The 288,358-nt window shown below is 46.8% G+C and overlaps 3 protein-coding genes and 1 non-coding gene across 12 annotated transcripts in view; all 4 read right to left on the reverse strand.

The window, feature by feature from the left end:
- Nucleotides 1-208: 208 nt before the first annotated feature.
- On the reverse strand, nucleotides 209-134,622 carry ALDH3A2 (aldehyde dehydrogenase 3 family member A2). 4 transcript variants are annotated; one of them, XM_063954001.1, is made up of 13 exons: nucleotides 134,366-134,621; nucleotides 133,733-133,780; nucleotides 74,081-74,250; nucleotides 71,145-71,376; nucleotides 67,531-67,616; nucleotides 56,136-56,344; nucleotides 48,011-48,128; nucleotides 47,637-47,778; nucleotides 37,812-37,978; nucleotides 37,066-37,165; nucleotides 32,521-32,756; nucleotides 31,554-31,670; nucleotides 209-1,510 (listed from the first exon to the last, which is right to left on the reverse strand). In XM_063954001.1, exons 3-12 carry the CDS (start codon nucleotides 74,231-74,233, stop codon nucleotides 31,590-31,592), a joined length of 1,524 nt encoding a protein of 507 aa, XP_063810071.1. In that variant the 5' UTR covers nucleotides 74,234-74,250; nucleotides 133,733-133,780; nucleotides 134,366-134,621; the 3' UTR covers nucleotides 209-1,510; nucleotides 31,554-31,589. The 4 variants fall into 4 exon arrangements, with proteins under 4 accessions (XP_063810071.1, XP_063810069.1, XP_063810070.1 ...); XM_063953999.1 differs by lacking the exon at nucleotides 133,733-133,780 and having other exon boundaries at nucleotides 134,366-134,622; XM_063954000.1 differs by lacking the exon at nucleotides 134,366-134,621 and having other exon boundaries at nucleotides 133,733-133,922.
- A 3,662-nt stretch (nucleotides 134,623-138,284) lies between these two features.
- LOC135031332 (uncharacterized) lies at nucleotides 138,285-150,660 on the reverse strand. 3 transcript variants are annotated; one of them, XR_010227097.1, is made up of 8 exons: nucleotides 150,216-150,660; nucleotides 148,287-148,465; nucleotides 147,601-148,119; nucleotides 146,988-147,527; nucleotides 146,762-146,894; nucleotides 143,088-146,686; nucleotides 138,949-139,035; nucleotides 138,285-138,327 (listed from the first exon to the last, which is right to left on the reverse strand). XR_010227097.1 is itself a non-coding variant. In XM_063954003.1 (5 exons), the coding sequence occupies exons 3-5, from the start codon at nucleotides 147,866-147,868 to the stop codon at nucleotides 146,001-146,003; spliced, it is 1,494 nt and encodes a 497-aa protein (XP_063810073.1). In that variant the 5' UTR covers nucleotides 147,869-148,119; nucleotides 148,287-148,465; nucleotides 150,216-150,660; the 3' UTR covers nucleotides 139,992-146,000. The 3 variants fall into 3 exon arrangements, 1 of the variants encoding a protein (XP_063810073.1); XR_010227096.1 differs by lacking the exon at nucleotides 146,762-146,894; XM_063954003.1 differs by lacking the exons at nucleotides 138,285-138,327; nucleotides 138,949-139,035; nucleotides 146,762-146,894 and having other exon boundaries at nucleotides 139,992-146,686.
- A 128,594-nt stretch (nucleotides 150,661-279,254) lies between these two features.
- The window catches only part of ULK2 (unc-51 like autophagy activating kinase 2), a 194,424-nt gene continuing 185,320 nt past the window's right edge, over nucleotides 279,255-288,358 (reverse strand). For all 4 annotated transcript variants that reach the window (XM_063954005.1, XM_063954004.1, XM_063954007.1 and 1 more), the window contains one exon: nucleotides 279,255-281,977. In XM_063954005.1, the coding sequence (XP_063810075.1) occupies nucleotides 281,916-281,977 (62 nt within the window). In that variant the 3' untranslated portion in view covers nucleotides 279,255-281,915. The remainder of the gene's footprint in view (nucleotides 281,978-288,358) is intronic.
- On the reverse strand, nucleotides 284,597-284,711 carry LOC135054107 (U5 spliceosomal RNA). The gene has a single exon (XR_010243359.1). It is a non-coding gene; the product is annotated as a U5 spliceosomal RNA (small nuclear RNA).

The following is a 288,358-nucleotide window of genomic DNA, read 5'->3' on the forward strand; positions in this document are numbered from 1 at the left end:
TAGTAAATAGACCCTTTAGTCAAAGAAACTTACAGACATATACTACAGTACATATCCATGCAAGTATTTAGATTATATCAATAATACTTTGGTTTATATAAAACAAGTGTCTTTCTTTTATAGTAAACCTGTAATATTACATAAAGAGAATTACTGAGCAATTGCCTCTATGTACTGTATGTGTACACTTGAATGAACGATGCACCACACGTGTGATAAAACTTTATTTGTAAATGTTAATATAAAATAGACAAAATACTTTCTGATCAATACAGCATAATATAACATATCTATGTATATATAGTTCTTATAAAGAGAAAATTACATTCAGTTAAGGTTATTCATTTTGTATTACTAGTAATTCATTTAGACAAGTAAGATTAGGCGATATAGGCCATTGCAACGATTTTTCAGAAACTGTATTTATATATTGAAGATGAAACTATATTTTAAAAATCTAAACGCAATGCAGGCGTAAATGAGAATCACTCTCACCTAATCAAGTCCCTATTATTTACCCAAGTAGAACATTTTCTTAATTAATTCACTTTATATTGACTTATCACTTTAAAGTAGTTGTATTTCTTGGGATACTTCTACTTAAAACACTGGTTAAAATTCTACAAATCAGGCTTTTATACAGTCTCTTTCCATGTAAAAGTATTAAATGGGTGTTTTATACATATTCCAATCCAGGGTGCGTTTAATTTACTGGCTGTCGGGATCCCAGCGGTTAGGATACCGGTGCCAGAATCCCGACAGCCGACAATGCTGCTGGATGGAATCCCGGTGCACCAGGGCTATTCCCACTCATGGGTGTACACGACACCCGCAGAGTGGGAATAGGACCTGCGGTGAGCGCAGCGAGCCACTGAGCCCGAGCGTGGCGCTCGCCCCGCTGCTGGTGGCTGGGATCTCGGTGCACTATTGAACGCCATATGGAATGAGTGCCCGGCACTTAAGAATGTGTTTAGCTGCAGTGAGCGGCATTCTCCGACTTAAGGGCTGGGTGCAATGCTGTAAGCCCACAAATCACATCACGGCACTAGTTTGTCACATTTTGTCTTGCACTCCCAAGACAGTGCGAAAAGAAATTTGCGGCTGACTGAATAGCTTTGGCCACTCATTCCTGCTGATACTCAATAATTGAATTCCCCCCCAACAGTACCTTTAAAACGTGGACCCCCAAATTCTGCTTTAATGAAGGGACAGAATAAGCAAAATAAATGCTTTATGCTAATAACTGAAGGAATTGCAAGTTTCAGTTTGTACAATGCCTGTTTGTTCTTTAATTTATATATATTAAAACAAAAAAAAGTTTCAAAACCCTTATAGACATTAGGAAGACAGAATAAACCAGTGTACCTGAAGGTTTTCATTTTATACAGCAGCAGAAAATATTTTCATTTACACGATACAAATTAATGCTCTCACACACAATGCATAGACTCCGAATTAGAGAGAACCAGGAACAGGAAGGTGTCTTCTATCAATCACCCTGTTACAGCATCTGCAAAACAACATGTACATTGGATTTTAAAGGAGGAATAACGGAAATCATTGTGCACCTCTAATAAGGCTAGTAAGTCGACAGTTTTTCTATTGTCAATTGAAATCATTTGAATTTTTCAGACACCTACTAATGTATTGCATTTTATAAATACAATCTATTGGTCTCAGGAAGGATTAAAAAAAAAAAATCTACTCTAATTTTACAGGAGATTACTTTGGCTTACTACAAGCAAACCTGAAATATAAATGAATCATGGAAAGCTGCATTCTTTGGGAAAATGGGGAAGGGAAGTCATATGCCAGTGTTTCCCAAATCCAGAACATTAACCTTTTACCTGCCTTATGAAGCTGTAACTTTTTAAATAAGACACTGGACATTTGAAATACATTGTGTAGAAGACATGTTGTAATGGGATGTAGTTATGTGACCGGCGGTCTGGTGACAATACCTCCACCTACATCCCGCCCCCTAACTATCCCGACGGTCGGCATGCCGCCCTACAGGGACTATTTCCACTCGTGGGAACAGTTTCGCCGGTGGGAGGGGCTTGTTGCGCTCACCCCTCCCACCGGCATTCTGCGGCTGGGATCACGGTGTCGGGATGCTGACCGCTGAGATCCCAGCTGCCGGAAACGCATACCACACCCGTTGTAACATATAGATACTATACATGCTATTGTATAATGTGTAGTTTTCTGCTGCTGGCTGAAATGTCATAAAAAACATACATATAGTAGCATTAGCTTTTAGCTCCAACTGTGATTTCAACGTGGTGTCTCACACCTGTGCAACTTATACAGTGTAGTGTTTGTCACACATTCGTATGTACAAAAATAAGATTTTACTTACCGATAAATCTATTTCTCGTAGTCCGTAGTGGATGCTGGGACTCCGTAAGGACCATGGGGAATAGCGGCTCCGCAGGAGACAGGGCACAAAATAAAAGCTTAAGGATCAGGTGGTGTGCACTGGCTCCTCCCCCTATGACCCTCCTCCAAGCCTCAGTTAGGATACTGTGCCCGGACGAGCGTACATAATAAGGAAGGATATTGAATCCCGGGTAAGACTCATACCAGCCACACCAATCACACCGTACAACTTGTGATCTGAACCCAGTTAACAGTATGATAAACGCAAAGGAGCCTCTGAAAAGATGGCTCACAACAATAATAACCCGAATCTTTGTAACAATAACTATATACAAGTATTGCAGACAATCCGCACTAGGGATGGGCGCCCAGCATCCACTACGGACTACGAGAAATAGATTTATCGGTAAGTAAAATCTTATTTTCTCTGACGTCCTAGTGGATGCTGGGACTCCGTAAGGACCATGGGGATTATACCAAAGCTCCCAAACGGGCGGGAGAGTGCGGATGACTCTGCAGCACCGAATGAGAGAACTCCAGGTCCTCCTCAGCCAGGGTATCAAATTTGTAGAATTTAGCAAACGTGTTTGCCCCTGACCAAGTAGCTGCTCGGCAAAGTTGTAAAGCCGAGACCCCTCGGGCAGCCGCCCAAGATGAGCCCACTTTCCTTGTGGAATGGGCTTTTACTGATTTTGGCTGTGGCAATCCTGCCACAGAATGTGCAAGCTGAATTGTACTACAAATCCAACGAGCAATCGTCTGCTTAGAAGCAGGAGCACCCAGCTTGTTGGGTGCATACAGGATAAACAGCGAGTCAGATTTTCTGACTCCAGCCGTCCTGGAAACATATATTTTCAAGGCCCTGACAACGTCAAGCAACTTAGAGTCCTCTAAGTCCCTGGTAGCCGCAGGTACCACAATAGGTTGGTTCATGTGAAATGCAGAAACCACCTTAGGTAGAAATTGAGGACGAGTCCTCAATTCCGCCCTGTCAGAATGAAAAATTAAGTAAGGGCTTTTATATGATAAAGCCGCCAATTCTGACACACGCCTGGCTGAAGCCAAGGCTAACAGCATCGACACCTTCCATGTGAGATATTTTAAGTCCACAGTGGAAAGTGGTTCAAACCAATGTGACTTTAGAAAACTCAACACCACATTGAGATCCCAAGGTGCCACTGGAGGCACAAAAGGAGGCTGTATGTGCAGCACCCCTTTTACAAATGTCTGAACTTCAGGTACTGAAGCCAGTTCTTTCTGGAAGAAAATCGACAGGGCCGAAATTTGAACCTTAATGGACCCTAATTTTAGGCCCATAGACAGTCCTGTTTGCAGGAAATGAAGGAAACGACCCAGTTGAAATTCCTCTGTAGGGGCCTTCTTGGCCTCACACCACGCAACATATTTACGCCAAATGCGGTGATAATGTTTTGCGGTTACGTCCTTCCTGGCTTTGACCAGAGTAGGGATGACTTCTTCTGGAATGCCTTTTTCCCTCAGGATCCGGCGTTCAACCGCCATGCCGTCAAACGCAGCCGCGGTAAGTCCTGGAACAGACAAGGCCCCTGCAGTAGCAGGTCCTTTCTTAGAGGTAGAGGCCACGGTTCGTCCGTGAGCATCTCTTGAAGTTCCGGGTACCAAGTCCGTCTTGGCCAATCCGGAACCACGAGTATAGTTCTTACTCCTCTCCTTCTTATGATTCTCAGTACTTTTGGTATGAGAGGCAGAGGAGGGAACACATACACTGACTGGTACACCCACGGCGTTACCAGAGCGTCCACTGCTATTGCCTGAGGGTCCCTTGACCTGGCGCAATATCTGTCCAGTTTTTTGTTTAGACGTGACGCCATCATGTCCACCTTTGGTTTTTCCCAACGGTTTACAATCAGGTGGAAGACTTCTGGGTGAAGTCCCCACTCTCCCGGGTGAAGGTCGTGTCTGCTGAGGAAGTCTGCTTCCCAGTTGTCCACTCCCGGAATGAATACTGCTGACAGTGCTATCACATGATTTTCCGCCCAGCGAAGAATCCTTGCAGCTTCTGCCATTGCCCTCCTGCTTCTCGTGCCGCCCTGTCTGTTTACGTGGGCGACTGACGTGATGTTGTCCGATTGGATCAACACCGCCTGACCCTGAAGCAGAGGTTTTGCTTGACTTAGGGCATTGTAAATGGCCCTTAGTTCCAGAATGTTTATATGAAGAGACGTTTCCAAGCTTGACCACAGGCCCTGGAAATTCCTTCCCTGTGTGACTGCTCCCCAGCCTCTCAGGCTGGCATCCGTGGTTACCAGGATCCAATCCTGAATGCCAAATCTGCGGCCCTCTAGTAGATGAGCACTCTGCAGCCACCACAGGAGAGACACCCTTGTCCTTGGCGACAGGGTTATCCGCTGATGCATCTGCAGATGCGATCCGGACCATTTGTCCAGTAGATCCCACTGAAATGTTCTTGCATGGAATCTTCCGAATGGAATCGCTTCGTAAGAAGCCACCATTTTCCCCACTGATGCACTGAGACCTGTCCTGGTTTTAGGAGGTTCCTGACTAGCTCGGATAACTCCCTGGCTTTCTCCTCCGGGAGAAACACCTTCTTCTGGACTGTGTCCAGAATCATTCCTAGGAACAGTAGACGTGTCGTTGGAATCAGCTGCGATTTTGGAATATTTAGAATCCACCCGTGCTGACGTAACACTACCTGAGATAGTGCTACTCCGACTTCTAACTGTTCCCTGGATCTTGCCCTTATCAGGAGATCGTCCAAGTAAGGGATAATTAAAATGCCTTTTCTTCGTAGAAGAATCATCATTTCGGCCATTACCTTGGTAAAGACCCGAGGTGCCGTGGACAATCCAAACGGCAGCGTCTGAAACTGATAATGACAGTTTTGTACTACAAACCTGAGGTACCCTTGGTGAGAAGGGTATATCGGGACGTGGAGATAAGCATCTTTGATGTCCAGAGACACCATATAGTCCCCTTCTTCCAGGTTTGCTATCACTGCTCTGAGTGACTCCATCTTGAATTTGAACCTTTTTATGTAAGTGTTCAAGGATTTCAGATTTAAAATTGGTCTCACCGAGCCGTCCGGCTTCGGTACCACAAACAGCGTGGAATAATACCCCTTTCCTTGTTGCAGGAGGGGTACCTTGATTATCACCTGCTGGGAATACAGCTTGTGAATGGCTTCCAAAACTGCCTCCCTGTCGGAGGGAGACTTTGGTAAAGCAGACTTCAGGAAACGACGAGGGGGAAACGCCTCGAATTCCAGTTTGTACCCCTGCGATACTACCTGTAGAATCCAGGGATCCACTTGCTAGTGAGCCCACTGCGCGTTGAAATTCTTGAGACGGGCCCCCACCATATCTGAGTCTGCTTGTAAAGCCCCAGCGTCATGCTGAAGACTTGGCAGAAGCAGGGGAGGGCTTCTGCTCCTGTGAAGCGGCTGCATGGTGCAGTCTTTTTCCTCTTCCTCTGCCCCGGGGCAGAAAAGAGTGGCCTTTTGCTCGCTTGTACTTATGGGAACGAAAGGACTGAGTTTGAAAAGACGGTGTCTTTTTCTGCGGATGTGGAGTGACCTGGGGTAAAAAGGTGGATTTTCCAGCCGTTGCCGTGGCCACCAGGTCCGATAGACCAGCCCCAAATAACTCCTCCCCTTTATACGGCAATACTTCCATGTGCCGTTTGGAATCCGCATCCCCTGACCACTGTCGCGTCCATAACGCTCTTCTGGCAGAGATGGACATAGCACTTACTCTTGATGCCAGGGTGCAAATATCCCTCTGTGCATCACGCATATATAGTAATGCATCCTTTAAATGTTCTATAGTTAACAAAATATTGTCCCTATCCAGGGTATCAATATTCTCGGTCAGGGACTCCGACCATGCGACTCCAGCACTGCACATCCAGGCTGAGGCGATTGCTGGTCGCAGTATAACACCAGTATGTGTGTATATACTTTTTAGGATATTTTCCAGCCTTCTATCAGCTGGTTCTTTTAGGGTAGCCGTATCAGGAGACGGTAACGCTACTTGTTTTGATAAACGTGTGAGCGCCTTATCTACCCTAGGGGGTGTTTCCCAACGCGCCCTAACCTCTGGCGGGAAAGGATATAATGCTAATAATTTTTTAGAAATTAGCTGTTTTTTATCGGGGGAAACCCACGCTTTTTCACACACCTCATTTATTTCCTCTGACTCAGGAAAAAATATTGGTAGTTTTTTCTCACCCCACATAATACCCTTCTTTGTGGTACTTGTAGTGTCAGAAAGGTTCAATGCCTCTTTCATTGCCGTGATCATGTAACGTGTGGCCCTACTGGACATTACGTTTGTCTCGTCACCGTCGACACTAGACTCAGTATCTGTGTCAGGGTCTGTGTCGACCCACTGAGGTAACGGGCGTTTTAGCGCCCCTGACGGTGTCTGAGACGCCTGGACAGGCACTAATTGATTTGCCGGCTGTCTCATGTCGTCAACAGTTTTTTGCAAATTGCTGACATTATCACTTAATTGTTTAAATACAATCATCCAGTCAGGTGTCGACTCCCTAGGGGGTGACATCACCAACACAGGCAACTGCTCCGCCTCCACATAATTTTCCTCCTCATACATGTCGACACACGCGTACCGACACACAGCACACACACCGGGAATGCTCTGATAGAGGACAGGACCCCACTTAGCCCTTTGGAGAGACAGAGGGAGAGTCTGCCAGCACACACCCAGCGCTATATATATATATATATACAGGGATAACCTTATATAAGTGTTATTCCCTTATAGCTGCTGTTATTATCGTTATTTGCTGCCAAAAATGCCCCCCCTTCTCTTTTTTACCCTGATTCTGAAGCAGGACTGCAGGGGAGAGTCAGGGAGCCGTCCTTCCAGCGGAGCTGTGAGGGAAAATGGCGCTTGTGTGCTGAGGAGATAGGCTCCGCCCCTTCACGACGTCCTTATCTCCCGCTTTTTTGTGTAAAATGGCAGGGGATTAAAATACATCCATATAGCCCAGGAGCTATATGTGATGTATTCTGTTTTGCCACCTAAGGTATTCTGTTATATTGCGTCTCAGGGCGCTCCCCCCCCAGCGCCCTGCACCCTCAGTGACCGGAGTGTGAAGTGTGCTGAGAGCAATGGCGCACAGCTGCGGTGCTGTGCGCTACCTTAGTCTGAAGACAGGATGTCTTCTGCCGCCGATTTCACCGGACCTCTTCGTCTCTTCTGGCTCTGTAAGGGGGACGGCGGCGCGGCTCCGGTGACCCATCCAGGCTGAACCTGTGATCGTCCCTCTGGAGCTAGTGTCCAGTAGCCTAAGAAACCCGATCCACTCTGCACTCAGGTGAGTCCGTTTCTTCTCCCCTTAGTCCCACGATGCAGTGAGCCTGTTGCCAGCAGGACTCACTGAAAATAAAAAAACCTAACTAAACTTTTATTCTAAGCAGCTCAGGAGAGCCACCTATATTGCACCCTTCTCGGCCGGGCACAAAAATCTAACTGAGGCTTGGAGGAGGGTCATAGGGGGAGGAGCCAGTGCACACCACCTGATCCTTAAGCTTTTATTTTGTGCCCTGTCTCCTGCGGAGCCGCTATTCCCCATGGTCCTTACGGAGTCCCAGCATCCACTAGGACGTCAGAGAAATTGTTTTTCCTTAGTATTTCACTTTGTACCTTATAATGCCAATTAACACATGTCTATTTTTCATTCTGTTTTACACACCAGCACCAAATATTGCAAATAACCTTAGAATCAATCTAAATCAGAACTTCCCAAACACCATCCTAAAGGCACCCTAACGATCCAGGTTTTAAATATATCCATGGCTCAGCACAGAGGTTAACGCACGCTTACTGAGGTACTAATGAGTCACCTGTGGCAAAGTATGGATATACTTAAAACCTGTGTGCCTCGAGGACCACGTTTGGTATTCTCTGATCTAAATTCACCATATTACATTTTCAAAGTAATCTGATAAGTGGTTCATGGTGCGTTGGCAAAGCTTAAGGTCAGAACCAGTGGTCAAAGTGGGCCAGTATGCAGCGGTATGGCATACCGGCACTTCGTTTCCACTGACCCGGAAGTTGGGTTTTTTATTGAATTAAAGAGTGTGCAGCAGGAGGCGAGGGAAGTGGCCAGTCGGCTGCACTTAAAGGATGCTGCTCTCATCCCTGCCTGCCAATGGAGCACCGCCGGGCGCCTGGTTTCTGTACCTGCCACCGATGTAGCTGGTAGGCTTTAAAATTAAATGACAATCTCCAGTATGTCCCTCTCCCACCCTGCATCCTCTCCCATCCAACGTCCCAATCCACAGTATGTCCCCAGTATCCCAATCCCCAGTATGTCCCCCTCCCACCCTGTGTCCTCTCCCACCCTGGTTTCTGTACCTGCCGCCGATGTAGCTAATAGGCTTTAAAATGAAATGACAATCTTCAGTATGTCCCTCTCCCACCCAGCGTCCAAATCCACAGTATGTCCCTCTCCCACTCTGCGTCCTCTCTCACCCAGCGTCCCAATACCCAGTATGCCCTCTCCCATCCAGTGTTCCAATCCCCAGTATGCCCCCTCCCACTCTGCATCCTCTCCCACCCAGTGTTCCAATCCCCAGTATGTCCCCTCCCACTCTGCATCCTCTCCCACCCAGTGTTCCAATCCCCAGTATGCCACCTCCCACTCTGCATCCTCTCCCACCCAGTGTTCCAATCCCCAGTATGTCCCCTCCCACTCTGCATCCTCTCCCACCCAGTGTTCCAATTCCCAGTATGTCCCCTCCCACTCTGCATCCTCTCCCACCCAGTGTCCCAATCTCCAGTACGTCCCCTTCCCACCCAGTGTCCCAATCTCCAGTATGTCCCCTTCCCACCCTGCGTCCTCTCCTACCCAGTGTCTCGGGTGTAGTAGGTTATGCTGGCGGTTGGGCTCCCGGCAGCCAGCATACCAGCGCCTGAATCCTGACCGCCGGCATACCGCCAGCTGGGCGAGCGCAAATGAGCCCCTTGCAGGCTCGCGGCGCTCACCACGCTGCGGACACGGTGGTGCACTATGCTATCTATTCTCCCTCCAGGGGGGTCATGGACCCCCCAAGAGGGAGAAAAGCTGTCGGTATGCCGGCGGTCAGGATTCCGGCGCTGGCATGCTGGTCGTCAGGAGCCGGGCCGCCGGCAAACTGAAGACCACCGCAGCATCTCAATCAACAGTATAACCCTCTCCCACCCAGCGTCCCAATCCCCAGTACGTCTTTCTCCCACCCAACATCTCCCCCTTTCTCTGTCCCTCTCCCACCCAATGCCCATGTCCTCCTCAGTCCAGGCCAATTTTAGGCCTAAATCCCAGGATCCCTCTGATCCCGGGATTGGCCACCATACCCGGGACTCCTGCACATCCTGCAGTTGAAATTAGTATCTGGGCTTGTCTGCAGGGTCTTTAGTACTTAGATACTCAATACTATATCGTCCTACTTATTTGTTAAATATTTTTACTTATTTTGCGGTTGCTCTCATTGTCCTTTAGTAATACATATTGTATTTTACTACTATTACCATTTAGTTCATACAATACATTCCATATTGTTCTTCATATTGTCATTATTCATGCTTTGTTTAAATACTCACCTAGTGCATTTATAACAGTACTATTATTAAGCGATGGAGGAGATGACCCTGCCATCCTCTGCTGTAGTGGTGACTGCTCGTAAAGTGTCAACTGAGCTGTCCAAACTTTTGCTGTAGATTTTCGACTTAGGATTTGACAGCCTGCTTTCTAGCTCTGATATTGCCTCAAACCCACTAACTGCTTTCTCCATTAAGCTTGATACATTGGAACATGGGGGCACTGAATCTGAGGCTTTTCCTTCCCCTCTTTCTAGATTAGTGCCTACACCCACCACCTTTACGCCTGCTGAACTAGACACAGGCACCGTCCCTAGTGATACATTGTTTTAGTCCTTTCTTGTTGATTCAGACATGTGCACACCTTTTGCCAGATCCAACCTTTTCAAGGATGCCGATTCCTATGTCTCTACTAAGTTTACCACTTATGTTGACAAAACACTACTACAGTTCACAAAGCGCCTTTTGTTACCCCTTGTTATGTATGCTCGCCCTATATTTCAGGGTCTCTTGGGCTTGGTAATATGAATGATGATCGCGGCTATTTTTCTGTGTATCCTCTACTTTGGCATGGACGCTTAATGGATGTCATTTAAGTGATATCTTTCTCATTTCTCTAATTTTTCACATACCTTCATTGTGTTCCAATGGCCTAATAGGTGTAATCGTTTATTTCATTATGTTTATATTGCCTAAGAAATATACCTATTCAACTGCTGTGTTCTTTATTTACATTTATCTAGTATTTGTTATTTGTCCCTGTGGACTGTATGCCGTTAATATAGTCTTACATTGTTATATTTATATATTATATTTTGCTCATATGCTTAAAAAAAATAAGACCAAAGAACTCAGAGCCAGTACAACAAGTTGAATCACAACGTTTCAATGCCTTTATTCCGGCATTTTCATCAGGTCCAGAATAAAGGCATTGAAACGTCGTGATTCAACTTGTTGTACTGGCTCTGAATTCTTTGGTCGCCTGGAGTGCCGCACCAGCTACATGTATATCTCACACGATGTGAAGGCACCCGGCGCAGCACTGACACTAATGGGAGAGACGGACCTTCTGTTGGCTATATATATATATATATATATATATATATATATATATATATATACTTGCAATTGTCGGATCGGCACTCTCCTAGCGATGGATATGTTGCTCAGGTGCCATCTGGAGGAATTAATGCAGGTAGCAAACTGTGTAACAAACAGCGGCACTCGGAGACTGACACAGCGTGAATAAAGTGCTAGTGCTTTTAATTCATGGCTTGTAACTCCAACGTTTCGGGGCGCGCAAGCCCCTTTTTCAAGGTGAGCCAAATACAAAATGTGTAAACAGTGCAAAACATTTACCTTTATGGTGAGGAGGACCCACGTGTGGGAAGGTGTGCAGCGTCCTGGGGAGCCTGGAGCTTCCGCCCTGGATGTGGTGACGTGTCAATGCCCCGGTCACGTGACCTCCAGCGTGTCCCGGGCCGTCACGTTGCCTTGGCAACCAGACGCTCCTTGGTTGCCATGGATGCCTACGGCAGGTGCGGGTGCTGGGGTTGCGGAGGAAGCGCGACTTCAGGCTGAGGGTGATTGAGAGTGAAATGACAATTACATAAGATAGGAAGAAACTGTTGCAATGTGCTGTCGTAACGTACAGCATACCGAAAACAGACATGATAAACTGGATTAAAAGATCACCTGGTAGTCTAGCACTAGCAATCTCATAATGGATCAAAGAGTCATTAATGATAAACACCTAAATTATACAATACTATACCAGTGAGAGAAATACATATTAAGCGGCACGCATAAGTCATAAAGTGTGAGGGCTGATGGGTCTGGTACATGATCAGAAATGTCAACAGTACAACCGTCCCCGTAATCAAATGGTGGAGACAAGTGCTAATAGATATTACTCAGAAGACACTCCATTGGATTCTGTCATTAAGACCTTTCGGCCTCACAGTGTCCAATCTGTACATCCACGTTGCTTCCCGTCTGAGTAGGGTGGCTGCTCCGTCTCCGCCTCTTGGATTAATGGGGATATGGTCAATAATTTGGAACTGTAAATCTTTCAACGTATGTTGCTTCTCGACATAGTGTCTGGCCACGGGTTGTTCCGATTTCTAATCTATTAGCACTTGTCTCCACCATTTGATTACGGGGACGGTTGTACTGTTGACATTTCTGATCATGTACCAGACCCATCAGCCCTCACACTTTATGACTTATGCGTGCCGCTTAATATGTATTTCTCTCACTGGTATAGTATTGTATAATTTAGGTGTTTATCATTAATGACTCTTTGATCCATTATGAGATTGCTAATGCTAGACTACCAGGTGATCTTTTAATCCAGTTTATCATGTCTGTTTTCGGTATGCTGTACGTTACGACAGCACATTGCAACAGTTTCTTCCTATCTTATGTAATTGTCATTTCACTCTCAATCACCCTCAGCCTGAAGTCGCGCTTCCTCCGCAACCCCAGCACCCGCACCTGCCGTAGGCATCCATGGCAACCAAGGAGCGTCTGGTTGCCAAGGCAACGTGACGGCCCGGGACACGCTGGAGGTCACGTGACCGGGGCATTGACACGTCACCACATCCAGGGCGGATGCTCCAGGCTCCCCAGGACGCTGCACACCTTCCCACACGTGGGTCCTCCTCACCATAAAGGTAAATGTTTTGCACTGTTTACACATTTTGTATTTGGCTCACCTTGAAAAAGGGGCTTGCGCGCCCCGAAACGTTGGAGTTACAAGCCATGAATTAAAAGCACTAGCACTTTATTCACGCTGTGTCAGTCTCCGAGTGCCGCTGTTTGTTACACAGTTTGCTATATATATATATATATATATATATATATATATATATATATATATATATATATATATATATATATTAGTCCATAGCAGCCGGCACTCAAAACATTTAAGCAGCAATGCGTCCCGTGCCAGTGAAAAAACAGCATACACCCCTAAACACCTAAAATACAAGCTGTTTACTGCATTTGAAAATTGTCTCCAGTGCCGTGAGTTGTGAAGGGGTATATATATATATGTATGTATGTATGTATATATATATATATATATATATATATATATATATATATATATATATATATATATATATATATATAATAAGAATTTACTTACCGATAATTCTATTTCTCATAGTCCGTAGTGGATGCTGGGACTTCCGTAAGGACCATGGGGAATAGCGGCTCCGCAGGAGACTGGGCACAAAAAGTAAAAGCTTTAGACTAGCTGGTGTGCACTGGCTCCTCCCCCTATGACCCTCCTCCAAGCCTCAGTTAGGATACTGTGCCCGGACGAGCGTACATAATAAGGAAGGATTTTGAATCCCGGGTAAGACTCATACCAGCCACACCAATCACACTGTACAACCTGTGATCTGAACCCAGTTAACAGTATGATAAACGTAGGAGCCTCTGAAAAGATGGCTCACAACAATAAACAACCCGATTTTTTTGTAACAATAACTATATACAAGTATTGCAGACAATCCGCACTTGGGATGGGTGCCCAGCATCCACTACGGACTATGAGAAATAGAATTATCGGTAAGTAAATTCTTATTTTCTCTGACGTCCTAGTGGATGCTGGGACTTCCGTAAGGACCATGGGGATTATACCAAAGCTCCCAAACGGGCGGGAGAGTGCGGATGACTCTGCAGCACCGAATGAGAGAACTCCAGGTCCTCCTCAGCCAGGGTATCGAATTTGTAAAATTTTGCAAACGTGTTTGCCCCTGACCAAGTAGCTGCTCGGCAAAGTTGTAAAGCCGAGACCCCTCGGGCAGCCGCCCAAGATGAGCCCACTTTCCTTGTGGAATGGGCTTTAACAGATTTTGGCTGTGGCAGTCCTGCCACAGAATGTGCAAGCTGAATTGTACTACAAATCCAACGAGCAATCGTCTGCTTAGAAGCAGGAGCACCCAGCTTGTTGGGTGCATACAGGATAAACAGCGAATCAGATTTTCTGACTCCAGCCGTCCTGGAAACATATATTTTCAGGGCCCTGACTACGTCCAACAACTTGGAATCCTCCAAGTCCCTAGTAGCCGCAGGCACCACAATAGGTTGGTTCATGTGAAACGCTGAAACCACCTTAGGGAGAAATTGAGGACGAGTCCTCAATTCTGCCCTGTCTGAATGAAAAATTAGGTAAGGGCTTTTATATGACAAAGCCGCCATTTCTGAGACACGCCTGGCTGACGCCAGAGCTAACAGCATGACCACCTTCCATGTGAGATATTTTAATTCCACAGTGGTGAGTGGTTCAAACCAATGTGATTTTAGGAACCCTAAAACTACATTGAGATCCCAAGGTGCCACTGGTGGCACAAAAGGAGGCTGTATATGCAGTACCCCCTTGACAAACGTCTGAACTTCAGGCAATGAAGCCAGTTCTTTCTGGAAGAAGATCGACAGGGCCGAAATTTGAACCTTAATGGATCCTAATTTTAGGCCCATAGACAGTCCTGCTTGCAGGAAATGCAGGAAACGACCCAGTTGAAATTCCTCTGTGGGGGCCTTCTTAGCCTCACACCAGGAAACATATTTTCGCCAAATGCGGTGATAATGTTTCGCGGTTACATCCTTCCTGGCCTTGATCAGGGTAGGGATGACTTCATCTGGAATGCCTTTTTCGATCAGGATCCGGCGTTCAACCGCCATGCCGTCAAACGCAGCCGCGGTAAGTCTTGGAACAGACAAGGTCCCTGCTGGAGCAGGTCCTTTCTTAGAGGTAGAGGCCACGGGTCCTCCGTGAGCATCTCTTGCAGTTCCGGGTACCAAGTTCTTCTTGGCCAATCCGGAGCCACGAGTATAGTCTTCACTCCTCTCCTTCTTATGATTCTCAGTACTTTTGGAATGAGAGGCAGAGGAGGGAACACATACACCGACTGGTACACCCACGGTGTTACCAGAGCGTCCACCGCTATTGCCTGAGGGTCCCTTGACCTGGCGCAATATCTGTCCAGTTTTTTGTTGAGACGGGACGCCATCATGTCCACCTTTGGTTTTTCCCAACGGTTTACAATCACTTGAAAGACTTCTGGGTGAAGTCCCCACTCCCCCGGGTGGAGGTCGTGTCTGCTGAGGAAGTCTGCTTCCCAGTTGTCCACTCCCGGAATGAACACTGCTGACAGTGCCACCACATGATTTTCCGCCCAGCGAAGAATCCTTGCAGCTTCTGCCATTGCCCTCCTGCTTCTTGTGCCGCCCTGTTGTTAGGGTCTCCTGCCCTGTGCTGCCACGTCGTCATGGCAACCGGGAGACAAGTGCTAGTGGAGTAACCTGAGCGCAGCTGATACTCCGGTTCGGGTCTTTTGCTGTGCAGTGGTTATAGGCTCTGTGCACGGCAGGGGATCCGGTGCTGGTTTTTGTGCTCACAGTCTGTGAGGTCTGAGTGGGGCGTGGACAGCACCTGCTTTATAAGGCCTCTTTTCAGGGTAAGCAGATGCTGCTGAATCTTTGTTGGTTAGTCAGTTCATGAAAGTTAGCCAGTACTGTGTAGCTTTGTATTTGTTTGTTGCTTACTGCAAATAGGCCTGGGGATTTGGTATTACACTCTGCCAATCCAGACCTAGCAGTAAGACTGGAGTCAGTCGTTTAGCTTGCTGGGGTTCTGTTACTACTCTGTGAACTTAGCAAGTTTGCGGCTGTATTCTAAGACTTGCCTGTCTAATCCTGTCTCACTGTGCTAGGTGTCAGGGGTCAGTTTAGTGGCAGTAAGCTAAAACCTGTGCACTGCAAGTGAGAAATAGGATTGTGGAGACTCTCCTTGTGTCTATCATTCCATCTCTGACCAAGGAGTTTACTGCCACACCCGTTGGTAACCCTTTAGGGTTTTGCTGTTGCCCTTAGCAACAGCATTTCGGGTTCTCTATGTATTAAAACACAACATCTTGCTTTTTCCATCTGTGCAGTTCTAATACAAGGGAGATACCCAGTTCCTTAGCCTCTGGGCTTCTCTGTTCACTTTGTGTGTATTTTGTTACCCTATTACCTTCTGTGTACGTTATGTCATATTCCCCAGTTTGTCTGTGAGTCCATTTGTTTTGCATAACAGTTCAAACACCAGTACATTCCTGCAGACACTGGAGTGCATAACAGTTCTGACACCAGTACTTTCCTGCAGGCACTGGTGTGCATAACATATTCAGCAGCCTAATACTCCTGTTGAAATTTTGTGGGAATATGGAGCATACCCCTCAAAATACGTTGCAACAGGTGGTCGATCAGGTGCAGGTCCTGACTCGACAATTTAATGATTTGTCCATTAAAATGCACACCTCCCAGGCTGCTGGTGGAGCTCCCGCAGCAGCAGCACCTGCAGGGGTTAAGGAGACGAAAGTAAATCTCCCGGATCGTTTTTCTGGAGATCGCTCGCAGTTCTTTTGTTTCAAGGAGAGCTGCAAGCTATACTTCCGGCTTAGGCCTCAGTCTTCTGGGTCGGAGATTCAGCGGGTGGGCATAGTGATTTCCTTGCTACAAGGAGACCCACAGGTCTGGGCATATGGGTTGCAGCCTGACTGTCCGTCGCTTAAAAGTGTTGATGCTTTTTTTACGGCACTGGGCATGTTGTATGATGACCCTGACAAGACGGCCTCAGCCGAGGCTCAGATTTCGATCCTTAAGCAAGGGCGAAGGCCAGTTGAGGTTTACTGTACGAAGTTTCGGAGGTTGGCCCATGATACCCAGTGGAATGACCCAGCCATGAGACACCAGTACCGAAGAGGTCTTTCTAACCAGATAAAGGACCAACTGGTACAATATCCCTTGCCTGATAGCTTGGATCAGCTCATGCAGTTATCCATCCGGGTGGATAGACGGCTGAGAGAGCGTAGGCTTGAAAGGGAGACTGAGATTTCCTTCCTTCCCAAGGGAACCTCAGACTCTGAGGAATTTTCTGAGGAGCCTATGCAGATTGGGGCTACCCGCCTCTCCTCGCGTGAGAAGACGCGGAGGAGACAGCAGGGGTTGTGTTTGTACTGTGGGAATAAAGGTCATGTGGTAGTATCATGCCCAGAAAAGCCGGAAAACTTCAGGGCCTGAGGGTGATGGGAAATATCCTGTCAGGCCAGAAGTCAGAATTTCCCAAGAAGACTTTTATCATTCCGGTGACCTTGAAGATCCTCGGTCAAACTGTCAAGACTGGGGCCTTTGTGGACAGTGGGGCCGACGGGGTTTTTATGGACCGCCAATTCGCCCTGAAACACTCTGTTCCCTTAGTACCCTTGGCATCGGAAATTGAGATTTGTGGGTTAAACGGGGAACCATTATCCCAAGGTAAAATTACCTCTTGCACTAGCCAGATTTCTTTGTTTATTGGAGCCACACACTCTGAAAAATTGTCCTTTTATGTGACTGTCTGTACTTTTGCCCCATTGGTGTTGGGGTTACCCTGGTTAAGGGCCCACAATCCTCAATTTGACTGGGTCTCTGGGGAGATTCTTAGTTGGGGTACTGATTGTTTCAGGAGTTGCTTGAGCCTTCCAGTCAGGCTCTCGCAGCTAAGTTTGCCAGGATTGCCAGGGTGTTATGCAGATTTTGCGGACGTGTTCTCCAAAAAAGTTGCAGAGGTACTACCTCCCCATCGCCCCTATGACTGTGCCATTGATTTGTTGCCAAATGCTAAGCTTCCCAAGAGCAGGTTGTACTCCCTGTCACGTCCTGAGACTCAGGCTATGGCAGAGTACATTCAGGAGAACTTGGCTAAAGGATTTATCAGACCTTCACAGTCTCCAGTTGGGTCGGGGTTCTTCTTCGTGGGTAAAAAGGACGGTTCGTTGCGACCCTGCATCGACTTCAGGGAATTGAACCGTATCACGATTAAAAACTCATACCCACTGCCTCTCATTTCGGTCTTGTTTGACCAGCTTCGTACTGCCACCATTTTTTCTAAGATTGACCTACGCGGTGCGTACAATCTAATCCGAATAAGAGAGGGGGATGAATGGAAGACTGCCTTTAATACCCACTCAGGGCATTATGAATATTTGGTGATGCCTTTTGGGCTCTGTAATGCCCCGGCAGTCTTCCAGGATTTCATGAATGATGTGCTCAGGGAATATTTGGATAGATTCTTAGTTGTATACTTAGATGACATCCTAATCTTCTCCCATTCCCTGGAGGAACATCGGAAGCATGTACGCTTAGTCCTCCAGAAACTCAGAGACCACCGGCTTGGGGCGAAGCTGGAGAAGTGCGAATTTGAAGTTCAGCAAATCGCATTTCTAGGATATATTATCTCCCCAGAAGGTTTCCAAATGGAGGGTTCCAAGGTACAGGCAGTCCTGGATTGGGTGCAGCCCACTAGTTTGAAGGCGCTTCAGCGTTTCCTGGGCTTTGCGAATTTTTATAGACGATTTATCGCTGGATTTTCGTCTATAGTGGCGCCCTTGGTGGCACTCACTAAGAAAGGGGCGGATGTTGCTCACTGGTCTTGTGAGGCTAAAGCGGCTTTTGCCCGTCTCAAAAGGGCATTTGTTTCGGCCAAGGTGCTGCGACACCCAGATCCAGAGCGTCCTTTTGTGGTGGAGGTGGATGCCTCTGAGATGGGTATTGGGGCAGTGCTTTCTCAGATGGGAGTGTCTGATAATCGCCTTCATCCCTGTGCTTACTTTTCCCGTAAATTTTCGCCTGCCGAGATGAATTATGACGTGGGTAACCGGGAATTGTTGGCTATTAAGGATGCACTCGAGGAGTGGAGACACTGGCTTGAGGGGGCTAAGTTTGTGGTCTCAATTCTCACTGACCATAAGAATCTGGCATATTGAGAGTCAGCGAAGCGTCTCAATGCCAGGCAGGCACGATGGGCTTTGTTTTTTGCTCGCTTTAATTTTTTGATAACATATCGCCCTGGGTCAAAAAACATCAAGGCTGATGCGCTCTCGCGGAGTTTTGCTCCAATCCAGGAGACCACCGAGGAGCCGTTGCCCATTGTTTCCCCATCATGTATTAAAGTGGGCATTACCCAGGACCTCTTATCATTAGTCCTTAGAGCACAGGAGCAGGCTCCTCCAGACCTTCCGGTAGGTCTTTTGTTTGTGCCTCCTAGGTTAAGACAGCGAGTGTTCCTGGAATTCCATGCCAAGAAGTCGGCAGGTCACCCGGGTATTGCCAGAACTCGGGAGTTGCTATCTAGGGCGGTGTGGTGGCCCTCGGTGGCTAAGGATGTGGATCAGTGGGTTCGGGCATGTGACATCTGTGCCCGAAATAAGACTCCTAGAGGGGTTCCTGTTGGCCCATTACATCCACTCTCTATCCCATCTAAGCCATGGACCCACATTTCAATGGATTTTGTGGTGGACTTGCCCAAATCCTCGGGGATGACAGCCATCTGGGTTGTCGTTGACAGGTTTTCGAAGATGGCGCACTTCGTTCCACTGGTTGGGCTGCCATCAGCCAGACGCCTGTCTGAATTATTTATGCTGCATGTTGTGCGTCTCCACGGGTTGCCACTTGATGTGGTCTCTGACCGCGGATCCCAGTTTGTGGCCAAATTCTGGAGGGCATTTTGTTCCGATCTCCAGATTTCTGTCAGCTTGTCGTCAGGCTACCATCCGCAGTCTAATGGGCAGACTGAAAGGGTGAACCAGTCCTTGGAGCAGTTCCTCAGGTGTTATGTCTCCAAGTGTCAGACTGACTGGGTTGCTCATCTGTCCATGGCGGAGTTTGCCTATAACAACGCGGCTCACTCTGCTACAGGGATCTCTCCCTTCCTTTGTGTGTATGGGCATCATCCTAAGGCCAATTCTTTTGACCCCCTGGACTCCACGCCTGGTGGTTCCTCTGTGGTTTCGGTCCTTAGAGGTATTTGGCGGAAAGTGAAGAAAGCCCTTGTGTCTGTGTCATTAGTGACCAAAAGGGTTTTTGATAAGCGGAAAAGACCCTGCAGCTTCAAATTAGGAGACTTCGTCTGGTTGTCTACCAAGAATTTGAAGTTGAGACAGCCATCTCATAAGTTAGGGCCCCGGTTCATCGGCCCTTATAAGATCACCAGGGTTATCAATCCGGTGGCATTTCAGTTAGATCTGCCCCGTTCTTTGGGTATCAATAAAACATTTCATTGTTCCCTTTTAAAACGGGCGATTAGTAATCCTTCTTCCAGTGGAAGACCTTCCCCTCTTCTGATACGTGGCCAGAGGGAGTTTGTTGTTGAAAGGATTCTTGACTCCAAGGTGGTTCGGGGTCGGCTGTCATTTTTGGTGCACTGGAAGGGGTATGGCCCGGAGGAGCGGTCGTGGGTGCGCAGTTGTGATCTTCATGCCCCCAGACTGATACGCTCTTTCTTCTCGCAGTTCCCCGATAAACCCGGTGGTAGGGGTTCTTTGACCCCTCGTCAGAGGGGGGGTACTGTTAGGGTCTCCTGCCCTGTGCTGCCACGTCGTCATGGCAACCGGGAGACAAGTGCTAGTGGAGTAACCTGAGCGCAGCTGATACTCCGGTTCGGGTCTTTTGCTGTGCAGTGGTTATAGGCTCTGTGCACGGCAGGGGATCCGGTGCTGGTTTTTGTGCTCACAGTCTGTGAGGTCTGAGTGGGGCGTGGACAGCACCTGCTTTATAAGGCCTCTTTTCAGGGTAAGCAGATGCTGCTGAATCTTTGTTGGTTAGTCAGTTCATGAAAGTTAGCCAGTACTGTGTAGCTTTGTATTTGTTTGTTGCTTACTGCAAATAGGCCTGGGGATTTGGTATTACACTCTGCCAATCCAGACCTAGCAGTAAGACTGGAGTCAGTCGTTTAGCTTGCTGGGGTTCTGTTACTACTCTGTGAACTTAGCAAGTTTGCGGCTGTATTCTAAGACTTGCCTGTCTAATCCTGTCTCACTGTGCTAGGTGTCAGGGGTCAGTTTAGTGGCAGTAAGCTAAAACCTGTGCACTGCAAGTGAGAAATAGGATTGTGGAGACTCTCCTTGTGTCTATCATTCCATCTCTGACCAAGGAGTTTACTGCCACACCCGTTGGTAACCCTTTAGGGTTTTGCTGTTGCCCTTAGCAACAACATTTCGGGTTCTCTATGTATTAAAACACAACATCTTGCTTTTTCCATCTGTGCAGTTCTAATACAAGGGAGATACCCAGTTCCTTAGCCTCTGGGCTTCTCTGTTCACTTTGTGTGTATTTTGTTACCCTATTACCTTCTGTGTACGTTATGTCATATTCCCCAGTTTGTCTGTGAGTCCATTTGTTTTGCATAACAGTTCAAACACCAGTACATTCCTGCAGACACTGGAGTGCATAACAGTTCTGACACCAGTACTTTCCTGCAGGCACTGGTGTGCATAACACCTGTCTGTTGACGTGGGCGACTGCCGTGATGTTGTCCGATTGGATCAATACCGACTGACCCTGAAGCAGAGGCCTTGCTTGACTTAGGGCATTGTAAATGGCCCTTAGTTCCAGGATATTTATGTGAAGAGACGTTTCCATGCTTGACCACAAGCCCTGGAAATTTCTTCCCTGTGTGACTGCTCCCCAGCCTCTCAGGCTGGCATCGGTGGTCACCAGCATCCAATCCTGAATGCCGAATCTGCGGCCCTCTAGAAGATGAGCACTCTGTAACCACCACAGGAGAGACACCCTTGTCCTTGGAGATAGGGTTATCCGCTGATGCATCTGAAGATGCGATCCGGACCATTTGTCCAGCAGATCCCACTGAAAAGTTCTTGCATGGAATCTTCCGAATGGAATCGCTTCGTAAGAAGCCACCATTTTTCCCAGGACTCTCGTGCATTGATGCACTGACACTTGGCCTGGTTTTAGGAGTTTCCTGACTAGCTCGGATAACTCCCTGGCCTTCTCCTCCGGGAGAAACACCTTTTTCTGGACTGTGTCCAGAATCATCCCCAGGAACAGTAGACGTGTTGTTGGAATCAGCTGTGATTTTGGGATATTTAGGATCCACCCGTGCTGACGTAGCACTACCTGAGATAGTGCTACTCCGACCTCTAACTGTTCCCTGGACCTTGCCCTTATCAGGAGATCGTCCAAGTAAGGGATAATTAAGGCGCCTTTTCTTCGAAGAAGAATCATCATTTCGGCCATTACCTTGGTAAAGACCCGTGGTGCCGTGGACAATCCAAACGGCAGCGTCTGAAACTGATAATGACAGTTTTGTACCACAAACCTGAGGTACCCTTGGTGAGAAGGGTAGATTGGGACATGGAGATAAGCATCTTTGATGTCTAGAGATACCATATAGTCCCCTTCTTCCAGGTTCGCTATCACTGCTCTGAGTGACTCCATCTTGAATTTGAACCTTTTTATGTAAGTGTTCAAGGATTTTAGATTTAAAATTGGTCTCACCGAGCCGTCCGGCTTCGGTACCACAAACAGCGTGGAATAATACCCCTTTCCCTGTTGTAGGAGGGGTACCTTGATTATCACCTGCTGGGAATACAGCTTGTGAATAGCTTCCACTACCGCCTCCCTGTCGGAGGGAGACGTTGGTAGAGCAGACTTCAGGAACCGGCGAGGGGGAGACGTCTCGAATTCCAATTTGTACCCCTGTGATACTACCTGCAGGATCCAGGGGTCCACTTGCGAGTGAGCCCACTGCGCGCTGAAATTCTTGAGACGGCCCCCCACCGTGCCTGAGTCCGCTTGTAGAGCCCCAGCGTCATGCTGAAGACTTGGCAGAAGCGGGGGAGGGCTTCTGCTCCTGGGAAGAGGCTGCCTGGTGCAGTCTTTTTCCCCTTCCTCTGCCCCGGGGCAGAAATGAGTGGCCTTTTGCCCGCTTGCCCTTATGGGAACGAAAGGACTGAGTTTGAAAAGACGGTGTCTTTTTCTGCTGAGAGGTGACCTGGGGTAAAAAGGTGGATTTTCCAGCCGTTGCTGTGGCCACCAGGTCCGATAGACCGACCCCAAATAACTCCTCCCCTTTATACGGCAATACTTCCATATGTCGTTTGGAATCCGCATCACCTGACCACTGTCGCGTCCATAACGCTCTTCTGGCAGAAATGGACATTGCACTCACTCTAGATGCCAGGGTGCAAATATCCCTCTGTGCATCTCGCATATATAGTAATGCATCCTTTAAATGCTCTATAGTTAATAATATACTGTCCCTATCCAGGGTATCAATATTTTCAGTCAGGGAATCCGACCAAGCCACTCCAGCACTGCACATCCAGGCTGAGGCGATTGCTGGTCGCAGTATAACACCAGTATGTGTGTATATACCTTTTAGGATATTTTCCAGCCTTCTATCAGCTGGTTCCTTAAGGGCGGCCGTATCGGGAGACGGTAACGCCACTTGTTTTGATAAGCGTGTGAGCGCCTTATCTACCATAGGAGGTGTTTCCCAACGTGCCCTAACCTCTGGCGGGAAAGGGTATAGTGCCAATAATTTATTAGAAATCAGCAGTTTTTTATCGGGGGAAAACCACGCTTTATCACACACCTCATTTAATTCATCTGATTCAGGAAAAACTACTGGTAGTTTTTTCACACCCCACATAATACCCTTTTTTGTGGTACTTGTAGTGTCAGAAATATTCAATGCCTCCTTCATTGCCGTGATCATGTAACGTGTGGCCCTACTGGACATTACGTTTGTCTCCTCACCGTCGACACTGGATTCAGTATCCCTGTCTGGGTCTGTGTCGACCATCTGAGGTAACGGGCTTTTTAGCGCCCCCGACGGTGTCTGAGACGCCTGAACAGGCACTAATTGATTTGTCGGCTGTCTCATGTCGTCAACAGTTTTTTGCAAAGTGCTGACACTGTCACGTAATTCTTTAAATACGACCATCCAGTCAGGTGTCGACTCCCTAGGGGGTGACATCACTAACACAGGCAATTGCTCTGCTTCCACATCATTTTCCTCCTCATACATGTCGACACAATCGTACCGACACCCAGCACACACACAGGGAATGCTCTGAAAGAGGACAGGACCCCACGAGCCCTTTGGGGAGACAGAGAGAGAGTTTGCCAGCACACACCAGAGCGCTATATATATACAGGGATAACCTTATGTAAGTGTTACTCCCTTTATAGCTGCTGTTTTATATTAGCTGCCAATAGTGCCCCCCCTCTCTTGTTTTACCCTGATTCTTGTAGCAGGACTGCAGGGGAGAGTCAGGGAGCCGTCCTTCCAGCGGAGCTGTGAAAGAAAATGGCGCTTGTGTGCTGAGGAGAAAGGCTCCGCCCCCTTCACGGCGGCCTTTTCTCCCGCTTTTTTTTGGGGGGGGGGAAACTGGCAGGGGTTAAATGCATCCATATAGCCCAGGAGCTATATGTGATGCATTTCTTTTAGCCATATAAGGTTTTTATATTGTTCTATTGCGTCTCAGGGCGCTCCCCCCCAGCGCCCTGCACCCTCAGTGACCGGAGTGTGAAGTGTGCTGAGAGCAATGGCGCACAGCTGCAGTGCTGTGCGCTACCTTATCTGAAGACAGGAACGTCTTCTGCCGCCGATTTCTCCGGACCTCTTCGCTCTTCTGGCTCTGTAAGGGGGCCGGCGGCGCGGCTCCGGGACCCATCCAGGCTGAACCTGTGATCGTCCCTCTGGAGCTAATGTCCAGTAGCCAAGAAGCCCAATCCACTCTGCACGCAGGTGAGTTCGCTTCTTCTCCCCTTAGTCCCACGATGCAGTGAGCCTGTTGCCAGCAGGACTCACTGAAAATAAAAAACCTATTTAAACTTTTACTTCTAAGCAGCTCAGGAGAGCCACCTAGCATGCACCCTTCTCGTTCGGGCACAAAAATCTAACTGAGGCTTGGAGGAGGGTCATAGGGGGAGGAGCCAGTGCACACCAGCTAGTCTAAAGCTTTTACTTTTTGTGCCCAGTCTCCTGCGGAGCCGCTATTCCCCATGGTCCTTACGGAAGTCCCAGCATCCACTAGGACGTCAGAGAAAATAAGAATTTACTTACCGATAATTCTATTTCTCGTAGTCCGTAGTGGATGCTGGGGACTCCGTCAGGACCATGGGGATTAGCGGCTCCGCAGGAGACAGGGCACAAAAGTAAAAGCTTTAGGATCAGGTGGTGTGCACTGGCTCCTCCCCCTATGACCCTCCTCCAAGCCTCAGTTAGGATACTGTGCCCGGACGAGCGTACACAATAAGGAAGGATTTTGAATCCCGGGTAAGACTCATACCAGCCACACCAATCACACTGTACAACCTGTGATCTGAACCCAGTTAACAGCATGATAACAGCGGAGCCTCTGAAAAGATGGCTCACAACAATAATAACCCGATTTTTGTAACAATAACTATGTACAAGTATTGCAGACAATCCGCACTTGGGATGGGCGCCCAGCATCCACTACGGACTACGAGAAATAGAATTATCGGTAAGTAAATTCTTATTTTCTCTGACGTCCTAAGTGGATGCTGGGGACTCCGTCAGGACCATGGGGATTATACCAAAGCTCCCAAACGGGCGGGAGAGTGCGGATGACTCTGCAGCACCGAATGAGAGAACTCCAGGTCTTCCTCAGTCAGGGTGTGCCCCTGACCAAGTAGCTGCTCGGCAAAGTTGTAAAGCCGAGACCCCTCGGGCAGCCGCCCAAGATGAGCCCACCTTCCTTGTGGAATGGGCATTTACATATTTTGGCTGTGGCAGGCCTGCCACAGCATGTGCAAGCTGAATTGTACTACACATCCAACTAGCAATCGTCTGCTTAGAAGCAAGAGCACCCAGTTTATTGGGTGCATACAGGATAACAGCAAGTCAGTTTTCCTGACTCCAGCCGTCCTGGAAACCTATATTTTCAGGGCCCTGACAACATCTAGCAACTTGGAGTCCTCCAAGTCCCTAGTAGCCGCAGGTACCACAATAAGCTGGTTCAGGTGAAATACTGACACCACCTTAGGGAGAAACTGGGGACGAGTCCGCAGCTCTGCCCTGTCCGAATGGACAATCAGATATGGGCTTTTGTGAGACAAAGCCGCCAATTCTGACACTCGCCTGGCCGAGGCCAGGGCCAACAGCATGGTCACTTTCCATGTGAGATATTTCAAATCCACAGATTTGAGCGGTTTAAACCAATGTGATTTGAGGAATCCCAGAACTACGTTGAGATCCCACAGTGCCACTGGAGGCACAAAAGGGGGTTGTAAATGCAGTACTCCCTTGACAAACTTCTGGACTTCAGGAACTGAAGTCAATTCTTTCTGGAAGAAAATCGACAGGGCCGAAATTTGAACCTTAATGGACCCCAATTTGAGGCCCATAGACACTCCTGTTTGCAGGAAATGCAGGAATCGACCGAGTTGAAATTTCTTCGTGGGGCCTTCCTGGCCTCACACCGCGCAACATATTTTCGCCACATGTGGTGATAATGTTGTGCGGTCACCTCCTTCCTGGCTTTGACCAGGGTAGGAATGACCTCTTCCGGAATGCCTTTTTCCCTTAGGATCCGGCGTTCAACCGCCATGCCGTCAAACGCAGCCACGGTAAGTCTTGGAACAGACATGGTACTTGCTGAAGCAAGTCCCTTCTTAGCGGCAGAGGCCATGAGTCCTCTGTGAGCATCTCTTGAAGTTCCAGGTACCAAGTCCTTCTTGGCCAATCCGGAGCCACGAGTATAGTTCTTACTCCTCTACGTCTTATAATTCTCAGTACCTTGGGTATGAGAAGCAGAGGAGGGAACACATACACTGACTGGTACACCCACGGTGTTACCAGAGCGTCCACAGCTATTGCCTGAGGGTCTCTTGACCTGGCGCAATACCTGTCCAGTTTTTTGTTCAGGCGGGACGCCATCATGTCCACCTTTGGTCTTTCCCAATGGTTCACAATCATGTGGAAGACTTCCCGATGAAATCCCCACTCTCCCGGGCGTCGGAATGAACACTGCTGACAGTGCTATCACCTGATTTTCCGCCCAGCGAAGAATCCTTGCAGTTTCTGCTATTGCCCTTCTGCTTCTTGTGCCGCCCTGTCTGTTTACGTGGGCGACTGCCGTGATGTTGTCCCACTGGATCAATACCGGCTGACCTTGAAGCAGAGGTCTTGCTAAGCTTAGAGCATTGTAACTTGCCCTTAGCTCCAGTATATTTATGTGGAGAGAATTCTCCAGACTTGATCACACTCCCTGGAAATTTTTTCCCTGTGTGACTGCTCCCCAGCCTCTCAGGCTGGCATCCCTGGTCACCAGGACCCTTCCTGAATGCCGAATCTGCGGCCCATTAGTAGATGAGCACTTTGCAGCCACCGCAGAAGAAACACCCTTGTCCTTGGAGACAGGGTTATCCGCTGATGCATCTGAAGATGCGATCCGGACCATTTTTCCAGCAGATCCCACTGAAAAGTTCTTGCGTGAAAACTGCCGAATGGAATCGCTTCGTAAGAAGCCACCATTTTTCCCAGGACCCTTGTGCAATGATGCACTGACACTTTTCCTGGTTTTAGGAGGTTCCTGACTAGCTCAGATAACTCCCTGGCTTTCTTCTCCGGGAGAAACACCCTTTTCTGGACTGTGTCCAGAATCATCCCTAGGAACAGCCGATGTGTCGTCGGAAACAACTGCGGTTTTGGAATATTTAGAATCCACCCGTGCTGTCGTAGAACTACTTGAGATAGTGCTACTCCGACCTCCAACTGTTCTCTGGACCTTGCTCTTATCAGGAGGTCGTCCATTTTCTTTGAAGAATCATCATTTCGGCCATTACCTTGGTAAAGACCCGGGGTGCCGTGGACAATCCAAACGGCAGCGTCTGAAACTGATAGTGACAGTTCTGTACCACGAACCTAAGGTACCCTTGGTGAGAAGGGCAAATTGGGACATGGAGGTAAGTATCCCTGATGTCCCGGGACACCCTATAGTCCCCTTCTTCCTGGTTCGCTATCACTGCTCTGAGTGACTCCATCTTGATTTGAACCTTTGTAAGTGTTCAAATATTTCAGATTTAGAATAGGTCTCACCGAGCCTTCTGGCTTCAGTACCACAACATAGTGTGGAATAATACCCCTTTCCTTGTTGTAGGAGGGGTACTTTGATTATCACCTGCTGGGAATACAGCTTGTGAATTGTTTCCAATACTGCCTCCCTGTCGGAGGGAGACGTTGGTAAAGCAGACTTCAGGAACCTGCGAGGGGGAAACGTCTCGACTTTCCAATCTGTACCCCTGGGATCCTACTTGTAGGATCCAGGGGTCCTGTACGGCCCCAGCGTCATGCTGAGAAACTTGGCAGAAGCGGTGGAGGCTTCTGTTCCTGGGAATGGGCTGCCTGCTGCAGTCTTCTTCCCTTTCCTCTATCCCTGGGCAGATATGACTCTTATGGGGACGAAAGGACTGAGGCTGAAAAGACGGTGTCTTTTTCTGCAGAGATGTGACTTAGGGTAAAAACGGTGGATTTTCCAGCAGTTGCCGTGGCCACCAGGTCCGATGGACCGACCCCAAATAACTCCTCCCCTTTATACGGCAATACTTCTTTGTGCCGTTTGGAATCTGCATCACCTGACCACTGTCGTGTCCATAAACATCTTCTGGCAGATATGGACATCGCACTTACTCTTGATGCCAGAGTGCAAATATCCCTCTGTGCATCTCGTATATATAGAAATGCATCCTTTAAATGCTCTATAGTCAATAAAATACTGTCCCTGTCAAGGGTATCAATATTTTTAGTCAGGGAATCCGACCAAGCCACCCCAGCTCTGCACATCCAGGCTGAGGCGATCGCTGGTCGCAGTATAACACCAGTATGTGTGTATATACTTCTTAGGATATTTTCCAGCCTCCTATCAGTTGGCTCCTTGAGGACGGCCCTATCTGGAGACGGTACCGCCACTTGTTTTGATAAGCGTGTGAGCGCCTTATCCACCCTAAGGGGTGTTTCCCAACGCGCCCTAACTTCTGGCGGGAAAGGGTATACCGCCAATAATTTTCTATCGGGGGAAACCCACGCATCATCACACACTTCATTTAATTTATCTGATTCAGGAAAAACTACAGGTAGTTTTTTCACACCCCACATAATACCCTTTTTTGTGGTACTCGTAGTATCAGAAATATGTAACACCTCCTTCATTGCCCTTAACAAGTAACGTGTGGCCCTAAAGGAAAATACGTTTGTTTCTTCACCGTCGACACTGAAATCAGTGTCTGTGTCTGTGTCGACCGACTGAGGTAAATGGGCGTTTTAAAGCCCCTGACGGTGTTTGAGACGCCTGGACAGGTACTATTTTGTTTGCCGGCCGTCTCTGTTGACATTATCACGTAATTCCTTGAATAAGCCATCCATTCCGGTGTCGACTCCCTAGAGAGTGACATCACCATTACAGGCAATTGCTCCGCCTCCTCACCAACATCGTCCTCATACATGTCGACACACACGTACCGACACACAGCACACACACAGGGAATGCTCTGATAGAGGACAGGACCCCACTAGCCCTTTGGGGAGACAGAGGGAGAGTTTGCCAGCACACACCAAAAACGCTATAATTATACAGGGACAACCTTTATATAAGTGTTTTTCCCTTATAGCATTTTAATATATATAGTCATATCGCCAAATAAGTGCCCCCCCTCTCTGTTTTAACCCTGTTTCTGTAGTGCAGTGCAGGGGAGAGCCTGGGAGCCTTCCCACCAGCATTTCTGTGAGGGAAAATGGCGCTGTGTGCTGAGGAGAATAGGCCCCGCCCCCTTTTCGGCGGGCTTCTTCTCCCGTTTTTCTGAGACCTGGCAGGGGTTAAATACATCCATATAGCCCCCAGGGGCTATATGTGATGTATTTTTAGCCAGAATAAGGTACTATCATTGCTGCCCAGGGCGCCCCCCCCCCAGCGCCCTGCACCCTCAGTGACCGCTGCTATGAAGTGTGCTGACAACAATGGCGCACAGCTGCAGTGCTGTGCGCTACCTTATGAAGACTGAAAAGTCTTCTGCCGCCGGTTTCTGGACCTCTTCACTTTTCGGCATCTGCAAGGGGGTCGGCGGCGCGGCTCCGGGACGAACCCCAGGGTGAGACCTGTGTTCCGACTCCCTCTGGAGCTAATGGTGTCCAGTAGCCTAAGAAGCCAATCCATCCTGCACGCAGGTGAGTTCACTTCTTTCCCCTAAGTCCCTCGATGCAGTGAGCCTGTTGCCAGCAGGACTCACTGAAAATAAAAAACCTAACAAAACTTTTACTCTAAGCAGCTCTTTAGGAGAGCCACCTAGATTGCACCCTTCTCGGCCGGGCACAAAAATCTAACTGAGGCTTGGAGGAGGGTCATAGGGGGAGGAGCCAGTGCACACCACCTGATCCTAAAGCTTTTACTTTTGTGCCCTGTCTCCTGCGGAGCCGCTAATCCCCATGGTCCTGACGGAGTCCCCAGCATCCACTTAGGACGTCAGAGAAATATATATATATATATACACATATACATACAAACAAACAAAGAATGCACATACTGGTGATATGTTTCAAACTGCACACATAAAATAAAGGCTATGTCTCATCGTCATACACTACCACTTAAGCTTAATAAAGCACAATATATTTCCAGACTTGCTCCAGTTATTCACAATTACTAATTGAAAAGATGCCAGCAAAAACAGGGGATTTGGATTATAGAGCTACACCATATGGTTGACATACATTAGGTCCATCTATGAAAGGTTGACACTGGAAAAGGTTGACAGGTTCAAATGGTCGACATGGCATTGGGCGTCACACATATGGTTGACACTTTTTTTTTTTTGCATGTTTTTGGACTAATTCCTTTCTTGACTATGCATGTCACAAAATATAACCTTTAGTAACCTTGTGTCATGCGAAACGAGACACTGCGCCCGACGCATAACGGGCAAACGTGCTTCTGCAAATGGTGGTCCCAGATGGAAAAACTATCCACACTAACCCTAAAAATGCAACAACAAAAAAAGTCTCAACGATTTGTGTGTCTGCCAATGTCATGTCTACCTTTTCAACCTGTCAACTTCATAGGTCGACCTTTTGTAAATGTTGACCATATGGGGTTGACCAAATGACTGTCGAACTAAACATTGTTGATCTTCTATACCACACCCACAAAAAAGTACAGTATGTTGCTGCTCTCTTATTCATTGTGTGTCATAAGATACAACTTATTTAAGAGGTTTGATATCCACGAATATTGTTGCAATAGAGAGGCTCAAAATACTGTACAGTCAACTTCCCCCAACAAATTGAATGGAGCATGCACTTCTGGAGATGTCTATCTGCGCTAGAGAATGCATCCCAGGGTTTCCTGATTACAGGCAGATGGTGTTTAATCCGCAAATTGGACACGTTATAAAGGTATCTTGCAACAGTTAGTGTCGGGGAACAAGATATTTCTAGATCCTGTCTCAGGGGCAAGTAAGAAAGACCCAAAGATTTCCTAGAAATAACCTTCCCAAACTCACAATGGAGTCTGTCCCCCCAGGCCACCAAACTCCCGGGTATATGAGCTCAAAAGAGTAAGGTACATGCTGGAAAATGCAGTGGTATGGTTTACTTGGAAAAAAAGAGAATACTACTTTCTGTTTAACATACTAGCAGCTTTCTTGTATAGTTGCATTACAAAAAAAAGGGAGAATCATTTGGCATGCTCCCACACTTTGGGTACTGCATACCTTACTGTAACTGTGACCGCTGCTCCCTGTCATGGCTTACTCATCTTGTTTACCCCACAGTCTCTGAAATGCCATTGCTATCTGTAGCCCTCTGCCTGCCAGTTCCCAGCGGTATTTCTGAGAAAACCCAAAATGGCAAAGTAAGTAAATAAAATAAGGTTCTGAAAAGATATAAATATGGTCATTTTTTACTGAAAGAAATCCTTAAGCAGCAAATGAAATTGCATCAGCCACAATATATATAACGATCATCAGTCAAAGAGCAGGGCTCTGATTTCCTGCAACAGAGTACCTCTAAACCCAAGGGAGCATAATGTGTACAGGTCTTAGGCTACAAAGGCATTAATAAAAGTAGTCCCAACTAAAGGGGTGGCCCCTTACTGCACAGCAAAGAACCATGAATTCATCCAATATATGACCTCTCGTGGCACAGAAGCGAGAGAAGTGAGCAAGTAAGAAGAATATCATACAGTAACCAGCACATCCTCGTCTCCTGTAAATAAGAGCATTTGTGAATTTTAACAGATTTCAGGCATTAATCTGTTGTCATAATAGACTGGCCTGGACACGTAAACTCACTATGGTAAAGAAGCTCACAGCACAATAAGAAATGTAAATCGATATCGGTAACATTACTTGTTGGGGAGGTTTTGGGGCTCACTAGAAGGTAGCGCTGTTTGTTTGCCCCATTGCACAATACAGAAGCTGCACACTTTCAGCTACTTTGAGCTGGCCTGCCACCAAAGGTGTCATTAGAAAAAGTGGGTGATGGCAGGGAGGAGACTATTCAATATTGCTTTGTCTGTGTTATACAGCACTAGCATCTATGCTTTTAAATGCTGATCCTGATGATGTTCTACAGAGTCTGTTTTATTAAGATGTTGCTTCAAAAGTATTAACGGTACCCTCCAAGTACTAAGACTTGTTGGCAGATGGCTATTTACCTTGGAAAAAAATGTAAAATTACCTTTAAAATGACAGCTGCTATCACAGCAACTATAGGCAGGAGCACCAGAGCCAGCTTTTTCTTATTCACCTTCCCCAACAGCAGAAACTTAGCCCACTCCACCTTCTTCTGGCTGAACGGGGGATACCTGAGCTTGTTTACACCTTCCATAGCTAAAGACTTGATGAGGCAAGATCGTTTGTGAGAGAATGTATCAAATGAGTGTTTGCCGTGATAGGCACCCATGCCGCTGTATCCTGGAAAAATAGAAAAACCATATATGTATATTAAAAGGTATACAGTGCAAAATGACCAGAAAAGAAAGAAATGAATGTTGAAAGTAAAAAAAAAACCATTAACCGCAATGATAAAGTCTGAAATCTAAACGAACGTACACAATGTATCAAATGTTCTGTTGGTTTAGCATCTTCTAAATTGAATTTTCAAACATTATCTCTACATACTGTAGCACTGTACCAGTCTGCATTACATTGTTTCTTCAGGTCATTGGATCACTTGACTTTACATAAGGGTTGCCAAACCTATTATTTCTGGCAAAATACATTGTCTCTCTTCTAACATATTGTGGGAGCAATGTATCAAACCTTCTAAAAAGAGTGGAGAAGTTGCCCATAGAACCAATCAGCTTCCAGCATTTATCAACTACCTCTGTAAAATGATAGGTAGATGATCATTGGTTGCTATGGGCAACTTCTCCACTCTTCAGGATTGATATATATGCTCCTATGTCATAGAAAATACTTGTAAGAACATGAGCTTACTATACTACCAATTATATCAGCAACAGGATCAACTTACCAGCCTCTCTGCAGGGGAAGTGCTTTTATGGATTTGTTTTGGGGTTCATCTTACTGTCAACTTGCGGTTATGGATAACTCCTACTGGTGTTACTAGGCCACTGACTGTCAACTACACACCAGGGGGTAAATGTTTGATATGGCACATATTGTGTCTGTAGGGCTCTTCCCACTTCCCCTCTTTGGCGAAGCGGGAACTATTGGCGCTGGGATGTATCAACATCTTCTAGTTATGTATTAACATCTCCGGCAATGCCTGTCCTCGCCCCCAGTGCATCAGCCTAGCGCATCAGGCTGCGTCTCTCGCCCATGCCAGCCCCCTGGACATGAGTGAGATTTCACTATAATAGCTAGATCTTTTATGCAGCCCAGAGCCGGCAGCTACCACAGAGCTGTCCATGCTGTGGTGAATGGCCAATGACACCTGCAGCTGTCGAAATTGATAGCTGCAGGTGTTGGAACGGTCAGCGTCACTGACCATTCATACATTGCACTGCACTGCATATTGGCGTGCTATCATGCAGATAGCAGCGGCTACATAGACAGGAGAGAATCGCCACAGTAGTATATGGAGGAGAAGCGGTATACTGCTTCTACCCCATAATGGAGGATCATACATTCACCGCCAGGTGTAGGAGAGTAGCTGCTGCCACTACCATCAGGCACTTTTACCGGCAACTGGAACAGATCTTCAATTACTGCAGAACTTCTTTGAGTGACAGCGGCTGGTTGTTCCTAACCACTTACTCTAGATCAAGGCTGCAGGTTAGCAAGCGAAGCACTAACACAGGCAACTGAGCTCAACACAGGACCGTTAGAAGGTGGTTATACTCTGTAAAAGGAATGCAGCATATAGGCGCGATGCTAGATCTTCTAAGAATAGTACTTGGTCACCACTCAGAGGCAGTAATGATATTAACATACGTCACACAAAAGGCCAGATGTACTTAAGGAAAAATGCGGCAAAGACCTAAAAACTTCAGTTTTCCTGCTTTGACCACATTTCCCTTATGTGCCAAGCTCCGGAATGCAAGCTGGGATGCAGTGGGTAACTCCATTTGCTGCCATTACCCTATAAGAAGCCTATGGGCTTCTTTCTGCATGTTCCCAGCAACCCCTCACGACTGCCACGTCACACTGCGCAGAAGGACTCCCAGGTTCTAAACCCGGAAACCTTTCTATCAAAAAAGATAGCTCTCATCAGGAAAGCTGTCCTTTGTGAATTACATCGCATTTGTAAGTACATACCAAAATTTTATGTACAAGATGTGTGGTGGAATGTACCGCATTATGGATGTGCTGCTAGAGCAGATTCACTTAAGCACGGGTTGTGTCACCAGCTCTCTTCTACCTGGTGAAGTGCCCATAGCTATTCACTTAGGGACCTGCAATCACCCAGCAAACAGCCCCAAAGCAGCAGTTAACACTGATTTCTTCTTCTTGCACCCTGCAGAATGTAAGGTGCTGCTTGCAGGTTGATTGTGGGTCTCTAATGGACTAGCTCTGGGCATATGATTAGGGAGAAGAGTCAGCGACACAACCCACATCTATTTGAATTTGCCCATAGACTGGAGAATGTGGTTAAATAGGGCTTTGCTGCCACTGTATACAATTCATTACACACAAGCTTGTGGGGGGTAATGCCCGCTCTCTTATATTCAATATATTATAAACGTTTTTCCATTACACTAAAATCCTTGTCACAGATGCAGCCTGACCTCATAATACATGCAAACTATATATATCTATCTCTATAAGTTCCAGTACTGGTCCAGCAAAAAGCTCCCACCAGGTCTGGGGGGTAACCCGCACCGAGATATGTAAACTATAATATAAATCACATAGTTGGGGTGCCTTTCATTATATCTGATTAAACCCTATTTGTAGAGATTCACATATGTATATGTGAAAAAGGATTTGAAGGCTCACAAAGGTGCTACCAACTGGTTTAAACAGGAATGTGAAATCAATTCCCATAGAGAGGGGAAAAGGGAGAGAAACCAGGTGCAATTTAAGGTGCACTCACCCAACTAACAAATTTTAATATAATTGTTATTGTAGAACATGTATATCCACAGCAGTAATATCAAATAAAGGCTTAAATGGGCATTTAAGCCTTTATTTGATATTACTGCTGTGGATATACATGTTCTACAATAACAATTATATTAAAATTTGTTAGTTGGGTGAGTGCACCTTAAATTGCACCTGGTTTCTCTCCATTTCCCCCTCTCTATGGGGATTTGATTTTATATATATATATATGTATATATATATATGTATATATATATATATATATATATATATATATATATATATATATATATATATATATATATATATATATATATATCTATCTCACTTGCTTCAATAGCAGGGCATCTCATGTAGATTAACAGACTGGACATAATGATGTATTCATGTTAGTTTGAAGTTGTTAAAATATTCCCCACATTATCTCCCCTCCCAAAAAATAAAAGAGTTATAGCAGTTATATGTTGTAAATTTTATATAAATGACTAACTATTTTCAGTCAGCAATGGCACTCCAGGTGGATTCAGCATGATTTACCAACGGACGGGATGCCGGCTGTCCATGTCCCAACAGCGGCATCTTGGCCGCCAGAATGTCGGCAGTGGGGCGAGCGCAAAGAGGCCCCTTGCAGACTCTCTGCGCTCGCCACAGGATCTATTCCCACTTTTGCTGGGATTCCAGCTGGCGGCATTATCGGCTGTTGGGATTCCGGCCTCGGTATCCTGACCGGCGGGATCCCAACAGCCGGCAAATTGAACGCATCCCCTCCAGGCGTGCCATCCATGAGTATAGGTCCAAAACAGCAACCTTTACCATAGGTATCGGCAACCTGTGGAACTCCAGCTGCTTTGGAACTACACATTCCAGCAGGCCCTGGTACAGTTTCCTCATTCCATAACAGGAAAACTATGGCAAGGCATGCTGGGACAAGTAGTTCCAAAGCATCTGGAGTGCTACAGGCTTCCCACCCCTGCTTTAGGCCAAACATAAAATAGTAGCCCCACAATACTGTGCATCTTAAAGTAGCACAACCAAGGCAATGGTTACACACTGCAGAGATTACTTTGCATAGAGACAGAATTTACACTATTCTGCAGGAATTACTGACTGCATAACAGTCCTAATTAAATGCTGACTCCATGTTAGTATTTTCTCCACAAAGAAATCAAATTTTCCTATAAAACAGCATCCTAAAAACTACAGAGTGCTATGACTATTCAAGTATAAATATGTAGCAGTATTGGACACTGAAAAGCAGGGGCAAGTTTATCTATGTCTATGTGGAACCAATGTTTCCATTTCTTTACCACAGTGTATGCTTGTTGCAAAATCACACTCAAACCATACTTGCCGACTTTAAATGTCTCCTCTCCGGGAGAAGCCCGGAAGGGCGACACTGCAGGAGACTTCGGGGGGGCTGGGCTATGACATAATTAAGCCCCACACCGAGAACCGTCACAATTTGCGGGTCGCAGGAGAGGGGCGGGGCTAAAATGATGCGATTTGCGTCATTTTAACCCCTTCCCCACCCAACGGGCTCACGTATACAGGTGTTTATCTCTTCATCCTGCCCGCATCACTAGGGTGCGAGCAGGATTCGGGAGACCTGCCTACTCTTTCGGGGGTGCGGGGGGCTACCCCAAAAAACGGCAGCCTCCCGCAGCTTCCGGGAGAGTAGGCAAGCATGACTCAAACACACTTCTAAACTACTCACCAACACCTCCAAATGGTAGTTCCACCACTGTGAAATGCATAAAAACATCATTAGCAGTCACTCCTCCACTTGATGTCTGGGATATCATTTTTTTTATGATCTGAAAGATAAAAAGACCAGAAAAGATTGTGTTACAGGAGTACACATCCCAGCATGCACTGCACCATTTTATGAGGAGACTGAGAGATGTACACAATGCTGGAGAGTTAACTGGGAGTGGTGGCAAAAACGCAGGCTTGTCTCAGCCTATAAATCCATGTGCAGAAAACATGGCACCAGCATCTCAATTCCCACGGGCATTCTGCACAACCACAGGGTTCTGCAGGTGGTTAATTATTGAAGGATCTGTGACCACCGCTGTGTTGTTGTACGAAGTTGCTCGGAACTGCAAAGCCGCTGGTGGGCATCTCAATAAATTTCCAGGCGGCTACAACATTATCATATTTTCGCACACCTGCTGCATATGTGATCGCAGCTGCAAGGGGGGTCAGGCAATTAATTGCCGGTGATGTGCTGGTGGGCATACCACGTTTCAGACTGTTGCATTAATGCAACATTGAAAGTTTTCTTGCCCACTTCTATGGGGACCAAGGCAAAACTTACGATGTATAGTAGATGCACCAACTTGCCATTCTGGAACAATAAGTGATGTCCTTTGTGCTACACTGAATCCCCCCTTCTACAGAGGAATTCCTAAACAGTATTATAAATAATACAATATAATGGCTTACAGTTTCTACAAGTACCTTTTTGTCATTTGCAAATACATAAAGTGCGAGTGGTTTTTCTCTCTGGTTTACAAACTGAATGGCTTCATCCACATTTTTTACTGATAGAATAGGAAGGAGTGGTCCGAAAATTTCTTCTTGCATGATCTTTGAATCCGGCTGCACATCAGTCAGGATGGTTGGTGCTGGAAAAATAATGCTTTTAATGATGGATCTGTGCAGAATTTGGGATCTCACAATTTATATTTTCACAAAGAACCATTAAAATTGAAAGAAATGTAAATATTGTAGCAATGTAATTTAAAGTATCATACACATGACAAGAACACCATGCATTTTGATGCAATTTAGAGATGAAAAAGGTTTACATACTGGCCTATACAGAAGTAGCCTTATTTATCACTATACCATAAGGACACAATGGGGGAGATTCAAATGTTTGAAAAGTCAGTTGGGAGCCTGTTTTTTCCTATCTAATAGACAGGAAAAAACAGACACCCAACCGACTTTTCAAACATTTGAATCTCCCCCAATACCTCCAAAGAAAAAATATGCACATCAAAAACAACAAATTAATTAGATTTTTCATTTGCCATCTCTACATAGTAGACTTGGCTTTGTAACGGTGGAAAAACCGTATGTTGGTAAATAACCTTTTGTAGTCCCTCTGTGACTTGTTTCGATGTCTAGTCTGGAGTTTTGCCTAAGTGCAGATGTGTCCTTATACAATATTGCTGCAGTTTTGCCAAACAGACCCCTCTTGCACAGCAGGTACTGTGAGTCTCTGCTAGCGTCGGTTGTCTTAGTCGTAAGAGGCGTCAGGAGACTGTGCTGATTAATTTGATAAGCAACACTTGTACAGAGAGTTTGAAAAGTGCCTCCGCAGTAAGCACTGTTCCTGGATGCAGATCACCCTTTCTGTTGTGGAACACCAGAGTGGGATAAAGCTAGTAGGGAATCAAAACCACCAGAGACCCTGCAGATCAAGCTTATAAAGTGTTTAAAAACAATTATTACCTAGCACACATTCTCTGCAGGGAGAGTTGCTTAGCACAGTCAGTCACTGCGGAGGGACTTTCTGAACTCCCTGTATATATCGGTGTACGTCTGAGTCTCTAAATCTATGGGGGTCATTCAGAGTTGATCGTAGCTGTTCTAAATTTAGCAAAGGTACGATCATCTTCCCCGACATGCGGGGGGACGCCCAGCACAGGACTAGTCCGCCCCGCATGTCAGTCTGCACCTTCCCCCCCCCCGCACAACTACAAAAGCATCACACAGCGGCGATGCTTTTGTATTTATGGAGTAACTCCCGGCCTGCGCAGCTCCTGCGGCTGGCCGGGAGTTGTTCGTCGCTGCCACTGGCCGCAGTGGCTGTGTGAGACATCACGCAGGCGCCGTTGCCCGCCCCCCTACGGTCAGGCCATGCCTGCGTTGTCCGGACCGCGCCCCCTAAACGGCGGCCCTCACGCCCTGCGACCGCCTCTGCCTGTCAATCAGGCAGAGGCTATCGCTACTAAACAACGACCTTCGGCCTTCTGGCATGCGCCGACGCACTGCGGCACCGGCGCATGCGCAATTCCAACCCGATCGCTGCGCTGCGATAAACTGCAGCGAGCGATCGGGTCGGAATGACCCCCTATATGCAAAGTGCTGCGATGCAGCAGCTGCAGCTTTTTTCCCATTGTGCTTTGTATTCAGTCTCAGTGGCATACAGATATACAAGAGTTGCATATCAAATGAATCAGCACAGTCTCCTGATGCATCCTAGTCATACTTCATTGTGACTAAAACAAATTTTCGTGTAACAATACAAAAATGATGCCTGGCACTAGCAGAGTCAAACAGGATCTGACTGCTCACTCGCGGCAGGCATATCTCGTCACATGGTGTATTGAGGCTAACTGTATGAGGACACATCTGTACAGTATGCGTGATTCGCGTGTGGCTGTGCAGACTCATTGTATCCATAATGTAGCTTTGTTCCATTTCATACTGCACTTCATATTGTACTTTTCTACAGATACGTACTGCATATGGGGCCTAATTAAGTAATGATTGCAAATTCTGATAATTAGCAGAATTTACTATCCTTTTCCTAGCCTGCTGGGAGCCGCCCATTGCTGGACAAGGCCCCCCAGCATGCTGACCGGCGCCTCCCCCCATTAAAGAAGAAGAATTGCGAACACATTGCAATTTGTGCTTGTTAGCCGAAACTAGGGACGAATCCTGCCAGTGCAGCTGAGCTGCACCCGCAGGCATCTCTCCGCCATGTTCTCGATTGCAGCGGCTGCACTTGACGTCAAACAGCTGCCGTGATCATGCGTCTCCTTCCTGGAAACAGAGCGTTGATCACTCCCCCCGCGACCACCTCTGCCTAATTGACAGGCAGAGGTGATCGCATTTTCTGCACCTACCCGCAGTAAATGCTGGCTCATGCACAGAACAGGCTTTTCTCTGACGTCCTAGTGGATGCTGGGAACTCCGTAAGGACCATGGGGAATAGACGGGCTCCGCAGGAGTCTGGGCACTCTAAAAGAAAGATTAGGTACTATCTGGTGTGCACTGGCTCCTCCCTCTATGCCCCTCCTCCAGACCTCAGTTAGAATCTGTGCCCGGCCAGAGCTGGGTGCTCCTAGTGGGCTCTCCTGAGCTTGCTAGAAAAGAAAGTATTTGTTAGTTTTTTTTATTTTCAGTGAGATCTGCTGGCAACAGACTCACTGCTACGTGGGACTGAGGGGAGAGAAGCAAACCTACCTGCTTGCAGCTAGCTTGTGCTTCTTAGGCTACTGGACACCATTAGCTCCAGAGGGTTCGAACACAGGGCCTGACCTCGATCGTCCGTTCCCGGAGCCGCGCCGCCGTCCCCCTTGCAGAGCCAGAAGACAGAAGAGAATCGATAAAATAGGCGGCAGAAGACTCCTGTCTTCATTAAGGTAGCGCACAGCACCGCAGCTGTGCGCCATTGCTCCCACAGCACACCACACACTCCGGTCACTGTAGGGTGCAGGGCGCTGGGGGGGGGGGCACCCTGGGCAGCAATTATAATACCTTTTGGCACTTAAAATACACATAATACAGTCTGAAAACTGTATATGTGTAAAAAAAAACGCCATTAAGTTACATAAAACGCGGGACAGAAGCCCGCCGCTGAGGGGGCGGGGCCTTCTTCCTCAGCACACCAGCGCCATTTTCCCTTCACAGCTCCGCTGGAAGCAGCTCCCCAGGCTCTCCCCTGCAGTATCCTGATACAAGAAGGGTAAAAAAGAGAGAGGGGGCACATAAATTTAGGCACAAATAAGATATTTAAGCAGCTATTGGGTAAATCACTTTTTATAGTGTAAATCCCTGTGTTATATAGCGCTGTGGTGTGTGCTGGCATACTCTCTCTCTGTCTCCCCAAAGGACTTTGTGGGGTCCTGTCCTCAGTCTGAGCATTCCCTGTGTGTGTGCGGTGTGTCGGTACGGCTGTGTCGGCATGTTTGATGAGGAGGGTTACGTGGAGGCAGAGCAGGGGCAGATAAGTGTGGTGTCGCCCCCGACGGGGCCGACACCTGATTGGATGGATATGTGGAAGGTCTTAACTGACAGTGTCAACTCCTTACATAAAAGGTTCGATGACGCAGCAGCCTTGGGACAGCCGGGGTCTCAGCCCGCGCCTGCCCAGGCGACTCAGAAGCCGTCAGGGGCTCATAAACGCCCGCTAGCTCAGATGGTAGACACAGATGTCGACACGGAGTCTGACTCCAGTGTAGATGAGGATGAGACAAATGTACAGTCTACAAAAGCCATCCGATGCATGATTACTGCAATGAAAGATGTATTGCACATTTCTGACATTAACCCGGTTACCACCAAGAGGGGTATTATGTTTGGGGAGAAAAAGCAGCCAGTGACTTTTCCCCCATCTGATGAATTAAATGAATTGTGTGAAGAAGCATGGAGTTCCCCTGATAAGAAACTAGTGATTTCTAAGAGGTTACTGATGGCGTACCCTTTCCCGCCAACGGATAGGTTACGTTGGGAAACATCCCCTAGGGTGGACAAGGCGCTAACACGCTTACCTAAAAGGGTGGCACTGCCGTCTCAGGATACGGCCGCCCTAAAGGAGCCTGCGGATAGAAAGCAGGAAGCTATCCTGAAGTCTGTGTATACACACTCTGGTACTCTACTGAGACCTGCTATTGCTTCAGCCTGGATGTGTAGTGCTGCAGCAGCATGGACTGATTCCCTGTCAGACAACATTGGTTCCCTCGACTGGGATACGGTTTTGCTAACCCTCGAACATATAAAAGACGTAGTCTTATATATGCGGGATGCCCAGAGGGACATTTGCCTGCTGGCATCTAGAATTAATGCAATGTCCATTTCTGCCAGGAGAGTATTATGGACTCGGCAGTGGACAGGTGATGCTGATTCTAAAAAACACATGGAGGTTTTGCCTTATAAGGGTGAGGAATTGTTTGAGGACGGTCTCCCGGACCTGGTATCCACAGCAACTGCTGGGAAGTCGACTTTTTTACCTCAGGTTCCCTCACAGCCTAAGAAAGCACCGTATTATCAAGTACAGTCCTTTCGGCCTCAGAAAGGCAAGCGGGTCAGAGGAGCATCCTTTCTGGCCAGAGGCAAGGGTAGAGGAAAGAAGCTGCACCAGGCAGCCAGTTCCCAGGAACAAAAATCCTCCCCTGCTTCCACTAAGTCCACCGCATGACGTTGGGGCTCCACAGGCGGAGCCAGGTGCGGTGGGGGCGCGTCTCCGAAACGTCAGCAACCAGTGGGTTCGCTCACAGGTGGATCTCTGGGCTGTACAAATTGTATCTCAGGGATACAAACTGGAGTTCGAGGCGACTCCCCCTCGCCGTTACCTCAAATCAGCCTTGCCAGCTGCTCCCAGGGAAAGGGAGGTAGTACTGGCGGCAATTCACAAGCTGTACCTCCAGCAGGTGATAATCAAGGTCCCCCTCCTTCAACAGGGAAGGGGTTACTATTCCACAATGTTTGTGGTACCGAAACCGGACGGTTCGGTGAGACCCATTCTGAATTTAAAATCCTTGAACACTTATATAAAGAAGTTCAAGTTCAAAATGGAATCGCTCAGGGCGGTTATGGTGTCGCTGGACATCAAGGATGCTTACTTGCATGTCCCCATTTACCCACCTCACCAGGAATACCTCAGGTTTGTGGTACAGGACTGTCATTACCAATTCCAGACGTTACCGTTTGGTCTCTCCACGGCACCGACAATATTTACCAAGGTAATGGCCGAAATTATGATACTCCTTCGGAAGAAGGGAGTTATAATTATCCCGTACTTGGACGATCTCCTCATAAAGGCGAGGTCCAGAGAGCAGTTGTTGGTCAGCGTAGCACTCTCTCAGGAAGTGTTGCAACAGCACGGCTGGATTCTGAATATCCCAAAGTCGCAGCTGATTCCTGCGACGCGTCTGCTTTTCCTGGGCATGATTCTGGACACAGAACAGAAGAAGGTGTTTCTCCCGGTGGAGAAGGCCAAGGAATTGTCATCTCTGGTCAGGGACCTCCTGAAACCAAAACAGGTGTCGGTGCATCACTGCACGCGAGTCCTGGGAAAGATGGTGGTTTCTTACGAAGCAATTCCCTTTCGGCAGGTTCCATGCAAGGATCTTTCAGTGGGATCTGTTGGACAAATGGTCCGGATCGCATCTTCAGATGCATCGGTTGATCACCCTGTCCCCAAGGGCCAGGGTGTCTCTGCTGTGGTGGCTGCAGAGTGCTCATCTTCTCGAGGGCCGCAGGTTCGGCATACATGACTGGGTCCTGGTGACTACGGATGCAAGCCTCCGAGGATGGGGGGCAGTCACTCAGGGAAGAAACTTCCAAGGACAGTGGTCAAGTCTGGAGACTTCACTACACATAAATATACTGGAACTAAGGGCCATTTACAACGCCCTGAGTCAAGCAGAGCCTCTGCTTCGAAACCACCCAGTACTGATTCAGTCAGACAACATCACGGCGGTCGCCCATGTAAACCGCCAGGGCGGCACGAGAAGCAGGATGGCAATGGCAGAAGCCACAAGGATTCTCCGATGGGCGGAGAATCACGTGCTAGCACTGTCAGCAGTGTTCATTCCGGGAGTGGACAACTGGATAGCAGACTTCCTCAGCAGGCATGACCTCCACCCGGGAGAGTGGGGACTTCATCAAGAAGTCTTCACACAGATTGTAAATCGCTGGGAACTGCCACGGGTGGACATGATGGCGTCCCGCCTCAACAAAAAGCTAAAAAAATATTGCGCCAGGTCAAGGGACCCTCAGGCGATAGCTGTGGACGCACTAGTGACACCGTGGGTGTACCAGTCGGTTTATGTGTTCCCTCCTCTTCCTCTCATACCCAAGGTACTGAGGATAGTAAGAAAGAGAGGAGTAAGAACTATACTCATCGTTCTGGATTGGCCAAGAAGAACTTGGTACCAAGAACTACAAGAAATGATCTCAGAGGACCCATGGCCTCTGCCTCTCAGACAGGACCTGTTACAGCAGGGGCCCGGTCTGTTCCAAGACTTACCGGGGCTGCGTTTGACGGCATGGCGGTTGAACGCCGGATCCTAACGGAAAAGGGCATTCCAGATTAAGTGATTCCTACGCTGATAAAAGCTAGGAAGGATGTGACAGCAAAGCATTATCACCGCATATGGCGGAAATATGTCGCTTGGTGTGAGGCCAGGAAGGCCCAACAGAGGAATTCCAGCTGGGTCGATTTCTGCACTTCCTACAGTCAGGGGTGACTATGGGCCTAAAATTGGGGTCCATAAAGGTCCAGATTTCGGCCCTATCTATTTTCTTTCAAAAAGAACTGGCTTCACTGCCTGAAGTTCAGACGTTTGTAAAGGGAGTGCTGCATATTCAGCCCCCTTTTGTACCTCCAGTGGCACCAGCCAGTATCTGATCTTCCATATGGACAGGGCAGAATTGAGGACTCGTCCCCAATTTCTCCCAAAGGTGGTATCAGCGTTTCATTTGAACCAACCTATTGTGGTGCCTGCGGCTACTCGGGACTTGGAGGATTCCAAGTTGCTGGACGTAGTCCGTGCTTTGAAAATTTATGTTTCCAGGACGGCTGGAGTCAGGAAAACGGACTCGCTATTATCCTGCATGCACCCAACAAGCTGGGTGCTCCTGCTTCAAAGCAAACTATTGCTCGCTGGATCTGTTGCACGATTCAGCTGGCACATTCTGCGGCTGGACTGCCGCATCCTAAATCAGTAAAAGCCCATTCCACAAGGAAGGTGGGCTCTTCTTGGGCGGCTGCCCGAGGGGTCTCGGCTTTACAGCTTTGCCGAGCAGCTACTTGGTCGGGTTCAAACACATTTACTAAATTCTATAAGTTTGATACCCTGGCTGAGGAGGACCTTGAGTTTGCTCATTCGGTGCTGCAGAGTCATCCGCACTCTCCCGCCTGTTTGGGAGCTTTGGTTTAATCCCCATGGTCCTTACGGAGTTCCCAGCATCCACTAGGACGTCAAAGAAAATAAGAATTTACTCACCGGTAATTCTATTTCTCGTAGTCCGTAGTGGATGCTGGGCGCCCGTCCCAAGTGCGAACTCTCTGCAATACATGTATATAGTTATTGCTTCACTAAAGGGTTATTGTTATGAGCCATCCGTAAAAGGAGGCTCAGTTGTTGTTCATACTGTTAACTGGGTATGGTTATCACAAGTTGTATAGTGTGATTGGTGTGGCTGGTATGAGTCTTACCCTGGATTCCAAATCCTTTCCTTGTTGTGTCAGCTCTTCCGGGCACAGTTTCCCTAACTGAGGTCTGGAGGAGGGGCATAGAGGGAGGAGCCAGTGCACACCAGATAGTACCTAATCTTTCTTTTAGAGTGCCCAGTCTCCTGCGGAGCCCGTCTATTCCCCATGGTCCTTACGGAGTTCCCAGCATCCACTACGGACTACGAGAAATAGAATTACCGGTGAGTAAATTCTTATTTTTCCTGAATTAGGCCCATGGTTCATAAAGTGCCACAGTGGGAAAAAAATGGTACACATAAAACAGGGACATACAATACAAATGCAGGCATAAATAAGAATGAGTGCCATACAATCTAGAGTGAAAACGTTTGAGCATACCCAAGAGGAGTGATCGTGGCTCTAAGTGGTAATGGGTATAGAATGGATGGTACACCAGTGTCTGTAGTACAGGTGGGGGGAGGAGGATTGGCTTTACTAAAGAGAAAAGTTTCCAGTGAGCATCTAAATATTTTGAGATTATAGCTGAGCTGTATGTAAAGGTGGGTACACACTGATCGATATATCTGCCGATCAATTGATCGGCAGATATATCTATGGACGGAACAGGCAGTGTGCTGTGCGTACACACTGCCCGATCTGACGGGGACTGACGTCATGAACTGGGCGGGCGTGTACACACGCCTGCCTAGTTCAGCTGTCAATCACCGCCGGCTGCCACATCATGCCGACCGCCTGTACACACAGCGATGCACCAATATACACCGGTAGATATATTGGCTGTCGGCTGTGGTGCGGGGCAGACGCGATATGTCTGTGAACGACGGCGTTCACAGACATATCGCCCATACACACTGGCCGACGGACCCGCGATATATCGGTCGTTCAAGAGAACAGCCGATATATCGGCCAGTGTGTACCCACCTTTAGTCTGCATAGGTACTCTCAGAAAATGCCATCAGTAATCAGTATACCTGGATGTTTTTAAGTGAGGGGTCAGTCTTGATGCATCTGGTAGAGTTTGTGAAAACCCTTGCATTATTGCAGTACCTGCATAAGCCAGCACGTGCTACACTACTTTCAACATTACTTACTGCTTTTAATAACATTATCTGCACAAACTGTAAAATGCTATCACTGGCTGAATAGTCAATTACATGAAAAAAGGTACTGTATACCTAAAAGTGGACACTTTGCACTCAATTCTGAAAATACCCGCGGTGCAGGGCACTTCCTAGTCCACAGGTTCTCAAACTCAGTCCTCAGGTCTACCCACAGAATCGCAAGTACAATAATTAGCTCCACCTGCGGACCTTTTAATATGTGTTACCTGTGCACCTGCTGGTTTACCTACAAAACATGCACTGTGTGGGGTCCTGAGGACCGAGTTTGAGAACCTGTGTCCTAGTCAAATGAAGGACAGAAAATTACTGCATCTTTTTTCTTGCACTCCAAGAGCCGGTCTGATTTTTCCTAAAACCGTTATTTTTAGTAAAAATTATAGGGACTTGCTCTGGCGGGTGTAGTATGGTATGCCGACAGTGTGGCGGGTGCAAATGAGCCCCTTGCGGGCTCGCTGCACTCGCCACGCTGCGGGCACGGTGGCGCGCTATGCGCGCCACACTTTTATTCTCCCTCCAGGGGGGTCGTGGACCCCCACAAGGGAGAATAAGTGTCGGTATGCCAGCTGTCGGGATTCCGGCGCCAGTATACTGTGCGCCGGGATCCCGACAGCCGGCATACTGAAGACCACCCGCTCTGGCTCCCTTGCGACACCCCCCCAAATGAGTAATTAAGCAAGTGAAAGTGTCCAAATAGTTTAATTAGTCCTGAAATACTCACCTTCCAAAGTGGCATTTTCTCCACACTGGAAAGATGTCTGTGAGCCGTGGAGACCACCAGACCGGTAAGTATCAGACTTTTTTTTTTTCTCGCACTGCTACTTTTTTAAAGCAGAAAATCAAGTGTGCTTTTTTTAAAATTTGGATACCGCAGGTATGGGGAGCACACATATCCACTGTAATCCAAAATTGGGCGTGAGGTCTGCAAGGTTTTTTTTTGTGGGCAAACCTCACGCACAATTGGATACCGCCCATAGTGACAATATAACATACCTATATAACAGGTGGCCTCGTCATGTTCCCCTCCAATAGCGGCCTTCTGCCCTTCCATTAAACCAACCACACGCTTGAAATGACGTTTATTAATGATCCTTTCATAATCTGCAGAGTTCTTGGGGTTATCACCATAAAACTCCTGGCAACAAACACAAAAGTTATGACAGATTTACATCTTGACAGCACAGACTATAGCCAATGTAACATTTTATAACATTCAGATTTATATGCCTGCATAAATAAAAAATGCCTAAATTATAATAGACATTAGGCCTATTTATTATTTACAGTCCTCAATACACTGAATGTTGATATTACAAAGAGCAAAAGCCACAGAGCACAGGATTGGAAAATGTATCATTGCGGCATACCTTTAATGTTTCCTTGATCTTTTCTACCAATTTACTTTGGATGGACTTGTCACACAAGACATAATCAGGAGCAATGCATGTCTGACCACAGTTGACAAACTTTCCCCAAGTAATACGTCTAGAAATAAAAAAAATATTGCATTTAATATAAAAATAAGAATTTACTTACCGATAATTCTATTTCTCATAGTCCGTAGTGGATGCTGGGAACTCCGTAAGGACCATGGGGAATAGCGGCTCCGCAGGAGACTGGGCACAAAAAGTAAAAGCTTTAGACTAGCTGGTGTGCACTGGCTCCTCCCCCTATGACCCTCCTCCAAGCCTCAGTTAAGATACTGTGCCCGGACGAGCGTACGTAATAAGGAAGGATCTTGAATCCCGGGTAAGACTCATACCAGCCACACCAATCACACCGTACAACTCGTGATCTGAACCCAGCTAACAGTATGATAACCGTAGGAGCCTCTGAAAAGATGGCTTCCAACAATAAACAACCCGATTTGTTTGTAACAATAACTATATACAAGTATTGCAGACAATCCGCACTTGGGATGGGCGCCCAGCATCCACTACGGACTATGAGAAATAGAATTATCGGTAAGTAAATTCTTATTTTCTCTGACGTCCTAGTGGATGCTGGGAACTCCGTAAGGACCATGGGGATTATACCAAAGCTCCCAAACGGGCGGGAGAGTGCGGATGACTCTGCAGCACCGAATGAGAGAACTCCAGGTCCTCCTCAGCCAGGGTATCAAATTTGTAGAATTTAGCAAACGTGTTTGCCCCTGACCAAGTAGCTGCTCGGCAAAGTTGTAAAGCCGAGACCCCTCAGGCAGCCGCCCAAGATGAGCCCACCTTCCGTGTGGAATGGGCTTTTACAGATTTTGGCTGTGGCAGGCCTGCCACAGAATGTGCAAGTTGAATTGTACTACAAATCCAACGAGCAATCGTCTGCTTAGAAGCAGGAGCACCCAGCTTGTTGGGTGCATACAGTATAAACAGCGAGTCAGATTTTCTGACTCCAGCCGTCCTGGAAACATATATTTTCAGGGCCCTGACTACGTCCAGCAACTTGGAGTCCTCCAAGTCCCTAGTAGCCACAGGTACCACAATAGGTTGATTCATGTGAAACGCTGAAACCATCTTAGGGAGAAATTGAGGACGAGTCCTCAATTCCGCCCTATCCGAATGAAATATCAGGTAAGGGCTTTTATAGGATAAAGCCGCCAATTCTGATACGCGCCAGGCTGAAGCCAGGGCCAACAGCATTACCACTTTCCATGTGAGATATTTCAAATCCACTGTGGCAAGTGGTTCAAACCAATGTGATTTTAGGAACCCTAAAACTACATTGAGATCCCAAGGTGCCACTGGAGGCACAAAAGGAGGCTGTATATGCAGTACCCCTTTGACAAACGTCTGAACTTCAGGCACTGAAGCCAGTTCTTTCTGGAAGAAGATCGACAGGGCCGAAATTTGAACCTTAATGGATCCTAATTTTAGGCCCATAGACAATCCTGCTTGCAGGAAATGTAGGAAACGACCCAGTTGAAATTCCTCCGTAGGGGCCTTCTTGGCCTCACACCACGCAACATATTTTCGCCAAATGCGATGATAATGTTTTGCAGTTACATCCTTCCTGGCCTTGATCAGGGTAGGGATGACTTCATCTGGAATGCCTTTTTCCTTCAGGATCCGGCGTTCAACCGCCATGCCGTCAAACGCAGCCGCGGTAAGTCTTGGAACAGACAAGGTCCCTGCTGGAGCAGGTCCTTCCTTAGAGGTAGAGGCCACGGGTCCTCCGTGAGCATCTCTTGCAGCTCCGGGTACCAAGTTCTTCTTGGCCAATCCGGAGCCACGAGTATCGTTCTTACTCCTCTCCTTCTTATGATTCTCAGTACTTTTGGTATGAGAGGAAAAGGAGGGAACACATATACCGACTGGAACACCCACGGAGTTACCAGAGCGTCCACCGCTATTGCCTGAGGGTCCCTTGACCTGGCGCAATATCTGTCCAGTTTCTTGTTGAGACGGGACGCCATCATGTCCACCTTTGGTTTTTCCCAACGGTTTACAATCACTTGGAAGACTTCTGGATGAAGTCCCCACTCCCCCGGGTGGAGGTCGTGTCTGCTGAGGAAGTCTGCTTCCCAGTTGTCCACTCCCGGAATGAACACTGCTGACAGTGCTATCACCCAGCGGAGAATCCTTGCAGCTTCTGACATTGCCCTCCTGCTTCTTGTGCCGCCCTGTCTGTTTACGTGGGCGACAGCCGTGATGTTGTCCGACTGGATCAATACCGGTTGACCCTGAAGCAGAGGCCTTGCTTGACTTAGGGCATTGTAAATGGCCCTTAGCTCTAGGATATTTATGTGAAGAGACGTTTCCATGCTTGACCACAAGCCCTGGAAATTTCTTCCCTGTGTGACTGCTCCTTTGTGCAGCAGATCCCACTGAAAAGTTCTTGCATGGAATCTTCCGAATGGAATCGCTTCGTAAGAAGCCACCATTTTTCCCAGGACTCTCGTGCACTGATGCACTGACACTTGTCCTGGTTTTAGGAGGTTCCTGACTAGCTCGGATAACTCCCTGGCCTTCTCCTCCGGGAGAAACACCTTTTTCTGGACTGTGTCCAGAATCATCCCTAGGAACAGTAGACGTGTTGTTGGAATCAGCTGTGATTTTGGGATATTTAGAATCCACCCGTGCTGACGTAGCACTACCTGAGATAGTGCTACTCCGACCTCTAACTGTTCCCTGGACCTTGCCCTTATCAGGAGATCGTCCAAGTAAGGGATAATTAATACGCCTTTTCTTCGAAGAAGAATCATCATTTCGGCCATTACCTTGGTAAAGACCCGTGGTGCCGTGGACAATCCAAACGGCAGCGTCTGAAACTGATAATGACAGTTTTGTATCACAAACCTGAGGTACTCTTGGTGAGAAGGGTAGATTGGGACATGGAGATAAGCATCCTTGATGTCTAGAGATACCATATAGTCCCCTTCTTCCAGGTTCGCTATCACTGCTCTGAGTGACTCCATCTTGAATTTGAACCTTTTTATGTAAGTGTTCAAAGATTTTAGATTTAAAATTGGTCTCACCGAGCCGTCCGGCTTCGGTACCACAAACAGCGTGGAATAATACCCCTTTCCCTGTTGTAGGAGGGGTACCTTGATTATCACCTGCTGGGAATACAGCTTGTGAATAGCTTCCAATACTGCCTCCCTGTCGGAGGGAGACGTTGGTAGAGCAGACTTCAGGAACCGGCGAGGGGGAGACGTCTCGAATTCCAATTTGTACCCCTGTGATACTACCTGCAGGATCCAGGGGTCCACTTGCGAGTGAGCCCACTGCGCGCTGAAATTCTTGAGACGGCCCCCCACCGTGCCCGAGTCTGCTTGCAGAGCCCCAGCGTCTGAGGACTTGGCAGAAGCGGGGGAGGGCTTCTGCTCCTGGGAAGAGGCTGCATGGTGCAGTCTTTTTCCCCTTCCTCTGCCCCGGGGCAGGAACGAGCGGCCTTTTTCCCTCTTGCCCTTATAGGGACGAAAGGACTGGGTTTGAAAAGACGGTGTCTTTTTCTGCTGAGAGGTGACCTGGGGTAAAAAAGTGGATTTTCCAGCCGTTGCTGTGGCCACCAGGTCCGATAGACCGACCCCAAATAACTCCTCCCCTTTATACGGCAATACTTCCATATGTCGTTTGGAATCCGCATCACCTGACCACTGTCGCGTCCATAACGTTCTTCTGGCAGAAATGGACATCGCACTTACTCTAGATGCCAGGGTGCAAATATCCCTCTGTGCATCTCGCATATATAGTAATGCATCCTTTAAATGCTCTATAGTTAACAATATACTGTCCCTATCCAGGGTATCAATATTTTCAGTCAGGGAATCCGACCAAGCCACTCCAGCGCTGCACATCCAGGCTGAGGCGATCGCTGGTCGCAGTATAACACCGGTATGTGTGTATATACCTTTTAAGATATTTTCCAGCCTTCTATCAGCTGGTTCCTTGAGAGCGGCCGTATCAGGAGACGGTAACGCCACTTGTTTTGATAAGCGTGTGAGCGCCTTATCTACCCTAGGGGGTGTTTCCCAACGTGCCCTAACCTCTGGCGGGAAAGGGTATAGTGCCAATAATTTATTAGAAATCAGCAGTTTTTTATCGGGGGAAACCCACGCTTTATCACACACCTCATTTAATTCATCTGACTCAGGAAAAACCACTGGTAGTTTTTTCACACCCCACATAATACCCTTTTTTGTGGTACTTGTAGTGTCAGAAATGTGCAATGCCTCCTTCATTGCCGTGATCATGTAACGTGTGGCCCTACTGGACATTACGTTTGTCTCGTCACCGTCGACACTGGATTCAGTATCCGTGTCAGGGTCTGTGTCGACCATCTGAGGTAACGGGCGTTTTAGCGCCCCTGACGGTGTCTGAGACGCCTGAACAGGCACTAATTGATTTGTCGGCTGTCTCATGTCGTCAACAGTTTTTTGCAAAGTGCTGACATTGTCACGTAATTCTTTAATTACTACCATCCAGTCAGGTGTCGACTCCCTAGGGGGTGACATCACTAACACAGGCAATTGCTCTGCTTCCACATCATTTTCCTCCTCATACATGTCGACACAATCGTACCGACACCCAGCACACACACAGGGAATGCTCTGATAGAGGACAGGACCCCACTAGCCCTTTGGGGAGACAGAGGGAGAGTTTGCCAGCACACACCAGAGCGCTATATATATACAGGGATAACCTTATATAAGTGTTACTCCCTGTTATAGCTGCTGTATTTATATATTAGCTGCCAATAGTGCCCCCCTCTCTGTTTTACCCTGTTTCTGTAGTGCAGGACTGCAGGGGAGAGTCAGGGAGCCGTCCTTCCAGCGGAGCTGTGAAAGAAAATGGCGCTTGTGTGCTGAGGAGAAAGGCTCCGCCCCCTTCGCGGCGGCCTTTTCTCCCGCTTTTTTCAGGAAACTGGCAGGGGATAAATGCATCCATATAGCCCAGGAGCTATATGTGATGCATTTTATTTAGCCATATAAGGTTTTTATCTCATTTTTATTGCGTCTCAGGGCGCTCCCCCCCAGCGCCCTGCACCCTCAGTGACCGGAGTGTGAAGTGTGCTGAGAGCAATGGCGCACAGCTGCAGTGCTGTGCGCTACCTTATTTGAAGACAGGAACGTCTTCTGCCGCCGCTTTCTCCGGACCTCTTCGCTCTTCTGGCTCTGTAAGGGGGCCGGCGGCGCGGCTCCGGGACCCATCCAGGCTGAACCTGTGATCGTCCCTCTGGAGCTAATGTCCAGTAGCCAAGAAGCCCAATCCACTCTGCAGTCAGGTGAGTTCGCTTCTTCTCCCCTTAGTCCCACGATGCAGTGAGCCTGTTGCCAGCAGGACTCACTGAAAATAAAAAAACTATTTTTACTTCTAAGCAGCTCAGGAGAGCCACCTAGCTTGCACCCTTCTCGTTCGGGCACAAAAATCTAACTGAGGCTTGGAGGAGGGTCATAGGGGGAGGAGCCAGTGCACACCAGCTAGTCTAAAGCTTTTACTTTTTGTGCCCAGTCTCCTGCGGAGCCGCTATTCCCCATGGTCCTTACGGAGTTCCCAGCATCCACTAGGACGTCAGAGAAATAGTAGTTAATAGTTTGTTTAGAAAAAAAAAAAAACACCATCAGATAGGAAAGCTGACGCGGCTTGTAAAGGGTTGTATTCACGGCACGATTTGGGGAGAGATGGGTGCTGAGCGGTTCGCTCAGCACGCATCTCTCCCCCCGCTCAGCACAGCGCGATGTGTGCTGAGCGTGCGGGGGGGGGGGGGGGGGGGGCCTCATTTCACCCAGATGGGGGAAAAGTCACTGGCTGCTTTTTCTCCCCAAACAGAATACCCCTTTTGGTGGTAACCGGGTTAATATCAGAAATGTGCAATACATCTTTCATTGCAGTAATCATGCATCGGATGGCTTTTGTAGACTGAAGATTTGTCTCATCCTCATCCACACTGGAGTCAGACTCCATGTCGACATCTGTGTCTACCATCAGAGCTAGCGGCGTTTATGAGCCCCTGACGGCTTCTGAGTCGCCTGGGCAGGCGCGGGCTGAGATCCCGGCTGTCCCAAGGCTGCTGCGTCATCAAACCTTTTATGTAAGGAGTTGACACTGTCGGTTAAGACCTTCCACATATCCATCCAATCAGGTGTCGGCCCCGTTGGGGGCGACACCACATGTATCTGCCCCTGCTACGCCTCCGTATAACCTTTCTCATCAAACATGTCGACACAGCAGTACCGACACACCGCACACACACAGGGAATGCTCAGACTGAGGACAGGACCCCACAAAGTCCTTTGGGGAGACAGAGAGAGAGTATGCCAGCACACACCACAGCGCTATATAACACAGGGATTTACACTGCTAATAAGTGATTTTCCCAATAGCTGCTTGTTTGTATCGATTTGCGCCTAAATTTATGTGCCCCCCCCTCTCTTTTTAACCCGTCTTGTACCTGGATACTGCAGGGGAGAGCCTGGGGAGCGTGCTTCCAGCGGAGCTGTGAAGGGAAAATGGCGCTGGTGTGCTGAGGAAGAAAGCCCCGCCCCCTCAGCGGCAGGCTTCTGTCCCGCGTTTTCTTTAACTTAATGGCGGGGGTTTTTACACATATACAGTTAGGTGACTGTATTATGTGTATATTTAGCCAAAAGGTAATATAATTGCTGCCCAGGGCGCCCCCCCCCCAGCGCCCTGCACCCTATAGTGACCGGAGTGTGTGGTGTGCTGTGGGAGCAATGGCGCACAGCTGCAGTGCTGTGCGCTACCTTAATGAAGACCGGAGTCTTCTGCCGCCGATTTCATCTCCTTCTTCTGTCTTCTGGCTCTGCAAGGGGGACGGCGGCGCGGCTCCGGGAACGGACGATCGAGGTCAGGCCCTGTGTTCGAACCCTCTGGAGCTAATGGTGTCCAGTAGCCTAAGAAGCACAAGCTAGCTGCACGCAGGTAGGTTTGCTTCTCTCCCCTCAGTCCCACGTAGCAGTGAGTCTGTTGCCAGCAGATCTCACTGAAAATAAAAAACCTAACAAATACTTTCTTTCTAGCAAGCTCAGGAGAGCCCACTAGGAGCACCCAGCTCTGGCCGGGCACAGATTCTAACTGAGGTCTGGAGGAGGGGCATAGAGGGAGGAGCCAGTGCACACCAGATAGTACCTAATCTTTCTTTTAGAGTTCCCAGTCTCCTGCGGAGCCCGTCTATTCCCCATGGTCCTTACGGAGTTCCCAGCATCCACTAGGACGTCAGAGAAAAATATATATATAATTTTTTTTATTTACCATAATGCATATCATTTTCAGGAATAGAAAGCCTTCCACATTAAATGAGGGAACCCTGGGGCAGATGTATTAACCTGGAGAAGGCATAAGGAAGTGATAAACCAGTGATATGTGCAAGGTGATAAAGGCACCAGCCAATCAGATCCTAACTGTTAATTTACATATTAGAGCTGATTGGCTGGTGCCTTTATCACCTTGCACATATCACTGGTTTATCACTTCCTTATGCCTTCTCCAGGTTAATACATCTGCCCCCCTGTGAGTTGGGGTTTTTTTATTGATAAAAAAAAAAAGTCCCCCTCATTCAAATGTGGGTGCAGTAGAATTTATGGAAGCCAGGTTGGGGAGAACTTCTCCTATCACAGGGCTCCATGGATTTTCTGTAGAGTAGAGCTATAGGTAGTCACACTGGAGAACCTCCCCAATCTTTGTAGTTACTATGGGCGGGTAAATAAATAACTTTAAAAGTCCTGCCACTGCCTCGTTATTTTTTTATTTTATTTTTTTAAATATAAACTAAAGTGATGTCATGGTGATGTGTTTTGTTTTTCTCCTTTCTACATTCCCTGCGAAGGTAAGAGGGGATCTCATACTCTGCAGCAACGGGGTTAAAATAAAAAAAAACTCTCTTGAAGACATTGCATGCTGAATGATTTAAGGTAATTTTTAAATCTCTGAATTAAAGGACTTGCACAAGACACACACTGAACATTAGATGTCATCTATCACATTAGACAAGTGCTGCCAATAATCCTTGACCTATGAATTGTTGCACAGTAAAACTCACCTGCTTGCAATGTCAATATCGCAGTCCTTATCAATGTAACATGGACTCTTTCCTCCGAGCTCAAGGGTTACAGGCGTCAGGAATTTAGCAGCTGCTGTCATTATAATTTTACCAACATTGGTATTGCCGGTATAGAAGATGTGGTCAAATCGTTCCGCCAGCAACTCTGTTGTCTCTGCTACTCCCCCATTTACCACTGGGTACAGATCCTACAAAAGGGCAGATCAATACTTATTGTCACAGCATACATTAGATTACATTTTATAAAATATATGGAAAAATATTATAATATGCCTTGCTAGGTTACGGTAAATATGGGAAACTAGGTAACACAATAAACATGCTAAAGCACAAACAGAAGGAAGATTGCAGACAGTAAAAAAACACAAAATTGCTATTTATATACACTAGTGAACAGGAAAAGAAAACAGATACATACAAAGGGGTATGTTCAATAAGTGTCGGAAGCTGACGTATTTTCAAACAAGACGGCAGCTTCCGACAGAATTTATTAGAGGCTGTTTTTTTTCCGACAAGTCGGGAATTCCCGTCTTGTCGGAAAACCCGTGGATCGGCAGAATAGCCGCGGATCCACTTGCTTTTGTAGGAAACAAGGCCAAATCAGACAACCACAATCAGACTTTTAAAAAAGTCATATTGAGGTGAGGAGACGGGGGAGTGGGGCGAGGGAGGGAGGGAGAGAGAGTGCTTGCCGGCGGGGGCAGCTGGAGTCGCGGACGCTGGAAGATGGGGCTCCTCTCTGTCGTCTCCCCCGGCCAGCACCTCTCTCCCGGCAACGCTCCCCGGCCGGCACTGAATGCGGCTAGTGGCTGTCTCCAGCAGCTCCCTGTGTTCTCACACACGGGGAGCTGCTGACAGCAGCAGCACAGACGGGAGGGAACGGCCAAATCCGACAGTCAGATTTGGCAACCCTATTGAATAGGGCATGTCGGAATGGATCAGACTCTTATTGAATATACCCCAAAGCCTATATACTGAAGGGGGCAGATAGACAGACAGTTGCACCAGAGGGGGCAGATATATCCTACTACTGTGACTATTATGTCCATACTTCCAGGCAAAACTTTTGTACATGTCAAATTCACAGGTTTTTTTCCCCCCATTAACCAGTTACACATATATTATACACTAGGTGATTCATCGCGCCCTAAACCCCTGCACGTCCTTTGGGCGGGCAATATTTTAATTATATGGAGTATTATCTTCAAGCATAATGTTGTTAGTGGTTAAATATTTTACGTGCAAAGGGCGTGCGATGGTCAAGGGGGCGTAGACCCTTGCGACGACGTGAAGAGCACGATGAATGAACTAGTGTGTTAATAATATATGTGTACATAATTTAGTTATAAAGACAATGTTTGGTAAATATCACATACACAGTGTGTGTGTTGGGAGATTATTTCTTTATATATATATATTGTATATATACAATAGCACATACACAGTGTGCGCGCTGGGGACTTATCCCTCATACAGTATATGGTATTAGCCTCTCACCAGCTTCATTGTCCCCGCACACTGCACACTACAGACTCTCACTCTGCACCAGAAACAGCAACCACCATGTGCCTTCCTGGCCGCGCAAGGCATGCCTGGAGTTGTAGTCTCCCCACAGCACTGCCGTGACGTCACAGTGACGCACACCCTCCGCAATCTATCCTCGTGCAGGGGGAGGTGGGGCCGCCACGTTCCCCCGCTGTGCTCCCTGGGAGATGTAGTCCGCAGCTGCCGCTCCCCCTCCCCCTCACACTCTGACTGAGAGCTACACGTCGGCTGCTGAGTGTTAACATGGCGCCCGGGAGGCAGACGACAACTGAGGCTGGGATGTGAGCGGCGGAGAGATGCCGGGGGGGGGGAGATCGCAGCGGAGTGGGCACGGAGGGCAGCAGTCGTCACCCTCCCTCCCCCCTTCCCCCTTCCCGCCTCCAACAGCAGCACACGGCCTGACAGCTGACGTGTAGCCCAGCATGGGTGTCCGGGTGTCTGCCTGACAGGTGAGATCACCTCCTCTTTCTCCCCGATCCCGAACTGACAGAAGTTCGTCCGCAGCAGCATGGCAGCCACCTGGGCAGTGGCGGAGCTTAGTGATACAGTATCGTCCCGGGGTGACTGCTAATTGCCCGATTACTCCTGGGGGGGCTATCATCAGGGCACTGGCTGCTGCTCAGTGTAGCTCTTACTATTAGTCAGCGTGTGTTTTACGTAGTCTCTCCTATCCAGATCTGTGGCTCTATGACTCAGAGCGCCTAGCCATGCCCAGAGTTAGCAAATGAGTCATTGGGGCGAATTCAAATATTTGAAAAGTCTGTTGGGTGTCTTTTTTTTCCTGCCTGTTAGATTGTAAATTCAGTTGGGTGTCTGTTTTTTTCCTAACAATTGAATACCCCCTATAGAGTCACAGATCTGGACAAATATAAAGGATATGCGTCTTCAAAACATACAGACACAAGTCCTTGATTAATTGCCCCCAAAATGTCCCTGGATGAGAAATGTCTATAATCTTGACACTACAATAACATGGTTCATATAGTTATCTACAAATAATAAGACTGTACCATAAGATCATGCACAAATATCCTCTGGGAAAAGGAGTAAAAACACATGAAATATAAATATTTGCTTTAGAATTGGTCTTCCACATGCTTTTTGGATGTTGGCCTTTTATCAACATGCCATGTACTAGCAGCTCCCTTTACAGATGAAGAATAAGGAGTACTATGAGGGAGATTCAGCATGGATCGCTATTGCCACTGGAATTGCATGGTTTTAAAACTACTACTGCAAAAAAATCACGGTAAGCCGCCCAGAAATGGTAAAAGACGCCCACCGATGCAATCGCAATTCTGCATATGCATGCGCAGAGTTGCGATCCATACACAAAAACAGAGAACCATCGACCATTGTGGTTGACCAATGCCTACTCAAAATGCGCCAGCGCAATATTTTTACTTGCAATCAATTATGGGGTATATGCAATTCCGGGCGAATTGCGGCATTTTTTCGCCCGTTTTTAAATTCGACCGGAATTCGACATATTCAATAAAAAACGGATTCGACAGTCCCGCTGTCGAAAAACGGACCAATTGACGGATAAGTGCGTCCTGGATTCGACTTTTCGGAGGGCACAAAAATCGTTAAAAAACCCGAAAAAAAATTGCGTGGGGGTCCCCCCTCCTAAGCATAACCAGCCTCGGGCTCTTTGAGCCAGTCCTGGTTGTAAAAATACAGGGAAAAAATGGACAGGGGATCCCCCGTATTTTTAGAACCAGCACCAGGCTCTGCGTCCGGTCCTGGTGCAAAAAATACGGGGGACAAAAAGCGTAGGGGTCCCCCGTATTTTTTTGAACCAGCACCGGTCTCCACTAGCTGGTACCTATAGTTCTTCTGCAAAAAAAATACCCAAATAAAAACAGGACACGCACACCTTGAAAGTAAAACTTTATTACATACATACCGACACACACATACTTACCTATGTTCACACGCCGACTGTGTCCACGTCTCCATCTGTCGACGTCTCGGAATCCGGGGTACCTGAAAATAAAATTATACTCGCCTAAATCCAGTGTCCTGTTATTATTTGTAATCCACGTACTTGGCAAAAAAACAAACCGCATTTACCCGATCCACACGGACTGAAAGGGGTCCCACAGCCGCTGCATTATCTTCAATGGTGGGAACTTTGCGGTCAGCGGTGAGGTCACCCGCGGTCAGCCGCTGACCGCAAGTAACCTCACCGCTGACCGCAAAGTTCCCACCATTGAATATAATGGAGGGGCTGTGCGATGCGCTGTCTGCCAGCTCAGACGCGCATAGGCAATCAGGAGAGTGCCACGACGTGGCGCTCCCTGATTGCCTGAAGGGACCCTCTGTGACAGGAGTCACGGGGGGTCTCAGCATTCGGGGGAAAGGGGTCCCATGTGTAAACATGGGACCCCTTTCAGTCCGTGTGGATCGGGTAAATGCGGTTTGTTTTTTTGCCAAGTACGTGGATTACAAATAATAACAGGACACTGGATTTAGGAGAGTATAATTTTATTTTCTGGTACCCCGGATTCAGAGACGTCGACAGATGGAGACGTGGACACAGTCGGCGTATGAACATAGGTAAGTATGTGTGTGTCGGCATGTATGTAATAAAGTTTTACTCTAAAGGTGTGCGTTTCCTGTTTTTATTTGGGTATTTTTTTTGCAGAAGAACTACAGGTACCAGCGGGCCCGTTTCCCCCCACATGCTGGTACTTGTGGTTCTCCAAGTACTAGCTTGCGGGGGGAGGCTTGCTGGGACTTGTAGTTCTTCTGCAAAAAACAATATTCTTTCATTTTTACACATGGCTATCAGCCCCCCATCCGCAGCCCTTGGATGGGGGGGGGGGGGGGGGGGGGGGGGGACAGCCTCGGGCTTCACCCCTGGCCCTTGGGTAGCTGGAGGGGGGGACCCCTTGATTTAAGGGGTCCCCACTCCTCCAGGGTACCCTGGCCCGGGGTGACTAGTTGGGTATTTAATGCCACAGCCGCAGGGACCAGTATAAAAGTGTCCCCCGGCTGTGGCATTGTCTCCCCAGCTAGTGGAGCCCAGTGCTGGTTCTAAAAATACGGGGGACCCCTACGCTTTTTGTCCCCCGTATTTTTTGCACCAGGACCGGATGCAGAGCCCGGTGCTGGTTCTAAAAATACGGGGGATCCCCTGTCCATTTCCCCCCCGTATTTTTACAACCAGGACCGGCTCAAAGAGCCCGAGGCTGGTTATGCTTAGGAGGGGGGACCCCACGCATTTTTTTTCCAGAATTTTAACCCACTCCCACCCCTTCCCACTGAAAACCATGCTCTCTCAATTTTAGTCAGTTAAAAAAAAAATATTATTTTAAAAAATATATAAATAATAGTTGAAAATCCTAATAAACAAACCAAGTACCTAATCCCTTCTAATATAAATAGATATGCTATTAGCAATAAAAAAAAAAAAACACAAAAAAAAACATGTTTTTAAAAAAAATTTTATTCGATTCCGCCAGCAAAGTGAGGCGGAATGAAATGGACGAATTTACTGTCGAAAAGCACTGTTGTCGAATCGACATTTTTCAATTGAATATACTTTTGTCGAAAAGCCGCATTTTTACCATTGCAGACATGTCGAATTTGAAAAAGTCGAATCTGAAAAGTCCGTTTTTTTGTCGAAAAGTACTGTATTGCATTGTCAAAAAAAAAATTTGTCGAAAATGCCCCGTTTTTCGACATTTTCGGCAATTCGACCGCAATTGCATATACCCCTATAGCTGAAATCAGATACACGCCCCGAAAACGGCCATGACACGCCGGTGGTTTGCCAACCACACCCCACAAACGCCATGTTACCAGCTACGAATGGTCACTTCCTGTCAATCACTCTGCAGTCGCAATTCACTGAGGCTGCAATTGCATGGTGATCGCATTGCGGCTTCCACGCACATGCAGTGCATTCACAGCGCATGCACAGTCTTCTGATTTGTAGATTTACATTTTTGGAATATAGCGATCCAAACTGAATAAGGGCCTCTGTTCCATAGTTTTAAAAATCAGTGGTGGGAAATAGCCAATAACAAACCATTCATCCTATTTTAATGCACATTTCAGTAGTGATGAGCGGGTTCGGATCCTCGGGATCCGACCCGCCCGAACTTCACTTTTTTTTTACACGGGTCTGAGCGACTCGGATCTTCCCGCCTTGCTCGGTTAACCCGAGCGCGCCCGAACGTCATCATCCCGCTGTCGGATTCTCGCGAGACTCGAATTCTATATAAGGAGCCGCGTGTCGCCGCCATTTTCACACGTGCATTGAGATTGATAGGGAGAGGACGTGGCTGGCGTCCTCTCCATTATAGTAGAACACAGAGTGACTTAGTTAGTTATAATTGTGGGGAGGATTGGGGACGGGGAGCAGCTGTTAGGGAGTACAGTGCAGGGTTTTGATTATACCACACCAGTGAGTTTAATCCTTTGTTTCTCTGCCTGAAAAAACCGCTCCACCATATCTGTGCTCACTCAGTGTGCTGCACTGCTGCATGATATATCTGTGCTGAGTGCACTGCTCTGCTCACACTGCCTAATTGTGGGTACTGGGGAGCAGTTATAGCAGGAGTACAGTGCACCGTTTTGCTGACAGTGACCACCAGTCCAGTATACGTTTGTCTGCCTGAAAAACACTCCTGTGTTTTGTTTTGTTTTCTTCATACTAGTTTAGCAGTCTGCTGACAGTGTCCACCAGGTCCGTTATACAGTATATATATATATATATATATATATATATATATATATATATATATATATATATATATATATATAAGCAGCAGTACGGTAGGCCACGGCTGTACCTACCTCTGTGTCGTCACTCGTCGTCCATAAGTATAAGTAATAATAGTATACTATCCACCCATCTACATTGTATACCTGTGGTGGCTTCTAGTTGTGTGCAAAATATGGAGAACAAAAATGTGGAGGTTAAAAAAATAGGGAAAGATCAAGATCCACTTCCACCTCGTGCTGAAGCTGCTGCCACTAGTCATGGCCGAGACGATGAAATGCCATCAACGTCGTCTGCCAAGGCCGATGCCCAATGTCATAGTACAGAGCATGTAAAATCCAAAACACAAAAGATCAGTAAAAAAATGACCCAAAAATCAAAATTAAAAGCGTCTGAGGAGAAGCGTAAACTTGCCAATATGCCATTTACGACACGGAGTGTTCATGGCTAGTGGTTCAGCTTCACATGAGGATGGAAGCACTCATCCTCTCGCTAGAAAAAAGAAAAGACTTGCGGCAAAAGCACAGCAATGAACTGTGCGTTCTTCGAAATCACAAATCCCAAAGGAGAGTCCAATTGTGTCGGTTGCGATGCCTGACCTTCCCAACACTGGACGGGAAGAGCTTGCGCCTTCCACCATTTGCACGCCCCCTGTAAGTGTTGAAAGGAGCACCCGCAGTCCAGTTCCTGATAGTGAAATTGAAGATGTCAGTGTTGAAGTACACCAGGATGAGGATATGGGTGTTGCTGGCGCTGGGGAGGAAATTGACAAGGAGGATTCTAATGGTGAGGTGGTTTGTTTAAGTCAGGCACCCGGGGAGACACCTGTTGTCCGTGGGAGGAATATGGCCATTGACATGCCTGGTCAAAATACAAAAAAAATCAGCTCTTCAGTGTGGAATTATTTCAACAGAAATGCGGACAACTGGTGTCAAGCCGTGTGTTGTCTTTGTCAAGCTGTAATAAGTAGGGGTAAGGACGTTAACCACCTCGGAACATCCTCCCTTATACGTCACCTGCAGCGCATTCATAATAAGTCAGTGACAAGTTCAAAAACTTTGGGCGACAGCGGAAGCAGTCCACTGACCAGTAAATCCCTTCCTCTTGTAACCAAGCTCGCGCAAACCACACCACCAACTCCCTCAGTGTCAATTTCCTCCTTACCCAGGAAAGCCAATAGTCCTGCAGGCCATGTCACTGGCAAGTCTGACGAGTCCTCTCCTGCCTGGGATTCCTCCGATGCATCCTTGAGTGTAACGCCTACTGCTGCTGGCGCTGCTGTTGTTGCTGCTGGGAGTCGATCGTCATCCCAGAGGGGAAGTCGGAAGACCACTTGTACTACTTCCAGTAAAACAGTCCTTTGCGAGGAAGATGAAATATCACAGCAGTCATCCTGTTGCAAAGCGGATAACTGAGGCCTTGACAACTATGTTGGTGTTAGACGTGCGTCCAGTATCCGCCGTTAGTTCACGGGGAACTAGACAATTGCTTGAGGTAGTGTGCCCCCATTACCAAATACCATCTAGGTTCCACTTCTCTAGGCAGGCGATACCGAGAATGTACACGGACGTCAGAAAGAGACTCACCAGTGTCCTAAAAAATGCAGTTGTACCCAATGTCCACTTAACCACGGACATGTGGACAAGTGGAGCAGGGCAGACTCAGGATTACATGACTGTGACAGCCCACTGGGTAGATGTATTGCCTCCCGCTGCAAGAACAGCAGCGGCGGCACCAGTAGCAGCATCTCGCAAACGCCAACTCGTTCCTAGGCAGGCTACGCTTTGTATCACCGCTTTCCAGAATACGCACACAGCTGAAAACCTCTTACGGAAACTGAGGAAGATCATCGCTGAATGGCTTACCCCAATTGGACTCTCCTGGGGATTTGTGGCATCGGACAATGCCAGCAATATTGTGCGTGCATTACATCTGGGCAAATTCCAGCACGTCCCATGTTTTGCACATACCTTGAATTTGGTGGTGCAGAATTATTTAAAAAACGACAGGGGCATGCAAGAGATGCTGTCGGTGGCCAGAAGAATTGCGGGCCACTTTCGGCGTACAGGCACCGCGTACAGAAGACTGGAGCACCACCAAAAACACCTGAACCTGCCCTGCCATCATCTGAAGCAAGAGGTGGTAACGAGGTGGAATTCAACCCTCTATATGCTTCAGAGGATGGAGGAGCAGCAAAAGGCCATTCAAGCCGATACATCTGGCCACGATATAGGCAAAGGAGGTGGAATGCACCTGTCTCAAGCGCAGTGGAGAATGATTTCAACGTTGTGCAAGGTTCTGCAACCTTTTGAACTTGCCACACGTGAAGTCAGTTCAGACACTGCCAGCCTGAGTCAGGTCATTCCCCTCATCAGGCTTTTGCAGAAGAAGCTGGAGGCATTGAAGGAGGAGCTAAAACAGAGCGATTCCGCTAGGCATGTGGGACTTGTGGATGGAGCCCTTCATTCGCTTAACCAGGATTCACGGGTGGTCAATCTGTTGAAATCAGAGCACTACATTTTGGCCACCGTGCTCGATCCTAGATTTAAAACCTACGTTGGATCTCTCTTTCCGGCAGACACAAGTCTGCAGAAGTTCAAAGAACTGCTGGTGAGAAAATTGTCAAGTCAAGCGGAACGCGACCCGTCAACATCTCCTCCTTCACATTCTCCCGCAACTGGGGGTGCGAGGAAAAGGCTACGAATTCCGAGCCCACCCGCAGGCGGTGATGCAGGGCAGTCTGGAGCGACTGCTGATGCTGATATCTGGTCCGGACTGAAGGACCTGCCAACGATTACGGACATGTCGTCTACTGTCACTGCATATGATTCTCTCACCATTGAAAGAATGGTGGAGGATTATATGAGTGACCGCATCCAAGTAGGCACGTCAGACAGTCCGTACGTATACTGGCAGGAAAAAGAGGCAATTTGGGGGCCCTTGCACAAACTGGCTTTATTCTACCTAAGTTGCCCTCCCTCCAGTGTGTACTCCGAAAGAGTGTTTAGTGCCGCCGCTCACCTTGTCAGCAATCGGCGTACGAGGTTACTTCCAGAAAATGTGGAGAAGATGATGTTCATTAAAATGAATTATAATCAATTCCTCCATGGAGACATTCACCAGCAGCAATTGCCTCCAGAAAGTATACGGGGACCTGAGATGGTGGATTCCAGTGGGGACGAATTAATAATCTGTGATGAGGGGGATGTACACAGTGAAAGGGGTGATGAATCGGACGATGATGATGATGAGGTGGACATCTTGCCTCTGTAGAGCCAGTTTGTGCAAGGAGAGATTGGTTGCTTCTTTTTTGGTGGGGGCCCAAACCAACCAGTCATTTCAGTCACAGTCGTGTGGCAGACCCTGTCGCTGAAATGATGGGTTCGTTAAAGTGTGCATGTCCTGTTTTTACAACATAAGGGTGGGTGGGAGGTCCCAAGGACAATTCCATCTTGCACCTCTTTTTTCTTTCATTTTTCTTTGCATCATGTGCTGTTTGGGGAGTATTTTTTGGAAGGGCCATCCTGCGTGACACTGCAGTGCCACTCCTAGATGGGCCAGGTGTTTGTGTCGGCCACTAGGGTCGCTTAGCTTAGTCGTCACAGAGCTACCTCATTGCGCCTCTTTTTTTCTTTGCGTCATGTGCTGTTTGGGGAGTATTTTTTGGAAGGGCCATCCTGCGTGACACTGCAGTGCCACTCCTAGATGGGCCAGGTGTTTGTGTCGGCCACTAGGGTCGCTTAGCTTAGTCGTCACACAGCTACCTCATTGCGCCTCTTTTTTTCTTTGCGTCATGTGCTGTTTGGGGAGTATTTTTTGGAAGGGCCATCCTGCGTGACACTGCAGTGCCACTCCTAGATGGGCCAGGTGTTTGTGTCGGCCACTTGGGTCGCTTAGCTTAGTCGTCACAGAGCTACCTCATTGCGCCTCTTTTTTTCTTTGCGTCATGTGCTGTTTGGGGAGTATTTTTTGGAAGGGCCATCCTGCGTGACACTGCAGTGCCACTCCTAGATGGGCCAGGTGTTTGTGTCGGCCACTAGGGTCGCTTAGCTTAGTCGTCACACAGCTACCTCATTGCGCCTCTTTTTTTCTTTGCGTCATGTGCTGTTTGGGGAGTATTTTTTGGAAGGGCCATCCTGCGTGACACTGCAGTGCCACTCCTAGATGGGCCAGGTGTTTGTGTCGGCCACTAGGGTCGCTTAGCTTAGTCGTCACACAGCTACCTCATTGCGCCTCTTTTTTTCTTTGCGTCATGTGCTGTTTGGGGAGTATTTTTTGGAAGGGCCATCCTGCGTGACACTGCAGTGCCACTCCTAGATGGGCCAGGTGTTTGTGTCGGCCACTTGGGTCGCTTAGCTTAGTCACACGACTTTGGTGCAGCTCTTTTTTTCTTTGCATCATGTGCTGTTTGGGGACTATTTTTTTAAGTGCCATCCTGTCTGACACTGCAGTGCCACTCCTAGATGGGCCAGGTGTTTGTGTCGGCCACTTGTGTCGCTTAGCTTAGTCACACAGCGACCTTGGTGTGCCTCTTTTTTTCTTTGCATCATGTGCTGTTTGGGGACTATTTTTTTGAAGTGCCATCCTGCCTGACACTGCAGTGCCACTCCTAGATGGGCCAGGTGTTTGTGTCGGCCACTTGTGTCGCTTAGCTTAGCCATCCAGCGACCTCGGTGCAAATTTTAGGACTAAAAATAATATTGTGAGGTGTGAGGTGTTCAGAATAGACTGAAAATGAGTGGAAATTATGGTTATTGAGGTTAATAATACTATGGGACCAAAATGACCCCCAAATTCTATGATTTAAGCTGTTTTTTAGGGTTTTCTGTAAAAAACACCCGAATCCAAAACACACCCGAATCAGACAAAAAAAATTCGGTGAGGTTTTGCCAAAACGCGTTCGAACCCAAATCACGGCCACGGAACCGAACCCAAAACCAAAACACAAAACCCGAAAAATTTCAGGTGCACATCACTACATTTCAGGCGCTAGATGCATTACCAAAGGATAGATTTAAACAATTTTAAAGTTCTTTCATTTTTAAACAGGGAGAAAAATAATATAGCGTAGAATTGCAGACACTGGTCCAGTACCTTGTCCAAGTACTGTGGGATAATTTTCTCCAAGAGCTTGGCAGTATGCTCACTGACTTCAGACGGTTTGATCACCACAGCATTACCTGTACAGAAAAGGAAATAATAAAACACATTCACTATTGCTACATCCCAGATCTGAGTATATCACAACTGTACAAAATGTATCACAGGGTGAAAATGTTGACCAGAAGAGCTTACAGTTATCAGTTTTTAATATTTAATAAAGTCTAATTAATAAAATGATTGCACATGTAAGGCAATATAACGTACAGTAAGTCACTGTACAGGTTACACAACCTTGAGCAATTTGATATTAACTGAAATGATTATATTTACATTTGCCTTATAATGAACACTAGACAAGGATTGCTTATGGTTTACTTTTTCCACTGCAGCAGTTGGTGAACACATTCTGTAACAGAAAAGTTGGTTGTATTCAGAGGCGGATTGGCCATAGGGTTTACAGGGAAGATTCCTGGTGGGCCGGCGCACCCGCGGGGCCTGTTTTGTTTGAGGACATGCGGTCCTTTTTATAGACATAATGAATAAGATGCCAAACAATTTGCATATATGAAAATGACTTTGCCACTTAGCCTGTGATTGCAGATGTTCTAGTGTATGCTCTGTCTGCCTGCTTGGCTGACATATAAGATTGAGTGAATAGTGATTGGGATATGGTTGGTGTAATAAGCAAGAAAATATATCTTTCTAAAGAATTATGTAGTTTCCTAAATTCTGAAGGTGTATCATATAATGTGCTCATAATATTTAATTTTATTTCTTTTTAACTTCCCCCTTGATGCTGGACATGCCCACTATCTGGAAAGTCTTGGGGGGTGGGTGCTGCTGCCACGGCCCATGGGTAGACCTTACACCTCTGGTGCTGCCCATGTGGATCCACTAGTACAAATTTTTCCAGGGCCGCTTTTTGTTCCCAGTCCGCCCCTGGTTGTATTAAAGGAAAAGTAAATGTCTGTTTGGGTATGAAACACATTAACTTCCCTCTTTGTCAGAAACTGTTCAGTGCTAGTTGTAGGAATGTGCAATGACAGAATGGTTTGCTAGGGGAAAGCCAGTCATTTGCAGTTACACTGCCATTGTATTCTATAGGGAGCTATTCACATTCTGAACTGGTTCCTCAATGCAGCATCATGTTACCGCTCTCATATATTCTTGTTTCCCAGGGCGTGTCTTACAGTTCTACTCCTGGTATATCTGGATTATAAGAAATCGGATCTGTTAACCCTTTTACTGTACAGGCAGGGGCAATTCTTCGCTTTGAAAAAAAGCTTTTACATTTCTAGCCATGGCTTCTGCTATGAAATTTTGGGAGGTGTCCTAGATCAAGTGTCTGAAAATTGTTTTTTAACATATCTAGTTTCTTATAAAGAATCAAGCCACCCTATATCAAGTGGCTTACACAAATATTTACTTCAGGATTTTACAGCCACCTTCCTTGACAGGCAGCCAACAGTCATCACAATACCTTTGACTCCTTTTAAAGACATGATACCTAAGTTATGCAGTGGGAGTGGCCTGATTCCATATATGACTATGTTCACTAGGCATGAGCTATACATGCAGGTGTATTCTGTGGGCAGCTATATGGTTAGAGGGGAACATTTTAGAAAAACTATCCCTGTCATATTACACTCCCTACAAGTAAAAAATATTCTGGTGATAAAATAGGATAGATAGATAGATAGATAGATAGATAGATAGATAGATAGATAGATAGATAGATAGATAGATAGATACACACACTGTAAGTGACTATGGCAACCTACTGTATACCGGTAATCAACTCCTTGATGACCATCTTGCTAGGGATGACATGCTGCTGTTGCCCCAGTTCACAGGATTCTTTGATGCACCACGCTTGGGGCCTCATTCGGAGATGCACGCAAACCACACGGAATGCGTACATAGTTGAGCGATTACTTGCTACTGCACATGCGCAAATTACAGAGATGTGGCTATTAAATTATGTTTAATTATATTAAGTACATTTTAACTCCATTCCCCTTCTGTATCCACTCACATCTGTATTCTTTTTTTCCATTGGTCAAAGCTGTGCTTTAGCTCATTATCTATCAGCTGTTCCAACTGCTCCGTTGTTTTCCTCTCTAGCCCAGTAACTGATGCAAACCAGGTTTCACTGAGCACCAGGGGCGTAACTCCCAGAGGCAATGGAGGCGCCTCCCTCCATTCTCCAAGGCCTGAAGGGGCACCTGCATGTACAGTAGCACCTGTGTGGTTCACAGCGGGATCAAAGTATAACCACTGCTCTTCCAACAAAGCTCTGCGGCGCGGCCGCCGCTGCTGCATAGTCAATTGGTTCTCTCTCTGATCTTGAGAGTCAATTCGAGCTATTTTCTCAAATTTTTCCAACATTGCAGTTGGTTTTTAATGTGCAAAGCCTTCTGGGACATTCATAATCTTCAACAGTCACAGAGTGGACGTTTTGTTAAATTCAACTAAAAATTTTAAGTTAACATGTTCTACATTTGAACTAAGAATTTTTTACTACACATGGGAATAATAGCTTCTCTGAATGCTACGTGACAGCAAACTATCTGTGTGAGAGGGGTGAAACTTGCAAAACCATTTTGGGATAGTTCAAGGTCAATGTTCCTCGCCTCCCTTTTAACTCACACATTATGGTTTATTATTTACAAGTACAATCTCATTATTTAATAGCCCCATCTTGTATTCATTTGTTACCCTGACTGTACACACAAAGGTGCTATTGCGTGCGAGGGAGCGGTTATCAGAATAGGAGAAGTAAAATGATGTGCTTTCCTGGGTGGTGTCTGGAAGCTGGCCTGAAGGGAATGCAAACAAATTCCGTCTCGTGAGCATGTCACTGCAAACGGGCTGCGTTCTCAGACCCAGAGCCGCTTCCACATAGACCATATTCAGATGGAGACACTACACCTGCTGCACATATCGATGTTGGATGCGATGGTGCGCCAATGGTGGACTGTCTGGAAGCACTGGTGGTGCTGCAGTGTGCAGGGGTGCGGAAACTGGGTGTCTCAGGCATTACACAACAGCATCCGCCAGCATATGCAAGACTTCACATTTTTAAATTCAACATAACATTCAACAACATTATCCACAATTTACTTTTTATATTTAGGTAACAATGTAACAAGCAAAATACAAAATAAAATTGATTGAAACGTGTGATATTGGGCCTGATTCAGATGCAAAGCTGAGGCAGCAGGGACTCTTTTTACTAACGGAACTGCGAAACACCGAAAGTGTAGCAGCCGCCCACAAGTCATAGGGACACCCACCGGTGCCATGTTTTATGCATACGAGACTGCAATTGCACACCGAGACACACCCCAAGAACGGCCACAACGCATCTGGGTTTTTGCAGACACACCTCGTTACCTCCCCCAAATGCTTTCTTCCTGTCACTCTGCGACTGATTCCTCACTGCGAGCGGCATCGCAAGGTACCTTAGCAAGGGCGCACTGCGGCCAGGACACATGCACAGACGGACTATAATTGCTCAGTTGCTACACCATCAAAGTTGTGATCACATCTGAATCAGGCTCACAGAGATTCTAATGAAATTGATAGTGACCAAATGACTGTACCTGCTGCAATGGCGCCCACTACAGGCTGCATAGTAACCACAAATGGGTAGTTCCAGGCTCCGATAACTAGGACAACACCAAGAGGTTCATAGTTGATGTAAACTTCATCTCTCATGGTTGTTAGATTCCTTTTGACATGTTGCGGTGCAGCCCACTCATGGAGTTTGTCAATCACCAGTTCAATTTCAGCTAACAGCCCCATCATCTCATACGTGAAAGCAGTGCACTCATTCTAAACATTAAAAAAGTCACAAGAGTTACTAAGCTAGGTCACTGTATAATGAAAGTTGGTAAGAATTTCATATTTTTATAGTGTGACAGAACATCTGAAAGATAGCCTGCTGAGTCTCACATAATCCTAACGTGGTCTCATTTATTGTAACTTTGCACTAATTAAATACCATGGAAATGACATCAAGTTTTGTGTTTATAAAGTTTTGCATGTTCTTTCATACATTCCACACAAAGGATTTCTTTCTTGTGCAAATCTCGTGCATGAATATGCTGAATAATGATGGTAGAAATATTCCTCTGGCATGTTTTCCAGCCATCTATTTTATTCCAACATGTACTGGAACAGAATTTTATTTGAGCACAGTAATCACATTATGTACAATTTTATGGGAATAATTGAGAAATTGTATTATATTATATAATAAAAGGCTAACATTGCTCCTCCTCTCTATGGGAGGGGGGGGGGGGGGGGGGAGGAGAATTCAAGTGTTTTGCGTGCTGGTGGCCACTGGATGCCATCTGATGGAGCAATTCAATTGTTGTTCCGTCATTTTGATGGGCTGGTAACTAGTTTAACAATAATTGTGACAGTTTGTAACAGTGGTATGTACGGACATACATCGGGGGCCATCGCAGCGATGTTAATCGCATATGTACGAACATGTGCGATTAGCATCGCAATGCGATGACAGAGGCCCCCAGCGGTACCTGGTAGCCAGGAGGAGAGGGTGTGTGGTGGTCTCCGTCAACTCCCAGCCTCGGGAGGTGACATCAGCAGGTAGTCCTGGGCTCCTCCTCTTCCTCTCTGCAGCCGGAAGAAGTGATGTCAGTGTTGCTGGGGGAGGATGAGGCAGTGACCTGGGACTGCAACGGAAGCTGCCTGCATACAGGTGCGCGCGCGCGTGCGTGTGTGTGTTGTGTGTTATAACATTTCTTTAGAATGTAAGCTCTCACGAGCAGGGCCCTCTGCCCTCATGTGCTTATCCTTTTCTTACTTTAATAATCCTCAACTGCCCAAATCCCGCAGTTTTTTGGCCACCTTGAAACTTATCTTGTGTCGTCTACTGGTGTAGTTATGCTTAGTTACCCAGTACTTGTCTCTGCGGAACCCTTATGGCGCCATATAAATAAAGGATAATAATAATAATAATAATAATAATGTGAAAATGCGGTAAAAACACAAAAAACAGGGTTTTAAACCACACTTTTCCATTCGTACATCCCGCTGTAAGTATGAATGGTCGGTATATTATATAGACATTTATGAAATGTTGGCATGATCAGAATGTACTAACATTCGTGTTGCAGCAGATTACTGTTTTTTTGAATATTTATTTTACTGCAAAACTACAGGTACCAGCATGCCCCTGAATGCCCCGCATGCTGGTACTTGTGGTTCTCCAATTACCAGTATGCGGAGGTGGCTTGCTTGGACAATATTTATTTCTATTTTTACACTAATGCTATGAAGTCACCACCCACAGCCCATAGGTGGAGGCCATAGCCCCGGGCTTCATCCCTGGCCCTTGGGTGCCTGGAGGGGGACGAAGACGTGACACCTTTATTGGGGGAGTCCCCACTCGTCCAGCGAACCCCAGCCAGAGTGACTAGTCGGGAGGGGGGGATGCCATGGCCACAGGGACCTATGTAAATGTGTCCCCCGGCTGTGGCATTATCTCCTTGACTAGTGGAGCCCGGTGCTGGTTTAAAAAATACGGGGGACCCCTACGTCCTATTTCCCCCGTATTTTTTTAACCAGGACCGGTCCAAGAGCCCGGTGCTGGTTTTTAAAATGCTGGGAACCCCTTCGCATTCCCCCGCCCAGAACCCCCCCCCCCCCCCCCCCGATATTTTAACAACCAGGACTGGCTCAAAGAGCCAGGGGTTGGTTATGCTTAGGAGGGGGGACCCCACGCTTTTTTTTTTTTGTTAAATAGAGAAGCTTGCATGGATCTCACTAATCCGTGCATGATTCTATAAACACGCCAGCCAGAAGCAGGTCTACTTGAAAGTTCAATTTGTGTACAAATGCCATGCTTTTCCGGCAGTGTATGGCTATTGTTGGTAGTGATTGAGAATATGAATGCTTAGTAAATTCCTGTGTTGTATGATGTATATGTGAACAAACAAATAAACGTGTCTGACCGATGGTCTATTGCAGGCCTGGCCAACCTGTGGCTCTCCAGCTGTTGTAAAACTACAAGTCCCATCATGCTTTGCTACAGTTTTGCTATTAGGGAAGGCTAAAACTGTGGCAGGGCATGCTGGGATGTGTAGTTTCACAACATCTGGAGAGCCACAGGTTGGCCAGGCCTGGTCTATTGATTCGTATGTGTGTGGACGGCAGTGTATCTCTCAATACGAACTGGCCCAACACTGACTACATTTGTGTTTAGTAAATTTCCGAGTTGCATTTTTGTATGAAAATGCAATCTTGAATGAAATTGGGACCGTAATAAATTTCCAATGTATTTTTTCTGGCATGTCTAACCATAACTTCTAAACCCAATGTCGACACCTTAATTGTCCACATTCTGGTGTTGACATTGTGATTGTCAACATAGTGACTGCATGCCAACATGAATTACAGAAACAGGTGCTCGCACACTAAAAGCCACCAGACTGTGACCTCTCTTGCAGGGAACAGTTATTTTTGCTATGTCATCTGTTATCAGAACAGCTTTATGGATAAACTTAAGAACCTTGCGCAAGTCTCCTATTAAGGCTCCCTTGATATCAGCATCTTTCTCAATGATCATTCTCTTCAAAGCCTTGAGCTGCTGAAGTCTGAAATCCAATGAGCGAGTCCTCCCAGTGGCAAATGCCTTCTTTGCTTTGTCCACAATCTGTTTCATGTTGATTCTTTCTAAGGCTGGAAGAAGAAAGATATATTATTATTATTATTTACAGTTTCCATTGCGCTTTTTTACAAATGGATAAAGTAATATATATGAGTAATATAGTACAGAACAGCAATGGAATGTCCCCAACTAGTAAGACCTGGCCATACACCGAGAGAAAGTCTGGAAAAATCAGCACATTAGTGTACGGACATAAAAGATAATCTGCAAGCACTGAAAGACGGGCAAAAACGGTCTAGATCTGTTGATTTGATTTTTCAACATGTTTAATTTGCCAGTCTTTCAATATATTTTTCAAGTGTATGGTACTGGACTATTGTTTCAGACAATCCAAGATATAATTTGCTGACAAAACATCACTTTTGTAAACGTTTGTATGTAAGTGGCTGCCTACTTATAATTTATAAATGTAAATAAATATTTTTAAAAAAGTGTGGTGATCCCCCCCCCCCCCCCCCCTAAATAGCAGCCAGCACCACTGCTTTCACCCTTCTGTGGGTTACCCCAAAATCAGGGGGGGGGGAAACGGACCACAAAAAAAAAAAATGTGCAGGTACCTCCTCCTAGCCATACAAAGCCCTAGTTCCAATAGCACTGGGTAATAGTTGTAAAATATGACTGCCAAGTGAAGAACACAGGTGACAGACTTCCTTGGGACTTAAGGTTCGACTGTACCTGTAGTGTGCCAAAGGACAAATAAGAAAGAAAGGAAAAAAAAAAAAAACACCGGTTACATAATTTATTTACGCACCTACCTTCACTGGAAACCTAAAGAATCATCTTCTTTAATCTATAAGGGATTAAAACCATGATTTACTTCCCAGGAGTCCCCACAATAATGAAGAACCGGTCTGATCTACTTTTCTAATAATATGGTGCATTCCAACCATTGTGACAATGAGAAAGCACCATGGCAAGTCTAGAACGTAGATCCGGCAGTTCTTTTTGTTTGAACCCTTCTTGGAAGGGTGTTGCTATGTAATAAAACATGGATGGCTAAAGAGGGGACTCTACGTGTTTTTAGGCTTTGTTTTTTCTATTAAACTGGTGCTAGTACTTTTTTGCCATTGTTCTCTGGTACATTACAGGTGCCAACGGACCCAGGTGCCAAAGCAGGTTGGCACGTGTAATTCTGCAAGTGCCAGCATGCCCTGGCAGACATTTTGGGCAAAATGCCATGCTGGTATCTGTAGTGTACCATGGACAAAGTGTATTTATTCTATTTTTTCCCCAATATTACCCTGTACCCATTGCTTCACAGGTATGGGCAAAGCACTAGTGCTACTAGAGGTGGGTGCATTTTTTTTGTTCTCCTAGCGGAAGGGTTTTTAGGACAGCATGATAATAAACCCTATAAACACTAGACGATTTTTTAAACAATGTGGATGACAAAAGACACATTATTACGATAATTATCGACTGTGTATGCACAATATCGTTAATGATGCACACTTCTGCAGGTCGCTAATGACATTGCCTATCGTCCGGACATGCAGGTCAATCTGACAGTATCAGAAACTATATGTTCGGGGCTATGGCAGGAGGACATCACTGAATGTTATCGTTAGCGATACTGTTAAGTATGTACACACTATGGGCTAAATATACTAAGATGGGAGTTCTATTTAAGATGGGATCTTGCCCATAGCAACCAATTAGATTCTACTTCTAATTTATCTAGCACCTTCTAGAAGATAATAACTGGAATCTGATTGGTTGCTTTGGGCAACATACCATCTTAAATAGAATCTTAGTAAATCTACCCCTGTGTCGTTTGCCCGGGAGTTCAAGGGCAAACATTGACGATGTCACTCATGGAGCATATAGGCTACTGTGTACCCAGCGTAAGTCACTGTTATGGGTTTCGATAAGACCACTGAACAGACCATGCACCTCACTTCCCCCAGTTTACAGCAAAACATCCTCTTGCTGGATTCATCAGTCTTTGTAATTATGCTATTTAGAGCGTGCACAGTACAGGTAGGAAGTAGAAGAGTTCACTTCTTAGCCTTTTGCCCCCATAATAAAGGACATATTTGCATGTTTAATAAAAACCATAACACAAGTCAAGTGGGGTGATATAATGACCTTATTTTTTAAAACACATTTTCTCACTGTGGCAACCTGTTGGCTCATAGTAATCAAAGCAAAAGCTGTTCATGCTACAGGTTAAAGCTTTGATGCAAATAGCATGCCCAGTATATGACATGGCTTCCACTTGACATCAACGGGAAATACAGGCCTGCAACCAATATTTTCACAGATAGTGTATCTTGCAGACTGGTAGGACTATTAATCAGGGAATAACTTTTAAGGTGTAAACTAGTACTAAAATCTGTTTGCCTTCCATTCTGATATTCCTCACTCTTAAAGCATGCTGTCATGTAACGCTCTCTTTTTGTCTTTCTTGAACACAGAATAAATATATTACAGCTTTTATAAAATAAAACGATTTGTGTTCAAATTGAAAAGATCTTATAGCTATTCACCTCTTTACAATTCACTTTTTTCTTCCTAGATATAACTTTTCCCAACACCGTAGCTTGCTGGCTGTAATATATACAGTATATTATGTAGAGATGAGCGGGTTCGGTTCCTCGGAATCCGAACCCCCCCCCGAACTTCACCCATTTTACACGGGTCCGAGGCAGACTCGGATCCTTCCGCCTTGCTCGGTTAACCCGAGCGCGCCCAAACGTCATCATCCCGCTGTCGTATTCTCGCGAGATTCGTATTCTATATAAGGAGCCACGCGTCGCCGCCATTTTCACTCGTGCATTGGAGATGATAGGGAGAGGACGTGCAGCTTTCTCTCAGTTGTGTTCAGTGTGCTGCAAATATCTGTGCTCAGTGTGCTGCAAATATCTGTGCTCAGTGTGCTTGCAAATATCTACGTTCTCTGCCTGAAAAACGCTCCATATCTGTGCTGCATTGTAGTATATAGTAGGAGGACAGTGCAGAATTTTGCTGACCAGTGACCACCAGTATTATTATCAGTACGGTACAGTAGTCCACTGCTCTACCTACCTCCGTGTCGTCAAGTATACTATCCATCCATACCTGTGGTGCATTTTAGTTGTTGTGCGCAGTAGTAGGAGGACAGTGCATAATTTTGCTGACCACCAGTATATAATATATAGCAGTATGGTACAGTAGTCCACTGCTCTACCTACCTGTGTCGTCAAGTATACTATCCATCCATACCTGTGGTGCATTTTAGTTGTTGTGCGCAGTAGTAGGAGGACAGTGCATAATTTTGCTGACCACCAGTATATAATATATAGCAGTACGGTACAGTAGGCCTTTGCTATTGATATATTACTGGCATATAATTCCACACATTAAAAAATGGAGAACAAAAATGTGGAGGGTAAAATAGGGAAAGATCAAGATCCACTTCCACCTCGTGCTGAAGCTGCTGCCACTAGTCATGGCGGAGACGATGAAATGCCATCAACGTCGTCTGCCAAGGCCGATGCCCAATGTCATAGTAGAGAGCATGTAAAATCCAAAAAACAAAAGTTCAGTAAAATGACCCAAAAAATAAGATTTTACTCACCGGTAAATCTATTTCTCGTAGTCCGTAGTGGATGCTGGGGACTCCGTAAGGACCATGGAGAATAGACGGGCTCCGCAGGAGACAGGGCACTCTAAGAAAGATTTAGTACTACTGGTGTGCACTGGCTCCTCCCTCTATGCCCCTCCTCCAGACCTCAGTTAAGGAAACTGTGCCCGGAAGAGCTGACATTACAAGGAAAGGATTTTGGAATCCAGGGTAAGACTCATACCAGCCACACCAATCACACCGTATAACTTGTGATAACATACCCAGTCAACAGTATGAACAACAACAGAGCATCAGACAAACCTGATGCAACCATAACATAACCCTTATTTAAGCAATAACTATATACAAGTATTGCAGAAGAAGTCCGCACTTGGGACGGGCGCCCAGCATCCACTACGGACTACGAGAAATAGATTTACCGGTGAGTAAAATCTTATTTTCTCCAACGTCCTAGTGGATGCTGAGGACTCCGTAAGGACCATGGGGATTATACCAAAGCTCCCAAACGGGCGGGAGAGTGCAGATGACTCTGCAGCACCGAATGAGCAACACAAGGTCTCCTCAGCCAGGGTATCAAACTTGTAGAACTTTGCAAAAGTGTTTGAACCCGACCAAGTAGCTGCTCGGCAAAGCTGTAATGCCGAGACCCCTCGGGCAGCCGCCCAAGAAGAGCCCACCTTCCTTGTGGAATGGGCTTTTACGGATTTTGGAGGCGGCAAGCCAGCCGCAGAATGAGCCTGCTGAATCGTGTTACAGATCCAGCGAGCAATAGTTTGCTTTGAAGCAGGAGCACCCAGCTTGTTGGATGCATACAGGATAAACAGCGAGTCAGTCTTCCTGACTCCAGCCGTCCTGGCAACATAGATCTTCAAAGCCCTGACTACATCTAGTAACTTGGAATCCTCCAAGTCACGAGTAGCCGCAGGCACCACAATAGGTTGGTTCAAATGAAAAGATGACACCACCTTTGGCAGAAATTGCGGACGAGTCCGTAATTCTTCCCTGTCCATATGGAAAACCAGATAGGGGCTTTTACATGACAAAGCCACCAATTCTGACACACGCCTAGCCGAAGCTAAGGCCAATAGCATGACCACTGTCCACGTGAGATATTTTAACTCCACGGTCTTAAGCGGCTCAAACCAGTGAGATTTCAGGAAACTCAACACCACGTTAAGATCCCAAGGTGCCACTTGTGGCACAAAAGGGAGCTGAATATGCAGCACTCCCTTTACAAACGTCTGAACTTCAGGTAGAGAACCTAGTTTTTTATGAAAGAAAATGGATAGGGCCGAAATCTGGACCTTAATGGACCCTAATTCTAGGCCCAAAGTCACTCCCGACTGTAGGAAGTGAAGTTAACGGCCCAGCCGGAATTCCTCTGTAGAGGCATTCCTGGCCTCACACCTAGCAACATATTTTCGCCGTATACGGTGATAATGTTTAGCCGTCACGTCCTTCCTAGCCTTTATCAGCGTAGGAATAACCTCATCCGGAATCCCTTATTTCTACAAGGATCCGGCGTCCAACCGCCATGCCGTCAAAAGCAGCTGCGGTAAGTCTTGGAACATACAAAGTCCCTGCTGCAACAGATCCTGCCCTAGAGGCAGAGGCCATGGGTCCTCTGTGAGCATTTCTTGCAGCTTTGGATACCAAGTCCTTCTTGACCAATCCGGAACAATGAGTATTGTTCTCACTCCTCTTTTCCTTATGATTCTCAGCACCTTGGGTAAGAGAGGAAGAGGAGGAAACACATAAACCGACTGGAACATCCACGGTGTCACCAGTGCGTCTACAGCTATCGCCTGAGAGTCTCTTGACCTGGCGCAATACCTCTGTAGCTTTTTGTTGAGGCGGGATGCCATCATGTCCACCCGTGGCAGTTCCCACCGACCTACAATCTGCGCGAAGACTTCTTGATGAAGTTCCCCCTCTCCCGGGTGGAGGTCGTGCCTGCTGAGGAAGTCTGCTTCCCAGTTGTCCACTCCCGGAATGAACACTGCTGACAGTGCTCGTATGTGATTCTCCGCCCATCGAAGAATTCTGGTGGCTTCCGCCATCGCCACCCTGCTCCTTGTGCCGCCTTGGCGGTTTACATGAGCCACTGCGGTGATGTTGTCTGATTGGATCAGCACAGATTGGTTGCGAAGCAGGGTCTCCGCTTGACTTAGGGCGTTGTATATGGTCCTTAGTTCCAGGATATTGATGTGAAGGCAAGTCTCCTGACTTGACCACAGCCCTTGGAAACTTCTTCCCTGAGTGACTGCCCCCCACCCTCGGAGGCTTGCATCCGTGGTCACCAGGACCCAGTCCTGAATGCCGAACCTGCGGCCCTCGAGAAGGTGAGTACTCTGCAGCCACTACTGGAGAGACACCCTGGCCCCGGGGGATAGGGTGATTAACCGATGCATCTAAAGATGTGATCCGGACCACTTTGTCCAGTAAGTCCCATTAGAGGGTCCTCTCATGGAACCTGCTGAAAGGAATGGCCTCGTATGATGCCACCATCCTTCCCAGGACTCGAGTGCAGTGATGCACTGACACCTGTTTTGGTTTTAATAGATTCCTGACCAGTGTCACGAGCTCCTGAGCTCTCTCTATCGGGAGATAAACCCTTTTCTGGTCTGTGTCAAGGATCATGCCTAGGAGAGGCAGATAAGCTGTAGGAACCAACTGCGACTTTGGAATATATAGAATCCAGCCGTGTTGCCGTTACACTTCCAGAGAAAGTGATACGCTGTTTAGCCACTGCTCTCTTGATCTCGCTTTTATGAGGAGATCGTCCAAGTACGTGATAATAGTGACGCCTTGCTTCCGCAGGAGCACCATCATTTCCGCCATTACCTTGGTGAATATTCTCGGGGCCGTGGAGAGACCAAACGGCAACGTCTGAAATTGGTAATGACAATCCCGTACCGCAATTCTGAGGTACGCCTGATGAGGTGGATAAATGGGGACATGAAGGTATGCCTCCTTTATGTCCCGAGTCACGATAAAATCTCCCCCTTTCAGGCTTGTAACGACCGCTCTTAGCGATTCCATGTTGAACTTGATCCTTTTCAGGTATATGTTCAGGGATTTTAATTCAATATGGGTCTGACCGAACCGTCTGGTTTCTGGACTACCACATGGTCGAATAATAACCCCCTCCTTGTCGAAGGAGGGGAACCTTGACCACCACCTGTTGAAGATACAATTTGTGAATTGCAGTTAACCCTGTTTCCCTCTCGTGAGGGGAAGCCGGCAGGGCAGTCAGTGAGGAGGCATCTTCTCAAAGTCCAGCTTGTATCCCTGAGACACAATATCTATTGCCCAGGGATCTAACAGGGAGTGAACCCACTTGTTGCAGAACTTACGAAAGCGTGCCCCCACCGGGCCTAGCTCTGTCTGTGGAGCCCCAGCGACATGCGGTGGATTTTCATAGAGGCCGGGTTCCTGGGAACTAGCTGTGTTGTGCAGCTTCTTTCCTCTGGCCCCCCTCTGGCAAGAAAGGACGCATCTCGGCCTTTCTTGTTTCTTTGTTCGAAAAGCTGCATTTGATAATGACGTGCTTTCCTAGGCTGTGCAGGAATATAAGGCAAAAGATCCGAATTACCAGCTATAGCCGTGGAGACCAGGTCCGAGAACCCTTCTCCACACAATCCTCAGCCTTCCATATGCCACTTAAGTTGGCATCATCTGTCCATTGCATATTCTACAGGACACGTCAAGCAGAAATCGACATAGCTTTGACTCTAGGACCCAGTATACTCATGTCTCTTTGGGCATGTTTGATTATATATATATATATATATCTCTTAAGACACGCTATCTGCAGGATCCCGGAGAATAGCTAGGGCTACCTTCTGGGCAAACGTGACACCCTAGGGGAAGATTCCCATCACATCCTGGCCCTAGTGGGGAAAGGATACTGCCTGAGAATTCTTTGTGGGAAGCTGCAGTCTCTTGTCTGGAGATTACCGCTCTTTTTCCTCATGAGAGGAGGGAAATTTACCTCAGCTTTCTTCCCCTTAACATGTGTACCCTTGTGTCAGGGACATGAGTCATCAGTGATATGCAAATCATCTTTATTACAATAATCATATATTGAATACTTTTCTGCCATTTTGGCTGTAACTTTGCATTATCGTAGTCGACACTGGAGTCAAACTCCGTGTCGATATCAGTGTTTATTATTTTGGATAGTGAGCATTGTGAGACTCTGAAGGTCTCTGTGACATAGGGACAGATATGGGTAGATTTCCTGTCTCTTCTCTAATCTTTTGTTCAATAAATTCACCTTAGCACTTACACATATCCAAACAGGTGTCAGCGTTGTCGACGGAGACACCCTCTCACACACATATTTGCTCCATCTCCTCCTTAGGGAAGCCTTTTACCTCAGACATGTCGACACACACGTACCGACACACCACACACACAGGGGATGCTCTATTTGAAGACAGTTCCCCCACAAGGCCCTTTGGAGAGACAGAGAGAGAGTATGCCAGCACACACCCCAGCGCTATATGACCCAGGAATCACACAGTAACTTAGTGTTAACCCAGTAGCTGCTGTATATATTGTTTTTACGCCAAATTTATGTGCCCCCCCTCTCTTTTTCACCCTCTCTATCGTGCTTCTGCAGGGGAGAGCCTGGGGAGCTTCCTCTCAGCGGAGCTGTGGAGAGAAAATGGCGCTGGTGAGTGCTGAGGAAGAAGGCCCTGCCCCCTCAGCGGCGAGCTTCTGTCCCGCGATTTTGTGTAAAATTAATGGCGGGGGCTCATGCATATTACAGTGCCCAGCTGTATATATGCTGCTTTTTGCCAGGAGGTAATCAATTGCTGCCCAGGGCGCCCCCCCCCCCCCCCTGCGCCCTGCACCCTACAGTGACCGGAGTGTGTGGGTTAGTGTGGGCGCAATGGCGCACAGCTGCAGTGCTGTGCGCTACCTCATATGAAGACAGGAGTCTTCTGCCGCCGATTTTGACGTCTTCTTGCTTCAACCCTCCGGCTTCTGTCTTCTGGCTCTGCGAGGAGCAGTTAGCAGCTAGCCGCAGTTAGTAGGTTTGCTTCTCTCCCCTCAGTCCCACGTAGCAGAGAGTCTGTTTCCAGCAGAAGCTCTCTGAAAATAAAAAACCTAACTAAAATACTTTCTTATTAGCAAGCTCAGGAGAGCTCACTAAAATGCACCCAGCTCTGTCCGGCACAGATTCTAACTGAGGTCTGGAGGAGCGGCATAGAGGGAGGAGCCAGTGCACACCAGTAGTACTAAATCTTTCTTAGAGTGCCCAGTCTCCTGCGGAGCCCGTCTATTCCCCATGGTCCTTACGGAGTCCCCAGCATCCACTAGGATGTTAGAGAAATCTAAATTAAAAGCGTCTGAGGAGAAGCGTAAACTTGCCAATATGCCATTTACGTCACGGAGTGGCAAGGAACGGCTGAGGCCCTGGCCTATGTTCATGGCTAGTGGTTCAGATTCACATGAGGATGGAAGCACTCATCCTCTCGCTAGAAAACTGCAGTGCTACTCCTAGATGGGCCAGGTGTTTGTCGGCCACTTGGGTCGCTTAGCTTAGTCACACAGCTACCTCATTGCACCTCTTTTTTTCTTTGCATCATGTGCTGTTTGGGGACTATTTTTTAAATCTGCCATCCTGTCTGACACTGCAGTGCCACTCCTAGATGGGCCAGGTGTTTGTGTCGGCCACTTGGGTCGCTTAGCTTAGTCACACAGCGACCTCATTGCACCTCTTTTTTTCTTTGCATCATGTGCTGTTTGGGGACTATTTTTTAAATCTGCCATCCTGTCTGACACTGCAGTGCCACTCCTAGATGGGCCAGGTGTTTGTGTCGGCCACTTGGGTCGCTTAGCTTAGTCACACAGCGACCTTGGTGCACCTCTTTTTTTCTTTGCATCATGTGCTGTTTGGGGACTATTTTTTAAATCTGCCATCCTGTCTGACACTGCAGTGCCACTCCTAGATGGGCCAGGTGTTTGTGCTGGCCACTTGGGTCGCTTAGCTTAGTCATCCAGCGACCTTGGTGCAAATTTTAGGACTAAAAATAATATTGTGAGGTGTGAAGTGTTCAGAATAGACTGGAAATGAGTGGAAAATAAGAATTTACTTACCGATAATTCTATTTCTCGTAGTCCGTAGTGGATGCTGGGAACTCCGTAAGGACCATGGGGAATAGCGGCTCCGCAGGAGACTGGGCACAAAAGAAAATCTTTAGGACTACCTGGTGTGCACTGGCTCCTCCCCCTATGACCCTCCTCCAAGCCTCAGTTAGGATACTGTGCCCGGACGAGCGTACACAATAAGGAAGGATTTTGAATCCCGGGTAAGACTCATACCAGCCACACCAATCACACCGTACAACCTGTGATATGAACCCAGTTAACAGCATGATAACAGAGGAGCCTCTGGATAGATGGCTCACAACAACAATAACCCGAATTGTTAACAATAACTATGTACAAGTATTGCAGATAAACCGCACTTGGGATGGGCGCCCAGCATCCACTACGGACTACGAGAAATAGAATTATCGGTAAGTAAATTCTTATTTTCTCCGACGTCCTAGTGGATGCTGGGAACTCCGAAAGGACCATGGGGATTATACCAAAGCTCCCAAACGGGCGGGAGAGTGCGGATGACTCTGCAGCACCGAATGAGAGAACTCAAGGTCCTCCTCAGCCAGAGTGTCAAATTTGTAAAATTTTACAAAGGTATTTGACCCTGACCAAGTAGCAGCTTGGCAAAGTTGTAACGCCGAGACCCCTCGTGCAGCCGCCCAGGATGAGCCCACCTTCCTTGTGGAGTGGGCATTTACAGATTTTGGCTGTGGCAGGCCTGCCACAGAATGCGCAAACTGAATTGTATTACAGATCCAGCGAGCAATGGTCTGCTTAGAAGCAGGAGCACCCAGCTTGTTGGGTGCGTACAGGATAAACAGCGAGTCAGATTTTCTGACTCCAGCCGTCCTGGAAACATATATTTTCAGGGCCCTGACAACGTCTAGCAACTTGGAGTCCTCCAAGTCCCTAGTAGCCGCAGGCACCACAATAGGCTGGTTCAGGTGAAACGCTGACACCACCTTAGGGAGAAACTGAGGACGAGTCCTCAATTCCGCCCTGTCCGAATGGAAAATCAGATAAGGGCTTTTACAGGATAAAGCCGCCAATTCTGACACGCGCCTGGCCGAAGCCAGGGCCAACAGCATGACCACTTTCCATGTGAGATATTTTAAATCCACAGATTTAAGCGGTTCAAACCAATGTGATTTGAGGAACCCCAAAACTACATTGAGATCCCAAGGTGCCACTGGAGGCACAAAAGGAGGCTGTATATGCAGCACCACCTTGACAAACGTCTGAACTTCAGGAACTGAAGCCAGTTCTTTCTGGAAGAAAATCGACAGGGCCGAAATCTGAACCTTAATGGATCCCAATTTGAGGCCCATAGACACTCCTGTTTGCAGGAAATGCAGGAATCGACCCAGTTGAAATTCCTCCGTTGGGGCCTTCCTGGCCACGCACCACGCAACATATTTTCGCCAAATGCGGTGATAATGTTTTGCGGTTACATCCTTCCTGGCTTTGATCAGGGTAGGGATGACTTCCTCCGGAATGCCTTTTTCCTTCAGGATCCGGCGTTCAACCGCCATGCCGTCAAACGCAGCCGCAGTAAGTCTTGGAACAGACAGGGTCCTTGCTGGAGCAGGTCCCTTCTTAGAGGTAGAGGCCACGGGTCCTCTGTGAGCATCTCTTGAAGTTCCGGGTACCAAGTCCTTCTTGGCCAATCCGGAGCCACGAGTATAGTTCTTACTCCTCTCAGTCTTATAATTTTCAGTACCTTGGGTATGAGAGGCAGAGGAGGGAACACATACACTGACTGGTACACCCACGGTGTTACCAGAGAGTCCACAGCTATTGCCTGAGGGTCCCTTGACCTGGCGCAATACCTGTCCAGTTTTTTGTTGAGGCGGGACGCCATCATGTCCACCTTTGGTTTTTCCCAACGGTTTACAATCATGTGGAAGACTTCTGGGTGAAGTCCCCACTCTCCCGGGTGGAGGTCGTGCCTTCTGAGGAAGTCTGCTTCCCAGTTGTCTACTCCCGGAATGAACACTGCTGACAGTGCTATCACATGATTTTCCGCCCAGCGAAGAATCCTTGCAGCTTCTGTTTACGTGGGCGACTGCCGTGATGTTGTCCGACTGGATCAGCACCGGCTGACCCTGAAGCAGAGGTCTTGCTTGGCTTAGAGCATTGTAAATGGCCCTTAACTCCAGGATATTTATGTGAAGTGATGTCTCCAGGCTTGACCACAAGCCCTGGAAATTTCTTCCCTGTGTGACTGCTCCCCAGCCTCGCAGGCTGGCATCTGTGGTCACCAGGACCCAGTCCTGAATGCCGAATCTGCGGCCCTCTAGAAGATGAGCACTCTGCAACCACCACAGGAGAGACACCCTTGTCCTTGGTGACAGGGTTATCCGCCGATGCATCTGAAGATGCGATCCGGACCATTTGTCCAGCAGGTCCCACTGGAATGTTCTTGCGTGGAATCTGCCGAATGGGATTGCTTCGTAAGAAGCCACCATTTTTCCCAGGACCCTTGTGCATTGATGCACTGAGACTTGGCCTGGTTTTAGGAGGTTTCTGACTAGCTCGGATAACTCCCTGGCTTTCTCCTCCGGGAGAAACACCTTTTTCTGGACTGTGTCCAGGATCATCCCTAGGAATAGAAGACGTGTCGTCGGGATCAGCTGCGATTTTGGGATATTGAGAATCCAACCGTGCTGCCGCAACACTACTTGAGATAGTGCTTCCCCGACTACCAACTGTTCCCTGGATCTTGCCCTTATCAGGAGATCGTCCAAGTAAGGGATAATTAAAACTCCTTTCCTTCGGAGGAGTATCATCATTTCGGCCATTACTTTGGTAAAGACCCGGGGTGCCGTGGACAATCCAAACGGCAGCGTCTGAAACTGATAGTGGCAGTTCTGTACCACAAACCTGAGGTACCCTTGGTGAGAAGGGTAAATTGGGACATGGAGGTAAGCATCCTTGATGTCCAGAGACACCATATAATCCCCTTCTTCCAGGTTCGCAATCACCGCTCTGAGTGACTCCATCTTGAATTTGAACCTCTGTATGTAAGTGTTCAAGGATTTCAGATTTAAAATAGGTCTCACCGAGCCGTCCGGCTTCGGTACCACAAACAGCGTGGAATAATACCCCTTTCCCTGTTGCAGGAGGGGTACCTTGATTATCACCTGCTGAGAATACAGCTTGTGAATTGCTTCCAATACCGCCTCCCTGTCGGAGGGAGACGTCGGTAAAGCAGACTTTAGGAAACGGCGAGGGGGAGACGTCTCGAATTCCAATTTGTACCCCTGAGATACCACCTGAAGGATCCAGGGGTCCACTTGTGAGTGAGCCCATTGCGCGCTGAAATTCTTGAGACGGGCCCCCACCGTGCCCGAGTCCGCTTGTAAAGCCCCAGCGTCATGCTGAGGACTTGGCAGAAGCGGGAGAGGGCTTCTGTTCCTGGGAACTGGCTGTTTGCTGCAGCCTTTTTCCTCTCCCTCTGCCACGGGGCAGAAATGAGGAGCCTTTTGCCCGCTTGCCCTTATGAGGCCGAAAGGACTGCGCCTGATAATACGGCGTCTTCTTATGTAGAGAGGCTACCTGGGGTAAAAATGTGGATTTCCCAGCAGTTGCCGTGGCCACTAGGTCTGATAGACCTACCCCAAATAACTCCTCCCCTTTATAAGGCAATACTTCCATATGCCTTTTGGAATCCGCATCACCTGACCACTGCCGCGTCCATAACCCTCTTCTGGCAGAGATGGACAGCGCACTTACTCTTGATGCCAGTCGGCAAATATCCCTCTGTGCATCACGCATATATAAAAATGCATCTTTTAAATGCTCTATAGTCAGTAATATACTGTCCCTATCTAGGGTATCAATATTTTCAGTCAGGGAATCCGACCAAGCCACCCCAGCACTGCACATCCAGGCTGAGGCGATTGCTGGTCGCAGTATAACACCCGTGTGAGTGTATATACATTTTAGGATATTCTCCTGCTTTCTGTCAGCAGGTTCCTTTAGGGCGGCCGTATCAGGAGACGGTAGTGCCACCTGTTTAGACAAACGTATGAGCGCTTTATCCACCCTAGGGGGTGTTTCCCAACGTGCCCTATCCTCTGGCGGGAAGGGGTATGATGCCAATAACCTTTTAGGAATTAACAGTTTTTTATCGGGGGAAACCCACGCTTCATCACACACTTCATTTAATTCTTCAGATGCAGGAAAAACTACAGGTAGTTTTTTCTCACCAAACATAATACCCTTTTTAGTGGTACTTGTACTATCAGAAATGTGTAAAACATTTTTCATTGCCTCAATCATGTAACGTGTGGCCCTACTGGAAGTCACATTCGTCTCTTCATCGTCGACACTGGAGTCAGTATCCGTGTCGGCGTCTGTATCTGCCATCTGAGGTAACGGGCGTTTTAGAGCCCCTGATGGTCTTTGAGACGCCTGGACAGGCACAAGCTGAGTAGCCGGCTGTCTCATGTCATCAACCGTCTTTTGTAAAGAGCTGACACTGTCACGTAATTCCTTCCATAAGCCCATCCACTCAGGTGTCGACTCCCTAGGGGGTGACATCTCTATTACAGGCAATTGCTCCGCCTCCACATCATTTTCCTCCTCATACATGTCGACACAATCGTACCGACACACAGCACACACACAGGGAATGCTCTGATAGAGGACAGGACCCCACTAGCCCTTTGGGGAGACAGAGGGAGAGTATGCCAGCACACACCAGAGCGCTATATCTATACTGGGATAACACTATAAAGAGTGTTTTTCCCTTATAGCTGCTATTTATATTATTACTGCGCCAAATTAGTGCCCCCCCCCCTCTTGTTTTACCCTTTTCTGTAGTGCAGGACTGCAGGGGAGAGTCAGGGAGACGTCCTTCCAGCGGAGCTGTGAGGGAAAATGGCGCCAGTGTGCTGAGGAGATAGGCTCCGCCCCCTTCTCGGCGGACTTTTCTCCCGCTTTTTGCTGTATTCTGGCAGGGGTTAATATACATCCATATAGCCCTGGGGGTTATATGTGATGTATATTCGCCAGCCAAGGTGTTTTTATTGCTGCTCAGGGCGCCCCCCTCTAGCGCCCTGCACCCTCAGTGACCGGAGTGTGAAGTGTGCCTGAGGAGCAATGGCGCACAGCTGCAGTGCTGTGCGCTACCTTGTTGAAGACGGATGTCTTCTGCCGCCGATTTTCCGGACCTCTTCTTGCTTCTGGCTCTGTAAGGGGGCCGGCGGCTCTGGGACCGGACTCCGTGGCTGGGCCTGTGTTCGGTCCCTCTGGAGCTAATGGTGTCCAGTAGCCTAAGAAGCCCAAGCTGGCTGCAAGCAGGCAGGTTTGCTTCTTCTCCCCTTAGTCCCTCGATGCAGTGAGCCTGTTGCCAGCAGGTCTCACTGAAAATAAGAAACCTAAAACTAACTTTTTCTAAGAAGCTCAGGAGAGCCCCCTAGATTGCACCCTGCTCGGTCGGGCACAAAAATCTAACTGAGGCTTGGAGGAGGGTCATAGGGGGAGGAGCCAGTGCACACCAGGTAGTCCTAAAGCTTTTCTTTTGTGCCCAGTCTCCTGCGGAGCCGCTATTCCCCATGGTCCTTACGGAGTTCCCAGCATCCACTAGGACGTCAGAGAAATTATGGTTATTGAGGTTAATACTATGGGATCAAAATGACCCCCAAATTCTATGATTTAAGCGGTTTTTGAGGGTTTTTTGTAAAAAAACACCCGAATCCAAAACACACCCGAATCCGACAAAAAGTTTTAAGGGAGGTTTTGCCAAAACGCGTCCGAATCCAAAACCAAAAACACAAAACCCGAAAAATGTCCGGTGCACATCACTAATATTATGTAGTATAATAGTGATCAATACAGTATCTGCTATCTCAGATGGGAGGCACTCTATATACTGGCTGTCGGGATTCCGGCGCTCAACATATCGGCTTCGGGATCTTGACCGCTGTGACACTGACAACTATTCTCCCTCTTGGGGTGTCCACGAATAAATAGTGTGGCGCGCCACCGTGCCCACAGCGTGGCAAGCACAGCGAGCCCGCAAGGGACTCTATGGCGCTCTCCCCGCTGCTGGCATTCTGATACATACATACATACATACCACTCTCCATTCCCAGGAATGGGGTGCACACATGCACTCTCCACTGCTAGGTTGGGGTGCAGTGGGCTGTGACCACCTGCTCGCATATACATATACAGAGAACCCAGCACTCTTCTCAGTAACCTCATTCACTTCAAAACTTTAATACATAACTAGATACATAATGGGGTTGTAGTTCATGAATTGTACAATGCAGTTAAGCTTGCAGCCCACATCACGGGACCCCATTTCACTGCAAGTCCTACACTACTGTTTACATTTTTCACATAGATTTATTGGAAACCTTGCAACTGCTATCCAAAAGGAGAAAATGTGCTTACCGGGTTTAAAGCTCAACTGCCAACAAACTTTTGGCTTTTAAAGACAGTCCCCAACACAACTCCACTCATGTGTTTACCCGGTTTAAAGCTCACCTGCCAACTGACTACTGGCTTTTAAAAGTGAGACAGTCACCGGCACACCAGTGAAACAGCTGACACAGGTTTAAAGTAAATGAGATTAGCAAGGGGTGCATAGGAGAGCTATGACCACAAAATGGCTAATTAAAAATTAACCCTATTCTACACATACAGGAATCCACTGCATTCTCCATTCCCAGGAATGGGGTGCACACATGCACCCTCCACCCGTAGGTTTGGGTGCAGTTGGCTGTGACCACCTGCTCGCATATACAAAGAACCCAGATCTCTCCTCAGTAACCTCATTCACTTCAAAACTTTGTTATTTATTAAAGTTTTGAAGTGAATGAGGTTACTAAGGAGTGCAGGTGTGTGTGTGTGTGTGTGTGTGTGTGTGTGTGTGTGTGTGTGTGTGTGTGTGTGTGTGTGTGTGTGTGTGTGTGTGTGTGTGTGTAATACTCATATACATACAAAATATGTATATATACTATGTACATATAGTGTTGCAATGCACTTACAACACTATTCATGTAAACTTTGTTACATAACATAATGGTGACTAATGCTTCCAAGTACACGCTTCCTGTCAGGTTGTATTACTTCTCCACTGCTTCAGCTTACTGCCCAATCTAAGTATACATTTTCTTCAGAAAGGCATTAGTAACTTATTTTAGACTATCACATTTGTGTAATGCTGCTAACAAAATGTGGAGAGTGCTGAAGCTGCCAGTTACGTGCGGTGAGGTCAGTGGTAGGGGAGGCACTGGCAGCTAAACACCCCCGATAGCCCAGTGCTATGTCCTGCACCCCTGGTGGCGGTGTTTGTGGGGTTCATTGTATGTTAATATTGTTCTTTACAGGTGACCTACAGGTCCCAGCAAGCCTGCCCCAGCATGCTGGCACTTGGAGAACCACAAGTGCCAGCATGCCCGGACATAATGGGCCCACTGGCACCTGTAAAGAAAATATAAAAAAAAAAAAAAACACAACACTGTCTTTAAAAAAACATTTTATTACTCAGGTTCTTCACCTGGGGGCGGCGGCCTTTAAGCTCTTTGCGTGGCCGCCGCCTTCCCAGGGCTTCCGTGGTCTTCACCTGGTGGCCGGCGGCCTTTAAACTCTTTTGCATGGCCGCCGCCTTCCCTGGGCTTCCGGCGTCTTCACCAGGTGGGCGGCGGCTGTTAAGCTCTTTTGCATAGCCACCGCCCATCCAGGACTTCCATGGCATCTTCTTTCTTCAGGAGCTCTTCACTGCTCCTCCTCTGCCGTCGGACTGAAGCCGCTGCCTTGCGCCGACTTATACAAGTCAGCGGGAGGGGGCGGGGCGTTGACGTGGCGAGCCGTGATTGGCTCGTGGCGGCCATCTTGAATTTAAAAAATGACGCTGAGGCGCCATTTTTGAAACTGATGCCGCTCCACTGCCAAACTCTGCAGAATGGCTGGCAGGCAGGGATCTCTGATCCCTGCCTGCCGCATCCCCCCCCCCCCCCCCCCCGCCGCCGCCCGCACCTCTGCTGCCGAGCCCACCAAGTGATGACAGCGGATCCAGTGACAGATCCACTGGCCAATCACTGTGGCCTCACTCACAGGGGCGTGCTTTCATGGATTGAAAGCACGTCCCTGTATGAAAGCGGCACCTCTAATGGTGCAGCTTTTTAATGTAATTTCAATGGGCTTTTACTGCCCATGGCTAGGCCCCCCCGCTCCCACACCTTTCCCCATTCACAACTGGAGGCACCACGATCGGTGCCTCCCAACACACATTTTACACCGTGATAATGATTACAATAATAAAAGGAGATACTTATGACACAGAATATGTGTCATAAGTATCTTCTTTGTATTATTTGAATCATTAATGACAGGGGAGGCGCTGCCTCTCCTGACTGCACGTCCCTGGAAGCTACAGACCCACAATCTAAACCAGTCACCTGCAGCAGAGACTGCTCCATGCACAACAATGGCAAATCACACTTTATTCCCGGCCCAGCCCCCTAGACTGATTAGTTCACATATCAGGTAAATAATACAGTGATTTCCAACATTTATAATTCCCATGGAAAGACTAGTACCAACAGGTTATGGTATTAAAGTAGCTAAAGCTGCATCTTTCCTCTGTGAGGTCAGGTTTTGTTATAGAACATTGTGAATGAGAGAGATATGTAATGGGAAGCAATAGGTTTAAGTGTTGCACACAACTGTATTTTTCAGGTTTGCAAGCACAGCTGGTACAGTGTAGTGTACTGTGGTACAGCAAAAGCTGGTATAGTACTCGGCAGATACGAGGGCTTTACCAATATAAAATAGCTTGTAACTAGATCAATGCACAGTTGCACAGGCTGGTATAATTAGAGATGAGCGGGTTCGGTTTCTCTGAATCCGAACCCGCCCGAACTTCATGTTTTTTTACACGGGTCCGAGCGACTCGGATCTTCCCGCCTTGCTCGGTTAACCCGAGCGCGCCCGAACGTCATCATCACGCTGTCGGATTCTCGCGAGACTCGGATTCTATATAAGGAGCCGCGCGTCGCGGCCATTTTCACACGTGCATTGAGATTGATAGGGAGAGGACGTGGCTGGCGTCCTCTCCGTTTAGAAATTAAAATAGATAGGAGAGTGAGACACTTCATTTACTTACTGGAGCTTAGGAGGAGTTATACTAGTGACTGATGACCAGTGACCTGACCACCAGTGCAGTTTTATAATTTATTATTATTTAATAATCCGTTCTGTTCTTGTTCTCTGCCTGAAAAAAACGATACACAGTGACTCAGTCACACTCACATACCATATCTGTGCTCAGCCCAGTGTGCTGCATCATCTATGTATAATATCTGACTGTGCTCACACAGCTTAATTGTGGGGGAGACTGGGGAGCAGTTATAGGTTATAGCAGGAGCCAGGAGTACATATTAAACAGTGCACACTTTTGCTGCCAGAGTGCCACTGCCAGTGTGACTGACCACTGACCACTGTGACCAGTGACCTGACCACACTGACCACCAGTATAGTATATTGTGATTGAATGTCTGCCTGAAAAAGTACACTCGTCGTGTGACTTGTGTGGTGTTTTTTTATTCTATAAAAATTAAAAAACTCATTCTGCTGACAGACAGTGTCCACTCCAGCAGGTCCGTCATTATATAATATATACCTGTCCGGCTGCAGTAGTGATATATATATTTTTTATATCATTATTTATCATCCAGTCTACTAGCAGCAGACAGTACGGTAGTTCACGGCTGTAGCTACCTCTGTGTCGGCACTCGGCAGTCCATCCATAATTGTATACCACCTACCCGTGTTTTTTTTTTTCTTTCTTCTTTATACATACTACATCTCATTATCAACCAGTCTATATTAGCAGCAGACACAGTACGGTAGTTCACGGCTGTAGCTACCTCTGTGTCGGCACTCGGCAGTCCATCCATAATTGTATACCACCTACCCGTGGTTTTTTTTTCTTTCTTCTTTATACATACTACATCTCATTATCATCCAGTCTATATTAGCAGCAGACACAGTACAGTACGGTAGTCCACGGCTGTAGCTACCTCTGTGTCGGCACTCGGCAGTCCATCCATAATTGTATACCACCTACCCGTGGTTTTTTTTTTTCTTTCTTCTTTATACATACTACATCTCATTATCATCCAGTCTATATTAGCATCAGACACAGTACAGTACGGTAGTCCACGGCTGTAGCTACCTGTGTCGGCACTCGGCAGTCCATCCATAATTGTATACCACCTACCCGTGGTTTTTTTTTTTCTTTCTTCTTTATACATACTACATCTCATTATCAACCAGTCTATATTAGCAGCAGACACAGTACAGTACGGTAGTCCACGGCTGTAGCTACCTCTGTGTCAGCACTCGGCAGTCCATCCATAATTGTATACCACCTACCCGTGGTTTTTTTTTTTCTTTCTTCTTTATACATAATACATCTCATTATCAACCAGTCTATATTAGCAGCAGACACAGTACAGTACGGTAGTCCACGGCTGTAGCTACCTCTGTTTTGGCACTCGGCAGTCCATCCATAATTGTATACCACCTACCCGTGGTTTTTTTCTTTTCTTTCTTCTTTATACATACTACATCTCATTATCATCCAGTCTATATTAGCAGCAGACACAGTACAGTACGGTAGTCCACGGCTGTAGCTACCTCTGTGTCGGCACTCGGCAGTCCATCCATAATTGTATACCACCTACCCGTGGTTTTTTTTTTCCTTTCTTCTTTATACATACTACATCTCATTATCATCCAGTCTATATTAGCAGCAGACACAGTACAGTACGGTAGTCCACGGCTGTAGCTACCTCTGTGTCGGCACTCGGCAGTCCATCCATAATTGTATACCACCTACCCGTGTTTTTTTTTTCTTTCTTCTTTATACATACTACATCTCATTATCAACCAGTCTATATTAGCAGCAGACACAGTACAGTACGGTAGTCCACGGCTGTAGCTACCTCTGTGTCGGCACTCGGCAGTCCATCCATAAGTATACTAGTATCCATCCATCTCCATTGTTTACCTGAGGTGCCTTTTAGTTGTGCCTATTAAAATATGGAGAACAAAAATGTTGAGGTTCCAAAATTAGGGAAAGATCAAGATCCACTTCCACCTCGTGCTGAAGCTGCTGCCACTAGTCATGGCCGAGACGATGAAATGCCAGCAACGTCGTCTGCCAAGGCCGATGCCCAATGTCATAGTACAGAGCATGTCAAATCCAAAACACCAAATATCAGTAAAAAAAGGACTCCAAAACCTAAAATAAAATTGTCGGAGGAGAAGCGTAAACTTGCCAATATGCCATTTACCACACGGAGTGGCAAGGAACGGCTGAGGCCCTGGCCTATGTTCATTGCTAGTGGTTCAGCTTCACATGAGGATGGAAGCACTCAGCCTCTCGCTAGAAAAAAGAAAAGACTCAAGCTGGCAAAAGCACCGCAAAGAACTGTGCGTTCTTCGAAATCCCAAATCCACAAGGAGAGTCCAATTGTGTCGGTTGCGATGCCTGACCTTCCCAACACTGGACGTGAAGAGCATGCGCCTTCCACCATTTGCACGCCCCCTGCAAGTGCTGGAAGGAGCACCCGCAGTCCAGTTCCTGATAGTCAGATTGAAGATGTCAGTGTTGAAGTACACCAGGATGAGGAGGATATGGGTGTTGCTGGCGCTGGGGAGGAAATTGACCAGGAGGATTCTGATGGTGAGGTGGTTTGTTTAAGTCAGGCACCCGGGGAGACACCTGTTGTCCGTGGGAGGAATATGGCCATTGACATGCCTGGTGAAAATACCAAAAAAATCAGCTCTTCAGTGTGGAGGTATTTCAACAGAAAAGCGGACAACAGGTGTCAAGCCGTGTGTTGCCTTTGTCAAGCTGTAATAAGTAGGGGTAAGGACGTTAACCACCTCGGAACATCCTCCCTTATACGTCACCTGCAGCGCATTCATAATAAGTCAGTGACAAGTTCAAAAACTTTGGGCGACAGCGGAAGCAGTCCACTGACCAGTAAATCCCTTCCTCTTGTAACCAAGCTCACGCAAACCACCCCACCAACTCCCTCAGTGTCAATTTCCTCCTTCCCCAGGAATGCCAATAGTCCTGCAGGCCATGTCACTGGCAATTCTGACGAGTCCTCTCCTGCCTGGGATTCCTCCGATGCATCCTTGCGTGTAACGCCTACTGCTGCTGGCGCTGCTGTTGTTGCTGCTGGGAGTCGATGGTCATCCCAGAGGGGAAGTCGTAAGCCCACTTGTACTACTTCCAGTAAGCAATTGACTGTCCAACAGTCCTTTGCGAGGAAGATGAAATATCACAGCAGTCATCCTGCTGCAAAGCGGATAACTGAGGCCTTGACAACTATGTTGGTGTTAGACGTGCGTCCGGTATCCGCCGTTAGTTCACAGGGAACTAGACAATTTATTGAGGCAGTGTGCCCCCGTTACCAAATACCATCTAGGTTCCACTTCTCTAGGCAGGCGATACCGAGAATGTACTCGGACGTCAGAAAAAGACTCACCAGTGTCCTAAAAAATGCAGTTGTACCCAATGTCCACTTAACCACGGACATGTGGACAAGTGGAGCAGGGCAGGGTCAGGACTATATGACTGTGACAGCCCACTGGGTAGATGTATGGACTCCCGCCGCAAGAACAGCAGCGGCGGCACCAGTAGCAGCATCTCGCAAACGCCAACTCTTTCCTAGGCAGGCTACGCTTTGTATCACCGCTTTCCAGAATACGCACACAGCTGAAAACCTCTTACGGCAACTGAGGAAGATCATCGCGGAATGGCTTACCCCAATTGGACTCTCCTGTGGATTTGTGGCATCGGACAACGCCAGCAATATTGTGTGTGCATTAAATATGGGCAAATTCCAGCACGTCCCATGTTTTGCACATACCTTGAATTTGGTGGTGCAGAATTTTTTAAAAAACGACAGGGGCGTGCAAGAGATGCTGTCGGTGGCCAGAAGAATTGCGGGACACTTTCGGCGTACAGGCACCATGTACAGAAGACTGGAGCACCACCAAAAACTACTGAACCTGCCCTGCCATCATCTGAAGCAAGAAGTGGTAACGAGGTGGAATTCAACCCTCTATATGCTTCAGAGGTTGGAGGAGCAGCAAAAGGCCATTCAAGCCTATACAATTGAGCACGATATAGGAGGTGGAATGCACCTGTCTCAAGCGCAGTGGAGAATGATTTCAACGTTGTGCAAGGTTCTGATGCCCTTTGAACTTGCCACACGTGAAGTCAGTTCAGACACTGCCAGCCTGAGTCAGGTCATTCCCCTCATCAGGCTTTTGCAGAAGAAGCTGGAGACATTGAAGGAGGAGCTAACACGGAGCGATTCCGCTAGGCATGTGGGACTTGTGGATGGAGCCCTTAATTCGCTTAACAAGGATTCACGGGTGGTCAATCTGTTGAAATCAGAGCACTACATTTTGGCCACCGTGCTCGATCCTAGATTTAAAGCCTACCTTGGATCTCTCTTTCCGGCAGACACAAGTCTGCTGGGGTTGAAAGACCTGCTGGTGAGAAAATTGTCAAGTCAAGCGGAACGCGACCTGTCAACATCTCCTCCTTCACATTCTCCCGCAACTGGGGGTGCGAGGAAAAGGCTCAGAATTCCGAGCCCACCCGCTGGCGGTGATGCAGGGCAGTCTGGAGCGACTGCTGATGCTGACATCTGGTCCGGACTGAAGGACCTGACAACGATTACGGACATGTCGTCTACTGTCACTGCATATGATTCTCTCACCATTGAAAGAATGGTGGAGGATTATATGAGTGACCGAATCCAAAAGTAGGCACGTCACACAGTCCGTACTTATACTGGCAGGAAAAAGAGGCAATTTGGAGGCCCTTGCACAAACTGGCTTTATTCTACCTAAGTTGCCCTCCCACAAGTGTGTACTCCGAAAGAGTGTTTAGTGCCGCCGCTCACCTTGTCAGCAATCGGCGTACGAGGTTACATCCAGAAAATGTGGAGAAGATGATGTTCAGTAAAATGAATTATAATCAATTCCTCCGTGGAGACATTGACCAGCAGCAATTGCCTCCACAAAGTACACAGGGAGCTGAGATGGTGGATTCCAGTGGGGACGAATTGATAATCTGTGAGGAGGGGGATGTACACGGTGATATATCGGAGGATGATGATGAGGTGGACATCTTGCCTCTGTAGAGCCAGTTTGTGCAAGGAGAGATTAATTGCTTCTTTTTTGGTGGGGGTCCAAACCAACCCGTCATTTCAGTCACAGTCGTGTGGCAGACCCTGTCACTGAAATGATGGGTTGGTTAAAGTGTGCATGTCCTGTTTATACAACATAAGGGTGGGTGGGAGGGCCCAAGGACAATTCCATCTTGCACCTCTTTTTTCTTTAATTTTTCTTTGCGTCATGTGCTGTTTGGGGAGGGTTTTTTGGAAGGGACATCCTGCGTGACACTGCAGTGACACTCCTAGATGGGCCCGGTGTTTGTGTCGGCCACTAGGGTCGCTTATCTTACTCACACAGCTACCTCATTGCGCCTCTTTTTTTCTTTGCGTCATGTGCTGTTTGGGGAGGGTTTTTTGAAAGGGACATCCTGCGTGACACTGCAGTGACACTCCTAGATGGGCCCGGTGTTTGTGTCGGCCACTAGGGTCGCTTAGCTTAGTCATCCAGCGACCTAGGTGCAAATTTTAGGACTAAAAATAATATTGTGAGGTGTGAGGTATTCAGAATAGACTGAAAATGAGTGTAAATTATGGTTTTTGAGGTTAATAATACTTTGGGATCAAAATGACCCCCAAATTCTATGATTTAAGCTGTTTTTTAGTGTTTTTTGAAAAAAACACCCGAATCCAACACACACACGAATCCGACAAAAAAAATTCGGTGAGGTTTTGCCAAAACGCGGTCGAACCCAAAACACGGCCGCGGAACCGAACCCAAAACCAAAACCCGAAAAATTTCCGGCGCTCATCTCTAGGTATAATAACAGTGACTAGAAAAGAACCCCCCTCCTTCCAGGAACAATTTGCTGTATTAAAAAAATGGAAGTAAAATGGATTTAATAAAAAAAAATATATATATTTTTTTTTTAAATAAACACAAAATACTCAGACAACTGGCAATTTTTTTAATCCAGCCATTATTAAGTTAATTAGGAAAATAAAGTGGAAAATGAGTGATAGCATTAATATCCCCGACCTCCGACCTCCACTACAGCTCTTCTTGCTCAGGCACTTTTTGCATTATGGCCTGCTCACAATTGTTCCATATTTTCTCCCATTTTTATGATGGATGTATCTATGCTTCTGGGTTTATTCAATACTTTGAAAATATTCTTTTACTCTTTTCCCAATTGTTATATCTCAATAACATTGTCCTGAATCTGCTTTTGTCTTTACTTTGTAGTCTGTTCTAGGAATGCACTAACTACCTGAGGGAGCCTGAAGAGAAAGATGTACAGGCTGAGTCTCCCATTTCCAAAATACTATTTTTTTAATTATTATTATTATTATTATTATTATTATTATTATTATTATTATTATTATTTTAATTGCAACACCTCTGCGTTCTGATAATTCAATGTACACAAACTTTGTTTCATGTCCAAAAATATTAAAATTACCTTTAGGCTATGTGTATAAGGCAGTAGTTCTCAAAATTTTTGGAATCACGGCACCCTAGAGCAGTGTTTCTCAACCTCAGTCCCCAACAGTTCATGTTCTCCAGGTCACCTAGCAGGTGCACATGTGTATTCATTACTCACTGACACATTTTAAAAGACCCACAGGTGGAGCCAATTATTTCACTTGCAATCCTGTGAGACCTGGAAAATATGAACTGTTGGGGGTACTTGAGGACCGAAGTTGAGAACCACTGCCCTAGAGTATCAGAATTTTTTTCCAAGCACCCCTAGGCCAAAAGTTTCTCATTGTAAAAATTCTGAAAAAATATTAAATAGTACGGTAAATTGTGTTTATATATCATCCATAGGTGGTGAGGGACAGGATTTGCTTCTGTTTGTCCACATATGTTATGATTGGCAGCCACCAGCACTGGTTTTGCCTATCACATTCACCATACATAATATGAATTGGTCCTGGACCAACATCAATCCAGGGTACACCTGCAAGTTGCCCAAGGCACCCTATTGTGCCACGGCAAGAAGTGTGGAAACCACTGGTATAAGGGTGGTCATTCAGAGTTGTTCGCTCGTTGCCGATTTTCGCTATACTGCGATTTGTTGCTAATTGCGCATGGTACGCAGCGCGCATGCGCTTAGTTATTTAACACAAAACTTAGTAGATTTACACAAGCTCGAGCGACGTTTTTTCATCGCTCGAGTGATCGTAGTGTGATTGACAGTAAGTGGGTGTTTCTGGGCGGAAACTGGCCTTTTTCAGGGAGTGTGCTGAAAAACGCAGGCGTTCCACGTAAAAACGCAGGAGTGGCAGGAGAAACGGGGGAGTGGCTGGCCGAACGCAGGGCGTTTTTGTGACGTCAAACCAGGACCTAAACGGACTGAGGTGATCGCAATATAGGAGTAGGTCTGGAGCTACTCAGAAACTGCAAAGAAATATTTAGTAGCAGATTTGCTAATCTTTCGTCCGCTATTCTGCTAAACTAAGATACACTCCCAGAGAGCGGCGGCCTAGCGTGTGCAATGCTGCTAAAAGCAGCTAGCGAACGAACAACTCAGAATGAGGGCCAAGGTGTAATGCATTCTGTGTTTAGACATGGGTCCCATCACCAAAACATCTCATTATGGTATGCAGATATTCCAAAATACACAAAAATCTGATATTAAAAATACTTCTAGTCCCAAGCATTTCAGATAAGGGAAACTCAATTTCACCGTAACTTGTGAAGAAGGTTGGTTAATTTCAGATATCTAGTGTGGATATAGCTAAAAAGTTAATACTCATGCACTTAATTATTTTGTGTTTTGTTCCTTGATTTTCAAAAAATGGTTCTATTAAAAATACATTTGTGGGGGGGCGTGGCCTGGAGGCTGATCGGACAGGCTGCACTTCTTATAAGCTCCCAGGGACCTGGGAGTTTTTATTGCTACATACAGCCTCCTCAAGCCTGTTTTTTGCTCTGCATACCCTGGCCAGCTATACTTGTTAGTGGTGCTGGCAGTGAGTTGGTGCTGCGGAGTCGGGGAGCCGGTTTCCTGGCTCCTGCGGATTGCGGCCTACTCACTGCCCTGAAGCCGGGGCCTCAATTTCGGATCCCCCCGCCGCGCGGTTAGCTCCCCAGGGACGTCGGAGAAGTCTTTTGAACCTTGCCCCCTGCCAGGGGCCCCTCCAGCCAGCACTGTTGATCTTACTTTACAGCGGAGGCGACCCGGGACCTGACCGTGGCCGGGCCGGGTGCTCCAGATCTCTGGCGGCGGCCATCTTTGTTTCTGGAAAGCAGAGAGGGATCCGACGAGAGCCCGGCGGAGGTGTCCAGCGGCGTTCGGGCGCGCTCGGCCCAGCGCCCCAGCCTGCCTGAGGTGACCACCCCTCCGCTCTTCCCCTCCTCACGAGCTGTGTGTGGGCGGCCGCTCCCTGCTGCTGTGGGAGCTCCGCCGGCGCAGCCGCAGCCCCCTCCCCTGTCTGTGTTCGGCGGCTCTTTGGGGTTGGCCCCCCCCCGTGCCCCTGGAGTCTCCCCCCCGCTGCTCTACCGATTCCACCACACCCCACACAGCACCTTCTCCCCCCCTCCTGTGCAAATATTGTTGGCTTGGTCACGGCCCCCCCGGTCTGCATTCTGCGCCTCTCTGGGGTTACTCCACATGTCCCTGGGGTCTCCCCCCGCTGATCTCACTGCACCCCACACAGCCTTTGCCCGCCACCTGTGGCGAATGCTGTCTGGCTGGGGGCCTTTCAGCTACGGCCCTCGGCCCATTTAAACCACATCTCACTACTCAGGGCATTGATAGGGTACCATCCGGATCTGCATAAGCCGGATTTGCGGGGGTCCTTCTGCTTTACCCCGTCTAGGGCTGGTCACATGGGACTTTGCAGACAGGATTTGCTTGCCGCCCACCCTTGCGCCCCTTGTTTAAAGAGGCCTCCTGCCTCCTCCATTTCCCCCCCCCTCAACTGATTGGCGTGCCGTCCCCTTTCAGGGCCCCCTGCTATTTTGTCGCAACCGGCCAGCGCTGCTACCTCATCCGGTGATGCTCCGCTTTGAACTCTTGTTCTCTACTATCTTGCTTGGAGCCATCTGATGGCCGTCTGAGACCAGGTCGCGGGGAGTGACCGATCCCCAGGAGCTATGCTGTTATAAGTATCTCACTGATCCTGACACATCCTGAGCTAATTGAAAACATCCGCCTGCTGTCCCCCCGGAGTATGGGGCGTACCTCAAAATCCTCTAGACGAAGCAATAACAACCAACCTCGAAAAGTCACGAGGTCTCAAATGGACCCGAGGCCTTTTCTACATCCTACGACCTCCCCACAGATGGAAAACCGTTCCTCTCCCCACCCTCCGACATCTCCTTCTGCCTCCTCGATCTCAAATCCGGCTGATGATATGGCAGACTCTGCGTCAACGGGCGGCCGTGATCTCCGAGAAATCCTGACCTTCATGAGGTCCCTTCCTACCAAGCAAGACCTTCAAGACACTATTAGGTCTGAGCTTGCCTCCATTAAAAGCGAAATCTCACACCTATCTGATCGCTTGGTGAATCTGGAAGAAGACCAGGAGGCTAACGTTTCCTGTATGTCCTTGATGAGAGACTCCATTCTTGCTCAATCCAAGGAAATCCGTGCCTTACAGTCTAGAATGACGGATATCGATAACAGGGGCAGACGGAATAACATCCGCATCCGTGGCCTTCCGGAACACGTCCCCCAGTCCGGATTAGTGGACGCTCTGACCAAGCTATTTAATAAACTCTTGAATAAGGACTCAGACAACGTTATCACTTTTGACAGAGCCCTCAGGCCGAGAGGCCTTTCCACTAACCGTCCCCGTGACGTTATTTGCCGGCACCATTATTTCGCCCAGAAAGAGGAATTTATGTCCAATGCCCGTCAATTGGACGGTATCGACTTCAATGGCTCTGACATAAGCCTCTATCAAGATCTTTCCTGGTACACGCTCCAGCAACGGAAATCCTTGAAACCCCTAACGGACGAACTACGAAAACGCCAGCTACGTTACCGTTGGGGTTTCCCTTTTATCCTCCAAGCCTGTTCCTCCTGAAAATGGTACGCCCTGTCTTCCCACGCGGACCTCCCCTCGTTCTGCCTCTGTTGGTCATTCCGGATTGGGAGTTCCCCCTCCCTGATGTTCCTCTCCCTAAATGAGCTCCCAACTCACAGCCATGGCACGAGGTTCGGGGCGCCAAGAAAAGAGCTCAGTTGACTGCTTCTCCCTCCAAGACTGACTTGCTGTGTGATTTTGTTGTCCCTGCTTGTTCTACATTTCTAGGGACTCATGCTGCTAACGCAGTTTTGGAGGGTATTTTTTCCCTTTCTGAAGAGTTTTCTTATATACCTTGTGTTAAATTTCTAGCTGCTGATGGATGTTTTTGAAAACTGTTTAATCTGTTTGCTTATGCAGGCCGCCGGGTGGTGAGGGTTGTGGATCCTCTGCTGCTCTTGCTGCCCACCGGCTATCCTTCTTATTGCAGGTTTATCTCCTTTCTTTTGTGTCAGTTCCGGACTTGTTTTTCATCGTGGTTCCTGTTGCGGTTCACTCCCGCTCCCCCCCCCCCCCCCCCCCCATTAAACCCGCCTTTGGCTATATGCCGGTAGGGAGGCTGACAATGTTACGGCTCAGTCTCTCTCCTGCGGGTCTTTTGCGGATGTTATTACATTGTTATTGTATTTTTTTCTTCTTCGTCTCTTTTTCCATGCTTGTTCTTCCTTCTCCCCCTCATTTTTCTGTCCACTTCCGGTTTTATAGGGATTCGTTTTACTTCACCCCACCATGAGTTCCCCGGGGAAGATTTAAGTGCTGTCCCTCAACGCACGTGGTCTCAACACGCCAGAGAAGAGATCTAGCCTTCTACGTCTGCTGAGATCTGAAAGAGCGGATGTTGCACTAATACAGGAGACCCATTTTAAGGTTGGAATTCGTAACCCTACTCTTACGAATCGCTATTTCCCCACCACATACTATAGTAACACCCCAGGTAGCAAATCCAAGGGAGTGGCTATTGTCTTCTCTAGAGACTTGCACGTTTCTGACGTCTCCGAACACAGGGTGGTACCGGGTAGGCTCCTCCTCTTGACTTGTACAATCTTTGAGCGTATGTTCACTTTTGCAGTGATTTATGCCCCAAACCAAGCCCAATCGTCTTTCTTCAATTCCCATCTCCCGAGGTTAGACTCTTTATTCCAGGGTGTCACTGTTTTGGGTGGGGACTTCAACTGGACATTAGACCCTAGCATGGACACGTCATCCCAAACCTCTAGATTTATTGCATCCAAGTATCGCCGTGTCAAACATTTACTCCACACGCAACAGTTGGTTGACTCTTGGAGGACCCTTAACCCCTCAGGACGTGACTACTCCTTTTATTTGCACCCCCACCGGGTCTACTCCCGTATTGACTACTTGTTCCTTAGCCATAGACACCTCCCGCTTCTCATAGATGCCACCATTGGCTCTATCACATGGTCGGACCATGCCCCGGTGACTTTGACTTTGGACCTCCCTCACGGTCCCCATAAACAATGGACCTGGAGACTTAACGAGTCTCTTCTTTACGATACACTTTGTAGAGATGCCTTAGATAGGACTCTGGACGATTATATTGCCACAAATGTTACAGATGATGTCTCCCACCTAACTGTGTGGGAAGCACATAAATGTGTACTCCGCAGCAAATTGATACAACTGGGCACTTACAAAAAGAAACAGAGGCAAGCCCTGATCTCCGGTCTTCTACTTAAGATCCATGCCCTCGAGACCTCCCACAAGGCATCAATGTCGGATGAGACCCTTGTGGAGTTACTAGAAGCCCGCTCACAGCTGAACAAACTCCTCTCTGATAATATAGACCAGTCCATAAACCTGGCCGAGTCCTGGCTCATGCATTACATACCCAACACTCGGCTTCGTTCATTAGCTCAGTGAAGGACGACAGAGGAACCCCCAAATTCAAATCACCTGAGATTGGGGCTTGCTTTGCACGATTTTATGCCTTGCTATACAACCTAGAGAAAGCTCCCTCAGATGCAGACCCCCATTCTTCACTCCAAAACATAAGGGACTATCTGAATCTCATAGATTATCCCGTTCTCCCGCCCTCAAAGCTCGGTTTACTAGAAGCCCCTTTCACTGCCCATGAAATAGATCAGGCCATCTCCTCTATGCCGTCCGGAAAGAGCCCGGGTCCTGACGGATTCACTATAGCATATTACAAGGTGTTTAAGGATAAGCTGATCCCCTTACTCCTTCGAGCGTTTAACTCAATTGCATCTGGTTCTCATTTCTCTCGCGACTCTCTGGAGGCCCATGTTTCGGTGATACCGAAGCAGGGCAAAGACCCTTCGGTCTGCTCTAGCTACAGACCCATTTCCCTCCTAAATGTGGATCTCAAACTCTATGCTAAGATTTTGGCAAATAGATTAAGTGAGCTGGTCCCTCTCTTAGTTCACAACGACCAGGTAGGATTTGTTGTTGGCCGCGAGGCTAAAGATAACACAACAAAAATCCTCAACCTCATCCATTTAGCATCCCACAGTTCTACCCCTACTATGTTACTATCCACTGATGCCGAAAAGGCATTTGATAGGGTCAGTTGGAAATTTATGAAATCACTGTTGGAGCATATTTGCCTTGGTCTCAATGCACTTACTTGGATACTGGCCTTTTATGACTCTCCGACAGCGGGGGTGCGCGTAAATGGCACCTTATCTGTCCCATTTGCCATAAGCAACGGCACTAGGCAAGGCTGCCCACTATCTCCAATGATCTTTGTGCTATGTATTGAAGCGCTGGCCAGAGCTATTCGAGCCAACCGCGCTATCAGGGGTTTTGCTGTGGGAGACGGTGAATATAAGCTAGCCCTATTTGCCGATGACCTCTTAGCCATAATATCCCATCCCACTGACTCTCTACCGCACCTAATGAAGGAACTTGACTTCTTTGGACAACTTTCTAATTTCAAAATTAATGATTCTAAATCCAGCACTCTTAATATTTCCACCCCTGCAGAATCCGTCACGGTCCTTAAACGTTCTTTCCCTTTCTCATGGCAATCTTCCCACATAATTTATCTTGGCGTTAAGCTGTCCGCTAACGAGTCCCAGCTGTTCCTGTTGAATTATTTACCTCTTTTACAAACAATTCGGAATGACTACTCTACATGGAATATAAAATATCTTTCTTGGTTTGGGAGGATAAATATAGTTAAGATGAATACCCTCACTAGATTGCTGTATGTAATGCAGGCCCTCCCGATCCGCATCCCAGAATCCTGGTTCCGATCTATTTCACTTCTGATCCAGCAGTTTGTCTGGCAGAGGAAGAGACCAAGGCTTAAACGCTCCCAATTAACTAAATCAATTGAGAATGGCGGCCTCCAACTTCCTGATATAAAATGTTATTACCATGCCATTCTTTTGAGTAGAATTATAGACTGGACAAGAAACCGCAAACAAACAATGGGTGGAGCTAGAGGGCCTGTACGTGCAGCAGTTCCCGGAGATATTCCCCTGGCTCCCCTCCTTCCCAAAATTGTCTCTCCCCCATCCTACTACATCTCCCACGCTAGCCGCCTGGAAATCGCTAAGGGAACTTCCTTATATCTCTTCCAAATTCGGCCCCTTGACCTCCTTTCTGGCCAACCCTGATTTTGTTCCTGGTGTTAACCCCGCCCACTTCTTATGTTGGGCTGTGGCGGGACTGTTCAGGGTCGGTCAGATGGTATCACCGACTGGAGTCAAACAATTTTCAGATTTGAGGGAGAGGTGGGACGCCCCCCAACAGGACTTTTGGAAGTTCCTACAAATACGACATTTCTTGGTGACTGGCTCTAGACTTCGGAGCGCCGTTAGAGAATTGACTCTATTTGAGAAACTTTGTGTTGCTGCCCTTGACCCGACCCACGCCATATCCACCCTGTACAAAATGGTTTGCCATACCCGACCCATCGCTACTCCATCCTTTGCTGTGGCCTGGGAGAGGGACTTGGGTATTTCGCTGTCGTCTAGGGACTGGGAAAAAAATATTTCTTGAAAACCCACACGAGTTGTTTGTGTCCAGATCAGGGAGACTCAATTTAAAGTGGTGACACGGTGGTACAGACATCCCTCCCTCCTTCATGCTATGTATCCCTCCTCATCAGGCCACTGCTGGCGCTGCTCTTCCACATCAGGCACCCTTCTACACATTTGGTGGACATGCCCCCTGATCCAACCCTTTTGGCGGGAGGTTATACACATTTCCCAGGTTATTCTTAAGACTCAAATCCCGCAAGACCCAGCATTCTGGCTTATTAATCACTCCAATATTCCAGTGTCCCAACATAAACACTCCTTGCTGCGACACTTAAGTAATGCAGCGCGTGCTGTAATCCCGGCCATGTGGAGGTCCCACCTCCCTCCTACGAGTCGTGCATGGTTCACTAAACTAGACTACTTCATGAGAATGGAGGACTTACTCCTCATCGATAGGTAAATCTCGTGAATTTAATTCCACGTGGTCCCCCTGGTTAGAATACAAGGCTTCTCGGGCCTACTTGGCCACTCCCTTGGTTAATAATTAATAATTGGTTTCCCTATCTCTCTGTTTCACATTGCTTTCTAAGTGGTTCCTCTTATTTCTCTCACTCCCCCCCCCCCCCCCTTTCTTCTCCTTTCTCTTCCTTCCTACTGCCTCTATCCCTGATACCTGTCTGCTTTCCGGTTTTGCTTTTCTTCTAGTGTTTTTTCTTTTATGTTTCACATGTTTGAAAACACCTTTTATTGCTGTTGCACATTGCAGCCTCCACGCAGACATAGTAAGACACCCCTGCATTATCTCGTTAGAGCACCTCTTGCTCCTCGGATGTTCTGCTCTAACTGCCTACCCACAGGATATATATTGCCTTTGATGATCTTATTCTTTTCTGCTGGTTTGTTATCTTTTCGCCAGACATCTGTACAATCAGATTTGTGTGTTGTAACTTTATTCGTATAGGTGTTTCTATATTTGTAATTATATTTTTGTCTTTCTTTCTTGTTCATGTCTTCTTAAAATCCTTAATAAAAATGGATTATACAAAAAAAAAAAAAATACATTTGTCAAATTATTAAGTACTTATGGCGGTATCCAGTTATCAGCGAAACATCAATGGGCGAGAAAAATGTCCCTTTTATGCAGTGTTTCCCAATTTTTCGACAATATTTTTTTTCGGGCAATCCTATTAGGACAACAGAAAAAAATCCATTCTTGCGCTATGACACACAGGTTCAATGAAAAGCAATGGCTTGTGCCGGCTTTTCGGGGAAAATCTGATATCCAGGAGGCGAATCCATTAGCTGTGGTTAATTACCTAGGCTAAGTAGATATTGCCCTTGGGTATCCAATATGTTAATTAGTGGAAATACATTTTAATTAAATTCATCTGAGCTCCATGAAAAAGTATGAGAACAAGTAGATTTATTTTGCATGAGCGCACAAGGTTTGTGCACCAAATAAGGTAGCACAAGATGGTATAAGTTTATAAAGAGAAAAAGAAGAATTTGGACTTGGAGTGGCGCACTATAAAGGATTATATAACTTGTAAAATTTAACTTTTATTAGTATATTGTAAAAAGCCTATAACTGTGAAATATTAAAAACCACATACAAATAGACAGACAAAGTGTAACATAAATCTTAAAACCACACACTGCGCTCTATGTGTTGTGCAATATTTTGACCTCAGGGTACACTGGTCTCAGATAAATTTGATATTTTAATCATTACTGATATCTATCAGATAGTGTATTGATGCTTTTATCAGATCAAATGAGGCTATAGTTAATCAGAAAGTATTGGTCAGGTTGGTAATAAATTCCAGCGTGTTTATATTAGTAATAATTGATGTTCCATCACCATGACATCCACTATATCTATTCAAAGTGAGCATACATTCTCAGTCAATGCTGTCAATGTCGCTCAATGAAACTGTAAGTTCATATAGTCCTTTAATATATACACTGATGCTGGCAAAATCTGCCTATGAATACACCAGTGAGTACTATAACAGGGCACAAACGTTCTCAGTCACTGCTGTCAAAGCTGCCCAAATCACATGTGAATGTCCACATGTGATTAACAAAATAGATTTTATACACTTGTCACTGATGCTGGCAAAATCTGCCTATGAATACACCAGTGAGTACTATAACAGGGCACAAACGTTCTCAGTCACTGCTGTTCACGCTGCCCAAATCACATGTGAATTTCTACATGCGATTATCAACATAAATTTTATGCACTTGTTGTCATACCACATATATACACTGATGCTGGCAAAATCTGCCTATGAATACACCAGTGAGCAGTGGCGGATCCAGGGGGGGGGGGGGGGGGGGGGCACTCGGGCCCGTGCCCCCCCCTGTCATTTGTGGCCTCTGTCCCCCGTCCCCGCACAGGGAGATGACGGGCGCCCGCTGAGATTGCGGAACCAGTGGGCGCCCGTCTCCCTGCACAGCGGCAGCCGGAGTCAGGAGCTCAGTACTGAGCTCCGGCTTCCGGCACTCTCATTGTGCGGCGTGCGCTATGGGAGAGACGTCAGTCATGATGTCTCTCTCATAGTGCTGAGGAGCAGACGCCAAGAGGAGGACTGCAGCGGTCTGGAAGCGGGAACGGGGCTCGGTAAGTATGATGGTTTTTTCTTCCTTAGTGCAGCGTGGTCATCTACTGGGGCAAACTACGGGGGGACATTACTACTGGGGGGGGGGGGGGCATCAACAAGGGGCATTACTACTGGGGGGGGGGCATTACTACTGGGGGCAAACTACTGGAGGCATTATTACTGGGGGGGTCATCTATTGGGGGCATTACTACTGGGGGACATTTTTACTGCGGGCCATCTACTGGGGGCATTACTGGGGGATTACTACTGGGGGGTCATCTATTGGGGGCAAAATCCTAGGGGGCATTACTACTGGGGGCAAGCTACTGGAGGACATTATTACTGGGGGACATTATTACTGGGGGGCATCTACTGGGGGACATTATTACTGGGAGCCAACTACAAAGGGGCTAACTACTGGGGGCATACTACAGGAGGGCATTACTACTGGCGGCGTAACTATAGGGGCATTACTACTGGCGGCTTAACTACAGGGGCATTACTACTTGGGGACTAAACTACAGGGGGGCCAAACTACTGGGGGCATAATTACAGGGGCCAAACTACTGGGGGATAACTACAGGGGTCAAACTACTGGGGGCATTACTACTGGGGGCTAAACTACAAGGGAGGCATAACTACAGGGGCTAAACTACAATGGGGCAAACTACAGGAGGGCATTACTACTGGTGGCTAAACTACAAGCAGACAAACTACTGGGGGCATTACCACTGGGAGGCTAAACTAAAGGGGGCGGGGGTAAACTACTGGGGTCATAACTGCAGGGGCATTACCACTGGGGGCATAACTACTAGGGCGCTAAATGACTGGGGGCATTACTACAGGCAACATTACTACTGGGGGCAATACGGGCATTGCATAAGTGGCACTACTACTATGGGGTCTATATAAGGGGCACTACCAGTACAGTGGACATTGCATAATGAGCGCTACAACTGTGGGCATTGTATAAGAAGCGCCACCTCACATGCACCGAAGCCGCACGCAAATGTACTTGCTTCTTCCATGGTGCCCCCCCTATCATTTTCTTCTGGATCCGCCCCTGCCAGTGAGTACTATAACAGGGCACAAACGTTCTCAGTCACTGCTGTCAACGCTGCCCAAATCACATGTGAATGTCTACATGTGATTAACAAAATGGATTTTATGCACTTGTTGTCATACCACTGAATTTTAATGGTTCATACCACCCTTAATATATTTACTAATATTGGCAGAATCTGCCTGTAAATACTCCAACGTATGCTGTAGCAGAGTACAAGCGTTCTCAGTCAGTACTGTCAACGCTGCCCTAATCGCCTATGATTTTCTATATGCGATTGTCACAGTGGATTATATTGTATTATCCATTTATTTACACGACATTACAATGCATAATAAAAATATTGCTCAGATCTTAAATGTTAGTATAGGTATAATACCTTATACTTAAAACCTTACGGTTAAATACAATTATCATGCCTCATATAGTGGATGTTATATTTTATTTTATCTTGCTGGAGTAAATTGTATATTCTTCTGACTGATTAATTAATAAACACATTAACCTCAATTAATTTTTCTGATCTCAATCAGTTAACCACATCTTATACACTGCTGTTAAATAATTCAATATTGTGGCTGAGACCTGTCTGATATATATTAACTGTAAAAACATAGATTTAGTGCATTCGATAAGTTTGTCTCAATTTACAGCTGACCCTTTCAATAATATCATGTGCTACCTCTTAAATAAAAATATAAATATGTAGCATACAATGATATTATGTTGCATGTGCTCAGCATCTAGTTTTTAGTCTATGAAGTATTCATTTCCCCTCACTGTTATTGTGAAGCTATTACTTCTGATGCTGCAATATATGTAGCTGTTTGTAAGGTCTGACAATTCGTTACAACAGTAGCAGTCTGTGTATCAACCCTGTTATAATGTTGCTAGACTCTTTATCCAGAGACACATGACAAATGGCTATTCAAGATTCAATTAAGCCCTATGAGGTCACAGTCTGTGTATTCCTATGCTGTTACTATTTATTAACCAATTCTGTTGAGGAGGACACCTGGGCTTGTTATATATTGTGGTTGGATTCTTATCCTAACTCCTTAGCTCCCCAAAGAATATGTCCCCCATATCTTAGTTGGTAATGCAGCTTTTACACAGTGATCAATTATTACATGCACTTTTCTCTGACGTCCTAGTGGATGCTGGGAACTCCGTAAGGACCATGGGGATTAGCGGCTCCGCAGGAGACTGGGCACAAAAGTAAAGATTTAGGACTACCTGGTGTGCACTGGCTCCTCCCCCTATGACCCTCCTCCAAGCCTCAGTTAGATTTTTGTGCCCGGCCGAGAAGGGTGCACACTAGGGGCTCTCCTGAGCTTCTTAGTGAAAGTTTAGTTTTAGGTTTTTTATTTTCAGTGAGACCTGCTGGCAACAGGCTCACTGCATCGAGGGACTAAGGGGAGAAGAAGCGAACTCACCTGCGTGCAGAGTGGATTGGGCTTCTTAGGCTACTGGACACCATTAGCTCCAGAGGGACCGAACACAGGCCCAGCCTCGGAGCTCGGTCCCAGAGCCGCGCCGCCGGCCCCCTTACAGAGCCAGAAGCAAGAAGAGGTCCGGAAAAATCGGCGGCAGAAGACATCCTGTCTTCACCAAGGTAGCGCACAGCACTGCAGCTGTGCGCCATTGCTCCTCAGCACACTTCGGTCACTGAGGGTGCAGGGCGCTAGGGGGTGGGCGCCCTGAGCAGCAATAAAAACACCTTGGCTGGCGAAAATACATCACATATAGCCCCCAGGGCTATATGGATGAATTTTAACCCCTGCCAGATTCCACAGAAAAACGGGAGAAAAGGCCGCCGAGAAGGGGGCGGAGCCTATCTCCTCAGCACACTGGCGCCATATTCTCTCACAGCTCCGTTGGAGGGAAGCTCCCTGGCTCTCCCCTGCAGTTACTACACTACAGAAAGGGGTTAAAAAAGAGAGGGGGGCACTAATTAGGCGCAGTATAACAATACAGCAGCTATAAGGGGAAAAACACTTATATAAGGTTATCTATTATATATATAGATATATATATATAGATATATATATATATAGCGCTCTGGTGTGTGCTGGCATACTCTCCCTCTGTCTCCCCAAAGGGCTAGTGGGGTCCTGTCCTCTATCAGAGCATTCCCTGTGTGTGTGCTGTGGGTCGGTACGTTGTGTCGACATGTATGAGGAGGAAAATGAGGTGGAGGCGGAGCAATTGCCTGTAACAGAGATGTCACCCCCTAGGGAGTCGACACCTGAGTGGCTGAGCTTATGGAAGGAATTATGTGACAGTGTCAGCTCTTTACAAAAGATTGATGACATGAGACAGCCGGCGACTCAGCCTGTGCCTGTCCAGGTGTCTCAAAAGCCATCTGGGGCTCTAAAACGCCCGTTACCGCAGATGGCAGATACAGACGCCGACACGGATACTGACTCCAGTGTCGACGATTAAGAGACGAATGTGACTTCCAGTAGGGCCACACGTTACATGATTGAGGCTATGGAAAATGTTTTTACACATTTCTGATAATACCAGTACCACTAAAAAGGGTATTAGGTTGGGTGAGAAAAAACTGCCTGTAGTTTTTCCTGCATCTGAGGAATTAAATGAAGTGTGTGATGATGCGTGGGTTTCCCCCGATAAAAAACTGTTAATTCCTAAAAAGTTATTAGCATCATACCCCTTCCCGCCAGAGGATAGGGCACGTTGGGAAACACCCCTTAGGGTGAATAAAGCGCTCACACGCTTGTCTAAACAGGTGGCACTACCGTCCCCGGATACGGCCGCCCTTAAGGAACCTGCTGACAGAAAGCAGTAAAATATCCTAAAATGTATATACACTCACACGGGTGAGATACTGCGACCAGCAATCGTCTCAGCCTGGATGTGCAGTGCTGGGGTGGCTTGGTCGGATTCCCTGACTGACAATATTGATACCCTAGATAGGGACAGTATATTACTAACTATAGAGCATTTAAAAGATGCATTTCTATATATGCGTGATGCACAGAGGGATATTTGCAGACTGGCATCAAGAGTAAGTGCGCTGTCCATTTCTGCCAGAAGAGGGTTATGGACAAGACAGTGGTCAGGTGATGATGATTCCAAAAGGCATATGGAAGTATCGCCTTATAAAAGGGAGGAGTTATTTGGGGTAGGTCTAACAGACCTGGTGGCCACTGGAAACAGCCAATTCCCAGGAACAAAAGCCCTCTCCCGCCTCCGCAAAGTCCTCAGCATGACGCTGGGGCTTTACAAGCGGTCTCAGGCACGGTGGGGGCCCGTCTCAAGAAATTCGAGACGTCTCCCCCTCGCCGTTTCATAAAGTCTGCTTTACCGACGTCTCCCTCAGACAGGGAGACAGTATTGCAAGCCATTCACAGGCTGTATTCCCAGCAGGTGATAATCAAGGTACCCCTCCTGCAACAGGGAAAGGGGTACTATTCCACACTATTTGTGGTACCGAAGTCGGACGGCTCGGTGAGACCATTTTTAAATTTAAAATCCTTGAACACTTACATACAAAGGTTCAAATTCAAGATGGAGTCGCTCAGAGCAGTGATTGCAAACCTGGAAGAAGGGGACTATATGGTCTCTCTGGACATCAAAGATGCTTACCTACATGTCCCAATTTACCCTTTTCACCAAGGGTACCTCAGGTTTGTGGTACAGAACTGTCACTATCAGTTTCAGACGCTGCCGTTTGGATTGTCCACGGCACCCAGGGTCTTTACCAAGGTAATGGCCGAAATGATGATACTCCTTCGAAGGAAGGGAGTTTTAGTTATCCCTTACTTGGACGATCTCCTGATAAGGGCAAGATCCAGGGAACAGTTGGAAGTCGGGGTAGCACTATCTCAGATAGTGCTGCGCCAGCACGGTTGGATTCTCAATATTCCAAAAATCACAGCTGATCCCGACGACACGACCTCTATTCCTAGGGATGATCCTGGACACAGTCCAGAAAAAGGTGTTTCTCCCGGAGGAGAAAGCCAGGGAGTTATCCGAACTAGTCAGAAACCTCCTAAAACCAGGCCAGGTGTCAGTGCATCAGTGCACAAGGGTCCTGGGGAAAATGGTGGCTTCCTACGAAGCAATCCCATTCGGCAGATTCCACGCAAGAACTTTCCAGTGGGACCTGCTGGACAAATGGTCCGGATCGCATCTTCCGATGCATCAGCGGATAACCCTGTCACCAAAGACAAGGGTGTCTCTCCTGTGGTGGTTGCAGAGGGCTCATCTTCTAGAGGGCCGCAGATTCGGCATTCAGGACTGGGTCCTGGTGACCACGGATGCCAGCCTGAGAGGCTGGGGAGCAGTCACACAGGGAAAAAATTTCCAGGGCTTGTGGTCAAGCCTGGAGACATCACTTCACATAAATATTTTGGAGCTAAGGGCCATTTACAATGCCCTAAGCCAAGAAAGACCTCTGCTTCAAGGTCAGCCGGTGCTGATCCAGTCGGACAATATCACGGCAGTCGCCCACGTAAACAGACAGGGCGGCACAAGAAGCAGGAGGGCAATGGCAGAAGCTGCAAGGATTTTTCGCTGGGTGGAAAATCATGTGATAGCACTGTCAGCAGTGTTCATTCCGCGAGTGGACAACTGGGAAGCAGACTTCCTCAGCAGGCACGACCTCCACCCGGAAGAGTGGGGACTTCACCCAGAAGTCTTCCACATGATTGTAAACCATTGGGAAAAACCAAAAGGTGGACATGATGGCGTCCCGCCTAAACAAAAAATTGGACAGGTATTGCGCCAGGTCAAGGGACCCTCAGGCAATAGCTGTGGACGCTCTGGTAACACCGTGGGTGTACCAGTCAGTGCATGTGTTCCCTCCTCTTCCTCTCATACCAAAAAGTACTGAGAATTATAAGACGGAGGGAAGTAAGAACTATAAGAGATGCTCACGGAGGACCCGTGGCCTCTACCTCTAAGAAGGGACCTGCTCCAGCAAGGACCCTGTCTATTCCAAGACTTACCGCGGCTGCATTTGACGGCAGGGCGGTTGAACGCCGGATCCTGAAGGAAAAAGGCATTCCGGATGAAGTCATCCCTACCCTGGTCAAGCCAGGAAGGATGTAACCGCAAAGCATTATCACCGCATTTGGCGAAAATATGTTGCGTGGTGCGAGGCCAGTAAGGCCCCGATGGAGGAATTTCAACTAGGTCGATTCCTGCATTTCCTGTAAACAGGAGTGTCTATGGGCCTAAAATTGGGGTCCATTAAGGTTCAAATTTCGGCCCTGTCAATTTTCTTCCAGAAAGAACTAGCTTCACTACCTGAAGTTCAGACGTCTGTAAAAGGGGTACTGCATATACAGCCTCTTTTGGTGCCTCCAGTGGCACTTTGGGATCTCAATGTAGTTTTGGGATTCCTAAAGTCACATTGGTTGAACCACTTGAATCTGTGGAGTTAAAATATCTCACATGGAAAGTGGTCATGTTGTTGGCCCTGGCCTCGGCCAGGCACGTGTCAGAATTGGGGGCTTTATCCTGTAAAAGCCCTTATCTGATCTTCCATTCAGACAGGGCGGAATTGAGGACTCGTCCTCATTTTCTCCCTAAGGTGGTTTCAGTGTTTCATCTGAACCAACCTATTTTGGTACCTACGGCTACTAGTGACTTGGAGGACTCCAAGTTGTTGGATGTAGTCAGGGCCTTGAAAATATATGTTTCCAGGACGGCTGGAGTCAGGAAATCTGACTCGCTGTTATCCTGTATGCACCCAACAAGCTGGGTGCTCCTGCTTCTAAGCAGACTATTGCTCGTTGGATTTGTAGTACAATTCAGCTTGCACATTCTGTGGCAGGCCTGCCACAGCCAAAATCTGTAAAAGCCCATTCCACAAGGAAGGTGGGCTCATCTTGGGCGGCTGCCCGAGGGGTCTCGGCGTTACAACTTTGCCGAGCAGCTACTTGGTCAGGGGCAAACACGTTTGCTAAATTCTACAAATTTGATACCCTGGCTGAGGAGGACCTGGAGTTCTCTCATTCGGTGCTGCAGAGTCATCCGCACTCTCCCGCCCATTTAGGAGCTTTGGTATAACCCCCATGGTCCTTACGGAGTTCCCAGCATCCACTAGGACGTCAGAGAAAATAAGAATTTACTTACCGATAATTCTATTTCTCATAGTCCGTAGTGGATGCTGGGCGCCCATCCCAAGTGCGGATTGTCTGCAATACTTGTACATAGTTATTGTTACAAAAATCGGGTTATTATTGTTGTGAGCCATCTTTTCAGAGGCTCCTCTATTATCATGCTGTTAACTGGGTTCAGATCACAGGTTGTACGGTGTGATTGGTGTGGCTGGTATGAGTCTTACCCGGGATTCAAAATCCTTCCTTATTGTGTACGCTCGTCCGGGCACAGTATCCTAACTGAGGCTTGGAGGAGGGTCATAGGGGGAGGAGCCAGTGCACACCAGGTAGTCCTAAAGCTTTACTTTTGTGCCCAGTCTCCTGCGGAGCCGCTAATCCCCATGGTCCTTACGGAGTTCCCAGCATCCACTACGGACTATGAGAAATAGAATTATCGGTAAGTAAATTCTTATTATTAAAACACATGAGCGCAATGTGAACCGCCGACGCGCGTTTCACAGATACGTTTTTTCGAGGCTAACCAGAGCGCCTCCGATAGCCGGAATTTAACAAGGGAGCCGCGCCAATCACAGGAAGATTTTTCCCTCACGTGATACAGGTATCCTATCACGTCGCGGCTGCCATCTGACGCGGTGTAGCGTCAGTACTCGTCCGATCACGTGACCTGGTAGTCCAATCGCGGCACAGCTCCATCTGACACTATACAGTGTCAGAGCTCGTCCGATCACCTGATCTGTATAGACCTATCCCTGTACTGCTCCCTCAGCACTAGAGGCAGAGATGTGGGGATTTATTGTCTCCCCTGGTGTATGTGCCGTCCAGTATCACGTGTCCCCTTTTAACCTATAGACTGGCTGGATTATTATCCCAGACATACAAATAGAGTTTATATTATCTTAAATTTATACCTGGTAGGTCATCTTGCTCAAATACATTAATATTAGGAATAATATTGTTATAAAATTAATTTTTATTTTTTAACTCCCCAATATACAACTGTTATGTCAATGATTTTTAATTTTTTAATTTTTAATGAACCCCTTATCTTGAAAACTGACAAAAAATACAAGATGTGACGTGAAATAAAATACAAATATAATGTTAGTGACCAATTGCTACAAAACAAAATCTCCAAAGAGCCAATAGTGTGCGAGACAAACGTGTTCATTTTAGTGATATAAATTTTAAAGGACTGATCTAAAAAACATTTATGTGCTGTGAAGGATCGTAAATATGGTTTAAGATAATATTATGTTATAGTGTGCTGTAAAGTGAAGGTGACATTATAAAAATCAGCCCATGTGGTGCTGTTAATGGTGTATGGGTGAATTTAATATGATAAGATGGTTATGAATTATATTATAACGACAATATTTTTATTATGTTTAATTGAATAAAATTGTGAGAAATAACACCACTTTAGTGATGATATTGTGTTTCTATTTACCTTCTAATATATATATATATATAATAATACATCCTCAACATTTTCTTTTTAATTTTTAATTGATCTATTTTGACAAAGCTGTGATTGTGATTATCATAAAATATAATAAGTTGATACTTTTTAAACGATCTAGACTTATCCAGATATAAGATATTCCTCCGGTGTTATTTTATTCTGTATATTAAGGGTATTGTTCTTGTCTGAACGGCTCATTCCTTATCTCCATCTTTGTACAGGGTAGTGTGTCATCTGCTTGTTATTTTTTAGAAATGTATGATTTTTTTAATTATTCATTTAACAGAAGCTAATAAGTGTTCGTAAATGTTAACATTCTACTTCTTCTCAAGAGTACCCCAATTCCATAAGTTTATTCCAATCCCCATTAGGGGTGTTTAACTTCTCTGACCACGGAAAATTGACTTTGCATAATAAAAGTTACATTCCTTCTTAGGAGTTTTCTTTTTTGTCCAAGGAGAACGGGTTTTACATAACACGATATGCTGATAATAATTCAACTCCGGTAAATAAGTAATTATTAAGAAGGAGTTTTTAAATGATTAATTAACCGAAAGAGGGGGAAAGAGTGGACCATTCTGGCTCATAACTACCCAGGAATAGCATCAACTGGTATACCAAGTTGATGTTCTCAAAGGAAAGGTAGGTAACTGTTGTATTCTTTCAACCCTATCGGATGCATGCTGTTCATAAGGAAAATTAGCCTCGTTTCCAGCTTGAGTAATTCATTGTCCAGGTCACCTCCTCGTATTCCCAGTTGGATACTTTGCATACCGTACGCTTTCAATCCTGTTACTTCTCCTCCATGATGTTGTAGGAAGTGTTTGGCTACAGATGTCAAAGTTCTAAATCGCCTTGCGTCCTGTTTTGCATTTTTGATGCTATTAACATGTTCTAAAATGCGTACATTCAATGGGCGTATCATTTTGCCGATATATCTTTTGCCACAAGGGCACTCCAAATGGTAAACTACCCCCATTGTGGTACAGTTGATAAATTCAACAAAAAATGGTTTATCCGAAATTTTATCTATATAGAATTGTGTGGACACCATGTATTTTAACAGGCTTTGCATCTGCCGCATTGATAGGATCCTTTCTTATTGTACAGTTGTCGTATAGGGGATGCAAGGTGGCTCTGAACTAATAAATCGCGTAGGTTTTTTGACCTCCTCCAACTGCTTTGCACTCTGTTTGGTAAAATTCTTCTCAGAGTTTAATCGGTTTGTAACACCGGCCAGTGTTGTTGTAGTTTCCCATTGATCTTCTTCCAATATGGGTTAAAGGTACCCACAAATCGTACCGGTTCCTCTCTAGATGGCCTGATCTTAGGGGTTAATAGGGAGTCTCTTGAGTATGTTTTGACATTACTAATTGCTGTTTTAATCCTCCTATTACTATAGCCTCTCTTTTTAAGGCGTTCGCAGACCTGTTTCTCACGTGCCTTATAAGTTGAATCTTCTGAACAGTTCCTTTTAGTCCGAAGTAGCTCCCCCTTGGGGATAACTCTAATAGTTGCTGGTAAGTGCGAGCTATCAGAGTGCAATATGCTATTTGTGGCGGTCTTCTTTCTGAAAACATCAGTGCTGATTCTTCCATCAGTTTCAATTTTGATGGTCAAGTCCAAAAAGTTGATTGACTTTAGATCTCTCTCACCGGTCAGTTTGAGATTAAGATCATTACAATTGAGAGTAGTGATGAATTCATCTAAAAGTTCTGCTCCTGCCTCCCAAATAATCAGGACATCGTCGATGTAACGAAGATATAATAGGATGTGTTGAGTATATTTCTCTAGGATCTCATTAAACACATACTCCTTCTCCCACCATCCCAGGTAGAGGTTGGCGTATGAGGGGGCACATGCCGTCCCCATCGCCGTCCCTCTAACCTGGAGGTAGAATCTCTCTTCACTAATGAAGTAGTTCTTGGTCAATATAAATTGGAGGAGGGAGATTAGAAATTCATTAAAGTCATGGTGTGTGCTCATATCCAGGAAGTATTTAATGGCTGCCAGCCCCTTGTCGTGATTAATGCTAGTATATAAGCTTTCGATGTTATAAGTGGCTAGCCATGTTCTCTGGTTCACCACCATGTCCTGTAACTTGTTCAACACATCCATGGTGTCTCTGGTGTAGGAAGGCAGGGTTAGCACATGTTGACGAAGGTATTGGTCTACATAAATACTCGCTTTCTCAGTTAAACTACCTACACCAGAGACAATTGGTCTACCAGAAGGAACTTTTTCATTTTTATGCACCTTCGGCAAAAGGTAGAGAGTCGCTATTTTTGGATTCGCTGTTTCAAGAAAATCAAAATCTTTCTTCCTAATAATTACGTAATGCTCTTGTAATAATAGAGTTATATAGGCAGAGGAAGTTGGAGGTTGGATTGAAAATCAATGGCTTATAACATTCCGGATCACTTAGCTGTTTTCTCAGTTCCGTTATATACATAGATTTTGGCCACAGTACAATATTTCCCCCCTTGTCAGAAGGCTTGATAATAATATCCTGCCATCCTCTAATTTCCTGTAACGCCACTCTTTCTCCTTGTGTTAAATTATCTTTGGGTGTCTGGATTTGTTGGACTTGTGTGAACATGGTGTCTAGATCCCTAGACACTAGATCATAAAAAACCCTTGCTGAGGGGGAGATTTTATAATCTGGAAAGAAGGAGAATTTACTCCTGATTTTGAGTGGGTCAAAAGGTTTGGGGTAGGGTAAAGTTTCATTCCCTAATTCCAGTTCCTCTAGTATTTCCAGGGTTACCTGGTCATCTGATGTTAATACTGGATTGGGTGTATCTGGAGAGAGGGCCACCTCCATGCTGTTAGTTTGTTCTCTTATGCATTGTTGGTTGAAAAAAAAATGTTTCAAAAGTGTTTTGCGCATAAAGAGTTGGAGATCTTTTTCGTATTCAAATCGGTCGGGTGAGTGAATAGGAGAGAAGGATAGACCTCGACTCAATAAGTTATTTTGGTCTTCAGTCAAAACTTTGTCGGTGAGATTAATAATTCTTAATGTATCATCACTTTTTCTGATCATCTCCTTCTCCTCTGCTCTCTGGGTTCCTCTCTCCAGTCCCTGGCATCTCTTTTCCTTCTTGCTCCCCTTCCCCCTCCGAATCTTAGTTCTTCCATACTGGTATGGTCTTTGACCCCTTTCAAGATGGTATACCTGCATCGCCCTGCACAGGGACAAAAAGATGCAACATCTACATTGTACAATGGATATACAATGAGCCATAATGAAAGTTTCCATATTCAGAGCTGCCTGTAGCTTTAACTAATAAGCAGAATCCCACCACATTTAGTAAGTATACTATTGAAGGCATATAGAGAAGGATTTCCATGAGGGGGGAAAAAAAAAAAAAAAAGTTCCAAAATCTGCCAACAGGAGAATACACTGTGTGGCACCATAAAAGGTAAAATGCATGAGAAAGTACCAACAAATAACTAAACAAAACCTAAAAATAAGAATTTACTTACCGATAATTCTATTTCTCATAGTCCGTAGTGGATGCTGGGACTCCGTCAGGACCATGGGGAATAGCGGGCTCCGCAGGAGACAGGGCACATCTAAATAAAGCTTTTAGGATCACATGGTGCGTACTGGCTCCTCCCCCTATGACCCTCCTCCAAGCCTCAGTTAGGTACTGTGCCCGGACGAGCGTACACAATAAGGAAGGATCTTGAATCCCGGGTAAGACTCATACCAGCCACACCAATCACACCGTACAACTTGTGATCTGAACCCAGTTAACAGTATGATAACAAAAAACGAAGTAGCCTCTGAAAAGATGGCTCACAACAATAGTAATAACCCGATCTTTGTAACAATAACTATGTACAAGTATTGCAGACAATCCGCACTTGGGATGGGCGCCCAGCATCCACTACGGACTATGAGAAATAGAATTATCGGTAAGTAAATTCTTATTTTCTCTAACGTCCTAGTGGATGCTGGGACTCCGTCAGGACCATGGGGATTATACCAAAGCTCCCAAACGGGCGGGAGAGTGCGGATGACTCTGCAGCACCGAATGAGAGAACTCCAGGTCCTCCTTAGCCAGAGTATCAAATTTGTAAAATTTTACAAACGTGTTCTCCCCTGACCACGTAGCTGCTCGGCAAAGTTGTAATGCCGAGACCCCTCGGGCAGCCGCCCAAGATGAGCCCACTTTCCTTGTGGAGTGGGCCTTTACAGATTTAGGATGTGGCAGGCCTGCCACAGAATGTGCAAGTTGGATTGTGCTACAGATCCAACGTGCAATCGTCTGTTTAGACGCAGGAGCACCCATCTTGTTGGGTGCATACAATATAAACAACGAGTCAGATTTTCTGACTCCAGCTGTCCTTGAAATATATATTTTTAATGCTCTGACAACGTCCAGTAACTTGGAGTCCTCCAAGTCGCTAGTAGCCGCAGGCACCACAATAGGCTGGTTCAAGTGAAAAGCCGAAACCACCTTAGGGAGAAAATGAGGACGTGTCCGCAGTTCTGCCCTGTCCGAATGGAAAATCAGATATGGGCTTTTGTATGATAAAGCCGCCAACTCTGAAACTCTCCTGGCTGAAGCCAGGGCCAATAGCATGGTTACCTTCCATGTAAGGTATTTTAAATCTACCGATTTTAGAGGCTCAAACCAATGAGATTTGAGAAAATTCAAAACTACGTTCAAATCCCACGGTGCCACTGGAGGCACTATTGGGGGTTGTATATGTAGTACACCTTTGACAAAAGTTTGTACTTCAGGCACTGATGCCAATTCCTTCTGGAAGAAGATTGATAAGGCCGAAATTTTAACTTTAATGGACCCCAATTTTAGGCCCATAGACAATCCTGCTTGCAGGAAATGTAAGAATCGACCCAATTGAAATTCTTCCGTTGGAGCCTTCTTGGCCTCACACCACGCAACATATTTTCGCCAAATGCGGTGATAATGTTGTACAGTCACTTCCTTTCTAGCCTTAATCAAGGTAGGAAGAACTTCCTCTGGAATGCCCTTTTCTTTTAGAATCCGGCGTTCAACCGCCATGCCGTCAAACGCAGACGCGGTAAGTCTTGGAACATACAAGGTCCCTGCTGAAGCAGATCCCTTCTTAGAGGTAGAGGCCATGGATCCTCCGTGAGCATCTCTTGAAGTTCCGGATACCAAGTTCTTCTTGGCCAGTCCGGAGCCACCAGTATTGTTCTTACTCCTCTTTTCCGTATAATTCTCAGTACCTTTGGTATGAGAGGCAGAGGAGGGAACACATACACTGACTGGTACACCCACGGTGTTACCAGAGCGTCCACAGCTATTGCCTGAGGGTCTCTTGACCTGGCGCAATATCTGTCCAATTTTTTGTTGAGGCGAGACGCCATCATGTCCACCTTTGGTCTTTCCCAACGGTTCACAATCATATGGAAGACTTCTGGATGAAGTCCCCACTCTCCCGGGTGAAGGTCGTGTCTGCTGAGGAAGTCTGCTTCCCAGTTGTCCACTCCCGGGATGAACACTGCTGACAGTGCTATGACATGATTCTCCGCCCAGCGCAGAATCCTTGCAGCTTCTGTCATTGCTCTTCTGCTTCTCGTGCCGCCTTGTCGGTTTACGTGGGCGACTGCCGTGATGTTGTCCGACTGGATCAACACCGGCTGACCCTGAAGCAGCGATTTTGCCAGGCTTAGAGCATTGTAGATCGCTCTTAGCTCCAGTATATTTATGTGAAGGGACGTCTCCAGGTTTGACCACACGCCCTGGAAGTTTCTTCCCTGTGTGACTGCTCCCCAGCCTCGTAGGCTGGCATCCGTAGTCACCAGGACCCAGTCCTGTATGCCGAATCTGCGGCCCTCTAACAGATGGGCACTCTGCAACCACCACAGGAGAGACAACCTTGTTCTTGGTGACAGTGTTATCCGCTGATGCATGTGCAGATGCGATCCGGACCATTTGTCCAGCAGATCCCACTGAAATGTCCGTGCATGGAATCTGCCGAATGGAATCGCTTCGTAAGAAGCCACCATCTTTCCCAGGACTCTTGTGCATTGATGTACTGACACAGTTCCTGGTTTTAGGAGGTTCCTGACAAGTTCGGATAACTCCCTTGCTTTCTCCTCCGGGAGAAACACCTTTTTCTGAACCGTGTCCAGAATCATTCCCAGGATCAGCAGACGAGTTGTCGGGGTCAATTGAGATTTTGGAAGATTCAGAATCCACCCGTGTTGCTGAAGCACTACCTGGGTTAGTGCTACACCGACTTCCAGCTGTTCTCTGGACTTTGCCCTTATCAGGAGATCGTCCAAGTAAGGGATAATTAATACGCCTTTTCTTCGTAGAAGAACCATCATTTCGGTCATTACCTTGGTAAAGACCCGAGGGGCCGTGGACAAACCAAACGGCAGCGTTTGAAACTGATAATGACAGTCTTGTATCACGAACCTGAGATACCCTTGGTGTGAGGGGTAAATTGGGACATGCAGATAAGCATCTTTTATGTCCAGGGACACCATGAAGTCCCCTTCTTTCAGATTCGCTATCACTGCTCTGAGTGACTCCATCTTGAACTTGAATTTCTGTATGTACAGGTTCAAGGATTTCAGGTTTAGAATAGGTCTTACCGAACCGTCCGGCTTCGGTACCACAAATAGTGTGGAATAATACCCCTTTCCCTGTTGTAGGAGGGGTACCTTGACTATCACCTGCTGAGAATACAGCTTGTGAATGGCTTCCAAAACCGACGTCCTTTCTGAGGGAGACGTTGGTAAAGCAGACTTTAGGAACCGGCGAGGGGGAGACCTTTCGAACTCCAACATGTAACCCTGAGATATTATCTGCAGGATCCACGGGTCCACTTGTGAGCGAGCCCACTGATTGCTGAAAATCTTGAGTCGACCCCCCACCGCTCCTGAGTCCGCTTGTAAAGCCCCAGCGTCATGCTGATGGCTTTGTAGAACCCGGGGCGGGCTTCTGGTCCTGGGCAGGGGCTGCTTGCTGCCCTCTCTTACCCTTTCCTCTGCCTCGCGGCAGATAAGACTGTCCTTTTGGTCGCTTGTTTTTATAGGAGCGAAAGGACTGCGGCTGAAAAGACGGTGTCTTTTTCTGTTGGGAGGGGGTCTGAGGTAAAAAAGTGGATTTGCCGGCAGTTGCCGTGGCCACCAGGTCCGAAAGACCGACCCCAAATAATTCCTCTCCTTTATATGGCAATACTTCCATATGCCTTTTGGAATCCGCATCACCTGACCACTGTCGCGTCCATAAACTTCTTCTGGCAGATATGGACATCGCGCTTACTCTTGATGCTAGAGTACAAATATCCCTCTGAGCATCTCGCATATAAAGAAAAGCATCCTTTAATTGCTCTAGAGTCAATAAAATACTGTCCCTATCCAGGGTATCAATATTTTCAGTCAGAGAATCCAACCACACTACCCCAGCACTGCACATCCAGGCTGAGGCTACTGCCGGTCGCAGTATAACACCAGTATGTGTGTATATACTCTTCAGTGTAGTTTCCAGCCTCCTATCTGCTGGATCCTTGAGGGCGGCCGTATCAGGAGACGGCAACGCCACTTGCTTTGATAAACGTGTGAGCGCCTTATCCACCCTAGGGGGTGTTTCCCAGCGCGCCCTAACCTCTGGTGGGAAAGGGTATAATGCCAATAACTTCTTGGAAATTAGCAGTTTTCTATCTGGGTTAACCCACGTCATTCAATTCCTCTGATTCTGGAAAAGCTACAGGTAGTTTTTTCACCCCCCACATAATACCCCTTTTTGATTGAGGTACCAGCAGTATCAGAGATCTGCAAAGCCTCCTTCATTGCCGTGATCATATAACGTGTGGCCCTATTGGAAAATACGTTTGTTTCTTCACCGTCGACACTAGATTCATCTGTGTCGGTACCCGTGTCGACTGACTGAGGTAAGGGACGTTTTACAGCCCCTGACGGTGTCTGAGACGCCTGAGCCGGTACTAACTGGTTTTCCGGCCGTCTCATTTCGTCAACTGACTTTTGTAATGTGCTAACATTATCACGTAATTCCATAACTAAAGCCATCCATTCCGGTGTCGACTCCCTAGGGGGTGACATCACCATTACCGGCAATTGCTCTGCCTCCACACCAACATCGTCCTCATACATGTCGACACATACGTACCGACACACAGCAGCCACACAGGGAATGCTCTAATCGAAGACAGGACCCTCTTAGCCCTTTGGGGAGACAGAGGGAGAGTTTGCCAGCACACACCAAAAACGCTATAAATGTATATAAACAACCCTAGAAGGTGTTGTTTTTGATATAAGCGCTTTTAATATATCAATATCGCCAAATTATGCCCCCCTTCTCTTTGTTACCCTGTTTCTGTAGTGCAGTGCAGGGGAGAGTCCTGGGAGCCTTCCTCACCAGCGGAGCTGAGCAGGAAAATGGCGCTGAGGAGAATAAGCTCCGCCCCTTTTTCGGCGGGCTTTTCTCCAGGGTTTTAAGAAAACTGGCCTGGGTTAAATACATACATATAGCCTTAATGGCTATATGTGATGTATTTATTTTGCCACTAAAGGTATTTAATATTGCTGCCCAGGGCGCCCCCAGCAGCGCCCTGCACCCTCCGTGACTGAATCAGTGAGACGTGTAGCAACAATGGCGCACAGCTGCAGTGCTGTGCGCTACCTTCATGAAGACTGAGGAGTCTTCTGCCGCCTGCTTTCCGGACCTCCGTCTTCAGCGTCTGTAAGGGGGATCGGCGGCGCGGCTCCGGGACGAACCCCAGGAGGACCTGTGTTCCGACTCCCTCTGGAGCTAAGTGTCCAGTAGCCTAAGACTCCAATCCATCCTGCACGCAGGTGAGTTGGAAATCTCTCCCCTAAGTCCCTCGATGCAGTGATCCTGTTGCCAGCAGGATTCACTGATATTTAAACCTAAAAAAACTTTTTCTAAGCAGCTCTTTAGGAGAGCCACCTAGATTGCACCCTTCTCGGACGGGCACAAAAACCTAACTGAGGCTTGGAGGAGGGTCATAGGGGGAGGAGCCAGTACGCACCATGTGATCCTAAAAGCTTTATTTAGATGTGCCCTGTCTCCTGCGGAGCCCGCTATTCCCCATGGTCCTGACGGAGTCCCAGCATCCACTAGGACATTAGAGAAACTAAATTTCACATTTAATTTTTTCTCTTTGTTAACAACAAAAACTGGTTAGTTAGCTAGCTCCAAGGGTGCGATACTTTTTACCGGCAGTCGAGGTGCCAGCGCTCATATGGCCGACTGCGGCATCCCGATGGAGAAGATCTTACCTTCCCCACCTAACCCTAATCCTTCCGCCCCGCAGCCTAACTAACCCTCCCCGGTGGTGCCTACATCTAAGCCTCCGTTCCTGCTGCCTAAACCTAACACTCGCTCGCCCGCAGCCTAACCCTAACCCTCCCCAAGGGTGCCCAAACTTACCCCGCCGTCTAAACCTAACCCTCACTCCCACGCAACCATACCCTAACGCTCCCCCGAGGGGGGCTATACCTAACACCCCTCCTCACAGCCTAAACCTAACCCCTCCTTTCCGGAAGCCTAAAACTAAACCTCCCCAGTGGACGTATAAACCTAACCTCCCCCCCCCCCCCCCCCAGGCCTAGACATAAGAGTCCCCAGCATACTTACGTTCGGGTTGCCGGTGTCGAGATTACAGTGACGGCATTTCGACAAATGTCGGAGTTACGGTGCCAGTATTTTGCCCACGTGTCAGGATTCCAGCGTTGGGATTTCGACTGCCCATCCTGACTGCCAGAATGCTGAACGTATCCCAGCTCCAAATAGAGACATTTTAATGTATGGGGAAGTTTTTTGTTTTGCATAGCCCACCTGCTAACATAAAACCGCCACACTGAACATTATTTAAAAAAAAAAAGACCAGAATTAACTTTACAAAATGTTGGATACTAATATTTTGCTCTAGCTCCTAGGATTTGGAATATTGTACATTTGCAAAGGCCTATTAATTTAATGATATAGGATTAAGTATTGTGATGAATATTTTTATATTTTATTCATATAACATGAACCTATTGCTAAAAGTTGTTTGCTTGTTGCTCATGTAATAAAAGCATAATTTTACCTATGTGACAGATTTCTCAAAATCATTTAATAGATAAGATACAAGTTATCACCTGTAAGATTACAGATCCAAAGTTCAGTGAAACTCTACACGCAGATGTAATGAAGAGGGAATTATCCCATATTGCACTATCAGCATTGCACAGCATGACAGATGAATATTGGAAGCCAAGAAACTATGCTCACCTCTGTTAGACTATTAGGAGAATAAGACTGCACTATTTTGGAAGTTTTTTTTTAAATAATTAAAAAGAAATAACTTATAGTTACCGATCTTATTAGAAAGAGGTGTCACTGTATAAGACTGGAGTAGATTGTAAACCTTGCATCCCAAGAGAAGTGCATTAGCTTCATCAGCGGCATCTCTGACAAAGCTGTGTTACAAAGGGAAACGCATTAGCACTTCTCTTCAGCTGGTTTTGGCACCCTTTTACCTTTCCAGTGTATGAGACTTCAATCTATACCTGGCGAAAGGACTCTTTGGGAACGATACCATTTATTGCACTACTTTATCTACCTGTGCAGATGAGTACTAGGAGCCACTAATAGCGGGTCTGCACAAAGCTGTATAAGATTCATCCTGGCACATTACTAATTCATCGCCTGGCTCCTCATGTAGAAAAGTCACTCTCTGCACATCGGTGGTCTGTTACACCAGTGGTTCCCAACAGTTCATGTTTTCCAGGTCACCTAGCAGGTGCACAGGTTTATTCATTACTCACTGACACACTTTAGTCTTTAAAAGACCCACAGGTGGAGCAAATTATTTCACTTGCAATCCTGTGAGGAGACCTGGAAAATATGAACTGTTGGAGGTACTTGAGGACTGCGGTTGGAAACTACTGCGTTACACCACTGATCGGGACTGCACTAAGCTGCATAGTGAAGCATTCACTTATCCCATGGTACTTTTGCCACTGGCTAACAAGAAACTATGTGGATATAGTAGACTAACCCTTCCTTTGCCAAAAGAGACATAGGATTTCAATTTGAACAGCATGCTTCGTAAATGAACCAGCTCAAGATTTATATATATTTGCACTTCTTTTATATTGTATATTAGTAAAATACATTTATATTTAAATCTCACTCCGTCTATAACGTGTCTATTAAGTACACACCGATTGTGCTGTTTCACCTTTTCTTTTACCCTATCCCAACCTTTGTGCTACCCATACTGTATATCTGCATGTGTTAGATTTATCTCCCAAACAGAAAACAAACTTATTACCTGATCCAATGCCACTCAATCCGCACATGCGGTATAGATGGAATTCAATTAATGTACAGGGGTTGATCCTATTAGCCACGAGGGAAGCAGTTAAAATACTGCCAGTTGGAATCCCACTGGTCAATGTAAATGTATACCCACCATAAATGATTAGCAAGTTATATTTTCATTTTCAAACTTCACTCAAGACCAAGAATGCATTTATCCTTTAGGTAAAAAAGTGCATGGTGAGGCTGCAGAAATACATGGCTAATCTGCAACATGTCACAGGCTCCATAGGTGGTCCCTGAGCCATTAGATGGACAGAATCGCTCAAAGTAATCTACTTCTGTGTAAGATTATGCTCAGAGTAAGGCCAGGTACCCATTACAGCAGTGGTTCCCAAACTTTTTTGAATCACGGCACCCTAGAATATCAGAATTTTTTTTTCACAGCACCCCTAGGCCAAAAGTTTCTTATTGAGACATTTAAAAATAAATATTAAATTAAGTAAATTATGCTTATGTGTCATCCTTAGGTTCAACTGTGTGGTGAGGGACAAGATTCACTTCTGTTTGTCCACATATTTTACGATTGACAGCTACCAGCACTGGTTTTGCCTATTACACTGACCATAATTTGAATTAGTCCTGGACCACCAATCCAAGGCACCCCTGCTAGTGTCCAGAGGCACCCGAGGGTGCCATGTAACAGAGAGAACCACTACACTACAGCAATGTCAGGGTGATTTGCCGTTTTGTAACGACAAATAGTCTACATCATGTACCGTGTATGCCTGCTAGCGACGTCATCCAGTCGTCCCTGCAACAGGGCTGACAGAAGATACCACTAGCGACCCCATGCAGTGTAAAAGAAGGACTTATTATTAGTACAACCAATTCCCATTGGTCGGGGCCAAACTGAATTCGGCCAGAGCATTGCGACGACTGGCCATCGCTGTGGTGTGTACCCGGCATACAGATATGTTCTCATAAATCAAGCCTCAATATACCATGCAGCGCAAGATGCCAGGTCTCATACAACTTTGCCAACGTTGGGCTTCTTTTTTGTCGAAAATGCGTCTTAGTCACAATGCAACGCAACTAGGAACGCTCGAGGAGATTGTGTACAGACTCAGAGACTCAGTCACACACAGATATACGTGTCATATCAAATTAATCAGCATAGTCTGATGCTAGAAGATTCTCATGCAACCCAACATGCCAAGAGGGGCTGTTTGAGGACATATCTGTAACTTTCTCTCACCTTGTTTCCTAGCTCGGATTATCCCTTCTGTACAAACATTCCCCTCCACCTCAAGGTTATTTGCGTATCTTCACAAATCAAGTAACACTTTACACTCTGAAAGCTGTACAATAATTGTGGATTAGATCAAATCAAGGGAAAACCATTAGCCATCAACCCTAGGACCCTCCTGCAGGTGGTAAAGCAACCAGGTCTCATCAAACCTATAGGATCAAACACAAGTAGGTATAGGGCCAAGCCATATAAAAGTTATCACGTTCTCCGAGAGTTGCAGGTTACATCAGGGATCTGAACTAAAATTAAATACAAAATGTGAGCTTTCTGTAATGCAGGCAAAGAAAAACAGATGGACAGTAAATGAGGAAAAACCCACGTGTTCATAAACATGGCCCCCCATACATTAGTGATGGATGGCTGCAATATCCCGATCCCCTGACACTAGTGTCGGGAAATCAGGAATATTAAAACATGTTTCAAAATCTTGATTCCCCATTCCCGACTGAAAACATGGAAGAATTTCATGCACAGATTGTTACAATTGGTATTTCCCGACAGGGAATCAGGAGAGCGGAGCTTAGATGTATGGGGACCAGGGACGTCACTGAGGAAAGTGATACCGGGTGCGCTGAAAAGTTCCCCTGCGCACAATTAACGTGCATGCTACTGAAAAGGGGACTCATGTAAAGGTGCGTGGCCTTGCAGCCCGACCAAGTTTTTGTCACTCTGGGTGTATGCTCTGCATTCCCGGAGATGCTAGGTTCTCCTGGAGACTTGTCTACCTTCAATGCCGGTTCCTAAAGGAGCAGAGTGCTGAACGATAATGTCACAGTGCAGCACCCAGTTGCCTGTTACTGCGGAGGAACCGCCATTTTGGGGTAACACCCAGGTGCAGCGCGAACCACCCCTAGGGGCACCACTGATGGAGACCTGTATGTAGGTGGTCCAAACTTTGGGGGTAAGGTAGCACTTTCTGGGTTAGAATTAACATTTTCCCACAGTAACTAGAGGAAGTTACTCTTATGGGCAGCAGTTACCCGTGTCTGCCAGATGCTAGTACTTGCGCCAAATAACCCATTTAGGAGAAAATAAAAAAATTAACACCATCTCTCTCTGCCCATTTACCACAGTGTAATAAAACTGAGCTGTCAAACTGAACTGAGCTTCATCCTGGTATGTGTGAGCTCATATATTTACCACAGTGATTAGATGAAATAAATACTGGTTTTGCAAGTCCACTCATTCAAGAGAATAGGCAAAATTATAAATTCTAAAAGAAGAAATCTCCCTGAGCAAAGCAGTCTATGGAATGCCTTTCTTTCTGCGCATAGGGCCTGATTCTGAGTCGGACGCAGCCAAATCCGTATCTGCGTCTTTTGCCGGTTGCTTGATTTTATGCTACAAGTCCTTCCCTGGTGTACAGCTGTGTCTCTGAATGAGCAAGGTACGAGACGCCCACTTACAACATTTTTAGATGCTGAAATACGGTGGTATGCATATTTTCCATCAGAGTATGGCCTTCAATCTGTGCGACTGTGCATCTGGCACTACAACCACTTCTCCCATAACATGCTTAGAAGACGGTTATACAGTGTACATGACCTCTGACACTGTTGTAGTGTAATATAAAAGCTCCTGAGACCACCTCGTGTGATACCCCTTATCCAATGACATTAAAATCTCAGTTTTTCCGTGTGAATGCGCATCAAACTGAGATTTCTGTCAGTGGAGACGCCCCTTCCAAAAAACACGGCAACCCTTCCCAGGCAGTTAGCAGATTTTGCCCGGGAAGGACCTGGGTGAGCTGCAGTGTAAACAGGTAACCCAAGTCATCTGTTTACAACATGGGGAGAGATGCATATCCCAGCGCTTGGAGATGATGTCCCAGGTCTGAGCCGGATTGCAACCATGTTCCAAATCTCGAGTCGGACCCGGGATTTAGTGGAAAAAGGGTACAGCCAGCATACCGCTCATCGAGATCCCGGTTGTCACAATACCGACGCCGGGATCCTGACTGGGGTACCATACCGGCGAGGTAGGGGATTTGCCCTCTAAGAGTGTCCGAGAGTAGAACCTGTGGTGAGCCTGCAGCGTAGCGAGCCCGCAAGGGGCTTTGTTGCGCTCGCTCCCCTGCCGGCAGTCCACTGCGCAGGATGCCGATGTCAGTATACTGACATTCGGCATCCCGTGCGGCGGTATAACATACAGATACCCACCCAGCCACTGCCCAGGAACACTCATTATACTTGCACTATATTTTAGAGTTTGTGCGTCTCTATCGATACTGCAACACTGTATACACACACACCATTTAATGAATGGATATGCAACTTTTCCATGACTGTGCATAAACATTGCTGAACTACATCCAATTCAGAATCCGGTCCACAATGTTATACCTATTTACCAATATCTGTACTGTTTAGTGACTCACAAGTACAGTAGGTGGCGTAACGTTCAGCATGCATCACGGAAACGCAGATTACACACAAACATACCTCCCAACATGACCCTCTCCAGGAGGGACACAATCCTCTGCTTCTGGGCTTTTCTCTTAATTTATGATTGCCGGCACCTGTGTTGAACAGGTTAATGGATTAGAAAGGTGTTTCACCACAGGTGCCGGCAATCATACATGAAGAGGGAAGGCCAGGAACAGAGCATTCTGTCCCTCCTGGAGAGGGTCATGTTGGGAGGTATGTACAAATGCAGAGTAGAATCTCACATCCTATTCAGCTTTCGTTTTTAGGGCCATAAACAGCACAATCTGTAGGGTAATGAGACACGGCAGCTTGTCTCCATGCAACCAGACCCCGCCATGCAGCCTGTAAGGTGATGCTCCCGGAGGAGAGCTTACCTGCAGGTGCTGCGATGGGAGCTCAGGAAGAGTCCACTGTTGCCAACTCTAAATTAAAAACAAACAACTGATATTGAAAAACAAGCCCAAAATGAGTGCAGCAGCAGCAGCGTCCTCACTCCTGCTATCTCTCCAGGCACACACAAGACTGGTTTTCCACACCCCTCTTTTCCTTCCACTCTATGTCCTCCACTATGAGCTTAGGCTTCTCTCTTACTTCCTGATTGCATTAACTCCTTCAGGCCCTGAAGCCCAGTCTAGTGCAGTGGTTAGAGCTCCCTAGTAAAGCAGGACAATGTAATGTAATGTATTACAAGACTAGGCATTTTCTCTAAAACATAGAATGTACATACATATACATATATAAACAAATCCCTTTCTCTGGTCTGAAAAGAGTACCCCATAGTGAACTATAGGTGGGATACCACACACAGGAATATCCCCATCTTCACATAATTAACTCCCCTCCAATTCACACTATATTAAATTATAATCACTCTCCCCCTGTTATTATATTTATCCTCCCTTTCCTCTAGTGCACACTATTATATAAACTACCCTAACACCCACCTCCCCTCCATTCACACCCCATATATCTCTACACCCTCTCCAGTCACACTTTATACACTTTACCTGTGCTGAATCTTCTTTCATGCAGCAATGACTCTACTGCACTAAACATAAAAATAAATAAAAAACAAGCAACAAACTACCATCAAAAACAAAAAGCAACTTAAAAAAAAGGAAGAAGCCCAATTCCACTTGTCATAAGCAGACTTGGCAACACTGAGTCCTGGAAGACTGGATCAGCCAGAACTAGTCATTTAGGGAAACGTTCCAATGTGTGAGCTCCGCCCCTTGATCACATGACTCTGCACAATGATCTCACTCCCAGACCAAGACAGTACCACTGCCAGCTACATAATAGAGGGAGAGGTTATTATTATGTGGCGGAGAGGTGACTCTGGATCTTGTGTCAGAAATTTAGTTAAGGGCCCTACACACTAGAAAATATGACCAATGTGAAAGATGAACAGTGTGGAAGATGAGCAATTTCCCTTGAACTTCACAGAACCCTGACAAACGAAATGGAGTGTACACACTAATGGGCCTGACACATTTAAAGATCCGCCGCCGAGCTGCCCGACGGCGGATACGGCCGACGGGCGACCCGGCGGCGGGGTGGCAGTGACAGGGGGAGTGAAGTTACTTCACTCCCCCCGTCACACGGCTCCATAGAACTGCAGGCAAATATGGACAAGATCGTCCATATTGGCCTGCATGCACAGCCGACGGGGCACCAGCGATGAACGAGCGCGGGGCCGCGCATCGTTCATCGCTGGTGCCTCCACACAGCACGATATGAATGTTATCTCGTTCATTAATGAACGAGATCGTTCATATCTTGCAGTCAAATCGCCCAGTGTGTAGGGCCTATAAGCAATTTTTCAAACAATTTGAAAGACGAACGATATCTTTGGAATTGGCACCTTATTTACATATTTTAATATTGGGGAGGCATGTGTGGGCAGGGCTGTAGAAGGGGGAACCAATGAAGTTTTTTATCACCCACTGCCCCACCAATTTCCACTGTGCCACCAACTTAATAAAAAATTCATTATAATGGGTTCAATAATAAATATATATATATATATATATATATATATATTTGCTGCAATAAAGACATTGAAACGTTGTCTACATGCATGCCCTGCTGTTGTCCTTTATTCAAGCCGCTAGGAGTGCCGCAATAGGGGTATATGCAATTGCTGTCGAATTCCTGAAATTGTCGAATTTCGGGACTTTTTCGCCAAAAAAAAAAAAAATCGACAATGCAATCCAGTACTTTACGCCAAAAAACGGACATTCAAAATTCGACTTTTGGAAATTCGCCTTTTGTCAAATTCGACTTTTTTTGCAATGGTACAAATGCTGCAATTCGACCAAAGTCTATTCAATGGAAGTTTGGAAATTCGACAACAGTGCTTTTAGACAGCAAATTCGTCATTTTCAATCCGCCGCAGTTTGGTGGGTGAAACTAATAAAAAAAATTTAAAACACGTTTTTTTTGGTGTTTTTTTTTTGGTAATAGCATATCTATTTATATTAGGAGGGATTAGGTACTAGATTTGTCTTTTTTGGAGGCACAAGTATTATTTATATATTTTTTAAAATATATATTTTTTTTTTTTGTATAAATGGTAAAATTCTGAAAAAAAATGGCACGGGGTCCCCCCCTCCAAAGCATAACCAGCCTCGGGCTCTTCGAGCTGGTCCTGGTTCTAAAAATGCAGGGGAAAAATTGACAGGGGATCCCCCGTATTTTTAAAACCAGCACCGGGCTCTGCGCCTGGTGCTGGTGCAATAAATACGGGGGACAAAAAGAGTAGGGTTCCCCCGTATTTTTTACACCAGCATCGGGCTCCACTAGCTGGACAGATAATGCCACAGCCGGGGGTCACTTTTATACAGCGCCCTGCGGCCGTGGCATTAAATATCCAACTAGTCACCCCTGGCCGGGGTACCCTGGGGGACCCCTTCAATCAAGGGGTCCCCCCCCAGCCACCCAAGGGCCAGGGGTGAAGCCCGAGGCTGTCCCCCCCCATCCAAGGGCTGCGGATGGGGGGCTGATAGCCTTGAGAAAATTGAAAGAATATTGTTTTTTCCATTAGTACTACAAGTCCCAGCAAGCCTCCCCCGCAAGCTGGTACTTGGAGAACCACAAGTACCAGCATGTGAGAGAAAAACGGGACCGCTGGTACCTGTAGTACTACTGGAAAATAAATACCCAAATAAAAACAGGAGACACACCTTGACAGTAAAACTTTATTACACAACTGCCAACACACACATACTTACCTATGTTGACCCGCCGACTACTACAGTCTCCGACGATCCAGGGTACCTGTGAAATAAATAACACTCACCTGATCTCTAGTGTCCAGAGATAAATCCACGTACTTGGCTAAAAAATAACACGACAAACCCGGACCAGCGGACTGAAAGGGGACCCATGTTTACACATGGACCCCTTTCCCCGAATGCAGAGACCCCTTTGTGACTGCTGTCACTGAAAGGTCTCTTAAGCCAATCAGCGTGCACAACGTCCTTGCACTCTGCTGATTGGCTGCACTTCTGAGCTGTCAGACAGCGCATCACAAAGCCTCTCCATTATATTCAATGGTGGGAACTTTGCGGTTAGCGGTGAGGTCACCTGGCGAAGGTTTGCGGCATGGTAAATGCATGTTGTATTTTACACATGTGTCGCAAACTGTTTGCCGGTGACTCTTTGTCGCAGTGCTTTCGGATGCGGGAAATGTTCTTCTGCTCTACTGGTGGGTATGGACGAAGGAGATGATTCCCGGCGGACAGTGTTCCAAAACTTTTTTTCTGTTGCCTGTGAGTATACATTTGTATTATCGTGTAAACAGACATTGTAATATTCAAAAAAAAAAACATCTTTATTCATGTATTTCAGAGTTTTCCGTCCTGTTGATGTACCTTCCCAGGCCTGTTTTTAAAGTTTAGTCCTGTTGACGACTCGTTACCCCGTTTTCTCCTGTTGTTGGGTTTCTGCAAATATTGGACCCTTTTATCCAACTCTACCATGGGCAACCTACTTGTGATGTGGACCTGAGCCTCCGCCATGTAGCAGACAACCCCCCTCAGGTGAGATGTATTGCCCAAAACTCCCTCTTGTCCAAGTCACCCCGGCATGTCCAAAGTGCAGCCCTCCGGCATTTGCAAAACTGCACATCCAATCATTCCCTGATTCACCAATGCTGGTCAGGGAATGTTTGGATGTGTAGTGACGCAAGTGCCGGGGGATTGCATTTGGGCCCACTGTAACCTGCTTGTGTCGTGTTGATTGTACCTCTTCTTTTCAGTACCAGGGTGACAATTTACCAATAGCTGGAACCTCATACTGTTCTCTTCCACAGGTCTTGCGGTGTTTCCTTCCCAAGTGGCGTGGATGTGAAGAGACACAGTTCCCCTGATGTTCCATGGGCAACCAACTTGTGATGTGGACCTGACCCTCCGCCATGTAGCAGACAACCCCCCCTCAGGTGAGATGTATTTCCCTAAACTCCCTCTTGTCCAAGTCACCCCGGCATGTCCAAAGTGCAGCCCTCCGACATTTGCAAAACTGCACATCCAATCATTCCCTGATACACCAATGCTGGTCAGGGAATGTTTGGATGTGTAGTGACGCAAGTGCCGGGGGATTGCATTTGGGCCCACTGTAACCTGCTTGTGTCGTGTTGATTGTACCTCTTCTTTTCAGTACCAGGGTGACAATTTACCAATAGCTGGAACCTCATACTGTTCTCTTCCACAGGTCTTGCGGTGTTTCCTTCCCAAGTGGCGTGGATGTGAAGAGACAACACAGTTCCCCTGATGTTCCATGTGCGACCTACTTCTGTACAATTCAACTGCATATCAAATAATTTTAATAAAAACCACAGAAAACTTCTCTTTTTAAAAATTTATTGAAGAAAAATTGGATTTTATTTTTGAAATAAAAATTGAAAGTTAATAAAACAAAAAAGTAGTTTGTTATTCTTTATATTCTTTTCTTGTGTAGATAGATATCTCTGGGGAAAAGAAAAAAAGTATATTAAGTAAATACACTAAAGTCATGTTCATTTCTTTCCCAAGAACATTTGTGGAACCACACAGCCCAGCATGACCCATTGCTGGGCTGTGTGGTTCCACAAAGGCAGGCGGTCCAAAGTGGAATAGTGGCGTCAGTGGTCAGCACTTTGATACGCTAACATTTGTGGAACCACACAGCCCAGCATGACCCATTGCTGGGCTGTGTGGTTCCACAAAGGCAGGCGGTCCAAAGTGGAATAGTGGCGTCAGTGGTCAGCACTTTGACACGCTAACATTTGTGGAACCACACAGCCCAGCATGACCCATTGCTGGGCTGTGTGGTTCCACAAAGGCAGGCGGTCCAAAGTTTCTTGAATATATACATTGAAACATTGCTCTACTCACCTTGGTACGCACAACACGAACTTATGCCGTCCACTTCAATTTTATGAATAAAGAATTTGATGGCCAAATAGGCCTGAGAATAAATAAGCGTCCTGGGTTTTTTAAAAGAAGGAAGCCTGGGGCAGGGAATGGGAGAAAGGGGGAGGGGAGGGGGAGGGGGTGGATAGAACAGGTAGCATAGCAGCATCCTATAGGAAAAAGGGGAGGAGAGTTACCTGGGAGGTACAAAAGACCAGGAATGCCAGGCAGGCTCCCTCTTTCATGCTGATCAAGGATCCAAGAAGGCACCACCATCACAGCTCCTGGAATCAAGGAAAGAATAAGTACATTTTCAATTATTAATCCTCCCCGCACTCCCCCTCTCCTACGCTGCAGGTATAGCCACACTGCAGTCGGATACCACAACCCACATTCAAATCCCCCCTCCATACACTGCAGCCGTTTATCACAAGCTATATTCAAACACTGCCCCAAACGCAGCACCATCAGCCAGCACCCACCCCGCAGCATGCGCAGGCCCAGGAGGAATGCCCCCCCCCAGCGTCTCATCCAGGCAGATGCTATCATGGCCACTCCAGCACGCGGCGCTGCTCCCCCCCGAGGGCCCCGGCCGGGGTCGGCGGGACCACCGCCCGCTTCACCCCTCCATTCGTGGCTGGCGCGCGGCGGGCCCGAAGCAGGCTCCGGCGCGCCAGCCCACAGCCAGTCGCAGGACACCCCCCCCTTCCGGCGCCGAGCGATCGCGTCACGCTCGGCGCCGCCCAGCCGCAGCAGCAGCCACATACCTCCCCACCGCCGGAGCCCGCACTGACACCCCCCGTGACGCTGCACATTAACAGCACGTACACACACACACGCTGGTACGTGCCCAGCAGCAGCCGCATATCCTGGCTCCGGCGGGACAGACCCCACCGCCGGAGCCCGTGCACACACCCCCCGCGGCGCTGCATATGAGCCACCCGTACCCACCAATGTTGGTTCGGGGCACCCTCACACCACACGCGCAGGCAGAGCAAGCTGCATACAGCCAGCCGCAATACGCAGTGGCGCAACAGCTGGGGTGGGGGCAGCAGCCCACAGCGCTCCCCCCCCCCCCCTGGTGGCAGGCAGGGCTGCACCTTCCCCCGGCCCATTACTCACAATGGGCGAGCTACTGGCCCACCAGTGCCCAACCCCCATGGTACCCACCCCCGTCGCAGCCCTCAGCAGCAAGCCAGTACTCACACCCGGGAGGAGCCCACCACAGCGCAACCCCCCACCAGCCATGCGGGCTACCCCTCCCCTTAGAGAGCGGGCCGCAGCAGCAGCAGGGTCAAGCAATGGGGGCGGGGGCCAGCGGAAGTTTGGGGTCAGGAGACCGCGGACAGAACCATGGGGCACAGGCCCTCCAGCCGCTAGGAGGGCAGCAGCAGCGGCACCCGGCGGAGCAGCCTCAGTCGCAACCAGCGGATACGTTACACATGTCCTCTGTGAGTTTACAGGTTCCAGCCTCCATAGAAGGTAGACAACCGGCAGCCGGGTCATCATCGGATCAAGTCGCGGCGGGCGCGCTGCGCGACGAGGGACAGAACGGAGCGGCAGAGAAGGTCAACCAGACACCCTCGGCTTCAGGAACAGGTGAGCAAAAGTCTTCTTCAAGCAGTAGCGACTCATACACCGACTCTAGCGACTCATCTAGCTCCGCCGAAAGGCGGCGACAGTTCAGAAAATATTTGAAACGCAAAAGGAGTAGCAAGAAGCGCAGCAAGGAAGCGGGGAAGAGGGGGGACGCGGGGCCAGATTCGCAAGAGAGCATGGTGCACTGCGCCAATACAGCGATATTGAGGGGGATTAGGCCAAAGATAAAGGATGGTATACGTAAGGGGAAGTTCGTGGACGTTTTCGCAATGACGGAGGAAGCGAAACGCAGTCTAGATGCGGCTAAGGCAGCGGGCACAAGGGAGGAGGAGGCGCGGAGAGATTACGCGCATTGGACGGATGGTATGTATGTTTTCGCGGCATGCTACATTGAATCGAGGCCGGCCGAAGCATTGAACATCCTCCGTTACATGCACATGATACATAGCATGTACATGACGGCCAGAGCATGGGTTTGGAGACAATATGACGAAAAATGTAGGAAAAAACAGGAAGGGTTGAAGGTTATTAGCTTTGGGGTGAAAGACGTAGAAGTTTGGCTAGAAGTCACAAATCAGGCGGCGCAGGCAGCCCTTTCTGACAAAAGCAGGCGGTAGCGCCGCAGCAAAAGGAAAATGCTATGCGTTTAATTCCGCCATATGCAGCAGGGGAGCGGGTTGCCGTTACAAACACACATGCATGCGCTGCAACGCAAATCACCCAGCCAAAGACTGCAGTCGTGCCCAAGGCAAAGGGGGGGATAAGCAAGGCGCCCTCCCCAATAAATACTGAGCCGCTACAGCGTTGGCTAGGCCGCTACCCGCTAAGAGGGGAGGCGGACTTTTTGGAAAAGGGGTTCATGGAGGGTTTCAAGTTGCCACTAGAGAGGCCAGTGTCAGCAGTAGCTAAGAGGAATTTAAAGTCAGCAAGAGATTTCCCGGAGGTGGTCAGGGCCAAAATAGACAGGGAAATTCAGCTGGGGCGCATGGCTGGCCCATTCCCCTCGCCGCCACTAGAAGGGCTGTGCGTCTCACCGTTAGGGGTCGTCCCTAAGAAGGAGGCAGGGAAGTTCCGGTTGATTCAGCACCTATCTTTTCCAGAAGGAGAATCAATAAACGATGCCCTAGACCCCCAGGCTTGTAGCGTCTCATACCAATCGTTCGAGCAGGCACTAGCGATGGTACAGGCTTGCGGAAAAGGGGCGTTGCTAGCGAAAGTGGATATCGAGTCCGCATTTCGCCTGCTACCACTCCACCCAAATTCCTTCAAGTACATGGGTTTTAAACTAGGGGAGCAATACTACATAGACAAATGCTTGCCAATGGGTTGCTCTATTTCCTGCGCTTTCTTCGAGCGGTTCAGCTCATTCCTAGAATGGTGCGTAAGGGCAGGGACAGGCGCGAAGGGGGTAACACATTACCTGGACGACTTCCTGCTAATGGGCCCTAAGGGCAGCCAGGAGTGCAAGGAGCTATTATTCTCGACACAGGCTCTTTTTAGACAGCTAGGGGTCCCGATAGCAGCAGAGAAGACTGAGGGGCCCACACCAAGGCTAACGTTTCTGGGCATAGAGATCGACACGAAGCTTGGCCTTTGTCGGCTACCGGTCGAGAAGATAGAAAAGCTGAGGGGCAGGCTGCAGGAATGCGCAGGGGCGAAAAAAGTCACTCTTAAACAGATGCAGTCACTGTTAGGTTTGTTGAATTTCGCATGCAGGGTCATTCCCATGGGCAAAGTGTTTTGTCGCAGGTTAGAGAAGGCGACCTGCGGGGTCAAGAAAGCACGATATAACATACGCATATCAAGCGAGCTGAGGCAGGACATGCAGGTATGGTTGGAATTCCTAAAGGGCTTCAATGGGTTCCGGATATGGCTGCCCGAGCCGGTGCATAGCACAGGGCTACAATTGTACACCGACGCCTCTGGGGCAGTCGGCTTTGGGGCTTACTTGGGAGGGGAATGGTGTGCCCAGCCCTGGCCGGAGGCATGGCGAGCGGCCGGGTGGACAAAAAATATGTTGCTGCTGGAGCTCTTCCCGATAATAGTGGCGGTGGAGTTATGGGCAGACAGGTTGGCGAACAAAAGCATAGTGTTTTGGTGCGATAACTTAGGGGTGGTACAGGCGATAACCAACCAGAAAGTGGAATCACCACAAGCGCTCAGGCTACTGAGGCACCTAGTGCTGCGCTGCTTGCAAAAGAACATAGACTTCATAGCGCGCCACGTCCCGGGGGTGGAAAATGAGATTGCGAATGCGCTTTCCAGGTTACAGTGGGGTAGATTCAGGACGCTCGCGCCACAAGCCAGGGCAGAGGGTTTACGCTGTCCTGATTATATCTGGCAGATTATCAAGCCGGGCTAGCAAGACTAGCACGAAAGGCAGTGGCACCGCGGACGCTGAGGACGTACGAGGCGGCTTTCAGCGAATGGCAGGCGTTCAGGATAGGAAAAGGAGAGGCGGGTAAGAACGCTCGCGAGGAACTGTTGGAGTACGTGTGGCAGGGGTATAGCGAGGGGAGGTCTAAGGCGGCAATGTCCGCAACATTGGCAGGGATTGCATACGTCTCAAAGCTTAGAGGGGAGGAGGACCCTACAAAGTCATTTTTGTTGGCGAAAGCCCTAAAAGGGTGGGCAAGAGAGCAAGCAACGGCAGGCGACGTACGCAGGCCCATAGGCCGCCCCATGCTTAAGAGCTTAATAGAAATAGTCAGTCACATCGCAGCGGACGAGTACGAACCAGGGCTATTCCGCCTGGCTTTTTCCCTCGCCTTCTTTGGAGCCTTCAGGGTAGGGGAGCTGGTAGCGAGCTCCAAGAGTTCAAAGGATTCTGGGCTATTGTCAGGCAACGTAGTGGTGGAAAAGGATAGGGTGCTCTGCAAAATACACAAGTCAAAAACAGATCAGTTAGGCCGGGGGCGCTGGGTAGCGATAGGCAGACAGGAAGAGGAAAGCACATGCGCAGTGACACTAGCAAGTGATTACGAGCGAAAACGCCCACAGGGGCCCTGGCCGCAGTGGCTAGTGCATGATAGCGGATCCCCCCTGACTAAATTTCAGTTCCAAAGCATATTCAAGAAAGTCCTGAGGGCTTTGCAGCTTCCCCTGGGGCAGTACGGTACCCATTCCTTTAGGATAGGAGCGGCAACTTGTGCGGAGGCAGAAGGGTTGTCAGCAGGCGAGATTAAAAAGTTGGGCAGGTGGAAATCAGGAGCGTACAAGGTTTACTTGCGCGCAGAGGAACAAGACTAGGAGGCAGGCGCGCGGCGACTTTCGCGAAACCCAAGGCCTTAAGCTGCCCGCCATAAATGGGGGAATGAATGACTTTCCAATTTTGCCCTCAAACAAAAAGAGGTTTTGTGGTTTTCACCTTCATATGGGTCGCGCGAAAGTTCGCACCATAGGTCCGCATAGAACAGGGGGTAACGATTATGTGTAATTCTACTTTTCAGGAGGGCAAAACAAGGACTGGAGAGTCTGGATGGTCGGCCACTCGTATATTTACTGGGCCAGCAGACACAAATCAGCAGGGAACCTAGCACAAAAGTGGGGGGCGAAGGTGGAATGGATAGGCATCAGAGGTTTGAGGTGGAACGGGCTGCGGGACCTGTTGTTAAAAAACGAGCCACAGGGAATACCAGAGAGGGTGGTCATACACCTAGGGGGCAACGATCTGGGAAAAAGCAAGGGGAGAGAGCTGATTATGGCAATCCAAGCCGACATACAATGGATGAAGGGCCGGTGGCCTAGTACAGGGATCACATGGTCGGATATAGTCCCAAGGGCACAGGGGGGCCCGGGGCTAGAAAGGGTCAGAAGGAAGGTGAACAAGGCCGTAGCCCGTCTCTTAACGGGAGAAGGCGATACGATCGCCAGGCACCCGTTGTTGAGGTACGGAGAGGAAGGGCTGTTTAGGCAAGACGGAGTACACCTGACAGAGAGCGGTTTAGCTTTATTCTTGGGCGACATAGCAGAAAGCGTCAGTGGGAGGCCGGTGGTAGCAGCGGGTGGCGGGCCTGGGTTCTAGGAACCAGGCTATGGCGGCAAGCAGTGCTCCTCGGCAGTCTGTAGTAGCGCAACGTCGGTTGGCCGGCACTTCCCCCAGATACTCGGCGAGTTTGTCGTGGCCTCAAGGGCCGACACGGTCGTCATCTTAAGGGTGGACCGGTGCTATGCCAATGGTGGGAAGTGGTACCGCTCAGCTAACTTGCGCAAGGGCGGGACTTAGGTTCCGCCCCCGTTGTTTAATTTAAGAGAAATTAATATGTAGGCTGTAGCCGGGGGTACGCACTGCTTTCTCGCCACCCACTTATAGAGTACCAATTGTAATTCGATCAATAAATTTGGCTGTGACCTTTTAAATCGCAATTCAGTTGTCCGAGTGTTTATTGGGGAGAAAAGGGGGTAGGGGGTGAAGGGCGAGAGCGTTAATAAAATCAATGGACGGCTTAAAGAATTCGATGGCCAAATAGGCCTGAGAATAAATAAGCGTCCTGGGTTTTTTAAAAGAAGGAAGCCTGGGGCAGGGAATGGGAGAAAGGGGGAGGGGAGGGGGAGGGGGTGGATAGAACAGGTAGCATAGCAGCATCCTATAGGAAAAAGGGGAGGAGAGTTACCTGGGAGGTACAAAAGACCAGGAATGCCAGGCAGGCTCCCTCTTTCATGCTGATCAAGGATCCAAGAAGGCACCCACCCTCCTGCCCAGTTGGTAGGGCAATTGGCCCTGGTATTTAGGAATTGAATTGTTTTTTATTTTCGGTGGTGGCACCGGTAGGCCAGTCCAGAATTTTAATTATCACCAGGGCAAAGGTGAGGTAACTGGAATTTGAAATTAGGTTTACGTCCGGTGGAGGCACCGTCAGGCCAATTCGGTCTTTAATTATGGTCTGGCAAAAGAGGTCCAGCAGGCGCGGCAAGCAGTGCTCCTCGGCAGTCTGTAGAAGCGCAACGTCGGTTGGCCGGCACTTCCCCCAGATACTCAGCGAGTTTGTCGTGGCCTCAAGGGCCGACACGGTCGTCATCTTAAGGGTGGACCGGTGCTATGCCAATGGTGGGAAGTGGTACCGCTCAGCTAACTTGCGCAAGGGCGGGACTTAGGTTCCGCCCCGTTGTTTAATTTAAGAGAAATTAATATGTAGGCTGTAGCCGGGGGTACGCACTGCTTTCTCGCCACCCACTTATAGAGTACCAATTCTAATTCGATCAATAAATTTGGCTGTGACCTTTTAAATCGCAATTCAGTTGTCCGAGTGTTTATTGGGGAGAAAAGGGGGTAGGGGGTGAAGGGCGAGAGCGTTAATAAAATCAATGGACGGCTTAAGCCAAAAACACACACTAGTGAATAGTAAATTCACACAACAGTGAAAGCCTATTGTACACCATTACAAAAAGGATTTTTTGGGTAAAAAAGTGGTATCAGAATTGCTCTTTGGCCCATCATACATGTAGCCACAAGGAGCTTTCATCCGTTACCACACGCGCCCGCATACATGCCCGCGCATGTATGCCTACACAAAGCTCCTTGGTAGTACCCGGTCACGGGTGGGGAAGCCCAACAAAGAAAAAACAATAGTAAGAAGAAAAAAAAACTAATGGGAGGGGAAGAAAGGGATACATGAAAAACATATAAGTAAATAAAACAATACGACCGGGCTTATGGTGGAAGTCTGTCCGGATCCTGGTGTTCCTCCTGGTGGGGTGTCGATGTCCTGGGAGGCTGGTTAGTGCGTTGACTGGGCCTCTGTGCCCATGCGGCTGTAGATGTGGCGGCCGGTGGTGGAGGCATCTGGTGGGTGGGGTACATCCCTGTATATCCCTGGTACATCTGTGACTGTCTGTACTGGGATGGTAGTTGAGGAAGGGTACGAGGCGTCCTTGTGGCTTGCGACGGCGGAAATGGTGGATCACCAGCGTGTTGATGAGCTGATTCTGGGAGCTTGTCATCGATCATCTGCAGTGTTGTTGCGATGAGCTGTTGGCTGGATGAGGATTGTCGATGGCTCTCCGACATGTTGGTATTGCTGTGTGCCAGACATGTTGTGTTCTCCACGAGCCGGCTCATGGATTCGGCCAGAATGTGAAGGACGTCCATAGTCTCCCTATGATCTTCCATTCTGACCTGTAGCATTGTGGCCGTGCTGTCGGCAAGAGCCTTCTGCATTTCAAGCAGACTGTTTGACATCTTCTCCATTGTCCTCTCAATGTTGTCCAGTCTGCCTCCAACGACATTTGTGTACGTATCCTGGCGGGAAGTAATCTCCGATGCCAGGGTGTGAACCCTCTGAACAGTTGAGGGATTCTGCCCTTCCTGGACGTCTGCCACCACTTGCATTTGGGCAGCTGAAAAGAAAATTAGAAAATATTATACACATTCATCATACATTTGTTTGAAGGCTCACAATTCTATTTACTCACACAGGGATGTAGCAAGCAACTGCAGCCTGCTGCACTTCCACCTCGTCATCCTCTGACGACTCCTGTAGGAGGAGATCCGGCCTGTAGTAGGAACCAACTCCCGAAGCTAGTCCGCTACTGGTCCGTGGCACCACTGTTTGCAAAATAATTTTTTTTTAAAGTTAATAAACTATACAAAACTGCTGCCCCCCCCCCCCCCCCACACCCCCAAAAATTAAATACAAACCTTCTCCATCCTGTGGTGCCGCTGCTCCAGGAGCTTCACTTGTCCTCGTATCTGAAGACTTTTCAAGGGTCTGGCTGGATACGTCTGCACGGCTGTCCTCAAACCCAAGAAAAGTCTCGTCTGTTAACCCTGTAGACTCAAACAGATCGGGTGATGGGTCCACAAGGGTTGTGTCTTGAGGCTCTTCAGTCACAGTCCCAGAGCTCCTGGAGAGACGACGATCTGGTGATGGCCTGCGCGCAGGAGCTGTAGTTTGGCGCCCATCTTGTGGTGTGGTCGCCGACGGTGTCTGGCGCACAGGTGAAGTTCTGTGCGCTGATGTCTGGCGCACAGGTGATAGTCTGCGCGCCGACGTCGTCTGGTGCACAGGTGACAAACTGCGCGATGACGATCTGTGGCGCACAGGTGAAGATCTGCGCGCTCCTGATGCTTGCTGCGCAGGTGTCGGCCCGCGCGCTGCTGTCGATGCCTGCTGCGCAGGTGTCGGTCCGCGCGCTGGCGATGTCCTGCGCGCAGGTGATGTCCTCTGGGCAGGCCTGTCTGAAAAAAAAATCACATTAGCAAATACAAAACAATTTTTTCGTTAGTACAGCTCATCTGAATGTATTCTTACCATCAGGCCTCCTTTTGGACTGCTTATCTCCCGCCTTGTTCCGTCTTCTGGGCGGTTCTTCCTCCTGGGGAAAGCCAGCAGGACGGCTAGAGTCCACACCTCCGCGAACTCCTTCGACCATGGCAGGGTTCATGCGCCTTCTAATAACATTCTCCCAGGGTAGCCACTTCAGATTGAGAGCCGGGCCACCTCCCGTAGCCGTCTCATGTCGGCGCTGAATCCCCATCTTCTTCTTGGTCTGTCTGCGGCAATCACTGTACCGCTTCATGCAGTTTCTGGTGCTCCGGCGGTTTCCAGATACTGCAGTGACTTGGCTCGCGATGGAATCCCAGATGCTTCGCTTTGTCCTAGCTGCTGTGGTCTGTGCCCTTGGTCCATACAGAACGTCGTAGGACCTGTCGACGCCATCCACTAGAGCACAGTTTCCGCCTCAGTGTATCTGGGTCCACGCTGCTTTTTAGGTCCTGCATCTTCACCAGAGGCTTCCTCCTCCGACTGCTCCTCTGGCTGGCTTCTTGCCTTTAGGGATTGAAAAAAAAACAACATGCATTTAATAAGATCGGTATGTACCTGTGAGTGTCAGTATCCCTGGCATTGCGCACATATACCTGTAGGTGTGCATGGCAGTGCGCAAACTAGGGTGGGTCAAGTTGGATGCTATTTGTGTCTGCAGGTGTTGTCAGTACCTTTCTACTAGGCTTTTTCTTAGACTTCTCATTAGCCCTTGACGACCGCGGCTGGTCACTGCATGCCTGGTCGGTCGTATCCCCCTCCTGGGTCGGCTCCCACTCCTCGTTGCTATGCAGGGATAGATCAGAGTGGGTGGGGGAAGGGGGGGATCGGGGCCGCTTGTCCCTGGACATCTCTGTTTTAAAAAGACAAAAAAAAAAAAAATTATATATATTTACAAATTTAACACATTACATAATTAAATGCAATCACATCATGCTGCTGGGACCCCAGTTCTCAAGCAGGACCAAAGCACAAAACAAAAAAACAAAATTTTTTTTTTTTTTTTAAAACCCTGTACAAGCATCCCTGCACATACTGGAAATCAACCATGGCTGACACACAAAATGGCTGACACACAAAATGGCTGACACACACACAATGGCTGACACACACACAATGGCTGACACACACAATGGCTGACACACACTAGCCAAAAAGCATCCCTGCACACTCAGGAGGCACACCAGAGCTAAAAGAGGAGGAAAAAAACATGTTTGGCAAACAACCGACACCATATGTCGGCCGCATGGCCGACCAAACTTACTCCAAATCACCCCAAACTAAGCTAAAAGCATCCCTGCACACTCAGGAGGTACACCAGAGCTAAAATAGGAGGGAAAACACATGTTTGGCATACAACCGACACCACATGTCGGCCGCATGGCCGACCAAACTTGCTCCAAATCAACCCAAACTAGCCAAAAAGCATCCCTGCACACTCAGGAGGTACACCAGAGCTAAAAGAGGAGGAAAAAAACATGTTTGGCAAACAACCGACACCACATGTCGGCCGCATGGCCGACCAAACTTGCTCCAAATCACCCCAAACTAGCCTAAAAGCATCCCTGCACACTCAGGAGGTACACCAGAGCTAAAAGAGGAGGAAAAAAAACATGTTTGGCAAACAACCGACACCATATGTCGGCCGCATGGTCGACCAAACTTGCTCCAAATCACCCCAAACTAGCCTAAAAGCATCCCTGCACACTCAGGAGGTACACCAGAGCTAAAATAGGAGGGAAAAAACATGTTTGGCATACAACCGACACCACATGTCGGCCGCATGGCCGACCAAACTTGCTCCAAATCAACCCAAACTAGCCAAAAAGCATCCCTGCACACTCAGGAGGTACACCAGAGCTAAAAGAGGAGGAAAAAACATGTTTGGCAAACAACCGACACCATATGTCGGCCGCATGGCCGACCAAACTTGCTCCAAATCAACCGAAACTAGCCAAAAAGCATCCCTGCACACTCAGGAGGAACACCAGAGCTAAAAGAGGAGGAAAAAAACATGTTTGGCAAACAACCGACACCATATGTCGGCCGCATGGCCGACCAAACTTACTCCAAATCACCCCAAACTAAGCTAAAAGCATCCCTGCACACTCAGGAGGTACACCAGAGCTAAAATAGGAGGGAAAACACATGTTTGGCATACAACCGACACCACATGTCGGCCGCATGGCCGACCAAACTTGCTCCAAATCACCCCAAACTAGCCTAAAAGCATCCCTGCACACTCAGGAGGTACACTAGAGCTAAAATAGGAGGGAAGAAACATGTTTGACAAACAAACACCACCACATGTCGACCGCATTGCTACCGACACACACTAAAATCAGCCCAAACTAGCCAAAAATCAATCCTGCACATGCTGGAGGTACACCAATGCAAAAGCAAGACCCAAAAAGTCATTTTAAGAAAAAAAAAAAAAAAAAAAACCGCGAAAAACTAACACAAAAATCCACAAAAAAATGCAGCAAAACAAGCAGGAGCTATACACATACCCAAACACCCCATGTACACCTCATGTACACCTCATGGCAACCCCCACTACACAAACACATACATGCAACACCAGACCCACATGTGGTACTTACCTACAAATGTTGTAAAAGCTCCTAAAATGGCTCTCCTCCGGGGTAACAGGTATCCTCCTGTCTGTCCTGGAATAAAGCCTGCTGGGGTGTCCAAACGATAACACAGCAAACAACCAATTTGCTAGCTCTGCACCTCCTCACACCTCTCTGCAGGTTCACAAAATGGCTGCAGAGCACGCAGCAAACAAGCCCTAATAAAGGGCTGCTTTCGTCGGGAAGTCGAATTCGGGACGCCCACTACTCGCCGATTGGGCCGTTATCCGCCAAGGGGTGTGTCGAATCCGTTATGCATTGCATATGGTGAATTCATGGTCCCGGCGGCAGGGCTGCGGCTGTCGAGTGCAGGCGAATTTTAAACGGACGAAAAAAAGGCGCGATTCGCCCCGGGATATGTGACTGTTATTTGTAGAGGCACCCGGCCCAGTAACACGGTCATAATGGGAGATCCGGCCAGCCTAATGTGCAACCTTTGGAATGCACATGTGACATTGGGGCCAGTAGGGAAGTAGCCGGGGGATCCCCTTCTAAAAATAAATGCACTGAAGTAGCTCATAAGCTACTGGGGCCAAGTTCCAGAATTATCCACATTCCAAAGCTGGGTACATCTCACAATGTTGCAGCCCCGTAGGGGCAATTAAAAACGAGAGACCTCAGCAGATATCTCTGATATCTTTCTTATCCATTAACCTGTTAAAAACAGGTGTGGGGAATCACAGATTAAGAGAAAAGTCCAGAAGCAGAGCATTGTGTCCCTCCTGGAGGGGGTCAGGTTGGGAGGTATGCACACAACCGTGACCAATCCCATGGTTTCTAGGTAGACAGGGTCTCTAGGTCGACATGACAGAAGGTTGACATTAGTTTTTTTTCTTCTTTTTTTGGTGTCGTTTTCTCCATAGAGTGACCGGGAACCCCAATTAGTGCACCATGTCCCCTCACATGGCTCGCTTCGCTTGCCATGCTTTGGGCAAGGTGCCTTGTTCCTCTACCGCTGCGCTCGGTACAGGTTACCGTTCCCAGTTGTAGTCCACGTGGATCGTAAAGCATGAAAAATTTCCAAAAATAAAAAAAATGTGAAAAACTCATGTCGACCTAGAGACCATGTCGACCTAAACCATGTCGGCCTACTTACTGTCGACCAATGGTGGTTGACCTAGACATTGTCGACCTAAGTGTGGTCGACCTAGAGACTGGATACCGGAGGGGTATGAGTGCACCTTTCAAGAACTGATTCTCTTTTTTTTGCTCCAATTTTGTTCATGTATATATAATGAATCATAGGTGGCACCCATAGGTGATAAGAAAGTGGACTTGGGGTCTGATTCAGATCTGATCGCAGCAGCAAATTTGTTAGCTAATGGGCAAAACCATGTGTACTGCAGGTGGGGCAGATATAACATGTGCAGAGAGAGTTAGATTTGGGTGGGGTGTGTTCAAACTGAAATCTAAATTGCAGTGTAAAAATAAAGCAGCCAGTATTTACCCTGCACAAAAACAATATGACCCACCCAAAACTAACTCTCTCTGCACATGTTATATCTGCCCCCACCTGCAGTGCACATGAATTTGCCAATTAGCTAACAAGTTTGCTGTGGCGATCAGATCTGAATTAGGCCCTAAATGTACTTAACTAGGATATATTAACAGAATATGCCTGATCCCCAAATACATAAGGTTCAAATTATTTCTTAGTGCGGGATTCTTCTAGTGTTCTCGTGTTGTAAAAAAGTTTTTAAAAAATGTGACTGTGCTCTTGTTGTTCTATGTTATTTGATGTCTGTACCCTGAGTGCACCTAGTTGTTGTTGAACTTGCATCTTTTGTAAACAGTTTTGCAGGTTAAATAATGTTGCTTATGTTGACTTATCTCATGGTTTTTAATTAAAGATGTGTGGTGTACACTTTTCGGGTTTTGTGTTTTGGTTTTGGATCTGGATGTTTTTGGAAAAAAACCATAAAAACAGCTAAAATCACAGAATGTGGGGGTAATTTTGATCCTATTGTATTATTACCCTCAATAACATTCATTTCCAGTCTGTTCTGAACACCTCACACCTCACAATATTGGGGGTCATTCCGAGTTGTTCGCTAGCTGCATTCATTCGCTGTGCAGCGATACGGCAAAAAAAGGCACTTCTGCACATGCGTATGCGGCGCAATGAGCACGCGCAACGTACTATTACAACAAACGATGTCGTTTCACACAGGGTCTAGCGATGCATTTCAGTCGCACTGGTTGCCGCAGAGTGATTGACATGAAGTGGGCGTTTCTGGGTGTCAACTGACCGTTTTCAAGGAGTGTTCGAAAAAACGCAGGCGTGCCAGGGAAAACGCAGGCATGGCTGGGCGAATGCAAGGTGTGTTTGTGATGTCAAAACAGGAACTGAACAGTCTGAAGTGATCGCAAGCGCTGAGTAGGTTTTGAGCTATTCTAAAACTGCACAAAAAAACTTTGTAGTCGCTCTGCGATCCTTTCGTTCACACTTCTGCTAAGCTAAAATACACTCCCAGTGGGAGGCGGCATAGCGTTTTGCACGGCTGCTAAAAACTGCTAGGGAGCGATAAACTGGGAATGATCACCCTTGTTTTTAGGCCAAAAGGTTGCACTGCGGTAGCTGGATGACTAAGCTAAACGACACAAGTGTGCGGCACAAACACCTGGCCCATCTAGGAGTGGCACTGCAGTGGCAGACAGCATGGCAGTTTTAAAAACTAGGCCCCAAGGAGCACATAATACAAAGACAAAAATAGAGGTGCAAGATGGAATTGTCCCACCCACCCTTATGTTGTATAAACTGGACATGCACACTTTAATAAACCCATAATTTCAGTGACAGGTGGTCCCCCCTGGAAAAAGCTCGCCAAGTTCTCCGAATCATAACTAGCTACAAACATACCACCTCCTTCTTTGATGACTTTTCACATTATGAGAAGAGGCAAGAAGAAGAGGACAGTGTAAAGAAGGTGATTAAAAATTAGAGAGGAACACTGTCACAGCGCCGCCGCGGTCTCCATACTTACCCCTCCGGGCGCGCTGGGTCTCCGTGCGGCCGTCCTCGCTGGCGGTTCCCGGCGTCCAGCGCTCCGTCCGGCCAGCGTGTGCGCTCGACGTCCACGAGAGGTGCGGGTGACGTCATCGGTACCTCCACCAATCAGGCCCTGGCGGGAAGTTCAAATTAAGACGCCGGGCAATGCTCCGGCGCCTGAGTATCATCGTTGCTGCGACTGTGGTGGTGATCTCCAGAGCTCCCGTTTCTCCGTGCTTCAGCATCTCCGTGCTTCCCAGCACCTCCGTGCCTCGGCATCTCCGTGCTTTCCAGCACCTCCGTGCCTCAGCATCTCCATGCTTCCCAGCACCTCCGTGCCTCAGCATCTCCGTGCTTCCCAGCACCTCCGTGCCTCAGCATCTCCGTGCCTCCAATGTCTCCGTACCTCAGCACCTCCGTGCCTCCGTGCTTCAGCACCTCCGTGCCTCAGCACTCAGCACCTCCGTGCCTCAGCACTAAGCACCTCCATGCCTCAGCATCTCCGTGCTTCAGCATCTCCATGCCTCAGCACCTCCGTGCCTCAGCACTCAGTACCTCCGTGCCTCAGCACCTCCGTGCCTCAGCACTCGGCACCTCTGTGCCTCCAGCACCTCTGTGCCTCCAGCACCTTCGTGCCTCCAGCACCACTGTGCCTCCAAGCATCTCAACGTCTCTAAGCGCCTCAGCGCCTTCAAACACTTCAGTAACTCCAGCATTTCGGTGCCTCCAGCACCTCAGTGCCTCCAGCACCCCAACATCGCTCACAGTAAGCTTTTGGTACTCTCCACCAATTCATCAGCACCTTTACCAGTCTTGTCTTTCAGGAGACCTTCAAGCATTCACCCGTGCCTCCTGCCTACCGTCCTAATCCTGTATGAGGAAGACCTACATCCGGCCATCTCTACTGCGACCCAGTAGCGGTTCCTCTTCCCGGTCACCGGAAGAAACCCCGAGTTCACAACACTTCCAAACCAGGTCAGTGATAGTATACTCAGGCCACATGGACCTTGGGAATCGGAACACAGAGTCAAGCGCCATCCAAAGTTTGGCTTCCCGAGTTCAGTCTCAAGAGTCGACACAGGGTCAGGTGATGCAATATCTCCAGGAATTGTCCGGCCGATTGGATCAAATCCAAGCATCCTTAGCCTCCGCAATTCCGGCTCCAGCTCCCGTAACTGCTCCAGTTGCTGTTTCCAGTAATGTCCAACCTCCGGCCGGTACCTGGTCACGTCTTCAGCTTCCTACTCCTTCCCGCTATAATGGGAACCCAAAGAATTGCCGTGGTTTTTTAAATCAGTGCGAGGTGCACTTCGAGTTGCTCTCTCATAACTTCCCTACGGATCGCTCTAAGGTAGCGTATATCATTTCCCTGCTTGAAGGGTCAGCGTTGGATTGGGTGTCTCCGTTGTGGGAACGATCTGATCCCGTGGTTTCCAACTACACCAACTTCATCACGTCCTTTCGAAGAATCTTCGACGAGCCCGGCAGGATGACCACTGCTTCTTCCGACTTGCTCCGTGTTCGTCAGGGCTCCCGTTCCGTGGGTCAGTACATGGTTCATTTCCAGACCATTGCCTCTGAATTGCGCTGGAATAATGACGCTCTGAGAGCTGCCTTCTGGAACGGTCTCTCCGACCGGCTGAAAGATGAGTTGATCACAAGGGATCTGCCGGATCCATTAGAAGAGTTGATTTCCCTTTGCGTCAAGGTGGATCTTCGGATGCAGGAGCGTGGAAGAGAACGTAGCCGTTCAGATCGTTCCAGGTTCCGGAATCCTACTCCTAGACCGGTGGCTATGCCTAGCTCGGACGAGCCCATGCAAATTAACCGATCCCAACTGTCTCCGGAAGAACGACAGCGTCGTCGTGAGGGTAAACTTTGCCTTTACTGTGGAGCCGCAGATCATTTCCTCAAGTTTTGTAATTCCCGTCCGGGAAACGGGCAGGCCTAGCTTGTTCCGGAGGAGTCAAGCTGGGGGTTACGACAAAATCTTCTCCAATTTTGGACTGTTTGCTTCCTGTAACTTTAGTCACCGATTCAGCTTCCAAGTCTTGTGAAGCCCTGTTGGATTCCGGAGCTGCGGGGAACTTCGTTTCTTCCTTCTGTGTCCAAAGCATGGATTTAAAGTTACGGCCTATCGAGCGGCCTATTTCGTTGACGGCTATCAACGGTACTAGAATTTCCAAGGGTCTCATAATGTGGCGCACAGAGCCAGTTAAGCTGCAGGTCGGGGCTCTACATCAAGAAAGTCTGGAAATCTTGGTGATTCCAGAAATGCATCACGATCTGGTCCTTGGAATGCCTTGGCTGAAAATTCATAATCCCCACATTGACTGGAAGTCTTCTCAAATTCTGTCTTGGAGTTCATTTTGTCATGCTAACTGTCTCACTCCCGTTTGTCCGCTCCGTGTCTCTTCTAAGACGGATGAAGAGCATATTCCGGAGGCGTATCAAGGGTACAAGGATGTGTTTTCGGAACAAGCTGCTGATCTGTTACCACCTCATAGGCCTTGGGACTGCCCTATTGACCTTGTCCCAGGGAAGATGCCACCTCGTGGTCGCACATATCCCCTGTCTCTTCCCGAGACTCAAGCTATGTCGGAATATATTAAGTCCAATCTGCTCAAGGGATTTATTCGCCCCTCTTCCTCCCCTGCTGGAGCGGGCTTCTTTTTCGCGAAGAAGAAGGACGGGGGGTTGAGACCATGTATCGACTACCGCGGTTTAAACAATATCACTATCAAGAATAAATACCCCTTGCCACTAATCACAGAGTTATTTGATAGGGTTCGTGGCGCCCGCGTTTTCTCCAAACTCGACTTGAGGGGTGCTTATAATCTTATACGCATCCGAGAAGGGGATGAATGGAAGACTGCCTTCAATACCCGGGATGGGCATTACGAATACCTGGTGATGCCGTTCGGTCTTAGTAATGCTCCTGCTGTTTTCCAGGGATTCGTCAACGAAATCTTCCGAGACATGTTATATCAGAGTGTTGTGGTATATTTGGACGACATACTGATTTTTTCCAAAAATCTTGTTGAACACAGGACTCAAGTCAAAGAAGTGCTCCACCGTTTACGAGAGAATCATCTCTATGCTAAGCTTTCCAAATGTACCTTTGAAGTAACATCAATTCCGTTCCTCGGTTATATCATCTCGGGGACGGAGCTTCGCATGGATCCGGAAAAGCTCTCTGCCATTCGTGACTGGACTCAGCCTCTCTCTTTAAAAGCAATACAAAGATTCCTGGGCTTTGCGAATTACTACAGGAAATTCATTAGAGGTTTCTCCACCATTGTTGCGCCCATTACTGCCTTGACGAGAAAGGGCTCTAATCCGAGTTTGTGGCCTCCTGAAGCCATTGAGGCCTTTTCCCACTTGAAGTTAGCTTTCGTGTCTGCTCCTGTTCTCCAACAACCAAATTTCTTCCTAGAGGTTGACGCATCTTCAGTCGGGGTTAGGGCCGTTCTCTCTCAGTACTCCTCTGATAAGAAATTACATCCGTGTGGCTTCCACTCTCGTAAATTCTCTCCGGCCGAACGAAATTACACTATTGGAGACCAGGAACTTTTGGCAATTAAATCCGCCTTGGAAGAGTGGAGATACCTCTTAGAAGGGGCTAAACATGTGTTTACCATTTACACGGATCACAAAAATTTGTTGTACATCAAATCCGCACAATGCTTGAATCCTCGCCAAGCGAGATGGGCACTTTTCTTTACTCGATTTTCTTTTGTTATCAAGTACCGGGCCGGGACTCTCAATATTAAAGCGGATGCGCTGTCCCGTTCACAAGTTTCCACAGACGAGGATGAATCTTTTGAGCGGAGTTTAATTCTAAATCCAGTTTCTGTCTCCGCTGCTTTAACTACTCCAGCTCCTCCTCCTGGAAGAATGTCCGTACCTGATAGATTCCGGCCAAGAATATTACAGTGGGCCCATAACTCCAAGTTTTCAGGTCATCCCGGTGCCCAGAAGATGTACAAGTTTCTGCAAAGGTCTTACTGGTGGAACACCATGAGGAAGGATGTACAGGATTACGTTAATTCTTGTCCACAGTGTACACAACATAAATCTCCTCGCCTGCCTCCTGCTGGGTTGCTTGGTCCTTTGCCTATTCCTGTGAGACCCTGGACTCACATTTCCATGGACTTCATCACTGACTTGCCCTGTTCCAAGGGTTGCAACACCGTCTGGGTGATCGTCGACCGTTTTTCGAAGATGGCACACTTCGTTCCATTGACTGGTCTACCGACAGCTACGAAACTAGCTCTACTATTCATCCAAGAACATTTTCGGTTGCATGGGTTGCCACAGGAAATAGTCTCTGATCGTGGGGTACAGTTCACTGCAAGGTTTTGGAAAGCCCTCTGCTCAACTTTACAGATTAAATTTAAGTTTTCCTCCGCTTATCATCCCCAAACGAATGGACAAACGGAACGAGTCAATCAAGATCTAGAGACTTTCCTTCATCTTTATCTCTCCCCTTCACAGGACAACTGGGTGGAGATGTTACCTTGGGCGGAGTTTGCCCATAACCATTCGTTTCATTCTTCCACTGGTGAATCTCCATTCTTCGTCAACTACGGGTTCTATCCACGTGTTCCGGAATTACCAAGCCTTCCGATAGAAGAGGTTCCAGCTGTAACGTCCACTCTACAACACTTCGAACAAATTTGGAGTAAGATTCATGCTAATCTTAAGAAGGTTTCAGTCCGGTACAAGTTCTTCGCAGATAAGAAACGGCGAGCCGCTCCTCAATACAAGGTTGGTGACAGGGTATGGCTGTCCACACGTAATCTCCGGTTGAAGGTGCCCACCATGAAGTTTGCTCCAAGATTCATCGGTCCTTACCCTGTGCTACAAGTCCTAAATCCTGTGGTCTGTAAGCTGGGTTTACCTTCTCACCTACGTATACCAAATGCCTTCCATGTTTCTCTTCTTCGTCCTCTCGTCCTTAATCGTTTTCATTCAAAGACCTCTAGCCCCACCTCTGTGCAGACTGAAACAGGAACAGACTTCGAGATCAAAACTATTCTAGACTCTCGTTACCTTCACAAGAATCTGCAATATCTGGTGGAATGGAAAGGATATGGTCCTGAGGAGAGTTGGATAAAGGCTTCTGAGGTCTCGGCTCCTCGACTAATCCGGATTTTCTATTCTAGACACCCTACGAAACCAGGAAAGTGTCCAGGAGCCACTCCTAGAGGAGGGGGTACTGTCACAGCGCCGCCGCGGTCTCCATACTTACCCATCCGGGCGCGCTGGGTCTCCGTGCGGCCGTCCTCGCTGGCGGTTCCCGGCGTCCAGCGCTCCGTCCGGCCAGCGTGTGCGCTCGACGTCCACGAGAGGTGCGGGTGACGTCATCGGTACCTCCACCAATCAGGCCCTGGCGGGAAGTTCAAATTGAGACGCCGGGCAATGCTCCGGCGCCTGAATATCATCGTTGCTGCGACTGTGGTGGTGATCTCCAGAGCTCCCGTTTCTCTGTGCTTCAGCATCTCCATGCTTCCCAGCACCTCCATGCCTCAGCATCTCTGTGCTTCCCAGCACCTCCGTGCCTCAGCATCTCCGTGCATCCCAGCACCTCCGTGCTTCCCAGCACCTCCGTGCCTCAGCATCTCCGTGCTTCCCAGCACCTCCGTGCCTCAGCATCTCCGTGCCTCCAGTGTCTCCGTACCTCAGCACCTCCGTGCCTCCAGTGTCTCCGTGCCTCGGCACCTCCGTGCCTCAGCACCTCCATGCCTCAGCACTCAGCACCTCCGTGCCTCAGCATCTCCGTGCCTCAGCATCTCCGTGCCTCAGCACCTCCGTGCCTCAGCACTCAGCACCTCCGTGCCTCAGCATCTCCGTGCTTCAGCATCTCCGTGCCTCAGCACTCAGCACCTCCGTGCCTCAGCACTCAGCACCTCCGTGCCTCAGCACTCAGCACCTCCGTGACTCAGCACTCGGCACCTCTGTGCCTCCAGCACCTCTGTGCCTCCAGCACCTTCGTGCCTCCAGCACCACTGTGCCTCCAAGCATCTCAACGTCTCTAAGCGCCCCAGCGCCTTCAAACACCTCAGTAACTCCAGCATTTCGGTGCCTCCAGCACCTCAGTGCCTCCAGCACCCCAACATCGCTCACAGTAAGCTTTTGGTACTCTCCACCAATTCATCAGCACCTTTACCAATCTTGTCTTTCAGGAGACCTTCAAGCATTCACCCGTGCCTCCTGCCTACCGTCCTAATCCTGTATGAGGAAGACCTACATCCGGCCATCTCTACTGCGACCCAGTAGCGGTTCCTCTTCCCGGTCACCGGAAGAAACCCAGAGTTCACAACACTTCCAAACCAGGTCAGTGATAAACACGCTATCAGGAATGAAACACAGGCTTTCATCTCCACTCCTATATTGGTGTGGAAAGGAAAGGACTTCAACCAAGCAAATATATAATTACCACATTAGTGGACAAACTGAAAAACTAGGGGCCAAAGCCTCCAGATTTGTACTCCTTTCTCCATTTTCAGGGATTAAGATAATCTCAGATTTAATGCTGGGATGCAAATAAACTGGATTAACTGGATCAAGATTGGATATTTTCCCCTCCACGGAGTCTGGAGACTTATTTTTTGAAAATCTCCTGGGTTTCTTTTTTTCCATTTTTTTATTGCATTTTTATTTACATATTTTGTGGCAGATGCCTTATTTTTGTTTTTCACAGCTCCCAGTTACACGCATGTGAGTATACCCATGTGTCCCAGTTACACGCATGTGAGCATACCTGTGTCTGTGTTTATTTTTTTTATATTTAATTTTTAAATAAAGCCGCTCCTTAGATGTTTTAGCAGCCCCTCCTGAGCCCCCACAGCAGCCCCAGATGGGGCAAGTTGAGTTCGGGTGGGTTCGGTACAGTACTAAGCAGGACTATGCAGTGAATTTTTTGTTATTGAGCCGCTGCCCTAGTGGATCTTACCACTCTACAGTCACAAATTATTTCATACTATAAGTAGGACTGTGGGAGGAAGCAATGCTAACCTCTGTGCCCACAGCATGCTTCAACCTGGCAATCCAGAAATCTTCCTGGCTGTAAACCACCATGAGACTCCATACTGGGCCTTATTCAGTAACTGTTTGTGCCTCACAGGAGCTCCTGGCCCATCTAGTGCTGCAGTGCGATGGAAAGCTGATGCAATGCAAGATCACTGAAACTCTGATCTTCTAACACCGCAAGGTCTTGTGATAACCCTACACAGCCCTTAGGAAAAGAACCCTGTACAACAAAGGTGCATCTTGTAAATAAAAAATCCCAAAATGTGGAACAGCAATAATTAATCAAAATTAAGGTTGACTAATTGGAGCCATTTATTTGAGTGAGTCCCTAACATGAAATAATTGAGAAGAACCTCTCTATAATGCTCTGGCAGAAAATCTCTCTTCTGTCTCTTCTGAATCACACTGACTTTGGCCACACATGTGGTCTCTCTCTACTTTTTAAAAAAACACTTTGTCAAAATAGCAATTTCCATTTCCACCTTTTGCGGCTATGTTTTCACAAATCTGTTTGTGATGTTGAAGCTTGTTTCATATCTGCTCTAGGCTTTCATTTAAACCTAGGATCAAGTACAGCAGCGCCCCTGGAACTATATGGCAGCACCCCTGGACTTATACAGTAAAGGCAGCACCCCTGGAGAATTACACAGCACAGCAGACAGGCAACAGCACCCCTGGACTGATAGGGCAGAGGGGCAGCACTCCTGGAATTATGTTGTAAAGAAAAGACGTGCACAATGGAATTGTCCTTGGGAACTCCAACCCACCATTATGTTGTATAAACAGGACATGCACACTTTAACAAACCAATCATTTCAGTGACAGGGTCTGCCTCACGACTGTGGCTGAAATTATTGGTTTGTGTGGGCTCCCACCAAGAAAGAAGCAATTAATCTCTGCTGGCACAAACTAGCGCTACAGAGGCAAGATGTCGTCCTAACCCTCAGATCCCCCCCTTCAGAGTTTACATCCTCATCCTCACAGAGAAATAATATTCAAACAAACCATATCATTTAGGTGTCAGTGGACTGCTTATGCTATTACCCAAAGTTTCTGAACTTGACAATGACTTATGATGAATGCGCTGCAGGTGACGTAAAAGGTAGGCTGTTCCTAGGTGGTTAACGTCCTTACCTCTACTTATTATGGACTGACAAAGGCAACATATGGCTTGACACCTGTTGTCTGGATTTGTGGAGAAATAATTCCACACCGAAGAGGTGGCTTTTTTGGAATTTTACCTAGGCATGACAATGGGCTTTTTCATCTCATGGCCAACAACTGTCTCCAATGGTGGCTTATACAAACAAACCACATCACCATCAGAATCCTTATCATCAACATCCTCCTCAGCGCCAGTGTGACCGAACGATCCCATACGATAGCCCTCACCGCTTTCGCGTCCCATACCCAGTACACAGATTGGATGTTTAGGTCACACAGGACCTGGCCTCCTAGGGGATTCCCGCTTACCATCAGTAACCACCTGTTACCGACTCCATCCACTGCGCAGTGGGTGGGTTCTGCGCTGCCACCACCAAACACCTAACCTGCCATGGCGTCTGGAACCACGGTTCTGCTCTGTATGCGTTGACACGTCGCCTTACCACACCTGTGTGGCGCTGACGAATCCCCACTAGTCGCTTGACTAGGCCTCTGCCGGTAGCTGGCGGAAGGCAGAACTTGGAGATGCTGGTCACACCCTGGACAGCCGGAAAACGGAACTAGGTTTCGCCTAGCCCTGCAGGTCACAAGATGAAGCGGTCGTATTGAGTCAGATTATGTTTATTTGCTCAAACAGCCTTCAAAAAGGCTCTTCCCTATTGCTAGGGGCAAAAGCAATACAGCAACATGTTACAGCAGAAAGAAAATGGTAGAATACACTCTGCAGCTCACAGGCCTCCTCTTTTTATACAGTTATACCCACAAAGTTGGGTGTCATTTAAACTCCATTCCTTACCACCTGGTAGTTTACACTTCCACTTTGAGACATTTAAAACATAGCTTCAAAATACAAATGTTCATCCTTCCTGCATATACCATTCAGGATTCGTATATCAATCAAACCAGCTACATAAATAAATACAGGTTTCCAAACCCATACCAGTCCATACCACTTTACATATGGGATAAGGAAATCCCCCGGGATTAACATCTTTTTCTAAGGAACTCACACCCAGCCTTTTCCTGCTGTGCACTGTCCAACATCAAAAAGTTTTGTCATTCCCCCATATGCTAGCAGAGAGCAATTAGCATGCCACTACCTATTCTGAGAAGACAGGGGGAAGTGCATTTTTCCTTTTAAAATACAGGTGACCACATCTTAAATATAAATACATTTAAACATGCAATCCTACAATTGTGCAGAGCATTATATATGACATGTTAAAACACATCATTAAACATATTTTTAAACAGTCCGCGCCCAGTGCTGTAAGTACATTTCAAATATGGTGCCTTTGTCCTTAAAATGGCGCCGGGCACTTAAGGGCTAACCCCTTACGTGCCGTGGCCACCATTAACCATGTGGCCGTCAGGGTCTCCGGCCACAGCCAGCTACACCAATATCCTCCTCATCCTGGTGTACTTCTACAGTGACATCTCAATCTCAATATCAGCAACTGGACTGGCTGTGCTCCTCCCAGCACTTGCCGAGGGCATGCAAATGGTGGTAGGAGTCTCCTTATTCCAGTGTTGTGAAGGTCAGGCCTAGACATCACAACCGCGGACAGTGCCAGCACCCCTGTATGTTTACAACACCCCTGTAATTTTACAGCATACAAGACAGGGCCAGAGTACTTTTTTTTTCACTGCACCCCTGTATTTTACAGCATACAGGACCAGTGTGTCACTGACCTGGGCTGAGAGAATTGGTCAGGAAGAGGAACCGTAGCTGGGTCACAATAAAGACGGACGGATGTAGGTTTTCCTCATGCAGCTTTATTAATAATAGATACTCGAGAACAATGCCAGAAACCACGGAAGGAAATGGGTGATAACGAATGAACAATGTTGGGATCACGAAATGAAGAAGGATTGATGACTTGAAAGCAGTGTTGAAAAACTCTGAATGAAGAAATGAAAGATGATTTGAGAACAATGCTGAAAAACTCTGTATGAAGAAAAGAATGATTATTTGAGAACAATGCTGAAGAACTCTGTATGAAGAAACTAATGATGATTTGAGAATGATGCTGAAGAACTCTGTATGAAGAAACAAATGATGATTTGAGAATGATGCTGAAGAACTCTGTATGAAGAAATGAATGATGATTTGAGAACGACGCTGAAGAACTGTATGTCAGTGAGAACTGAAATCTCACTCGCAATGCTAGGAGTCTGGAAATGCACTTGCAATGCTAGAGACTGGGAACACACTTGTAATGCTGGAGATTGGAAACACACTTGCAACGCTGGAGACTGGAAACACACTTGCAATGCTGAAGACTGGGATACGGAGGGCTAGAGAACACTCCTTCCTGAACTGCAGCGTGAGCCTGGGAACAGCTGTGAAGCAACGATACTCAGGTACCGGAGCTTTGCCCAGCGTCTCCCTTTAAACTTCCCGCTCTGTTCCTATTGGCCGCTGTGGTCACATGACGGCCGACGCACATCACTGGCCCAGCGACGGAGCACACAGCGGAGAGGTAAGCGTAGCGGCCACCGCTGCCCCTTTGTGACAGTACCCCCTCCTCTGGGAGTGGCCCCTGGACACTTTCCTGGCTTCGTTGGCTGCTTGGAATGAAAGCATTCACCCAACTTCTCTCCTGCTGTCCATAACCCTTTCATTCCACCAGGTACTGTAGATTCTTACGATAGTAACGAGAATCGAGGATAATCTTGACCTCGAATTCTATTCCAGTTTCGGTCTCCACCAGAGTTGGTCTAGGAGAGTCTGAATGGAAACGATTCAGAATGAGAGGGCGGAGAAGAGAAACATGGAAGAAGTTTGGGATTCGAAAGTGAGAAGGCAAACCCAATTTGCAAACAACAGGATTCAGGACTTGCAAAACAGTGTAAGAACCAATGAATCTTGGAGCAAATTTAATCGTAGGTACCTTTAGTCGAAGGTTGCGGGTGGAGAGCCATACCCTGTTGCCAACCTTGTACTGAGGAGCCGCTCGCCGTTTTCTGTCTGCGTAGAGTTTATATCTAATGGAGATCCTCTTGAGGTTGGCATGCCCTTTATTCCAGATGTGACTGAAAGGCGAAGAGGTTACAGCAGGAACATAATTTGTAGGGAAATGTGAGAGCTCGGGAACTTGTGGATGGAATCCATAATTGATGTAGAACGGAGTCTCGCCAGTGGACGTGTGGTACTGATGATTGTGGGCAAATTCTACCCAGGGCAACAACTCCACCCAGTCGTCCTGAGAAGGAGAGAGATAAATGCGAAGGAAAGTCTCTAAGTCTTGGTTGACTCTCTCGATTTGCCCGTTGATTTGTGGGTGGTAGGCAGAAGAGAACTTGAGTTTAATTTGTATGGCAGAACAGAGAGCTCTCCAGAACCTCGCTGTAAATTGTACCACTCGGTTGGAAACCACCTCCTGTGGTAATCCATGTAACCGAAAATGATCTCGGATGAACAATTGTGCCAATCGGGGAGCCGTAGGTAGACCTGACAATGGAACAAAATGTGCCATTTTCGAGACGCGATCTACGATCACCCAGACGGTGTTAAATCCCTTGGAAGGAGGTAAATCAGTGATGAAGTCCATAGAGATATGGGACCAGGGCCTTCTAGGAATGGACAAAGGTCGAAGCAGCCCGGCAGGATCTAAACGTGGAACCTTGTGTTGGGAACATTGGGTTCATGAACTGACGTAACCCTGTATATCCTTCCGCATGGTGGACCACCAATAAGTCCTTCGTAGGAATTCCAACATTTTTTTTCTCTAAACTATTTGTAATAGGAGAAACAATCAGGTGTACAATATACATTGAGATGCATAACAAAAAGTACAAAAAGTTCTCCTAGACATTTTTCAGATATAAGTTTGACAGGTAATAAGCGGGCCTATCCGTTTAGTAGATAGACAGTGTCTAGTTAGACAGTCAATAGATAGACACCATATATTAGACAGACATTAGGTCGACAGGGTCAAAAGGTCGACAGGGTCAAGAGGCTGACATGGAAAAGGTCGACAGGTCAAAAGGTCGACATGGAAGAGGTCGACAGGTCAAAAGGTCGACAGGTCAAAAGGTCGACATGGTCAAAAGGTCGACGTGATAATTGTCGACATAAAAAAGATAGACAAATGTGTTTTTTTTATTTAACATGTTTTTGGATTATTTCATACTTTATCCATGTCGGCATAGAGTTGGTTATAAACCTTGTGGCGAGCGCAGCGAGCCACTGTGCCCGAAGCGTGGCGAGCGAAGCGAGCCCCGCGAGGGTATGCCTTTCTGCAATTGGGGTGCCAGATGACAAAACTATCCACACAAAGCACAAAAATGCAAAAAACATGGTGTCTACCTTTTTCATGTCGACCATTTTCATGTCGACCTTTTGACCCTGTCGACTTTTTGACCTATCAACCTTTTGACCTGTCGACATCTTCCATGTTGACCTTTTGGCCTGTCGACCTTTTCCATGTCGACCTTTTGACATGTCGACCTTTTCCATGTCGACCTTTTGACCCTGTCGACCTTTTGACCCTGTCGACCTAATGTCTGTCTAACATATGGTGTCTATCTATTGACTGTCTAACTAGACACTATCTATCTTTCATACCGGAACCATAAGCGGGGGAGTCCCACTAGGGGAGACAACAGACAGGGGGGAAGAAAACAAAGGGGAGCAGAGAAGGAGGAAGAGAAGGAAACGGGGAGGGGAGAAGAAGAAAAAGAAAAAGGCAGATACAGTTGATCAAAACCAGGCCGAACTAAGCCATGGGTAGAAGGTTATACCAAACATAACAATATGCAGTGTATAAAATAGCAATAGACATATAGGCATTTAAATAGGTTACTACTTATTTACCGAGAGGCTGCTAGAGAAAGTAGGCGGGCGTCCGGAGGGAGGATCCAGGTATAATGTGGCGGATAGCTCCAGAAGGTCTGAACAGAGGGGCAGCTAGAGTATCAAGTAGAGGGAGACATCTTAAGCAACCAGGGACTCCAAACGAGTTCAAATTTGTGTGGACAGTCATGCAGATAATAAGTGATCTTTTCCATATTAGCAACAAACCAAACGTAATTATTTAGCGCAGAGACAGTAGGGGCAGCGGGAATTTTTCAGTTTTTGGCTATCAAGGATTTAGCTGCCACCACTATATGGGAAAACAATTTATTCAGAAGCGGGTCAAGATCTGGATATGGACGCGCCTACAAAAATACCCAAGGGTCCAACGCGAGGGGAAGGCCAGAGAGGGACTTCAGCAAATCGAGCACCTTATTCCAGAAGTGAGCTATACGGGGACAGGTCCACCAAATATGGAGGAGAGTTCCCGGATGCCCACATCATCGCCAGCAAACCGGGGTGGTAGAAGGGAACATCCTAGACAATTTATCTGGGGTGTAATACCACCGGTAATACAGTTTATAGGATGTCTCCTTGAGTCTAGTTGAGATAGAGCTTTTAGCTATGCCCTCTCGTACCTCCTCCCAACAGGCATCGTCTGACAGGGGGCCCAAGTCCCTCTCCCACTCCCGCTCATGGCGAGTCTGCAGGCCCGAGGAAGCCCCAACTAACATGGAGTATATTAGCGAAATTAGCCCTCTGCATATAGGTTTTTTGGTGCATAAAGATTCAAAAGGGGTAAGATCCCGCTGAACATCGGGTTGAGGTAAGGAAAATAGGAAATGTCGAATCTGGAAATATTCAAAGAAAGGTGGGGAGAGAGTGGAGAACTGACACTTGATATCGTCTAACGTCATCCAATGGTCTCGAAGATATAGATCATGTACCACATGAACCCCTGCACCATACCAGGGAGTGAAACGTAGGGTTGAAACCCCAGCGGGAAATGCAGGGTTATCCCAGAGGGGGGTGAGAGGGGAGTAGGGGGAGGACAATTTATATTTCGTGAGGGAGTTATGCCAGATAGAAAGATGGAATTTGAGAGAAGGAGATTGAGAGAAGGAGAAGAGTTTGTCAGAGTGAGCTGGTATGGTTTGCCCAGACCCCATAGCGAAGCCAATGAATGGATCCCCAAGGAGAGAGCCGCCATGTCCACCCAGGCAATAGGGCCACAGGGCACGAAGGAAGTCACTATTTGGCTCAAATGACTAGCCAGATAATAAAATTTAACATCCGGGAATCCCCGGCCCCCTGTAGAACGAGGGAGTCGAAGAACTGTAAAAGCTATTCTTGGAGGTTTATCGTTCCATACAAACTTCACAAATGAGGTCTGGGCGTCCCTAAGAGCCCCCTCCAGAACCCTGACAGGTAAAGTTTGAAAGAGGTAGAGAAGTTGCGGCATGACTGTCATTTTGAGGGCAACTATCCTACCCAGCCAGGAAATGATATGGGACTTCCATCTTGCCAGGTCATTTTCAATCTTAGTGAATATACGTGGGAAGTTTTCTGAATATAAGGAGCTATAGTGAGATGTAATATAGACTCCTAAGTACTTGATCTTATTCGTTTGCCAGCGAAGGTCACAGGAGGACTGTAGAGTGCGTCTGAGATCCCCTGCTATGTGTAATAACATAGCTTCAGATTTGATAAAATTGATTTTATATCCCGATAGGGAGCCATAGTGAGGGACAGCAGTACATCATCTGCAAAAAGTGAAATCTTAAACTCCTGCAAGCCCACCTTCACTCCCCGAATTCCACCAGAGTTCCTAATCACAGCAGCCAGGGGTTCTATGCCTATGGCAAACACCAGGGGGGAGAGAGGACAGCCCTGCCTCGTGCCGTTGGATAGTGGGAAGGGAGCGGACAGCACTCCGTTAGTCAGAACCTTAGCTATAGGGGAAGAGTAGAGAGCCGAGACCCCCGCCAAAAATTCGGCCGATATCCCAAACGCCTGAAGAGTCTGAAACAAGAAAGGCCATGATATGCGGTCAAACGCCTTTGCAGCGTCAAGCGAAAGGACAATAGACGGGGTGTGACTGCAGTTCAGTCGCTGTATTAGATCTATTGCTCTTCTAGTGTTATCCCTGGCCTGACGGCCAGAAATAAAACTGACCTGGTAATAATGGATCAGGCCAGGGAGCACACCGTTGAGATGGGTAGTTAAAATTTTAGCATAGAACTTAATGTCCAAATTCAATAGGGGTATCGGCCGATAGCTAGCGCAATCTCGAGGGTCCCTGCCCTCTTTGTGGATAACTATTATTCTGGCCTCCAGCATGGTGCTTGGGAAAGGGGTGCCATGTAGTACAGCATTGAACAATACTCTGAGATGTGGGATTAAGATGGGGGCAAATTTCTTATAATATGATGCTGAGAAGCCATCGGGCCCTGGAGCTTTAGGGGACTTAAAGGACTTCAGGACGGCTGCAATTTCCTTGTCTGTTATATCTTTATTCAGTTCCGAGGAAGCACAGTCAGACAATCTGGGGAGTTTAGCCCTACGCAAGAATTCCGAGATTAAGCCATCTGGGGGGCCAGAATCTGGGTTAATAGAATTTAAATTATAGAGCTGAGCGTAAAATTCCTGAAATGCCTTGTTTATACATGATCTCGCCTGACGCAGTACGAACCGCTAAGATATTATTCCGAGAGCGTTGTGCTCGGAGATGGGAAGCCAGCATCCTATACGCTTTATCTCCTTTCTCATAAAAGGACTGGTTAAGTCTCTGAAGGGTCTTAGCAGTACGTTCTGACAAGAAAAGCGACAATTCAGACCGCGCCCTCAGCAAACTCTCTAAATTAGCAGGGGTAGGGGAAAGCTTATGTTGTCTTTCAAGCACCTGGAGTCTAGTGGATAGGGAGAGGAAATTCGATTCCTGTGACTTTCTGAACCTAACTGACTGACTTATCAAATTGCCACGGAGAACAGCTTTATGTGCTTCCCATTAGAAATGAGCGGGTTCGGATTTAACGCCAGAATTAACGCCAGTTCGGTTTTATCCGGATTTTTCTTATTGGCTATCCAAAACACATGACATCCGTGAGCCAATAAGGTGCCGTTTTGAGAACCGAGTAAATCCGAGTAAAACCGAACCCGCTCATCTCTACTTCCCATAAGATGACAGGTGAGGTCTCTGGAAGATCGTTAAATAAAAAATAATCAGTAATGTATATCAAACACTGAGCAACATCCCCAAACAGGTAATTTCTACTATAAACTTGTCATTTATTTTGTACAGTCTGGACATGGCTACTAATAACAAATGCACAGACAAAAATCTTAAAGCTATGTGTGCAAATGCTAGGAGCTTAGGAGACAAAATTCCAGAGCTAATTGCGATAATGACAAGGGATAACCTGGATTTTGTGGCAATTACAGAGTCATGGTGCAATGAAAATCATGACTGGGACATAGCTATACCAGGATACAATTTATTTAGGAAGGATAGAATAGGAAGAATAGGAGGAGGGGTAGCAATGTATGTGAAAAAAAGCATAAATGCTACTTTAATACAAAATATTGAAGACAAAACTGAGGCCCTTTGGGTCACCATAGAAACCGGGGAGAAGGATGTTATTCGCATTGGGGTGATCTATAGACCACCAGGCCAGGGGCAGGATTTGGACAGGAACCTATCGGTGGACATCACTAAAATGGCTTTAAAGGGAGAAGTCATAATCATGGGAGACTTTAATTTACCTGATGTAAATTGGGAGGGGTCTTTTGCAAGTTCAGCTACAAGTGGCAAATTTCTACATTCCTTACAGGGAGCATCTCTCGAGCAATTGGTGACGGAGCCCACTCGCAAAGATTCAATATTAGATTTAATTCTCACAAATGGTGATAGGATATCCGACATATATGTGGGTGAGCATCTGGGATCCAGTGATCATCAAGCAGTATGGTTTAGTATAAAGACAGGATCCAACTCCTGTCACACAAAAACAAAGGTGTTGGATTTTAGAAATGCTGATTTTGCAAAAATGGGGAGATGTTTAAGTGATTCATTGGCAGACTGGTGGAACTTGGAAGGAGTGCGGGAGAGGTGGGAAAAACTGAAAAGTGCAATACTAAGTGCAACTGATCTTTGTATCAAAAGGGTTAGGAAAAGCACCAGGAAAAGGAAGCCAGTGTGGTTCACAAAAGAAGTATCAACTAGTGTGAAAGCAAAAAAGATGGCTTTTAGGAAATACAAACAGACTCAAAATAATAACGACAAAGAGGTGTATCTTGACAGACGGAAGGATGCTAAGAAAGTGATCAGAAGTGCAAAGGCAGAAGCTGAGGAAAAAATGGCCCAGTCAGTAGATAAAGGGGGCAAAACTTTTTTTAAGTATATAAGTGAAAGGAGAAAATCAAATGGAGGAATAATAATACTTAAGACAAAGAGTGAGCATTTGGTGAAGGGTGACAAGGCAATAGCAGATCACCTAAATAATTATTTTTGCACAGTATTTACTACAGAAGAAGGGATGGGGCTACAGTTAAGTTGCAAGGACATTCATAAAAATAAGGTAGATGAAATTACATTTACAGAGGAGAAGGTCCTAACAGAACTTTCACAACTAAAAGTGGATAAATCAATGGGACCAGATGGGATACACCCAAGGATACTCAAAGAGCTAAAAGATGTGCTGGTTACACCATTAACAGAATTATTTAACCAGTCACTAAATACAGGTGCTATTCCAGAGGACTGGAAAAGAGCAAATGTAGTTCAACTGCACAAAAGTGGAAGCAAGGAAGAAGCAAGTAACTACAGACCAGTAAGCCTTACATCAGTAGTGGGAAAGTAATGGAAAAACTACTAAAAGAAAGAGTTGTGGAATATCTTAAATCAAACCACTTACAGGATCCAAAACAGCATGGATTTACTGGTGGTAGATCATGCCAAACAAATCTTATTGACTTTTTTGACTCTGTGACGAAAATAATAGATCAAGGGGGAGCTGTAGATGTAGCATATCTAGACTTTAGTAAGGCATTTGACCAGTGGCGTAAGTTCGCCCCAGTCGCCCGGAGGCATGATAAGTGTTGGTGCCCCCCCCCCCCCCCCCTACATACTGTAGACACACACGCACTTCATATATAGCTATCCGGCACTCATGTTGAACAGTAGTAGCGTGCTCAGGTGCCTTTCCCAATAGTAATATAGATACACATACAAAGTGGACGCACTCCAAGTCAGTCATCACAATAAAATAGACACCAGCATACCTTTATAGCAAATCTACAGTACTCCCTCACCCACTAGCGTGTCACAATGTAGATGCTTTGGCGCAGTGGTGTGCCGATATACAGTATGTATATATCAAAAACACACAAACGCCACTTTCAAGAACAATACAGCAGGGGATTAGGTCCGACTGCCCTGGCTCAGTTAATAACAATCCCCATAATTATAGGGATTGATGAGGAGGGCTCCATGTGTAGGCTACACAACAGCTCTTCTTCCTATTTTAACACCATAAGTACCTGTGTAGCAGCCTATAAAGTGGGTGACCCCCGCATCAGCAGTGTGTGGATGGGCTCCGCAGCAGAATGACGGAAGACGCAGAAATAACTCTGATATCCCGCTCAGTATAGGGGACACAACGTCCAGTGACTGCTCTCTACACTCTCACATACAGCAGGCAGGGTGTCATGCAGGGTGGCGGACATGGAGAATTAAGCAGATGTTCATCACAAGGCTTTCTCTCCTAGCGTTAGTCCTGATCACAGTTCAGGGACAAATCATAGGGAAGTGTGGAGGTGGCAGGTCACACTGGAGAAGGAGGAGGTGGATAGCAGCTCCCAGGACTCTAGTCTGCACTCCCTGTCCCCGGCCGGAGGCGAGAACCAGACAGCTGTACTATTGCGAGACCTGTCACATAGAATTTGATGGCAGATAAGAAATACTTGGCCTATGTAGTCTGCCCCTGTACACTCATGCACTAGGGTTAATTTTTGTTGGGAGCCAAATAACCTACCTATCCAGAGTACCTGGTGGAAATCCACGCCAGCAATGGGAGAATATACAAACTCTACACAGTTAGGGCCATGACGGGAACAAAACCCATGACCTCAGTGCTGTGAGGCAGTAATGCTAACCATTACACCGTCCACACTAAAGGGAGTATGCAAGTCACTTTATTCCATGGACACTAACATACTGCGCACTGATACAGTAAATGATAATACTATATATATATATATATATATATTCATCTTGTGGTTCAGTACTCACTATTGTATATGCAGTTGCCTGGGTGCCCTTGCTGATAATGATGTATATAAGTGTGGCGTCCTTTCCTTAGATGCTCCCAACACCAGGTGAGAGATACTGCATGGCACTCCAGGACTTATTTAAATCAATAAACTTTTACCGCAATATATCAACGATTCTGGGTTATATATTGCAGTAAAATGTAATTGATTCAAAGACGTCCTGGAGTGCCATGCAGTATCTCTTACCTGGTGTTGGGAGCATCTAGGGATGTCACACTTTGCCTCTATATATATCTATATATATATATATATATATCTCTATATATATATATCTATATCTATATATATATATATTTTATTTTTTTATAGGACTGTGAGCCTGACACTCCTTTGAGGGTACAATGAATTCTTGCTGTGGTGCCCTCCTTAGGTCAAAGCAACGGTCTCATATAGATGTAGAATTCAGTGGCACTCCACAGACTTGTATACAGTTAATACTCCATACTTTATTTAATTCATGGATTAATTATTTATTATTAATATATTCAAGTCTGTGGAGTGCCACTGAATTCCACATCTCTCTCTCTCTCTATATATATACATTTACTTATTCTGGTGCCCCCACAAGAAGTTTTAATATATTGCTGGGAGGTGCTGCACTTAGGATCCCTTCAGTAATGACACACACAGCAGCACCTTTATATAATCAATATTTCAATCTGGTACTATAGATTGTCATCAGGTATGGTATCCTGGTGACAATCTATAGTACCAGATTGAAATATTGATTATATAATGGTGCTGCTGTGTGTGTCATTATTGAAGGGATCCTAAGTGCAGCACCTCCCAGCAATGTATACAATAAGAACCCCCTCCCGCCCGCGCGCCCGCCCAATCACCGGCATTCGGCACGCACGATAATGTGACCGTCACAAGGATGGGTAAGTGAGGCTGCCCTGGACCTCCACTTACCCGCAGAGCCGGAGCACACAGCGGCTGGCCGGTGGGATTTTCCCTCAGAACGCTGAGGGTGCGCATGCTGCTACGAGCTCCTCCTCCTCCGGTGACAGGTTCCAGGCTGCGAGTAGCTCCTCCAATCCTCCTGATCTGCGGACTCCCCCTGACACTGACACGAAAGCTCCTCTTCAGGAGTCAGGCAGCGGGAGACAGTGTGGAGGAGATGCGCCCCCTTGAGGCCAGGAGCCCGGCGGCAGCCGACTCCACTGCCTCCCAGAGTTCCGCCACTGCATTTGACACTTTCCCACATCGCAGACTGCTAAATAAACTTGAAAGCGTGGGGGTGGATTATAAAACAGTTAAATGGATAAGAGCCTGGTTGCAGGATAGGAAACAGACAGTTGTAGTTAATGGAGTGCAATCTATGGAGGGAAATGTTACCAGTGGAGTACCCCAGGGATCTGTACTTGGTCCAGTTCTCTTTAATATCTTTGTTGGTGACATTGCAGATGGTATTGAAGGGAAGGTATGCCTTTTTGCAGATGATACAAAGATATGCAACAGGGTAGACACACCGAGAGGGGTAAAACAAATGATTGATGACCTAGGTAGGCTTAAGAAATGGTCAGGAACGTGGCAACTACAGTTTAATGGTAAAAAATGCAAAATCATGCACTTAGGTCTAAAAAACCCAAAGGCTAAATATAGTATCAAGGGTACTATAATGGAAACTACTGAGGAGGAAAGGGATTTAGGAGCCACTATTTCAAGTGACTTGAAGGCAGGAAAGCAATGCAACAAAGCAATGAGAAAGGCAAGTCAGATGCTTGGTTGCATAGGGAGAGGAATCAGTAGTAGGAAAAAAGAAGTGATAATGCCACTGTATAGGTCATTGGTGCGGCCCCATCTGGAATACTGTGTCCAGTTCTGGAGACCATGGCCCTCATTCCGAGTTGTTCGCTCGCAAGCTGCTTTTAGCAGCTTTGCACACGCTAAGCCGCCGCCTACTGGGAGTGAATCTTAGCTTATCAAAATTGCGAACGAAAGATTAGCAAAATTGCGAATAGACACTTCTTAGCAGTTTCTGAGTAGCTCCACACTTACTCGGCAACTGCGATCAGTTCAGTCAGTTTCGTTCCTGGTTTGACGTCACAAACATTCCCAGCGTTCGGCCAGACACTCCTCCGTTTCTCCAGCCGCTCCCGCGTTTTTCCCAGAAACGGTAGCGTTTTTTCGCACACACCCGTAAAACGGCCAGTTTCCGCCCAGAAACACCCACTTCCTGTCAATCACATTACGATCACCAGAACGAAGAAAAAACCTCGTAATGCCGTGAGTAAAATACCTAACTGCATAGCAAATTTACTTGGCGCAGTCGCACTGCGGACATTGCGCATTAGCGACTAATCGCTCCGTTGCGAGAAAAATATAACGAGCGAACAACTCGGAATGACCCCCCATATCTCCAGAAGGATATAAATACATTAGAGAGTGTACAAAGAAGAGCAACTAAAATGCTGCATGGCCTACATCACAAAACGTACCCGGAAAGGCTAAAAGATCTTAACATGTATAGTTTGGAGGAGAGAAGAGAAAGGGGGGATATGATAGAAACTTTCAAATATATCAAGGGTCTTAACAAAGTTCAGGAGGGAAACATTCTTCAAAGGAAGAGAAATATTAGAACTCGAGGACATACACTGAGACTGGAGGGGGGGAGGTTCAGGGGAAATTTAAGGAAAAATTACTTCACAGAAAGGGTAGTGGATAAGTGGAATAGTCTCCCATCAGAGGTGGTAGAGGCTAAGACTGTAGAGCAATTTAAACATGCTTGGGATAGGCATATGAATATCCTTACAAAGAATTAGGGTTCAAAAAGGGTTGAGATTACATAAAGGATAAAAAAAAGGGGCAGACTAGATGGGCCAAGTGGTTCTTATCTGCCGTCAAATTCTATGTTTCTATGTTTAATGTGACTTTTAATCAAATTAGTAATTTCCGGATTATGTAATAGGGTGTCATTCAATCGCCAGGAGGCCGGAGGGGGACGGGGGGCAATAGAGAGGAGCTCAGCAGTGATCGGACAATGGTCAGACCATGCCATGGGGAGTATACGTGCAGACTACAGTTTAGAGGAAAGGTCCCGGCTGAGTAGGATCATATCGATTCTAGAGTAGGATTTATGTACAGGGGAGTAGAAAGTGTAGTCCCTAGTAAGTGGATCAGTAAGTCTAAAGGAATCAAATAATAATTGGAGCTTCAAAAGATCCAACAGGGCGAGAGATCCCGGGGATGGATGTTTGGAGGTAGGAGAAAGAGAGGAGGGGGGGGGGGGGGGGGGGATCTGTCTAGCGAGGCATCTAAAACCTCATTAAAGTCACCTGCCACTATGATCTTCCCTTGGCGGAGCCTAGTTAAGTGTGAGTTCAGACCCCTAAAAAAGGCAGCTTGATTTTGGTTCGGAGCATATACATTAAACAGAGTATACAGGGTGCTGTTGAGTTTCCCAACAAGGATTAGCCATCTACCAGATTTATCTGCATGACTGTCCAACAACTCGAAACGTGAGGTGAGCAGCGAGCAAGATGGAGACCCCCCTCTTCTTATGTGTCGCATCACATGCATGGAATTTAAGTGGGAAGGATTTAGATTTTAAGTCAGGGTGTAGGGACTTTTTAAAGTGGGTTTCCTGCAAAAAAACCAAATCACCTCTGGCCTGTTAAAGGGAAAGAAAGAGCTTAGTGCGTTTGGCGGGGCTATTCAAACATTATGGGAATATATCCTAAGAGCCAAAGCGAACAATTCTCCGGAGCGTCACGCCTCCTCCCTCCGGACACCGCTTCACTGTAATAGACAAAACAAAAAACTAGAGATGAGCGGGTTCGGTTTCTCTGAAACCGAACCCGCACGAACTTCATGTTTTTTTCACGGGTCCGAGCAGACTCGGATCCTCCCGCCTTGCTCGGTTAACCCGAGCGCGCCCGAACGTCATCATGACGCTGTCGGATTCTCGCGAGACTCGGATTCTATATAAGGAGCCGCGCGTCGCCGCCATTTTCACACGTGCATTGAGATTGATAGGGAGAGGACGTGGCTGGCGTCCTCTCCATTAGAAATTAGATTAGAAGAGAGAGAGAGATTGTGCAGAGTCAGACAGAGTTTACCACAGTGACCAGTGCAGTTGTTGTTAGTTAACTTTTATTTATTTTAATATAATATATCCGTTCTCTGCTATATCCGTTCTCTGCCTGAAAAAAAACGATACACAGCAGCAGCCAGTCACACAGTGTGACTCAGTCTGTGTGCACTCAGCTCAGCCCAGTGTGCTGCACATCAATGTATAAAAGGCAAAGCTTATAATAATTGTGGGGGAGACTGGGGAGCACTGCAGGTTGTTATAGCAGGAGCCCCCAGGAGTACATAATATTATATTAATTTAAAATTAAACAGTGCACACTTTTGCTGCAGGAGTGCCACTGCCAGTGTGACTAGTGGTGACCAGTGCCTGACCACCAGTATAGTAGTATATTGTTGTATGTATTGTATACTATCTCTTTATCAACCAGTCTATATTAGCAGCAGACACAGTACAGTGCGGTAGTTCACGGCTGTGGCTACCTCTGTGTCGGCAGTCGGAACTCGGCAGGCAGTCCGTCCATCCATAATTGTATTACAATATATACCACCTAACCGTGGTATTTTTTTTTCTTTCTTTATACCGTCGTCATAGTGTCATACTTGTTACGAGTATACTACTATCTCTTTATCAACCAGTGTACAGTGCGGTAGTTCACGGCTGTGGCTACCTCTGTGTCGGCAGTCGGCAGGCAGTCCGTCCATCCATAATTGTATTATTATTATAATATATACCACCTAACCGTGGTTTTTTTTTCATTCTTTATACCGTCATAGTGTCATACTAGTTGTTACGAGTATACTACTATCTCTTTATCAACCAGTGTACAGTGCGGTAGTTCACGGCTGTGGCTACCTCTGTGTCGGCAGTCGGCAGGCAGTCCGTCCATCCATAATTGTATTATTATTATAATATATACCACCTAACCGTGGTTTTTTTTTCATTCTTTATACCGTCGTCATAGTGTCATACTAGTTGTTACGAGTATACTACTATCTCTTTATCAACCAGTGTACAGTGCGGTAGTTCACGGCTGTGGCTACCTCTGTGTCGGCAGTCGGCAGGCAGTCCGTCCATCCATAATTGTATTATTATTATAATATATACCACCTAACCGTGGTTTTTTTTTCATTCTTTATACCGTCGTCATAGTGTCATACTAGTTGTTACGAGTATACTACTATCTCTTTATCAACCAGTGTACAGTGCGGTAGTTCACGGCTGTGGCTACCTCTGTGTCGGCAGTCGGCAGGCAGTCCGTCCATCCATAATTGTATTATTATTATAATATATACCACCTAACCGTGTTTTTTTTTTCATTCTTTATACCGTCGTCATAGTGTCATACTAGTTGTTACGAGTATACTACTATCTCTTTATCAACCAGTGTACAGTGCGGTAGTTCACGGCTGTGGCTACCTCTGTGTCGGCAGTCGGCAGGCAGTCCGTCCATCCATAATTGTATTATTATTATAATATATACCACCTAACCGTGGTATTTTTTTTTCTTTCTTTATACCGTCGTCATAGTGTCATACTAGTTGTTACGAGTATACTACTATCTCTTTATCAACCAGTGTACAGTGCGGTAGTTCACGGCTGTGGCTACCTCTGTGTCGGCAGTCGGCAGGCAGTCCGTCCATCCATAATTGTATTATTATTATAATATATACCACCTAACCGTGGTTTTTTTTTCATTCTTTATACCGTCGTCATAGTGTCATACTAGTTGTTACGAGTATACTACTATCTCTTTATCAACCAGTGTACAGTGCGGTAGTTCACGGCTGTGGCTACCTCTGTGTCGGCAGTCGGCAGGCAGTCCGTCCATCCATAATTGTATTATTATTATAATATATACCACCTAACTGTGGTATTTTTTTTTCTTTCTTTATACCGTCGTCATAGTGTCATACTAGTTGTTACGAGTATACTACTATCTCTTTATCAACCAGTGTACAGTGCGGTAGTTCACGGCTGTGGCTACCTCTGTGTCGGCAGTCGGCAGGCAGTCCGTCCATCCATAATTGTATTATTATTATAATATATACCACCTAACCGTGGTTTTTTTTTCATTCTTTATACCGTCGTCATAGTGTCATACTAGTTGTTACGAGTATACTACTATCTCTTTATCAACCAGTGTACAGTGCGGTAGTTCACGGCTGTGGCTACCTCTGTGTCGGAACTCGGCAGGCAGTCCGTCCATCCATAATTGTATTATATACCACCTAACCGTGGTTTTTTTATACCACCTAACCGTGGCAGTCCGTCCATAATTGTATACTAGTATCCAATCCATCCATCTCCATTGTTTACCTGAGGTGCCTTTTAGTTCTGCCTATAAAATATGGAGAACAAAAAAGTTGAGGTTCCAAAATTAGGGAAAGATCAAGATCCACTTCCACCTCGTGCTGAAGCTGCTGCCACTAGTCATGGCCGAGACGATGAAATGCCAGCAACGTCGTCTGCCAAGGCCGATGCCCAATGTCATAGTACAGAGCATGTCAAATCCAAAACACCAAATATCAGAAAAAAAAGGACTCCAAAACCTAAAATAAAATTGTCGGAGGAGAAGCGTAAACTTGCCAATATGCCATTTACCACACGGAGTGGCAAGGAACGGCTGAGGCCCTGGCCTATGTTCATGGCTAGTGGTTCAGCTTCACATGAGGATGGAAGCACTCAGCCTCTCGCTAGAAAAATGAAAAGACTCAAGCTGGCAAAAGCAGCACAGCAAAGAACTGTGCATTCTTCGAAATCCCAAATCCGAATTCCGAGCCCACCCGCTGGCGGTGATGCAGGGCAGTCTGGAGCGACTGCTGATGCTGACATCTGGTCCGGACTGAAGGACCTGACAACCATTACGGACATGTCGTCTACTGTCACTGCATATGATTCTCTCACCATTGATAGAATGGTGGAGGATTATATGAGTGACCGCATCCAAGTAGGCACGTCACACAGTCCGTACTTATACTGGCAGGAAAAAGAGGCAATTTGGAGGCCCTTGCACAAACTGGCTTTATTCTACCTAAGTTGCCCTCCCACAAGTGTGTACTCCGAAAGAGTGTTTAGTGCCGCCGCTCACCTTGTCAGCAATCGGCGTACGAGGTTACATCCAGAAAATGTGGAGAAGATGATGTTCATTAAAATGAATTATAATCAATTCCTCCGCGGAGACATTGACCAGCAGCAATTGCCTCCACAAAGTACACAGGGAGCTGACATGGTGGATTCCAGTGGGGACGAATTGATAATCTGTGAGGAGGGGGATGTACACGGTGATATATCGGAGGATGATGATGAGGTGGACATCTTGCCTCTGTAGAGCCAGTTTGTGCAAGGAGAGATTAATTGCTTCTTTTTTGGTGGGGGTCCAAACCAACCCGTCATTTCAGTCACAGTCGTGTGGCAGACCCTGTCACTGAAATGATGGGTTGGTTAAAGTGTGCATGTCCTGTTTTGTTTATACAACATAAGGGTGGGTGGGAAGGGCCCAAGGACAATTCCATCTTGCACCTCTTTTTTCTTTTATTTTTCTTTGCGTCATGTGCTGTTTGGGGAGGGTTTTTTGGAAGGGACATCCTGCGTGACACTGCAGTGCCACTCCTAGATGGGCCCGGTGTTTGTGTCGGCCACTAGGGTCGCTTATCTTTCTCACACAGTCAGCTACCTCATTGCGCCTCTTTTTTTCTTTGCGTCATGTGCTGTTTGGGGAGGGTTTTTTGGAAGGGACATCCTGCGTGACACTGCAGTGCCACTCCTAGATGGGCCCGGTGTTTGTGTCGGCCACTAGGGTCGCTTATCTTTCTCACACAGTCAGCTACCTCATTGCGCCTCTTTTTTTCTTTGCGTCATGTGCTGTTTGGGGAGGGTTTTTTGGAAGGGACATCCTGCGTGACACTGCAGTGCCACTCCTAGATGGGCCAGGTGTTTGTGTCGGCCACTAGGGTCGCTAATCTTACTCACACAGCTACCTCATTGCGCCTCTTTTTTTCTTTGCGTCATGTGCTGTTTGGGGAGGGTTTTTTGGAAGGGACATCCTGCGTGACACTGCAGTGCCACTCCTAGATGGGCCCGGTGTTTGTGTCGGCCACTAGGGTCGCTGAGCTTAGTCATCCAGCGACCTCGGTGCAAATTTTAGGACTAAAAATAATATTGTGAGGTGTAAGGTGTTCAGAATAGACTGAAAATGAGTGTTAATTATGGTTATTGAGGTTAATAATACTATGGGATCAAAATGACCCCCAAATTCAATGTTTTAAGATGTTTTTTAGGGTTTTTTGAAAAAACCACCCGAATCCAAAACACACCCGAATCCGACAAAAAAAATTCGGTGAGGTTTTGCCAAAACGCGGTCGAACCCAAAACACGGCCGCGGAACCGAACCCAAAACCAAAACACAAAACCCGAAAAATTTCAGGCGCTCATCTCTACAAAAAACATTGTAAACATTAGAAACAGGCATGGCAATCGGCATACATCAATGAACGTCTGAGTGAAAGAAAAAAGAAAAGAGAACAAGAAAGATAGAGTTCGGGGTGAGTAGGGAAGAGGGGAACATTGGGGACCATAAGAAACGACATCTGGTCTAACGTGCCGGTCAGGAAACGACAGAGAAGAGTCACTAAGTGACAACAACCGGACTTGGGCATAAGACCCTATAGAGGGGACGCGGCCCAGCCAGGCCAGGCGCATCAAGCACAACGGACACTCAACATGTGTCCTGAGTCTAGGGACCAGTGGCAAAAGCAAAAAATACGGGACTTAGCGTCCCAGGACCTACTACCGCATAATGCATCTAGTAACAAAAACAGAACTACCCAGTGCATAAACAAGTCTAGTCTGGGGCAGGTGACAGTGCTAACCTACTACAAAGCAAGGGGCGATGGTTCCCCCACGGGAGGGGGTACGACCCCCGTAAGGGGGGCGAGGCATAATATATACCTAAGATGTTCTAATACAGAGGAGAGGGCTTCAGACCTCACACGCACATAGAAAGTGCGGAGCAGAGCGGATCTAAAAGCTGAGGCTGAAAATGAAGAGATTAGGCCCTCATAACATATGCATAAACAGAAATAAGAAATCAGTAGTGATGTGCACCGGCAATTTTTCGGGTTTTGTGTTTTGGTTTTGGGTTCGGTTCCGCGGCCGTGTTTAGGGTTCGAACGCGTTTTGGCAAAACCTCACCGAAATTTTTTTGTCGGATTCGGGTGTTTTGGTTTCGGGTGTTTTTTTTTCAAAAAACCCTAAAAAACAGCTTAAATCATAGAATTTGGGGGTCATTTTGATCCCATAGTATTATTAACCTCAATAACCATAATTTCCACTCATTTTCAGTCTATTCTGAACACCTCACACCTCACAATATTATTTTTAGTCCTAAAATTTGCACCGAGGTCGCTGGATGACTAAGATAAGCGACCCAAGTGTCCGACACAAACACCTGGCCCATCTAGGAGTGGCACTGCAGTGTCACGCAGGATGGCCCTTCAAAAAAATGCTCCCCAAACAGCACATGATGCAAAGAAAAAAAGAGGCGCAATGAGGTAGCTGTGTGACTAAGATAAGCGACCCAAGTGGCCGACACAAACACCTGGCCCATCTAGGAGTGGCACTGCAGTGTCACGCAGGATGGCCCTTCAAAAAAATACTCCCCAAACAGCACATGACGCAAAGAAAAAAAGAGGCGCTATGAGGTAGCTGTGTGACTAAGCTAAGCGACCCTAGTGGCCGACACAAACACCTGGCCCATCTAGGAGTGGCACTGCAGTGTCACGCAGGATGGCCCTTCAAAAAAATACTCCCCAAACAGCACATGACACAAAGAAAAAAAGAGGCGCAATGAGGTAGCTGTGTGACTAAGCTAAGCGACCCTTGTGGCCGACACAAACACCTGGCCCATCAAGGAGTGGCACTGCAGTGTCACGCAGGATGGCCCTTCAAAAAAATACTCCCCAAACAGCACATGACGCAAAGAAAAAAAGAGGCGCAATGAGGTAGCTGTGTGACTAGGCTAAGCGACCCTAGTGGCCGACACAAACACCTGGCCCATCTAGGAGTGGCACTGCAGTGTCACGCAGGATGGCCCTTCAAAAAAATACTCCCCGAACAGCACATGACGCAAAGAAAAAAAGAGGCACAATGAGGTAGCTGTGTGACTAAGCTAAGTGACCCTAGTGGCCGACACAAACACCTGGCCCATCTAGGAGTGGCACTGCAGTGTCACGCAGGATGGCCCTTCAAAAAAATACTCCCCAAACAGCACATGACGCAAAGAAAAAAAGAGGCGCAATGAGGTAGCTGTGTGACTAAGCTAAGTGACCCTAGTGGCCGACACAAACACCTGGCCCATCTAGGAGTGGCACTGCAGTGTCACGCAGGATGGCCCTTCAAAAAAATACTCCCCAAACAGCACATGACGCAAAGAAAAATGAAAGAAAAAAGAGGTGCAAGATGGAATTGTCCTTGGGCCCTCCCACCCACCCACCCTTATGTTGTATAAACAGGACATGCACACTTTAACGAACCCATCATTTCAGCGTCAGGGTCTGCCACACGACTGTGACTGAAATGACTGGTTGGTTTGGGCCCCCACCAAAAAAGAAGCAATCAATCTCTCCTTGCACAAACTGGCTCTACGGAGGCAAGATATCCACCTCATCATCATCGTCCGATTCATCACCCCTTTCATTGTGTACATCCCCCTCCTCACAGATTATTAATTCGTCCCCACTGGAATCCACCATCTCAGGTCCCCGTGTACTTTCTGGAGGCAATTGCTGCTGGTGAATGTCTCCACGGAGGAATTGATTATAATTCATTTTAATGAACATCATCTTCTCCACATTTTCTGGAAGTAACCTCGTACGCCGATTGCTGACAAGGTGAGCGGCGGCACTAAACACTCTTTCGGAGTACACACTGGAGGGAGGGCTACTTAGGTAGAATAAAGCCAGTTTCTGCAAGGGCCTCCAAATTGCCTCTTTTTCCTGCCAGTATACGTACGGACTGTCTGACGTGCCTACTTGGATGCGGTCACTCATATAATCCTCCACCATACTTTCAATGGTGACAGAATCATATGCAGTGACAGTAGACGACATGTCAGTAATCGTTGGCAGGTCCTTAAGTCCGGACCAGATGTCAGCACTCGCTCCAGACTGCCCTGCATCACCGCCAGCGGGTGGGCTCGGAATTCTTAGCCTTTTCCTCGCACCCCCAGTTGCGGGAGAATGTGAAGGAGGAGATGGTGACGGGTCACGTTCCGCTTGACTTGACAATTTTCTCACCAGCAGGTCTTTGAACCTCTGCAGACTTGTGTCTGCTGGAAAGAGAGATACAACGTAGGTTTTAAATCTAGGATCGAGCACGGTGGCCAAAATGTAGTGCTCTGATTTCAACAGATTGACCACCCGTGAATCCTGGTTAAGCGAATTAAGGGCTCCATCCACAAGTCCCACATGCCTAGCGGAATCGCTCTGTTTTAGCTCCTCCTTCAATGCCTCCAGCTTCTTCTGCAAAAGCCTGATGAGGGAAATGACCTGACTCAGGCTGGCAGTGTCTGAACTGACTTCACGTGTGGCAAGTTCAAAAGGTTGCAGAACCTTGCACAACGTTGAAATCATTCTCCACTGCGCTTGAGACAGGTGCATTCCACCTCCTTTGCCTATATCGTGGGCAGATGTATAGGCTTGAATGGCCTTTTGCTGCTCCTCCATCCTCTGAAGCATATAGAGGGTTGAATTCCACCTCGTTACCACCTCTTGCTTCAGATGATGGCAGGGCAGGTTCAGGTGTTTTTGGTGGTGCTCCAGTCTTCTGTACGCGGTGCCTGTACGCCGAAAGTGGCCCGCAATTCTTCTGGCCACGACAGCATCTCTTGCACGCCCCTGTCGTTTTTTAAATAATTCTGCACCACCAAATTCAAGGTATGTGCAAAACATGGGACGTGCTGGAATTTGCCCAGATGTAATGCACGCACAATATTGCTGGCGTTGTCCGATGCCACAAATCCCCAGGAGAGTCCAATTGGGGTAAGCCATTCTGCGATGATCTTCCTCAGTTGCCGTAAGAGGTTTTCAGCTGTTTGCGTATTCTGGAAAGCGGTGATACAAAGCGTAGCCTGCCTAGGAACGAGTTGGCGTTTGCGAGATGCTGCTACTGGTGCCGCCGCTGCTGTTTTTGCTGCGGGAGGCAATACATCTACCCAGTGGGCTGTCACAGTCATGTAGTCCTGAGTCTGCCCTGCTCCACTTGTCCACATGTCCGTGGTTAAGTGGACATTGGGTACAACTGCATTTTTTAGGACACTGGTGACTCTTTTTCTGACATCTGTGTACATTCTCGGTATAGCCTGCCTAGAGAAATGGAACCTAGATGGTATTTGGTACCGGGGACACAGTACCTCAATCAAGTCTATAGTTGGCTCTGAAGTAACGATGGATACCGGAACCACGTTTCTCACCGCCCAGGCTGCCAAGGCCTCAGTTATCCGCTTTGCAGCAGGATGACTGCTGTGATATTTCATCTTCCTCGCAAAGGACTGTTGGACAGTCAATTGCTTACTGGAAGTAGTACAAGTGGTCTTCCGACTTCCCCTCTGGGATGACCATCGACTCCCAGCAGCAACAACAGCAGCGCCAGCAGCAGTAGGCGTTACACTCAAGGATGCATCGGAGGAATCCCAGGCAGGAGAGGACTCATCAGACTTGCCAGTGACATGGCCTGCAGGACTATTGGCTTTCCTGGGTAAGGAGGAAATTGACACTGAGGGAGTTGGTGGTGTGGTTTGCGTGAGCTTGGTTACAAGAGGAAGGGATTTACTGGTCAGTGGACTGCTTCCGCTGTCGCCCAAAGTTTTTGAACTTGTCACTGACTTATGATGAATGCGCTGCAGGTGACGTATAAGGGAGGATGTTCCGAGGTGGTTAACGTCCTTACCCCTACTTATTACAGCTTGACAAAGGCAACACACGGCTTGACACCTGTTGTCCGCATTTGTGTTGAAATAATTCCACACCGAAGAGCTGATTTTTTTTGTATTTTGACCAGGCATGTCAATGGCCATATTCCTCCCACGGACAACAGGTGTCTCCCCGGGTGCCTGACTTAAACAAACTACCTCACCATCAGAATCCTCCTTGTCAATTTCCTCCCCAGCTCCAGCAACACCCATATCCTCATCCTGGTGTACTTCAACACTGACATCTTCAATTTGACTATCAAGAACTGGACTGCGGGTGCTCCTTCCAGCACTTGCAGGGGGCGTGCAAATGGTGGAAGGCGCAAGCTCTTCCCGTCCAGTGTTGGGAAGGTCAGGCATCGCAACCGACACAATTGGACTCTCCTTGGGGATTTGTGATTTCGAAGAACGCACAGTTCTTTGCTGTGCTTTTGCCAGCTTAAGTCTTTTCATTTTTCTAGCGAGAGGCTGAGTGCTTCCATCCTCATGTGAAGCTGAACCACTAGCCATGAACATAGGCCAGGGCCTCAGCCATTCCTTGCCACTCCGTGTCGTAAATGGCATATTGGCAAGTTTACGCTTCTCCTCAGACGCTTTTAATTTTGATTTTTGGGTCATTTTTTTACTGATCTTTTGTGTTTTGGATTTTACATGCTCTGTACTATGACATTGGGCATCGGCTTTGGCAGACGATGTTGATGGCATTTCATCGTCTCGGCCATGACTAGTGGCAGCAGCTTCAGCACGAGGTGGAAGTGGATCTTGATCTTTCCCTATTTTTTTAACCTCCACATTTTTGTTCTCCATATTTTAATGCACACAACTAAAAGACACCACAGGTATACAATGTAGATGGATGGATATACTACTAGTATACTTTATGTATGATGACGAGTGACGACACAGAGGTAGGTACAGCAGTGGCCTGCCGTACTGCTATATACAGTATTATGGACCTGGTGGACACTGTCAGCAGACTGCGTTTATAGTATAAAGAAAAAAAGACACCACAGGTATACAATGTAGATGGATGGATATACTACTAGTATACTTTATGTATGACGACGAGTGACGACACAGAGGTAGGTACAGCAGTGGCCTACCGTACTGCTATATACAGTATAATGCACCTGGTGGACACTGTCAGCAGACTGCGTTTATAGTATAAAGAAAAAGAGACACCACAGGTATACAATGTAGATGGATGGATATACTACTAGTATACTTTATGTATGACGACGAGTGACGACACAGAGGTAGGTACAGCAGTGGCCTACCGTACTGCTATATACAGTATAATGGACCTGGTGGACACTGTCAGCAGACTGTGTTTATAGTATAAAGAAAAAAAGACACCACAGGTATACAATGTAGATGGATGGATATACTACTAGTATACTTTATGTATGACGACGAGTGACGACACAGAGGTAGGTACAGCAGTGGCCTACTGTACTGCTATATACAGTATAATGGACCTGGTGGACACTGTCAGCAGACTGCGTTTATTGTATAAAGAAAAAAAGACACCACAGGTATACAATGTAGATGGATGGATATACTACTAGTATACTTTATGTATGACGACGAGTGACGACACAGAGGTAGGTACAGCAGCGACCTACCATACTGCTATATACAGTATAATGGACCTGGTGGACACTGTCAGCAGACTTCGTTTATAGTATAAAGAAAAAAAAGACACCACAGGTATACAATGTAGATGGATGGATATACTACTAGTACACTTTATGTATGACGATGAGTGATGACACAGAGGTAGGTACAGCAGTGGCCTACCGTACTGCTATATACAGTATAATGGACCTGGTGGACACTGTCAGCAGACTGCGTTTATAGTATAAAGAAAAAAAGACACCACAGGTATACAATGTAGATGGATGGATATACTACTAGTATACTTTATGTATGACGACAAGTGACGACACAGAGGTAGGTACAGCAGTGGCCTACCGTACTGCTATATACAGTATTATGGACCTGGTGGACACTGTCTGCATACTGCGTTTATAGTATAAAGAAAAAAAGACACCACAGGTGTACAATGTAGATGGATGGATATACTACTAGTATACTTTATGTATGACGACGAGTGACGACACAGAGGTAGGTACAGCAGTGGCCTACCGTACTGCTATATACAGTATTATGGACCTGGTGGACACTGTCAGCAGACTGCGTTTATAGTATAAAGAAAAAAAGACACCACAGGTATACAATGTAGATGGATGGATATACTACTAGTATACTTTATGTATGACGACGAGTGACGACACAGAGGTAGGTACAGCAGTGGCCTACCGTACTGCTATATACAGTATAATGGACCTGGTGGACACTGTCAGCAGACTGCGTTTATAGTATAAAAAAAAAAGACACCACAGGTATTGTTATGCACACCAGTGCCAGCAGGAATGTACTGGTGTCTGAACGGAGAGAGATGCAAAACAAATGAACTCACAGACAGACTGGGGAATATGACATTACATACACAGAAGGTGATAGGGTAACAAAATAAACACAAAGTGAACAGAGAAGCCCAAAGGCTAAGGAACTGGGTGTCTCCCTAGTATTAGGAATGCTCAGATGGAAAGAAGCGAGATGTTGTGATTTAATACGTAGAGAACCCGAAATGCTGTTGCTAAGGGCAACAGCAAAACCCTAAAGGGTTACCAACGGGTGTGGCAGTAAACTCCTTGGTCAGAGATGGAATAATAGACACAAGGAGAGTCTCCACAATCCTAGTCTTCACTTGCAGTGCACTGGTTCAGCTTACTGCCACTAAACTGACACCTGAACACCTTGCACAGTGAGAAAGGATTTTGGCAGGCAAGTCTGAGAATACAGCCGCAAACTTGCTAGGTTCACAGAGTAGCAAAAGAACCCCAGCAGGTTAAACGACTGACTCCAGTCTTACTGCTAGGTCTGGATTGGCAGAGTGTAATACCAAATCCCAAGGCCTATTTGCAGTAAGCAACAAACAAATACAAAGTTTACACAGTACTAGCTAGCTTTCAGGAACTGACTAACCAACAAAGATTCAGCAGCATCTGCCTAACCTGAGAAGAGGGTTTATATAGCAGGTGCTGTCCACGCCCCACTAAGACCTCACAGACTGTGAGCACAAAAACCAGCACCGGATCCCCTGCCGTGCACAGAGCCTGCAACCACTGCACAGCAAAAGACCCGAACCGGAGTATCAGCTACGCTCAGGTTACTCCGCTAGCACTTGTCTCCCGGTTGCCATGACGACATGGCAGCACAGAGCAGGAGACCCTAACAGTACCCCCCCTCTGACGAGGGGTCAAAGAACCCCTACCACCGGGTTTATCGAGGAACTGCGAGAAGAAAGAGCGTAACAGTCTGGGGGCATGAAGATCACAACTGCGCACCCACGACCGTTCCTCCGGGCCATACCCCTTCCAGTGCACCAAAAATGACAGCCGACCCCGAACCATCTTGGAGTCAAGAATCCTTTCAACAACAAACTCCCTCTGGCCACGTATCAGAAGAGGGGAAGGTCTTCCACTGGAAGAAGGATTACTAATCGCCCGTTTTAAAAGGGAACAATGAAATGTTTTATTGATACCCAAAGAACGGGGTAGATCTAACTGAAATGCCACCGGATTGATAACCCTAGTGATCTTATAAGGACCGATGAACCGGGGGCCTAACTTATGAGATGGCTGTCTCAACTTCAAATTCTTGGTAGACAACCAGACGAAGTCTCCTAATTTGAAGCTGCAGGGTCTCTTCCGCTTATCAAAAACCCTTTTGGTCACTAATGACACAGACACAAGGGCTTTCTTCACTTTCCTCCAAATACCTCTAAGGACCGAAACCACAGAGGAACCACCAGGCGTGGAATCCAGGGGGTCAAAAGAATTGGCCTTAGGATGATGCCCATACACACAAAGGAAGGGAGAGATCCCTGTAGCAGAGTGAGCCGCGTTGTTATAGGCAAACTCCGCCATGGACAGATGAGCAACCCAGTCAGTCTGACACTTGGAGACATAACACCTGAGGAACTGCTCCAAGGACTGGTTCACCCTTTCAGTCTGCCCATTAGACTGCGGATGGTAGCCTGACGACAAGCTGACAGAAATCTGGAGATCGGAACAAAATGCCCTCCAGAATTTGGCCACAAACTGGGATCCGCGGTCAGAGACCACATCAAGTGGCAACCCGTGGAGGCGCACAACATGCAGCATAAATAATTCAGACAGGCGTCTGGCCGATGGCAGCCCAACCAATGGAACGAAGTGCGCCATCTTCGAAAACCTGTCAACGACAACCCAGATGGCTGTCATCCCCGAGGATTTGGGCAAGTCCACCACAAAATCCATTGAAATGTGGGTCCATGGCTTAGATGGAATAGAGAGTGGATGTAATGGGCCAACAGGAACCCCTCTAGGAGTCTTATTTCGGGCACAGATGTCACATGCCCGAACCCACTGATCCACATCCCTAGCCACCGAGGGCCACCACACCGCCCTAGATAGCAACTCCCGAGTTCTGGCAATACCCGGGTGACCTGCCGACTTCTTGGCATGGAATTCCAGGAACACTCGCTGTCTTAACCTAGGAGGCACAAACAAAAGACCTACCGGAAGGTCTGGAGGAGCCTGCTCCTGTGCTCTAAGGACTAATGACAAGAGGTCCTGGGTAATGCCCACTTTAATACATGATGGGGACACAATGGGCAATGGCTCCTCGGTGGTCTCCTGGATTAAAGCAAAACTCCGCGAGAGCGCATCAGCCTTGATGTTTTTTGACCCAGGGCGATATGTTATCAAAAAATTAAAGCGAGCAAAAAACAAAGCCCATCGTGCCTGCCTGGCATTGAGGCGCTTCGCTGACTCTAAATATGCCAAATTCTTATGGTCGGTGAGAATTGAGACCACAAACTTAGCCCCCTCAAGCCAGTGTCTCCACTCCTCGAGTGCATCCTTAATAGCCAACAATTCCCAGTTACCCACGTCATAATTCATCTCGGCAGGCGAAAATTTACGGGAAAAGTAAGCACAGGGATTAAGGCGATTATCAGACACCCCCATCTGAGAGAGCACTGCCCCAATACCCATCTCAGAGGCATCCACCTCCACCACAAAAGGACGCTCTGGATCTGGGTGTCGCAGCACCTTGGCCGAGACAAATGCCCTTTTGAGACGGGCAAAAGCCGCTTTGGCCTCACAAGACCAGTGAGCAACATCCGCCCCTTTCTTAGTGAGTGCCACCAAGGGCGCCACTATAGACGAAAATCCAGCGATAAATCGTCTATAAAAATTCGCAAAGCCCAGAAAACGCTGAAGCGCCTTCAAACTAGTGGGCTGCACCCAATCCAGGACTGCCTGTACCTTGGAACCCTCCATTTGGAAACCTTCTGGAGAGATAATATATCCTAGAAATGCGATTTGCTGAACTTCAAATTCGCACTTCTCCAGCTTCGCCCCAAGCCGGTGGTCTCTGAGTTTCTGGAGGACTAAGCGTACATGCTTCCGATGTTCCTCCAGGGAATGGGAGAAGATTAGGATGTCATCTAAGTATACAACTAAGAATCTATCCAAATATTCCCTGAGCACATCGTTCATGAAGTCCTGGAAGACTGCCGGGGCATTACAGAGCCCAAAAGGCATCACCAAATATTCATAATGCTCTGAGTGGGTATTAAAGGCAGTCTTCCATTCATCCCCCTCTCTTATTCGGATTAGATTGTACGCACCGCGTAGGTAATCTTAGAAAAAATGGTGGCCGTACGAAGCTGGTCAAACAAGACCGAAATGAGAGGCAGTGGGTATGAGTTTTTAATCGTGATACGGTTCAATTCCCTGAAGTCGATGCAGGGTCGCAACGAACCGTCCTTTTTACCCACGAAGAAGAACCCCGACCCAACTGGAGACTGTGAAGGTCTGATAAATCCCTTAGCCAAGTTCTCCTGAATGTACTCTGCCATAGCCTGAGTCTCAGGACGTGACAGGGAGTACAACCTGCTCTTGGGAAGCTTAGCATTCGGCAACAAATTAATGGCACAGTCATAGGGGCGATGGGGAGGTAGTACCTCTGCAACTCTTTTGGAGAACACGTCCGCAAAATCTGCATAACATCCTGGCAATCCTGGCAAACTTAGCTGCGAAAGCCTGACTGGAAGGCTCAAGCAACTCCTGAAACAATCAGTACTCCAACTAAGAATCTCCCCAGAGACCCAGTCAAATTGAGGATTGTGGGCCCTTAACCAGGGTAACCCCAACACCAATGGGGCAAAAGTACAGACAGTCACATAAAAGGACAATTTTTCAGAGTGTGTGGCTCCAATAAACAAAGAAATCTGGCTAGTGCAAGAGGTAATTCTACCCTGGGATAATGGTTCCCCGTTTAACCCACAAATCTCAATTTCCGATGCCAAGGGTACTAAGGGAACAGAGTGTTTCAGGGCGAATTGGCGGTCCATAAAAACCCCGTCGGCCCCACTGTCCACAAAGGCCTCAGTCTTGACAGTTTGACCGAGGATCTTCAAGGTCACCGGAATGATAAAAGTCTTCTTGGGAAATTCTGACTTCTGGCCTGACAGGATATTTCCCATCACCCTCAGGCCCTGAAGTTTTCCGGCTTTTCTGGGCATGATACTACCACATGACCTTTATTCCCACAGTACAAACATAACCCCTCCTGTCTCCTCCGCGTCTTCTCATGCGAGGAGAGGCGGGTAGCCCCAATCTGCATAGGCTCCTCGGAAAATTCCTCAGAGTCTGAGGTTCCCTTGGGAAAGAAGGAAACCTCGGTCTCCCTTTCAAGCCTGCGCTCTCTCAGCCGTCTATCCACCCGAATGGATAACTGCATGAGCTGATCCAAGCTATCAGGCAAGGGATATTGTACCAGTTGGTCTTTTAACTGGTTAGAAAGACCTCTTCGGTACTGGTGTCTCAGGGCTGGGTCATTCCACTGGGTATCATGGGCCAACCTCCGAAACTCCGTACAATAAACCTCAACTGGCCTTCGCCCTTGCTTAAGGATCGAAATCTGAGCCTCGGCTGAGGCCGTCTTGTCAGGGTCATCATACAACAAAAAAGCATCAACACTTTTAAGCGACGGACAGTCAGGCTGCAACTCATATGCCCAGACCTGTGGGTCTCCTTGTAGCAAGGAAATCACTATGCCCACCCGCTGAATCTCCGACCCAGAAGACTGAGGCCTAAGCTGGAGATATAGCTTGCAGCTCTCCTTGAAACAAAAGAACTGCGAGCGATCTCCAGAAAAACGATCCGGGAGATTTACTTTCGGCTCCTTAACCCCTGAAGGTACTGCTGCTGCGGGAGCTCCGCCAGCGGCCTGCGAGGTGTGCATTTTAATGGACAAATCATTAAATTGTCGAGTCAGGACCTGAACCTGATCGACCACCTGTTGCAAAGTATTTTGAGGGGTATGCTCCATATTCCCACAAAATTTCAACAGGAGTATTAGGCTGCTGAATATGTTATGCACACCAGTGCCAGCAGGAATGTACTGGTGTCTGAACGGAGAGGGATGCAAAACAAATGAACTCACAGACAGACTGGGGAATATGACATTACATACACAGAAGGTGATAGGGTAACAAAATAAACACAAAGTGAACAGAGAAGCCCAAAGGCTAAGAAACTGGGTGTCTCCCTAGTATTAGGAATGCTCAGATGGAAAGAAGCGAGATGTTGTGATTTAATACGTAGAGAACCCGAAATGCTGTTGCTAAGGGCAACAGCAAAACCCTAAAGGGTTACCAACGGGTGTGGCAGTAAACTCCTTGGTCAGAGATGGAATAATAGACACAAGGAGAGTCTCCACAATCCTAGTCTTCACTTGCAGTGCACTGGTTCAGCTTACTGCCACTAAACTGACACCTGAACACCTTGCACAGTGAGAAAGGATTTTGGTAGGCAAGTCTGAGAATACAGCCGCAAACTTGCTAGGTTCACAGAGTAGCAAAAGAACCCCAGCAGGTTAAACGACTGACTCCAGTCTTACTGCTAGGTCTGGATTGGCAGAGTGTAATACCAAATCCCAAGGCCTATTTGCAGTAAGCAACAAACAAATACAAAGTTTACACAGTACTAGCTAGCTTTCAGGAACTGACTAACCAACAAAGATTCAGCAGCATCTGCCTAACCTGAGAAGAGGGTTTATATAGCAGGTGCTGTCCACGCCCCACTCAGACCTCACAGACTGTGAGCACAAAAACCAGCACCGGATCCCCTGCCGTGCACAGAGCCTGTAACCACTGCACAGCAAAAGACCTGAACCGGAGTATCAGCTACGCTCAGGTTACTCCGCTAGCACTTGTCTCCCGGTTGCCATGACGACATGGCAGCACAGAACAGGAGACCCTAACAGGTATACAATGTAGATGGATGGATATACTACTAGTATACTTTATGTATGACGACGAGTGACGACACAGAGGTAGGTACAGCAGTGGCCTACCGTACTGCTATATACAGTATAATGGACCTGGTGGACACTGTCAGCAGACTGCGTTTATAGTATAAAGAAAAAAAGACACCACAGGTATACAATGTAGATGGATGGATATACTACTAGTATACTTTATGTATGACGACGAGTGATGACACAGAGGTAGGTACAGCAGTGGCCTACCGTACTGCTATATACAGTATAATGGACCGGGTGGACACTGTCAGCAGACTGCGTTTATAGTATAAAGAAAAAAAGACACCACAGGTATACAATGTAGATGGATGGATATACTACTAGTATACTTTATGTATGACGACGAGTGACGACACAGAGGTAGGTACAGCAGTGGCCTACCGTACTGCTATATACAGTATAATGGACCTGGTGGACACTGTCAGCAGACTGCGTTTATAGTATAAAGAAAAAAAGACACCACAGGTATACAATGTAGATGGATGGATATACTACTAGTATACTTTATGTATGACGACGAGTGACGACACAGAGGTAGGTACAGCAGTGGCCTACCGTACTGCTATATACAGTATTATGGACCGGGTGGACACTGTCAGCAGACTGCGTTTATAGTATAAAGAAAAAAAGACACCACAGGTATACAATGTAGATGGATGGATATACTACTAGTATACTTTATGTATGACGACGAGTGACGACACAGAGGTAGGTACAGCAGTGGCCTACCATACTGCTATATACAGTATAATGGACCTGGTGGACACTGTCAGCAGACTGCGTTTATAGTATAAAGAAAAAAAGACACCACAGGTATACAATGTAGATGGATGGATATACTACTAGTATACTTTATGTATGACGACGAGTGACGACACAGAGGTAGGTACAGCAGTGGCCTACCGTACTGCTATATACAGTATAATGGACCTGGTGGACACTGTAAGCAGACTGCGTTTATAGTATAAAAAAAAAAAGACACCACAGGTATACAATGTAGATGGATGGATATACTACTAGTATACTTTATGTATGACGACGAGTGACGACACAGAGGTAGGTACAGCAGTGGCCTACCGTACTGCTATATACAGTATAATGGACCTGGTGGACACTGTCAGCAGACTGCGTTTATAGTATAAAGAAAAAAAGACACCACAGGTATACAATGTAGATGGATGGATATACTACTAGTATACTTTATGTATGACGATGAGTGACGACACAGAGGTAGGTACAGCAGTGGCCTACCGTACTGCTATATACAGTATAATGGACCGGGTGGACATTGTCAGCAGACTGCGTTTATAGTATAAAAAAAAAAAAGACACCACAGGTATACAATGTAGATGGATGGATATACTACTAGTATACTTTATGTATGACGACGAGTGACGACACAGAGGTAGGTACAGCAGTGGCCTACCGTACTGCTATATACAGTATAATGGACCTGGTGGACACTGTCAGCAGACTGCATTTATAGTATAAAGAAAAAAAGACACCACAGGAGTGTTTTTCAGGCAGACAAACGTATACTGGTGGTCACTGTCAGCAAAACTCTGCACTGTACTCCTGCTATAGCTGCTCCCCAGTCTCCCCCACAATTAAGCAGTGTGAGCACTCAGCACAGTCAGATATATCATGCAGCACACTAAGGCTGAGCACAGATATGGTATGGAGCGTTTTTTTCAGGCAGAGAACGGATAAAAAAAAACTAGCAAAACTCTGCACTGTACTCCTCCTGTCCTAACAGCTGCTCCCCAATCCTCCCCACAATAAGCTAAGCAGTAGCAATCAATCAGATCAACTAACTCTAAGGCTCTATAACTAAACGGAGAGGACACCAGCCACGTCCTCTCCCTATCAATCTCAATGCACGTGTGAAAATGGCGGCGACGCGCGGCTGCTTATATAGTATCCGAATCTGGCGAGAATCCGACAGCGGGATGATGACGTTCGGGCGCGCTCGGGTTAGCCGAGCAAGGCGGGAGGATCCGAGTCTGCTCGGACCGTGTAAAAAGAGTGAAGTTCGGGGGGGTTCGGTTTCCGAGAAACCGAACCCTCTCATCACTAGAAATCACAGAATGAAATATCATTAAGACATATGTGACTTCAGGTGGCAGGGCCAGCGGAGGTAGATTTCCGTGCAGAGGGCACTTTCGTCCAGTCTCGGTTCAAGGATCGTCGGGGGGTGGCAGTCGACGCCATAGGCGAGGCCACATGTGCCCGCTGAGGGGAAACAGATGGGGCCGGAGGAGGGGAGAGGCCCAGGGCGTGCAAAAGACTGTGTGCTTCGGCCAGGTCTCTAGCCGAATGGAGGCGGTTATGATGCCACACCAAAATGCGAAAGGGGAAACCCCATCTGTAGCGAATGCCATTGTCTCGGAGCACCGAGGTTATAGGGCTGAAATCTTTTCTCTTGACCAGAGTAGCAGGAGCAATGTCTTGGAATATTTGGAGTGAATGGCCCAGGAATAGTAAGTTGGAGATCTTCCTAGCTTCTCTAAGGATGGCCTCCTTAGTCGTATAGTAGTGGCATCTCAGGATGACATCTCTGGGTAGAGCAGTGTCTTGTGATCTAGGGTGTAGAACCCTATGGGCCCTATCCAACAAAAGCTGATCCTCCGGAGTCGATGGCGATAAATGCACAAACAGTTTTTTGAGGTAATCTGACAGGGACGTCATATCAACGTCTTCAGGGACGCCTCTAACGCGAATATTATTAGGTTGCGCCCTGTTATCTTGGTCTTCCAGGATAAGCTGTATCTCTTTCTTTAGACCATGAATATCATCGCCCATGCCCTGCTGGGAGGTGATCACTTCATCCACTCTAGTCTCCAGGTGGTCCGTTCTGTCCCCAAGGTCGGCAACATCTGTTTTGAGAGAGGCAATTGCCGTGTGCACCTCCGCCTGTACCGCTTGGATGGACTTCCTCGTCTCCCGTATCTCGCGGAAGAGCAGTTGCAAATCTTTCCGGGTCAATGGGGAGTGGTCTGAGTCCTCCGAATCTGAGGCGTCAGGATGCGAGGGGGTTTCTGAACCTGGAGAGGCAGCATGGGAGTAGGCAAATTTTTTAATGCTTTGGGTCAGGTCCGCTCCACGTTGTTTTTGTTATTTCTAGGCATGGTGGAACTTGGAGACAGAATCCCTGAGAAGAGTCGCTGCTATATGTAGCTATGTAGATCTCGGTAGCAGGGAGACAGTTTCGTGGTTATTATGACATAGATAACGGTAAAAGAAAGTCCCAAGACTCAGGGCATGACCCAAAGGATCACATGTTAAGGGAAACAAGCTCACTTAAGCAAAGTAAGCCAAACCAGAAAAGTCACCAGCAGGTGGAGCTCCAGTGTTAGTTATCATATGTGATGTGACATAGCCGGGGCTCTGAAGATGTATAATAGAAACAATCCCAGCACGTAGGGTACAATCGAGGAGGAGGGCTCCCCACCTATATAGAGAGACAGGCGGCGCCGGATCGTTGGCGCAGGAGGGAGCACTACACGGCCAGCTATGAAGACGTCCGGTCCGATTTCCGGCCTCCGGGAGCGCGCGGCGGCCGCCGTCACCATAGCCCTCAGCTCAACAGGCAAGTGCAGGCCTTGGGGTGGACGCAGAGTACAGAGCCCGCTCGCCCGCTCCTCCCGGCGCACACAGGAGGGGGACACAGGTCAGAACAGGGGTGGAGGGAACCGCGTACACGGAGAGGCCGGGTGTCGGGTAGATTAGTCGCAGCTGCGGACACCCCGGCGGGGATCGCCCAGTACGGGTCACAGTGGAAATTTAGCGCCCGGCTTCTGGAGGGTGTGCAGGCCCCAACCAGCAAGGAGGCAGGAGGTCCTCTCCGGCTCCGGGACCCCACACACCGGGAACAGGGGAGATAGGGGCGGAATACAGGGAGCAGGGAGAGGTAAATAAACACTGGAACAGGGCCAAAAAAGAGATTTTTGGAGGCTCAGTGCAGGAGCTCCTCTTATACACGACCTCCCTGCTTGCCTGCCAGGCCACGCCCTGAATTCAAAAAAATTTTGTGCTCCTGGATGTCCGGAAAACTTGGAGATATGAGCCCACTGTAACAATTTTGTGCGAAGCTCAGCTGGAACGGTCGACCTTCCAGGGGGAGGACCTAGGGAGGTGGGAGCTGCAGAGATGGAGACAGGACTGAGAATTAGACTCTTTTCAATTGAATTCTCTTCATCAGAGGCGGTTAGAGAGCAAGACAAGGCGTCGGCTTTAGCGTTAAGAGACCCGGCCCGGTATTTAATTAAAAATGTAAACCGAGTAAAAAAAGAGTGCCCATCTAGCTTGGCGGGGATTCAGACATTGGGCGGTCTTGATGTAAAGCAGGTTCTTGTGATCAGTATAGATGGTAATAAGATGTTTAGCACCCTCTAATAAATATCTCCACTCCTCCAAGGCAGATTTTATAGCCAGAAGCTCCTGGTCTCCTATGGAATAGTTTAGTTCTGCAGGCGAAAACTTTCGAGAGAAGTATCCACACGGATGCAACTTCCCATCAGAGGAGTACTGGGAAAGGACAGCTCCGACACCAACTGAGGATGCATCGACCTCCAAGAAACGGTTTCTCAAGGTTTGGCTGCTGGAGCACCGGAGCAGACATAAAGGCCGATTTCAACTGAGAGAACACTTCCACGGCTTCGGAAGACAATTGACTCGGATTGGAATCCTTCTTGGTCAGTGCGGTAATAGGTGCCACAATAGTGGAAAACCCCTTAATGAATTTCCTATAATAGTTTGCAAAGCCCAGGAATCTTTGCACCGCTTTCAAGGAGAGAGGTTGACTCCAGTCCCGGGTAGCTTTAACCTTTTCCGGATCCATGCGAAGCTCAGTGCCCGAGATGATTTATCCAAGACAAGGAATGGACGATACCTCAAAGGTACATTTGGAGATCTTACCATATAGATGGTTCTTACGCAGACGGTGAAGTACTTCCTCTTGACCTGTATTCTATGCTTGGCGAGATTTCCGGAAAAGCTCAGGATGTCATCCAAATAGACCACTACACTTTGGTATACTGTAGCATGTCTTGAAAGGGGTGTAGTATGGCTGACTGGCAGTCTCCTGACCGCCGGTCAGCTAACCGACGCCGGGATCCCGGCAGCATACCCACGCCAGGATCCCGGCGGGTAGGGGCGAGTGCAGCAAGCCCCTTGCGGGCTTGCTGCGCTCGCCACGCTGCGGGCTCGGTGGCGACCTGCGGTCGCCACGGGTTCTGTTCCCACTCTATGGGTGTCGTGGACACCCACGAGTGGAAATAGTCCCTGTTGGTCGGCTGGCCGACCATCGGGATATTGAGCCGGCGGGATGGTGGAGGAGGTCATGTGACTGTCGATCAGCAGACCGGCGGTCACATGAATACCACCCCTTGAAAGCTCTCGTTTACAAATCCCTGGAAGATGGCAAGAGCATTACTGAGACCAAATAGCATTACCAAATACTCGTAATGCCCGTCCCTGGTATTAAAAGCGGTCTTCCACTCGTCCCCCTGTCTGATGCATACGAGATTATAGGCTCCTCTTAAATCAAGCTTCGTAAAAATGTGGGCTCCGCGAACCTTATCGAACAACTTCATGATTAGTGACAACGGGTATCTGTTCTTGATGGTGATATCATTCAAACCACGACAGTCAATACTCGGTCTTAACCCCCGTCTTTCTTCTTTATGAAAAAGAAGCCAGCTCCAGCCGGAGAGGTGGATGGTCGAATGTAACCTTTTTGGAGATTAGATTTGATATATTCTGACATAGCTTGGGTCTCTGGCAAAGACGGGATACGTGTGACCTCGGGGTGGCATCTTCCCAGGGACCAGATCTATAGGACAGCCCCAAGGTCTAAAGGGTGGTAATTGGTCAGCTGCTTGTTCGGAGAATACATCTACATATTCCTGATAGGCCTCCGGAAGAAGTTCTTGGTCAGACTTTGCGGACACTCGAAGCGGGCCACCAGGCGTGAGACAGCTTGAACGACAATAGGAACCCCAGGACAAGATTTGCGAGGACTTCCAATCGATGTGGGGATTGTGGGTCTTGAGCCAGGGTAAGCCGAGAACAACATCATGAGGCATCTCCAGGATCACCAGGAACTCTAGATGTTCTAGATGCAGAGCTCCTACCTGCAGCTTGGTCGACTCCGCGCGGCTAGAAATTAGACCATTGGAGATTTGAGTACCATTGATAGCAGTCAGCATGATGGGTCATTCGATGGACTTCAACTTTAGACCCATTTCCTGGGCACATGAGGCAGAAATTAAATTCCCAGTGGCCCCGGAGTCCAGCAAGGCATAGAAGGGTTTAGTGATCGATTCCGAGGACAACGATACCGAAATTAAACTGTCCTCCACTGGAGAAGATTTAGACGTGACACCCAACTTGACTCCTCCGGAACAAGCTAGGCCTGCCCATTTCCCGGACATTACTTACAGAACTTAATAAAATGATCAGAAGCTCCACTGTAGAGGCAAAGTTTCCCCTCACAACGTCGCTGGCCTTCCTCATGAGATAAACGGGACCAATTGCTATGCATGGGTTCGTCCTGACCGGGAAATGCAGACTGCCTGGGAGGAAGAGACCAGAACCTAGGCCGATCCGATCGGCTGTGCTCACTACCACGCTCCTGCATGCAGAGATCTACCTTGACACAGAGCGAAATTAACTCTTCAAGTTGATCAGGCAGATCCCTGGTGACCAGCTCATCCTTGAGGCGATCCGAGAGCCTGCTCCAGAAGGCAGCCCTGAGAGCTTCGTTTTTCCAGCGGAACTCTGAAGCGATGGTCTGGAATTGGACCACGTACTGCCCTACGGGACGAGAGCCTTGACGGACACGGAGCAATTCAGTAGAAGCTGCGGTAGACCTTCTGGGCTCATCAAAAATTCTCCGTAAAGAAGCTATGAAATTGGTGTAATTGGAGACTAATGGGTCCGAACGTTCCCACAATGGAGATACCCAATCCAACGCTGAACCCTCAAGCAGGGAAATTATGTACGCCACCTTGGAACAATCTGTAGGGAAGTTATGTGGGAGCAGTTCAAAGTGCACCTTGCACTGGTTTAAGAACCCGCGGCAGTGTTTTGAATCTCCGTTATAGCGGGAGGGAGTAGGAAGCTGGAGGCATGACCTGACCGTTGCAGAGGGCTGGGCACTACTGGAAACTACTACTGGAGCGGAAACTGGAGTGGGAGCCGGAGCGACCGAAGCCAGTGATGCTTGAATTTGATCCAAACGACCCGACAACTCCTGGAGATATTGCATCACCTGACCGTGTGCCGCCTCCTGACTCTGTACACGGGAAGCCAGACTTTGTATGGCACTTGCTTCCGCATTCCGATCCTCCAAGTCCATTGGGCCTGAGTATACTGTCACTGACCTGGGCTGAGAGAATTGGGTACTCAGGGATTCTTCCGATGGTCGGGAATAGGAACCGTAGCTGGGTCACAATAAAGACGGACGGATGTAGGTTTTCCTCATGCAGCTTTATTAATAATAGATACTCGAGAACAATGCCAGAAACCACGGAAGGAAATAGGTGATAATGAATGAACAATGGCCCTCATTCCGAGTTGTTCGCTCGGTATTTTTCATCGCATCGCAGTGAAAATCCGCTTAGTACGCATGCGCAAAGTTCGCACTGCGACTGCGCCAAGTAACTTTACTATGAAGAAAGTATTTTTAGTCACGGCTTTTTCTTCGCTCCGGCGATCGTAATGTGATTGACAGGAAATGGGTGTTACTGGGCGGAAACACGGCGTTTCAGGGGCGTGTGGCTGAAAACGCTACCGTTTCCGGAAAAAACGCAGGAGTGGCCGGAGAAACGGTGGGAGTGCCTGGGCGAACGCTGGGTGTGTTTGTGACGTCAACCAGGAACGACAAGCACTGAACTGATCGCACAGGCAGAGTAAGTCTGAAGCTACTCTGAAACTGCTAAGTAGTTAGTAATCGCAATATTGCGAATACATCGGTCGCAATTTTAAGAAGCTAAGATTCACTCCCAGTAGGCGGCGGCTTAGCGTGTGTAACTCTGCTAAATTCGCCTTGCTACCGATCAACTCGGAATGAGGGCCAATGTTGGGATCACGGAATGAAGAAGTATTGATGACTTGAAAGCAGTGCTGAAGAACTCTGAATGAAGAAATGAAAGATGATTTGAGAATGATGCTGAAGAACTCTGTATGAAGAAAAGAATGATGATTTGAGAACGATGCTGAAGAACGCTGTATGAAGAAACGAATGATTTGAGAACGACGCTGAAGAACTCTGTATGAAGAAACGATGATGATTTGAGAACGACGCTGAAGAACTCTGTATGTCAGTGAGAACTGAAATCTCACTCGCAATGCTGGGAGTCTGGGAATGCACTGGCAATGCTGGAGACTGGGAACACACTTGTAATGCTGGAGATTGGAAACACACTTGCAATGCTGGAGACTGGGAATACACTTGCAATGCTGGAGACTGGGAATACACTTGCAATGTTGGAGATTGGGAACACACTTGAAATGCTGGAGACTGGGAACACTCTTGTAATGCTGGAGACTGGAAACACCCTTGCAATTCTGGAGATTGGAAACACCCTTGCAATGCTGGAGACTGGGAACACACTTGCAATGCTGGAGACTGGGATCACACTTGTAAGGCTAGAGACTGGAAACACATTTGCAATGCTGGAGACTGGGAACACATTTGCAATGCTGGAGACTGGGAACACACTTGTAATGCTGGAGACTGGGAACACACTTGCAATGCTGGAGACTGGAAACACACTTGCAATGCTGGAGACTGGGATACGGAGAGCACTCCTTCCTGAACTGCAGCGTAAGCCTGGGAACAGCTGTGTAGCGACGATACTCAGGCACCAGATCTTTGCCCGGCGTCTCCCTTTAAACTTCCCACTCTGTTCCTATTGGTTGCTGCAGTCACGTGACAGCTGACAAACATCACTGGCCCAGCGACGGAGTACACAGCAGAGAGGTAACCGCGGCGGCCGCCGCTGCTCCTTTGTGACACAGTGTAGTTTTATTTTAACAACAGCACCCCTGTATTTTACAGCATACAGGTCCAGTGTGCTTTTATTTTAACAACAGCACCCCTGTATTTTTACAGCATACAGGACCAGTGTACTTTTATTTTAACAGCACCCCTGTATTTTTACAGCATACAGGACCAGTGTACTTTTATGTTAATAGCAGCACCCCTGTATTTTTACAGCATACAGGACCAGTGTACTTTTATGTTAACAGCAGCTACCCTGTATTTTTACAGCATACAGGACCAGTGTACTTTTATGTTAACAGCAGCTACCCTGTATTTTTACAGCATACAGGACCAGTGTACTTTTATGTTAACAGCAGCTACCCTGTATTTTTACAGCACACAGGACCAGTGTACTTTTATGTTAACAGCAGCACCCCTCTATTTTTACAGCATACAGGACCAGTGTACTTTTATTTTAACAACAGCACCCCTGTATTTTTACAGCATACAAGACAGGGTCAGTGTTCATTTATTTTCACTGCACCCCAGAATTTTTACAGCAAACAAGACAGGGCCAGTGCACATTTATTTTCACTGCACCCCAGAATTTTTACAGCATACAAGACAGGGCCAGTGTACATTTATTTTCACTGCACTCCAGAATTTTTTCAGCATACAAGACAGGGCCAGTGTACATTTATTTTAACAACAGCACCCCAGAATTTTTACAGCATACAGGACAGGGCCAGTGTACATTTATTTTAACAACAGCACCCCAGAATTTTTACAGCATACAAGACAGGGTCCGTGTACATTTATGTGTACATTTATTTTCACTGCACCCCAGAATTTTTACGGCCAGCACCCCTGTATTTTAACAGCCTACAGGAGGACAGTGCCCCTGCCCCCTGTACAACACAGTGACAGCCAGGACAGCAACACCCATGTATAGCTGTAGCACCCCTAACAGCAAATGCAACACCAGTGACAGCCAGGACAGCACCCCTAACAGCACAGGGACATCACAGTGACAGGATAGCACTAGAGATGAGCGGGTTCGGTTCCTCTGAATCCGAACCCGCCCGAACTTCAGTTTTTTCTTCACGGGTCCGAGCGACTCGGATCTTCCCGCCTTGCTCGGTTAACCCGAGCGCGCCCGAACGTCATCATCCCGCTGTCGGATTCTCGCGAGGCTCGGATTCTATCGCGAGACTCGGATTCTATATAAGGAGCCGCGCGTCGCCGCCATTTTCACATGTGCATTGAGATTCATAGGGAGAGGACGTGGCTGGCGTCCTCTCCGTTTAGAGAAGAGAGTGAGACAGTAGAGAGAGACACAGTAGTAGTAATTTTGGGGAGCATTATTAGGAGGAGTACTACTATACTACTACTACTTGCTGAAGTGATATAGATTAGATAGTGTGACTGTATTAATTATCTGACTTGTGGGGGAGACACTGACAGTGGGGAGCAGTTAAAGTCTGAGAGCAGGACTCAGGAGTACATATAACGTACAGTGCACACTTTTGCTGCCAGAGTCAGTGCCACACTGCCATTGTGACCACACTGACCACCAGACCAGTATAATATATTTTGTTATTGTCTGCTTAGGAGTACTACTTGCAAGTTGCTGATAGTGTGACCAGTGACCTGACCACCAGTTTAATAATCAATCACCACCAGTTTAATATATATATATATATATAATTGTATATAATATATATATATATATATATATATAATATTGTATACCACCTACCCGTGGTTTTTTTTTTTTCATTCTTCTTTATACATACTACTATAGTAGCTTACTGTAGCAGTCTGCGGTGCTGCTGAGCTGACAGTGGCCCTCATTCCGAGTCGTTCGCTCGGTAATTTTCATCGCATCGCAGTGAAATTCCGCTTAGTACGCATGCGCAATATTCGCACTGCGACTGCGCCAAGTAATTTTACAATGAAGATAGTATTTTAACTCACGGCTTTTTCTTCGCTCCGGCGATCGTAGTGTGATTGACAGGAAATGGGTGTTACTGGGCGGAAACACGGCGTTTTAGGGGCGTGTGGATAAAAACGCTACCGTTTCCGGAAAAAACGCAGGAGTGGCTGGAGAAACGGGGGAGTGTCTGGGCGAACGCTGGGTGTGTTTATGACGTCAAACCAGGAACGACAAGCACTGAACTGATCGCAGATGCCGAGTAAGTCTGAAGCTACTCTGAAACTGCTAAGTAGTTTGTAATCGCAATATTGCGAATACATCGGTCGCAATTTTAAGAAGCTAAGATACACTCCCAGTAGGCGTAGGCTTAGCGTGAGCAACTCTGCTAAATTCGCCTTGCGAGCGATCAACTCGGAATGAGGGCCAGTGTCCAGCAGGTCCGTCATCAGTCATTACATAATAAATATATATACCTGTCCGGCTGCAGTACTAGTGATATTATATATACATATATATTGATTTCATCTCATTATCATCCAGTCTATATTAGCAGCAGACACAGTACGTTAGTCCACGGCTGTAGCTACCTCTGTGTTGGCACTCGGCAGTCCATCCATAATTGTATACCACCTCCCCGTGGTTTTTTTTTTTTTTCCTTCTTTGTACATACTACTATAGTATAGTAGCTTACTGTAGCAGTCTGCGGTGCTGCTGAGCTGACAGTGTCCAGCAGGTCCGTCATCAGTCATTACATAATAAATATACATACCTGTCCGGCTGCAGTACTAGTGATATTATATTGATTTCATCTCATTATCATCCAGTCTATATTAGCAGCAGACACAGTACGTTAGTCCACGGCTGTAGCTACCTCTGTGTCGGCACTCGGCAGTCCATCCATAATTGTATACCACCTCCCCGTGGTTTTTTTTTCTTTCTTCTTTGTACATACTACTATAGTATAGTAGCTTACTGTAGCAGTCTGCGGTGCTGCTGAGCTGACAGTGTCCAGCAGGTCCGTCATCAGTCATTACATAATAAATATACATACCTGTCCGGCTGCAGTACTAGTGATATTATATTGATTTCATCTCATTATCATCCAGTCTATATTAGCAGCAGACACAGTACGGTAGTCCACGGCTGTAGCTACCTCTGTGTCGGCACTCGGCAGTCCATCCATAATTGTATACCACCTCCCCGTGGTTTTTTTTTTCTTTCTTCTTTGTACATACTACTATAGTATAGTAGCTTACTGTAGCAGTCTGCGGTGCTGCTGAGCTGACAGTGTCCAGCAGGTCCGTCATCAGTCATTACATAATAAATATACATACCTGTCCGGCTGCAGTACTAGTGATATTATATTGATTTCATCTCATTATCATCCAGTCTATATTAGCAGCAGACACAGTACGTTAGTCCACGGCTGTAGCTACCTCTGTGTCGGCACTCGGCAGTCCATCCATAATTGTATACCACCTCCCCGTGGTTTTTTTTTTCTTTCTTCTTTGTACATACTACTATAGTATAGTAGCTTACTGTAGCAGTCTGCGGTGCTGCTGAGCTGACAGTGTCCAGCAGGTCCGTCATCAGTCATTACATAATAAATATACATACCTGTCCGGCTGCAGTACTAGTGATATTATATTGATTTCATCTCATTATCATCCAGTCTATATTAGCAGCAGACACAGTACGGTAGTCCACGGCTGTAGCTACCTCTGTGTCGGCACTCGGCAGTCCATCCATAATTGTATACCACCTCCCCGTGGTTTTTTTTTTTCTTTCTTCTTTGTACATACTACTATAGTATAGTAGCTTACTGTAGCAGTCTGCGGTGCTGCTGAGCTGACAGTGTCCAGCAGGTCCGTCATCAGTCATTACATAATAAATATACATACCTGTCCGGCTGCAGTACTAGTGATATTATATTGATTTCATCTCATTATCATCCAGTCTATATTAGCAGCAGACACAGTACGGTAGTCCACGGCTGTAGCTACCTCTGTGTCGGCACTCGGCAGTCCATCCATAATTGTATACCACCTACCCGTGGTTTTTTTTTTTCTTTCTTCTTTATACATACTACTATAGTAGCTTACTGTAGCAGTCTGCGGTGCTGCTGAGCTGACAGTGTCCAGCAGATCCGTCATCAGTCATTACATAATAAATATATATACCTGTCCGGCTGCAGTACTAGTGATATTATATATATATATATTGATTTCATCTCATTATCATCCAGTCTATATTAGCAGCAGACACAGTACGGTATTCCACGGCTGTAGCTACCTCTGTGTCGGCAGTCGCTCGTCCAGCCATAAGTATACTAGTATCCATCCATCTCCATTGTTTACCTGAGGTGCCTTTTAGTTGTGCCTATTAAAATATGGAGAACAAAAATGTTGAGGTTCCAAAATTAGGGAAAGATCAAGATCCACTTCCACCTCGTGCTGAAGCTGCTGCCACTAGTCATGGCCGAGACGATGAAATGCCAGCAACGTCGTCTGCCAAGGCCGATGCCCAATGTCATAGTACAGAGCATGTAAAATCCAAAACACCAAATATCAGTAAAAAAAGGACTCCAAAATCTAAAATAAAATTGTCGGAGGAGAAGCGTAAACTTGCCAATATGCCATTTACCACACGGAGTGGCAAGGAACGGCTGAGGCCCTGGCCTATGTTCGTGGCTAGTGGTTCAGCTTCACATGAGGATGGAAGCACTCAGCCTCTCGCTAGAAAACTGAAAAGACTCAAGCTGGCAAAAGCACCGCAAAGAACTGTGCGTTCTTCGAAATCCCAAATCCACAAGGAGAGTCCAATTGTGTCGGTTGCGATGCCTGACCTTCCCAACACTGGACGTGAAGAGCATGCGCCTTCCACCATTTGCACGCCCCCTGCAAGTGCTGGAAGGAGCACCCGCAGTCCAGTTCCTGATAGTCAGATTGAAGATGTCAGTGTTGAAGTACACCAGGATGAGGAGGATATGGGTGTTGCTGGCGCTGGGGAGGAAATTGACAAGGAGGATTCTGATGGTGAGGTGGTTTGTTTAAGTCAGGCACCCGGGGAGACACCTGTTGTCCGTGGGAGGAATAGGGCCGTTGACATGCCTGGTGAAAATACCCAAAAAATCAGCTCATCGGTGTGGAAGTATTTCACCAGAAATGCGGACAACATTTGTCAAGCCGTGTGTTGCCTTTGTCAAGCTGTAATAAGTAGGGGTAAGGACGTTAACCACCTCGGAACATCCTCCCTTATACGTCACCTGCAGCGCATTCATAATAAGTCAGTGACAAGTTCAAAAACTTTGGGCGACAGCGGAAGCAGTCCACTGACCAGTAAATCCCTTCCTCTTGTAACCAAGCTCACGCAAACCACCCCACCAACTCCCTCAGTGTCAATTTCCTCCTTCCCCAGGAATGCCAATAGTCTTGCAGGCCATGTCACTGGCAATTCTGACGAGTCCTCTCCTGCCTGGGATTCCTCCGATGCATCCTTGCGTGTAACGCCTACTGCTGCTGGCGCTGCTGTTGTTGCTGCTGGGAGTCGATGGTCATCCCAGAGGGGAAGTCGTACTCGTAAGCCCACTTTTACTACTTCCACCAAGCAATTGACTGTCCAACAGTCCTTTGCGAGGAAGATGAAATATCACAGCAGTCATCCTGCTGCAAAGCGGATAACTGAGGCCTTGGCATCCTGGGTGGTGAGAAACGTGGTTCCGGTATCCATCATTACTGCAGAGCCAACTAGAGACTTGTTGGAGGTACTGTGTCCCCAGTACCAAATACCATCTAGGTTCCATTTCTCTAGGCAGGCGATACCGAAAATGCACACAGACCTCAGAAAAAGAGTCACCAGTGTCCTAAAAAATGCAGCTGTACCCAATGTCCACTTAACCACGGACATGTGGACAAGTGGAGCAGGGCAGGGTCAGGACTATATGACTGTGACAGCCCACTGGGTAGATGTATGGACTCCCGCCGCAAGAACAGCAGCGGCGGCACCAGTAGCAGCATCTCGCAAACGCCAACTCTTTCCTAGGCAGGCTACGCTTTGTATCACCGGTTTCCAGAATACGCACACAGCTGAAAACCTCTTATGGCAACTGAGGAAGATCATCGCGGAATGGCTTACCCCAATTGGACTCTCCTGTGGATTTGTGGCATCGGACAACGCCAGCAATATTGTGTGCGCATTAAATCTGGGCAAATTCCAGCACGTCCCATGTTTTGCACATACCTTGAATTTGGTGGTGCAGAATTTTTAAAAAAACGGCAGGGGCGTGCAAGAGATGCTGTCGGTGGCCAGAAGAATTGCGGGACACTTTCGGCGTACAGGCACCACGTACAGAAGACTGGAGCAACACCAAAAACGCCTGAACCTGCCCTGCCATCATCTGAAGCAAGAAGTACTGGTAACGAGGTGGAATTCAACCCTATATATGCTTCAGAGGTTGGAGGAGCAGCAAAAGGCCATTCAAGCCTATACAATTCAGCACGATATAGGAGGTGGAATGCACCTGTCTCAAGCGCAGTGGAGAATGATTTCAACGTTGTGCAAGGTTCTGCTGCCCTTTGAACTTGCCACACGTGAAGTCAGTTCAGACACTGCCAGCCTGAGTCAGGTCATTCCCCTCATCAGGCTTTTGCAGAAGAAGCTGGAGACATTGAAGGAGGAGCTAACACGGAGCGATTCCGCTAGGCATGTGGGACTTGTGGATGGAGCCCTTAATTCGCTTAACAAGGAATCACGGGTGGTCAATCTGTTGAAATCAGAGCACTACATTTTGGCCACCGTGCTCGATCCTAGATTTAAAACCTACCTTGGATCTCTCTTTCCGGCAGACACAAGTCTGCTGGGGTTCAAAGACCTGCTGGTGAGAAAATTGTCAAGTCAAGCGGAACGCGACCTGTCAACATCTCCTCCTTCACATTCTCCCGCAACTGGGGGTGCGAGGAAAAGGCTCAGAATTCCGAGCCCACCCGCTGGCGGTGATGCAGGGCAGTCTGGAGCGACTGCTGATGCTGACATCTGGTCCGGACTGAAGGACCTGTCAACGATTACGGACATGTCGTCTACTGTCACTGCATATGATTCTCTCCCCATTGAAAGAATGGTGGAGGATTATATGAGTGACCGCATCCAAGTAGGCACGTCACACAGTCCGTACTTATACTGGCAGGAAAAAGAGGCAATTTGGAGGCCCTTGCACAAACTGGCTTTATTCTACCTAAGTTGCCCTCCCACAAGTGTGTACTCCGAAAGAGTGTTTAGTGCCGCCGCTCACCTTGTCAGCAATCGGCGTACGAGGTTACTTCCAGAAAATGTGGAGAAGATGATGTTCATTAAAATGAATTATAATCAATTCCTCCGTGGAGACATTGACCAGCAGCAATTGCCTCCACAAAGTACACAGGGAGCTGAGATGGTGGATTCCAGTGGGGACGAATTGATAATCTGTGAGGAGGGGGATGTACACGGTGATATATCGGAGGATGATGATGAGGTGGACATCTTGCCTCTGTAGAGCCAGTTTGTGCAAGGAGAGATTAATTGCTTCTTTTTTGGTGGGGGTCCAAACCAACCCGTCATTTCAGTCACAGTCGTGTGGCAGACCCTGTCACTGAAATTATGGGTTGGTTAAAGTGTGCATGTCCTGTTTATACAACATAAGGGTGGGTGGGAGGGCCCAAGGACAATTCCATCTTGCACCTCTTTTTTCTTTAATTTTTCTTTGCGTCATGTGCTGTTTGGGGAGTGTTTTTTGGAAGGGCCATCCTGCGTGACACTGCAGTGCCACTCCTAGATGGGCCAGGTGTTTGTGTCGGCCACTAGGGTCGCTTATCTTACTCACACAGCTACCTCATTGCGCCTCTTTTTTTCTTTGCGTCATGTGCTGTTTGGGGAGTGTTTTTTGGAAGGGCCATCCTGCGTGACACTGCAGTGTCACTCCTAGATGGCCCCGGTGTTTGTGTCGGCCACTAGGGTCGCTTATCTTACTCACACAGCTACCTCATTGCGCCTCTTTTTTTCTTTGCGTCATGTGCTGTTTGGGGAGTGTTTTTTGGAAGGGCCATCCTGCGTGACACTGCAGTGCCACTCCTAGATGGGCCCGGTGTTTGTGTCGGCCACTAGGGTCGCTTATCTTACTCACACAGCTACCTCATTGCGCTTCTTTTTTTCTTTGCGTCATGTGCTGTTTGGGGAGTGTTTTTTGGAAGGGCCATCCTGCGTGACACTGCAGTGCCACTCCTAGATGGGCCCGGTGTTTGTGTCGGCCACTAGGGTCGCTTATCTTACTCACACAGCTACCTCATTGCGCCTCTTTTTTTCTTTGCGTCATGTGCTGTTTGGGGAGTGTTTTTTGGAAGGGCCATCCTGCGTGACACTGCAGTGCCACTCCTAGATGGGCCCGGTGTTTGTGTCGGCCACTAGGGTCGCTTATCTTACTCACACAGCTACCTCATTGCGCCTCTTTTTTTCTATGCGTCATGTGCTGTTTGGGGAGTGTTTTTTGGAAGGGCCATCCTGCATGACACTGCAGTGCCACTCCTAGATGGGCCCGGTGTTTGTGTCGGCCACTAGGGTCGCTTATCTTACTCACACAGCTACCGCTGTCACGATCCGGGTATCTGGACGCCATTTCTTACCCATCAGATGCCTCCTAAGGCTGGCTCAGCGCTCCAGGACCGGATCCCATCTGTTATCCTAATGTTCACATTCCTGCATCCTCTCCTGTCTCTCTCAGACGCTGTCACAGTAACGCCTTATTACATCTGGCATGGCGTCTCCCGCGGCCTCCGCCGCCGTCCCTGAGCTTCTGCATGCAGAGTGTCAGAGTGGCGATTACGTCAGCCGCGGCCTCCGCTGTGTCCGCGTGGTTGGATGTGCACTTGTCAGCCTGGCGTCTCCTGTCTCCAGTGGCCGGCGCCGCCATTACTGTTTTCATTACCACATGGATTACAAACCAAACTTCCCTCCAAGTGTCTGCATGGGCGCAGCCATCTTGGATTCTGTCAGCTGATCATTTCCTCCAATCTGTTGTCAGTATTGTTAATCTGCATAATTGCCTAGCCAATCCCTTCCTTGCTGCAGGTATAAATACACTGTGCCTGAGCAAGGAAGGCGTCAGTGCTTTGGTTGTCAAACCTAGTTCCTGTTTGTCTCTCTCCTGTGATTGTCTTCCAGGTTCCAGCTCCTGTCTCAAGACTTCCACCATAGAGACCCGCACCAGCATTCCACCTGCGGTGTAGCCTGACTCTCCAATCCATTGTGGATTCATCTGTTTCCAGCTACAACATTACCTGCTTCCAGCTCAGCTTCCAGCAGAGTACAGCTTCCCTTAAAGGGCCGGTGTCCTTTCTACACTTTACCACTCTCCACCGGTATTATTATTTCTCCGCTCTCAAGTTCTACATTTCAGTTCATATTTCATCGCTCCCAAGTTCATTTATTATTTAACTGGTTCCAGCCAGTATCCACTCCGTGCTAACAACAGTCTGGTTCCAGCCAGTATCCACAGCAGCTGTTTTACCTTCAGCAACCCAGCTTTTCCTGGAACACCAGCTGGCACAATCCTGGGTTATCTCCATTGCTACAGTCGGGCCTGGTAAGGACTTTCCATCTAGAAGATCATAAGAACTATCTCACACTACCAGTGCCCTGTGGCTCCTGCCATCCTGTAGTACCCAGGAACTGTATTTATTATTTGCTGACTTTTACGTTTTCTTTTACTGCTGTTGTGTTGCGGAGTTGTCATAATAAACATCATTGACTTTTATCTAAGTTGTCGTGGTCACGCCTTCGGGCAGTTATTATTCATGTTACTTACATGTCCAGGGGTCTGATACAACCTCCCAGGTTCCTGTACATCTCAGCCCCTACAACTGAGGCTGCCTCCCGTCAGCTCAGGCCCTCAGTTGTGACAGTAAGCACTGACCTAATGAATCCAGCCGGAGACCAGGATCAAGCGGCCAGGCCGATGCAAGAACTGGCAGCCCGACTAGAACATCAGGAGGCTGCACAGGGCCACATCATCCGCTGTCTCCAGGATCTCTCTACTCGGCTGGATGGGATTCAGACAACTCTCCGTGGATCAGGCGCATCTGGTGCGTCAACCACAGTGACTCCAGCTATAGCCCCACCCACCTTACCCATTTCTGCTCCACGTCTTCATCTTCCAACGCCAGCAAAATTTGACGGATCTCCAAGATTCTGCAGGGGATTTCTCAACCAGTGTGAGATTCAGTTTGAGCTACAACCTGGCAATTTTCCCAGTGACCGTACAAAAATTGCCTACATCATCTCTCTTCTCAGTGGCTCCGCCCTTGACTGGGCATCACCGTTATGGGAGAGGTCCGACACCCTGCTATCTTCTTACACTGCATTCGTGTCAACTTTCAGGCGCATCTTCGACGAGCCAGGCGGGTAACCTCAGCTTCATCCGAGATTCTCCGTTTACGCCAGGGGTCACGTACTGTAGGACAATATCTGATACAGTTCCAGATCCTGGCATCCGAACTGGCATGGAACGACGAGGCCCTGTATGCTGCATTCTGGCATGGCTTATCTGAGCTTATTAAAGATGAGTTAGCTACCAGAGACTTACCTTCTAAGTTAGATGAGCTAATCTCACTCTGCACGAAAGTTGATTTACGTTTCAGAGAGAGAGCAACTGAGCGTGGAAGATCATCTGCTCCAAAATCTTCTGCTCCTCCTCCTCGTCAACTGTCACCATCTAAAGATGAGCCCATGCAAATTGGCCGTTCCCGTTTAACTCCTGCTGAGCGCCGAAGACGTCTCTCTGAGTCTCTTTGTCTTTACTGTGCAGCTCCGTCTCACACCATCAATGCCTGTCCCGAACGTCCGGGAAAACTCCAAACCCTAGCTCGCCCAGGAGAGGGCCGGCTAGGAGTAATGATCTCCTCTCCATCTCCTCATGATTGTAATCTCCCAGTCTCGCTTCAAGTTGCTCAACGTTATCGGAACGTCATTGCTCTCCTTGATTCCGGAGCAGCTGGGAACTTTATTACTGAAGCCTATGTTAAACGGTGGTCCCTACCCACCGAGAGACTTCCTTCCTCCTTTTCCTTAACTGCCGTGGATGGCAGTAAAATTTTTGATACTGTTATTGCTCTAAGGACTCTACCAGTTCGTCTGAGAGTGGGAGTTCTTCATTCCGAACTTATTTCACTTCTAGTGATTCCAAGAGCCACACATCCTGTGGTCCTGGGCCTTCCATGGCTCCGTCTTCACAATCCTACAATTGATTGGACGACTACGCAAATCCTGGCATGGGGTTCCTCCTGTGCAGAGACATGTTTGTTTAAAGTATTGCCTGTCTGTTCTTCCTCCCCCAGGTCGTCTGATGTTCCACCTCCTCCATATCAAGATTTCACGGATGTGTTCAGTAAAGCTTCTGCTGATATCCTTCCTCCTCATAGAGAATGGGACTGCCCGATTGATCTCGTTCCAGGGAAGGTTCCACCTCGAGGCCGAACTTATCCGTTGTCTCTGCCTGAGACGCATTCTATGGAGGAATACATTAAAGAGAACCTAGCAAAGGGGTTCATTCGACCTTCTTCTTCCCCAGCCGGCGCAGGCTTCTTTTTTGTAAAAAAAAAAGATGGTGGTCTGCGGCCGTGCATCGACTACAGAGGTTTGAACGACATTACCATCAAGAACCGTTATCCTTTACCCCTGATTACTGAGCTCTTTGACAGAGTTAGCGGAGCTACCATCTTTACAAAGCTGGACTTGCGAGGTGCATACAATCTCATCCGGATCCGTGAGGGTGACGAGTGGAAGACCGCCTTTAACACCCGTGACGGACATTATGAGTACCTCGTCATGCCCTTCGGATTGAGCAATGCTCCAGCTGTCTTCCAGCATTTTGTCAATGAGATTTTCAGAGACATTCTATGCTGTCATGTCGTGGTCTATCTAGACGATATCCTCATTTTTGCCAACGATTTAGAGGAACATCGTTTTTGGGTTAAAGAGGTTCTGTCCCGTCTCCGTGTCAATCATCTCTATTGCAAATTAGAAAAATGCGTCTTTGAAGTCAAGTCCATTCCGTTTCTAGGGTACATTGTGTCCGGTTCCGGACTAGAGATGGATCCTGAGAAACTACAAGCAATTCAGAATTGGCCGGTACCCTTAACCCTCAAAGGGGTCCAGAGGTTCTTAGGGTTCGCCAATTATTACCGAAAGTTTATACGAGACTTTTCCACCATTGTGGCGCCTATTACTGCTTTCACCAAGAAGGGTGCTAACCCGTCCAAGTGGTCTGAAGAAGCCATGCAAGCTTTTCATCTTTTAAAACAGAGGTTCATCTCTGCGCCTGTCCTGAAACAGCCTGACATCGACTCTCCTTTCATCCTAGAGGTGGATGCCTCCTCCGTTGGAGTAGGAGCGGTGTTATCTCAGAGGGCTAAAGATGGCCATTTACATCCTTGCAGTTTCTTCTCCCGGAAGTTCTCCCCAGCTGAGCGCAACTATGCCATTGGCGACCAGGAGTTGCTAGCCATCAAGCTCGCTCTAGAAGAGTGGAGGTATCTGTTGGAGGGAGCTTCTCATTTAATCACCATACTTACAGACCACAAGAACCTTTTATACCTGAAGGGCGCACAATGTCTCAACCCTCGTCAGGCCAGATGGGCACTTTTCTTTTCCAGGTTCGACTTTAAACTCCAGTTCTGTCCGGGCTCTCAGAATCGCAAGGCCGATGCCCTTTCCCGCTCATGGGAGCAAGAAAATGAGTCAGAGTCTTCAGACAAGCATCCTATTATAAATCCGTTGGCATTCTCCACGGTAGGGATGGACTCTACGCCGCCATCAGGGAAAAGTTTTGTGAAGCCGATGCTAAGGAAGAAGCTCATGCATTGGGCCCATGCTTCCCGTTTTGCCGGACATACAGGTATCCAAAAAACCCTGGAGTTTATCTCTAGGTCCTATTGGTGGCCAACTCTGAAAAAGGACGTCTTGGAGTTTATTGCATCTTGCCCAAAGTGTGCCCAACATAAAGTATCCCGCCAGTCGCCTGCGGGGCAACTGGTTCCACTATCCGTTCCCCGTCGACCATGGACCCACTTGTCGATGGATTTCATTACAGACTTACCCATGTGCAACAAGTTCAATACCATCTGGGTGGTAGTTGACCGGTTCACCAAGATGGCACACTTCATTCCTCTCACCAGTCTTCCGTCAGCTTCCAAGTTGGCTCAAGTATTCATACAAGAGATCTTCCGACTCCACGGTCTTCCTGAAGAAATTATCTCAGATCGAGGAGTTCAATTCGCAGCCAAATTCTGGCGAAGTTTATGTCAAGTCCTCCAAGTCAAGCTAAAGTTTTCCACGGCTTACCATCCTCAGACCAATGGTCAAACCGAGAGGGTGAATCAGGACTTGGAGGCCTTCCTCCGCATCTATGTGTCCTCCTCTCAAGATGACTGGGTTCAATTACTTCCCTGGGCCGAGTTCTGTCATAACAACCAGTATCATTCTTCATCTGCTTCAACACCATTCTTCACTAACTTTGGATTCCACCCTAAAGTTCCTGAGTTCCAACCGCTTCCAGCAACTTCTGTTCCCGCAGTGGATATCACCTTGCATCAGTTTGCCAATATCTGGAAGAGCGTACGATCAGCTCTGCTCAAGGCATCGTTCAGGTACAAGAAGTTTGCGGATAAGAAGCGTCGAGCAGTTCCTGCTCTCAAGGTGGGTGATCGGGTATGGTTATCCACGAAGAATTTGAGGTTAAGAGTTCCCAGTATGAAGTTTGCACCTCGCTATATCGGTCCTTTCAAGATTGAACAAGTCATCAATCCTGTTGCTTACAGACTCCAGTTACCTCCCTTCTTAAAAATACCCAGGACATTCCATGTTTCCCTGTTGAAACCGCTGATCTTGAATCGGTTTCATTCCTCACTTCCTCCAACTCCGAAAGTCCAAACTCAACGAGGCGTTGAGTATGAAGTGGCCAAGATCCTGGACTCACGTCACCGTTACGGTCAACTACAGTATCTTATTGACTGGAAGGGTTACGGCCCTGAGGAACGTTCATGGACCAATGCTTCTGATGTCCATGCTCCTGCCTTGGTCCGGAGATTCCATTCCAAGTTTACTCAAAAGCCAAAGAAGTGTCCTGGGGCCACTCCTAAAGGGGGGGGTGCTGTCACGATCCGGGTATCTGGACGCCATTTCTTACCCATCAGATGCCTCTTAAGGCTGGCTCAGCGCTCCAGGACCGGATCCCATCTGTTATCCTAATGTTCACATTCCTGCATCCTCTCCTGTCTCTCTGAGACGCTGTCACAGTAACGCCTTATTACATCTGGCATGGCGTCTCCCGCGGCCTCCGCCGCCGTCCCTGAGCTTCTGCATGCAGAGTGTCAGAGTGGCGATTACGTCAGCCGCGGCCTCCGCTGTGTCCGCGTGGTTGGATGTGCACTTGTCAGCCTGGCGTCTCCTGTCTCCAGTGGCCGGCGCCGCCATTACTGTTTTCATTACCACATGGATTACAAACCAAACTTCCCTCCAAGTGTCTGCATGGGCGCAGCCATCTTGGATTCTGTCAGCTGATCATTTCCTCCAATCTGTTGTCAGTATTGTTAATCTGCATAATTGCCTAGCCAATCCCTTCCTTGCTGCAGGTATAAATACACTGTGCCTGAGCAAGGAAGGCGTCAGTGCTTTGGTTGTCAAACCTAGTTCCTGTTTGTCTCTCTCCTGTGATTGTCTTCCAGGTTCCAGCTCCTGTCTCAAGACTTCCACCATAGAGACCCGCACCAGCATTCCACCTGCGGTGTAGCCTGACTCTCCAATCCATTGTGGATTCATCTGTTTCCAGCTACAACATTACCTGCTTCCAGCTCAGCTTCCAGCAGAGTACAGCTTCCCTTAAAGGGCCGGTGTCCTTTCTACACTTTACCACTCTCCACCGGTATTATTATTTCTCCGCTCTCAAGTTCTACATTTCAGTTCATATTTCATCGCTCCCAAGTTCATTTATTATTTAACTGGTTCCAGCCAGTATCCACTCCGTGCTAACAACAGTCTGGTTCCAGCCAGTATCCACAGCAGCTGTTTTACCTTCAGCAACCCAGCTTTTCCTGGAACACCAGCTGGCACAATCCTGGGTTATCTCCATTGCTACAGTCGGGCCTGGTAAGGACTTTCCATCTAGAAGATCATAAGAACTATCTCACACTACCAGTGCCCTGTGGCTCCTGCCATCCTGTAGTACCCAGAAACTGTATTTATTATTTGCTGACTTTTACGTTTTCTTTTACTGCTGTTGTGTTGCGGAGTTGTCATAATAAACATCATTGACTTTTATCTAAGTTGTCGTGGTCACGCCTTCGGGCAGTTATTATTCATGTTACTTACATGTCCAGGGGTCTGATACAACCTCCCAGGTTCCGGTACATCTCAGCCCCTACAACTGAGGCTGCCTCCCGTCAGCTCAGGCCCTCAGTTGTGACAACCTCATTGCGCCTCTTTTTTTCTTTGCGTCATGTGCTGTTTGGGGAGTGTTTTTTGGAAGGGCCATCCTGCGTGACACTGCAGTGCCACTCCTAGATGGGCCAGGTGTTTGTGTCGGCCACTAGGGTCGCTTAGCTTACTCACACAGCTACCTCATTGCGCCTCTTTTTTTCTTTGCGTCATGTGCTGTTTGGGGAGTGTTTTTTGGAAGGGCCATCCTGCGTGACACTGCAGTGCCACTCCTAGATGGGCCCGGTGTTTGTGTCGGCCACTAGGGTCGCTTAGCTTAGTCATCCAGCGACCTCGGTGCAAATTTTAGGACTAAAAATAATATTGTGAGGTGTGAGGTATTCAGAATAGACTGAAAATGAGTGGAAATTATGGTTTTTGAGGTTAATAATACTTTGGGAGCAAAATGACCCCCAAATTCTATGATTTAAGCTGTTTTTTAGTGTTTTTTGAAAAAAACACCCGAATCCAAAACACACCCGAATCCGACAAAAAAAATTCGGTGAGGTTTTGCCAAAACGCGGTCGAACCCAAAACACGGCCGCGGAACCGAACACAAAACCAAAACACAAAACCCGAAAAATTTCAAGTGCACATCTCTAGATAGCACCCCTAGAGAGCACACACTAACCACACCTGACGCCATCACCCACAGGAAGACAGAGGTCGGTCTCCCTCACTCTCCAAGTCCGGAGTGAAAATGGCGGCGACGCGCAGCTGTTTATATAGAATTTAAACAGGACATCCGACAGTGGGATGATGACATTTCACCTCGTTCTGGTTTCTGAGTCTGGTGGGAAATCCCAAATCTTACTCAGATTCTGGCTCGGAACGTGATGTTCGGGGGGGTTCGGTTCTCTGAAAACCGAACCTGCTCATCTCTACTTTTAACATTGTATTGTGAGTAAAAGTATTTTATATTTGTAATATAATTTTGTATTTGTTGATGAAAAAGGTTTCTAGTATGCTGAACATCGGGGGTCATTCCGAGTTGATCGTAGCAGCCACGATCAGGCACTCTGACATGTGGGGGGGACCCCAGCACAGGACTAGTCGCCCCTCATGTCAGTGCCGCCCCCCGCAGAAATGCAAAAGCATTGCACAGCTCCTGCGGCTGGCCGGGAGAACCTCTTCGCTGACCCGGGTCGCCGCGGCTGCGTGTGACGTCACGCTGCTGCCGCGGCCCGCCTCCCCAATGGTCCGGCCATGCCTGCGTTGGCCAGACCGCGCCCCCTAAATGGCAGCTTAACGCCGCCGTCCGTCCCCCTCCCGCCCAGCGAACGCCTCTGCCTCAGAGGCGATCGCTAGGCAACGGTGGCTGGCATGCGCCGGCGCACTGCGGCGCCGGCGCATGCCCAGTTCCGACTGCGATAAACTGCAGCAAGCAATCGGGTTGGAATGACCCCTATAGTTCATTAGTACTAACACGTAAAAACAATGCACAAATTCTACTTGTCTTTCATTCTTGCTTCTGTGTTTGGAAATGAATATGAACATTTTTAATAACAGTGGTGTCATTGTGAGATACAGGTGTATTATTGATAAATGCCACATATTCCAGTCCCTATCCTGATGTAGTCTGATAATGTGCTGCTTGCACACATTGCTTATAGAGGTGTTTACAGCTTCAATTCAAATACAGTGTCTACAATTCCTGCTTGATGACATTTTATTATTATTACATTTTATTTATAAGGCGCCACAAGTGTTACGCAGCGCCGTACAAAAGACAGTACAGGGAAACAAAACTTAGCATTACAGTAAATAAATAACAGAAATAGAGTACAGGTAACAAAGAGCACCACAATTCTCAAAACATAATACAGCTTAGATGTAAGTAGTGAGGGAGTGATCATCATACTACTAGGGGCTGGCGGCCATAGATGGAGATGAGCCTTTACCAGCAGGAGAAAAAGCGGGTAAAGATGGTCGCTGAGTAGGGGAGAGCTGTGAGTTAATGTGTCGAGAAGAGGGCTTAGATAACAAGAGCAAAGAGGGCCCTGCTCTGAAGAGCTAACAATCTAGTGGGAAGGGTCAACAGACAGATGACATGAGGTGCAAGCAAGCGGGAGGAAGCCTGATGGCAGTATGTAAGCAAAGCTGAGATGTTCAAGGCATGAGGCAGAGGGCAGCCTCAGGACTAGGTTAAGTATCAGATTTTATGATCTGGGTTCGTCCACTGCAACGTTTTATTTATGCTATAAAATGTTATAAATAAAAAATTGGCAGGCATTGAACACTGCTAATTTATTTGGTGTTTATCGGTAATTCAACATTAACTTCTCCAGAACATTTGCAAGTGTTTGGTTCATTTATATTTCTAGTTTCAAACAGATGTCAGAGACATTGCCAGAACTGTCCAAGATACTACTGACAGTCAGGCCGCCTTCACAATACAGAATAGCTTGGATTGGCCCACAGGGGTATAGGGAAACCACCGGTGGGCCCCACTACCTGGGGCCCCACCTCCTACTCTAAGGATCAAGTTCTAGACTGTGCACTTGAATTATACATTATACATACGTTACCTTATACTGGACTATGATGTATTTTCTACAGTGCATTGCTGTTATTAATCTGGTATATTATCATGCATGCGGCAGAATTTACTGTATATATTTATGAAGGGGCCCAGACGTTGCACTCTCTAATAGTTAGTCAAACCTATGAGGTGGCAGGCCACACCCCCTCAGCAGACTGGCCACACCCCTAAACATGGGCCCTTACCACAGCATTCCCCCGGTGGGCCCTACATGCCCCAGTCCGACACTGTGAACACTGCAGGTAGGGCAGATATAACATGCAGAGAGAGTTAGATTTAGGTGGATTATTTTGTTTCTGTGCAGGGTAAATACTGTCTGCTTTATTTTTACACTGCAATTTAGATTTCAGCTTAAACACACCCCTCCCAAATCTAACTCTCTCCGCACATGTTATATCTGCTCCCCCTGCAGTGCACATGGTTTTGCCCATTAGAGAAAAGTTAACCCCCCCCCCCCCCCCCCCCTCCCCTTCCCCCAGTCTCCTACATTGTCTCCTCTCCGGGGTTCTCCCAGAGAGGAGAAACTAAAAGTAGGTAAGTATGCCACCAGCAGATATTTTAAATGTAGCAGCCAGTAATGATTACACCTGTGCACTAACAAGGAGAACTGAAACACATGCTCTGTTAGGGGACCCTGTGTACTGAGAATGGACCATCTATAGTGTTAATGATTAACATTGTATTACATACACTATCCAGTGTATAAGGAGACCAATGTGTACATATTAGAGATGAGCGGAGTACATATATGTCCAAGGCCAGGGATAGGTTATTCTTCCGTTCCTCCACACTCCTGGACTTACTCCAGTGCAAAATAGAGCAGGGGGCTCATGCAGACTCACCCTACGGACACATTTAATGGTTTAGTGTGATCGCTGGCCCTATATATGGGGTCATTCCATCTGTGGGCAAAGGGTGTGAGCTGGCGTTGCAGTGGCGTTGTAACTCTGCCAACGGCAGCACTTCTTACACCCCTCGTTGATTGGCTTTTGGGCAAAATTTGCACGGGTATGCTTTGACCTTGCAGCCCTATGGGGGCGCAAGCAGTTTTGTGCAAGTTCAAGCTGCCGTAAAGTGCAGCTGTCGCAGCACTAACTCAAAAGTTCAAGAACTTTGCACGCAATTGGATTGACTCCGATTTCTGAAGTATTGCATAGACTGTACTTTGTATGAGGTAGAATATAGCTTATTACGTGATTATTACGCTCCCTTTATGGGCTGGCCACACTTCCTCTAAAATCATAGATTGAGAAACCCATCTCTAGAAAGGTTATGGTATAATAGGTCACAGTCAAAGGTCGACAGTGTCTAGGTCAACACCAAATGGTCGACACGTGAAAGGCTTGACAAAATGAAACGGCCGACACAGAAATGGTCAACACATAAAAAAGGTCGACATTAATTTTTAAAATGATTTTTGGTGTCAAATTTTAGCTTCCAGCACATGGAACCCCAATTAGTGCACCACATCCCCTCGCATTTGGACAGAGTGCCTGGCTCCACCGACCCTGCGCTTGGCACAGCTTAATATTCTCTATTGTAGTCCACGTGGATGGTAAAGTAGGAAAAAGTCGAAGAAACTAAAAAGAAAACCCACCTCATGTTGACCATATGCTGTGTCGACAATTGTCATGTCAGTTATTTGACCATGTCGACCTATTGACCACGGCAACCATATGCATGGCGACCATTTGGTGTCGACCTATTGACTGTATCATTTGGATACCCTCTAGAAATCCTGCATTTGCCCTTGCAGCTAAATCAATTTGCAGCTGCTATTGCCAAAACCTAGGCACTTCTGCTAACCTCATGGAACTTCTTTGGATAAATGACTACTTTATCAATACTGAGTAACCCTGTTTACAGCAGCAGTTTCTACGTGTTCTTGTCTAGTGTGAATAATGACAGTAATTCAGAAGTGCTCCTTGGTCAATTACATATGCAACAGCACCACCTTCTGGTATTAAAGAAAACTTTATATTGATTGCTCTTAAAATATTTTGATAAAGATTTATAAATCTTGTTTGCATATGGCAGTGCACGGATGATGTGAGTTATTTGCACTTCTTCGGACATGAGCTCCAAATTAAAATACTGCATTAAAGAAAACATCCTCTAATTCCCTACTGAATTGGATGCTAAACTACTGACACCAATATAGATCTTAATTCAGACCTGATCGCTGTGCTGCAAATTTGCAGAGGTCTGCGATCAGATAGTCGCCGCCCATTGAGAGTGAAAGCCCGCCCTGTGCAAGTGTGAGAATGCAGGTGTACACCGTGCGAAAACTCTGCCATGTAGCGGACAGCTGCAAATCCGTTCGCAACTCACTCGCCATCGAATGTTTTTTCCAGTCTTTGCAGCCTGTGCGTAGCCCAGCCAGGACTTACTCTTCCAGTGCGATAGAATCAGGCTGACCAGGGCCAGGGCCGGATTAAGCCTTGGGGATGCCCGGGGCACTTAAGGCAGGGGGGCCCTGATGGAAGGTGGGGGATGTATATTAGATTGTGCAAACCTCCCAACATGTCTCATTTCAGGAGGGACAAAATGCTCTCTACCTGGACTTCCCTCTGAATATATGATTGATGTCACCTGTGTTGAACTATTTAATTGATAAGACAGGTGTTTGCAATCATAAATTAAGGAAGAAGTCTAGGTAGAGAGACTTTTGTCCCTCCGGGAATCGGTCATGGTGGGAGGTATAGATTGTGTATATTACATTTAAACCAATGGTGTATATTAGTTTTAAAGTAATAGTTTAATAATGCCGTTTATACTAGTGATGAGCGGGTTCGGATCCTCGGGATCCGAAACCCCCCGAACTTCACCCTTTTTTGCACGGGTCCGAGCAGACTCGGATCCTCCCGCCTTGCTCGGTTAACCCGAGCACGCCCGAACGTCATCATCCCGCGGTCGGATTCTCGCGAGATTCGTATTCTTTATAAGGAGCCGCGCTTCGCCGCCATTTTTCACTCGTGCATTGGAGATGATCGTGAAAGGACGTGGCTGGCGTCCTCTCAGTTTCTATGTTCAGTGGGCTGCAAATTGTGCTGCAAATATCTGTGCTCAGTGTGCTGCAAGTGCAAATATCTACGTTCTCTGCCTGAAAAACGCTCCATATCTGACTGTGCTCAGTGTGCTGCAAATATCTGTGCTCAGTGTGCTAATTGCTTTATTGTGGGGACTGGGGACCAGCAGTACTATATAGTAGGAGGACAGTGCAGAGTTTTGCTGACCAGTGACCACCAGTATTATACGTTCTCTGCCTGAAAAACGCTCCATATCTGTGCTGCATTGTAGTATATAGTAGGAGGACAGTGCAGAATTTTGCTGACCACCAGTATAACTATATATATATAGCAGTACGGTACAGTAGTCCACTGCTCTACCTACCTCTGTGTCGTCAAGTATACTATCCATCCATACCTGTGGTGCATTTCAGTTTTGCACAGTTTGCTGACCACCAGTATATACTATATAGCAGTACGGTACAGTAGTCCACTGCTCTACCTACCTCTGTGTCGTCAAGTATACTATCCATCCATACCTGTGGTGCATTTCAGTTTTGCACAGTTTGCTGACCACCAGTATAACTATATATATAGCAGTACGGTACAGTAGTCCACTGCTCTACCTACCTCTGTGTCGTCAAGTATACTATCCATCCATACCTGTGGTGCATTTCAGTTTTGCACAGTTTGCTGACCACCAGTATATACTATATAGCAGTACGGTACAGAAGGCCACTGCTCTACCTACCTCTGTGTCGTCAAGTATACTATCCATCCATACCTGTGCTGCATTTCAGTTTTGCACAGTTTGCTGACCACCAGTATATAATATATAGCAGTACGGTACAGTAGGCCACTGCTCTACCTACCTCTGTGTCGTCAAGTATACTATCCATCCATACCTGTGGGGCATTTCAGTTTTGCAGAGTTTGCTGACCACCAGTATATACTATATAGCAGTACGGTACAGAAGGCCACTGCTCTACCTACCTCTGTGTCGTCAAGTATACTATCTATCCATACCTGTGGTGCATTTCAGTTTTGCACAGTTTGCTGACCACCAGTATATAATATATAGCAGTACAGTACAGTAGGCCACTGCTCTACCTACCTCTGTGCCGTCAAGTATACTATCCACCCATACCTGGGGTGCATTTCAGTTTTGCACAGTTTGCTGACCACCAGTATATACTATATAGCAGTACGGTACAGAAGGCCACTGCTCTACCTACCTATGTGTCGTCAAGTATACTATCCATCCATACCTGTGGTGCATTTCAGTTTTGCACAGTTTGCTAACCACCAGTATATACTATATAGCAGTACGGTACAGTAGGCCACTGCTCTACCTACCTCTGTGTCGTCAAGCATACTATCCATCCATACCTGTGGTGTATTTCAGATTTGAACAGTTTGCTGACCACCAGTATATAATATATAGTAGTACGGTACAGTAGGCCACTGCTCTACCTACCTCTGTGTCGTCAAGTATGCTATCCATCCATACCTGTGGTGCATTTCAGTTTTGCACAGTTTGCTGACCACCAGTATAACTATATATATAGCAGTACGGTACAGTAGGCCACTGCTCTACCTACCTCTGTGTCGTCAAGTATACTATCCATCCATACCTGTGGGGCATTTCAGTTTTGCAGAGTTTGCTGACCACCAGTATATACTATATAGCAGTACGGTACAGAAGGCCACTGCTCTACCTACCTCTGTGTCGTCAAGTATACTATCTATCCATACCTGTGGTGCATTTCAGTTTTGCACAGTTTGCTGACCACCAGTATATAATATATAGCAGTACAGTACAGTAGGCCACTGCTCTACCTACCTCTGTGCCGTCAAGTATACTATCCACCCATACCTGGGGTGCATTTCAGTTTTGCACAGTTTGCTGACCACCAGTATATACTATATAGCAGTACGGTACAGAAGGCCACTGCTCTACCTACCTATGTGTCGTCAAGTATACTATCCATCCATACCTGTGGTGCATTTCAGTTTTGCACAGTTTGCTAACCACCAGTATATACTATATAGCAGTACGGTACAGTAGGCCACTGCTCTACCTACCTCTGTGTCGTCAAGCATACTATCCATCCATACCTGTGGTGTATTTCAGATTTGAACAGTTTGCTGACCACCAGTATATAATATATAGTAGTACGGTACAGTAGGCCACTGCTCTACCTACCTCTGTGTCGTCAAGTATGCTATCCATCCATACCTGTGGTGCATTTCAGTTTTGCACAGTTTGCTGACCACCAGTATAACTATATATATAGCAGTACGGTACAGTAGTCCACTGCTCTACCTAACTCTGTGTTGTCAAGTATACTATCCATCCATACCTGTGGTGCATTTCAGTTTTGCACAGTTTGCTGACCACCAGTATATACTATATAGCAGTACGGTACAGAAGGCCACTGCTCTACCTACCTCTGTGTCGTCAAGTATACTATCCATCCATACCTGTGGTGCATTTCAGTTTTGCACAGTTTGCTGACCACCAGTATATACTATATAGCAGTACGGTACAGAAGGCCACTGCTCTACCTACCTCTGTGTCATCAAGTATACTATCCATCCATACCTGTGGTGCATTTCAGTTTTGCACAGTTTGCTGACCATCAGTATATAATATATAGCAGTACGGTACAGTAGGCCACTGCTCTACCTACCTCTGTGTCGTCAAGTATACTATCCATCCATACCTGTGGTGCATTTCAGTTGTGCGCATTATATATAGTAGTAGGCCATTGCTATTGATATATTACTGGCATATAATTCCACACATTAAAAAATGGAGAACAAAAATGTGGAGGGTAAAATAGGGAAAGATCAAGATCCACTTCCACCTCGTGCTGAAGCTGCTGCCACTTCAGCACGAGGTGGAGACGATGAAATGCCATCAACGTCGTCTGCCAAGGCCGATGCCCAATGTCATAGTACAGAGCATGTAAAATCCAAAACACAAAAGATCAGTAAAATGACCTAAAAATCAAAATCAAAATCGTCTGAGGAGAAGCGTAAACTTGCCAATGTGCCATTTACGACACGGAGTGGCAAGGAACGGCTGAGGCCCTGGCCTATGTTCACGGCTAGTGGTTCAGCTTCACCTGAGGATGGAAGCACTCATCCTCCTGCTAGAAACCTTAAAAGAGTTAAGATGGCAAAAGCACAGCAAAGAACTGTGCTTTCTTCTAAATCACAAATCCCCAAGGAGAGTCCAATTGTGTCGGTTGCGATGCCTGACCTTCCCAACACTGGACGGGAAGAGGTTGCGCCTTCCACCATTTGCACGCCCCCTGCAAGTGCTGGAAGGTGCACCCGCAGTTCAGTTCCTGATAGTCAAATTGAAGATGTCACTGTTGAAGTACACCAGGATGATGATATGGGTGTTGCTGGTGCTGGGGAGGAAATTGACAAGGAGGATTCTGATGGTGAGGTGGTTTGTTTAAGTCAGGCACCCGGAGAGACACCTGTTGTCCGTGGGACGAATATGGCCATTGACATGCCTGGTCAAAATACAAAAAAAAATCACCTCTTCGGTGTGGAATTATTTCAACAGAAATGCGGACAACTGGTGTCAAGCCGTGTGTTGCCTTTGTCAAGCTGTAATAAGTAGGGGTAAGGACGTTAACCACCTAGGAACATCCTCCCTTATACGTCACTTGGACCGCATTCATCAGAAGTCAGTGACAAGTTCAAAAACTTTGGATGACAGCGGAAGCAGTCCACTGACCACTAAATCCCTTCCGTTTGTAACCAAGCTCCTGCAAACCACACCACCAACTCCCTCAGTGTCAATTTCCTCCTTACACAGGAAAGCCAATAGTCCTGCAGGCCATGTCACTGGCAAGTCTGACGAGTCCTCTCCTGCCTGGGATTCCTCCGATGCATCTTTGAGTGTAACGCCTACTGCTGCTGGCGCTGCTGTTGTTGCTGCTGGGAGTCGATCGTCATCCCAGAGGGGAAGTCGGAAGACCACTTGTACTACTTCCAGTAAGCAATTGACTGTCCAACAGTCCTTTGCGAGGAAGATGAAATATCACAGCAGTCATCCTGCTGCAAAGCAGATAACTCAGGCCTTGGCAGCCTGGGTGGTGAGAAACGTGTTTCCGGTATCCACCGTTAATTCACAGGGAACTAGAGACTTGATTGAGGTACTGTGTCCCCGGTACCAAATACCATCTAGGTTCCATTTCTCTAGGCAGGCGATACCGAAAATGTACACAGACGTCAGAAAAAGAGTCACCAGTGTCCTAAAAAATGCAGTTGTACCCAATGTCCACTTAACCACGAACATGTGGACAAGTGGAGCAGGGCAGACTCAGGACTATATGACTGTGACAGCCCACTGGGTAGATGTATTGCCTCCCGCAGCAAGAACAACAGCGGCAGCACCAGTAGCAGGATCTCGCAAACGCCAACTCGTTCCTAGGCAGGCTACGCTTTGTATCACCGCTTTCCATAAGAGGCACACAGCTGACAACCTCTTACGGAAACTGAGGAACATCATCGCAGAATGGCTTACCCCAATTGGACTCTCCTGGGGATTTGTGACATCGGACAACGCCACCAATATTGTGCGTGCATTACATCTGGGCAAATTCCAGCACGTCCCATGTTTTGCACATACATTGAATTTGGTGGTGCAGAATTATTTAAAAAACGACAGGGCGTGCAAGAGATACTGTCGGTGGCCCGAAGAATTGCGGGACACTTTCGGCATTCAGCCACCGCGTGCAGAAGACTGGAGCACCAGCAAACAGTCCTGAACCTGCCCTGCCATCATCTGAAGCAAGAGGTGGTAACGAGGTGGAATTCAACCCTCTATATGCTTCAGAGGATGGAGGAGCAGCAAAAGGTCATTCAAGCCTATACATCTGCCTACGATATAGGCAAAGGAGGGGGAATGCACCTGACTCAAGAGCAGTGGAGAATGATTTCAACGTTGTGCAAGGTTCTGCAACCCTTTGAACTTGCCACACGTGAAGTCAGTTCAGACACTGCCAGCCTGAGTCAGGTCATTCCCCTCATCAAGCTTTTGCAGAAGAAGCTGGAGAGATTGAAGGAGGAGCTAATACAGAGCGATTCCGCTAGGCATGTGGGACTTGTGGATGGAGCCCTTAATTCGCTTAACCAGGATTCATGGGTGGTCAATCTGTTGAAATCAGAGCACTACATTTTGGCCACCGTGCTCGATCCTAGATTTTAAACCTACATTGTATCTCTCTTTCCGGCAGACACAAGTCTGCAGGGGTTCAAAGACCTGCTGGTGAGAAAATTGTCAAGTCAAGCGGAACGTGACCCGTCAACAGCTCCTCCTTCACATTCTCCCGCAACTGGGGCTGCGAGGAAAAGGCTAAGAATTCCGAGCCCACCCGCTGGCGGTGATGCAGGGCAGTCTGGAGCGAGTGCTGACATCTGGTCTGGACTGAAGGACCTGCCAACGATTACTGACATGTCGTCTACTGTCACTGCATATGATTCTGTCTCCATTGAAAGAATGGTGGAGGATTATATGAGTGACCACATCCAAGTAGGCACGTCAGACAGTCCGTACGTAAACTGGCAGGAAAAAGAGGCAATTTGGAGTCCCTTGCACAAACTGGCTTTATTTTACCTAAGTTGCCCCCCCTCCAGTGTGTACTCCGAAAGAGTGTTTAGTGCAGCCGCTCACCTTGTCAGCAATCGGCGTACGAGGTTACTTCCAGAAAATATGGAGAAGATGATGTTCATCAAAATGAATTATAATCAATTCCTCAAGGAGACATTCACCAGCAATTGCCTCCAGAAAGTACACAGGGACCTGAGATGGTGGATTCCAGTGGGGAAAAATTAATAATCTGTGAGGAGGGGGATGTACACAGTGAAAGGGGTGAGGAATCGGACGATGAGGAGGAGGTGGACATCTTGCCTCTGTAGAGCCAGTTTGTGCAAGGAGAGATTGATTGCTTCTTTTTTTGGTGGGGGCCCAAACCAACCAGTCATTTCAGTCACAGTTGTGTGGCAGACCCTGTCGCTGAAATGATGGGTTTGTTAAAGTGTGCATGTCCTGTTCATACAACATAAGGGTGGGTGGGAGGGCCCAAGGACAATTCCATCTTGCACCTCTTTTTTCTTTCATTTTTCTTTGCATCATGTGCTGTTTGGGGACTATTTTTTTTGAAGTGCCATCCTGTCTGACACTGCAGTGCCACTCCTAGATGGGCCAGGTGTTTGTGTCGGCCACTTGGGTAGCTTAGCTTAGTCATCCAGCGACCTCGGTGCAAATTTTAGGACTAAAAATAATATTGTGAGGTGTTCAGAATAGACTGAAAATGAGTGGAAATTATGGTTATTGAGGTTAATAATACTATGGGATCAAAATGACCCCCAAATTCTATGATTTAAGCTGTTTTTGAGGATTTTTTGTAAAAAAACACCCGAATCCAAAGCACACCCGAATCCGCCAAAAAAAATTTCAGGGAGATTTTGCGGAACCGAATCCAAAACCAAAACCGAAAAATTTCCGGTGCACATCACTAGTTTATACAGTAGCTCGCTCCACCTAATTGAAAGACAACTATTTTATAAAATCTATACTAGTGTAGCAAAGACAACTTGACCTTAAAATTCACATAGAAAAATAAAATAATTTATCACATGCAAAAATAGCATCAGCCTCTGTACTAATTACACACTGGGACAGGACTCAGGAGGACTCTCTGTGTGTGTATCTCTATCTCTAGACACAAATGGTTTAGTTGCATAAAAGCTGTGTCACTTACAGCTCTCTCCACCCTCCTATCTCTCCTCTGGTCAGAAAGCTCCATCGATAGCTCATGAAACATGATATTCCTGTATCTCTGCATGCACTGCATACTGTCCTGCTCGCATTCTGGCTCTTGCATTAAGAGAAAAAGCTAGTGATATCAGTATGCTTTGGCTGGGGGGCCCCTTACAATGGGGGGCCTGGGGTCCAGTATAACCTGCATACCCCCCTTAATCTGGCTATGATCGGGGCCAGAGCTGATGTCACACACCCTCCCTGAAAACGCTTGGGAACGCCAGCGTTTTTTCAAGACACTACCAGAAAATTGCCAGTTACCACCCTCAAATGCCAGCTTCCTGTGAACCCCCTTGTGTACGCCTAACAATCCAAATTTTTGCACCATTCTGTCGCTGTTTGGAGTCGTGCCTGTGTATTGCGGTGCATACACATGCGCAGTCATTCGATAATCAGCCGCTGTGCAAATTCGCACAACTGTGATCAGGTCAGAATTGGGCCCATAGATAAACATCACTCTCCACAGCGACATGGGGCGGATGTAATGAAGTCTGAGTTAAGTGGCTTCCCAGTCAAACTCGGACATTTTATTAAAGTGGCAATTATTTCCACGGCATGGTTTTAATTATATTCGGCCCCTGATGGCGTAAAATTTTCAAGCAGCGATTTGGTTAAATTTTATGAATTTTAGTTTGTTTTGGGTGGCTTTCAAACGGATATATCATACCACCCAACTTTCCAAGCTGGGAGGCAGGACACAGGCACGCCTCAATTAGGGTGTGTGGCCGTGTGGTTAGGGGCCTGGGCTCGCGAGAAGTGCCGTTATTGTGCACCATGCCACTCTGTGAGTTGCTGGCCATGCCACTCAGGGCCGGTGCTGGGGTGTTCGGCGCGGTATCCGTTCACATGGTCGACCATGTTATGGTCGACAGTCATTAGGTCGACCACTATTGGTCGACATTGACATGGTCGACATGGACACATGGTCGACACATGAAAAGGTCGACATGAGTTTTTTAACTTTTTTTGGGGGGGGGACTTTTCCATACTTTACGATCCACGTGGACTACGATTGGAACGGTAATCTGTGCCGAGCGAAGCGGTAGCAGAGTGAAGGCACCATGCGAGGGGACGCGGTGCACTAATTGGGGTTCCCAGTCACTTTACGCAAAAAACGACACCAAAAAAAGTTAAAAAATCATGTCGACCTTTTCATGTGTCGACCATTTTCATGTGTCGACCATGTGTCAATGTCGACCATGTCAATGTCGACCAATAGTGGTCGACCTAATGACTGTCGACCATAACATGGTCGACCATTCATACCGGAACCGTTCGGCGCCCCCCTGCAAACTATAAATTTGCGCCCTCCCTCTCATACTGTAGTTAATAAAATGAGAGCGTGCGTCGGATGCCGCAAAAAAGGATTATGGTTTCCCACGGGGTGTGACCACACAACAGTACCCCCAATTCAAATTATGTCACACAGTAGCACAATCTTATTCACATTTTACTGCACATAGAATGAGCCGAAATTCACATTATAGCACACAGAATGAGCTGAAATTCACATTATACCACACGGTATGAGCCGAAATTCACATTATAGCACACAGAATGAGCCGAAATTCACATTATAGCACACGGTAGGACCTGAAATTCACGTTATACCACACGGTATGAGCCGAAATTCACATTATAGCACACAGCATGAGCCGAAATTCAAATTATAGCTCATAGAATGAGCCGAAACTCACATTATAGCACACAGCATGAGCCGAAATTCACATTATAGCACACAGAATGAGCCGAAATTCACATTATAGCACACAGCATGAGCCGCAATTCACATTATAGCACAGAGAATGAGCCGAAATTCACATTATAGCACACAGAATGAGCCGAAATTCACATTATAGCACACAGCATGAGCCGAAAATCATATTATAGCTCATAGAATGAGCCAAAATTCACATTATAGCACACAGCATGAGCCGAAATTCACATTATAGCACACAGAATGAGCCGAAACTCACATTATAGCACACAGCATGAGCCGAAATTCACATTATAGCACACAGAATGAGCCGAAATTCACATTATAGCACACAGCATGAGCCGCAATTCACATTATAGCACACAGAATGAGCCGAAATTCACATTATAGCACACAGCATGAGCCGAAATTCACATTATAGCACACAGCATGAGCCGAAAATCATATTATAGCTCATAGAATGAGCCAAAATTCACATTATAGCACACAGCATGAGCCGAAATTCACATTATAGCACACAGAATGAGCCGAAATTCACATCATAGCACACAGCATGAGCCGAAATTCATATTATAGCTCATAGAATGAGCCAAAATTCACATTATAGCACACAGAAAGAGCCGAAATTCAAATTATGCCACATGGAGACAAAATTCAGGGAGAGTGACAGCAGGGACAGGGAGAGAGAGAGGGAAAGTGACAGCAGGGACATAGGGACAGGGAGAGGGAAAGTGACAGCAGGGACATAGGGAAAGGGAGCGTGAGAGAGAGGGATAGTAAGGGCATACAATAGGGACTAGGGAGAGAGAAAGGCAGCAGGGTAAGATTACCTATTTAGCAGCGGCGGTGCTGAGGATGCTGTGGTCTGCGGTGCGGTGTATTAGGAGGCTGTGGTCGGCATGGTACGGAAGTGCAGAGGAGGACTGAGGGCGGCGGCAGGGTGGCTGAGGGCGGCGGCGGTGTAGCAGAGGAGGAGGCAGAGGGCGGTGACGGTGCAAGGAGGAGGAAGCTGTGGTTGGCGGCACTGCGGCTCCTATGACCACAGCGCCACTATTTCAAATCCGCCGTGGACCTGCAGCCAATCAGGAGGGGGCAGGATGAGATCAGTGGTGAGGAGCAGGAGGGGACAGGATGGGAGCAGGAGGGGGCAGGATGGGAGCAGTAGTGTGGAGCAGGAGGGGGCAAGATGGGAGTAGTGGTGCGGAGCAGGATAGGAGCAGTGGTGCAAAGCAGGGGGGGGGCAGGATGGGAGCAGTGGTGCGGAGCAGGGGGGGCAGGATGGTAGTGAAAGGTACTCGCTCTCGCTCGCTAAGTTAAACAAGTATGTCACCTGCTCCCCACAGCTCCCGGGTCCCGGCCGCCGTTGTTCCCTCTGTGGACAGTGGCAGCAGCCTCACACAGGAGCCGCGGCGCTAAGACAGATAGCCAGAGCAAGTGTGACTAGAGCTCCCGTTGTGTCCCGCTCCTCCGTCTCCTCACAAGCCCCATCAACAGAGCAGCTCTCCTGTGCTCCAGGAGCCTCATACTGGGGAGTCGACAGGAGAAGCGTGGAGACACTACATTGCACACAAATGAGACGTCACCGGGCGCCTCGAGGGCGACATTAATCGGCAGCATGGGGCGACACATTAACCGGTGGCAAGCTTGTGAGTGGGGGGTGCCATGATGCCTATGGTCTGCACACTGCTATTAGTAAAATAAAAACAAAAAACTTCCATACATACATTACATATACATTATAAATAATTATACATACATTACATATACATTATACATAATTATACATACATTATACATACCGTCCACAGGAGGGGACGGGTGCAGTGCGGTGCTGAACAATTAATTAAGAGGTGGGGAGGAGAGGGGAGGGAGACCCTGACCTCACCAGAGAAGAGAGCCGTGTGGACCGGTGAAGAAGAGCCGCTTCTCGTTGCCGGAGACTAAGGTAGCCAACGCCAGGACGCTACAGTGTGACAAGCGCACAGCAGCAGGGATGCAGAGCAGGGACAGCGCCTCTCCAGCCCAGTGCTCCATGCTTTGCATCCCTTCGCTGAGCGTGTTACGCCGGGCCTGGTGACAGGAGGGGCAGATCAGGGAGGGGAGGGGACCACCTTTCTCCTTGTAGCCCATGGCTAGCTGCAGCGCACCGTTATAAGTCCTGCTGACTGAGCCACTGGTTGAGGGCCCCCCAAGTGCTGTGGGCCCCCATGCATTGCACTGGCTGCTGCAGCGAAAGTTCCACCTCTGCCATCTACCGTTAATGCCTGCAGAAGTGAAACCTATACACACACAAACACATATACATACATATACATATACATACACACATATACAGATATACATACAGTACATACACACACGAACACACATATACATATATACAGACAGTACATACACACAGTACATAGACACACTTTCTCTCACCTTTTTTCCACCCACTTACAGTATCACAGGCTGGTTGACTGGAAGGGATCTGCCTCAGCTTGGGGATCCTGTTTAGCCCCGCCCCTTTTCGTTCATGTAACCCCGCCTCCTTTAGTCAGTGTAGCTACGCCCACCTTCCATCCGCTCATCATGCCTCTGTAGGGAAGGAGGTAGGGCTTTAAACGGACGGCGCTACTGCCTGTCACATTACATTTGCAGGCGGCAGCGGCAGTTGGTCAGGCCAGGCTCAGGCAGCGCAGCACAGGGATGCAGAGCAGGAAGGCGCCTCTCCAATCAGGCGCCTACCTGCTTTGCATCCCTTTGCTGAGCGGGTAGCGCCGGGCCTGATGCCACTGCCCTTTCTCCCGTTGTAAAAACACTGTGTGAATGCGCACAGGGGCTACTGACCGGTGCTCTGTTAAGTTGAGCAGCAGATGAGAGAGGGCCTTCCAACTGCCCCCCACTGTGGGACACTGTGAGCTGCAGGTGGGACAACGGGACAGTCCCAGAAAAACTAGACTTTCCAGCCATAATGGGGACAGTTGGAAGGTGTGATATATTAAAGTCAAAAACCACAGGGATATTGCAGCAAAAACTAAATTTCCAAATTCAACACACTGCACATCACTATTGTGATTTTTACATGTTAAGAATTTGGCAAAAAGGCCAAAGCGGGGAAGGATCTAGAAGGATATTTGCCTTCTCGCCCAGAATGGCCGGGAGACCCCGAAAATCAGGTGGCGCTCCCAGTACCCTGAGACGGTGAACAAGTCTCTCGACCCCATCCAGCTGCCTGCACCTCCGTGGCCTCCCAATAACAGAGCACAAGCGGCCAGTCCGAGGGGGCTCGATGATAATTTGTGCTGAATTGCGTCATCGTAGCCCCATACCCCGCTATACAATGTGTGTTTTCTCGGTACAGTATAGCGGGAGGTGGAGCCATGATTATACGAAGGTCCACTGCCACGCCCTCACACAGCCCACCTTTGCAGCTACCACGCCCCCTATGCGCCGACCAGGCTGCCCCTTTCTGGAGGAGGGGGCAGCAAAGCCTGCAAGTAAACTAGAAGGACTTATTTTGGACTCAGCTGTGGTAAGAAACAACATGCACTCACACACAAACTCAGACAACCAGCTAAAGCAAAAGGATAATAACCAAAACATTTTAAACAGAGAAAAACATGAGCTACTGTAGATAAACCCCAGGAACAAGTCAAATCCCAATTAGTCCAATATAAATTTCCTATCAGTAAAACTGATAGGAAATTTGTATTGGCCCACTAATCTATCCTCCCCCTGCATGCTCTGCAACCACAGGGGTGGATTAAGAACTAAAAGTGGCCCTGGAAAAGTTTTTAGTACTGTAGTTGCCTCACATGGGAGGCACGGCACCAGAGGTGTAGTTGGTAGCCAAGGCAGCAGTACCTCCCCTTCCCCAAGACTTGCCAGAGAGTGGGCATGCAGTGCCGTAACTAGACATTTTAGGGCTCTGTGCAAGAAACAGCATTGGCGCCCCTGTCCCATCATATTTAAAAGAGGGCCAGTGCACGCCGTGGCTTCATGGGGACGGGGCATGGCCACAAAATAATACCAGTTCATATTACGCTGCACAGTAGTCTCCATTATTCAAATTACCCTGCACAGTAGCGCCACTTACACACATTACACCAGGTAGAGCCCCATTTTACACATTACGCCAGGCAGAGCTCTCTTTTACACATTACACCAGGCAGAGCTCCCTTTTACACATTATGGCAGGTAGATTCCCCTTTTACACAGTATGGCAGGTAGAGTGCCTTTTTACACATTACGGTAGGCAGAATCCCCTTTTACACATTACGGCAGGCAGGGTCCCCTTTTACACATTACTCCAGGTAGAGTCCCCTTTTACACATTACTCCAGGTAAAGTCCACTTTTACACATTACTCCAGTTAGAGTCCCCTTTTACACATTACGCCAGGTAGAGTCCCCTTTTACACATTACTCCAGGTAGAGTCCCCTTTTACACATTACTCCAGGTAGTTTCCTTTTACACATTACAGCAGGTAAAGTTCCCATTTACTCAGTACAGCAGGTAGAGTGCCCTTTTACACATTACTGCAGGTAGAGCCCCCTATCACACAGTACAGCAAGTAGAGTCCCCTTTTACACAGTACAGCAGGTAGAGTCCCCTTTTACACATTACTCCAGGTAGAGTCCCCTTTTACACATTGCTCCAGGTAGAGCCCCATTTTACACATTACGCCAGGCAGAGCTCTCTTTTACACATTACACCAGGCAGAGCTCCCTTTTACACATTATGGCAGGTAGATTCCCCTTTTACACAGTATGGCAGGTAGAGTGCCTTTTTACACATTACGGTAGGCAGAATCCCCTTTTACACATTACGGCAGGCAGGGTCCCCTTTTACACATTACTCCAGGTAGAGTCCCCTTTTACACATTACTCCAGGTAAAGTCCACTTTTACACATTACTCCAGTTAGAGTCCCCTTTTACACATTACGCCAGGTAGAGTCCCCTTTTACACATTACTCCAGGTAGAGTCCCCTTTTACACATTACTCCAGGTAGTTTCCTTTTACACATTACAGCAGGTAAAGTTCCCATTTACTCAGTACAGCAGGTAGAGTGCCCTTTTACACATTACTGCAGGTAGAGCCCCCTATCACACAGTACAGCAAGTAGAGTCCCCTTTTACACAGTACAGCAGGTAGAGTCCCCTTTTACACATTACTCCAGGTAGAGTCCCCTTTTACACATTGCTCCAGGTAGAGTCCCCTTTTACACATTACGGCAGGTAGAGTAACCTTTTACTCAGTATGGCAGGTAGAGTTTCCTTTTACACATTAATCCAGGTAGAGTTTGCTTTTACACATTTCTCCAGGTAGAGTCCCCTTTTACACATTACACCAGGCAGAGTCCCCTTTTACATATTACTCCAGGTAGAGTCCCCTTTTACACATTAGTCCAGGTAGAGTCCGCTTTTACACATTACGGAAGGTAGAGTCGCCTTCTACACATTATGCAAGGTAAAGTCCCTTTTACACATTACTCCAGAAGGAGTTTCCTTTTACACATTAAGGCAGGTAGAGTTCCCTTTTACTCAGTACGGCAGGTAGAGTGCCCTTTTACACATTACTGCAAGTAGAGCCCCCTATAACACAGTACAGCAAGTAGAGTCCCCTTTTACACAGTACAGCAGGTAGAGTCACCCTTTACACATTACTCCAGGTAGAGTCCCTTTTTACACATTACTCCAGGAAGAGTCCCATTTTACACATTGCGCCAGGTAGAGTCCCCTTTTACTCATTGCTCCAGGTAGAATCCCCTTTTACACATTACGGCAGGTAGAACCCCCTTTTACACAATATGGCAGGTAGAGTCCCTTTTTACACATTACGGCAGGCAGAGTCCCCTTTTACACATTACTCCAGGTAGAGTCCCATTTTACACATTACGCCAGGTAGAGTCCACTTTTACACATTACTCCAGGTAGAGTCCCATTTTACACATTACGCCAGGTAGAGTCCACTTTTACACATTACTCCAGGTAGAGTCCCCTTTTACACATTACGCCAGGTAGAGTCCCCTTTTACACATTACGGCAGGTAGAGTTTCCTTTTACACATTACGGCAGGTAGAGTTCCCTTTTACTCAGTACGGCAGGTAGAGTTCCCTTTTACTCAGTACGGCAGGTAGAGTTCCCTTTTACTCAGTACGGCAGGCATAGTGCACCTTTACACATTACTGCAGATAGAGCCCCCTATTACACATTACTCCAGGTAGAGTCCCATTTTACACATTGCGCCAGGTAGAGTCCCCTTTTACACAGTACAGCAGGTAGACTTCCCCTTTTACACATTACGGAAGGTAGAGTCCCCTTTTACACATTACAGCAGGTAGAGTCCCCTTACACATTATGGAAGATATAAGTATTTTTGGACTAATATCACTTACAAGTGCCTACAGGAAGAGCACCAGGCAATTGACTGTAGTAATAGGATGCAGCAGCCAGTGGAGGGACTGTGGAAGTCGGAGGTTACAGCAGCTGCCAAGTGCCAAGACACACAGCACAAGTGCACAACCCTCAATTTGCGGGTCTTTGAAGGGGGCGGAGCCCAATTTCGGAGGGGGGGGGGGTCTGCACCTCCGGCAGGGCAGTGCTGCCGCAGTGGTCGGCGGGAGGCAGTGAGAAGGAGCAGACAGCGGCCATGCAGGTGGTGCTACCAGACGGTGCGCCCACAGTGCAGTTGCACTGTGTGCAAGGCACCACTGGCACAAACCTAGTTACAGCCCTGTGGGCATGTACATCATCAAGTGGGACAGATTCTGTATATACACTGAAGTGAAGAGATGAACGGCAGAGTTGCTGCATTGCAGACAATATGCAGAGATGGAATAACAGAATGAACGATGACAAAGAAGTGTTAGTATAATAAGCGCCAGCAGGCTGTCTGTCATGTGAGGGGCAGGGCCACATGTCAAAAATCAAAACAGGTCCCACAGGCACGTTGTCCCACCAGGAATCTTCCTGATGAGCCCTTTGGCCATCCCACCCCCAGGGCCGGTGCAAGGTTTCTCAGCACCCTAGGCAAATAGTCAGCACCCCCCCCCCTGCCAAAATACAGAGCCCTCAGGTAAAATTTAGGAATAGGATATTAGGGTTGTTTTAGCAGTTTGTGTTAAGGCAGAGGATCCCAAACGTGGTGCTCAAGGCACCCCAACAGTCCAGGTTTTAGGTATATCCATGGCACAGCACAGATGGTTAAATCAAATTGACTAAGGTGCTAATCAAGTCACCTGTGGCCAAGCATGGATACATTTAAAACGTGTGTGTGTGTGTGTGTGCAGGCCTTCAGTGTAGTTTACCACCCCTTATACACATTTTGCACCACAATAGTGGGACCCCTTATACTGTCTAGTACTGGTGCCCCTTTCACATTATACCACACACTTTGAGCCAAAAATCACATTATACCACACGGTATGAGCCGAAAATCACATTATAGCACACGGTATGAGGCGAAAATCACATTATAGCACACGGTATGAGCCGAAAATCACATTATAGCACACGGTATGAGCCGAAAATCATATTATAGCACACGGTATGAGCCGAAAATCACATTATGAGCCGAAAATCACATTATAGCACACGGTATGAGCCGAAAATCTCATTATAGCACACGGTATGAGTCGAAAATCACATTATAGCACACGGTATGAGCCGAAAATCACATTATAGCACACGGTATGAGCCGAAAATCACATTATAGCACACGGTATGAGCCGAAAATCACATTATAGCACACAGTATGAGCCGAAAAATCACATTATAGCACACGGTATGAGCCGAAAATCACATTATAGCACACGGTATGAGCCGAAAATCACATTATAGCACATGGTATGAGCCGAAAATCACATTATAGCACACGGTATGAGCCGAAAATCACATTATAGCACACGGTATGAGGCGAAATTCACATTATAGCACATAGAATGAGCCGATATTCACACTATAGCGCATGGTATGAGCCAAAATTCACATTATACCACACAGCATGAGCTGAAAATCACATTATAGCACATGGTATGAGCCGAAATTCACATTAGAACACACGGTATGAGCCAAAATTCACATTAGAGCACACAGTATGAGCCGAAAATCACATTAGAGCACACAGTATGAGCCGAAATTCACATTAGAGCACACAGTATGAGCCGAAATTCACATTATGCCACATGGAATGAGCCGAAATTCACATTATGCCACACACACATATCTACATACTCACAGCCACATACAGTATACACACACGCATATATAATATATTTACACACACAGCCACATTTACACACATACACTGTCCCTACCCTGACACTCTCCTCCATCAGTTACCCTCTGCTCACCAGTTGCCGGGTAGCCGGCCCTGCTTCTGAAATCCTTATAAACTAATAGAAGACAGCATGCAGAGTTATATAGCACAGTTAAGGTAGAAATTGTGCATGCTTTCAGTGGTTTGAAAGTAGCCAATCAGAAAAAGGCAAGTTTAAAGATTGCTGCTTTTTTGTAAACAAGTTGTCAGTCTGGAAGTTTTGTCAGACTTGAAACTGTTACACAATGTCGCCCTTCCCTGTGATGAGTTTTAACACTTCAAACACCTTGATAACAGACATAATGGTGATAAGGGCATAATCGTCACGGATGTACGCAGCTTAAAGCAATCATAAAAATGTTGCAACATTTTTAGCTTTCTAATGACCCATAAGAATTTTCACTCATTGTTTAAGGAAATCAAGCAGCTAAAGCTCCCAGTTCATGCAGACGTTCCTAAAGCTCTTAAATCAGGGCTCTAGGGCAGTAGTTCTCAAACTCAGTTCTCAGGGCACCCTAACAGTTCAGATTTTATCCGTGCTTGAGCACAGATGTAATAATCAGACTGACTGAAGCACTAAATAAGTCATCTGAGCTTAAGCATGGATATCTTTAAAACGTGGACTGTTAGGGTACCTTGAGGAAATAGCAGAATCACTGATTTGGAGTATAATAGCAACTACCTTAAAACGGGATGCAGTTAATACCGATATATCGACGCCGGAATCCCGTGGGCCGCCAGAAGCCTGGTATCTAAATCCCGATGGAGGTCAGTATTCTGGTGTCAAATACCAGCAGCTGGAATCCAGATTGTTCTTCCAGCGGGATGCGCTCGCTTCCTGCTGCAGGGGGTTTAGGCATTAGAAGGGGGGTTAGGGTGCAGGGATGGGAAAGGTATGCTTAGGTAGGGTTAGGGAGGGTTAGGTTTAGGCACTTAGAAGGGGAGGTTAGGGTTAGGTACCAAGCTGGGAGATTTAGGTTTCGGCAGTGGGGAAGGGAGGATTAGGCACCACCGGGGAGGGTTAGGTTTAGGTACCCACAAAGGAGGGTTAGGATAGGGGGCAGGGGAGGGTTAGGGTACTTTCCACGGAGCTGTCGGGATTCTGATGGTTGGGATGCAGCTGTCGCTATTCTGACCGCCGGCATCCCATCCATTGGCATATCATACTTAAAACTAAACAGGATGCAGTTATACCTTCCAAAACATTACAGAGGAAGAGATCCAGAAAATCAGGCAGGACATATTGCATCCTCAGGAAAAGCAGGAAGACCCATGTGTGTGTCTCAGAAACATCAAACATTACATTTGAAAACTCAGCTTTACAAATTTTTCAAGATATTTTTCACCTATTATTCTTCTTAAAGGCAGCAACCTCTATAGCTCTGCTTCCTAGACACCATAGACCACTTCTTGGACGTCTGAGAAGAACCACAAAGAAAGATTCAACCAAACCTGTGACGTGAAGCTTGAGACATACTGGTTTTGGTTCTCCTAAATAGGGCTACCTTTTTCTGCACATAGCTGATGTACTGTTATCTCAATGGGGTCAATTCTATTCTCCGACAGTTGAATAGCGTCGGGATTTTGCTCCCGGCGCTATTCAATACAGCGACGAGTGACCCTCAATTGTCGGGAATTCCTCTCTCATCCCCGGGGGATGAGAGAAGAAACCCGACACAAGTGCTGCCGCGCGGCCGGCGCGAGGCTGAATCAGCCTCGCGCCGGGGAGTTAAGTCGGAGAATGTCCATTCTCCCGACAATTCCAACCTGTTTAGTCGGCAAGAACGGGCCATCGCCGACTTAACTGGAGCTGAATTGAATAGCGTTGGGAGCTAATTCCCGGTGCTATTCAACTGTCGGAGAATAGAATTGACCCCATTGATTGTTTAACACTAGCTCATTCTTATTTAGTATAATACAAGATAATGTGGGTGTAGAAATATTTAGTTGACATACTTTGTGCTGTAATTCTGTCCCTAACCTGACAGCCATTTTCCCATTCTGGAGATGTTGACGTTTAGTAGATGTCGAGATTTACATTTTAATAATGTTGGCATCATCAATATCAACCTTCTGCTATCATCAATTTAAGGAAGACATTCTGACTGCATACCTTTGACGTTTGGCACCCACATTTGTTTATGGTTTCCCATGTAGTGTGGTAATAGTTGGATGGGTTTCTTGTTATTACAATATGTGTGCACTGTCCAAGATCCTCTGTTCACCAAAACTCCCATTTTCATGTTTCCTTATATTTATTACAGACGGAAGTTAGGGGGTGATTCAGACCTGATTGCTGGGCTGCTAAAATTGTTGTGCTGCGTACAGATAGTCGCCGCCCAAGGGGAGTGTATATTCACCATGCATGTGTGCGATCGCATGTGTACACCAAGCTGCAAAAAATCCCTCAGTCAGCCGACAGCTGCAAATCCGTTTGCACCTCACTCACCATTGAATGATTTTCTCACTCTGTGCCGCCCAGTGACCAGTACAACAGACCAGATAAAGCTCAAGACTCTACCTGCCTGAAGCTTTCCTCTCCCACATTCAGGTACTTCATGCTGAACTTATGTGGTACGATATAACTAAAGCCATTTTTGTGCTTTCTTATTTTCCTACAAACACTGTGGTTCTCAGCAAGGGAACCACAGCATCGTCATTATATTCAAAGTAGGAGAATATTATCACATAATATAAACTAAATAGCCCCCATAAAAGGTCTATACTTTTTACTTAATTAAAACAACATAAAGGGGACCTAATGGGTTGACTGTAGAGAGAGGAAGGGGTGGCTTCTGAGAGGAAGTAATGCAGTAGTAATGCAGCTTACATGTAACGCCCCAGTAGTAACGCCCCCGTAGTAGTGCAGCTTGCACGTAACGCCCCAGTAGTAATGAAGCTTACATGTAACGCCCCAGTAGTAGCGCAGCTTGCACGTAACGCCCCAGTAGTAACACCCCAGTAGTAGCACAGCTTACATGTAACGCCCCAGTAGTAGCGCAGCTTACACGTACGCCCCAGTAGTAATGCAGCTTACATGTAACACCCCAGTAGTAATGCAGCTTACATGTAACGCCCCAGTAGTAACGCCCCAGTAGTAGTACAGCTTGCACGTAATGCCCTAGTAGTAACGCCCCAGTAGTAGCGCAGCTTACACGTAACGCCCCAGTAGTAATGCAGCTTACATGTAACGCCCCAGTAGTAACGCCCCAGTAGTAGCGCAGCTTGCACGTAACGCCCTAGTAGTAACGCCTCAGTAGTAACGCTCCAGTAGTAATGAAGCTTACATGTAACGCCCCAGTAGTAACGCCCCAGTAGTAGCGCAGCTTGCACGTAACGCCTCAGTAGTAATGCCCCAGTAGTAGTGCAGCTTACATGTAACGACCCAGTAGTAATGTCCCAGTAGTAGCACAGCTTACACGTAACGCCCCAGTAGTAATGCCGCTTGCACATAACGCCCCAGTAATAACGCCCCAGTAGTAGCGCAGCTTACATGTAATGCCTCAGTAGTAGCGCAGCTTACACGTAACGCCCCAGTAGTAATGCAGCTTACATGTAACGCCCCAGTAGTAACGCCCCAGTAGTAGCGCAGCTTGCAGGTAACGCCTCAGCAGTAATGCCCCAGTAGTAGTGCAACTTACATGTAACGCCCCAGTAGTAATGCAGCTTACATGTAACGCCCCAGTAGTAACGCCCCAGTAGTAGCATAGCTTGCACGTAATGCGCCAGTAGTAACGCCCCAGTAGTAGCGCAGCTTACACGTAACGCCCCAGTAGTAGCGCAGCTTACACGTAACGCCCCAGTAGTAATGTCCCAGTAGTAGCGCATAGCGCAGCTTACATGTAACGCCCACAGAAGTGCAGTTTATTCACACACACCCCTCCCCCGCACACATACACATACATAAATATACATACATACATAAATACACACACACACACACACTCTTTCTCACTCTCCCTGGCTGGCAGGATCTGGAGCAGCATGTGCTCCTCTGTGGCACTGCAGTCTGATGGTCCCGTGTAGCCCCGCCCCCTCCGCCCGTTTAGCTCCACTCTCTCCATCCGTGTAGCTCCGCCCCCTCCATCTGATCTGTCACAGGAGGGTAAGGGAGAGGAGGCTTTCAGCTGCCGGCGCCGCTGCCTGTCATGCAGTGACAGGCACAGCAGCTGGCAGCAGCAGGGGACAGATGGCGCAGCAGCAGGGATGCAGAGCAGGTACAGCGCCTCTCCTGCCTGGTGCCTACCTGCTCTGCATCCCTTTGCTGAGCAGGTAGCGCCGGGCCTGGCCATGGGTACCTTCTCCACTGGCTCACTTCTCCACACTTTTCACTGCTTCATGAATAGACCCATTATCTTTGACACTACATCATTACTGTCAGGTGATTTGGTTTGTAGATATATGATAAGAAGAAGAATGAGATACCCTGGACGAGGCTGAAGTTAGCTTCTTATTCGGCCAGCTTCTTATTCACTTCTTATTCAAGCTCCAGCTTCTTCACTTCTTATTCGAGCTCCAGCTTCTTATTCAGATCATTCAGTTTTGCAAGGGTTAATGAGTCTTGGGCAACACATTTGACACCTGAAATTCACAGAGTAGGGTCCCTTTCATATGACCCACATGTATTTTGGCTTGCCTAACGCTGGTTTGGGCATGAAATACGCTGGCAAAGTGGGCACACACACTATAATTCACCATTTTGAATAAGTAGCTGTAGTTTTGCAAGGGTTAACGAGTATCGGGCAACAATTTTGACACCTGAAATCAACTGAGTTGGGTCACTTGCATATGACCCACATGGATTTTTCCTTGCCCAACACTGGTTTGGGCATGAAATACGCTGGCAAGGTGGGCACATACACGATATTATAATTTACTGTTTTGAATAAGTAGCTGTAGTTTTGCAAGGGTTAACAAGTCTCGGGCAACAATTTTGACACCTGAAATCAACTGAGTCGGGTCACTTGCATATGACCCACATGGATTTTGCCTTGCCCAACACTGGTTTGGGCATGCTTTTTCTATTATGAATAAGTAGCTGTAATTTTGCAAGGGTTAACGAGTTTCGTGCAACAATTTTGACACCAGAAATCAATAGAGTCGGGTCACTTGCATATGACCCACATGGATTTTGCCTTGCCCAACACTGGTTTGGGCATGAAATACGCTGCCCAAGTGGGTACCTTAACACTATCTTTTTCTATTATGAATAAGTAGCTGTAGTTTTGCAAGGGTTAACGAGTCTCGGGCAACAATTTTGACACCAGAAATCAATAGAGTCGGGTCACTTGCATATGACCAACATGGATTTTGCCTTGCCCAACACTGGTTTGGGCATGAAATACGCTGCCCAAGTGGGTACCTTAACACTATCTTTTTCTATTATGAATAAGTAGCTGTAGTTTTGCAAGGGTTAACGAGTCTCGGGCAACAATTTTGACACCAGAAATCAATAGAGTCGGGTCACTTGCATATGACCCACATGGATTTTGCCTTGCCCGACACTGGTTTGGGCATGAAATACGCTGGCAAGGTGGGCATATACACAGTATTATGAATTACTATTTTGAATAAGTAGCTGTAGTTTTGCAAGGGTTAACGAGTCTCGGGCAACAATTTTGACACCTGAAATCAATAGAGTGGGGTCACTTGCATATGACCCATATGGATATTGCCTTGCCCAACACTGGTTTGGGCATGAAATATGCTGTCTAAGTGGGTACCTTAACACTATCTTTTTCTATTATGAATAAGTAGCTGTAGTTTTGCAAGGGTTAACGAGTCTCGGGCAACAATTTTGACACCAGAAATCAATAGAGTCGGGTCACTTGCATATGACCCACATGGATTTTGCCTTGCCCGACACTGGTTTGGGCATGAAATACGCTGGCAAGGTGGGCATATACACAGTATTATGAATTACTATTTTGAATAAGTAGCTGTAGTTTTGCAAGGGTTAACAAGTCTCGGGCAACAATTTTGACACCTGAAATCAACTCAGTCAGGTCACTTGCATATGACCCACATGGATTTTTCCTTGCCCAACACTGGTTTGGGCATGAAATACGCTGGCAAGGTGGGCACATACACGATATTATAATTTACTGTTTTGAATAAGTAGCTGTAGTTTTGCAAGGGTTAACAAGTCTCGGGCAACAATTTTGACACCTGAAATCAACTGAGTCGGGTCACTTGCATATGACTCACATGTATTTTGCCTTGCCCAACACTGGTTTGGGCATGCTTTTTCTATTATGAATAAGTAGCTGTAATTTTGCAAGGGTTAACGAGTTTCGTGCAACAATTTTGACACCAGAAATCAATAGAGTCGGGTCACTTGCATATGACCCACATGGATTTTGCCTTGCCCAACACTGGTTTGGGCATGAAATACGCTGCCCAAGTGGGTACCTTAACACTATCTTTTTCTATTATGAATAAGTAGCTGTAGTTTTGCAAGGGTTAACGAGTCTCGGGCAACAATTTTGACACCAGAAATCAATAGAGTCGGGTCACTTGCATATGACCAACATGGATTTTGCCTTGCCCAACACTGGTTTGGGCATGAAATACGCTGCCCAAGTGGGTACCTTAACACTATCTTTTTCTATTATGAATAAGTAGCTGTAGTTTTGCAAGGGTTAACGAGTCTCGGGCAACAATTTTGACACCAGAAATCAATAGAGTCGGGTCACTTGCATATGACCCACATGGATTTTGCCTTGCCCGACACTGGTTTGGGCATGAAATACGCTGGCAAGGTGGGCATATACACAGTATTATGATTTACTATTTTGAATAAGTAGCTGTAGTTTTGCAAGGGTTAACGAGTCTCGGGCAACAATTTTGACACCTGAAATCAATAGAGTCGGGTCACTTGCATATGACCCACATGGATTTTGCCTTGCCCAACACTGGTTTGGGCATGAAATATGCTGTCTAAGTGGGTACCTTAACACTATCTTTTTCTATTATGAATAAGTAGCTGTAGTTTTGCAAGGGTTAACGAGTCTCGGGCAACAATTTTGACACCAGAAATCAATAGAGTCGGGTCACTTGCATATGACCCACATGGATTTTGCCTTGCCCGACACTGGTTTGGGCATGAAATACGCTGGCAAGGTGGGCATATACACAGTATTATGAATTACTATTTTGAATAAGTAGCTGTAGTTTTGCAAGGGTTAACAAGTCTCGGGCAACAATTTTGACACCTGAAATCAACTCAGTCAGGTCACTTGCATATGACCCACATGGATTTTGCCTTGCCCAACACTGGTTTGGGCATGAAATGCGCTGCCCAAGTGGGTACCTTAACACTATCTTTTTCTATTATGAATAAGTAGCTGTAGTTTTGCAAGGGTTAACGAGTCTCGGGCAACAATTTTGACACCAGAAATCAATAGAGTCGGGTCACTTGCATATGACCCACATGGATTTTGCCTTGCCCAACACTGGTTTGGGCATGAAATACGCCGCAGTTGATTTCAGGTGTCAAAATTGTTGCCCGAGACTCGTTAACCCTTGCAAAACTACAGCTACTTATTCAAAATAGTAAATCATAATACTGTGTATATGCCCACCTTGCCAGCGTATTTCATGCCCAAACCAGTGTCGGGCAAGGCAAAATCCATGTGGGTCATATGCAAGTGACCCGACTCTATTGATTTCTGGTGTCAAAATTGTTGCCCGAGATTCGTTAACCCTTGCAAAACTACAGCTACTTATTCATAATGGAAAATGATAGTGTTAAGGTACCCACTTGGGCAGCGTATTTCATGCCCAAACCAGTGTTGGGCAAGGCAAAATCCATGTGGGTCATATGCAAGTGACCTGACTCAGTTGATTTCATGTGTCAAAATTGTTGCCCGAGACTCGTTAACCCTTGCAAAACTACAGCTACTTATTCAAAATAGTAATTCATAATACTGTGTATATGCCCACCTTGCCAGCGTATTTCATGCCCAAACCAGTGTCGGGCAAGGCAAAATCCATGTGGGTCATATGCAAGTGACCCGACTCTGTTGATTTCAGGTGTCAGAATTGTTGCCCGAGACTCGTTAACCCTTGCCAAACTATAGCTACTTATTCATAATAGAAAATGATAGTGTTAAGGTGCCCACTTGGGCAGCGTATTTCATGTCCAAACCAGTGTTGGGCAAGGCAAAATACATGTGAGTCATATGCAAGTGACCCGACTCAGTTGATTTCAGGTGTCAAAATTGTTGCCCGAGACTTGTTAACCCTTGCAAAACTACAGCTACTTATTCAAAATAGTAAATTATAATACTGTGTATGTGCCCACCTTGCCAGCGTATTTCATGCCCAAACCAGTGTTGGGCAAGGAAAAATCCATGTGGGTCATATGCAAGTGACCCGACTCTATTGATTTCTGGTGTCAAAATTGTTGCCCGAGACTCGTTAACCCTTGCAAAACTACAGCTACTTATTCATAATAGAAAAAGATAGTGTTAAGGTACCCACTTGGGCAGCGTATTTCATGCCCAAACCAGTGTTGGGCAAGGCAAAACCCATGTGGGTCATATGCAAGTGACCCGACTCTGTTGATTTCAGGTGTCAAAATTGTTGCCCGAGACTCGTTAACCATTGCCAAACTATAGCTACTTATTCATAATAGAAATTGATAGTGTTAAGGTGCCCAGTTGGGCAGCGTATTTCATGCCCAAACCAGTGTTGGGCAAGGCAAAATACATGTGAGTCATATGCAAGTGACCCGACTCAGTTGATTTCAGGTGTCAAAATTGTTGCCCGAGACTCGTTAACCCTTGCAAAACTACAGCTACTTATTCATAATAGAAAAAGATAGTGTTAAGGTACCCACTTAGACAGCATATTTCATGCCCAAACCAGTGTTGGGCAAGGCAAAATCCATGTGGGTCATATGCAAGTGACCCGACTCTATTGATTTCAGGTGTCAAAATTGTTGCCCGAGACTCGTTAACCCTTGCAAAACTACAGCTACTTATTCAAAATAGTAAATCATAATACTGTGTATATGCCCACCTTGCCAGCGTATTTCATGCCCAAACCAGTGTCGGGCAAGGCAAAATCCATGTGGGTCATATGCAAGTGACCCGACTCTATTGATTTCTGGTGTCAAAATTGTTGCCCGAGACTCGTTAACCCTTGCAAAACTACAGCTACTTATTCATAATAGAAAAAGATAGTGTTAAGGTACCCACTTGGGCAGCGTATTTCATGCCCAAACCAGTGTTGGGCAAGGCAAAACCCATGTTTGTCATATGCAAGTGACCCGACTCTGTTGATTTCAGGTGTCAAAATTGTTGCCCGAGACTCGTTAACCATTGCCAAACTATAGCTACTTATTCATAATAGAAATTGATAGTGTTAAGGTGCCCAGTTGGGCAGCGTATTTCATGCCCAAACCAGTGTTGGGCAAGGCAAAATACATGTGAGTCATATGCAAGTGACCCGACTCAGTTGATTTCAGGTGTCAAAATTGTTGCCCGAGACTCGTTAACCCTTGCAAAACTACAGCTACTTATTCAAAATAGTAAATCATAATACTGTGTATATGCCCACCTTGCCAGCGTATTTCATGCCCAAACCAGTGTCGGGCAAGGCAAAATCCATGTGGGTCATATGCAAGTGACCCGACTCTATTGATTTCTGGTGTCAAAATTGTTGCCCGAGACTCGTTAACCCTTGCAAAACTACAGCTACTTATTCATAATAGAAAAAGATAGTGTTAAGGTGCCCACTTGGGCAGCATATTTCATGCCCAAACCAGTGTTGGGCAAGGTAAAATACATGTGGGTCATATGCAAGTGACCCGACTCAGTTGATTTCAGCTGTCAAAATTGTTGCCCGAGACTCGTTAACCCTTTAAAAACTAGGGCTACTTATTCATAATAGAAATGATAGTGTTAAGGTGCCCACTTGGGCAGCGTATTTCATGCCCAAACCAGTGTTGGGCAAGGCAAAATCCATGTGGGTCATATGCAAGTGACCTGACTCAGTTGATTTCAGGTGTCAAAATTGTTGCCCGAGACTCGTTAACCCTTGCAAAACTACAGCTACTTATTCAAAATAGTAATTCATAATACTGTGTATATGCCCACCTTGCCAGCGTATTTCATGCCCAAACCAGTGTCGGGCAAGGCAAAATCCATGTGGGTCATATGCAAGTGACCCGACTCTGTTGATTTCAGGTGTCAGAATTGTTGCCCGAGACTCGTTAACCCTTGCCAAACTATAGCTACTTATTCATAATAGAAAATGATAGTGTTAAGGTGCCCACTTGGGCAGCGTATTTCATGCCCAAACCAGTGTTGGGCAAGGCAAAATACATGTGAGTCATATGCAAGTGACCCGACTCAGTTGATTTCAGGTGTCAAAATTGTTGCCCGAGACTCGTTAACCCTTGCAAAACTACAGCTACTAATTCAAAATAGTAAATCATAATACTGTGTATATGCCCACCTTGCCAGCGTATTTCATGCCCAAACCAGTGTCGGGCAAGGCAAAATCCATGTGGGTCATATGCAAGTGACCCGACTCTATTGATTTCTGGTTTCAAAATTGTTGCCCGAGACTCGTTAACCCTTGCAAAACTACAGCTACTTATTCATAATAGAAAAAGATAGTGTTAAGGTGCCCACTTGGGCAGCATATTTCATGCCCAAACCAGTGTTGGGCAAGGTAAAATACATGTGGGTCATATGCAAGTGACCCGACTCAGTTGATTTCAGCTGTCAAAATTGTTGCCCGAGACTCGTTAACCCTTGAAAAACTAGGGCTACTTATTCATAATAGAAATGATAGTGTTAAGGTGCCCACTTGGGCAGCGTATTTCATGCCCAAACCAGTGTTGGGCAAGGCAAAATCCATGTGGGTCATATGCAAGTGACCTGACTCAGTTGATTTCAGGTGTCAAAATTGTTGCCCGAGACTCGTTAACCCTTGCAAAACTACAGCTACTTATTCAAAATAGTAATTCATAATACTGTGTATATGCCCACCTTGCCAGCGTATTTCATGCCCAAACCAGTGTCGGGCAAGGCAAAATCCATGTGGGTCATATGCAAGTGACCCGACTCTGTTGATTTCAGGTGTCAGAATTGTTGCCCGAGACTCGTTAACCCTTGCCAAACTATAGCTACTTATTCATAATAGAAAATGATAGTGTTAAGGTGCCCACTTGGGCAGCGTATTTCATGCCCAAACCAGTGTTGGGCAAGGCAAAATACATGTGGGTCATATGCAAGTGTCCCGACTCAGTTGATTTCATGTGTCAAAATTGTTGCCCGAGACTTGTTAACCCTTGCAAAACTACAGCTACTTATTCAAAATAGTAAATTATAATATTGTGTATGTGCCCACCTTGCCAGCGTATTTCATGCCCAAACCAGTGTTGGGCAAGGAAAAATCCATGTGGGTCATATGCAAGTGACCCGACTCAGTTGATTTCAGGTGTCAAAATTGTTGCCCGAGACTCGTTAACCCTTTCAAAACTACAGCTACTTATTCAAAATGGTGAATTATAGTGTATGTGCCCACTTTGCCAGCGTATTTCATGCCCAAACCAGCGTTGGGCAAGCCAAAATACATGTGGGTCATATGAAAGAACCCTACTCTGTGAATTTCAGGTGTCAAATGTGTTGCCCAAGACTCATTATCCTTGCAAAACTGAATGATCTGAATAAGAAGCTGGAGCTCGAATAAGAAGTGAATAAGAAGCTGGAGCTTGAATAAGAAGTGAATAAGAAGCTGGCCGAATAAGAAGCTAACTTCAGCCTCGTATACCCTGTCTGGTATTTATGAGAGTGAACAGGGCATGTGCGGCTGTGACAGCAGCAATCACTTTCAACCCTTAATATACCAAGTCTACCTCGTCGACGTACTTTACCAAGCTGGGGTCTTCAGAAGACCTCACTTTTTTTGTCTAAATTCTCAACTGTTTGATGCGGTAAATTACTAAAATTATGTTTTTTGGGGTTTCTGAAGGGACACGTTCTAGTAAGGGTACGACAGTTTGCATGAAATATTTTGTTTATTTATTTCAAGAGTAGTTAAAAAAAGCCAATAAAAGCCATATATTCTTCTTTATTACAGTGTGTATATTTTTACATCCGATTGGATACTGTATATTCTTGTAAAAAGGTTATATCATTTTACTACGGTAACAATACATCACTATTCATGTGTTGCCATCGCTACAGTCCTTAGCCCATGTCACAGTGGTGGTTGTCTTCCTGTGTTCCGGTGGGACCCCAGTTGTGTTTTTTATTATTTACGTTTTTTTTGAAAGAACATTTTATAAGCCTAATTACACAGTATTTATCTTTTTTTTTTTAAACAATTTTATTGACAGGAGAAGTACAAACATAAAAGAACTCCACAGATCAATGAAACAGATGTCATGTAAGGTACCTTACATACAGAAGAATATGCACATGAGACAATTGGGAAACAGAAAAGTACAGGGACAAACTACGAGATTGTGGGTGTATAAAAAGGCTGAAAAGGTCTAGAATCGGCTTTAAAAAGGGTGGCTGATATCCAACACGGTCATGTTGTACCACATGGTGAGGCTAAAACTTTTGCGCAAGAGTGATTTAGTTTCTGGGGGCAATGTTGTGATATAGGGCAACCAGATGTCAAACAAAGTCGCAGTCCGTTTTTCTTTTTGTAGGGAAACCTCAGACCAATCCATTGTGAAGAGATAAGATAACCTGGGATATAAAAGAGTAATAGGTACAGGGTCTGGAGAGATCCACTGAGAAAGTATCGTCTCACAGTATTTATCTTAATCCGACGCGGGACACATAGAAAACTCAGGAGTAAAATAGTTGTTATCAGGGCTTAAAGTGGTCCTGTAGAGGTAGTGGAACTCATTTACCCCGCCACCTACCTCCCCCTCCCCCCTCACATAAGCGGAGCCAAGGCCAGTGCTAGTGTTTTCATTAACCCCCTGAAAACTGTAAATTAGGACCCTATTTCCAATACTTTATAAAGGGACATTGATTTCACAAAGATGCAGCGTGGTCACAGGATAGTACCCCCAATTCAAATTACACCACACAGTAGCACAATCTTATTCACATTACACTGCATGTAGTGCCCCTGATTCATATTACACCACATAGTGATGCCCCTTATTATGGTAACGTCACTCAGTAGTACCCTTTATTCATGATGCGTTACACAATGCCCCTTATACATAATGCCCACAGTTGTAGTGCCCCTTACACAAAATGACCAACAGAGACAGTGTGTATGAGTACCAGGAGGGGTTGGCAGTAGATGGAGAAGGACCATGGATCCACCAGGACCTGAGGAAGGGGGAGGTGGTTTCAGCTCATCAGTAACACTAGCGCCGCCTGCATCATCGATTGACGTAGGTGATGGGACGGGATTTTCTTTTGGAATTACTGTGCAGGGCAATGGAGGAGGTGGAACTAGTTCCCCCTACCATTACAGGTGGTGGAACTCAGTTCCACCTCGTTCCCCCCACTTTAACCCCTGGTTGTTATAGATACGGCAGGATCACAAAAAATAACATGCTGGGATCTTCAGAGGGCCCCCCTGGTATACTAAGGGTTAACCTTGATCCCTGTTTTTGTGGGGTGTAACAGATGCCCAGTCCTAGTAATGGCTGCTCTTTTGTACCTAAAACCACAACCAACAATTCATCAGGCTCTTCCTGTATCATCCAAAGCCAGTCAAGGATATAAAAATCATATACAAACATACAACACTGGAATAGGTCTTATAGGGGAGAATTGAACTCTACGTGATGTTGCATCACATAACATCATGTGAAGTACAGATGCAGGGGCGCACACGGGGGATGTTTGAGTACCAAAAAAACCCTGACTGACCACAATAGGAGCCCCACACCTTGCAGCAAAATGCCACGAATCATACGTGTAGTATGAATAGTGGCATTATTCATATCACGGGTATATTGCCCCCATATACCAATGGATAGCAGTATTATGCTGTGAAGGGCAGAGCCTAGTGACACAGTTTACATGGCCCCAGCCCTGACAAGAGCTGTTGCATTGAAGGTATATATACAATACACACACACACACACACACACACACACAAAATTATACCCACACAAAAAACTTGTGTCATCCTTTTCTGTGTCAACCATTTCCTTTTGTACCTGTCAACCTGTTCAACTGTCTACCTTTTACATGTGGGCCTACTGACCCTGTCGACCTTTGTACCCTGTTGAGCTATTGCTTGTCGACCATATGGGGTCGACCTATTGACTCAACCAAATTCAGGTCGACCCTATGATCCATACCCATATATTCTGTTTCTACAATTAGAAACCTGCACTAAATACACCCAAGGCCAATTATAGTTTAGTATTAAGGATATATTATGTAGCAAACAAAGTTAAAACCTCATAAATGAAAAAAAATAAATTGTAATAGAAATGTATTTCACAGAAACCTGGATAGCAGCATTGCTCATCAATTCCAGTCCTTGGTCCAGGCTTGTTCTCCAAAGATTGCTGCTGCATCCAGTGGTGCAATAGCGGGAACCATCCAACATGAATATATATAATTTACTGTATATACAGTATACATTGGTTTAATACCCATCATCATCATAATCAGTGCTCAATTGATGATGATGATGATGATGATGACAGTTCTTGTATAGCCATATACTAGGTGCAAAATATAGTCTTTATTCCTGTTTTTAGCCAACTTTGCACTTTCGTTGACACACCCTATCTGAACTTTGCCTGCATAAGAATACCCAGCTACAACCCTTCAGTTGCAAGTGGAGTTCCATTCTCCCTTGAAATGTAGCACACACCAGTGTCAGGTAGAGATGTGCGAGTTCGGAGTTGCTTGAATTTACTTGGTTTGGAGTATATCCAAAGCCACACAGCTCTAGTGTCGGGTGCGGCCAATACAGAGTAGCCAGACTATCCAACTATCCCTATAGTAAGGCTAGCAAATACTGGCTGCACGGACATCAAAATATGGAGTGTCCCACCAAATTCATTACAGTTGAGAGGTATGTAGTCATTAATGCACATATACAAACATATACATCACATTAAGGAAACATAAAAGCTCAAACGCCAGATACTGTACATGCACTATACTACAAAATGCACCTACTCCTGATAGGGAGGCTGATTCTGTGCCGGATTGGGCTGTTTCCATGTCTACATCTGTTGTGGGTCACCCGCCTGTAGATACCACTACAAAATCCTCCTTTGGTGCTCTGTACATTTAGATGCCCACTGTCAGCGCCTGTAGATGCTGAAATACTGATTAGTGCATCTTCAGACCATCAAAACTTGCACCTGCTCAATAGCAGGCAGTTTCTCTTATGTAAGCTGTTGTGCGTCTATGTATGCAACCACCTACACTAACAGGCCTGCAACACTCCAAAAACACGCCATAAGATGGACCATTCCGTGCATGTGCCATGCCATCCCGTCGCTGCCCACTACACTTTCAAGACATTTCCGATATTATGTGCCTCCCATGAATCTCAATCACAGCTCCGTCTGCACGATATTTGAAAGCATGTGCTGTGCATCATAGTCGCATGTGTAGTTATAAACCTGATCTACTGCATTCGACATCGGCAGTGCGTGTGATTCAGAATCAGGCCTGGTTTGAAGTGTCAGCAGTGACAATAGTAACAGGTACAAAATGTAGATCAGGCATTCCCAACCTCGGTCCTCAAGGCACATTGACAGTACAGGTTGTAGTGATATCCTGAGAACAAAAATGGTTGCCCAAAAGATATTTTACATACGGTATCCCTGATAATACCTCTCACTCAGGTGACTGAGAAGCATATGGGATCCCATCACTAGGTATTCTGGATGGTACTGATGTGGATTGGGCTGACTGTTTCTTCATCCAGCATTCAGTATTACAGAAATGGTACGGAGCAGCTGTCAGTGACATTTACTGAGAATTACATTTAGTATTCAGTATTACATCATTTGTGTGGCACAGCTCTCAGGGACACTTACTGAGAATTACATCACCTATACAGAAAAATAAAAGTGTTATAAGAGTAATTATTGCAGCTGGTCTGTGGCTAACAGCTCCCAGCTCAGCTTCTGCCAAAAGGAGCAACAATGTAAATCTGAGTGACAAGCTGCAGAGATAAACCCTTTCTGTGATTGCTGCACAGGTATCACACAACCTCTATTCATAGGGCTGATGTTCTGATCTCCGCAAGTAAGTGCATGTATATGCCGCACTTACAGTACTGCTGGATTCGCAGTTTATCCCTTGCAATGCACCATATAATAGAAACATAGAATTTAACAGCAGACAATAACCACTTGGCCCATCTACATACACACTTACACACAAGGGTTAATTTTTGTTTGGGAGCCAATTAACCTATACATTTTTAGGGGATTAAGAGAGGAGACCCACAAAAGCATGGAGAGACTATGGCCCTCATTCTGAGTTGATCGCTAGCTGCCGTTGTTCGCAGCGTAGCGATCAGGCTAAAAATCGGCACTTCTGCGCATGCATACAGGCTGCAGTACGCACACGCAAAGTACTTTCACACAAAACTATGCAGTTTTACACAAGGTCGAGCAACGCTTTTCAGTCGCTCTGCTGATCGGTGAGTGATTGACAGGAAGTGGGTGTTTCTGGGAGGTAACTGGCCGTTTTCCGGGAGTGTGCTAAAAAATGCAGGCGTGTCAGGCAAAAACGCAGGCGTGCCTGGGGAAACCTCTCACTCAGTGGCTGGCCGAACGCAGGGCGTGATCAAAACAGGAACCAAACAGTTTGAAGTGATCGCAAGGAAGGAGTAGGTCTGCAGCTACTCTGAAACTGCTTGGAAAAATTTCACCACTATTCTGCTAACCTTTCGGTCGCACTTCTGCTAAGCTTAGATACACTCCCAGAGGGCGGCGGCTTAGCATGTGCACTGCTGCTAAAAGCAGCTAGTGAGCGATCAACTCGGAATGAGAGCCAATATACACTCCACACACTTAGGGCCATGGTGGGAATCAAACCCGTGACCTCAGTGCTGTGAGGCAGTTATGCTAACCATTACACCATCCCTACTGCCCTAGTACAAGGAGTGTTGCAGTGACCACCAGATAATGCAAAGAGCATATCAATAACCGGCAGATAATGCAGAGAGGATGGCAATAACCTCCGTATACTGTAATACAGAGAACATCGCAATGATCTTCATATAATACAGAGAACATTGCAGTAACCTCCATATAATACAGAGACATTGCAATGACCACCATATAATACAGAGACATTGCAATGACCATCATATAATACAAGGAGCATTGCAGTGATCACCAGATAATGCAGAGGTTTTATCTACAGTATAACTGGTGATAATAGAGAGAGAATCAGATAATAGAAGCTGGATGGTTGCTATAGTCAACTTCTCTACTTTATCTCTCTCCAATGTTTGATTACATCTTTCCTCTAGTCTTCTTCTGCAATATCTTAAAGATCTCCTCTCACCCCATGTGGTAATGTAATCTACAATATCCCGGGGATTTCCACTGTGTAGAGTACGTGGTCAGAGGGCTCTATTTACATCTTTAATAAAACAACCTGAGCATCAGGTCCCTGATCTAGAATCTCATTGAAGATCTATATCAGTGATACTCTGTGACTGGATGTATTCAGGGATGTCTCCTACTCTCACATCATTTTGACACCTAATATTGTCTATGTAGCCAAGTGTTGTTGGCTATATCTTCTGAGTGTGTAATGGGACCTATACACTTGTCGATGTGTGCGGTCGATGTGTGCGGCTGATATGAACAATCTCGTTCAGTAATGCACGAGAAATTGTTCATATCTTTCAATGTGTAGGCACCAATGGTGAACGATGCGCGGTCCCGCGGCCTTTCATCATTGATGCCGGCTCGTTTATGCCTGCAAGCCAATATGGACAATATTGTCCATATTAGCATGCAGGGCTATGGGGTCGGGTTACATCAGGGAGTGAAGAAACTTCACTTCCTCCGTCAGTCCCCACCCCCCTCCGCCCCTCCTCCGAGTCATCAGTCCGCCGTATCGGCTGTCGGGGACCTCGGCGGCACATCGTTAAATGTGTAGGGTCCATAAGTATACAAAGTTGTGGAGTTTAACTTGGAATTCCTCAGACTCCTTGTTATTTCTAACAAAACAGTGTGTCTGCCAGCAATCTGGAAGTGTCGCTATTTCTGGTTATGTGTCATGACACCTTTGTTCCCAGAGATATCTTGCTTGGTAGTTCCCGGGAGGGCACCAGGGCAAGGTATATTGCTCACAGCAAGAGAGTGCCGGCATCTATGCTTAAGTGTATATATATATATATATATATATATATATAGTCCAGAATGACCCGGCACTCGTTTGCCCTTTTAAGAACAGTAGTTTGCTCACGGTGCCTTCCCTCCGGGTTGCAGCCCAGAAATATACAGGTACAGAAATGGGCGGCACTCCGAGTCTTAATTTAAGTGAAATAAAGTGCAAAGACTTTTATTTGTCAACTACACATGATCTACGTTTCGGGGTCGCAGCCCCGTCGTCAGGATAAGTGACAATGACAATTAGTGCTGTATAAATACCTTAAAACCAGGATGACTCCTCCCGCCAGCACAGTCCACGCCGCCCGGATACCGGCTGCATCGCCCCGTCTCTCCGGAAGTGACGTAGCGCCGGTCCGTCCAGCTGACGCGCTGACGCTGTAGACAAGGTTGCCATAGTTACTGATAAACAGTGATTTCAAGTGATTCAAAAAGACATACAGTCCTATTACTCATCTCATAATTTAACATATTCTGTAACAAACTAAAAAGTGCTGTGCGCAAACATATTAAATACATATAGTGAACAACCAAATGCAAACGTGTTAAAAATACAGAATATCCTAGTGAATATAATTATTCTAAAACTCAACCAAGTATATGTACATTTCCTTCCACATCCATTTAAGACCTAATAGCCTAAATGTGGCGATCCATAAAAAGAGACCTCCTGCATCATAGATTAAATAGATAACTGAAACAGCTAGCGATCACCTACATGCTTATACATAGCATGTACCTAAACGTATATCGCTTACGGAGTGTCACACCATTACATCCTTTAGAGAAAACATCTTAAATTAAGGGAGTCATTGAGGCCATTAGGATGGATAGTATTTAATCTATGCATCCATCTAGCCTCTAATTGCAACAATTTTTTAGACCTATCACCTCCCCGTAATGACTGTGGTACATGATCAATTATTCTATATCTAAGTGTGGCCATGCTGTGTTTGGCTTTGGCAAAATGCCTAGCCACCGGTTGCTCACTATCCCCGCTCTTGATGGCCTCCCGTATAGCATATCTATGTTGTGCCATTCGCGTCTTAAAGGCACAATCCGGTTTGCCCACATATGATAGCCCGCATGGGCATGTGAGGAGGTATACGACAAATTTAGAATCCCAGGATAACGGATGTAATATCTTAAATGTTTTACCTGTGTGCGGGTGTCTAAATTTGTCGCCTTGAGTGAGGTAACTGCATGTCGTGCAGCCACTACATCGGAAACATGCTTGTTTCTTGCTTAGAAAATGCCTTTTAGGCTTCTCGAATTCCGAGATATCAGTTTTTACAACATAATCTCTAATGCTCCTGTTTCTCGTGTGACTCACTAACAATCTAGGATTAAACGCCTCCCCGAGTTCTTTATCTGAAGCCACTATAGGCCACAGTTGTTTTGCCCTTCTAGAAAGGTGAGTACTGCTCGAGTTGTACTGGGTAACCCACGGGAACCTGCCCTCCAATGTTTTCTTATTATTGGGTCTCAATAATTGTTCTCGTGTCAATTTAAGGGCTTTAATTTTAGCCTTCTGCAGATCTCCTGCCGGGTACCCTCGTTCTAGAAATTTCTTTGTCATTTAGTCAACTCAAGATCCCTAATCTCTGGTATACTATTGATCCGACACACCCTTAAAAATTGGGAATACGGTAAACTTGAGATAGTCGCTCGTGGATGAAAGCTGTCAAATTTAAGAAGATTGTTTCTGTCTGTGGGTTTAACGTAGAGTGATGTATTAATGATCCCCGCCTGTATGGAGATTTTAACATCTAAAAAACTGATAGTGGATTTATCCATCATCATTGTAAATTTGACTGGGCTGGATGATTGATTATGGCCTTCTATGATATCTTGTATATTGGCCCTGTGTGCCCGTCCATAAGATGAGTATATCATCTATAAATCTGAAATAACCTCTTAAATGACAAGCTATGGAATTATCTTGTAAAAATAAATCCTTCTCCACTTCCCACATGTATGTATTCGCAAAGGACGTGGCCACGGAGGACCCCATCGCACAACCAGTGCGTTGAATGTAATACCTCTTGTCGTAAAGGAAATAGTTATGCGTCAGAGTAAATTGTAACAATTCCAGAAAAAAATGCAACATGTGGACCTTTGTATAGTGGGTTATTAGTAATGAGGCGCCTCACTGCCTCTACCCCTGCCACATGAGGAATACATGTATACAGGCTGGTAACATCTATTGACGCCAAACAAGTATGTGAGGGTAATACTCCCATTGCCCCCAATTTAATTAACAGCATGGAAGTATCTTTTAAATGAGTGTTGAATACAGGGTTGCAGAAATGTATCATACATCGTGTCAGCTTGCAGACATATCATCCTTTCAGGGCTTAATATGAAAGGATGATATGTCTGCAAGCTGACACGATAAGTTTCATGGTGTTAAGCTTACCCATATCAATTGGAATTGTTACAACGATTGTTGCTGTATGAAACTTTGTTTGAAGCAATTTCTGCACTTTATGAATTCTTAAAGAATCTCTTGACATTAATACGTGGTGTGCTGGTCTTTATGTGAACGGCTGCTGGAAGGTATGCTCTACACAGGAGGACTATATACTATAATTTGAGGCTGCAGCACCCTAACCTATTTATCTGGAAATGAGTGCGTTTTTTTCCACTGATGTTTATGTATATATATATATATATATATATATATATATATATAATACACAGTGGTGTCCGGCACTCCTATACTGAAAACAGCTGATCCCGGTGCCCGAGTTGGAATAATAGACAGCAAATAGAAACAAACGGCACTCAGGAATTCCAAGATGGTTATATCTGGTCTACGTTTCGGAGACCTTTAATCTCCATCGTCAGGACATAAATTACAACAGTGAACAAAAAACATACCTTAAATACCTCACCCAGGTGCAGAAGAGACGCCCGCGGCCGTGTCCCGTCGCTGTCCCGCTGACGTCACCAGCTGACCGAACCGGGAGGAGGGGCCGGGGCCATCTACGATAGTGTCTACCCATCACCATAGTTACAACGCTGCATGAAACCAGGGAAAATGACAGCAATGTCAGAAGCATCTAAAATTTAATCAGCTATACTAAACGGCTTAAAGATATAGATCAAAAGTTTAAATCACATCAATTCTCTGCAAAAAGCTATAATGACGTGGTTGTTGGAGTTTTAAATTACTGGCTGTAATAACGGTGTAACAGACACCAATACCTGGCTTAGGAACCTAAAAAGCAACTGTAGGAAAGTTGCTTGTTTAGCCCAAAGGGCTGCAATGTTTGCAGCTTATAGATCCACTTGGATTCGAGACGTAGTAATAAATTATCTCTGTTCCCTCCTCTATTACATGGGGGGACCCAATCGATCATTTTATACCTTAACGTGGCTAAACCGTGATGGAAATCCCGAAAATGTCTGGCCACTGGTTGATCATTCATTTTGGCTCTGATGTTAGCGCTAGCTTCAGTGGTTTCTATCGCTTTTCTAATGCTAGATCTGTGGGCTGCCATCCTTTCCTTAAAGCAACGTATTGTCTTGCCCACATAAAGTAAGCCACAGGGGCATTTAATGTAGTAAACTACGTGGGTACTAGAGCATGTAAGGGGATAATTGATCTTAAACCTTCTACCAGACAGTGGATGTGAAAAAAAGGCTCCTGTCTCTAGGTATTGGCAGGTGGTGCAGTTAATACATTTGAAATTTCCCGGTTTTCTAGACAGAAAGTGAGTTTGTTGATTAGCCACAAAGCCCGTGATGTCATTATGCACCACGGCATCCTTAATATTGCGGCCTCTACGATAACCTGGCATCAAGGATTTATTGAGTAAGCCCGGTAAAGTGGGATCACTATTGACAATGGGCCAGTATCTTTTGGCTGCTGTCACAAAAAATTCAGAGTTAGATGTATATTGTTGTGGCCATATCATTTTATTTTGTACGGTGGATTCCTTTTTGTGCCTTAATACCTGCTCTCTAGGGTATGACAATGCTTTATCCCTAGCCGCCCTAAGCAACTTTGGGGAGTATCCTCTCAAAAGGAACTTGTTCAACATCAAGTTAATTTGCTTAGTGAAAATGCGGATGATGCCTAGGAACTGTGAAAAGGGTAATGTAAATACGTATTTCTGTCTACTGCTTTGTGGTACACATTAGTCACTATTTGGAGATCAATCAGTGAGACTGAGACGTCCAGATAGTGTATATTCTGTGTGCTACACTCATAGGTGAATTTGATGTCTTCATCTTTAGTATTCAGAGCCATTAGGAACTGTCTGAGATCGGGTTCTGGACCATTCCAGAACATGCACACGTCGTCAATGTAGCGACAGTAGAAAGAGATGTATCATGTAACATCTGGATCAGAGAAAAACAGATAATTTTCTACTGAAAACATGAAGATGTTTGCGAAGCTCGGAGTCACGCAAGACCCCATTGCACATCCGAGTAACTGGATGTATAGGGAGCCATCGAACAAGAAATAGTTCCTTTTGAGAGTCAACTCCACCAAAGTCAGGAAAAGATCCAAGTCTGGACCTTTATAATGGGCATTATTGGTTAAATGGGCCCTAAGAGCGAGAAGGCCCCGGTGATGGGGGATACTAGTGTACAAACTGACCACATCAATAGTACACATAATGGTGGTCTCTGTCACAGGACTCAAGCCCTGTAGTTTCAGGATAAAGGCAGTGGTGTCTTTCAGGAAGGTTTTCTCGGCTTGTACAACAGGCTGAAGGTAATAATCAAGGAATTGGGACACAGCATATAGCAGGGAGTCTCTGGCCGCAATTATCGGCCTACCTGGCGGTTTTTGTGGGTCTTTGTGTAATTTGGGGATTAGATAAAAGACCGGTATCTTAGACCAGTCCTATCTAAGAGAATCCCTCGTCTTTGTCCAAGAGCCCCTGCGCCACTGCCGTGTCCAAAACCTGGACTAATTCTTGCTGGAATCTTACCGTGGGATCCTGATCTAACTGTTCATAGACTTTTGTATCTGACAGCTGCCTGAGTGCTTCTGCCTTGTAATCACTCAAATTTTGGACGACTAGTCCCCCTCCCTTATCTGCCACCCTTATAACTATATCTTGGTAAGAGCTCAGTGCTGTAAGTACTTTACGTTCTGGCAGTGTGAGGTTATGATGTCTAACTTCCAAATTACTGACTTTGTTGACTTCATTATCCAAACGTTCAACAAACACTTTAATGGAAGTGTTTACTGAGGGGGGGTCATATGTAGATTTTTTGTGAAAAGTAGGCGTTTTGATATTAAGAGAACTGGTATCACCAAACTGATCTTTAAGGCGTAAAAGCCGCCCAAACTTATATAAATCGACACTGTTAGTAAAAGCTTCAAATCTACTGGTCGGAACAAAAGAGAGACCCTTATTGAGTACTGCCAGTTCATGCTCTGTCAGGGTCCTGTCTGAAAGGTTAAACACTAGGTTTTCTTTTTGTATTGTCTTTTTCCTTTCGCGGGCCCACTGGCAGCCCCGTCTGGTCCTGCTTCTTTTGGCGCATCGCCCTTCGCCCGGGTGGTAACCCCTAAAGGGGGCTTTCGTGAAGAGGTGCGACCACTGCGCCCAGCACATTCTTGGTCACTACTTGCTGAAGTCCCGCCGCTAGAAGAGTCTATGTCTTTACTAGCTTTTCTATGGAATCTGCGGCATCTGTAATTTTCAGCTCCTGGGGTTCTGTTGTTGACCCAACTGTAGACCTTTTGTTCTCCAACAACCACGTCATTATAGCTTTTTGCAGAGAATTGATGTGATTTAAACTTTTGATCTATATCTTTAAGCCGTTTAGTATAGCTGATTAAATTTTAGATGCTTCTGACATTGCTGTCCTTTTCCCTGGTTTCATGCAGCGTTGTAACTATGGTGATGGGTAAACACTATCGTAGATGGCCCCGGCCCCTCCTCCCAGTTCGGTCAGCTGGTGACGCGGGCGTGAAGTCACTTCCGGTGACGTCAGCGGGACAGCGACGGGACACGGCCGCGGGCGTCTCTTCTGCACCTGGGTGAGGTATTTAAGGTATGTTTTTTGTTCACTGTTGTAATTTATGTCCTGACGACGGAGATTAAAGGTCTCCGAAACGTAGACCAGATATAACCATCTTGGAATTCCTAAGTGCCGTTTGTTTCTATTTGATATATATATATATATATATACACACACACACACACACACACACACACACACACACACACACACATATATACAGGGCGATTCAAAGATCGCAGTACACCCTTTTGTTTCAAAAACTGTGCAGGAAATGGGAAAACTGAATACTCTAGTAAGGTATGGGTGAGGTGGGCTATCTTTTAGGGTATATAACGAACATGGGCACCATCTTGAATATAAGTCAGTTTTTTTCAAATGGAAAGGAGGTCGTGTAACATGTCAAACAACATCAGCATTTGCTGAAAAATTTATTGCCGCTAATAGATTTTAAATAGCAGTTATGGTTCAAAAGCGGTGTGTGGAGCGCACCTCGTCATCAGCACTTCCGAATCGCTGTCCGGTGTCAATGAAGCTACTAATAATCTATGGAAAGTAGCGAGTTGCCCAAACTCCAGGCTTGCTGACGCAAATAAAAACTGATAGCTGATGCACAATGGTGTGCAGGAGCATGAGGCAAGCCACAGGTAGGCTAGTGGGGGCAGTATGGTATAATCTATTAGAACTCCCAGTTAGTAGTATGGAGCCTGTCAAGGAGAGAAACACTACATACAGACAAAACATACTATATTATATAAATATAGTGAGGTATGCCTGGGTCCATAGCCACCAAGGCTACACAGTAACACTATATCAGAACAGGTAATCACCCACTATCTGGCATATACATTATAGAAATGGACACAAAAAGATATACAAAACAAGTGACGAAAAATTAAGAAAAGAGAGTGTTAGTCAGAATCTACATCAAAAGGAGTGACGTACAGTATCCAAACGGATACATCACTACTTACAATTACAAGCTATGGTACGCAATATAAAAAAATCAACAGTTATCGTAGAAAAATATTAAGGGGATTACATTCATTAAGTCCATATGGGATACCCATACCTAGACGGAAAATCCAACGTGCCTCTAATTTTTTTTTAAAGTAATTCCTGATCACCTCCCTGAGCCGGAGGTGGCACCCAGTCAATGATACAGCATTTTAAGGTCGATAGTTGGTGACCCAATGTCATAAAATAAAGTGCCACTGGCTTGACAGTGGTTCAAGAGATAGTGTTATCCATCAAGCACTATCCTCTGGAGCCACTAAAGGATCCATACACTGAGTGTATGGATAGCCTTGTACTGAATGACCCTACACCCTGGCTATTACATCTACTGTATGTTTTAAATGAGCTAACTCTCTTCAGAGTCTTATAGATCGCCGCGTGACCTCCTTAGCTCAGGGGTAGAGTATGAAAGTGGCTGGGGAGGATCTGAGGAGTGACTGCTTCTCCCATGGTCAGCTGTATGTTGGCTGTTCCAGAGTCAGCTCCTCTGACAGCCTGGCCATTCTCCAGCCTGAAGGAAAGATTAAGGGGTATATGCAATTGCGGTCGAATTCCCGAAAATGTCGAAAAACGGGCCATATTCGCCCCCCAAAAAAATTTGACAATGCAATTCAGTACTTTCCATCAAAAAAATGGACTTTCCAAATTCGACTTTTTGAAATTCGACATTTGTCAAATTCGACATTTCTGCAATGGTACAAATGCGGCGATTCGCCAAAAGTATATTCAATTGAAGTTTGGAAATTCGACAACAGAGCTTTTAGACAGTAAATTCGTCATTTTCAATCCGCCACACTTTGGTGGCGGAATCTAATAAAAAAAAATGTAAAACATGTTTTTTTTTGTGTTTTTTTTTTGGTAATAGCATATCTATTTATATTAGAAGGGATTGGGTACTTGGTTTGTCTATTTTGGAGGCACAAGTATTATTTATATATTTAAAAAAAAATATATATATTTTTTTAAATGGAATGGTAAAAATCAGAAAAAAAATGGAGTGGGGTTCGCCCTCCTAAGCATAACCAGCCTCGGGCTCTTCGAGCCGGTCCTGGTTCTAAAAATCCAGGGGGAAAAATGACAGGGGATCCCCCGTATTTTTAAAACCAGCACCGGGCTCTGCGCCTGGTGCTGGTGCAAAAAATACGGGGGACAAAAAGAGTAGGGGTCCCCCGTATTTTTTACACCAGCATCGGGCTCCACTAGCTGGACAGATAATGCCACTGCCGGGGGGTAACCCCACCGCTGACCGCAAAGTTCCCACCATTGAAACTAATGGAGGGAGCTGTGCGATGCGCTGTCTGACAGCAGACGCGCATACAGCCAATCAGCAGAGTGCCAGGACGTTGCGCTCGCTGATTGGCTGAAGAGACCTTTCTGTGACAGCAGTCACGGGGGGGGGGGGGTCTCTGCATTCGGGGAAAGGGGTCCCATGTGTAAACATGGGACCCCTTTCAGTCCGCCTGGTTCGGGTGTTCGTTTTTTTTTTTTTTTTGCCAAGTACGTGGATTATAATCTGGACACTGGATTGAGGTGAGTATAATTTTATTCACAGGTACACGTGGATTCTACTTGGACAAGTGGACAGAGGTCGGCGTGTGAACATAGGTAAGTATGTGTGTGTTGACATGTGTGAAATAAACTTTTACTCTCACGGTGTGCGTGTCCTGTTTTTATTTGGGTATTTTTTTTCCAGTAGAACTACAGGTACCAGCGGGCCCGTTTTTCTCCCGCATGCTGGTACTTGTGGTTCTCCAAGTACCAGCTTGCGGGGGAGGCTTGCTGGGACTTGTAGTACTACTGGAAAAAACAATATTCTTTCAATTTTCTCAAGGCTATCAGCCCCCCATCCGCAGCCCTTGGGTGGGGGGGACAGCCTCGGGCTTCACCCCTCGCCCTTGGGTGGCTGGGGCGGGACCCCTTGATTGAAGGGGTCCCCACTCCCCCAGGGTACCCCGGCCAGGGGTGACTAGTTGGATATTTAATGCCACGGCCGCAGGGCGCTGTATGGTCCTGTAGCCACCAGGTCAGCGACAGACGAACCTCCGGCGTCAAGGAGACCATGTGAGACCTGATCCGATGAGGCAAGCCGTCCCACTTGAAAAGGATTAACCTCTGCAGAAGGCGGGAATGAAATTGAGCCTACTCTACCATGTGGAATGCCGACACCATCAGGCCTAGTACTTGCATTGCCGAGTGTATCAACACTCTTGGGCGAGAGAGGGAGTATCTGATCCTGTCCTGAAGCTTCAGGACCTTCTCTGGAGACAGAAACAGGCATTGGCTGTGTTTGTCCGGCAGTGCCCCCTGGTGCACTATGCTATGAGCTGGGACCAGTGATGACTTCTTCCAGATGATGAGCCACCCGTGGGCTTGGAGGAAGATTACAGTCAGTTGCAGATGACTGAGGAGGACATTGTGGGAGTTTGCCAGAATCAGCAAGTCGTCCAGATATTGCAGGATCCCGACTCCCTGGTGACAGAGATGAGCTGTCATCACGGCCATAATCTTGGTGAAGTTCCGAGGAGCTGTGGCCAGTCCAAACGGCAGAGCCTGGAACTGATAGTGTAGGTTGCCAATAGCAAACCGCAGATATTGCTGATGCGATATGGCAATAGGTATATGCAGGTAAGCATACTGTATATCCAGGGATACCATATAGTCTCCAGGTTCCATGGTCAGTACAATTGAGCGCAGTGTTTCCATACGTAACTTGCACACTCTCACAAACTCGTTCAGTGATTTGAGGTTGAGTATAGGCCGGAAAGACCCATTGGATTTCAGTACTAGAAGCAGGGTCGAGTAGTATCCTCTGCCTCTCTGGGACAGAGGTACCAGCACTACTACTCCTGTATCCAGGAGGGAACGCACAACCAATTGAAGGGCTTGCGCTTTTAACGGATCCGAAGGGATAACCATGGTGCAAAACTGGCGAGGGGGACGTCTCTTGAAAGAGACTGCGTACCCGTGAGAGACAACTTCTCGCACCCATGCGTCTGAAGTGGTCTTCAACCAGACCTGGGTGAATCGTAGAAGTCGGCCTCCCACCATGGGGTCTCCCAAGGGGAGGCCCTCCCCATCATGCAGCAGGCTTGTCGTGTTTATAAGCAGGCTGACGGGCTGCCCAGGATTGTTTTGCCTTGGGCTTAGTGGTTTTGGAAGCACGACATTGTCTTGGGTATGTCTGACCTTTTGCTTTCCCTTGAGGTCGAAAGGAGCGAAAAAAGGTACCTTCAGCCTTCTGTGCAGAAGGAGTAGGATTAGGGAGAAAGGCAGTCAAAGCAGCCGCCAAGTCAGCCCAATTTTATTGAGGTCTTCCCCAAATAAGATGTCTCCCTTAAACGGTAGTACCTCCAAGGTCTGTTTGGTGTCCAGGTCCACCTTCCATGACCTGTACCACAGAATACGGTGAGTCAGGATGGACGTAGTCAACGCCTTGGCTGCCAACACACCCGCCTCAGAGGATGCATCCTCTAATGCCTGAACTCATGCTTCAAACCCATGCTTCAATTCCTTTTGCAGCCCAGGAGGCTGCTATAGTGGGTCTATTCACAGCACCTGTAAGGGAGTAAATAGACTTCAGGCAACCCTCCACACGCTTATCTGTCGGTTCCTTCAGTGAGGTGACAGTGGTGACAGGTGGAGTAGATGACACCACCATACGGGTGACATGGGAATCCACCGGCGGTGAATGTTCCCACTTGTTACACAACTCTGTAGGGAGAGGATAGCGAGCTACCATCCGTTTAGACAGGGAGAATTTCTTCCCTGGAGTAATCCAGGGATCTTGTCGTATGTCCACTAAATGGTAAGAATGCGGTAATAATGGCCCTCATTCCGAGTCGTTCGCTCGGTAATTTTCATCGCATCGCAGTGAAATTCCGCTTAGTACGCATGCGCAATATTCGCACTGCGACTGCGCCAAGTAATTTTACAATGAAGATAGTATTTTTACTCACGGCTTTTTCTTCGCTCCGGCGAACGTAGTGTGATTGACAGGAAATGGGTGTTACTGGGCGGAAACACAGCGTTTTCGGGGCGTGCGGATAAAAACGCTACCGTTTCCGGAAAAAACGCAGGAGTGGCCGGAGAAACGGGGGAGTGTCTGGGCGAACGCTGGGTGTGTTTATGACGTCAAACCAGGAACGACAAGCACTGAACTGATCGCAGATGCCGAGTAAGTCTGAAGCTACTCTGAAACTGCTAAGTAGTTTGAAATCGCAATATTGCGAATACATCGGTCGCAATTTTAAGAAGCTAAGATACACTCCCAGTAGGCGTAGGCTTAGCGTGAGCAACTCTGCTAAATTCGCCTTGCGAGCGATCAACTCGGAATGAGGGCCAATGTTTTAGTTACCTTCTGACGTTTAAACTTATCAGGTTTTTTAAACACCGTAGTGGAATCCTCATCATCATCTGATATTTGCAGGATCTGCTTAATAGCAATGTCTAGGTCAGGGACATCAACCTGAGTTGTAGATTCCTTGTCAGAAGCAGCTGTATCAGTGTCTGACAGGACAGTGTGCTCCCCGTCCTTTTCAGAAAAATCTTCTAAGAGGTTAGTGGATTGTGAGGAGGAAGTGGCCTGCTTAGATGACCCCGTGACACGAGAGTGACTTGGGCCGTCTTATGTCTAACCAAAGATTGATTCAATTGCTGCAACTGGGTAGACAAATTATCCGCCCAAGGCGGATTTACCATAGGGACAATATGTGACTGTAATGGTACAGGAGGTCCCATAGGGGGCGTAAAGCGTGTCACAAGTGTATTTAACATAGTTGAGAACGCCGCCCAAGGTGGCTTCTGATTGGTTACAGGAGCTGCGGACTGACTGGGAGATGTATGGCACATAGTACACAGACCATCATACAAAACTTACCCCTTTGGCAAATCCTTGGCGCATGCGGTGCATGATGCGGGAGCGTCCTCGGATTTCCTGCCCTTTGTGTTAGACATTTTCAGTTATGCAACAACAGAGCGAATTAGTATGACACAGCCAGACAGAGTACAATACCTGCGAATAAATTCCCTCGTATGTGACCGCGTACACAGTACACAACACCAGCGAATAAATCCAGTATTAGATGACTGAGTACAAAGTAGAATACACTTAATCAGTAAACACTGTGAAGCACTATATATGTGACCCTGACGCACCTAGTCCTTTAGGGTACAGAATACAGTGATGGACAAAGCGGGGATACACGGAAAGTGAAATCCAAACAGCAGATACAGGCACACAGTCACAGTGACAATGCAGATAATTATTTTAGTAAGACAATAAAACTGCACTGGACTATTATATATGTGTGTGTGTATATATATATATATATATATATATATATATATATATATATATATATATATAAAGTGCGGTCTCAGACCAGATGTATATATCAGAATACTTGTACAATATATTCTGGCACAGGTACACTTGTTCTTAATGAACGCTGGCTTTATATTGACATGTAGAATACTTAAGTGTTGTAAAATCACAGCGCTGATGTACAGGCGGATTTACAAGGGAGACCTTGCCCTGCAGTCCTGGAGACCAGTCGCAGCTATGCTTAGAAGATGGCGCCCAGCGTCTTAGTCAGGGAGTGAGGGAGAGTATGAGGCAGCTCCAGGGCGGTAACACCAGCAGTAGATGGTGCCCTGGGCCAGGGGAGGGGCTACAGGTCAAGTGCCGGCTTCCCTATGGTATTCCTCACCACATGGTACTATGGAGTCTTATTAAAGTGTGCATTAGTACACCCGACCTGTACTCCTATGCCCTGATGGATATAGTGGGGTCCCTGCTTAGTGACAGTGCCCATGCCAGCGTCGCAGTCAGACTGCGATCGGAACGCAATTTAATGGCAGGTCCCACCTGGGGGACCCTCTTACCTCCTCCCTTCGTTGCAGCCACGCGAACCAGGAGAGTACTGCAACCGTGTGCCCAATGCCGGAGCGTCCCCGCCGCACGTATCCGGGAACTGAGCAAGCGAGAGTATGCGATGCCGCTGGGGAGGTGACAGAGCCGCAACCCAGAATGTCACCCTGACATGTAAGTGCTGTGGCCCTTGAAGTCTTCAAGTAAAAGCTTTTCCAGGGCTGCCCAGTGCAGCCCCCCTGATAAGAACTCGAAACTAAGCTCACAGTGCCTGGAGGTGGGGCTATAGAGGAGGCCCCAATGCATCCTGGGACAGTCTAAAGTTTTAGCCCAGGCATGTCCAAACTGCGGTCCTCCACCTGCTGTGAAACTACATATCCCAGCATGCCCTGACACAGTTTTGCTGTCAGAGAATGCTAAAGCTGTGTCAGGGCATGCTGGAATGTGTAGTTTCTCAACAGCTGGAGGGCCGCGGTTTGGACATGCCTGCTTTAGCCTGTTGGTGCCTGGATCAAGATCCATCTCTACACCTCGATGTTTCCCTGTGGAAACCAATGTACCCCGCTGCAGAAAATAGGATTTTGGTACTTACCAGGTAAATCCTTTTCTTTGAATCCATAGGGGGCACTGGAGTACTCTTGGGATATGGACGGCTTAGCAGAAACAAAGGCACTGAATATTTAAATTTAGAACTCTCCACCCCTCCATATCCCCGAGTACCTCAGTGTAGTATCTCAGTGTTTTTTACTGAGCCGAACAGGAACTATAGAGAGGTTGACAATGGAGAATTCCTATAACATAACGGACAACAACAAAGTTGGCACATAACGTTACTGACAACGAAACAGTTGACACCATAACCGATAGAACCTTATAATTGAACCAGTCGGTGAAAATGTGTTACCATAAGATCCCATGAGCTTAATACAACCCAGGTAAAACTGCTCTGGGTGGGCGTCCAGTGCCCCCTATGGATTCAAAGAAAAGGATTTACCTGGTAAGTACCAAAATCCTATTTTCTTTTTCATCCACTAGGGGTCACTGGAGTACTCTTGGGACGTACCAAAGCTTCCCCCGTGGGCGGGAGAGCTGTTTGACACCTGTAACACTAGGCGGCCAAAGCTAGATGCTGATGCCGCAAACGTATCAAACTTGTAAAAGCGCACAAACGTGTGCACTGAAGACCATGTAGCCGCACGGTCAAGCTGTGTCGTAGAAGCTCCACGACCAGCTGGCCATGACGTTCCCACAGAACCTGTGGGATGAGCTATTACTGATGTAGGCGACTGTAACTTAGCCTTAAGGTAAGCCTGACGTATAGTCCGTTTTATCCATCTGGATAAGGTCTGCTGAGAAGCTGGCCAACCCCACTTGGCAGCATCATAGAGAACAAACAACGTATCCGTATTACGAACTGTAGACGTTCGGGACATATAAACGCGTAATGCGCGTACCACATTCAGAATTCTAGAATGTACTGTCAACACAGGAACTACTATTGGTTTATTGATGTGAAAAGATGACACTAGCTTTGGTAAGAAATCGGAAATCGACCGAAGTTACGCTCTGTCATCAGGAAACACCAAATACGGTGGCTTGCAAGACAAGGCACCCAAATTTGAAAAACGCCTTGCCGAAGCTAAGGCTAGAAGAAAAAACGTTTTCCAAGTCAGAAACTTAATATCCACTTGCTGTAAGGGTTCAAAATATGAAGACTGTAAGAAATCTGAACCCAAATTCAAGTCCCATGGCGCTGTAGGTGGGATAAATGGAGGCTGTACTCTGAGGACACCCTGCAGAAAAATGTGTACCGACGGCAATAGAGCCAATCGTCTTTGAAAATAAATTGACAACACAGATACCTGCACCTTCAGTGTAGATAAACGCAGTCCTCCATCCAACCCCGTCTGTAAAAATAACAGAATACGGGTAACTTGAAAAATGATGTCGGAAACTTCCGAGCTTCACACCAACCTATATAGGCACGCCAAATTCTGTAATAATGAGCTGCCGTAACCGGCTTCCTAGCTCGTAACATGGTTGGTATAACCGATACTGTAATGCCCTCTTTTTCTTCTGAAGAGGGCGGTCTCAACAACCACCTCGTCAACCGCAGCCGCGCTAAATAGGGGTAAAAGAACGGCCCCTGTTGTAACGGGTTGGACGTAGTATGAGCGGCCAAGGATCGTCTGCGAGTAGTCCTCGGAGATTCGAGAACCAAACTCTCCGAGACCCATGAGATATCACTAGTATGACTGTGACGGACTCTCTTATGATCCGTTTTAGCAACGGAGAGAACAGCGGAAAACGGTGGAAACAGATACACGAGGCTGTACGGCCACGCGATTGTGAGAGCATCCACCGCCACTGCCCTTGGGAACTGTCGTTCTGGACACATACTGGGCGTTTGTAATTGTGGCGAGATGCCATCATGTCCACCTGAGGGTAACCCCACCTGTGGACCAACCTGTGAAACACCTCTGGATTTAATGCCCAGTCTCCTGGATGAAAATCCCGACGGCTGAGATCATCTGTCTAACAGATGTCCACTCCCGGAATGAACCCAGTCTACAATATCACCTTGTGGTATTCTGGGCAATTGAGGATTCGAGCTACTTCCCGCATTGCCATGCGGCTTCTCGTTCCTCCCTGGTTGTTGTGTATGCGACTGCCGTCGCGTTGTGTGACTGGCCTTGGACAGTCTGAGAGCGAAGCATGTAGTGCATAGTAAATTGCACGGAGTTCCAGGACCTTTATAGACAGCAATCTGTCGTGATCCGTTTAGAAACCCTGTCGCTGACCATTTTAAACTACAACTCCCCAACCTCTGAGACTCTCGCCCAGAGTAGAGACACCCTCGCCCCCCTGTGGGATACGCGAGTGAAAACCTCCGAACTGAAGCGCTTCGAAAGCCCATCATTGTTCCTAATAGGCGAATACACCAATGTACCGATAGTGTGCGTGGCTTGAGCACTAATTGTACCAGATGGCGTATAATCTGTTCTTTCTGCTGTAGTAGGTAAATTCTTTGATTTACCGTATCTGGAATCATACCTAGGAATTGAAGTCGTTGAGACGGAATTAGATGCGATTGTTTTTGAACTTGACACTGCAACCGTGGTGTACGTTAGCAGCGCAAGTCGGAGGAGCATCTGTTGAGACGGAGCTCTTATGAGCAGATCGTCTAAGTATGGAACGATTGTCACTGCCAGGGATCTGAGATGAGCTATCATCACAAACATCACTTTGGTGAATACCCGAGGCGCTGACAAGAGGCCAAACGGTAGAACCTGAAACGCTTAATGGTTGTGGTGTATTGCAAAACGCAAGAACCTGTGATGAGGTGACCAAACCGGAATGTGTAAGTACGCATCCTGGAGATCAAGCACAATCATGCAATCTTGTGGCTCCAAATATGCAAATACTAACCGCAGAAAATCCATCTTCAATCTGTAGTAAGTGACTTGCTGATTGAGACTGCGACGGAGCCCTCCGGCTTCGGTACCACAAACAGACGGGAATAATAACCCTGACTTTGTTGGTGTACCAGGCCTGGAAATAAAAACTGCTGAAACCAGCAGAGACTGAATGGCAACCTGCCAAAACGCCTTATTTCGTCCGACAGAGGCAGTCCTGTCTTTTAACCCTAAATAGCGGATACATCCATGAGTGGATGGCTGGAAACCCGGCAAATGTAACGTGTAAAGGCGCACTCCCACAATTGGAAATTCGAGATGGGCTGAGAGCCCGTCAAGCCACTGGCTTGTTGTGACTTTAGCGCCCTGGCGTTACAAGGCGTGACTGTTTTTGTACCACAGCCTTGAAAAGACTGAAGTCTAAAGGCTTTAAACGCCGGACCAGAGTATTTCCGGCTTGATACCGGAGGAGGCCATTTTGTCAAATTTAGGACCAAACAACTTCTGGCCTTGTCGTGCTGAAACTAGCGACGATGAAAAAACGAGAAGCAAGGTAACAGGCGGCAGCAGACGCTGTACCGAGATACTCAGCAGCTTCTCATTAACGATAAGTATAACGTGATCGTCATTGTTTCCATACACAGAGCGCCCTAGTGACCCAAATGTATCTTGGGTCTTTATAAGGTTTGACACAGACGAATTCACCAATGGCGGATTCTCCAATTTAGATGTCACTGTGTGGAAACGGGTAAATAGCCTTAAATCTTAGTAAGATATCCTAAATAAGAAAACCATTGAAGATCTGTCGTTTAGTAAATACAACGGATTAGATGTTAGAGGCTCCTTATTCTCTGTAAATTTAGATGTTAGAGCCTCCTTATTCTCTGTAAATTTCAGAGACTGACTCACTGGTCATTAGCAATGTATGGTTGTCAAAACCCGCACTATCTGACTGTCTAATGTGCCCTCCTCACTCGTATTTAGCGCTGTGAGGTTTGACATAGAATTGTCAGGACTGCAACATAGAAGAAATGTTTAAATTATAAGACCAGTTAAATTAACACCCTGGTATCCAAAGTGAAATTGGACTGAGACTCCTCCGTTAAAGCTGGCGGAGTAACTTCCGAGACTCCGATCTTACCGCTCCTGTCGAGCGGAGTCAATTTGAATTGCCAATGCTTAACATAGGATCTGGGAATGAACCGGCTTCCGGAGTGGAAACCTACAAAACATACTGAACATGTGGTAGATTTATGTCCAGACTTTTGTTTAAAAGTATTTTTAGTCTGTGCTGGAGCCTTACTCCTTATGCCGACAGACAACACAATAGGCAAAGGACAGACACTTGCATGACTCAGTAAAATTATTACTTAAGGTGTGTAATATATATCTATCTATTTATGGCCGAAATGCAGTTCACATGGCCAGCCTATGTGAAACCTGAACCAAACTTCCCACTAACACCCCTGCGCCTCCGGTGGAGTAGTGATGTAGGGCAGGAATGTTCTGGAATTACGAACTGGAAGAAACAGGAAGCATGGTTAAAATGGCCCCCATGCCATGCTTACACTGATAATCACAGTTACAATTGCTACAGTGTTAATATAGGCTGAATAGCCTATTATACAGTGAAAATCACAAGCAGGTTACAATACATGCTGTAGTGTTAATATAGGCTCAATAGCCTATTATACAGTGATAATCACAGGCAGACCACAATACATGCTGTAGTGTTAATATAGGCTCAATAGTCTATTACACAGTGAAAATCACAGGCAGTCTACAATACATGGATCCAGTATTAATATAGGCTCACTAGCCTATCATACATTAACTCTGCCTGCTGTTTATATAGGTATGGCAGCCCTTTACATTCCCTTGCCGCTGTAATCAACCAGATTCCCCCCCCCCCTTCCCCCTGTACTCCCTGTAGCGCTGTGTCCCAGCGGGGAGCGCCGGGAAGTTGCAGGGAGGCGAGGGACACTTCTTGCCGAGCAGCGGAGGTCGGCTGGCTGGAGCGGCGCGTAGCGGCTTACGGCGTCGCTAGCCGAGCTGCGGCGGTTCTCCCCCTCTCAGCGCTGGCACCAAGACAGCACTGACGGAGCGTCTGGGCGGGCGGGCGGACGGGGCTGGGGCGGCCGGACGGAGCGGCTGGACGGAGCGGCTGGGGCGGCCGGACGGAGCGGCTGGGGCGGGCGGCTGTATGAGCGGCGGCATTACAACAGTGACCCCACACAGCGGGGCGGCAGCCTGCGCTGACCGCCCCGTTTCCCCAGCATACCTTGTTGTAGGGAGGCCTGCGACGGGCTTCTAAGCTCCGAGCTCTTCCGGTCATGGCTGCGACGGGGCTTCTATTTGTAAGCTCCGTCCAGCCCTTCAGGTCATGGCTGCGACGGGGCTTCTATCTGTAAGCCCCGTCCAGCTGTTGCAGGAGACAGTGGGCTGCCTGTGGCTGTGAGGGTGCTCTTTGTGAGGACCGACACGCCATGCGCTGTCCGTGCAGCGGCACTATCCCGGACCCAGAAACTGGGAAGGGATGTGCTAAATGAAAAAAAAGTAAAATGTAAAAGTAAAAATGAAAAATTAATAAAATCTTCCACCAAGTGTGGGAACTCCACACAAGCCTTGTTAGTGCTGTGAGCACAGAAAAAACACTGAGATACTACACTGAGGTACTCGGGGATATGGAGGGGTGGAGAGTTCTAAATTTAGATATTCAGTGCCTTTGTTTCTGCTAAGCCGTCCATATCCCAAGAGTACTCCAGTTACCCCTAGCGGATGAAAAAGAAATATATATATATGTACAGTGTATGTACTGTACATAGTACAACATACACAGGTAGCACACAGAGACTCAGATTCAGATAGTTAAACCATAGGATGCCATTAGAGCAGCAGTGTAGCATTGGTGTCTGATCCTCATTGGCACACCAGACCATCATTACACTCGGCCTCAGGTAAGTGTCAAAGACCGTCCTGCAATGCAATCTGTCACCATGCCTGTATCCACCCCCCATACCCAGCAAAGTACATTTTCCACCCTATCCCTGGCCCCCCAGCCAAGGGACAGATAGTACACACCTCCCATTCACAGAGACATACACTGCTCTCCCTTACCCTCCCCTGGGTCAACCCCTAGCCCAAGATACATACGCTACCTGCCCCCCCAGCTCAAGGGACATAATCTCCTTAGCAAAACAGCCACCTGCCTGGGAGATGGACCACCCAAGAGCCCTGCAGTTTTGTGTGGGTCCTGTCTATTTTGTCAGTCCCTGGCCCCACAATTTCTGATGGCTGTCCTGTCCAGCCACATCCTGTGTTCTCTGCAGGAAGGAACATCTACTGTAAGATATGTAGTTGGCGCAGCACTGGGCAGCATAGCATCCAGCTGTACAGTACACAGAGCCCATGCTTCTCATAATGGGCATCTCTCAGGAGATACTCAGAACATGGCAGAGTATATCTGTTCACATAGTTTATGGGGAGAATTCAATTAGATGCAGTAATGTACCACGTGTGAAAAAGGGTGGCAGCCTTGGATTTTAACTACCAGGGCTATTCAATTATGTTTTCGAACCTGCTCAGGCGCTAAAAAAATTCCTGTTAACTTCAGCTTACGGTCTGCCTTCGGGGCTAATTGAATAGCCCCACTGCTTCAATTAGCCAATGGTAAATTACAGCAGCTAATAGAATTCCAACTACCTATGAAATTTTTTTGTTAACAATAAATGTATTAATACCAATTTAGTTTTTATTGTTATATTAAAACTTATAAAGAAAGGCAACAGCTCTTTTTACAGTTTTGTTTATTTATAATATACATTTATACAAGCCATAGTAAAAAGGCTATTTCTGCAACAGTTTTGTGAGTTCTTACCCAGCTGTAAGAATAATGCATGCAGTTTACAAACGAGAGGTAGAAACACGGTAATAAAGACCTAGAAATGCACATTTATGCATTCGTATATCTCACAAGCAGGTACATAAATAAAAACACATCCAAATTATCTGACAGAATCTTCGATACAAAAATGCCTGTCATGTGAAGTCAAAGCACAGGGTATAAAGACTACTGATGTATTGCAGCTGTTGTGAATGTATTATTAGTTTACAGCCAATAAAAGCAATAAAAATGTAATAATGTCAGCTGAATATTGTTAAAAAAACACACACACAAAACCTTCAAGTATTAAAGTTTAGGGCAAAACAGAAAATATGAAATATAGGAGGGTACTAAAGTGTGCATTTACAAAAGTGAATATGTTGCTCATAGCAACCAGATTCTAGCCATTATATTCTAGAAGGTGCTAGATAAATGATAAGCAGAATCTGATTGGTTGCTATGGGCAACATCTCCACATCTGAAAACCAGCACTTTAGTAAATATACCCCCCAGTGAGTGTGTGAGGTTTCACCATCTGACTAAAATTGGAAAAGAGACAGGTCTGTTCTATTTTATGTCCTTTACATTTTAACAGCAAGCATCCCTTTTATTTATGTTCGTATAAGGCCTTAGATTGCATGGGCAATAATAAAATGAACTATATCAATGAATGACCGTTATTTAAAATAATCATATTGGTAAACTGCATGTAGCATAGAATTCTATAATACTAAAAAATCTTTCTGAATGAAGTAAAATTGAATAGTGTATAATCTATTCCAAGATGCTGTGCGTCATTGCATTTTCAATAGTGCAGAGTCCTAAAAATGTGTCATTATTTTGGCCTTTTATGCGAATGTGCATGCATTTGCCAAATGTAGTAGTCCTATGAAATGCCTCCATTCCTTCCAATGACTTCTTTTTCTTCTGAATCAGTGAAGACATAGTATAAATTGTTTTATGAACCAATCAAAAGGTCAGATAAGCAGTTGGTAATTGCCATCCCTGGCTGTCTTTCTAGAAAACAAAACAATTACAATATGTCCCTATATGTGTACCTAAACACACGCTTCACAAAAGTGGCACCAGAGTTATTTAGAAGAAAATGCACCATGAACCTATAAAAGGACCTCACCAATAATTGCTACAATTAAGTTTAAGCTATAGTATAAAAATGTTGTTAAAGAATAAATCCACCGATAAAGAAGTTGGATTTATCCTTTTACGTGTGACAATTTTTGCAATGGCAGGTTAATAAAAACATATTACATAAAGGCTTCTCCAAAATGGCAGCTAAAGATTCACATTAAAAAAAAAAAGGAACTAAAAAAAAAAAAAAAAGAACTGGCGTTCTAGACATGAACCAAGTTAGTGGCACCACTGTTCTTAGTAGTACTGGCCCTCTAGTGGCCATAAGCTCTAGTCATTTAGGTCACATGGCAGCTTGCTTACTAGACTTTAATGCTAAGCTTCTCTTGCTGTGCCATATACTGGTAAGACATGTGAGTTGCATCCTAGCACTTACAGGCCACACTACAGACATTGGGATATATAATTGTCTGGTAGAAGCTACTGTTTAACAAACCCACCACAGTAGTAGTCTCACGCACAACAGTCTATATCGGTCTATATTACAGCATTGTATTTCTTGTCTAACACTGTCCATGGAACACATTTACGCCTGCTAGCATAACATCCAATAAAATAGAACAAGACTAAGTATCACATGCACAAAACAATGTAAGCAACACGATACCTGTATATAAAGCAAATACAGACAAAATAAAACATGGGAGAAAACAAATTAGTAATCAAGTATTAGACAAATAGATACAAAAGGGTCACGAGTAAAATTGTTCTGTACAGCTTGTAAAGTCTTTAGGAAGCTACATCTTAAATTCCAATGTCTTTTAATACATAGAATGAAATGATATTTTGTTTTTCAGTAAATCCATTGTGCCTTCGTATATTGATAAGAGTTCCATGTAAAATCATTTACAGTTTTAGAAATTAGTGCAAAATAAATTGGTTTAAAAGTAGGACATCAAGTATCCACATGACATGGATAGTGAAATGAATGAAGATTTTGCATGGCTGGGTTTATTTCCCCTGTAGGTAAAGTGCTTGGCTCTTGATTCACTTTGAATAGATGGATGTTCTGGGGTCACACACTGTACCGGAAACTCAGGTGTGAGTAGGTAAATGCCGGACTACTGGAATACTGATCTGCTGCTTGTGACGGTCCAGCTACAGGTATCCACACTTCCACTTTTCTCCCAGAGCAACAATTGTCCATTATTGATGGTAAAGTATTAGAAATACTTTTCCTTACACTTTACATGTATAGTGAAAGGCAAATTTCACAAGGAGTGCTTTTAAACAAGGCAGCCTTTTCTGCATACTCAGTCCCCTAACTTGTGTTTTCTTCTCCTGGGAAAGCCTCCATATAGGATTTTAGTTCTTTTTTTCCACAAATACAAGGTACAGTTCCAAGTAACAGGTATATATACAACGAACTAAGCTATGTGGTCCCTGGTTCTTCTTTAGTGGTCCAGTGGATACTGGTACTATTCGTACAACGCCACAGCTCTATAGAGAGCAGACAGTCTGCTTTCAACACTGGCTTTATCTGTAAAAGAACAAAATAAAGTGTCAGTAGAACTCATGGATGCGAGGGTCACCTCATACAACCGAAATCTCATATTCATACAGTTTTAAAAAAACATAAAAAGTGAATAAAGCATCATCCGGAAGGTTCAGAGAGCGAGCACAGGCAGCTCGCAATGCCAGTCCGAAGCAACCCAGGGGCCTCATGTAGAGTTGGACACATTTGTATATGGCAAATACAAAGGGGTAAAATACGGCTGAAATACAGATACAATTTCAGGTGCATGTGGAGCCGGATGCTTCTCAAGATACTTCCAGCTCTGCATTGGTAGTATGTGCTCCCAGTTTAGATCATAGCATATGTGCTTGGTGGTTTGATAGTGTGAATAGTAAATGACAGTCACATTGTCTAAATTGTACAAAATATACTACTGTAATGAAGTGTTAATCATTGCAAGTAAAATACAGTTAAGTACGTACAAACATAAAAATAGGATTTTGGTACTTACCAGGTAAATCCTTTTCTTTGAATCCATAGGGGGCACTGGAGTACTCTTGGGATATGGACGGGCGTAGCCGAACAAGGGCACTGAATATTTAAATTTAGGACCCTCCCCCCCCTCCATATCCCCGAGTACCTCAGTGTACGACCTCAGTGTTTTTTACTGAGCGAACAGGAACGATATAGAGAGGTTGTAATGGAGAATACCTATAACATAACGGACAACACAATGTTGACCCATAACCTTACTGTCAACTAAACAGTTGACACCATAACCGATAGAACTTTATAATTTGAACCAATCGGTGAAAATGTGTTACCATAAGCTCCTTTGAGCTTAATATCAATGAAGTAAAACTTGTTACCCTAAGCTCCCTTGAGCTTAAAACAACCCAGGTAAAACTGCTCTGGGTGGGCGTCCAGTGCCCCCTATGGATTCAAAGAAAAGGATTTACCTGGTAAGTACCAAAATCCTATTTTCTTTATCATCCACTAGGGGTCACTGGAGTACTCTTGGGACGTACCAAAGCTTCCCTCGTGGGCGGGAGAGCTGTTTGATACTTGTAACAGTAGGCAGCCCAAAGCTAGATGCTGATGGCGCCACCATTTATAACGTGTAAACGTGCACAAACATGGTGCACATGAAGGCTATATAGCCGCGTTTTAGACACTCCACGACCCACTGGGTCTGACATTCCCACAGAACCTGTGGGATGGGCTATTACTGACGTAGGCGATTGTAACTTAGCCTTAAAGTAAACCTGACTTGTAGTCATTATTATTACCCAACTGGATAATGTCTGCTAAGAAACTGGCTAACCCCAGTTGGCAGTATCATAGAGAACAAACAACGTATTTATATCACATACTGTTGACGTTCGGGACATATATAAACGCGTAATGCGTGTACCACATTCAGAATTCTAGAATGTGCTGTCCACACAGGAACCCCTATTGGTATATTGATGTGAAGAATACGAAAGCGTGATTCGTCCGAAGATCTGCTTTGTCATGAGAAAACTCAAATACGGTGGCTTGGAATACAAGGCACCCAAATATGAAAACAAAACCCTTGCCGAAGCCAAGGCTATAAGAAAATTGTTTTCCAAAGTGAGAAACTTAATTCCCATTTGTTGAAAGGGTTCAAAATATGAAAACTGTAAGAAATCTGAACCCAACTTCAAGTCGCCTGGCGCTGTAGGTGGGATAAATAGAGTGTGAACTTTGATGACACCTTGTAGAAAGATGTGTACAGACGCCAATAGAGGCAAACGTCTTTGAAAATAAGTTTACCACACAGATACCTGCACTCTTCGTGCAGATCAACGCAGTTTTCCATCCCACCCCGTTTAACAGAATACGGGTTACTTGAAGGATGATGTTGGAAACTTCCGAGGTTTACAACCTATGTAAGCACACGAAATTTTGTAAAAATGAGCTGCCTTAAACGGCTTACTATTTCGTAACATGGTTAGTATAACCAATACTGTAATGCTCAATTTCTTAAGAGGGCGGTCTGCACCCTCACCCCGTCAACCGCAGCTGCGGTACATAGATAATAGGTACATAGGTAACTATGGGTAAACTAACGTTCCCTGATGTAACAGGTTGGACGTATTATGAGCGGGCCAAGATCGTGTGCAAGTATTCCTTGAAAATTCGAGAAGCAAACTTCTCCGAAACCCATGAGCTACCACCAGTATGACTGTGACAACTGTCTTATGAGCCGTTTTGACAACGGAGAGAGCAGCGGAAACTGGTGGAGCCAGATACACGATGCTGAATGACCACATGAATGTGAGAGACTCCACCGCCACTGCCCTTGTGATCTGTTTTGTACACATACTGAGCTTTTGTAATTGTGGCGAGATGCCATCATGTATACTTGAGGGTAACCCCCTTCTGTGGACTCACATATGAAACACCTCTGGATTTAATGTCCAGTTTTCAGGATCCAAATCCTGACGGGTGAGATCCTCTGTCTAACAGATGTCCACTCACGTAATGATCTCTTGACATTTTCACATAATGGTGTTCTAAGCCATTGAGGATTTGAGTCACATGCCGCATTGCCATGCGGCTTCTTGGTTCTCACTGGTTGTTGTGTATGCAACTGCCGTTGCCTTGTTTGACTGCTTAAGGCCAGCGTGAGACAGGCATCAAACATTTACCTGAAACTCATGGTTGTTCCTCTCCACAGAAATCTTTAGTAAAAGGCGAAAGATTTATTCGTTCTGAAGAGAAACCAGAGTATATACCTAGTCAGACTGAAAGCGAATCATGTATTGCATTGTAAAATGCACAGAGTTCTAGGACCTTTATCGACAGCAATCTGTCGTGTTTTAGAACCTTTGTCGCTGATTTTAACTACAAATCCTGACCCTCTGCGACTGTCGTCCAGAGTATATGCACCCTTTTCCCTCTGTGGGAAACGCGAGTGAAGGGTGGCGAACTAAATTGAAAACACATCTTTATTCTTAATAGGTGAATACACCAATGTACCGCTAGTGTGCGTGTTTTGCACTAATTACTAGACGTACATTTGTTATTGCTGGTGTAGTAGGTAAAAGTCTTTGATTTACCGTATTTATCATCTTACCTAGGCATTGACATCGTTTAGACGGAATTAGATGCGATTGTTTTCGAACTTGATCTGCTACCGCAGTATACCTTAGTAGCGCAAGTTAGAGGAACTTTGTTGAGACAGAGTTCTTATGTGAGATGAGCTATCATCCCAACATCACTTTGGTAAATACCCAAAGCGATAAGCAACGGTAGATATGAAATGGTTAATGGTTGTGGCGATTTGCAAACGCTAGAACCTGTGATGAACAAACCGGACTGGGTAAATACGCATTGTCAAGATCAAATGCAATTATGCAAATTTTGTGGCTCCAATAAGCAAATACTAACCGCAGAAAATCCATTTTCTACTGTAGTAAATGACTTTTGATATTGCGACAGAGCTGTTTGGTCTTGCTAAAACAGAGGTGAATAAATAACTCTGACTCTGTTGGCGTACTACTGCCTGGTTTATAAACCAGCAAAGACTAAATGATAACCTGCCAAACCGTTCGACAGAGGCAGTTTTGTACTTTAAGCTGTAAATAGCTGAGACATGTATGAGTTGAAGTCCTGAAACCTCGCAAATGTAACATGTAAAGACGCGCTTCCACAATTGTAAAAGAGGTCATTAAACCACTGGCTTGCTGACTGTAACGTCCTGTCGTTACAAGGCGTGACTGTTTCTTATAAAGGAATAAAACGCCGTTACAAGTATTGTATGCGCTAATGGCAGAATATCCTAAAGGGATAAAATGCCGTTACACATATATCAAATTTAGGAGCAAACAAGCTCTGGTCTTGTCGCAGTTAACTAGCGACAATGAAAATAACCGGCGTTAGCAGAAGCTTTACAGATATACTCTGCAGCTTCTTTTAACAGTGATCGGCATGGTTCCATACATAGATTCTAGTGACCCAAATGTATCTGTGGTTTTTATAATGTTTGACAGAAACGCATATACCAATGGCGGATCGCGTCCTTTTGGAAACGATTATGTATGGTTGTCCAAAACCCCGCACTATCTGAATGCTGGACTAATGTACACTTCTCACTTGTAGTTATCGGTGTGAGATTTGACATAGAATCGTGCATTAAATTATAAGACTAGTGAAATAAACACTCTGGTACCCAAAGGAAAATTGTCACTTTGGAAAGACTGTCTTTTGTTAGCGCTGGCGGAGTTATTCTGAGACTCCGATTACCGCTGTTTTAATTTGAATCGCCAATGTTAACATTTTTAGTCTGCACTAGAGCCTTATTTGCTATGTAGACAGACATCATAATAGGCAACAGACAGACACTTGCACGCCTTAATAACATTATTATATGGCATATATATCTATATATATATGTTATTGCTGAACAGCATATTTATTAGGAAACTAAAGTGTTCTTTATGTGAAAAGCAGTTCCCATGGGCATGAAACCCGAACCAAATTCCTACTAACACCCCTGCGCCTTCTGGTGGCTTAAAGATGTAGGGCAGGAATGTTCTAGAATTATCCTGAAGTAAAAATTCCCACTAACACCCCTGCGCCTCCTTGTGGATTAGAGGTGTATGGTCTAGAATTATAACTGGAAAACCAGCAATGATTAAAATGGCCGTCATGCCATGCTTCCACAGAAAATCACAGTACAGTTTACCTGCTGCAGTTTTAATATATAGGCTTAATAGCCTATTATACAGTTACTATGCTTATATACAGTTATAACCCAGTTGTAGGATACAGTAAAATATATGCATTTAGTCAATTAATATGAGCACTGCCTGCAGTGTATTTATTTTGCAACCTTAACCAAAAATAACAGAAAACTTGGTTAAACGTGCAATAGGTTATGCCACTGATAACCCATTGCCAGCCAAAGCCTCATATATATATTATATATATATATACAAAGTGTTTACACATATAATCAGTTCATACTGATATTATAGACAGTTATGCCAGCAAAAGCTTTATTATATATTATATATATATAAAACGTGCTGTATATCACAGTACACATTGTTTAAAGTGCTGCGCTGCTTGAACCCATGCAGCCTTTGCTGCTGCTATGGGTATTATTCCCCCTCCCCCCCCCCCCCTGCATCCCCATGTTACCTGCAGCGTACGGGGATCGGGTGCAGGGAGAGCAGGAGAGCCTGTATCTAGCGCCGGGGAGCCGACCGGAAGCTCCTTCTTTCAGCAGTACACAGTCTCCCTGTGTCTGCGGTGTTTCACTGGGAGAGTGGCCGGCGTCCTTGAGTGACGTGCGGCCGCTCTTTAGTACACAGGAGAGTGTCGGCGGCGTGCCGGGCCATCCGAGCAGTGAGAGCGGCCGGCGTCTGAGTGACGTGCGGCCGCTCTGTTTAGATGAGCGCCCGGAGAGTGCGGCATAGCGGTGCCGCATCAGAGCAGTGAGAGCGGCCGGCGTCTGAGTGACGTGCGGCCGCTCTGATTAGATGAGCGCCCGGAGAGTGCCGCATCAGAGCAGTGAGAGCGGCCGGCGTCTGAGTGACGTGCGGCCGCTCTGCTTAGTTCAGCCAAGGAGTCGGCGCTGCGTAGTGGTGGCGGGCCCTCAGAGCAGTGAGAGCGGCCGGCGTCTGAGTGACGTGCGGCCGCTCTGCGCGTATAATGTAAGGAGAACCTTTCCCATTCTAACCACTATCAGGTGGAACTTCATTGCTTCAGCGGGACCCGTCAGCGGCGGCCAGCTCCCTGTACAGTTAACACTCACACAGCAGGGCGGCAGCGTGAGCTGACCGCCCTGACCCCCTCACCATACCTTGTAGTGTCGCACTTCTGTAAGCTCCGTCCAAATTGTGACGGGGCTTCGATCCTGGCTGTGACGGGGCTTCTTACTGTAAGCACCGTCCAGTTTTCAGCTCTCCTCCTGGCTGTGACGGGGCTTGTAATCTCCGTCCAGTTGCAGTAGGAGACAGTCTGCCTGTGGCTGTGAGGGTGCTCTTTGTGAGGACCGACACGCCATGCGCTGCCTTGTAGCGCCTGTGGCTGTGAGGGTGCTCTTTGTGAGGACCGACACGCCATTCGCTGCCCGTGCAGCGGCACTATCCCGGACCCATGTTTTTCCAGAAACTGGGAAGGGATGTGCTAAGTGTAAAAATAAAAAGTAAAAATTTAAAAATAAAAATCCAAGTGTGGATATACCACAAGCCTTGTTCGTGCTGTGAGCACCGAAAAAACACTGAGGTCGTACACTGAGGTACTCGGGGATATGGAGGGGGGGGAGGGTCCTAAATTTAAATATTCAGTGCCCTTGTTCGGCTACGCCCGTCCATATCCCAAGAGTACTCCAGTGACCCCTAGTGGATGATAAAGAAATAAAGGTACACA

This window comes from Pseudophryne corroboree, chromosome 2, assembly GCF_028390025.1.
Source record: "Pseudophryne corroboree isolate aPseCor3 chromosome 2, aPseCor3.hap2, whole genome shotgun sequence".
NCBI lineage: Eukaryota > Metazoa > Chordata > Amphibia > Anura > Myobatrachidae > Pseudophryne > Pseudophryne corroboree.

Excerpts from the sequence above, each read along its gene's own strand:
- ALDH3A2 (XM_063953999.1), bottom strand. The coding sequence starts at position 134,414 with ATGTTTAGTGCAGTAGAGTCATTGCTGCATGAAAGAAGATTCAGCACA. Across the intron at positions 74,251-134,365 it reads TGAAAGAAGATTCAGCACAG|CCTTAGAAAGAATCAACATG; the intron begins GTAAAGTGTATA and ends TTCTTCTTCCAG. Across the intron at positions 37,166-37,811 it reads TATTTGCAAATGACAAAAAG|ATCATAAAAAAAATGATATC; the intron begins GTACTTGTAGAA and ends TTTATCTTTCAG.
- LOC135031332 (XM_063954003.1), bottom strand. The coding sequence starts at position 147,868 with ATGAAGCGGTACAGTGATTGCCGCAGACAGACCAAGAAGAAGATGGGG. Across the intron at positions 147,528-147,600 it reads GTCCAAAAGGAGGCCTGATG|ACAGGCCTGCCCAGAGGACA; the intron begins GTAAGAATACAT and ends TTTTTTTTTCAG. Across the intron at positions 146,687-146,987 it reads GGCACCACAGGATGGAGAAG|CTGCCCAAATGCAAGTGGTG; the intron begins GTTTGTATTTAA and ends TTTTCTTTTCAG.